General features: G+C 47.1%; 6 protein-coding genes and 1 long non-coding RNA gene across 10 annotated transcripts in view; 5 read left to right on the top strand and 2 right to left on the bottom strand.

The window, feature by feature from the left end:
- The first annotated feature begins 7343 nt into the window (after window positions 1-7343).
- FRMD6 (FERM domain containing 6) lies at window positions 7344-39523 on the top strand. Its single transcript, XM_072986871.2, has 13 exons — window positions 7344-7568; window positions 10468-10558; window positions 11312-11391; window positions 15095-15171; window positions 17251-17437; window positions 22117-22272; window positions 25285-25350; window positions 25925-25993; window positions 28653-28827; window positions 31069-31410; window positions 32967-33104; window positions 35082-35173; window positions 37887-39523. Exons 1-13 carry the CDS (start codon window positions 7470-7472, stop codon window positions 38169-38171), a joined length of 1857 nt encoding a protein of 618 aa, XP_072842972.1. The 5' UTR covers window positions 7344-7469; the 3' UTR covers window positions 38172-39523.
- An 18252-nt stretch (window positions 39524-57775) lies between these two features.
- GNG2 (G protein subunit gamma 2) lies at window positions 57776-110359 on the top strand. Of its 2 annotated transcripts, none has more exons than XM_020814776.3 (4): window positions 57776-58135; window positions 100210-100287; window positions 104867-105029; window positions 109468-110359. In XM_020814776.3, the coding sequence occupies exons 3-4, from the start codon at window positions 104943-104945 to the stop codon at window positions 109594-109596; spliced, it is 216 nt and encodes a 71-aa protein (XP_020670435.1). In that variant the 5' UTR covers window positions 57776-58135; window positions 100210-100287; window positions 104867-104942; the 3' UTR covers window positions 109597-110359. The 2 variants fall into 2 exon arrangements, with proteins under 2 accessions (XP_020670435.1, XP_078240280.1); XM_078384154.1 differs by lacking the exon at window positions 57776-58135 and adding an exon at window positions 60380-60476.
- A 5429-nt stretch (window positions 110360-115788) lies between these two features.
- On the top strand, window positions 115789-131746 carry RTRAF (RNA transcription, translation and transport factor). Its single transcript, XM_020814773.3, has 8 exons — window positions 115789-115969; window positions 117749-117876; window positions 121562-121661; window positions 123360-123446; window positions 123592-123680; window positions 124380-124448; window positions 130049-130097; window positions 131401-131746. Exons 1-8 carry the CDS (start codon window positions 115909-115911, stop codon window positions 131553-131555), a joined length of 738 nt encoding a protein of 245 aa, XP_020670432.2. The 5' UTR covers window positions 115789-115908; the 3' UTR covers window positions 131556-131746.
- Window positions 131747-132043: 297 nt separating this feature from the next.
- On the bottom strand, window positions 132044-205012 carry NID2 (nidogen 2). 2 transcript variants are annotated; one of them, XM_072986873.2, is made up of 21 exons: window positions 204755-205012; window positions 199721-200026; window positions 186564-186790; window positions 178696-179408; window positions 166729-166878; window positions 164384-164629; window positions 163146-163346; window positions 162382-162612; window positions 158869-159012; window positions 156025-156153; window positions 151654-151797; window positions 149352-149471; window positions 146681-146911; window positions 145622-145843; window positions 143364-143533; window positions 140286-140415; window positions 138648-138819; window positions 136501-136658; window positions 134342-134465; window positions 133255-133367; window positions 132044-132820 (listed from the first exon to the last, which is right to left on the bottom strand). In XM_072986873.2, the coding sequence occupies exons 1-21, from the start codon at window positions 204977-204979 to the stop codon at window positions 132810-132812; spliced, it is 4167 nt and encodes a 1388-aa protein (XP_072842974.2). In that variant the 5' UTR covers window positions 204980-205012; the 3' UTR covers window positions 132044-132809. The 2 variants fall into 2 exon arrangements, with proteins under 2 accessions (XP_072842974.2, XP_072842973.2); XM_072986872.2 differs by having other exon boundaries at window positions 132044-132823; window positions 204755-205010.
- A 40580-nt stretch (window positions 205013-245592) lies between these two features.
- On the bottom strand, window positions 245593-251748 carry LOC144584308 (uncharacterized). The gene is made up of 2 exons (XR_013538472.1): window positions 251621-251748; window positions 245593-245718 (listed from the first exon to the last, which is right to left on the bottom strand). It is a non-coding gene; the product is annotated as an uncharacterized LOC144584308 (long non-coding RNA).
- Window positions 251749-254811: 3063 nt separating this feature from the next.
- Window positions 254812-271777, top strand: PTGDR (prostaglandin D2 receptor). 2 transcript variants are annotated; one of them, XM_072986874.2, is made up of 2 exons: window positions 254812-255928; window positions 269412-271777. In XM_072986874.2, the coding sequence occupies exons 1-2, from the start codon at window positions 254990-254992 to the stop codon at window positions 269643-269645; spliced, it is 1173 nt and encodes a 390-aa protein (XP_072842975.2). In that variant the 5' UTR covers window positions 254812-254989; the 3' UTR covers window positions 269646-271777. The 2 variants fall into 2 exon arrangements, with proteins under 2 accessions (XP_072842975.2, XP_078240293.1); XM_078384167.1 differs by lacking the exon at window positions 269412-271777 and adding an exon at window positions 258654-261781.
- An 11642-nt stretch (window positions 271778-283419) lies between these two features.
- PTGER2 (prostaglandin E receptor 2) overlaps window positions 283420-286746 on the top strand; it is an 18556-nt gene continuing 15229 nt past the window's right edge. Inside the window, exon 1 of the mRNA XM_072986875.2 lies at window positions 283420-284510. Coding sequence (XP_072842976.2) covers window positions 283545-284510 — 966 coding nt within the window. The 5' untranslated portion in view covers window positions 283420-283544. The remainder of the gene's footprint in view (window positions 284511-286746) is intronic.

The raw sequence follows: 286746 nt of genomic DNA on the forward strand, positions 1-286746 counted from the left end.
AAAGAACAGATTTAAGGAACTAGATTTGGTGGACAGAGTGCCTGAAGAACTTTGGATAGAGGCTCGTAACATTGTCCAGGAGGCAGCAACGAAAACCATCCCAAAGAAAAGGAAATGCAAGAAAGCAAAGTGGCTGTCCAACGAGGCCTTAGAAATAGCAGAGAGGAGAAGGGAAGCAAAATGCAAGGGAGATAGGGAAAGTTACAGAAACTTGAATGCAGACTTCCAAAGAATAGCAAGGAGAGACAAGAGGGCCTTCTTAAATGAACAATGCAAAGAAATAGAGGAAGATAACAGAAAAGGAAAGACCAGAGATCTGTTCAGGAAAATTGGACATATTAGAGGAACATTTTGCGCAAAGATGAACATGATAAAAGACAAAAATGGGAAGGACCTAACAGAAGCAGAAGACGTCAAGACGAGGTGGCAAGAATACACAGAGGAATTATATCAGAAAGATTTGGATATCCCGGACAACCCAGACAATGTAGTTGCTGACCTTGAGCCAGACATCCTGGAGAGCGAAGTCAAGTGGGCCTTAGAAAGCCTGGCTAACAACAAGGCCAGTGGAGGTGATGGCATTCCAGTTGAACTATTTAAAATCTTGAAAGATGATGCTGTTAAGGTGCTACATTCAATATACCAGCAAGTTTGGAAAACTCAACAGTGGCCAGAGGATTGGAAAAGATCAGTCTACATCCCAATCCCAAAGAAAGGCAGTGCCAAAGAATGCTCCAACTACCGTACAATTGCACTCATTTCGCACGCTAGCAAGGTTATGCTCAAAATCCTACAAGGTAGGCTTCAGCAGTATGTGGACCGAGAACTCCCAGAAGTACAAGCTGGATTCCGAAGAGGCAGAGGAACTCGAGACCAAATTGCTAACTTGCGCTGGATCATGGAGAAAGCCAGAGAGTTCCAGAAAAATATCTACTTCTGCTTCATTGACTATGCGAAAGCCTTTGATTGTGTGGACCACAGCAAACTATGGCAAGTTCTTAAAGAAATGGGAGTGCCTGACCACTTTATCTGTCTCCTGAGAAACCTATATGTGGGACAGGAAGCAACAGTTAGAACTGGTCATGGAACAACTGAGTGGTTCAAAATTGGGAAAGGAGTACGGCAAGGCTGTATATTGTCCCCCAGCTTATTTAACTTATATGCAGAATGCATCATGCGGAAGGCTGGACTGGAAGAAACCCAAGCCGGAATTAAGATTGCCGGAAGAAATATCAACAACCTCCGATATGCAGATGATACCACTCTGATGGCAGAAAGTGAGGAGGAATTAAAGAACCTTGTAATGAGAGTGAAAGAGGAGAGTGCAAAAAACGGTCTGAAACTCAACATCAAAAAAACTAAGATCATGGCCACTGGTCCCATCACCTCCTGGGAAATAGAAGGGGAAGATATGGAGGCAGTGTCAAATTTTATCTTCCTGGGCTCCATGATCACTGCAGATGGAGACAGCAGCCCTGAAATTAAAAGGCGCCTTCTTCTTGGGAGGAAAGCGATGACAAATCTTGACAGCATCTTGAAAAGCAGAGACATCACCTTGCCAACAAAAGTCCGAATAGTCAAAGCTATGGTTTTTCCTGTCGTGATGTATGGAAGTGAGAGCTGGACCATAAAGAAAGCAGACCGCCGAAGAATTGATGCCTTTGATTTGTGGTGCTGGAGGAGGCTCTTGAGAATCCCCTGGACTGCAAGGAGAACAAACCTATCAGTTCTAAAGGAAATCAACCCTGAATGCTCACTTGAAGGACAGATCCTGAAGCTGAGGCTCCAGTACTTTGGCCATCTCATGAGAAGAAAAGAGTCCTTGGAAAAAACCTTGATGTTAGGAAGGTGTGATGGCAAGAGGAGAAGGGGACGACCGAGGATGAGATGGCTGGACAGTGTCTGCGAAGCAACCAACATGAACCTGACACAACTCCGGGAGGCAGTAGAAGACAGGAGGGCCTGGCGTGCTCTGGTCCATGGGGTCACGAAGAGTCGGACACGACTAAACGACTAAACACAAACACAGAAGCAGAAAGCACCACCAGGCAGTCTGAAGTCTCCTCCGATCACACACACTCTAACCACTGGGGCAAAAGAGCCACAGAGAAGCAGCCTCTTGGCCGACGAAGAGTTAGTACCTACATTTTAATTCCCCGCCTTTTCCCCCACCTTTTTTCCAGTCGTAACTCAAAGCTCCGGTCGGAAGTCGAAGCAGAATTTGGCAGCCGGAGCTGGTCATAACTCGAAATGGTCGTAAGTCGGGGCATTTGTAAGTCAAGGCACCCCTGTACAATGTTCAGCCTGAGCTAAACGTTACAGTTAGCACATCATTAGAAGCGGAGTTCCCTGAAGTGCTGAAAAAGATATCTGATTATCTGGGCAGGGCCATCAGTGTCTTGGATATTTGTTTCCTCTTTTTTTGCGCCACTTGAAGCAGGTTCAAAGGTCCAGGTATGAAATAACAGAATCCTAGGGATCCAGAAGATCATCTAGTCCAACCCCACCCCCGAGCAGGACATCCACACTTTTCTGCATCCATAACAGATGGTGATTCTAGCCTTTGTTTAACCCATCTCCAGCAAATAAAAATCTCTTTGATTCGTGTTCCTGCACCGAGCAGGGAGTTGGACTTGATGACCTCACCGGCTCCTTCCAACTTCACGATTCTGTGATTCTATGAAACGAGAGCCCGCCACCCATTCTGCTGTGGAACAGCTCTTCCTGTCAGGATATTCCTCCTAAACATTTAGCGAAAAGTGCTTTAGTCGCTTTGGTGAGGGCAGGTAGGAAACACTGAGAGATGAAAAGAAAAAGGCAGCGTCTCCCCTTTGTATGGCAGAGACCTGCAGGCAACGCGGAAAATCAGCCTGAAAAGGGTAGGAACTGGTTTCGATGTGGAGGCTCCAAAATGTTTGCCAACACTATTTTTTTTTAATGTGCTGCTTCTGTTCAGGATTGAATCTGATCCTTTGCTATGAAGTCCAGCCGATGGCCTGCATCAGTTCTGATGTCCCCCTAAGATACCACGCACAGAGAATGACGGAGAGAGGTGTACGTAAAATAAAACCCGTGTGACAGTCAAGCGTTGAGCCCGAGGCCGGAGCTCCATTTTTCAGTGTAGTGTCTGGGGAAGCCAAGACTCTGTCAAACAGCCGTAAAGTGGCAGGGGGTGATGCTTTCAAAATGACTTAAACCCTGCGCATCAACTGCCTTGATTTCCTTTGAGCCTTTCCCCCCCAAAAAACCTGGCAAACAGGTGCCTGGACTACTAGCAAGGGGAAAGCAGCTGTGGGGTGCCCACCCACCCCCAGGGAGGGAGAGTTGCAGGCGGTAGAGAGGGTTAAGCACCCCACCAGCACCTTCAACCCCTGCCAGGCTGCAGCTCTTCAGAAAAAGACCTCTCTTCTTTTTTTGGCACCAATCTGCTTCTCCCTCTTGCTAGTAAGCCCTTGGCACATTTTTTTTAAAAAAAGGGGCTTAAATTATGCTCGGTTGGGTTTGCTAGCGCAACAGGATCCATGCCACTGGCCGCAGACGATTGAAATCCTCCTTTTGCAGTGGTAGGGTGCCATGCGGTTCTATGGCATTGTCTGCAGGCCACGCACCTCCTGAAATAGCGAATGGAAGACTTCCGGCCTCTGCAGGCAGAGCTACGCAATAGGATTACAGCCATTAATTTTACCTTGTGTTGTTATTGTTTCCTTGATCAGAGGAAGGGCCGATGGATGGTAGGCAGCCTTTCTCTGAGTCACTGGCTCCCTGAAAAGGGGAGGGGAATGTAAATGTTGTGCCTCACTGCTTTGAATTTATTTTGGCGCCGTTTATGTTTTTTAATCTGGTGTTTGCTTAATCTTTGTTATCATTTGTATCACCATTATTTTTAGCTTTCGGTGCTCTCTTTTAATGGCGTGAGCCGCCTGGGGTCCTTTTTTTAAGGAGAAAAGCATAAAAATATTTTATAATAAATAGTCTCAGTGGCTTGTTCCTGCAATGAACTGCAGAATTGGGTGTGAATTCTGGAAGAACGGTGGCATGCAAGCTAAATAAATAAATGCATGGATATTTATTTATGCAGATAAATAGTTAGCATTGCAGAAATTCGAGAGGATTCAGTGGTGATTTGTTTTTAATGTGGGAGATTATAATTTTTTAATGGGCATCCTTTGTCTGCCATCTAAAAGAAGGGCAGAATCTGCTCCTTTTCCTCTGCCGATGTAAAGCCGAATGTGTGATGCCCACTCTGCTTCTTTTTGGAAGTTGGAATGGGTTTTGAAGTTTCTCAACCCAAATGGCACTCAGTGTAATGACAGCCTCCTCGTCAAAGGCCCTTAGAATCGACACCGGATGGATCCCTTCTTTGTGGTCGGAGGGGCTCAACACAGCCAGTCACAATGAACAAAGAACGGCAGTGTCGATGGACGCCATTTCAGCCTCTCTCTCCTCCTTTGCCGAAGCTGGGGAAACATTTCGTTTTTTGGGGAGTACAATTCCAGGAATCTCCCAGGACTGTGGGATCCTGGGAGTTGTAGTGAAAAAACATTTCCTCTCTCTCTCTCCCCTTTGTACTCAGAAGGAACAAAACAAAATCAAACAAACTCACATCTACGGAACCCAAACCCATATTATTATTTTTTGTAGTGATTTTATCCCCCCAGTTTTCATTCCAGACTTTAACCCAGTTTAAGTGCACAGAACAGCCTTTTCTTCCATTGTCTCCAGACTCTGTTGTTTCCTCCATGGTCTGTTTCAGGCTGTATTCCTTGCAAGCAGGGGGTCCCGTCTTGTGGGTCCCCCCCCCCGTCACGTTGTAAGGGTACAGTATAAACGGACAGATTTTTCTCTCTCTTGAAAAGATTCGTATCTTAGTTCAGGAACTTCAGCTGGTTGCCAGACATGGACCAGTTTATAAGGAGCGCATGACAACTAAAAGGGTGGTCCCCAACCTTGGGCCTCCAGATGTTCTTGGACTTCAACTCCCAGAAATCCTGGCCAGTGGAGGTGGTGGTGAAGGCTTCTGGGAGTTCTAGTCTAAGAACATCTGGAGGCCCAAGCTTGGGGACCACTGATCTAAAACAACCATCCTGCTTACAAGTCCCAGGCCCTGTTCAAAATCCTGGTGATAACCAGAAAGTCCTATATGGGTTGGATCCAGAACCATATCTCCCTATACAAGCCTTCATCAGAGGAGGCCCTTCCCTCGGTCCCCATTGCCAGCACAGGTACGGTTGATGGGAACACGAGAGAGGGCCTTCTCTGTGGCAGCTCCCTGGTTGTGATGATGCTCTCCCTCAGGAGATCGGGCTGGCCACCCGCCCTCTGATCCTTCTGCTGACAGCTGAGGACCCACCTCTTCAGGCATCATCATAACCATCATGGAGTCCATGAATGCTGTTTTTTTTAGCTGAACACTTTCCTTTTTAAAAAATGTTTTCAATCATTTGGTGTATTTTAATGACTATTATAGTTTAATTGTTTTAAATGTATAATCTACAGTGGTGCCTTGCTTAACAACGATAATCTGTTCCAGGAAAATTGTCGTTAAGCGAAAACATCGTAAAGCGAATAAGAAAACCCCATTGAAACGCATTGAAACCCGTTCAATGCGTTCCAATTGGGTAAAAACTCACCGTCCAGTGAAGATCCTCCATACGGTGGCCATTTTCACTGCCTGTACAGCGAGGAATCTGTCCCTAAGCACAGCGAGGAGCCATTTTAAGCACCCAGCAGCCATTTTGAAAACCCAATGATCAGCTGTTTTTGATCGTCGAAAAGCGAAAATCGGTTCCTGAAGCAGGGAACCGATCGTCGCTAAGCGATATTCCCCCATTTAGACCATCGTTTTGTGATCGCAGAAAGATCGTCGTAAAGTGGATTTGTCATAATGTGGGGCAATCGTTAAGTGAGGCACCACTGTATTTTGTTTTTGATTGAATTTTGTTTTAACACTTTTCAGTCCAGAGGAATAAATATTGTCCAAAATAGCCCGTCCCGATCATTTGGACTACCCCGGTTCGCACAGTCAGCTTTGTGGGGCATGTTCAGACTAGAAATTGGAAAAGCTGCTTTTTTGGGGGGGGGGGGAATCACAATACCCATATTCCTCAAGCCAGGATGGCTGGTGGTAATGCTGATCAGGGGATTGTGAGAGCCACAGTAGTCCCTCAAAGTAATATTTACAAGATGCTCACTAGTGCCTCTTAAACTCATGCCTAGGAAAGATGGAAGAAAATGCAGATATATCCTAATCAAGGAAAGAGGAGAATCTCACTTAGCAGAATTCTAACCCAAATGGCGATGTTGAAGTGTGACCAAAAAAAATTTAAGCCCTTTATTGTGATAAATTCTCAAAGGGTAGCTGCGTTATGCCTGTCGTAGTAAAGGTTCTTGTGGCTCTTTTAATGACGCACGAATCAAAACATGGCTTCCTCATTTGCAGGCTGGAAGCCACACTCAGATAGGCGCATCGGATCAAAAGTCGGCACGCACATCAAATCAGGAGGTGCATTAGGCTTTAAAGTGATCCCTGGACTCCTTGTAGATACTTTTGCTGTGTTCTCTCTTTATTGGGTTCCCCTTTTTCCCCACGGCATTCGCGTTCATGTTAAGTAGATTTAGATTAATTGGTAAAGGGGGGCTGGGCCGCAGGAAAGAACTTTGACGTAAGTAAATATTTTAAGCAAAACTTTTTCCCACTGGGCACTGAAGATAACATTTCATGTTGCAGTGAACGGATGCCTTTGTTTGACCAGTATCCTAGTGGTGTGCATAAAAGGCAATCTGGTGTCATCGCGGGGAGGCAGGGGTTAAAATGCAAGTGGTGGAGTTGACTCAGGTTCGGATGATCTGATTTCCCGGAAGAATGCAACTTGGCTCACTTGAATGAGCCACCTGAAGCAATTTCAGTGAATAAATAAATGTCTTTTCTGCCCAAACATCGCTACAGTTTATCTCTTGGCATCCTCTCACAGTGGCAGTTCCGGTGTGCGTGCGTGCGTGTGCGTGCGTACGTGCTCTGGCTCTGAACCCCCCACTAATGGATTTTGAGGTTTGTAGTCCTCAGTATTATTTTCCAAGCAGTGGGATGAGCCCTACGCTGCCCCTTATCCCGATCTTTTCTTCTTGAAATCAAGGGATAGAGGAGCATTAGAGCAGAGATTTGAACGGAGGTTACCCACGTCCTTGTTGGGCACTCTTAACCATAGCACCACGCTGCCAATCGTCCTTGGCCGTGACACCATCATCACCATCACCACCACCACCAGTTTTGGCAGGAGGGCAGCGGCCAGGCTACCCTTGGGTCCATCACATCCTAACCTCCCTTCTTCTCATTCCTCGCAGCGATGGTACCGCCAGGGAGCAATGCCAGGATGGCCTGCCAGCTGTGCCTCGGGTGACGAGAGGGAGCTGCTGGGCTCAATCCCCGAAGTGCCGGCGCAAACGGATCAACAGGGAGGGCCCGGAACACGATGAACAGACTGAACTTCCACAATAACAGAGTCATGCAGGACCGACGCAGTGTCTGTATTTTCCTCCCCAACGATGATTCCCTCAACATCATCATAAATGTGAGTATCTGGGCACCAATGGCATAACCATCTTCCTCTCTGGATTGTAAGAAACAGGGATACTTTTGTGTCCTGCCTGCTTATTCTTCTTTTATTTATTCAATTTATTTCTCTCTTTTTTGAGAACTTTGATAAAAAAAGACTTTCAGGGACGTGGTGGCGCTGCAGGTTAAAGCTCTGTGCTGCAAGGTCGGAAGACCGACCGTCATAAGATCGAATCCACGAGACGGAGGGAGCTCACGTCACTCGTCCCAGCTCCTGCCAACCTAGCCATTCGAAAGCATGTAAAAATGCGAGTAGATAAATAGGGACCACCTTGGTGGGAAGCTCACAGTGTTCCATGTCTAGTCGCACTGGCCACGTGACCATGGAAACTGTCTGCGGACAAACGCTGGCTCTACAGCTCAGAGACGGGGATGAGCACCGCCCCCTAGAGTCAAACACAACTGGACAAAAATTGTCAAGGGGAACCTTTACCTTACCTTGATAAACAGACTTTCAAATCTGGCCATTTTCTTGATCCTTGTGGGGTGGGTCGTTTATCTTGCAACCCTGCCTTTTGTCAGTTGCCGTTTGGGTGTGTAGTCTCTGGGATACTGACCTTCCCCAACTCTTAAGGACTAGAAACTTAAAATTTCCTCCTCCTTTCTGATTTTCTCATGGAGAAGGAAAAAAAATGCTTTATCACCTTCGGAGAGAATAGCAGCCAGGATGCTGAGCAAGTAACTGAGTAAAACAAGCCCTTTTCATCGCCTGCCTCCCCACCCCATCCCAGTGTTTTCCTTTATAAAAGGGTTAATTCTGAGGAAAAGAATTCCATCTCAAAATGACTGGGCCTGCCAGATCTACCAGCTTGGACGTCTTCTGTCTGACAGTTAGGAAGCCCGTTTCCTCTTAACCCTGCTGTCTTCTCTGAATGCAGAATCTTAAGTTCAAATCGGACAGTAAGGGAGATCTGGATTTCTTGCTATTCCTGTTTTCCCCTCCAGGCACGCAATTCTTTCAAAGCCCTGTGCCCGTGTAATCAGAATTGCAAATGAAGTGTGTTTTTGCCTTCTGGTCTCCAATCTTATACAAAAGTCAGTTAGTTTGCAAAATGTAAAGCAAGGTCAGTTCATGTTTGGATAGGAGCTTTGCTTGTAAAGATGTGTGAACTGGATTGTCAAATCTGGGCCTCGTTTGGAACGGCTTTTTCCATGGTGCCTTTATTTGATGGATTCTTGAGCCTCTTGTTTTCCGTGGCATTTTCTTTGAAAGCTTTTGTCTGTGTTGCTCATCTGAAAATTATTGGTCTCCAATGTTGGAAAATAGCTTGTACGTATTTAAGGTTGGTTGGTTGGCTTGATGCTGTCTAAAATGTGCACTTCCTCCACCAGATTGTTATTGTTGAGTCGTTAAGTTGTGTCCGACTCTTCGTGACCCCATGGACCAGAGCACGCCAGGCCCTCCTGTCTTCCACTGCCTCCCAGAGTTGGGTCAAAGTCATGTTGGTCGCTTCTATGACCCTGTCCAACCATCTCGTCCTCTGTCATCCCCTTCTCCTCTTGCCTTCGCACTTTCCCAATATCAGGGTCTTTTCCAGGGAGTCTTATCTTCTCATGAGATGGCCAAAGTACTGGAGCCTCAGCTTCAGGATCTGTCCTTCCAGGGAGCACTCAGGGTTGATTTCCTTCAGAACGGATAAGTTTGTTCTCCTTGCAGTCCAGGGGACTCTCAAGAGCCTCCTCCAGCACCACAATTCAAAAGCATCAATTCTTTGGGGGTCAGCCTTCTTCGGCAGTCAGCCTCCACCAGATAGTTTTTGCCAATAAACCGATGGTCTGTTATTTTCTTAGAGACTGGCTATGGTGGCTGGGGATGCTGGGGGTTATAGTACATTACGTCTGGAAGGCACTAAGTTGTGGAAGTCTTTTAATCTTTGGCTTCCTATTGTTATCGTGGTGGGATCCTTCTCCTCTCCTCCTCCCTTTATCTGTCATTCCCATTGGATTAAAAAGGGTTAGTAACCTCCCTTAGAGATTGTGGGGATGCTACAGACATAATATATCTTGACTTCAGCAAAACCTTTGACAGAGTGCCTCATGATTAGCTCCCTCTCTAACTGGGAGGAAGTCACAAGTGGGGTACCCCAAGGCTCAGTCCTGGGCCCAATGCTCTTCAACATTTTTATTAATGACTTGGATGATGGAGTGGAGGGAATCCTTGTCAAATTTGCGGATGGCACAAAATTGGGCGCAATAGTTAATACCCAAAGAGAGAAACAAAATTCAAAAATATCTAGATAGGCTTGAGCACTGGGCTGAAAACAACAGAATGAGATTTAACAGGGATAAGTGCGAAGTTCTACACCTAGGAGAGAGAGAAAATGCACAGTTATGAGATGGACGAAGCTTGGCTCACTAATACTGCAAGTATGGGTTTGTTATCACTTTCCTCCCAAGAAGCAGGCGTCTTTTAATTTCGTGGCTGCTGTCACCATCTGCAGTGATCATGGAGCCCAAGAAAGTAAACTCTGTCACTGCCTCCATATCTTCCCCTTCTATCTGGATGATATGATAACACTTTTCAAATATTTGAAAGGCTGTCATCCAGAGGAGGGGCAGGATCTGTGCCATCCAGAGTGCAGGACACAAAACAAGGGGCTCAAGTTACAGGAAGCCAGATTTAGGCTGAATCTCAGGTAAAACGTCTTAAGAGCAGTATGACAATGGAACCAGAGAAAATGGGGCAGCCCTCTGTCAGTTCCAGTTTAATTTAGATTCCTGCCTTGAGTAGGGGATTGGACTCGATGGCCTTATAAGTCCCTTCCAACGCAGTGATTCTATGATTGTATCTCAAAATCGCTTGCAAAATACTCACAAATATGTTATCGCTTCCCTTTCCCACCCCTCTTTTGCAGGTCAAAATATTGTGCCACGAGTTACTTGTCCAGGTGTGTGACCTGCTGCGGCTGAAGGACTGTCACCTCTTTGGGCTCAGCGTCATCCAGAGTAAGTTCGAAGGAGAGTCCATTCTTTTCTGCCGCCACGGCCTTTTGTGGGACCCGTGCTGCTCTCTCTCACTGGCCACCCGGCATTTAATTTCTGCTGCAAGATTCACCCTTGAGAAGTGCAGCCTGAAAGATGTGGGGTTTTCAGATGTCTTTGGTCCTTCAAAGCAGGTTTGCAGTTGAAACGTTGAATCATGGTTTACTCTGGAAGTAAAGAGAGGGGGGGGATTGGAGCCCATGGGGGAAAAGAGGACTCCGTTTCCCTGGTCAAGAGACGGGGTAGCTTTCCACTGGCTTGGACCTTCGCATCCACACAGAGGGAAAGACACTGATGTCAGGAATCTATTTAAAGAACAAAATGCTTCACGCTGCCCGAAATGAACAAAGACATTCCATTTAGCCTGTTTTTTTTCCCCTTAGGTTGCTCCCAGCAGGCAGATGTGTATGCATGCAGTTCTTTTGCAGCTAACATGCTGGGTTTTAAAAAAAAATAGGCAAGATGTGGTAAATAAGTAAATTATAAAGCACTATTTTTAAAATTGGTGAACGTCCCTAAGAAGCTTGCAAGCCAATTCTCTCCCTGTGCCTCCCCCCCCCCCCCACTCCCAACAGAGATGGGTAAGCTAATTCACAAAGGCGGCTTTGAAAGGAATCTAGCTGTTTCGAGAGCTGCCAGTCCCTCCGTGTTGTGGTTTTTTAAAGGAATGTCTGTCCCTAACCCTCTAATTCTGCTCCCCCTTCTTTCCCGTGGCAGACAACGAGCATGTGTACATGGATCTGTCCCAGAAACTGTACAAGTACTGTCCGAAAGAATGGAAGAAAGAAGCGAGCAAGGTAAAGGGGCCCTTCTGGTCTCGCCTCTGTGGTCCAGGAGGACTAAAAATAAGGGGCCATCAGGGCTGGGGTCTCTCTCTCTCTCTCATCTGCACTCATTGCTCCACTCCTTAAGCACCGTTGAGTGAGGAATTCTCATGACACATTAAGACTCTAGTTTCCGACCTTGTGTCCCCAGATGTTCTTGGACTGCAAGAATTCCTGCTGAATTCTTCACCACTAGAATCTTTCACCACTATCTCTGCTGGCCAGGATTTCTATGAGTTGTAGTCCAAGAACCTCCAGGGACCCAAGGATGGGGAACTGCTGCTTTAAGAAGTCGTATTTCAGGCACGGTTTTGTGGACCCCGCAGGATTCGGTGCGATGATTTCCCCAAATCAAGTCCTTTGGAGAACCCCAAAGGCTTGGGCCAAATACAGCTTGTTCCTCTCAAAGGTGCCTCATGGGACTCTTGGCGGTTTTCAAGCGGCGACAGGCTGACAAATGCTGGAAACCTTCCCTAAGCTCAGGGCGCTAAAACAGCTTCGGGACGGCTTCACGGTCACAGCAGCTCTGCAGCAAAAATCTCGGAGGGAAGCAGAGGTGGCTGCAGGGCTCAGACTTCACAGGACTTGATAAAAGGAATGCCCGCGTGGGCCGGCTGTTGATTCCGGTGCTGTGCTTGGGGGGGGGAGGAATGAGATGTCCAGTCAAAGGCTGGATGCTGGAAATGGGCTTTTTTACGGAGTGGTGCTATACTTAAAAAAATAAATTATTATAATAATAATTATTGTTGTTATGAACACATTTCTTTCATGTTCTTAATAGTTTTTCAGGGCTAGAACTGTTTTGTTGTATTTTATCCTTCTAACTCTGTTTTTGTGTTCACGTGTCTCTGGTCTAAACCTGTTCTTGAGCCAGCTTTAGTCTCAGTCCAGGGAGAATGGGGGGGCTGATTGTGACTGGCCACAAGTCAAATACTACTCTCTCTCTCTCTCTCTCTCTCTCTCTCTCTCTCTCTCTCTCTCTCTCTCTCTCTCTCTCTCACACACACACACACACACACACACACACACACACACACAGTGCCTTCACACACACACACACACACACACACACAGTGCCTTCACACACACACACACACACAGTGCCTTCCTTCCTTCCTTCCTTCCTTTTCCTTGTCATTGCTTGTTTATCCACCCATGACCGGTGGCCTTCCGGGAGCTGCAATGCTGCAGTTCCCTTTGTATGTTTGCTTTTCTGTCTGTCTGAAATCCTACTCTTTTCACAAGACTGGGACTTAAGCTGGCTCATAAGAAGATTAAAAGAGTTACAGGTAAAACCAGATTTAAAACAAAGTAGAATTACAGGGGACGTGGTGGAGCTGTGGGTTAAACCGCAGAAGCCTCTGGGCTGCAAGGTCAGAAGACCGGCTGTTGTAAGATCGAATCCACGCGATGGAGGGAGCTCCCATCACTCGTCCCAGCTCCTGCCAACCTAGCAGTTCGAAAGCATGTAAAAATGCAAGTAGATAAATAGGTACCACCACGGTGGGAAGGTTGCGGTGTTCCATGTCTTCTAGTCACACTGGCCATGTGACTGCAGAAATGGTTTTCAGACAAACGCTGGCTCTATGGCTTGGAAACAGGGATGAGCACCGCGCCCTAGAGTTGGACATGACTGGACTAAATGTCAAGGGGAATCTTTGCCTTTACCTAGAGTTACAGTCTTGAAAAACTGTGAAGTTGAAAAGAACTTTAAAATCTGTTGCACCAGTCTGTAAAAAGCCGCTTTTCAACAGCCAGCTGATTTCCAAAGCCTGCCCAAATACAAAAGATTTTTGCTTAGCGTGGGCAGGAGCAGCAGGGAGGGATTAGCCTGGTTTCCCTTGGCAAGGAGTTCCACAGTCCGGGATCAGCCACGGAGAAGGCCTTGATCATCTCTCACCAGCGGATGGCTCAATATGGTGGACATTGCAGCTCACTCAGAAATGTCTGGAAGCTACTGCCCCACCTGAGCTGAAGTGATCTCCAGTCACTTCCTCTGCTCGCATCACCTGCAGGATCAGAGGTGGTGAGGAAAAAAAATCACAGGCAAGGCCAGTCACCTTCCAGCTCAGACTAATCTGTCTGTTTTGTACAAGGGAACAGCGAGAAGGAAAGGTGCAGTAACTGGTGCTTTTTCCTTGGCTTGGCATGGTGGATTGGGCTCAGAGATTAAAAAAAAAAAAAAGGAGATGGTGATGGGAAGGGGGTCAGACTCCAGAACCAGTACCCCCCCCCCCAAAAAATCTTAACCAAACCCACCCTTCCTCCCCAAACAAATCTGGTGCCTTCATCCAAGGTTCTTGCAGCGCGAAGCGGTCTTCACAACCACACGGATTAGCTTCTAGTCATCCGGGTTAAACTGGAAGAACCGGTGGCTTCAGAAGTGATTTAACGCCAGGCCCTTGGGAGGGGGAAAATAGACGGCATCTTTTAATCTGTGCCGATGCAGCTGCCTGGGTGTTGAAATGCCAGATGGATCCTGCGAGATAAATAGCAGACGCCTTGAAGGTTGTGAGCTTGGCCTCTCACCGATCACTGTAGCCACCGGACTCTGATGAGTTTGGTGTCAAGATAGCACAAGGCTGGGATTGATTTTCAGGTAACGAGGGAAAGAGCATCAGATCAGGAGACAATCTGAAGTGCATCTTAGGCTTCTGTTTCCACACAAGTCCCTTTTGACCACAGACGCGCAGAGGTTGAAATACAGATTTTTTTTTTCCTCATTGATATGGTTCAGCTTCCTCCAGCCAGCCTTTTCCCCTACTTTATATGAGCCTTTTCTCTTATGAGGACCTTGATATGCATTTTTTGTCGGGGCGGGAAGGAAAGCTCAGCAGGGCTGTCCTTCTGGATGACGCCTGTTGGTCAGGATGACAGTGTATCTCTCAGTATCATTTGCTGAGGAACAAAAGATGGAGGATAGGAGGATAGGATCTGTGGATGTTTTTGACTACCGATCCCATCATCCTGGGAACTCTTTCCTGTCAGACTCACACTGACAGGCCCGAAAGGGTGGCTCACTCGGATAAATGGCCTAGCTGGGGGGGGAGGCCCAGCTCTGCCCATGCTTCCTGTTCAGACAGTGAAGCCTTCAACTAGGAGCAGGGCCACTTCCTGTCTGAACAGGATGCTTGGGCAAAGCTAGGCCTAGCGCTTTCAGGCTGAGGCCTTTCTCCCAGGTGAGCCATATTCAGGTGCTGGTCGACGTGGGTCTGTCCGGTATAACTCCCAGAATGGAGAATTATGGGATTTGTAGTTTAAAAAAATCCTATGCCTAATGGAAGGCGCTTTTGCACTTGTGAGTTTCATCTGTTTGGCTCTTGCATTGAATGGATTGTTGTGTTTTACGGCTTTGCACGCGTGTGTGTTTTTTTGTGTGTGTTGCTTTCGTTTACTTGGGTTTTTTTGTTGTTTTTAAAGTATGGTATTTGATCTTTTTTAATATTTGTACACTTCCTGTTTTTAGCTTTAAATGTAGTCTTTTAATGACCTTGAGTCCTTTTTTAAGGAGAAAGGTGGGATAAAAATATTTCAAATAAATAAATGAACACTAATTCGGGGAGGGGGTTCTTGGGTCTCATCCTGTAATGCTTTTTCCCCCTGTGTGTGACCCCCTCCAACCAGTTTCTCAATTAGGACCCTGAACTTTTTTTTAATCGCTTTGTTTTTTGTTTAGGGTATAGACCAGTTTGGTCCCCCCATGATCATTCACTTCCGAGTCCAGTATTACGTGGAAAACGGCCGCCTGATCAGGTAAGGATGGAAGGAGCCCAACAACCTCAGCAGTCAGGATGTGTGCATGAGAGAGAGGTGTCAACAGATACCAGAACCTTTAGTAGCAGATGCTGGCAAGAAACTTTTTAATCAGTTTTTAAAGATTTTAATCAGTTCTGAACTGCTGCAGGAGCCCTGCTAGGCAGAAAAGCAGGAAGCAAACGCTATAAATATACTGTATAAAGCAGATTTTAAAAACAAAACAGAAAAAGATTGACAGATTGTATTCTGTGGATTACACCCACCTCCAGTCCATTTGAAGCTGAGGAAGTATTTTTCAAAACTCAAACCCTTCTGCTGAGATAGGTCTGTTTCTCTTTGTGTTACAAGACTTTCTCTCTGATTATGCTGAAATTCAAATGTGGCCCTAGAAAAACTTGAGATAAATACAGCTGCCTCTTTGAAATCTGCTGCTGAGGAAGAAATACCGGCTCTCGTAGGTTTGCAAACAAAATTAAATCATCCTTTGTTACTTAGCCTATTGCTTAGGAATCATGTGGCTGGTTAATCTGATCCCATTTAAATCCACTAGCATGTTATCAGAGCCTCTAATTCAGAGAGATGCCAGAAGTCAGAAGCGACTTGAAGGCACATAACAACAACAACAGCCGCTCTGACTTATCAAAGCTTGAACATATTTTTGACATAACCTCATTTGCTACCATTCAATGTTAGAAAGGATAATCTCTTCATATTTTCATTAATTTTACTCAGTTTTGCCTAAAAAATTTTCCTGGGCCATCTTTCCAGGGCAAAACCCCTCTAAGGCAACTTACCTTAAAACAAGATACCGTCCAATAAAACAGACTCACCAAAAAAAAAAAAAGTCAAAGGAAGTGTTTTCCTCATTTATTTCCTGTTAGAATACCAGGCCGGGTCTATTCAATCGGAATAGTAATTAACATTGGTGACGACAGTGCTTATAATAAGGTTATAAGAAAGTCAGACCGTGAATTACCGAGAGCTCAATGGGACTCTTAATGATAAGCATTGTTTGGAGGTCATTAAACTGATGGGGATTGCTTTAAATTGAAAGCAGATTGATGACACACAACATACTGTATATGATAACATCTTATTATTTATTCCCTAGTGCCATGTGCGTTCAAGTCATCATAACATGGCATATATGTAGTGTTTCAGATGTGTGAGGTTTTTCACATCTGGTGTCATCATACTCCATACAACGGTCAGTTTTGGGTTGGGTTGTCCTCAAATTCTTGTTGACCACGGCTTTGGTGAAAGCAGCCCCGGAAGTTCACAGACGAGACAAGCCTCAAACTGAAAGTCTCCTGATTTGTAGCTCAGACACTTCTAAAGAATAAAAATTTAGCATTTCGCCTTTTTAAGACTGAGCTTCATCCATTTATTAGCCAAGAATGCCATGAAAGACCTCAGTCTTTCTGTGCAGTTGGACAGTGGGGGTTGAACGTGATGATTCATAGGATCCCTTCCAGCTCTGTAGTCCCAAAATGATGATGGTATTACTTGACCACAGTTAGAATCCTAGAATCATGGAGGCGGAAGAGGCCTCTAAGGACATCGCGTCCAACCTCCTGCTCAAGGCAGAAATCCAAATCAAAGCAGATCTGTCCGAGGGTGGTCCGGTTTTCTCTTCAAGGCCTCCAGCGTTGGAGCGCTCACCACCTCTCGAGGCCTTGGGTTCCACTGTCGTACTGCTCTAACAGTTAAGAAGTTTTTCCAGAGATTGAGCCAAAATCTGGCTTTCTGTCCCTTGAGTCCATGGTGGCGTGTCCTGCAACTCTGTGATAATGGAGAACAGCTCCTGCCTTATCATTTTGAGTGCACCAAGGGGGGGTCAAAGATGTCTCTTCGTGCCCATTGGAATGCCTGAGTGCTAGGATGAGAGCAGGCTCAGCCAAGTTGCAGAGTAGCCGTTGAGCTACCAAAACCCCGCAGGTGGAGGTGACCTGCAAGTCGAGCATCCCGTATTCCTGGCGTCCATTGTTCCGCCCAGCCTGTCCTTTCCGTGGATGGTGCTTCCTTTCTAACGCTGCTCCCTCCCCTCCCCACCTCCCTTTTGTTGTCTCCTTCCAGCGACCGGACGGCCCGCTACTATTACTACTGGCACCTCCGGAAACAGGTCCTGCGCTCCCAGTGCGTCCTGCGTGAGGAGGCGTATTTCCTGCTGGCGGCCTTTGCCTTGCAGGCTGACCTGGGGAACTTCAAACGGAACAAGCACTTCGGGAAGTACTTTGAGCCCGAAGCTTACTTCCCAGCTTGGGTGGGTAGGAGCATCTTCTCGACCGCTCTGGCTTCTCATTTCAAACCACCTTTATGTTCCTTTCTGTTTAACGCCTACCGACACCAGCTCACTTTGCCAGAGATGTCTGGGGCTGGCCTTGCTCTGAGCCATTCCGGACATCCGGCTTCGTGTCTGCCTGGGAGAAGTGTGTGTGTGTGTGTGTGTTTCTGTCAGCTGGAGAAAAAAAGTGCTGAGGCCGGCACAGGGACTTTCCAGCTTGGCCAGCCTCAAATCGGTTCCTGCAGAATTCCAGCAGCTGGAGCTCCTTCCTGTTTAGCTTTCGGTTCTTGAGAGGGCAGTTTTAAGTGATGGAGATTTTGTGATTTTTCCCCCCTTCTGTGTTGGTCTTTCACACATTTAATTGTGTCATTGTCGTGTGCCTGACTTTTGGCCAGCCTATTATTTAGTGACCCCCAAAAGTTTCCTGTTTGTCACAGCCCGGCTCAGCTCTTTCAAACTCAAAAGATGTGGCTTCCTCCCTGAGTCAATCCCTCTCCCATTCAGTCTTCCTCTTTTCCTACTGCTCTCCACATTTTCAAGCATTACTGTCTTTGGGACATGACTATCTCATGATATTCCCAAGGCAGGATGGCCTCAGTTTAGTTATTTCTGCTTCTAGAGAGAGTTCAGGTTTGATTTGATTTAGCACCCACTTTTTGACTTCCTGGCAGTAAAGCTCTCCACATTTCAAACAAATAAAAATTTTTTTCCCCTGCAGCTTTCTGCACTGTGCAACATTCACACCCGTACATAATCATCAGGAATATCATGACATGGATGATCTTGGTCTCCAGTGAGACCATCCTTGTTCTTAGAGATCTTTTAAAAAAGGATTTCCAGCTGCCTTTGATCCATAGAGCTAGTTCAAAGAACGGTGGTTTACGTAGCGATGTCAAGGAATCCTTAAGAACCAGACTATGGTGGGGGAAGAAAATGGGCAAGGCTTAGTGGGGAGGCTTGGTGGATGATGGAATGGCGCCAGGCATTGACGTGGGGTGACCACAGAACCCAGGAGCCATGTCAGGAGCTGGACGATGCCGTCTGAAACCGGCTTTTGGAAAGTTTCATTTGTCGAGTCACATTGCAGAGAATCATGGCGAGTGTGTTGTTAGTCTACCACTTTGTGATGTCAGCCCAGCCTGTTGGACCTCCTTGTGACTTGGCCACGCCGTTTAAAGCGAGCCCAATGTTCCTGTGTCAATGAGAATTAATGGGGGAAATCTGGTAGCGTATGTCCGCCATTCTTGATCTTCCCGTGGAACAACCTCTGAAAAGCCCCTGGGGGGGGAGGGACATCAGGACTCCCTGATTCAGTCCTGGATTTATAGATAAAGCCAGTTGAGGGGCTCTGAGTCTTAAAGTCTTATACCAAAAATAAAGAGGGAAAGATGACAAGTTCAGGTTATACATAATGCTATATATTGTTGTTGTTTAGTCATTAAGTCATGTCCGACTCTTCGTGACCCCATGGACCAGAGCCCGCCAGGCCCTCCTGTCTTCCACTGCCTCCCGGAGTTGGGTCAGAATTCATGTTGGTAGATCCAGTGACCCTGTCCATCCATCTCATCCTATGTCGTCCCCTTCTCCTCTTGCCGTCACACTTTCCCAACATCAAGTGGGTTTTTCCAGGGAGTCTTCTCTTCTCATGAGATGACCAAAGGATTGGAGCCTCAGCTTCAGGATCTGTCCTTCCAGTGAGCACTCAGGGTTGATTTCCTTTAGAATTGATAGGTTTGTACTCCTTGCAGTCCAGGGGACTCTCAAGAGCCTCCTCCAGCACCACAATTCAAAAGCATCGATTCTTTGGCGGTCAGCCTTCTTTATGGCCCAGCTCTCACTTCCGTACATTGCTAAATGTACAAATTCTGAAATGTGACATGAGTTTGGGCTTCGCTATAGCCCTTTTCAAGTATTCATAAAACCTGCTAATTCCACATTTTTGAAGGGCAGTGGGACAAGAGGAAGGCTTTGGGGATGGTTGGCTGGGAAGAGTGAGTCCTGTGCACTCCAGAGTCCTTGCTCTTCACACACATGCACACAGGGTGTGTGTCTGTCCTTCTAACACACACAATCTTTTGCCTTGTTGGAATACCAAGTGTCTAATTGTAGCAGCTGTGGGCATCCCCGAAATAGCTTCTGGTTATAAACAGCGGGTGATGTCATGGGGGAATGCATAAGGGAGACATTCATTTCCACCACCACCCCCTTGTTGTGATCCGTAGGCCGTGGGTACGGGGAGGAGAAGCGGAGAAGGTGCAAAAGCTGGCCTTTAACTCTTCCGCGTTCTCCTCGGCAGCAAAACATCCTCTCAGTTGGTCGTTCCCAACTCACAGCACCCTATCTATAAGGGCAGCAAAGGGACAGCCAGAGGGATACGCTGGACGGCCAGAAAGAGGAGGTCGCCATAAGTCAAGAGCTGGCTTGATGACAACCGGGCCATCCTGCAAAGGGAGCCTTGTGGGTTAATGCCCCGAGTGAGGAGTTCAAGAGGCGCTCTGACATCCATGTTCCCTTGAATTCTCTCTCCCAAAGACTGGGGAAGCCACCTTGTTTTCATTTCTCCATTGCACGGTGTGTAGAAAAGGCCCCCCCGTGTGATGCCCAAAGCCTCCAGTGAAAACAGAGCCGAGGTTGGTCTGTTGGTCTCCGTAAGCAAGGTGGAACTTGAAGGCCATCAGCCAACAGCTCTCTGTATGTGTGTTTGTGTGTATTGACACCTCACCATCCAGATTTCCATGATGGCCTTTCTTGTGGATTTGACTGGCCTCTTTCCAGTTTTCTCTGCCGGGAGTTCAGTCAGCTCCCCAGATAACCATGCAAACCTGCCAGGTAAGAAGGTTCTCCACTTGAGTTCTTCCTGTTGACTCTTTTAAAGCCCTTCTTCCTAGGAGTGTTCAGCCTCTCCTCCGTGTTGACATTTTAATTTTGAGTGCCAAGGTACTTCCGATAGCGCCTGTACAGCCGCTCGGTTGAGACGGTCCTTGTGAAATTAAAAAATGCATTCCAGATCTCAGAGCGCCTGCTGCCAAGCGTTAGAACCACTGCCTTCACTGGGTTTACTGGACAAAAGACCGGGGTAGATGTAAACACCGTTGAAAACTCGCCCACAGTTAGGATTTCTGGCTGCTGCCTCTCTCCCTCTTCTTGGCCTTGGAGAATAAAACAAAAAATAGTTGTGGGTCTTCTCGGAGTGTCGCCGCACACAACTCTTACAAAAAGAGAGTCTTCATGTAGCAACCACAGACTTCGTCCGTGTGTGTGTGTTGTGTTCCTCTTTTCTTAAAAATTAAGACGGCCAGAGAATGGTAGCATTTAATTATTCGGAAAGCTCATTTACTGCTTCCCTTAAAATGAAACGAAAGAAAACTCAAAGCCCTGAAGGGGAAAAAGCAGAGACTAAAGCCGTATGTCTGTTACATGCAGCGTTTAAAGCGAGCAGACATTTATTGCAGAAGCAATAAAATGCCCATTGAAAATTAAGATTTCTCAGCCCTCTGACAAGAACAGCATTGAGGTCATGAAAAATATCTATTCGTGGGCATTCAGAGAATTGGTTTCTTTCTGTGCTTTCCCCCCCCCCCTAATTTTGGGCTCACCGTTACTTGAATGTGTCTTTGTGATTTCGGTCCCACCTTGTAGTGGAACCTGATGGTCCCGTTCACAAAATGAAGTTTAAAACCATGCAATATGGAAAATCCAGATTCCCAGTCCTTACAGCAGAGAGGATGAGGATATGAAGCTGGACACAGGACATTTCTGACTCCCAAGGGCCTCATCCAGTGTCCGGGACGGCGTGGCAACTGCATGACATAACGTCTTGTGGACTTGCCACCAGTGGTAACGGCAATAGCTTCAGTGTCGCCTTGACTCTCCCATGGCGCACAAGATGCATTCTGCAAAATCTGAGCCTATAAGGCTACCATAGGCAGAGCTGGATCATATTTTATTTTCATCTTACTCAGCGCTGTTGCTCAGAACATCGAATTAAATCAATTCTAGTACAGAAGGGGGGGGGAAGCCTGCATATCCATTTTTCCCCCTTCTGTACTAGAATTGATTTAATTGAGCCGGTTACAGACGGAATAAACAAGGAAAGAGCTAATTAGAGCTTAATAAACCCAGTATGTATAGATAATATTTATGGCTAAAGAGTTAATGAAATATTGTTGCGACGTCGACCTTCCTAATTGTAACATATTGAGGCAGTGCTCTAGACGAGAATATTAATTAACACAAGAATACAGTTTAAAAAATTGTACGGATGTGATGTAGAATTATAGAATCATGTTTATATGACTGTATTTTTAGGATATGGTCTCCAATAAGTTAAAGTGTGATTCTTTTTATTTTATATAACCCTTGGAACAAGGCTGAAACGCCAGAACACGTCGGGCATTTTACACTGAAATAAAGAACATTATATTTTTCTACACTCTTGTTGAACTAATTTTTCACCTTTTTTTCCTTCCCTCTTTTTCACCTAATATCTCTTTGCAATGGGGCCGTGGGTGGCTGGGGGTCTTTGCTGAGCAGCCCAGAGTAGACAATGTCTAGATGGGCAGCATAGAAGTGCAATAAATAAATAAATTCCTCCACCACTGTCTCCTCCTGTCCCCTAACATCTCGTGTGTCCTCTCTCTCTCTCTCTCTGCCGGCAGGTGGTGGCGAAAAGAGGGAAGGATTACATTCTGAAGCACATCCCCATCATGCACAAGGACCAGTCCGCTCTGACAGCCTCCGAAGCCCATCTCAAATACATCAAGGAAGCCGTCCGGCTGGATGACGTCGCTGTGCATTATTACAGATTGTACAAGGTACGGAAATGGCCCCAGCGAATGGATTTTGATGACGAACGAAGCAGCGGCCTCCATGTGGTTTCGAGCCACCTCCTTTGGGGAAAGATGAAACCTCCCGAGATCAGCCACGTGTTACCTCCTCCAGCTCTCGATTTCCCCACCATGCTTGGAGGCTTATAGAGCAGTGTATTTTAACATGGAGATGCAAGGGATGTGTGTTTTGGGGATGGGGGGGTTGTGTCTAATGCAGAAAAAGAAGGGTTGGCGCTTTTGGAGGTTTGACGCTTGCCAGAACCAGCAGTAAAAAGCTGCTGTATGTTCTGAAGCGGCGTGTCAGGATCCTGCCCGGCAGCCGTGATTCATGCTGTGATTTTTATTCATCCTGGCAGAGGATCGGGTTTCCAGCAGCCAGGAAGCTTCAGCCACGCTTGTTTTGGGCGTAAACGTTCGGAAGGTTGCTCCCAAATGAAAGCCGTGCTGATTGTCCTGGAGCTTGGTGTGACGGAGATCGGCAGAGAATCTGCCCACGCCATTTCTCCCCTAAGTAATCGGGGACTACGTAACCCAAGAGGAAATGCCCCCTCTTACAGCTAACCCCAGAAGCATTCTGAAATATTTGCAATAGCTTAGTGGGGTGGCTGGAGAGCTCAGTGGTTTGTTTAGGTCTCTTGACGGTAGAGCCCGCTGGGAGAAGAGCCAGTCTGGGTAGCCTTGGGCCAGCTGTACCATCTCAGGACCACCCCTAGAGGGAGGAAATGGTAATACAACCCTGAGTATTCCAATCTTGGAAAACCCTGAAAAGGGCCTCCATAAGTTAGAATTGATTGGACAGCGCATGATTATTTGCTGCCTGAAGAGCTCAGTGATTGAGGTCTCTGGCAGTGGAGCCAGAGGTTGGGAGTTTGATTCCCCCACTGGGACTCCTAGGAGAAGAGCCAGCCTGGGTGGCCTTGGGCCAGCTGCACGCAGTCCCAGGGCTCCTCCTAGAGGAAGGGAAGGGTAAAGCACTTCTGTCTATTGACTATTCTCTACTTGGAAAACCTTGGAAAGGGCTGCCGTAAGCCAGAATTGACTTGATGGCACACTCATTATTATTATTATTATTATTATTATTATTATTATTATTATTATTATTATTATTATTATTATTATTATTATTATTATTATTATTATTATTATTATTATTATTATTATTAACGGGGTGAGTCTCTGCTTGCTGAAATATATCAATATTTCCCCTGGAGTTGTAAGGGAGGATCGGGGTGCTTTGCAAAACGGCCCCCAAACCCAGTTGGGGAGACAGCACCCCTGCCATGATGCTTGCCACTGCTGTATTGGCCAGCAAAGTTCAGTGGCCCACGTGGTGCCTCTCGGTCGTGTGGACAGATGCCAAGAGCACCTTCCCGCACCGCGGAGGCCCACAGATAGGCAAGGGAGAAGGTCGTTTGGGTAGACTCTCCATAGGATAAGGAAAAATGACTCTTACTTTGGGCACCCAAGATATCTTGGCCAACAGGGCAGCTGGGGTTGCCAAAATGGGCTGGGAGCTGGGGGGAGCTGAATGGCTTGCATTTGCTCAGTGAACACACACCCCCCGGGCGTTCCAAGAGATGGTGAGCTGCCCTGCTCGGATGGGGCACGGCATCGTCGGCAACCCTAAGAAGCTGCCGTAGCATGCTGACACGATCGAGACGCCCGACGGGCGATATCCTTGCATTCTTGGGCACATCTGGCAACAGGGATCAAGCTGAGGGTTAGCTGCCTTGGCCTCTCGGCTCCAGCTGAGGTAGCCGAGTGAAGCCACTAGAGATCCAGCCACGTGGAGGAGGGGACCGTGGCCATTCCTATGAGTCTTCAGGGCCATTGGCCTGCTCACTGCTGGGAAGTAAGATGCTGGAAGGGGATGTGCCTCCGTGCGCTTCCTCACCCCTTTCTGACTTGGTGAAATCAGAGCTTGACAAAGTTTCTCTATTTTTTTTTAATAAATTCTTTTTAAGAATTAAGCTCTATCAACACGTACCCATCTGGAATGTAGGCGGTTAGGTTCTGCGAGTTGTAGTCTGCCAAAGTAACTTTTCCAGACATTTCCTTTATGGGTCTGTTCAGGTGTTAAGATCTTCAGGAGAAGCCTTTCTCTTGGTCCCCCCACCTTCACAGACCTTCTCTGTGGCTGCTCCCGGACTGTGGAACTCCCTCCCACTGGAAGCCAGCCTATCCCCAACCTTGCTGTCCTTCCGCAAGCAGACAAAGACCTTTCTCTTCTGCCAAGCTTTTCCTCAGTGACTGGCTGTCTGAGAAGGCTTTTTTAAAAAATGCCGTGTTGTGCCTTGTTGCTTTGAAATGTGTTTTTGGTGTTGATTTTGTTCATCAGTTTTAGTGTGGTATATATTTGATTCTTTAAAAATATTTGTATATTTAATGTTTATAGCTTTTAAATACAGTAGGAAACACACAAACCCCATATTCTCAGGGGATCGGTTCCCCCAGCAGATGCTCAAAAACACAGATTATAGCGAATGGTATTTTAACAGCAAACCTTAAACACAGCATGATCTCTCGCTCCCTCTAGTGGCCAGTTCTATTAACTTCAACCTCAGAAATGCATTTTTCTTTTAATGTTTTAATTTTTTTCAGACCATGGAAAGATAGAGCGGGCCTACTGTTTCGTCTTTGCATGACGAAAATAGCCTTTGGTCCTTTTTCAGGAGAAAGGCAAGATAACAGTATTTTAAATAAATAGATAAGCTGTTTTAAGGAGACACCATGCATATTTTCATATTTCACGTGTCTTACAAAGGGCTTGTTGAGGGCCAGCTAGCATTTCCCCCCCCCCCCCCGGCTGCCAAAAAGACCCCAACGTCGTTCTCCCATTTCTTCCGTTCTTTTCCTGTTTCCTGTTTGCTCTTTCGGCCTGAAAGGTTGCTTTTTAACACCCGGCTGGGCCAAAAGGGGGGTCCAGATGGGGCAGAGGTTATGAGTAGAAAGCATTAGAAACATAGGAAAATGTCACTGAATATCTTTTCCCTTTAGGACAAGAAGGAAATCGAGGCCTCCCTGACACTCGGGCTTACCACACGAGGCATCCAGATCTTTCAGGTCGGTTTATCAGCGTTTTCCATCATGGTCGGCCACTTCGTCCCCAGGCATGGATGAGGCAGTACGCTTCAGAAATGCTGAGTACTATACAAAATCTAGTATTTTCTGCATTTAATTTGCAGGACTTTAGTAGGAGTAGTATTAAAATTTGCGTACTGCTCTCCATGAGTGCTGAAGCATTTACTCTGGGCGGTTTACAATTTCATACATAAGCTTACATACCGCCCAATTAGTACTGGACGGTTAACACTTGGAGCCATAAACAAATACCGTCATATGAAAATCAGAATAAAAAACATAATGCAAGTAAAATCAATATGTTTTCAATACAATATTTGCTTACTGTTTAATTATTTATTAAATTTATACCCCGCCCATCTAGACACAAGTCAACTCTGTTTAAAAAGTATTTCTATAGTTACTGTTTTTAGCTCTTAAATATTGTCTTTTTTTTAATGGTGTAAACTGCCTTGGGTCCTTTTTAAGGAGAAAGAATATTTTGGGGTAAGAATATTTTGAATAAGTACGTTAAAATGAAATAAAGCAGACTTGAAGATTTGTTTTCCCTTCTCAGAATCTAAACAGCGAAAAGCAGTTGCTTTATGACTTCCCCTGGACAAATGTTGGAAAGCTTGTGTTTGTGGTAAGTAAGGAAGCTGTCAGCTCTGTCTTGCTGTGCGGTTCCTCCCCAAAAAATCTCCAGCACAAAACTGCCGCAGCGCTTAAGACAGAACGTCAGTGGACGATTCTTAAAAGTTGCCTGTAAGCTACTGCTGTCTGATTGACTCAGGCAAGGTCAGTGACTCGGGCTCTGGAACCATGACATTTTTGCAGGACAAGTTGAAGTGCCGTGGAAAAGGGGGGGAAGAGAACCGGGGGATGACAGTAAAATGTGGTAGGACAGGATCAGCACTCAGCTCCCACCATCCCAGTCCTCCGGTGGAAACTTGGCCCTCTCAGTCTTTTCTTGGCAACCTAGCCAGGAAACAGCAGCCGAGCCTTGAAGACCTGCACATGGTAGGCAGAAGGTCTAGAGGTCTTCTTGATCATGTGCAACTTGACCTCTTCATCCTCAACAGGCAGCTTCCTAATCCCAGAAGGGCTCAGTTGGTTTCAGAAGCTTAGCCGGGGCTGGAGCTGGTTTATGGACAGGTGGGCAACCTCCCTGGGGTGTAGAAGGTCTCTCCAGGTAGCAAAGACTTCTGTGTGAATTCCCGAGACCCATTCACTGCTTGTCCCTGCGCGAAAGGATCTGATTTGATGCAGGGGGATGTGGTGGCGCTGTGGGCTAAACCGCAGAAGCCTGTGCTGCAGGGTCAGAAGACCAGCTGTCGTAAGATCGAATCCACGCGACGGAGTGAGCTCCCGTCGCTTTGTCCCAGCTCCTCACCAACCTAGTACTTCGAAAGCATGCAAATGCGAGTAGATAAATAGGTACCACCTCGGTGGGAAGGTAAAACGGCGTTCCGTGTATAGCTGCGCTGGCCACGTGACAACGGAAACTGTCTTTGGACAAACGCTGGCTCTACGGCTTGGAAACAGGGATGAGCACTGCCCCCTAGAGTCAAAGATGACTGGACTCAATGTCAAGGGGAACCTTTATCTTTACCTAGCATCCCAAGTGCCTAACTTGGTCAGCTGTGGATCCAGTTTCTGGGTTTGAGGAGCAGGAGCTGGATGGCTTTCTAGAGACTGCTTGTTAATCTTCTCCAGTATTTAAAAACCAAACATGGCTCCCTGCGGATGAGACCGATAAAACCCCCAGCAGATTGACAGGGCGGACACTGTCTGAGTTTGCACACTGTGCCTACAGGGATTTCTTGTGCCATGGAGCTGAGTGGATGATGATGATGATGATGATGATGATGATGATGATCATCATCATCATCATTATTATTATTATTATTATTATTATTATTATTATTATTATTATTATTATTATTATTATTATTATTATTATTATTATTGCTTTCTTTCCACACCCACTCCAGAATGGGAGCCAGTGGTGGCAGACCAATACCCACAGGGCAGGCTTCCTATCACACTGGCATATGGACTGTGTGTATATATAGCTTGCTCTCCTCTTCCTTTAAGGGGGTCAGAGCAGTGTGTCAGCCACAGAGGAGTCCATATTTGTTTAATTCCTTTTTAGTGCCATAATAATTTATTGTGCTTAGCTTTTAACATTATTGGCTTTTTAATACAGTGGTGCCCCTCATAGCGACGTTAATACGTTCCGGATTAATCGTCGCTATCTGGAAACATCACTATATGGATAGGAAAACCCCATAGGAAGGCATTAAACTCCGTTTAATGCATTCCTATGGGGCGAAAACTCACAGTTGAGCGAAGATCCTCCATAGCGCCGCCATTTTCGCCGCCTTGGTAAGCGAGGGCAGCGCGCGGAAATGCTTGTGGCGGCCATTTTGGTTACCCGGCGGCCATTTTGGAACCGCCGATCAGCTGTTCTAAAAACATCGCAATGCGAAGATCGGTAAGCGAAACGCACTAGCGATCACAAAAAATAGATCGCTATGCGGATTCGTCGTTAAACGATGTGCTCATTATACGAGGCACCACTGTACTGTCAGTCGCCTTGGGTCCTTGTCAGGGGAAAGATATTTTAAAGTAGTAGCTACAGAAGGAGCTCTTTATCCACGGGGACTGCTGATTCATTTATCCATGGAAAATATTAAAAGGAAAGATCCTAGAAATATATATTTCTAAAGGTGAAGTTACCACAACTATGCCACTAAAAGAAGAGAGATACCATAGTGTTTATAGCCTTTGCTATTAAAATATACCATATTTTCCCATGTATAAGACTATGCTTTTGTTTAAAACCTTTAAAATAAAAATTGAGGGCCATCTTCTACACGGAAGTAAGCTGAGGAGAGAACAAAAAACAAGTGGAGGGGAAAGCAGGGATTAAAGCGATCCTGCAGCGCTTTGATCCCTTTCCCCCTACACTTGCTAAGCCCCACTTTGACTTCTTAATTTTGGATTAGAAAAGTGGGGGGTGTCTTACACATGGAAAAATACGGTAATCTGTGTTTTTCTGTGTCCTTGGGTGGGTGGTGGCTTGGAACCGAGCCCTTGCGGATACAGGGTTCTACTGTAAAATGAATGAATGGAATGGCAGACAAAGCTGCTGCAGATCTCTGCTAGGCAGGAAAAGTGAGGATGAAGGATGAGGAAGGTAAGGGGTGACCCATCAAGAAGGCTTCTAGAAGCTGTACGGATTCGCTAGCTGAGTTCTCAGTGTGCCACCGCCGGCTCCTGCATGGTTTTCGCCTTCACAGGGCAAACGGTTTGAGATCCTGCCTGACGGTCTGCCTTCGGCGCGCAAGCTCACCTATTACACGGGCTGCCCCACGCGCTCCTGTCATCTTCTCCGGCTTCTGAGCAACAGCCACCGCCTCTACATGAACCTCCAGCCCGTCCTGCGACAGATCCGGAAGCTGGAGGAGAACGAAGGTAGCGGTCAAACCTGGGGGTGTGGTGGGGCTTCTTTCTGTTCTGGTCTGGTTTTCTCCTGCCTCTTTGCTCCCTTCAGCAATCGATCAGCCCAGCAAAGGGACTAGTCCACATCGTTTCGTATATAGATGATGTGCCCTCTGCCCCCTTGGCCATCTGCGGTTGCGAGGAAGGTCACGAGAGAGGATGATTAGGCACAGAGAGGAGAACTCCCTTTTGCTACTGTTTTAAAGGGGATGTTGATTTACTCGAAGGTGGAAAAGTTACTTTTGAGAGGGATGCAGGGTACAACTGCCAGAACATTTCGCATACCATGCCTCGGAAACTGTAGACGTTGTAGTCCAGAAATCAGCTGTCCCATCTGTCTGTCTGTCTTGAATCTCGCCTTCCAAATGCCTCTCTCCAGCAGAATGCTAAAACAAATGCCAGCATGCATTGGTTCCTCATGTTCATTTTGCAAAAGAAAAAAACCCTTTTCTCCCACAAGGAAAAAGATACAGGCAACGAACCATCCCATTGGAGCCGTGCTGTCTGGGGCATTTCAGTTGTTCCGGTCTGTGTCAGAGAGTGTGGTGTAGTGGTTAGAATAAGGATCTGAGGCTCGGGGGGTCTGGATTGAACCCCCACTTGTCCACGAAACCTCGGTGAGGTAAAAGCAAAGTATGCTGCTTATATACACTACCCCATCGTGCTTAAAGTGAGAGCTGGACCATAAAGAAAGCAGACCGCCGAAGAATTGATGCCTTTGAATTGTGGTGCTGGAGGAGACTCTTGAGAATCCCCTGGACTGCAAGGAGAACAAACCTATCCATTCTAAAGGAAATCACCTCTGAATGCTCACTGGAAGGACAGATCCTGAAGCTGGGGCGCCAATACTTTGGCCATCTCATGAGAAGAGAAGACTCCTTGGAAAAGACCTTGATATTAGGAAAGTGTGATGGCAAGAGGAGAAGGGGACGACGGAGGATGAGATGGCTGGACAGGGTCATCGAAGCAACCAACATGAATTTGACACAACTACGGGAGGCAGTGGAAGATAGGAGGGCCTGGCATGCTCTGGTTCGTGGGGTCACGAAGAGTCGGACACGACTAAACAAACAAACGAACGAACGAACAATCGTGCTTAAAGCTCTCTGGGTGGTTTACAGTTTTAATCATGCAGACTACACATGCCCCCCCCCCCAAAAAAAGCTGGGTACTTAATTTACTGACCTCAGAAGGATGGAAGGCTGAGTCAACCTCAGGCTGGCTACCTGAGCCCGTTGGGTTGGGCCTCGGGTCATGAGTAGAATCTTCACGGCAATGCTGCAGTTTAACCTCTGTGCCATGAGGCTTAGTGGTTAAAACCAGTTCTTCAGTATCTCACATACAGTGGTGTCTCAACTTGGTTATATTTTGGCTTTCCCCCCCCCCATTTCCGATGGGTCTTGGGGGGTTTGGTTGCTTTTTTTGGAATGTTTTTTCCCATTTCTGATGGGTCTTGGGGGGTTTGGCTGCTTTTTGAGGGGGATTCCCCATTTCCAGTGGGTTTTGGGGGGTTGTTTTTTTTTTTGGGGTTTTTTCCCATTTTCAATGGGTCTTGGGGGGTTTGGTTGCTTTTGGGGGTTCCCCCCCATTTCTGATGGGTCCTGCATGCTTCCCTTGCTTTTTCCTTTGTTTTCTTTGCATTTCCGACCTGCCCCCTTTGTTCTCTGTGCATTTCCAATCTGCTCCATTCGTTTTCTGTGCATTTCCAATGGGTCTTGAACGCTTGATTGCTTTTCCTCCCCCTGCCCCTCAGCCGGAAGGGATTAATCGAGTTTCCAATGAGTCTTGCAGTGAATTTTTTTGGAGGGTGATTTTTTCTTCCTTCGGACAGAACAGATTAATTGTGTTTCAATACATTCCTATGGGAAATGGTGCTTCAATTTACGGCCATTTCGGGTTACGTCCATCTTCTGGAACGAATTATGGTCATAAGCCAAGGCACCACTCTACTTCGAAAATGCTATTAGGGTCACCGTACATCAGATGCCCCTTAACTGCACATCGCTCTCCGTCCTTTCCAGACACTGATACTCGGAGAGTTGCAAACATCCTCCTGAGTTCCAAGGGAGGGATATTGTTCCGTGGTGGGTTGCCCTAAGAATTGTTTCGGCCTGAGTTTCACCAAAGCAGGAGGTCCGTTGTATTTCATTGCAGAGACCCAGGCACGTATTGGTAATGTCCTCTTGTCTCCACCTTCCTGGCTTTGCCTTCTAGAGAAAAAACAGTACCGGGAGTCCTACATCAGTGATGCCCTGGACCTCGATATGGACCAGCTGGAGAAGCGTTCCCGAGCCAGTGGGAGCAGCTCGGGCAGCCTGAAGCACAAACGCCTCTCCCGCCACTCCACAGCGAGCCACAGCAGCTCCCACACGTCCGGGATCGAGACGGACCCCAAGGCGAGGGACCGGGGGGCCGAGGAGGACTTCCTGGTGGCCGCCGTGCATCGCAAGCTGAGGGCCTGCAGCTCCATGACCAGCCACGGCAGTTCCCACACCTCCGGCGTCGAGAGCAGCGAGAAGGAGCGTTTGGGCGAGGAGGACTCCTCCCAAGAGGATGGTAAGTCCGGCAGACGGAGATGGGTCTCCGCCTTTTGGGTCCTTAGCTGCCGAAGGGAAGGCCTTTTCAGCTTGAACGGCCGTCCAGGGTTTAAATCCCAGCCTCTGCCCTCTAAAGAAGAGTTATTGTGGATAGCTAGGAAGGAATATTCCTTATCTGACAAGAACTATTCAGTTATGGGTAGTTTGAGACAAGAAGTGGGAAATTGTGGGATTCTCGAGCCATCTCCAGTCACCTGAATGTAGGGTTCTGCCTCCCCCAGCAGCAGCCCTTCATTGTTTCAACTGGTGGCCAGAGATTCAAGGTATTCTTCCCAGCAGCTGAAATGGGTTTCCCAAGGCTTAATGACTGTTTTGCCCTAAAGAAGCTGGTCGTTTTTTATCTCTCCCCACTGCCTATGGCTGAAAGAAGCCCCCCTCCTCAGTTTAGATGGTGCTGTGGGGGATTAAGAGGAGGTGGTCCTCATTCTGTCATTGAGTTAGGAAAACCAGAGGAGGGGGAGGCTGTTGATAGATGACATGATCTAGATTGACTTGAGCTCTGTGCTGGAAACAACAGAATGAAACTTGACAGGGATAAATGCAAAGTACTGCATCTGTGGGGTGGGTGGGATGAAGCAAACACACAGTCACAAGATGGGGGATACCTGGCTCAGCAGTACTACAAGCATGAAGGATTTTGGGGTTGTTGATCAAAAGCTGAATATTGAGCCAACAGTGTGTGAGGTGGTTGCAAAATATGGAAGTATAGTGTCTAAATCCTGTGAGGTGCTGGTCCCCCTCTATTCAGCACTGGTTAGGCCTCATCTGGAGTATTGTGTCCCATTCTGGACACCACACTTCAATAAGGATGCCGACAAATAGGAACAAGTTCAGAGGAAGGTGACACTTTTCAAATACTTGATGGGTAGTCATACCGATGAGGGGCAGGATCTGTTCTCGACCATCCCAGAGTGCAGGGTATGTATAATGGGCTCAAGCGACAGGAAGCCAGATTTAGGCTGAATATCAAGAAAAACTTCTTAACTGTTTGAGCAGTACAACAGTGGAAGCCATGACCTCAGGAAGTAGTGAGCGCTACAGTACTGGAGCCGTTCAAGGGGAAACGGGACAACAGCCTGTTAGATCTGCTTGGATTTAGATTTCCTGTCCTGAGCAGAGCATTGGACTTGATAGCCTTGCAGGCCACTTTCAGCTCAGTTGTTTGGTGATTCTCATCCTCTCGTTCATCTGAGAAAGCCAGAGGACGGGGGGGGGGGGGGCGGAAGCAGGGAACCATTGATGGAACTTGCAAGCAAAGGAACTCAGCGATTCCTCTTCCTGTCGCTTCCCTCCTTTAAATCACAGCCTCCCGACAGCTGCTTTTCATTGTTTTAAAAGCTGTCCAGAGATGGAGGTTCATGTTTTGCCGTTAGCCTTGAAGAAAGCCAGGGGAATGAAACTGACTTTATTTGCCAGGTCCCTGTTGACGTCTTCCAGGGCAGTAACCCCCCAGTTTCCCTCTCCCATGTCGTAACACCTTTCCCTTCCCTCCCTCCCTCCCTCTCTCTGATGCAGAAATAGAGATGCTGGTGGATGACCCCAGAGATTTAGAGCCGTCCAGCGAAACATCTCTGGACGAGGATGTTAGTCCTGACGTGTGCATTTACATTACAGAAGACATGTTGATGGCCAGGAAGTTTAACGGACACTCAGGTAAGATCCCTGAGCTTGCCACGTGCAAGAGACAAAGAAAAGCAAAATTGTATTGATTCAGTTTAAAAAAATTCAGCAGTACTGTCAAAAAACACACATGTATAGCAAGGGTGGGAAACGGGTGGCCCTCCGGAGAATATGGATGAACTGCAGTTCCCATCTTCTCGCAACGTCATCATCATCTTAATGCTGCTGAACTGAAAGGGATCATCAAGTTTCAAGGAGGCATCGTGAGGGAATCGAACTCCCACCCTTTGGCTCCGCAGCCAGAGATCTCAACCCCCCCCCCCGAGCTATCCCACAGTTTTGAGGTGCTGGTTTCAATGTTCGCTGTTTCAGTGCCGATGAGCAGATCGGTGGTTTTTTTGGAGCAGAGCTCCCAGAATTCCCCGGGAAAAACATACCTGCTGGGGGCATTCTGGGAGATGTAGTCCATAAACACACATCTGCCCTAATGAGGCGTAAGTAGCAAATTCCACCTTAAGGCGCCCAAAGGGGGGGGGAAATCAATCAAAAATAAAAACCCTACAGAAGTTCCTTACGGGTCATTCTAATGAAGATCCTCGTACTCCCTGTTCTTGGAAGAGAGACGAGATCCTTGTAAAGCAGGGCTGGCAATAATGCACTCCTCGGTCTGTGCACAAAGCTGTCTTTGAGCCCGCTGGATCCCCCCCCCGTCATCCCCAGCGGGGTTTAACGTGCTCAGAGCTGCCATCAAAGAGATTTGATCTAACAATGCCAAAGATCTGAAGCCTTCCGGTGCAAAGGCTGGAGAAGAGAAGATAAAGCAAAGGAGGATGTGCTTTCTGCCCACTGCAAACACTTAAAAGGGGTGGAGATGGTGGCTCCCATCTTTCTTAGAGGCCCATTCAACACCTGGCCCCTGAATCTCTCTTTTGCAGAATATGGAATGCTCCAGTATCATAGCTGGAGCTGATTCCATTTCCCCACACACACACAAATTTAAGATTCAGGTGAGTTCCACAAGTCTACATTTAAGCCAACTTCAATACAGTGGTGCCTCGCTTGACGATCTTAATTCGTTCCAGCGAAATTGCTGTAGAGCGAAAACATCGTCAAGCGAAATAAAAAAGCCCATTGAAACGCATTGAAAACCGTTCAATGGGCTGAATACCTGCTCATCCAGCGAAGATCCTCCATACAGCGGCCATTTTCGGTGCCTGTAAAGCGAGGAATCCGTCTTAGAAAACAGCGGGGAGCCATTTTGAGCAGCTGGCAGCCATTTTGAAAACCCGATAATCAGCTGATTTGATCGTCATAATGCAAAGAATCGATTCCCGAAGCAGGGAACCGATCTTCACAAAGTGAAAAAAAACCATTTAAAACATTGTTTTGTCATCGCAATTGCGATCGCAAAAACATCGTCATGAAGCGGATTCATTGTTAAGCGGGGCACGACTTTATTTTGATTAGAGGGCACAAAGGGAGATTTCCCGATTTATTTTTGAAAGGCAGAAGAGAATTTGTGGGGGAGTGGGGGGGTATCTTGGGAGTGAGCATAAATGTGGCCTTCCTAAATCAAGGGATGCGTGAATCCAGGCTCTGGTGGTCGATGCTCACATCGACAGTTAAAAAAGAAACTCACTGAGGAGAGAAGTAAAAGCAACGTAGGCTAATTATATACTGCCCCATAGCACTTAAAAGCATTCTCTGGGTAGTTTGTAGTTTAATTACGCAGACTGCACATTGCCTCTACCCCCCAGCAAGCTGGGTACTCAGCGCAATGACCTCGGAAGGATGGAAGGATGATTGAACCTTGAGCTGGCTATTTGGGATTGAACCCTGGTGGTGAGCAGAGTTTGAGCTGCAGTACTGCAATTCAACCCTTGCCCCGCAAGGCTCCTGACATCAGGCCTTCTCAACCCTGCATGATAAACTGGTCTTGGCTAACGATGGATCCCGTTGTCTTCCTTCACCCCTGCCTGCCCCCCTTTCCATTTCTGGCCCCTGCCCCAGGCTTGGTCGTCAAGGAAATCAGTTCGTCTACTTCCAGCTCCTCGGAGACGGTGGTCAAGCTCCGTGGCCAGAGCATCGATTCATTACCACAGGTGGGTGCCTCCTTCCAATGGGGCTTCAGGAATGGTGGGTGTGTTTTGGAAGTTAGCGCCAGGAACAGAGAGAGCAGGATCTGGGACAGAAATCGGTGGCTGCGTGGGGGCGCCAGGAGAGTCACCCCACCTCCCATGGTTTCACCTCTGTGATGACTCTCTAAGAATTTCATCCATGCGCCCCTTCTCCCAGCCTGTGTTTTTCGATTCCCAGTTGCCAAAACCGAGCGAGTGAGAACAGAGCAGACACATTGGATGATTGCTTATAAGCAATCAGGAACGTTTGGTGGTTGTAGGTTTGTTTTTGGGCTGTTCGGCCGTGTTCCGAAGGTTTTTCTTCCTAACGTTTTGCCGGTCTCTGTGGCCGGCATCTTCAGAGGACAGGAGTCAGAACTCTGTCTGTGCTCTGGTGCAGTGTGTGGGATAGTTATTTATAGCTGTGGGACCAGCTTTTTGTCCTTTTCAGGAGATTGGGTGATGATGGTGATCAGGGTGTTTTTTTTTTGTTATGGGTGTATTGTTGTGATAAGTGGGGGGGAGATGATCTGTCACATTCCTTGTGTGTCCAAACCGCATTCCTGACTTGGGGTAGTCCCAAAGAATCAAGGAGGCTTTGGATGTGTTGCATACGAATGTCAAGAAGCTGATCCCTTCCAGGGATGGCTGGGGAGGGGTGTCAAGATCCTGCCCCTGGTGGCTGTGAGACCCCCGGAGCTTATCCATAACGGCATCCATATTGTTCTTTCTTTCTTTTACATTGTTTTATCAAATCTTTAGATGTAAATGCATGAAAAAGAGAAAGTAGTAAAAAGTGAGAGATCTCTGTTAATATAGATTGACCGCTATATCCAGGAGAAAATCTTCTTAGAGTTAGTGTCTATAGAATGCATGGCTGCATGCAGGTGAAATTTATATAGTGGATCTGTGGAACACCTTGTCACAGGATGTGGTGATGGCATCTGGTATCTAGGTGTCTTTCAAAAGGGAACTGGACAGATTTCTGGAGGAAAAGCCCCATCACAGGTGACTAGCCATGATGGGGGATGTAGAACGTCCAGGTTTAAAAGGAAGGTCCCTCCAAAGGCCAGATGCAGGGGAGGGGTACCAGGAGACAGGGATCTTGTCGTCTCATGTGCTCCCAGAGGCATCTGGTGGGGCCACAGTGAGATACAAGGAGCTGGACTAGAGGGACCCTTGGCCTGATCCAGCACAGGGCTCTTCTGATGTCCATATGTTTTTAATTACTTATTTTACCTGTTGTGAGCTGTCTTGGGTCCCCTATGGGGAGAAAAGTGGCAGATAAATAATTTAAATAAATGCATAATCCTAGTCCGGTGCTCCAGCTGCTATGCCACACCGTTTCTCTTATCAGACATGAACGTATAAGATAGTAAAGCTCTCATAGGTTAATAGGATTCTAGAGCTGGCAAGATTAACCACCAACCGTCGTCTCAAGCAACCTCTTGCCAATGCAGGATTTTTCTAATGCGCAAGCCGTACGTTGTGTAGGACATACTAGGGACCAGACACAGACAGACCAGCTCTGTGCAATCCACAGATCATTGCGATATTAAAATAGGATTAATATACCAACTTAATATGTCAATAATATTGCACCGTAAGTATTTATCAGTACATATACAATTCTGGTTTCTCTTCAGACCGCATAAATCTTTCGCCTTTTACATATACAATAAAGTAAAATAATACTGATCTTTATCCATATGAATTTCAGATCAAAGCAGTAGGAAGAGACTTGGTCCCAGAGCGAAACAAACTGAAATTATAATCTTTAATCTTGTGTTTTTTTGAATGATGTAAGCCACCCTTGGCCCTTACTTAGGAGGAAAGCAGGGCAAAAATATTGAAATACATAAGTAAATATTTGTTGAAATATTTACTTTTGACATATTTAAATAAATATTTATTGGAATATTTATTAAATTATTTATTGAAATATTTACTTATGTATTTAAATATTTTTGAAATATTTAAATAAATATTGATTGAAATATTTATTAAATTATTTATTGAAATAGTTACTCATGTATTTAAATATTTTTAAATATTTTTAATTTCTTATTTTACCTGTTCTTTATTTCTATAACTATAACAAAAAACAAATCATACATAAAAACATATAAACTCAAACACAATAACAGTGTTCCCCACCACCATATACGGGACCTCTTGCCATATTCTTCTTTTTCTTCTTCTTCTCCTTCTTCTTCTTTTATTGTCCTCCTCTCCAGAACGGCATAGATTCTTGATTTGGAGCTTTCCCTTTCCCCCTTATTAACACATATTCCAAAAAATTGCCCCATATTACATAAAAATTGTTCTTTTTCAACTCTCCTTTCTTCATCTTCAAAGCCCCTATGGGACCCAAGGGGGGGGGAAACTATTTTTAAAATATTATTTATTGAAATATTTACGTATTTGTACAAATATTTATTGATGTATTTACTTATTTAAATAAATAAGTGAAAGTTGTATTCATGTTGGTTTTCCAACATGCTAGCTTGGAAAAAAAACCTACAGATCACTTCGAGTCCAAGGTGCAAATCTCCCCGGATCCAATTGGGGTGCATTGAGTGACACTAAATTCCAGGAGCAGCCTCAGTCTCTCCAAAAGCACACATCATGTTCCCAGCCCATCATAGTGAATTTTGCATCTCAAGCCTTTCTCTCCCCCCCCCCCTCTTTCCTACAGACTGCCTGCCGAAAGCCAAAGACTTCGACCGACCGGCACAGTTTGAGCCTAGATGACATCCGGTTGTACCAAAAAGACTTCTTGCGCCTGGCCAGTCTGTGTCAGGAGACGGCCCAAAGCTATACGTTCGGATGCGGCCACGGACTGGCCGAGGAAGGCCTCTACTGCCACGGCTGCTTGGCCCAACAGTGCGTCAACATCCAGGAGACGTTTCCCGTCAAAAGGGCCAGCAAGTACTTCTCTTTGGATCTGACCCACGAAGACGTCCCTGAGTTTGTGGTCTGATCCTTCCTCTCCGGATGTGCCGGAGAGATGACCTGACCAGCTACCCCGGTTTTCGTGAACTGTTTTTGTTTTTTTGTTTTTTTTGGTGCCATAGGGGAATATTCCCTTAAAATATCTCTTTTTTCCCCCTTCCACCCCCGTTTAAAGCAAAAAAAAAATCATGGCCTTGTAAAACTCTTGCACTTTTGACCGACGTCCATCCCAAGGGTGGATTCGTCAGCACCAGAGTTTCTGCCCTAGGGCAGAATTTGATCCGGGTTCAGATTGGTTGGTTTTTCAGAGACAGGGACTCTTCTTTCGAAGGTAGCTCCCTCTTCACGTCTCCTGTCTTCTTTTGGCAAAAGAAAAATGCACGGCGGTGTTTCTTCGTTTAATTTTGCTTCTTCATGATATCCCTTGTGGGGAAAAACAAATCCGGAGAAGTCTTCCAATCTACGAATGCCAGAGAGTCCCATAAATTCCTACTTTTACTTTTCCACCATCAAAGTACAGTATAGACACGAGAAAGTCGCTGTGGATGTTTCGCTGCACTGTGTCAAGCCAAAGAAATGCAAACATCCCGGAAGGATGACGTGAGACCAAGGTGGAAGCCGTTGCAAGTAAAAAGGACTCTACGTGTGTTGGAGAAGACGTGGGGTGGCTGGGATCCTATCCATCCATCTGGCGGCTCTTTCTTCCCCGGTCTCACACATGCACAGAAAGAAAAGCTATAATCCCTTCGGAAGCTTCTGTCTGGTGTTTTGGGAAGTTTACAAAGAAAAACAAACCCCACAAAAACTGGTGTTCAGAAAATGGGATTTGGAAAGCTTCTGGAAGCTTTTTTTTTTTAATTTTTATTTCTGATGGGGGAAAAAACAGAAGAAAGAAAGAAACTTGTATGAATGTAGCAATAAGATTTGCTGACCAAAGTACCTTACGTTAGGGAGAGAAAGAAAGAAAGAATATATAAAAATACCTATATAAGTTTATAGAGAGGAATATATGTCTAATGTATGTTTGAATTTCTAGACTCCATGACATGTTTGGTTTGTTTTTGTTTTTTAAATGCTTTCCATTAGATGCCTTCTTTCTTTTCCTGTTACATATTTAGTTGTAAACTCTGACTTTGCCCATGAAGAGGTAATATGCCTCTCTTTTTTTGTTTTCCATATCGTTAAGTAAGCCTAATCTCCTTCCTGCCCCGCTGGCCAAACAATACAGCTTAAAAAAAATACTGGTGCTTCCGTATAATCTCCAGCTATTCCTCCCCACTCCCTTTTTTTTTCCTGGTAGGAGATAAGATTCCAGCATTCAGAACAGGACAGTGGTGTGGCTTTCAAGTTTGTTGTTCCTCTATCTGTTGTAAACCCCCCTCCCCCGGGTAGGAAAATTCCCCGTTGCTTGTTTTCCTCCAAGCAATAGAGGGTTTGTTAGAATGGGTTCTTTTTTTCAGGCCCTAGACACCCATCTCGTCCCTCTGGTCTTGCCCCGCACGTCTGCCCGTTTCTCCTGGCACTGGAATGTCATGGACGGAAGATCAAGTGTCAGGACTATCCGGATAAGATGAGGTGCTGCTGCAGAGTTCTTCCCTGTAACGCCATTTTATACTCTTAGCATATGAAGAGCCCAGCTAACTTCTTCCACTCCCAGAATCCCCCCGTTCTGCTCTGCTCTGCATGACTGGGGGATTCTGGAAGCGATAGCCCAGCATATCTGGAAGACACCCGTTTGCAAAAAAAAAGTTGCAAAACTGAACCACCCCTATGTTTTGAACAGTTCTTTTGCCTGCACGACAAACAGAAGTTCAGAGTTTTCAGCCTCTGCTGCATTAGGACCGAGGCATGGGCGTTTAAAGGATGACTTTGCCTGTCTTCCTTCTTCACCGTGGCGCTTTTTCCATTATATTCCTTTACTTGCACACATTTAATGCTCCTTATGTGCAGATCAAACTCCAACATGGGCATGTGGCAAACATATGCCTGACAGATTTTGGAGGTGCAGATATTTATATTTTCCTAAGAAATAAAAGATTGTTACAGGTACGTGCTTCAGAGAGCTGAAAAGAGTTATGGTTCCCAGATCTCGGGTGGACATGCCAGGGTGAATGTATTTTCTGCTTCATAGACCTTCCGGGGTGGCCCCTTGGCCTGGCTGGCTGGCCATTTAGGTAGCCGACTTGTGTTTTAGATAGCCAGCTATTCTAAGCTCCCATGAAAACATGGGAAAAGGTTCCCGTGTGAATGCAACCGTCTGGAATGGTTGCATCAAAGGTTACTCCAGAACATGGTACAGGAAAGAGAGCAGACGTGTCGGCTTTGTTGTTCTGAATGGGAAGAATGGTCTCCCCTGTCAAGAATTTTTTGCTTTCTACGTTTTCTTCAAGCCATTTTGCCAAGGCGGGGGGGGGGGGGGGCTTGTGGAGCCACCTGCAGCCAAGAAGATAGACAGCACAGCCGCCTTTAAAAAAAAATATCCACAGACGGAGGGAATTATTTTCGAAAGCTTTTTGTATTCACAGCCATAGCATTGCCATATTTTGATAACGCCACCTTTTTCTACCTGGAGAATTTCTTAAATAGATCTATGTATGTAATGTATATGCTCGAAGCATAAGGCTATTTTTTTATAAAAAGATGTATTCTTTAGGTTGTTTCCCCCCCCCCCTTTTTTTTTTCCTCTGGAGGTTTTCCAAAATGGGTTATCCGGCCGATCCGTGTTATTGTCAGGCCGAGAACGACTGTATAAAAGAACAGAGTAGAAAAAAAAGGTGTCCTATTAAAACGCCGCCTGTGTTGCCACGTGCTTTTGGGTGTGTTTTGAACAGGCTGCCTCCTGCCACAGCAGGCAGGAACTTTGCTGCGGGTACCTTCCTTCTCGGCATCCTTTCCCTGGCGGAAGGCGTTTGCAACCCTTCCCATTGAAACTTGCCTCACTCCCAGGACTGAGGGTTTGGACCCCGGAGCACTTCAGCCGACGAGTGGTCTTTGCGCGGTGTTTGGCTGTGCTTTTCCTTCGTGCGGACGGTTCCCTCTGCCCGGACGGACCTCTCTGCCCTCCGCGCGGTCCAGAGCGGGCCTTCGCCGCTTGCAAACGCCGATTCCCCCCCCCCCAGGAGCCAGCCCCAACCCTCTTCTCCGGCCAGATTTGGAAACAAAATTTTTCACCCCGGTCGGGCCATGGGCGCCATTGAGCTTTGGATGCCATTGTTCCCGAATCATCCCTCCTACCCCGTTGCCTGAGCTTTTTGCTTCCGTACCATCAAGAACGTCTCACCCTCCATCTCTGTGGATGGTAGGCCATTCTTGATTAAAAACAATCTGTTGCAAAAATCCAGGCGTGCTTTCTTGCTCTCCGTGGCCTTCGGGCTGCGTGGTGTGTTTCCGAAGGGTGCCTTCCTCCCAGAGGGAGCTGGCCCTGCGGATGATAGGGGAGGATGATAGGGGAAGACCAGTTCGTTTCATTCGAGGGGGGGGCTTTGTTTTGGAGAGCAAAGGAGGATTTCAACAAAGCAGCCAGTTCCTTAGACTCTGTTCTCCCCCAGTATTACATAATTGCCCTGGTATTCTGAGTTTACACAAGCTTTTGTCTCGCTGTCCTTGCAGACACGAGGTTGTGAGCTGAGTAACACCCTGGCTCACCAGAGGCAGCCTTTCGGCCCTCCCAGGCCTTACGATGCCAATCCAATTCCTCTGTTCCGAATTCCCTTCAGGCATGTGGTGGTGTTCTCGGTTTTCCCACACCGAAGTCAGCAGCTGCCTGTGTCAGGTCAAGGTTGTGTTCCCAGCGAGTCACCGTCTTTCATGAAATGAGAGGCTGGTATTAAATGTAGAGCTGGAGGCGACCTTGTTTGAGGTAGATAATGATGTCTGTTTTGGGAAGACCTGTGACTAGACCTCCTGGTTATGTTAGAGCAGTGGTCCCCAACCTTGGGCCCCCAGATATTCTTGGACTTCAACTCCCAGAAATTGTGGCCAGCGGAGGTGGTGGTGAAGGCTTCTGGGAGTTGCAGTCCAAGAACATCTGGAGGCCCAAGTTTGGGGACCACTGCCTTAGAGGGTTCATTGCCTGAAGAGACGTCAAAGGCAGCCACACAGCTATTAAGAAGCATGGAGGTTTTTCATGGAGGTCCATAAATTATGGCTGCCTCGTGGTTTAATTTTGAGCAGGCATCATGGTGTCGGCCGGTGGTTCCCACCAACCTTGGCTCCCCAGATGTTCTTGGACTACAGCTCCCAGAAATCCTTGCCAGCACAGCTAGTGGCGAAGGCTTCTGGGAGTTTTAGTCCAATAACATCTGGGGACCCAAGGTTGACGCACCACTGACATAAGCAGTTCTCTTGCGTTTTTGCCTTTAATCGTCAAAGAGAACGTGCCGGGTCTGGCCATTGCGGATGAGAACCTTTGGCTTTTCTGAGGCTGTGATCTTAGGTTCCATCGCGACTACCCGGCCTGGTGAGGAATAAAAGAATATGCAAGTTGGAGGGAGGTGCCTAAAAACATCAGGACAGTCCAAAGTGCCCACCACCGCCGCATACGATTTTATCGGATAAGATAGTAAGCTGGCTCAGGTCCTTTTAAGGAGAAAGGGGGTGTAAAAACATTTTAAATTAATATTTTGATCCGTATTAAGGGTCCAGCAGGATCTTCTGGGAGAGGTTTGCTTTTACCGGCTGCAAGCAAGAGAGGAAAAAAGAGAAGGATTGGCCTCCATTGCTCACACCGCTCTTAAAGGAGACTAAAGGGACGGAGGAAAGGAAGGGTGTGGGTGTGCAAACGATGAACACCATGGCGAAACATAAGCCGGTTGTCAAAGTGCCTGTACTTAATATTTTCTGAACTGGTGGGTGTATTCTGTAATTCCATCGTAGTGCAGACCGAGAAAGACATGCCTCCTGTCAGCAATGTTTGCAGACACATTAGGTGTGCTTTTTAATCCTTTTTAAGTTGAAACACGGGTACTTCGACAAGTGTGTTTCTCTGTTTGTTTGGGAATTCGCAAAGACGAATGTCAATAAGTTCACCAAACAAAAAATACACTTTCCAGAAGCCCTCACCGGACATTTGGGTCCTGGGCATAGCTTCACATTTCAAAGGCCAAACTAGAGGAGGGCAGCCATAAGGAAGGGTCTTTAGCAGCGGGGGTTCAACACATGTTTTTGCCGGGCTCCCCAGGTGCTGGGTTCAGGTCCCGACATCCGAAGGCCCCAGCGCACGAATCTTACTTCACCCTGGTGAGATAGAGCCGGCATGGCAGTGCCTATTAAGCCAGTAGAGAAGCAGGCACTTGTGTGGGTCTGGGACAGTTCACACACAAACTGTGATGTGGCTATTAAAATTTGACAGCACCAACGAAATACGGCACAAGCAAAATGGACCGGGTCTTTTTCCCCCCTTCTTTCCTTCCCTGGCTGCATCATTCAGGCAATCTCTTCAGCCGGCTGCAAGCGAGAGAGGAAAATTTAGAAGGATCGGCTTCACTTGCTAATTTGTTGTGGAAATTAAGACACCACTTTTTCTGTGTGAGCAAACGGGCTGCCCGTCCTCCCCCAGCGCGAGCCTGGTGGAATGGGATTGGAGCGTGGCCAAGGGGGACAAGAGAGTCTTAAGATCTCGAAGGAGCCAAGCAAGGCGGCCGCTGGTCTTGATGCCACCTACTTTGCAAGTGGGCAGGTAACGCGTTTGGGGGTGTATTTTGAGCAGAGATTGGAAAAGTTACTTGATGGGGACGCTGTTCCCAGAATCCACCGCCAGGTGCTCTGATTGCGGTGCTGGACGCTCTGGGATCCTAGGAATGTCTGCCCCCCCCCCCAAAAAAGTAACTTTTGCAAAGTCTTTCTTTTGGTGAAAGGAGTGCCAAAGAGAGAAGCCATTTGTATCATAGATGTTCAAGGAGGTAGTACAATATGAGGTTGTATTTTAAAAGAAACACACACATATATATATATTCTGTACTTTTTGCATTTCTGGAAACTTTAGCAGGTCTTCGGGGGGGGGGTGTCTCTGGCGACCCATTGCCGCTGGTTTGTTTTCTGGCCCACGGTACAAGCATGCAACTGCTCCTTTCTATGAAAGGGCTCTTCCGGCACCCCGACAACGAGCGAGCGCTATCAGCAACCCAGTGGGTTTGGTTTTGTGAACAAAGGAAGTGTGTGGCGCACCTTTTGTGGGTACAGTTCGAAGAAATGACAATAAAAGTCACTGTTTACATTGCAGAAGCCTGTGTCATTTTCATTTTGATACCCTCCCTTTGCTGATGAAGGCGGGTCATCAAAGCAAATTAAATCATGTCTCCTATTAAGCGCCTGTGAAAGGGCCAAAGTCCGGCTCTGAGATTTGGGCGATCTGGGTTCGAGTCCCCACTCGGCCATGAAACTCCTTCATCCTCTTTCGTTTTCGTTTACTCGTTAAGTCGTGTCCGACTCTCTGTGACCCCATGGGCCAGAGCACGCCAGGCCCTCCTGTCTCCCACCGCCTCCTGGAGTTGGGTCAAATTCATGTTGGTCGCTTCGATGATCCTGTCCATCCATCTCATCCTCTGTCATCCCCTTCTCCTCTTGCCTTCACACTTTCCCAATATCAAGGTCTTTTCCAAGGAGTCTTCTCTTCTCATGAGACGGCCAAAGTATTGGAGCCTCAGCTTCAGGATCTGTCCTTCCAGTGATCACTCAGGGTTGATTTCCTTTAGAATTTATAGGTTTGTTCTCCTTGCAGTCCAGGGGACTCTCAAGAGCCTCCTCCAGCACCACAATTCAAAAGCATCAATTCTTTGGCGGTCTGCTTTCTTTATGGTCCAGCTCCCACTTCTATACATCACGACAGGAAAAACCATAGATTTGACTATGCGGACTTTTGTTGGCAAGGTGATGTCTCTGCTTTTTAAGATGCTGTCAAGATTTGTCATCGCTTTCCTCCCAAGAAGCAGGCGTCTTTTAATTTCATGGCTGCTGTCTCCATCTGCAGTGATCATGGAGCCCAGGAAAATAAAATCTGTCACTGCCTCCATATCTTCCCCTTCTATTTCCCAGGAGGTGATGGGACCAGTGGCCATGATCTTAGTTATTTTGATGTTGAGTTTCAGACCGTTTTTTGCACTCTCCTCTTTCACCCTCATTACAAGGTTCTTTAATTCCTCCTCTTTCAGCCTCCCCTATTTCACAGGGTTGGTTGTAAGGAGAAGCCATGCATGCCTTAAGGAAACGCCCGATATACATTTAATAAGATAAACTAATGAACAATGTTGTTGTTTAGTTGTTAAGTCGTGTCCGACTCTTCGTGACCCCCATGGACCAGAGCGCGCCGAGCCCTCCTGTCTTCTAATGAACAATAAATATTAACAAATAAACTAATGAGTAAAATAAACCTCCCTGAGCCACTCAGAGCAAAGGTCTAGAGCAAGATTCTTCCCAGAATCCCCAGCTAGTAACCCTGCTGGCAACTTTTCCCCGCTCAAGCCTCCATCAAGCTAGTGTGTCTCGTCCTTTATTCATCAGTGTTGGTCTGGACTGGCCTGTTATACAGTGTTGTGGTTAAGCATCACATTTCCCAATCACCAAGAATTTAAACTCTTGGTACGCAGGTGTGTCTTGCTTGGATGATGCCATTGCTTCACCTTGTCCAATCATCTTCAGGAAGGGTGTTGGGTCAGAGAGTCGGAGACCTGAACTTTATAGACCACAAAGCAAAAAAAAAGTCAGAAGCCTGTGTTCATCACAACTTTTATTTATCCCAGTCAGGGTTAACGCCATAAGGGAACCATACAACCATTTACAAATCCTATCTAAGTCCTTCTGCTGTCACAGTGAAGCAACATCAATTCTACAAGCTATTTTTCTGTTGCTTCGATGTTCTATAAGCACATAAATATTTCAAATTGGTTGAAAACATCCAAAGTCTAACAAAGGGACCCAGGGAAGAGTCCAGCTGACATCACCCTCACGGAAACCTTGAGGAGAATAGCTGAGGACAGTTCTGCCAGGGAAACGTTGCCCTATGACATGTAAAGTGGGTTTGGCTGGAAGGAAACTTAACTTGTGAATAAATACGAATAACAACTTAGAGCACTCCCTTGTAATGCAACCATCATTTAAAATACCATGGCCCACCAATGAATTGTTTTAGCAAGGCCTGCCAAGACTTTGGACTAACAATCAGCCTGAAGAAAACACAAGTCATGGGCAGGGCGTGGACTCACCTCCCTCTATTGCCATCTCCACACAAGAATTGGAGGTTGTTCATGACTTTGTGTACCTTGGCTCAACGATCTCTGACACTCTCTCCCTAGATGGTGAGCTGGATAAACGCATTGGCAAAGCAGCTACTGTACCATGTTCCCTAGTCTAGACCACTGGTTCTTAACCTTGAGTTACTCAGGAGTTTTGGACTGCAACTCCCAGAAGCCTTCACCACCAGCTGTCCTGACTGGGGTTTCTGGGAGTTGCAGTTCAAAAGCATCCGAGTAACAAAGGTTAAGAACCACTGGTCTAGACTCACAAAGACAGCATGGCTTAATAAGCAGCTGAATGCATATACCAAGATCCAGGTCTCTAGAGCCTGTGTCCTGAGCACACTCCTGTACTGCAGTGAGTCCTGGGCCCTTTGTGCACGGCAGGAGAGGAAGCTGAACACCTTCCATATGCGTTGCCTCCAACGCATTTTTGGTATCACCTGGCAGGAGAAAGTTCCAAATAGAGTAGCCCTACAACGAGCTGGAATTTTTAGTATGTCTACATGACTGAAACAGTGACAATGACTGACGGTCGGATTCCAGAAGATCTCCTGTATGGAGAATTGGTGCAGGGAAATCGCCCCAGAGGGAGACCCCAGCTGCAATACAAGGAGATCTGCAAGTGGGATCTGAAGGCCTTAGGAATGGAACTCAACAGATAAGAAACCCTGACATCAGAGCATTCAGCCTGGAGGCAAGCGTTGCATCACGGCCTCTCCCAATTTGAAGAGACCCTTGTCCAGCAGGCTGAGGCAGAGAGGCAGTTACGAATGCAGCAAAATCAGGGAACTGGACAGGGGACAGATTGGATTTGTCTTCAATGTGGAAGGGATGGTCACTCTCGAATTGGCCTTCTCAGCCACACTAGACACCGTTTCAAGACCTTTATTCAGAGCACTTTACCATAGTCTCTCAAGACTGAAGGATGCCTACTACCAATGAAGTGCATACACCCATTTAATTAGACAAACTTTCTGCATGTTCTGTACATGTAAATTCATTGGACCACATCTTAAGATGGTGAAATTTGTCCACTTTCCCTTACCTTCAATTTTTTAAAAATGTTAATGTCTTTCCATCCTGAATATGTAGGATGTGTAGATTCTAGCAACCCCCCGTGGTGCTTCAGCCAAATACAGTAAGCACCTCCCGTGGTGTAGTGAATCCAGGTCTCATTGGGTGGGACCCGGTGGGCCTTCTGAATAGCCGGGGATTATAAAATCCTCCATTCCCACCCCCCAGACCTCTGTGGTCACTCTGCACAAAGCTGTAAAAATCCTTCCAGTAGCTGGGTGAGAAATGAATTCCCCCACAATCACTATATGGATGTAAGCAGTCCCTGTTTTGATACTAAATATTTGGGGGGGGGGGGAGTGAACATGAAAGGGCATTTAAGAGCCATTAGATTTACAAAATAGCTGTTCTGCATTTGTCAATACAGGCAGAGTCAGATGCTTGCATTTTGGCCACTCCTTCAGGGAAAAGAGGCCGGTTTAAAATGAGCTCGTGTTCTTCCAAATTTACCTGTGTGCCACTAGGTACAGTTATTTGCATCATGCAGATGAGCAAAGTTTAAAATGAGGAACTTCTCAGGGAAAAAAGTAGCATTTCTCTTCTTAGCAGAATTCCAAGCTTAAAAATGTAGCACTAATGTCACCTGGGTGGGACATCTATCAGGTTCATTTTCTCTCACTTTCTATTTCTTAATTTAAAAAAGCTTTTTTCCATTCTGAATACAGGTTAAAAAGAAACTGAAGAAAGTTCAGAAATGCACATAAAAATGGGGAAAATGTGGTCAGGCATCTGCTGCCCTCTTGTGGTCAAATAGGAACAGACAAATCATAGAGTTGTAGGCTGGATTTTTCTTGCATATTCATGCCAGGTTTACTCCCATCGGCGTCTTTCAGCTGAAAATTGCCGCAAGTTAAGAAGTGAGCATAGACATTTTCTGTTGGAGTTTTTACATCATTGCAAAATCTGTCCAACACTCACCAAGCCTTCTCCTCCCCCACTCTGCTCTTTCCCTCTCTTTCATCGGTTGGAGGTCACTTGCCGGTTTGTTGTTGACCTGTCCACAATGGTAATGAAATATTTTTATTCTTTCTGCTACAAATATCTCAGATTGAATGATTTAGACCCTAAGGGCCAGTAGATGAAAAAGGGGTGAACTATCTGGGGGGAACTGGTAGCTATTCTCCTCGGTGGCTCTCTGTACTTCTGCCGCATAGCACAAGGCATTCAACCAGAAATTCAAAAATCTGCAACATTTTTCCATCACACCCCAAGTCACACAAGCTCGGTGCAACTTCTTACCTTGCCGTAGTTCACTGGTGACCGTTGCACGGATGGAATCCCAAGAATCATGTCGTTCAACCATCTCCTGAGGCAGAAAATCTACAGCCAGAGCATCTCCGGAAATGATAGGCAGTGGCCGGACTCATACACTTACTGCATTGACTAGTGATAACCACAAGAGCCCTATCAATGCAAGGATTGAATGAAAGGCCCCAGACACGGACCGGTTGTTTTCCCGCAGACTTACTCCAAGGCAAAGACTACCCACCCTGTGGTTTTGCCAGTTACCGTGTATGAATGGGAAAGCTGGATAGTGAAGCCAACAGGAAAAAAGATCATAGAATAGCCAAGTTTATTTATTTATTTGATTTATACCCCGCCTATCTGGACCACTGGACCACTCTAGGTGGTTACAGGGGGGGGGCCTCTAAGGCCACCAAGTTGGAAGGGGCCTCTAAGGCCATCAAGGCCAACCCCCTGTTCCATGCAGGAATACAAATCAAAGGATATCTGCCCGGGGGTTCTTCTTGAAGGCCTCCAGGGTTGGAGCGCTCCCCACCTCTCGAGGTCATCGGTTCCATTGTCGTACTGCTCTAACAGTTGGAAAGATTTTCCTGAGATTCAACCGAAATCTGGCTTCCATTAACTTGAGCCCCCTGTTGCGTGTCCTGCACTCTGGGATGATCAAGAACAGATCCTGCCCCTCCTCTGGATGACAGCCTTTCAAGTATTTAAAAAGTGCTATCCTATCACCCCCTCAGTCTTCTTTTCTCAAGGCTAAACAGGCCCGAGTTTTTCAGCCTTTCCTCCCAAGGCTTGGTTTCCAGCCCCCTAATCATCCTTGTAGCCCTCCTCTGAATTTAGTTCCAATTTGTCAGCATCCTTTTTGAAGTGTGGTGTCCAGAACTGGACACAATACTCAAGATGAGGCCTAACCAGTGATGACTAGAGGGGAACCAGCACCTTGCAGGATTTAGAAGCTATACTTCTGTTAATGCAGCCTAAAACAGCATTAGCCTTTTTTGTAGCCACATCACACTGTTGGCTCATCTTCAGCTTGTGATCTACAACAATTCCAAGATCCTTCTCGCTCGTAGTATTGCTGAGCCAGGTATCCCAGAGAACTTCGCGGATACTGTGGAATGCCAGAAAGAAAAGTGGGTCCTAGACCACATTAAGCCTGAACGTTCACCCAGAGGTGAAAGTGACTCAACCACTGCTGTCCTACTTTGGCGGCTTCAGGTCTTTTCATGATGACATACTGGAAAAGTCAGCAGTGCTAGGAAAAGTGGAAAGCAACAGGAAAAGAAAAATTACAGGAAAATAAAGGAATTTAAAAAAAATGAAGGAAGTCATAAATATCATCAAGTGTAATGATATCTCACTGGAGATCAAGACTCACACTTTTCTATTTCCAGTCACGATGGGTGTAAACGCTGAACTGTAAAGAAAGCGGACAGGGGTAAAAATGATTCATTTGTACAATGCGGAAGCTTAACTTTACCGTGTCAGTCTTTCTCCCTCTGCTTCTATTAGACTGATGATCTCTTTGGGCTCCTAATAAAGCTTATTTCATTTAAATATCTCACTTTCAAGATGAGATATTTAAAGAGTGGTTTTCCTTGTTCCAACCACTAATCTTCCATGTCTAAATCAGGATTCGAACCCACACCTACTGAGCCCTTGTTTGTCACCCTAACCACTACACCACACTGGGTATCACAGCAAACTTGAAGGGTTTGCTGAAACACCAGAAGACAGAATCAGGATTCACAAATCACCTTAATGGTTTAGAGAACTTGGTCAATACAAACAAAATTAGTTTCAACGGGGAGGGGGGATTCGAATTTTTGTTCACGGGTGGGGATAATGAGATGTGCAAATACAGGATGGGTAAAAGTTGGCTTAGAAAAGGTCCTAGAGGTCAAGCTAAACCTGAGCCAACGGTGTAACACAGCAGCAAAAAAAGCCAATGCGATACTTGGGTTCCATCAACAGAAGCATGGTGTCCAAATCAAAGGAAGTGGTGTGTTCTGCTTTAGTCAGACCCCACCTGGAATACTGTGTCCAACACTGGACACCACAGTTCAAGGAAGGTAGTGAGAAATTGGAACATGTCCACAGGACGGCAGCTAAGATAGTTTGGAAACCACAGATGGCAACAGCTGAGGCCGCTGGACGTATATATTCATGGGAAAGGAAGACCGAGAGGTGATGGGATAATCAAGAACTTGAAGAGCTCTCAAGAGGAAGATGGTCCGAGTTTGTTTTCTGCAGCTCCAGAGCAGACGACCTGAAGTAAAGGATATAAATCATGGGAACGGAGATTTTGATTCAGTGTTAAGAACAACCTCTTGACAGTGAAAGCTGTCTAACAGTGGAAGGGACTGCCTTTTCTGAGTGCTCTGTACCTACAAAACCCAGGAATGGGTCACCATAAGTCAAAATGGACTCGATGGCAGATGATGGGGGCGATGATGATGATGAAGAGAACCATATTTTGGAATCCCCGCCGGCGCCGCTGTAATTTCACCCTTGATCCCTAGATGGCGATATCAGACAAAGAGCCTGGCCAGGAAGGCAACGCTAAGGGCGCTCCCAGTCCAGATGTTGCATAAAAGGCTTCTTGCCAGTTTCCCATTTGTGCTTTCCTGCAGCAGTAACCTTCGGGGGGGGGAGCTATTGTACTTTCAAGGCACCTGAGTGCAAGGTAGGCCCACTATTTAACAGAGTTGTTGCTTTTGGCAGCTGCTTCGGCTTGCTTCCCCCCCCCCCCCCCCGGTTTTAGTTTTTGCTGCTGTAAGCAGCTTTCTAATGGGTTGGCTCGGATTTGTTCCCCCCCTTTTTTTCGCCCCATCATTGGTTGGTGGCTATTCTGCCACTTAGAACCTCAGGCACTTCTTTTATATTTCATGGTGGAAAGGCACTGTAGACATGGCTGACGGAGGAAATGCCCTTATAACGAAGCAGCCAGTTGATCTCTACTGAAACGGCGACGTCTACGTTGGCTCGGGCATATCGTGAGAGTGGCTGACGGTCGGATTCCAAAACATCTCCTGTATGGAGAATGAGTGCAGGGAAATCGCCCCAGAGGGAGACCACAGCTACGATACAAGGAGATCTGCATGCGGGATCGGAAGGCCTTAAGAATGGACCTCAACAGATGGGAAACCCTGACATCTGAGCGTTCAGCCTGGAGGCAGGCGGTGCATCATGACTTCTATTTTGAAGAGACGCTTGTCCAGCAGGCCGAGGCAAAGAGGAAGTCACAAAAGCAGCCAAATCAGGGAGCTGGACAGGGGGCAGATTGTCTTCAGTGTGGAAGAGACGGTCACTCTCGAATTGGCCTTCTCAGCCACACTAGACACTATGTGACCATCATCTCTCGAGACTGAAGGAGTCCTAATCTAATCTAAGTCAGTTGATCTCTCTAACAGCCCACAAGGCCATGGGGTGTGTGTGGCAGAGAGGGTCTACACCCCTGCCTTCCTCCACTAAAAGATAAGAATTGCTACTTCTAGAAGTCTCCAGGAGCATAGTTTCTCCTCTCAAGTAGGGTCCCTTTGGCAGGCATTTCGAGTGTTTGTTTTTTAAATGGGAAGATTGGTCACTTTTGGTTTTGAAGTGACACAATCACATTTTTAGAGGGGGGGGACCAGTCTACAACAGACTGATTCTCTCTGATAGCTGCTGTCCAGGCAAGAATGGTTTTGCTCCTCTGCCTTGATCTAAGGCCTCATTGAGCTGGCTTGCTCGTGATGTGCAGATTTACAGTGGACCCTTGACTTACAGACGGCTTGACTTACAGACTTTTTGAGTTACAGACTTCTCTGGCCGCAAAATTTAGGTTTGACTTGCAACCTGAGAATTGACTTACAGACCAGAAAAAACCCAAAATGGAACAAAAACGGCCTGTTACGGGATTAATCGGTTTTCAATGCACTGTAGGTCAATGGAGACTTGACTTACAGACTTTTTGACTTGAGAACCGCCTTCCAATACAGATTAAGTTCTCAAGTCAAAACCCCACTGTATCATTTTGGACGTCAGGCACCAGAATTCCGTGGGCGGCAGAGTTACCTGCATGACGGAAGGGGCTCAAAAGGCAGCTCTGAATCTCTCTCCCATCAACCGATCCTTGGACCATTTAGCTAAGCGTTGTCAGTACTGGTTTCCATCAGCTCTGCAGAGCAGGAGGGTTTCCGATTCGGCTGAAGCGCCTTCTCAGAAATCTTCTCAACAATCTGGGCGTGAAGACCTCGGAAAGTTAAAATCAGCCCCTTCAACTGAGCCCCGAAATGGAGTGGCAGCTGTTTCAACTCAGCAAAATGTGCTGCATGAATGTTCTTGATTTTTGAAATCCCACCTACCCTTTTGGGGAGAGGATATAGCTCTCTGAATTCCTATAGCCGCTGGACACACTGGCTGGGGATTCTGGTCGTTGTAGTCCGCTTTAAGCTCTGGTAGGTGCCAGGACTGAAAATAAAGATTTGAAGAATCCTTGCTAATGGACTGTTGGCTGGTAGTCGCACCGACACTTCGCAACCGCAGGGAGTAAATTTGTTTGCTTGTTTGTTCAAAATATTTTCAGCCTGCCTTTCCCCTTAAAAAAGACCTGAGGCAGCGTACAACACTGAAAAACAACAGTTGAAGTTGAAAACCGCGTGTACAACAATGCTAACATCATTAAAAGATAATATTTAAAGCTGAGGACAACAAGTAACGAGGCATCTTACATCATTAAAAGACAATGATGCTAAGAACAATTAAGTGCAGTATACTTTTTTTTAATGCCACTCTGAGTAAATGGCCGAGAGATGACCTCTCGGTGTCCTCCATTCACAGGCACATGGGATCCCGGATCCCTGCCCCCTGGGAGCGGAAATGAAAGAATCCTGGTGGACACAAAGGGAACTGCAGCCCACTCCCGGAATTCCGCAACCAGCTGGCCTGGGGAATTCTGGGAGTCGTCATCCCCAGAAGTAATGGCTTAAATTTTGTCCCACAGATTGTCCTACGAAGCGGCCTGTTTTCTTCCCTCCCTCTCCCTTTCCCTTAGTCCCCAGTCAATTTCTTAAAATGAACCTTTCCTATCTCTCTCCGCCCCCTCAAAATCTCCGCCCAAATTCACCCCAAAGGACGGGAGGGTTCCTCCCAAAAGCGTCTTTGCCTGACTAGGAGGGGTAAACAACATGGAATGCAAGAGACTAAGGGGGGGGGGGGAGGACAGCCAGTGAGGTGGCGGGGTGCAGTGGTTAGAGTGCTCCATGAGGACTAGTGAGATTCCATGTTCTGGTCACTGCCAAGCGGTGCCATTCAGTGACTGATCCAGAGCCCATGATTCTCCCTCTCTGGCTAACCTCGTAGGGACGAGCGCCTTGGACGGCACCTTGTGCTCCTCAGAAGAAAGGCAGAAAGGAAAACGTTCACCTAAATAAAGAATAAACAAGCCGTCCGTCTTTGGGTGGACATGGGCGTGAGCTGGATTAGGGTTGTGTGAGTCCCGTTTCCTCTTCTAAGACTGGCTATTCACACATACAGTACAAATACGGACAGGCTCTCCAGCTTGGGTAAGAAAGCAGGCAGAAGTGGGACGGTTTGGGGTAGCCAGAGGCTATGTGGGGTCACGTGGCAACCCATTTGCCCTTAATGCACGAGCTTTGTGGAGCTTGGGCACTGTAGTCCTGAAAAGGAAGCTCGGGAAACCCTCTGGAAGAGTATTCTGAACTACAGTTCCCATCATCCTTTGAGGGAAGCTATAGCAACGGTGTGACAGACGCACTGAGGATGATGACTTCTTCCGCCTAGGGGCTGTGACCTCTCTCCCTGGCCACTTGTGTTGGTTGCAGGCCCCCTCAGAGGGGGCATGGGCCCTGGAGTCATTGGGGGTTACCACGGAAACCAAAGTCATATTCCTTTTATTAAAAAAAACTAACTGTTCGTGGTAATCCTTTTCCAGGAAGTGCAACTGGAAAGTGCAAAGGATCTCCTCTGAGACCATTCCTGGAATATGTTTCACTGAACAGCCGTGCTGCCTGTGGATAATGGGAGTTGTAGTGCATCACGTTCTGCGTCCACTGGATTAAGGAATAATGGATAGCAATTCAGAAAGGACCAGTGTTCCGACAAGAGGTGACAAAGTTCAAGGGTCAATCGATGTAATTCCACATGTTTGCCTGCTTAATTACTTTGAGGAGAGCAGCTCATATGGTGCTACTTCAACCGCATCGACCTGGCCACTCCATGTTGAGCCTCTACTTCCCTTCCTGATGACTTTCCTCTTCCTTGCCTTTTCTGTTGCCTGCAAACCACCCCCCTTGACCAAAGCTTGTAGAAGTTACTTTTTTTGCATTACAGGTTCCAATATCCCCCTGCAACCAGCACGGCAATATTTGACCATGCCGGCTTGGGGATCCTTGGACCTGTAGTCGAAAAACCACACCCCACACTCAAGAAACTTTCTCAAGCTGTGGAAATGTCTTTGGAAACAAAACATATGTACCCACTTTCTAGAGATAACTAGTTACAATTAATGTACTTATCTGTACCTAGTTACTAGGTTAAGGAGTAACAGAACTAGCCGTCACAAGGTAACTTTTATATGTAACTAGTAGCAGCTAAGTTACTTGGTATAAGAAGTAACACATTCAAAAGTTCCTTTGAAATAGCACTTAAAGGCAATTTAGAAACATTTTGGCAGGATTTTTGGTATAGGTTTCATACCACTTTATGTCACTCTTAAGTGGCAAGGGAGGAATTCTTTGGTTTTTATCTTTTTATAAATATTTTCAAGATGCAATGTGAGAATTGGCCACTAGGAGGAATAAGAGAGTGTTTCATAAACTCATAGAACAATTGATTTGGAAGAGGCCTATAATATCATCGTGTCTAACCACCTGCTGCGTTCAGAAATCCAGATCAAAGCAGATCAGACAGATGATTGTCAAGGTTAATAATTTTTTTTTCCCTGGGATTCAGCCGAAATCTGGCTTCCTGCAGCTTGAGCCCATGGTTGCGTGTCCTGCACTCTGGGTTGATCGAGAACAGATCCTGCCCTTCCTCTGGACGACAGCCTTTCAAGTATTTGAAAAGTGATATCCTATCTTTCTTCAGTCTTTTTTTTTCTCAAAGCTAAAAACACCCAGTTCTTTCAGCCTTTCCTCATAAGGCTTGATTACCAGTCCCCTAATCACCAATTGTCTGCATCCTTCTTAAAGTCCAGTCTCTGGAACATGACACTGGACTTAAGATGAGGCCTAACCAGTGACAAAGAGAGGGGAACTAGTACTTCCTGGAATTTGGAAACTATACTTCTGTCAATGCAAACCTAAAATAACATTTGCCCTTTTTGCAGCTACATCACACTGTGGGCTTATATTCAGCTTGTGATCTACGACAATTCCAAGATCCTTCTCATTTGCAAATATTACTATGCAAAATATCCCATATCTTTTAATTGTGCATTTTCATCCCGTTCTCTCCCCCCCCCCACCAGCCTGCCTCCGCCCAGGTGTAGAATTTTGCACTTATCCAGAGATAAGTGTGATTGAAGCAATCTGGCTGCTAAGGTTGCCATGATTACTGGGATGGCTTCCTTTTCAAATGTAACATGGATCGAGAGGGGGGCTCCCTCCCTTCTCTTTATCCATACCTCCCTCTGTGATACTGGACAAGATCCTGTTCGAAGCAGAAGGGACTAAAACGTACAGTAAAACTCATAGGATGCTCCCAGTTACTGGGGTAAATAAAGAAGTTTTGCTCTCCTTCATCATTACAAAATCCCAGAGCATCTGCTGAAATGAATGTTGGAGGCTTTGCAACTTCGCATGCTGCCTTTAATAGGCTTGGCAGAGGGAGGGACCTTTCTAGGCTGGGGTGACTGTCCATCTATCCAGCACTAATTAGCTGTTCCTTCCCTGCCTGTCAATTCAAAGAGAGACCCACCTCTCTGCTCCGTGCTTTTTTCCCTCTCTTGAGTCTGTTCCTGAAAGCAGTCGATCATCTTTGCCAGCTTGCTGTTGATCTGTAATAGTGTAAAACCTTTTAATTCTTTCTTCCACGAATGTCCCATAGTACGTTTTGAGGCTAAAGTCCCAGTTGATGAGTAAAAAGGGGTGGCCTAGAACTTGAAGCTACTCTGCTCTACAAATCCTTGCGCTTCTGCTGCACAGCTAGAGGAATATAACCCAAAAAAATTTTCAAAACTCTGCAACGGTGAAATAATGAAAGATTCTGGTTGGGTGTGAAGATGCTTCTTCACACTGCCGCCAGTTAAATGAACGAACTTTCCAGAGTATTGGTCACTCACACAAAAAAAAGACTTTCAACGTTAGATATTGCCTTTCCTTGTTGTCAGCTACCTTGGACCCTTTTCAAGGAGAAAGGTGGGGTATAAATCAATCAATCAATCAATCAATCAATCAATCAATCAATCAATCAACTGCATATCTATATCACTAAATGAGCCTAATCTAATTTGGTTCCCACTTGGTGGAGATCTCATGTAAGGCCAGAAACTTTGGCAAGCCAACTGTCCTGCAAGCTCCATTGATTTCCATGGGTCTGTTCCATCAGGGACTGGAATTGCATTTAGCCCCATAGAATACTGGATGTCACCCTCCTGGTGAAAAATGGAGACCCCAAGGCTGTGGAGCCACAGCTGGCCCCTTGGGGGCTCTGGCAGGAACCTTTCTTTCCACCACCACCACATCCCTTTTTGGGGGGGGGGGGCTGCACTAAAGGGTGCCCTGGAATAAAAGGAAAGTGGAGGGAAAAAAGCCAGAAGTAGAGGAAGGCTAAAAGCTGAAGGGGGCCTGTTGTTTTTTTAAGGGGGGGACTTACTGCTTCCAAAGCATGCCATCCCCTTTGTGCGGGTGGGTGGGCGTGTTGGGCGGCTGGGGGGGGGACCCCTCTGCAAGGGGCCTGGGGTCCCAAAACTGTCCATTGGTCCTCCCTGGTTTTAGAGGCTGGAGGAGGAGGAGGAGGAGGAAGAAGAAGAGGAAGAAAGGCAGGAGAGAAACCCCTCCTTTCCCCTGCCAGGGCTGGCCAAGCCCAGAGGCTCAGTGACAACCCAGCCAGGCAGACACACACACACACACGCACGCACACACATCTACACACCACCATCACCCCCCTCCAGGAGGAAGTGGCGGCTGTGTGTTTCCTGTACAAGGGAGCGCGGGTATCTCACACACACACACACGCACACACACACACACACACACAAAAGCCTGGGTGGGGACTCGATTCTCAGCCTGGCTTGCTTTCCAGCCAACCAACCAACCAAGCAACCCCTCCCTCCCTCCCTCCTTCCTTCCCTCCCTCCTTCCTTCCTCCCTCCTCTCCAGCTGCTGCTTCTCCTTCGCCCGCGGGCCGGCTCGCTCCTCTCGCATCCGGAGCCCTCCGAAACCCCGTGGATCGGTCCAGGATCGCCGGGCAGCGGCTGGTGCGCGCCCTCCTCGTGCGGGTAAGGCGAGACCCGGAGGGAGCCCGGGGACGGGGGGGGGGGCCCCACGCGCGTCCTCGGCCGGAGAGAGGGAGGGAGGGAGGGATGCTCGGGGGGTGGCGTGGTCCCCCTCGCCTGCATCCTCTCCCGCATCCCGCCTGGGCATCTGGATGGGGGGGCAGAGACGCCCACGGGTGGGGGGGGGTAGAAAAGTCTGCCCGGCTAGCCAAGGGGGCAGTGCCCTAATGGGCAAGTCTGCAGAGACAGAAAGAGAGAGAGAAACGGGGTGGGGGTGGGAGAAAGACTGAACCCCCCTCCTGCTCCGTCCACACACCCCCTCCGGGTTGCCCCCGGGTCGCCACGGCCGCTCCCCGGACCGGACACGTGAATATCGCAACCTTCCAGGTTCTGCTTTGGAGACGAGTGTCTCTTCCCCTTTTATTATTATTATTATTATTATTATTATTATTATTATTATTATTATTATTATTATTATTATTATTATTATTATTATTATTATTATTATTATTATTATTATTATTATTATTGCAACCTCTTTGTTCCCGAGAAGGAAACAATGGGGGCTTTGACAACCGGGGTCCTCGTCGCCTCCACGCCCGGGTTTCCAAAAACCATCATCGCTAGGGGGGGGTCGTTGTGTGTGTGTGTGGGGGGGGGGGTTGAGGATGATGGCAAGGGAGGAAGCCTGGTGGATGTGGCAGCTGGAGAGGCAAAACCACATCCTTGGTGGGGGGGGGTGAGGAGATCCCTCCCGCCCCCTGGAAATATGGGGGGGGGGGGGTTAGAAAGCGCTTCTGCTGAGCTTTGTGTCTCTTCAGGTGGTCTCCCCCCTCCACTGGAGAGCCGGCTTTTGGGGTGGGGGGGGGAGAGAGGGCGGGGGTGTCTCTCTCCGTGCCACGCTTGGCTCCCTCCGCTGCAAATATTTCTTGGCATTAGCAGATTTATTGGAGTTTATGTTGGGTTGTGTGTTTTTTTTTTGAGAGATCAGTGGGTCGTATTGTGCTGATGGCAAGGGGGCCGGGGGGGGGGGATGTGCGCACACAGACGATAAATCTCCCGGACAGGGTCGCCGTCGGAAAGGGGGGGCAACCCAGATTTCCTCTGCCTTGCAACCCCTCCCCACACCAACGGAGAAGGAGCCCAGAAGGAAAGGCTCTGGGTTGGTTATGGGTCCAGCAGGAGACAGAGCCCTTTCAAACCTCATCTGGAAAGAGAAAGGACCCTTGGTTGTGTGGCGAGTCTGTGTGGGGGGGTGTGTGGGTGTACAGCACCATGTTTCTGATTTCCCCCACCCATTCACAAAATGGCCCAGGGTGGGATTTTACTGAATTTTGAAATTGGGGGAACAAAGCTTAGAACAGCTCAGCGGTTATTGCTAAAACAGGTCACGAAATGGAGCAGAGCCTCTGTGAACAAAGACTGAATTTAGAATATTTCCAGCTGCCTGTTAATCTAGAATGAATGGATTCCAGCTTCCCTCTTTCTTTTTCTTTCTTTCTTTCTTTCTTTCTTTCTTTCTTTCTTTCTTTCTTTCTTTCTTTCTTTTTCTTTCTTCCTTCCTTCTTTCTTTCTTTCTTTCTTTCTTTCTTTCTTTTTCTTTCTTCCTTCCTTCCTTCTTTCTTTCTTTCTTTCTTTCTTTCTTTCTTTCTTTCTTTCTTTCTTTCTTTCTTTCTTTCTTTTTCTTCCTTCCTTCCTTCCTTCCTTCCTTCCTTCCTTCCTTCCTTCCTTCCTTCCTTCCTTCCTTTCTTTCTTTCTTTCTTTCTTTCTTTCTTTCTTTCTTTCTTTCTTTCTTTCTTTCTTTCTTTCTTTCTTTCTTTCTTTCTCCCTCCCTTCCTTCCTTCCTTTTTTCTCCCTCCCTCCCTTCCTTACTTACTTTTTTTTCCTCTCCTTCCTTCCTTCCCTCCTTCCTGCCTTCCTTTTTTTATTTCTTTCTTCCCCCCCCCCCCCCAAGGCTAGAGATCAGCCTTCCAAGCTAATTCCATCCCTTCTTTACCACCAGAAATATATGTCAGTCACACCACTCTTCAGAATTAAGGCAGAATAGTCGAAACTTCACCTTTCTACTTTTGGTACCGACACTTTCTTCCAGTAGTTAGGCTCCCAAATGGGATTTAACCCAAATCACAGATGTGAAAATAATGTTGATACTTGTTCCATCCATGCAACGAAATCCCATGTAAAAAAACAAACAAACCCCACACCCATCTACTAATATTATTCTGGCAGAGCAATAAGAAGTGACTATAGCAAAATACTGTACTGTACTGTGGAGAACAGCCTATGAGATCCTATATCTCTCCGAAGAGGGGAAATGAATGAAGCTGTCACGCAGAAACAAAAGGTAGGAGAAAAAGAGGCCAAAAACTGATTTACAAGGTATTGAATTAGAGAAAGAGAAAATGTAGGAAAGGAAAAATCCCTTTCGTTATTAAATGGGTATTCAAATCCATATTAATTGTGAAGTTTAAAATGGTACCCCTCTCCATCCTCCTTCCTTTTCCCACATTAATCATGCATTAATTGCCTATGAAGGTTAATGGTCCTTAGCATCTCCGTACCGTAAGAAATCGCCGACAGGGGTACCTGTTGTTTGTTGTCCCCAAGAGAATACTGTAATTTATAACAGTCTTATTGCATCCATGTTTTATTTAAAGAATCCAGGCACTGCCATCAAATCTTCTTCTCTTCCCTGACAGTGATGACCTGGCTGGCTGGCTTGCCTTTAGGAAAACTGCAAAAAGCAGGCTGGGTTTGATCCGATGAGCAGCAAAAATGCAATTTGTAACTAGAGAGTAAAAATTAAAATAAAAAAGAGGGGGAATTTTAACCTGGGCTTCAGGATGTTTTCTTGCAGGGGGTTGGCACAAGTGTAGGGGTGATTGTGTGGGTCTCAAAACAGCAGCATCTGCCTCTTGATTTCTGTGGGTGTCGACGCAGGGACGGCGTTCCCACCGCCGCACCTGCCCCGCCCACCCGCTGCTTTTCATATTAACTGGATTCCACTGAATTCTCAAAATATTAATCCTCTTTCCTGCCATATGGTGGTCGGTTGAACTGAAATGGGATTTTGCTGTAATGCTGATGGAGAAAGCCACTTGGCCTGGCATTTTTTTTCCCTTTCTGGGGGCTTTGCATCTCCTCTATGGGTGGGGCAGGAAGGAAGGAAGGAAGGAAGGAAGGAAGGAAGGAAGGAAGGAAGGAAGGAAGGAAGGAAGGAAGGAAGGAAGGAAGGAAGGAAGGAAGGAAGGAAGGAAGGAAGGAAGGAAGGAGCTGATGATGGGTGGAAGGAAGGAACAAAGGAACAAAGGAAAGAAAGAAAGAAAGAAAGAAAGAAACAAACAAACAAACAAACAAACAAACAAACCCAAGCCTTCATGATAGAACAAAATCTTACCTTTAGGTCACAACATTTTGGTTCTTTTTAGTTTAGGCAGGAGGAGAGGAAAAAACACATACAATCCTCCCTGCTCCCTGACACCTTTTCAGCCTCTGTGCTGCAGTTTCTGCCGTCCGGGCTTGATGGAACTGTCATTCTGGAAAGTGTCACTTTGGAATTTTGTTTCCTTAAAATGCACCTGGCATGGAGATAGAAATAGGTTCCCCTCTTCTGCCCTGCTCAAAATACTTAAAATGGGCATCAGCTGAGGTCCTCAAAAATGCTTCACTGCCAACACATAGGTTCTCTACCATAAGATGACACAAAGAATAAAGCAAAATTTGTGCATATGTGTGTGCCTGCGCGTGCGCACACAGGATAATTTGAACCTCCATGTTCAGGAGCAGGATACCTCAGAAAACAATACATTGGGAGAATAGACCAAGAAAACAGGGTGGTGACAGGACTTGTGGATCCCCTGATGTTTGTGGACTACACTCCCATCATTCCTAAACCTAACCTAATGCTGAATGGGGCTGACAAGTCCTGGAGAACAACAGAGACATTCCAGCAAATATCGAGGTCCTGCACCATTGAAGGCTTTGGCGGTGAGGATGAACACCATGAATTGGGCATGGAAACTAACATGGAGCCAAGGAAGGCGTGCCAAGACTGGGGAGACGTATTCCTATCTGCTGGTTCCTGTAAACAGTCTGGCTCCTGCATTTTGGACCTGCTGATGTTTCTGTACTGACTTCAAGGGCCGCCCTACATTGAGAGCATTTGCAGTAGTCTGTTTTAGAGATTACCAACACATGAAAGCGAGTGGGGAGGATCTGCTTCCCTCTAAGTGGGGGACGTTTATCCAGGTAGGGACCACTGACTATCACTTAAAAATTCAAACTCAATCAGGAATTGTGAATTTCAAAAATGGTGAGGCTTTGTGTGTGTTTGCGGTTCCCATGGTCTGTTCCCCACTATCTCAACTCTTTCTGGAGAGCAGCAGAGAGAGAGCAGGGTGGTGATGTCTTCAGATCCAGTTTTATATATTTGTTTTAAGTACACAGTTAGTGAATTACATCTCTGCCTAACTGTTGTTCACCGAAAGGGGCTGGCACCAGGTGGCAGAAATCCTGTAACTTAACATAGCACGTTACACTAGAGCAGGCCCTTTGGGTGACTGGGGATTTGGTAAGTCGACTCCTCCGTAAGTTCCATTGATTCCAATGGCCCTACTTGAGTTGCCACATACTACGCCAAATCACAGGATGTCGGCCAATATGGTCATGGCTGGTTTTAGTTTGGTGTGAATTGCTCGATCTTGTTAAACAGTTTGTCAGTGTTTTGTCGAATTCGAATGGGCTTAGATTCTTTCAAGGTGATTTTATTGATCAAAACCCCACCCTGAGATCCGTCGGTACGGGGAAAGGGTGCAATCAGACAGCTGCAAAAGCCAATGGCACCAGAAAGACTCATTTTACCGGTAGCAAATCTCCTTTCAAGTAACCCTTCCATCTGCCAGGGAATTACTCCAGCCCTGTCGTTTGTGGTCATAGACAAACGATGGATCAGGTTAGGGCTCAAGGGCATTTCCTCCCTGCATCATGTGATTGCCGGAAATAGGTTGCACTAGACTGCTCCACAAGTGGTCCGGATGGCGATCTCTTTCCCTGTGTGGTCACACCTTTAGTTAAGAATGCTTAGATAGAAAGATAGGCAGATCCGTAAGTTAAGGAACTATGTATTACTACCAGTATCAGAAGCAGTCTTTGGCAATGCAAGGTGTTGTAAATCTGTCTTGCTGTGTTGCTTCGACCCGTACTCTGTTCTAGAAATTCTCTCAAGAACGGAAGAAGAGCCACACTGGATCAGACCAAAACTGTATCTCCTTCAACCTTCTGTTGAGTTGCGTTGGAAGGCGTACCAGCAGCTACACCCCTGTTCCATTCTTACATGGATCTCCAGTTAATCCATTTTAGGGCTCAATTGCATCTTGAGCGAAATTAGAGAGAAGTGAGTAGATGCAGAGATTAACATGCAAGGGAAGTGGTTCGCCGCATATCCTGCTCACGTGTCTGAGCTACACTTGCTGCTGTCAACATCCTTTGGGGGTTCTTCGCGGAAGTATATGAGAGCCAGGCGGAACTGGTGGGGAGGAGTCCCACAGGCAGCGACGGTAGAGCCCGTCAAGGCGTCAGTCTCGAGAACGGTGGCTGTCACCCTTGGGTCCCAAACTGTTCGTGGACAACAGCTCCCAGAAATCATGGCCAACCCAGCTAATGGTGAAGGCTTCTGGGAGAGAACACCTAGGTTAGCCAAGATTGGGAAGCATGGATGTAGAAAGTCAAGGAATATGGAGGAAGAGCCAAGATCAAACCCTGGTATTAAAAGAAAAAGTAGAGTTGCGTCAAAACCCAGAGGAATCCATTGATTGTCATTTTAGAAGAGGTAGCCGTGTTAGTCTGAAGAAATGGACTTGTCCATGAAAGCTCGCAGTAAAATATAGCAGTTACTTTATTATTATTATTATTATTATTATTATTATTATTATTATTATTATTATTATTATTATTATTATTATTATTATTATTATTATTATTATTATTATTATTATTATTATTATTATTATTATTATTATTATTATTTATTTAATTTATACCCCGCCTATCTGGTCAGTGAGGACCACTCTAGGCGGCTAACAACAATAAAATACAGTAACAATATAAATAAGCAATTTTAATCAGTAAAAACACTACAATACATTACATAGAGTGCAAAACAGAAATAGTAAAGAGGGAAGAAGGAGGTCAAGAGGAATATGATGGAAAGGCCTGCCCAAACATCCATGTCTTCAATTGTTTCTTAAAGATACCCAGCGAGGGAGACTCGCGAATCTCAGGAGGGAGATTGTTCCAGAGGCGAGGAGCCACCGCCGAGAAGGCCCGATTTCTTGTCTTCTCCTTCCGGGCCTCCCTCGGCGTTAGGCTCCTCAACCTCACCTCCTGGCTTGCACGAGTGACATGGGTAGATCTTGGTGGGAGTAGGCGTTCCGCCAGGTATCGAGGCCCTAAACCGTTTTAGCTGCCATGAAGTTTTAGCTACATGAAATTCCTGCAGGGTGGGTGTCCTCTCTCTCTCTCTCTCTCTCTCTCTCTAGTTTTTCTAGCCCCTTACCCATGAAAGTGATTGACAAAGTAGCTAGAACATCAGCCTTGGACCACAGAGGGCTGAGTTCCAATCCTCCTTTAGCTCTTGAGGCTTGTTAGGGAAACTTAAGCCCATCATTATCTCTCAGCCTGCCTCAAAGGGTTACTGCGAAGAGAGGCAATGTGAGACAGCCCATTTGAGGTGTACGCCTTTGTGAGAAAAGAAGAGGAAGGAAGGAAAACGCAACATGGTGAACTTCTCCACTGGGCATGGATGGAATGGAAATGTTATGTCCAGATTTTCCAAACCTTTTAGGCGCTCCTTTTTCCCAAAGAGTGCCACTTTGTATCAGGGCAGCTAATTCAGAGGGCAACTTGAATGGGCTCTTTTTAACAGGTCACAGATGTCTACAGTAAGTCCCTTTTTTTTTGTGCCAGAGCCCTAGGAAGCTGGTGCCATCAGCCGCTTTCTCCATTGTGTCTGGAGAAATCAATGACACACAACACCCTTATCGTCGCCATCTATGACAGTTCCCGCCACAGATGTGGGCAAATATGTTAAATCAGAGAGCGCTTTTCTTCCTGGTCTCCTGGAGATGAAAACTGTATCTCTTTTTTTAAAAAGATGGACTGATTTCTTGTGACACAAGACTGTGTACACCTGGGAGAAATTCGTGAGGCACGTCTCGATCCATGTCAGATATTCTTGACCTGTAGATTATGTACCCCTTAGGCATCTACGAATGGGCTTCAGGGGGTCCACTCACAAGTCTGAAAACCATGTCTTCATGTGCATTTCTCTTGGCAAGAGCCCCAGAGCTGTCATTCTATTCTCATAGAATCATGGAGGCCACTGAATCCAACCAAGGCAAGAATACAAATCAAAGCAGATCTGACAGAGGGTTGTCCCATTTTCTCTTGAATGCCTCCAGCGTTGAAGCGCTCACCACCTCTTGTGGTCATGGCTTCTGCTGTCGTACTGCTCTAACAGTTGAGAAGTTTTTTTTCTCCCCTGATATTCAGCCTCAATGCAGCTTCTCAAAGGGATTTGTGACCCATAAAGGTTAAGAACTTGTGGTCTTGATTCTCTGCATCCATTTTGTTTGGGTTTCTATCTTTCATTAGTGATACCAATTGTTGGTTGTTGTGGGTTTTTCGGGCTTCTTGGCCGTGTTCTGAAAGTGGTTCTTCCTAACGTTTCGCCAGTCTCTGTGGCCGGCATCTTCAGAGGACAGCACAGTTTGCTGTCCTCTGAAGATGCCGGCCACAGAGACTGGCGAAACGTTAGGAAGAACCACTTTCAGAACACGGCCAAGAAGCCCGAAAAACCCACAACAACCATTAGATCCCGGCCGTGAAAGCCTTCGCGAATACATTGGTACCAATTGTCTTGATCACCCTATCAATGTGGTCTTTGGTGAAGGAAAGAGAGAGAGGGAGAGAGAAAATCTGGTTGATTCTGTTGGATCCCTTAAAACCAGCTTGGAAAAGTAACATTTTTAGACCAGCATTTCCCTAGCCAGTCCAAAATGTTACTTCCGGATGCTTCTAGGCAGACTTAGGTTAGATGTAGGAGACACCCGTTTTCTGTGCTTTCTCCCCTACCTGTTTCCAGACAGTGCTGCTGGGGTATTTCTGCTTGACTCATGGCCATGATTTAGACCCACACAATGTTTCATTCTTTCTTTCCACCATGTAGTTGGAAGGATCACCAGTACATGAGATGACAGCAAAACAATATGTCTTCTGTCTTATCAGATGATAAGGATGAGGGCTGTTAGAATATATAATTGTGCAACCCAACATGTATTTATGTGCTCATATATACGAATGATTGAAGCGGTTTATTTACATAATAGAGCATTGCAACCGATCGGATTCTGTCTGGTGTTAGCTAATGCGTGCCTGAAAGGGTTAACTGCCAGATAGAGGATTGAGGCTTATTCGGCTTGTTCCGTTTGTCTGTTAGTATGAAGCTTTTCTGTTGAGAAGTAGTGTTTTTCAGAGATGCTGCCTGCTGGTAGTATGTTATCAAGGAAGCTATTATGAAACCGTTATAAGTCTGTCAAGCAAAAACCTATACCAGGTAAAATGTTCAAGTACTCTAGTTAATTTTTTTTCCAACCTGTTTCACAGTAGACATTCGTAAAGCTTCTCCACGACAAAATGAATATAATTTTAACTGCTGGCACACACACACACGTTCATCTATGTACGCCAAGAGAGAATCTATTCATCATGATCTGTAAGAGGATGGTGTTTGATACTCGCTCTTGATCCGCGGTGCATGTAAACTCTCAGAAATTTCAACAAGGGAGATTGCCTGCAAGCAGTGTTTGAATGCAATAGTTGAAAGAGGTTCAGCAAATGGACCCGATCCCAGTAAACTTTACTCCAATGCCAGTTCTAGTCTCTTTCATTCTCTTCCCAAAAGTTGGCACTTTCTCTTTTTTGGGGGGGGGGGGTTGGCACATTTTGCTTCTCCATTTTCTTAAACAGGGCTCCTCCCTTATCTGGAAGGAGAAGGGGTGGGAGAAAACTGTGGGAAAAGCAATGATCTGCCAGAGTTACAGCCTTTACTCAGAAGCATTGACTCCCCTTCTCTGCTATCCTTTAGGGCTGTTTAGCAGGATCTTGATGTGGGTGACGTGTTCAAGCCTGGGGTTAAAACGCTACTGCCATCCCTCGACCGGATATGGCTGTCGTTTTGTGGTCATGGTGGTAGTGCTGCTGCCGAAATGAGGATGATGCCGGAAGCTTTCTAGAGGCTGCATAAAAATTAAGAAGAGCAACAGACTCCATCCCTGGCTTTACAGTTAATAAAGGAGAAAGCCAGCAAATCCAAGCACATATGCATTTTGCATGAAGTTACTCCCTGGGAACCTTTGCGATAGGGGCTTAGCGAGAACTTCTCATTTAGGACCCCTGTCCTAAGATGGTCCATGGTCAGGGCGCATGGATGATGGGGGATTGTGGCCGTTTGCTTGTTCTCTGTGGGGCTTCATGATATTCCCTTACCTCACAGAAGGATTTGAGACCCTCTGGCCCGCCAGGTGGCTTCACATGAGAGGTTCTATCACCCTCATTGTGCATGGCCCAGGGAGCTGTAGTCCTTGAGGTGGAAAGGGCTCAAGAGAGCCTCCCGTTGCCTCACGATCGACGATCGCCGTGAGGTTGTTCGGAAGACTTGGTGCTCCATACCTTATTGCCTCTCCCCCCCTAAGTCAGCTGGACCAAGCTGGTCAAGTGAAAACACAATGTTCCAGGGCAAGGCATGCGTCAATTCATGTCGCCGACCCCCATGGGAACTGTCGTAGGGCGCTTCCCCTCCCCCTTCCATGGGAGGTCAAGCACAACCGTATCAGAGTTCAGCAGGAACTGCGTTTCGATTTTAACCACAAAAATGCAGCCCTTGCAATTTGTTCTGGAAATGCTGCTCAGCGTTGTCCATCTTCATTTCTCTTTGGATTACGTGAGGCACCGAAAGATACATCCCATATTTGTTTGTTTGTTTGTTTGATTGATTGATTGATATCCTGCCCATCTAGACTGAAGTCTACTCTGGGCGGCTAACAACAAGTTCCTAAAACAATTTCATAAAAACAATAAGATAACAACAACAACAAAATATGATACAAGATGGCAAAAATAAATTAAATAATGACAGGAGGGAAGGCCTGCCTAAACAGCCAGGTCTTGAACCGGCTCTTAAAAACACCCAGTGAGGGAGTCAGGCAAATTTCTGGGGGTAGGTTGTTCTAGAGGCGAGGGGCCACTGCAGAGAAGGCCCGGTTTCTTGTTCTTTCCCTCCTGGCCACCCTCAGCATTTGGCCCCTCAGAGTGAGTGATACGGGTAGATCTAGGTGGGAGGAGGCGTTCCGCCAGATATTGAGGTCCTAAACCATTTAGGGCCTTATATGTCATCATTAATACTTTGAAATCAATGCAGAAATGAACAGGTAGCCAATGTAGGGCGGTCAGAGTGGGGGAAATATGCCGATGTTTTCTCATCCCACTAAGAAGTCTGGCCGCCACATTCTGCACGATTTGAAACTTCTGCATTGATCTCAAAGGTAGCCCCGCGTAGAGTGCATTACAGTAGTCTAATCTCGAGACTACAAACACATGGACCAGAATGGTGAGCAACCCACCATCAAGATATTCACACGTTTCTGTTGCTTCTAGATCCCTGGGATAGATCACTTGGAGCTTCTTCTTCCACTTTTGACTTTGAAGGGTTCTCCGTTTGGATCACGAGAACCTATCATGATCAAGTTTGGTCAAAAATTGAGCATGTTATTTTTTAGAACGATGGCACTGCCATAACCAGAACTGTCCTGCCTCTATGGCTTGGATTCAGAAGGGGTAAGGGACACTAAGCAGAGAGGCGGGACTCTCTTTGAATTTAGAGGCAGGAGTGGAATGATTGGCTAGTGCAGAACAGATTGACAGCCACTCCCAGTCCAGAAAGGCCCCTGCCAGCCAAACCTACTAAAGGCAGCCTGCGAGGCAGCAAAAACTCCATTCGGATTCTGGTCAGTGTCATCCAGAAGGGTAACTTTTACAAGCTCAGGCGAGGCTAATGCGATGTGCCCTATTGTCCCTTCTCATCTCCAAATTTTGAGAAGGCCTTTGGTCTCTGAAAATTGCACCCAGGAAGGGAAAATTTAAGTGACAAACCCCTTGTTGTTTTCTTCTTCTTCTCAGCAATTGCAAACTCAACAAAAGTCTTGCATCTTTCCTCAGGAGGATTTTCCCCCCTGGCTGGGCAACCTCTGAGTCAGAAATCCCAGCCGGCATCAGCAATTGTTTCTAATTGTGTTGGGTCTCGCCGTCTCACCGTGCAGGACACGATCTGGCCTCTGGGGAGCCCAGCCAACGCCTCCCGGCTTACATCACCCCTGTGGCGTCTCTCCACCGGGAGAGACCCTGAACTCTCCGGCTTCATCATTTTCTGCACACTCCAGACTAATTTGATTTCAGGGTTTGCTTGCTTCGCCTGCTGCGCCCTCCCAGCCCAGGCGAACTTACAGCCTCTCTGGCATTGCACTCGTTCCGTGATCCCACGGCGCGCGCAGGCAGCAACGTATTTAGCAGGCTCTTGAAGCCCACCGAGAGAGAGAGCCGGCTTTCCTTTCTTCCATGCAAACCCCTGCTACTAGTTCTTAAAGCTGCAAAGTGTAAACCTGAAAGCCGCTGGCATGCCGTGGTGTCTCAGACAGGGGAGAGAGCCAGGATTTCTGGCAGCAGGAAAGGAGGGCTTAAGAGCTACTGGCTTCTCGCCTCGGATCAGAATAAGAGGTGCAAAATAGAAGTTAATTTTCTTCAGTTGCAAACTTTGGTGGAGTCCATTTGGCTTGAGGACAAAAAAAAATGATATCCTAATCGTTATTATGGGGTGCCCTCAAGTGACCTCCAGCTTATGGTGACCCTCTGAAGGAGCCATCTCCAAAATTTACTGTCCTCAACAGCCCTGCTCTACTCTTATGAACTCAAGCCAGTGGCTTCCTTTAGGGAGACGGTCCATCTCGCGTCTGAGCTTCCTCTTTTCCTCCTCCTTTCAACTTTTCCCAGCATTATTGTCTTTTCCAGATAATCTTGTTTATCATAATACCAGAGCTTCAAAACATTGCTTTTTTTGCTGGGGAAATTGTTGTTACATGCTTTCAAATCACCTCTGCCCTATGAATGAATTACTTCCAACATGTCGTGTCTTCAACAGCCCAGCTCAGCTCTTGCAGACTGAAGCCTGTGGGTTACTTTGCAGAGTCAATTCATCTCATATATGGCTTTCCTCTGTTCCTGCTCCCTTCCATCTTTCCCAGTCTTCTCCAGTGAATTTTGCCTCCTCGTGGCTCCAGAAGTTGTCATATCCCCAAAATAATGATTGATTGATTGATTGATTGATTGATTGATTGATTGATTGATTGATTGATTGATTGATTGATTGATGTTATTTTGTGCTACCTTTCTCCCCATAAGGAGATCCAAGGCAGCTCACAAACGATTAAAACTATTTTTAAAAATTACAGTTAAAAATCGTAAGGAACGACACTTTTTTAAAAAACACAATATTAGAACCACCATTAAAAACAATTTAAAAAAAATTTGCCAATGCCTAAGTAAATGCAGGATTCCTAAGAAACATCTCCAAGCTCTACAGAATATGTTGTGTAATCTTGGCAATTCCTTTTTGTTTTTGTTCCCATTAACTAAGACTCCTGCAACTCCAGATGTGCAGAATTCTCCGTTAACAGAATCTGGCTTTTCTTGATGGATTATAACCAGGGTTCATATCAGTTTTGCTCTGCCAGTAACTAATGTTAGCTGATTCACACAGCAGTACTATTGTTTTGTGTGTTTGCTTAGGAGAACACACCCGGTAATGTTTAAAAACTCAACTTAACTAAATCACAACTGTTTGTATAACATAGGAGATGGTATCGCCTTCTGAAAAGATCTGAAAAACCTTATTAATGGGATTACAAAACTCAGGTTTTCTCGGAAAGGAGAGGCTTCTGTGATGTTTACTTTCCCCATCTCTGATTCGTAATGGAAGAGTTTTTTACAAGGCGAGTCTTTGGAGATTACAACTGTCATTGTTCGTTCTCTCCTGGGTGTTTGCACCGGTTTGGTGTGTCTGTGTGTTTAGGTTTCTATTTTTAAATAATTCTGCTTTGCTTTTCTTTATAAAAAAATTCAGTCGAAGCATTAGTTCTTCAGGAAGTCAAGCAGATAAATTTTTTAAAAAGTGTGAGTCATTAAAAAAAAAACCACCTCACAAGCAATCCACCCACTCAGCTCATGTGGTTGCTATAGCAATTCGGCTCAGCTGTGGAAGATGATCTCCTGACTCCTCAAAAAACACCCCGAGTGATTGACAGGACCCCAAAACAGGCAGCTTTCCGTTCCTTCTGGAGGATTTTTGTCTCCCAAAAGTGAGGCACTCGTAGCTAATGGATTGTGCGAGAGCGAAATTCCACACTCGGAAATAAACTCAAGCATGCTGCTAAAATTATTATTACTACTGTCTCCCACTGTTGCTATTGTTATTTCAGTGTTACTTCTTCAGCAGCATATTCAAGTGCAGTAATACTACTGCATCACCTTCCGTTCTGGGCATGATCCTGGTTCCAGCTCTTTCGTGAGATTCCCCAGATGACAGCCTTGAACCGGGTGAAGCTTATTGTCCAACTCTGCCCCTATCTAGATGGGAGAGCTCTCCGGACATTGGGGAATGGGTTGATGATCTCCAGGATTGACTACTGTAATGCTCTCTACATGGGGCTGCCCTTGACGCTGACCCAGAGACTGCAACAGGGGTAGAACGCAGCTACCAGGCTGGTGGTGGGTGTGAGTGAATTTGATCACGTCACCCCAGTCCTGGCTCGCTTGCACTGCTTACCTGTGAGATCCTGGGTCAAGTTCAAGGTTTAAGGATGCTTCTCTATAAAGCCCTCTATAGTATGGGACCCTGTTATCTGTCGGAGGATTATCACCCAAGATCATCACCCCTGCACCACCAGATACTCCCAAACATGAGATGCCTCGCCAAAGGAGGCCAAAGAAACATCTACTAGAAGTTACGTCTTCTCTGTGGTGGGAGCAGCCCGTTGGAACTGGATCCGTCCCTTCCTACCTTCAAGCGGTTGCTGAACATGTAGCTCTTCGCAGAGGCCGTTGATCGCAACCTTGCACAAATTTTCTTTCGCCTTCTGCCCTGCTGTCGTATTACGAAAACATTGCCCTGTCATGGGTCTATGATCGTTGATTTGATTTGATTTATTTTTCATGACTTTTGCTGTCTTTCCGTTTCTTGGTTATTGTTCTTTGATTTCACCCTGAAACCGCCCAGAATAGTGCCTGATTTTTGAAGTTAAGCAGGAGCAAGCCTGGTTAACATTTAAGGGAGAGGTATCGGCCTCTTTTACATCCAGGGAGGAAAGCCTGGAATCGTAAACCTGTAGCGGCAGCTGAAAATGGTAGCGCTGTGTTCAGTCTTTCCCAGAGAGAAGACCAGGGATCTCCCAAACACAGAGGGAAGGATCTTGACATTTTTGTCGCAGAAGACAAAGAAAGGATGGCACACTCTTCCATCGACACGCAATGAGCTGATAAAGCTGATGGCCAAATCTTCTTGTAATTTTACTGGTCACACCAGATCTGAGGCAGACTAATTGAAGGCTCCCAGCAATAGAGTTCATTCAGTGGTCCCCAACCTTGGGCCTCCGGATGTTCTTGGACTACAACTCCCAGGAGCCTTCACCACCACCTCTGCTGGCCAGGATTTCTGGGAGTTGAAGTCCACGAACATCTGGAGGCCCAAGGTTGGGGGACCACTGAGTAAGTTGACTTGGACAGTGGATCTGCTCTGGCTTTTAGTCTGAACTTTAAAGGATGTTCTCTCCATCACTCTCCATAGCGATGAACCTATTGTCCAGCACTTTGGATAGCTCCCCTAAACTCTCGTTGTTGGTGTAGGCTGTTCCACCCTGGAAAACATCTGCTGCAACATTCCTTTTGTGTTTCAGGCCACTTGTGTCACCTTGCAGCCTCCCTAAAAGCCCTGGCAGGCTTTGCTTTGATCTTCTGTGGTTCCAGAGGTGGTCCTGCTAGCTGGGGACTGTGGTTCTTCCTCCAAGAAGGAGATGTAGACATGGTCTAGAGGGGCGGGGTATAAATTTAATAAATAAATAAAATAAATAAATGTACAAGAGTGGTTGGAGGTGGGCGCCTCGGCTTATGAACCATCTCCTACTCAAAAACAAGCTTTCTTCTTCTCCACCATGGCTTGCCTGGAGAGTTGTCTCCTCTTCCAAAGGAGGATCCCAACTCCCTGAGATGCCAGCCAGCGGTCTGCCATGATTGTTGTTGTTTAGTTGTTAAGTCGTGTCGGACTCTTCGTGACCCCCATGGACCAGAGCACGCCAGGCCCTCCTGTCTTCCATGGCCTCCCAAAGTTGGGTCAAAGTCATGTTGGTCACTTTCGTGACACTGTCCATCCATCTCATCCTCTGTTGTTCCCCTTCTCCTCTTGCCTTCACACTTTCCCAACATCAGGGTCTTTTCCAGGGAGTCTTCTCTTCTCATGAGATGGCCAAAGGATTGGAGCCTCAGCTTCAGGATCTGTCCTTCCAGTGAGCAACTCAGGATTGATTTCCTTCAGAACGGAGAAGTTCATTCTGCCATGAAGGCAACCCTAAATCAGGCCTTTTGTGCCATACTGGCGTGATCTGTTCTCGCCCCAGATTCTCCTGAATCGTGCCTTCCCATCTCATGATGTAGCAGTTCATTTGAAACAGAAGGATACCCAGAGCCACCCTTACAAGGAGGGTCCAAGCGTAGAGCCTGTGCGATCGCTCCGTATCAACCAACGAGGAGCAGGTCTTTTGCAAAAGCAGTAGCTCTTCATCACCCATTCACAACCTTCAGATCCTTTACATTGCAACAGGGATGGCTCGCAATAATAGATTGCTCTGGGGAAAATTAATTTCTCTTCCAGCTTCTCTCGAGCTTTGTAGTTAATTTCTAAAAGGAGCAAGGAAGTTGTGGCGTGAGGTGGATGATGCCACACTCCTATGGATGAGAATGTCCCAAGGATTCAACCCCGTAAGCCTAAAATTCCAAAGCATTACGGCACCCATTCCGTACAGTGTAGGTTATGATGCTAATTGGATGATGGTGTGACTGCTTTGACATAAACTATGGGAAATGCTCTTGTCTTGGCACAGTCCAATTTGCATGTTTTTTTTCTGTTGACCCCATGACCTAAAAACCAATGCAAATCAGGCCAGACTCGCCTTGCCCCCAATCTATAGATGTTTCCTCTACTGCTAGGGTTCTACTTTTTTTTGACAGCTGATCTATTTGCATCGGTTCAGGCAACCACTTGAACCGATGCAGAAAAGTGTGTGCAGTGATACAGGTGGCTGGCATGATGGTTATCGATCGGAGAGAGTCAGTATCAAAGATCGGTAGAGCCGGATCTTTGCAATTAATTCCATTATTTTTTAAGGGTTGATGCCAATACTGTTGCACTATGGTGCCTAGACACACACACACACACACACACACACACACACACACACACACACACACACACACACACACACACACACACACACACACACACACACACACACACACACACACACACACACACACACAAAGATAAAGAGAGAATGAGAGGAAGAAATTGCCAGGAAATCAGGAAGACCACAGGACAGCTAAGATAACAAGCTGCAAACAAGGCTTTTTCTTGCCAGTTCCCTCGCCCCTTCCTGCCTGGCTAGTTAACACAAACTTACCCAAGAAACCTGACTTCCTAACTTCACAGCAAATCAATTCACTACCCCTGCCTCACTGTGTAATCACACCTTGATTTAGTCAAAGACTGCTTTCTTTATTCCTTTAAGAAAGAGAGGGACAGGGGGAGCCACTAGACAGCAACACTTGAGCTGACGTTTGTGGCCAAATCACATCCACCAGTAAATCTGGAAACAATAGTGAATCCCGTGACAAGTATGGGAAAAACTAAAATTAGAACCAGGACTGGAGAGGGTGGTATTTTCTGAACGACAGTTGTCCTTAAGAACATAAGAACACCAGTAGAGCCCTGTGCTGGATCAGGCCAAGGGCCCCTCTAGTCCAGCTCCCTGTATCTCACAGTGGGTATCCCCTGGTGTCCTCCTTGGCTGAAGCTGCAGAAGGAGATTCCTGGCAGCTGGGCGGCATCAGCCAGTGAGTATATGCAGGGCTGGGAGATAGGAGCCACCCTGCAGGCCAATGAAGGACCACTTCCAGGCTGGGAGGAAGCTGCCTCTCCCCCTGTCTCTTAACACATATGCGTGCACACCCATGGATGCCAGAACCTTGAGCCTGTGTTTCCTTTCTGTGTTAAGATGGGGAGACTCAGTTGGCCAGTTATCAAAATGCTGCAGAAGGGAAAGGCACCATGGACTGATTTCAGAGAGTCCTTTCCAACGTTAACAAAGCCTAACTTACGGATAAGCCCTTAATCTTCTCAAATGCTACCGCTCTCGCTCCGCCAGTGACGGCCCTGGTTTCTAAACCTCACCCTACACCCACTGCTGTTAGACTTCTGCTAGTGTGGCATGGCTTCTGATGGTTTCAGAAGGGCACTTTCCACTCCGGGCCATCGAAATTCGCTCGCCCAAGCGAAAACATGGTGGATGGATAAGCAAAAATATTGGTTCAAAAACTCTACCCAGCCACAAGGACCGGCAATCACTGCACACAAAAGACCAGCTAACAACACTCCCCCCCTCATCACAACAATATACCCACAACAAAAAAACTCGCTGATCACCATAATCACCTAATCTCCTAAAAAGGACAAAAAGCTGATCCCACAGGTATATATACTCAACTATCCCACAAACTGCACCAGAGCACAGACTTAGTTCTGACCGGCCACAGAGACTGGAGAAACGTTAGGAAGAAAAAACATTAGGAAGAAGAACACGGCCAAACAGCCCAAAAAAACCACAACAACCATCGGATCCCGGCCATATATTTAATTAATTAATTTAACCACCACCACCAGCACCTTAGAACTGCAGAGCTGGAAGGGACCCTATGGAGCATCAGGTCCACCCATTGAGAAGGAGGCCCAGTGGGGAGCTGAGCTGATCAGCAGAGGCGGCAAATAAGAACAACTTGAACCCACCATAAAGCACTCTTCAGTTGCTGTTACGGGAACAGCTCGATTAAACGCTGAACGGTGTAACTCCAGTTTTCTGGGAGAATCCATTCCAGAGCTGAAACTGAACTTTAAAAGCTGCTCTCCCAGTTGCTTAGCAAGGTTTAGGACCTCAGATCATTCGTGTGAAGTTCAAGCTAAAATCTGGAGCGGATTTACTGCCTTCACAGCAGTGGAGCAACTGGCCATGAGTGAAATTGAAATCTTTCTGCCATATCTTCCTTCTGATTCTTCCACCAGCATTCCTTAAGAGAGAGATTTCTCCCCTTTACATTAAAAATGTATCTTTCATGGGCCTCGGGATCCATATAATGTGCTATACCATAGATGGGGAAGGTGTGCTCGTTCAGCTGTTGTTGAACTGTAGTTATTCTTCACCGTTGTCTCTCCTGGCGAGGGCTGCTGGGATTCTCAAGCCTGTAGTTGCCGGAGCTCTCTATATTACCTATTTTCTTATATTTGCGTCTGAGGATATCAGATCTCACCAATTAACTAAATTGATGAACTAGCTAAAGGCCAGATACAGTAATCAATCCTAGTTGGGTGATCTCTCTTCATAATTTCCCTGCTTGTTGAAAGCTAGCACGTCAGGTAAGGGGAAAACATGTGGTTCTATAATACGGGGATGATATGGTCTTCTTTTTCTGCACGTTTCCACTGGACTTATCAAAAGCGTTGTCTTACAATTCCGGGCGGCTTTGCTTTTGTAAGTCACCCAGCCGCTGTGAGGGTCAGCCTTGCTCTGCTTTGATGCCCAGGTGCGTCATTCTAAGGTGTTGGACAAGGCGATCATGGAGTGCAACGGAGCTGCGATCAGGTTAGCAGAGAAAAATAACCCGTGTAAAATGCCGAGAAGGTGGAAGTGTGGCTTTTTTTAAAAGCTTGCCGTTACTGAGGCAACAGGTAGTGCTTTTTCCCCCGTAGTGTCTAGCAGAGGGGGAGAAAAAAAATGAGGAGACTGTGAAATTCTGTGGCGTTTGGGGTGTTGGGTGTGTATAGAGGTATGTGTGTGTGTGTGCTATCTCCTCTTTATACCAAAGTGACAGAAATCAGGTGCAAAAGTGAGAGACAGCCTGACGAAGGTGTCTTTACACCGTCTCTTACCAGCAGTAATAATATCTATGGTGAGAGAGAACAAGATGGAGACTCATTTTCACCATTCTCGTAGGTGATTTTGACATCTGAAGTGGCGCTAAAGAAAGTGTCTCTCTTTTCTTTTTTTAAAAAACAGAACTGGGAAAACTCAAACTGGCTGGACAGCTCAGTCAATTAGGCATCTGGCGGCAGAAACTGAGGTTAGGAATTCAATGTGCATTCTAGGAGAAGAGCCAGCCTGGGTAGCCTTGGGCAAGCTGCAAACAGTCCCAGGGCACCCCTAGAGGAAGGGAAGGGTAAAGCACCTCTGAGTTCTATCCACCTGGAAAACTGAAAAGGGCTGATGTAAGTCAGAATTGACTTGACAGCCCGTCATTATTATTTCTGGGAAACCCAAAATGTTTTTTCAAAGGCTCCTAACAGTATCATTTTTCCTCTGAGCATATGCAGAAATGCCTGTCTCTCATAACTAGGCAGCCACAGGCTGTCATGTCACCTTCAAAATCAAGGAGGCATGTTTTCAGGGACAGCCAATGCCTTCTGGATATCCTCGAGGTCTTAGTGTAGGGAATAACCTGGTCTGTAGCAACCAGACCCACACGCTGGCGGCAACGCCATGAAGCTACCTTAGATTCCAGAGAAGAAAAACTGGGATGTAACCCCAAGAGAGAGATGCGAAACCACACTCCGTGGGATGGGAGGTTTCCTAATGACCCTTTGCCACCACCATTCCTCAAGTTGCTTGATGTGCGCCCCATCAAGTAATAGCTTCTTCCGTCTTCCTCTATTTTTCCTTGAGGACCATTGCAGAAGATATTTTGTGCTGTGCTTGAGAAAGGTGTTGTTGTTGTTGTTTAGTCATTAAGTCGTGTCCGACTCTTTGTGACCCCATGGACCAGAGCACGCCAGGCCCTCGTGTCTTCCACTTCCTCCCAGAGTTGGATCAAATTCATGTTGGTCACTTCGATGACCCTGTCCAACCATCTCGTCCTCTGTTGTCCCCTTCTCCTCTTGCCTTCACACTTTCCCAACATCAAGGTGTTTTCCAAAGAGTCTTCTCTTTCCATGAAATGGCCAAAGTATTGGAGCCTCAGCTTCAGCATCTGTCCTTCCAGTGAGAAGAAAGGTGTAGAACCCACTAAACCCACTAAACAAGAGAGATGTTTCCATGTTATTCAGACTGGGATTAGATTTGGCCAGATGTTATAAATGTTATTTGAAGGGGGGGGCTTGGAAACCCACTGTGTGGAAGATGGAACAAACTTGTTTTGGGGGGGGAGCTACAGAGGGCTGGATGCAAACCAGTTGCTTTGACTGTCAAGAAAGGACATATTGACTTAAGATGAGGGTGAGCTTCTCGATGGGTGAAGTGCTTTGACGATCTTCTCTATCCAGATCAGCCTGGCAGGGAGGACTGCTGTGTTTCACTGGAGGTTTCTGAACAGGTTGCGCGTGTCCAACTGCCAGGGATGCTTTAACTGTGGAAGGTGGTTGGATGAGATGGTTTGGGGGATCCATTCCGCTCCAGTCCCATGATTCTAAAACTAGAACTCCCAGAATCTGTCAGCTAACATGGGCTTCCTAAATGGAGGCATACCACACCTATGCCCCTGTAGCAGATTGTCTGATCGTCCGGTCTGGTTTCCTAGGGAGACGCACCCTGCACTACAAAAATCCTTCCACAACTTCACGTCCGTATGCCGCCCACCATGTTTGGGGTTCTCCCCACAACTGGCTGGGCATCGCTGTCTCCACATTCTGCCATTGATCTCCTTCGAGCATAGATTGGATACCTGGAGGTCTCGTAACAACATCGTGATCTCTGATCCGTGGACCAACCTGCACAACAGACTGAACCTCTTGCTATCGATAGAAAATGCCAACCAAAGGTCATGAAAACGTATTCTGTAGCCTTATTTGCGAGGCTCAGCTCAAAACAGCCAATGTTCAAGTGTACAAAAGATGGGATGCTCTGAATGCAAAGCTCTGCTGAGTACCACGTTCTGCAGGAAAAAAAAGATGAGAAATTCAAGTGGTCTTGGTGTAAATTCCAGTGAAGCTCCATCACAGGGAACACCTTGCCCTCTGCCATCATGTATTTGCTTTCATTACCAGGAAGGACGCCTGCTTCGCAGTGGTGGGTGTTGGGGCTGGCAAAGTGGAAACAGAACAAGGGAAAGTGTTGATTAAGACGCAGTGGGGCTCATCTGACGAACCAGGAAAAGGTATGCTCCAATAAACTGCTGCCAAGAGGGGAGAAGTGTCTACGAATTTACAGATGGCTTACTCCCAGCTGTGTGCTGCCTGCGTTTGGGGGGGTAAGGTGTGACCACAGAGCATCCGGGTTAATATGGGGAATATTTGGGATGGAGTTCCCATCTAAGTTTGGTATTGAAGGTAGGTTTTTCTCCCCCAGAAACAAGGGATCACGAGGAATGCAAGACAAAAATCATTGAGCGTTTCCTTTTGCTTTCTGTATTTACCAGAGGAGGACAGAGGAGGGAGGAGACATCACAGACGACCCAAATATGGGGGGAGGCATGTCAAGATTTGGGGTCTGGGAGATGGCTCCGAGACAAGTCTGTCTTCCAGGTTGACAGCGAAGAGTAGCTTCCTTCACCAGCAGTGTATTTACCGACTATGTACAATGGAACTGTGGACATCAGACAACAGCCTCAATAATACACTTTCTGTAAATAAATGGTCAGCACTTTATGCAGAAAATCTCCAACACAAACACTCCACACATCGCCATAGTGTGTAGCACTTACATAGTTTGAACAACCCATCACTGGGTGCATCACCAGATGTCTTCTCCCAGATGTTTCCTCATGTCCAATAGACGTTTCATGGATTGCATCAGCTTCATGGGCTTACTCGGTGACTGCACACCTATTTTAAGATGGACACCTATTAGCAAACTTTGGTTCACATACTAAAGAGTACATTCTGTATATCGTGGATCATAATATCCTGACAAGACACCCACACTGCAGTCACAAGCCATGTGTCGTGTTCCTTGGACAAATAAATGATGCATGCAAGATGCACACATCTCTGTCTTAAAGGTCTTGGGGCAATAGGTTTGTGTTTTTTTTCTTCTGCAATAGATCAATCTGGCTATTTTTTAAAAAAAATATAACCTAGGTTCTGTTGATGTCCGTGCCTTCACGGATAGTGTGGTTCTGCTGTCGTTTTGCTACAGCTCTACAGCCTATGTGGCCAGTGATCGTGTATCTGTACCGTTCATGCAACTCACTTCCAATGTCATTGTTCTTGTGGGATCTGGTGATCTGCTGGGTCATTGAGGGGAATAACAAAAATCACACATTCGAAACAGAGATTAGCATTTCTGCATTGCACTTAAATTCGCGGGGGTTACTCATGAATGGAGTGGGCGAAAGAGTTTAGATCAAGGGTGCCCAATTTTGGGTCCCCGTGTATTCTTGGACTAACACTCCCAGAAGCCTTCACTCCTTGCTGAGCTGGCCAGGTTCTCTGGGAGTTGTAGTCCAAAACATCTGGAGACCCAAGATTGGGGGCCAATGGTCTAGAGATCCTTAGTTGCACTCCCCAGATTTAATTGTGTGTGACCCCCGGTTGAAGTTCTGACTTGACGGGATTTCCTTCTGAGATTTCTTTTTAATTGATCGCTGAAAGGTGACGAGGTTACACGTGAGGCAACTGGGAGGCAGTTTTCCTTCTTTCCAGTTCAGATGATTTGAGGGTGGCTTTTTAAAAAAGAGAGAGAGAGAGAGCCGGAGGCTACAGAAATATAATTTAATTCCGTTTAATTGACATTATGTGGGTCATCACCCTTGCATGCAGAGAATTAGAAGGGGAGCATGTTTAAGATGCCGACTTCTTGAATGGCCCTAGCTAATGGTTTTTTTAAAAACGCTTTCCAAAAGTGGTTCTCAAAAGAAAAAAGAATGAAGCGGGGGGGACAGATTCAAACAAATCCAGAAACCACAAGATAAAAACAAACAAACACAGGCAAATAGCATAAAAGAAATCAAAGGCGTTAGCAGCTGTGGGGTGCAGTGGTTGGCGCAGTGATTCCCAGCCTTGGATCCCTCAGATTTCTTAGACTGCAACTCCCAGAAATCCTGGCCAGCCCAGCTAGTGGTGAAAAGGCTTCTGGGAGTTTTAGTCCAAGAACATCTGGGGACTCAAGGTTGGGAATCACTGGGTTAGAGCAGTGGTCCCCAACCTTGGGCCTCCAGATGTTCTTGGACTTCATCGCCGAGAAATCCTGGCCAACAGAGGTGGTGGTGAAGGCTTCTGGGAGTTGTAGTCCAAGAACATCTGGAGGCCCAAGGTTGGGGAACACTGGGTTAGAGGACCGGCCAAGAATTCAGGCGGTAGAGCCCTTATCCCCAACAGTTTGTTGGAGGAAAGGAGGAATTTAAAAATGTAGCAAACCAACCAGTCAGCCAGTCAATACTAAAATTTCTGGTGGAATTAGAAGTCTGTGGCTTAAGATGACTGGGGAGATATTAGGGGTTCTTGTTGTGTGTCATCAAGTCACCTCTGACTTAGGGTGACCCTCTGGATAACCCGTCTCCAAAATGCCCAGTCCTCAACAGTCCTGCTCAGCTCTTGCAAACTCTCAAGCCCGTGGCTTCTTTTCTTCAGTTTGCAGGCTTTGGAGGAATCCGTTTCAAAGATGATGAAAAATTATATCCTGATTGTTGTTATGGGGTGCCCTCAAGTGACCTCCAGCTTCTGGTGGCCCTGTGAAGCAGCCATCTCCAACATGTCCTTCCTGAACAGCCCTGCTCAGGTCTTGCAGACTCAAAAGCCATGGCTTCCTTTATCGAGTCAGTCTATCTTGTATTGGGTCTTCCTCTTTTCCTGCTGTCTTCCACCTTTGCCAGCATTATTGTCTTTTCCAGGGAACCCCACCTTCCCATGAGGTGTCCAAAGTAGGACAGCCTCAATTCCAGAATTGTGGCCTCCAGAGACAGTTCAGGCTTGATACGACCAGGGACCCATTTGATCAAATCCACTGAACTCTTCTCTAGCACCATATCTCTATTGAATTAATCCCCCCCCCCCGTCAGCTTTCCTCCCTGTCTAGCTTTCTCACCTCTACCAGGATTACAAGAGTGTGGATGGTCTTGGTCTCCAGAGACACATTCCTACACTTGATGACAGCTTCTGTTCCCTTCATAGCCGCCCTTTTGAGTCGCAGCCTTCTTCTGATTTCTCGGCTGCACGGTCCCTTTGGATTGAGGATGACTGGACCAAGATATATATATTAAAAAATTCTGGCTATTTCAATTTCTTCCTTGTCTCAAAGCCGTGTAATTCTTCTGCACTATAGTCATAATTTTTGCCTTCTTAATGTTCAACAGCAGTTCTGCTTTGTGTTTTGGCACTTTCATTTGAAGTCCTTCCTGTTTTCTGCCAGTTAAGATGGTGTAATGTGCATATCTTAAAGTTATTGATGTTCCTTGTGTTGTTTTTCACTTCTTCTGTATCTGAATCTAGTCTGGCTTTTTCTGCTGACGGATTGAACAGATAAGGGGATCAAACGCAGCCTTGCCTGACCCCTTTGCCTATAGGAAACCATTCTGTCTCTCCATATTATCTCCTAAGAGCCGCTTCTTGCCCACAATATAGGCTGCACATCAGGACAATCGTTTTCTTTCAGAACAACCTGTGGCTTCCCAGGATCCACACAATCAAAGGCTTTGATGTAGCCAATAAACCAGTGGCTCCCAGAAAATCCTGATCAGCACAGCTCGTAGTGGTGAAGGCTTCTGGGAGTTTTAATCCAAGAACATCTAGGGACGCAGGGTTTGGGAAATACTGGTATAAAGCATAGACGGATGATTTGCAGTTCTTTGGTGTTCTCCAGTAGCCAGTAGATATTTGCAATATAATCTCTATTGCCTCTTCCTTTTTTGGAACCCAGCTTGAGCATCAGGCATTTCTTGCTCCATATAAGGTAAAAGTCGTTGTTAGAACACCTTTGTCTGCATGGGAAATTAGACCGATGGTCCTATAATTACGTACTGCACTCCTTGGCATTTCCTTTCTTCAGGATTAGAACATATATTGAGTCTGCGGGCCATTGTTTGGTTTTCCATATTTGCTGGCATATTCTTGTTAGGATTTTAACAGATTCAGTCTCTGTGGCCTAAAATAGTTCTACTGATGTTCCATCTATCAGCTTTATTTCTCCCTAATACTTTCAGAGCAGCTTTCACTGTACTTTCTGTAACTGCAGGTTCTTCATCATCATAGGATTCTGTTTCAAAGTAGTCTGTCATCCTCCTACTTCCTCTGTATAGGTCTTCAGTCTATGGTTCCCACCTTCTCCTTCTTTCCTCCTGGTCTATGTGCTTCCTTGTTGGTTATTCAGCAACTCTACTCCAGACTTAAATTCCCCCATTGACTCCTTGGATGTTTATTTAAAATAATTTTACCCAGCCTTTCTCCTTAAAAAGGACTCAAGGCAGCTTGCATCATTAAAAGACAATAGAAAAGCTAACAGCAGTAAGTATACAAATACTAAAAGGGACAAAATAAATACCATACCAAAAAAAACAAAAACAAAACCAATATACATTCAAAGCAGTAAGGTACAACAATCCATTTTTAAAAAGAAAAAAAAACCCTTTCAGGGAAAGCTTGCCTGAAAGGAAAAGTCTTCCTCTGGTTCTCCTTTTGTTGTTCTCTGTTTCATTACACTGGGTATTGCAACAGTTCTCGTTGTCTCTTCACGACAGTCGCTGAAAAACTGCATTTGGGGTTCTGACCCTATTTCTGCCACTTTCTACTTTTGCTTTTAGCAAGAAGCGGAAGTTAAAAAAAAAAAAGCATTGACTTTCACATCGGCTCACAATCCGGGCTGCTTGCTACAGCCTCAGGCAACAGTCAAAAGTAAACATATTAGCAATTCCAGTCCAAAAAAAAAAAGAGTCACATTTCCAAATTCTGGTTGTCCCTGGTCCTGTGGCAACTCCTAGCACGGCTGTGCATGAGCGGGCGACCCGTTTGCTGTATTCGAAGCTCCGAACCAGGCCCTGGGGGGATAGATAGGGCTTCAGGTGTCGTCAGCTAATTAATTCATTCATCTTTGCAGCAGATACCTAATTAAAACCATCCAAGAGGATTCCTCTAAGGGGACTTTGATGCCAAGCGGGTTCTTTTCTCATTGGTGACCTCATCAGGGCCACAAATCCGGCCACGGGGACCGGTGCCTTCATCTCTGTTTGGCGGTTGCTAAAAATAATCTATCAATAGGGGACAGGGAGGCGGTCCTGATGGCTGGAGGTGATGATGATGCTTTTCCACCCGGGAAGGGGATGTGCAAGCTAAGCATCTGACTGACCAGCAGCCCCGTGCAAAGGAATTGCTCAGGGTTTCATGATGGGAAGACGGTCAAGGTGTCACAAACTGGCATTGGATTACTCTTCCCAGCTTGTGCAGAGCTGTCTCAGGCCAGCTCCGATCCCTTTTTGTTTGCTCTCCTCTTTGTTCATTTCACATGCAAATACAGTGGTGCCCCGCATGACAACGATAATCCATTCCGTTAAAATCGCTGTGCAGCGAAATCGTCATCATGCAAAAAAAACAACAACATTGGAATGCATTGAAAACCGGTTAATGCGTTCCAATGGAGGAAATACCTGATCGTACTGTGAAGATCCTCCATAGGGCGGCCATTTTGCGATTGTTATCTTGTGAAAATCGGTCCAGAAAACAGTGGGGAGCCATTTTGCGAAACACCGATCAGCTGTTTTAAATCGTCATCTTGCGAACAATCGGTTCGGGAAGCATGGACCTAATCGTTGTTAAACAAAAGTCCCCCATAGGAAACATTGTTTTGCGATCACTATAGCGATTGCAAAAAAAGTCATTGTCAAGCAATTTCTTCGTCATGCCACGTAAGCGTCTTGCGAGGCACCACTGTATTTATATTGTGCTACCCAAGGATCTCAGGTTGGCTAGATGCAAGTAAAACACCACTAGACGTTTTGAAACAACCCTTTGGAATAGCTAAAAACAACATAAAACAGTTTAAAGTCTGTATTCTCGAAGGCTTTCATGGCCGGGATCTGATGGTTGTTGTGGGTTTTTCAGGCTCTTTGGCTGTGTTCAGAAGGTTGTTCTTCCTGACGTTTTGCCAGTCTCTGTGGCTGGCATCGTCAGAGGACTGGAGTAGGAACTCTGTCCATACTCTGTTGCTGTTTGTTGGACAGTATTTATAGCTGTGGGAATAGCTTTTGTGCTTTTCAGGAGATTGGATGATTATGGTGATCAGTGTGTTTTTTGTTGTGGATATATTGCTGTGATAAGAGGGAGAGATTATCTGTCACTATGACTGATGGGCGTCTTTAGCTGGTCTCTTTTGTGCAATGATCCCTGGTCCTTGTGGCTGGGTAGAGTTCGTTGACCTTCTGCAGGCTGTATTTTCCAGTGATGGAAGCCAGGCCTTGTTCAGTTTCAGACTTTCAGACTAAGGTTGTTGAAACCCATTTTAAGCGGTACAGACGAAAACATCCCCCCAACTCTGCACTTGGCTGCGAAGCCAAAGTTTGGGAGTTCAATTCCCCCACTGTGCCTCCTTGACAGGGCCTGGACTCAATCCATAGGGCCCCTTTCTGGCTCTAAGATAATGATGATGATGAAATGAATCAACTGGTCAACCAGCTAGACCCCTCATCTCCCTCCCCAAAGGGTTTTGGCAAAAAGCTAGGTTTTTGACCTGGCGCCTAAAGAAGAGCCGCCTTGGTGGACATGGAGCCACCAAAGGACAGAGGGTTTCACAGTCAGGGTGCCACCATGGAGAAGGCTCTACACAAGATATTCTTCCACCAGTGGTACACAGGGAACGCCCTGCACAGCTGGCCCCAGTGCTAAGGCAGGAGTGCGTAGAGGTGAAGCTGGCTAGGGGAATTGTGTTGTTGTTTTGATTTACCCCGTAGTTTTCCGTGTATAAGACGCCCCCATGTATAAGACACCCCACACTTTTCTAAGCAAAAATTAAGAAATCTAACTGGATTGCAGGGTTGCTTTGATCCCTGCTTTCTCCCTCAAGCTAAGCTCCGCGGGACTTAGCAAAAGGAGGGGAAAAGGGATCAAAGCTATCTCACGACTGCATGATCGTTTTGATCCCTTTCCCCCTTATATAGCCATGGGATTGCTTTGAAACTTTCCCCCTCCTTTTGCTAAGCCCCATGGAACTTAGTAAGCAGAGGGGAAAGCAAGGATCAAAGCCATCCTGCAGCACTTTGATCCCTGCTTTCCTTTTGCTAAGGCTTAGCAAGTGGAGGGGGAAACAGGGATCAAAGCCCTTCAGGATCACTTCGATCCCTGCTTTCCCCTCCACTTGTTTTTTTCTCTCCTCAGCTTACTTCCATGTATAAGACGACCCTCAGTTTTTAGTCTAAAGATTTTGGTCAAAAGTATAGTCTTATACATGGAAAAATATGGTACATACTGCCCCATAACGTTTGCAACGCTCTCTGGGCAGTTTCAAGCAAGGAGCCGTTTACTGACTTTGAAAGGACGGAAGGCTGCATCCGCTGTGAGGCAACGACCTAAACCCATTGGGATAAAATCCAGGTCACGAGCAGAGGCTTGATAGCAGGACTGCAGTTTAACCACTGTGCCATCAATCGCAGTAGTGTAAAAAAAATGTTTCAGTTTTCTGATAGAAACCCCCGCACAACTGATGTGTTTGTAAAGGGGAGATTACAGCTAGCCGTCCCCAAACTGGCACTTTCCAGATGTGCTGGAGTACAGAGACCATCATCTCCGGTCCGCATAGCCCAAGGGCTTCTGTCTCTCCCTTCTTGCAATTAGCAAGAGGCGCCCTTTCAGCTCCTTTGTGGCAATGAGCCATGACTCCGAACCGTTCCGCGTATCATATCTGCAAGCAGATCCGTTTTGCTAGTCGGTGAATCGCAGTTCTCTTTCAGTAGCTGGACGTTTTTCTCAGTGTCACGATGGCAACAAGGCTGGGTGCTCAAAATTCAACGCTCCGTGTCTTGTTGCACCAGAAGCAATCACACACAACTCTCTAAAATGTGCAGGTTCTGCATTTTTCCATGTATTTATAACTCCCTCTGCAACTATGCAACGGCTATAAAGGTAGCAGGAAATCCAGACAGACTCAGGCCAAGTGAATTCAAGTATGACTTGTCATATTTTACCCAAATGATGGCAGAGTCAAATACCCTTGCAGGCTGCAGTGATTATGTTCCAGGAGAAAATATACAAAACTAAATGCTTTTCCTTCAGGTTATTTGAATAGTTTGGCCTCTCAGATACTCTGGAAAGTTTTTCAGAACTTAAAATACAAGTTCTGGTGCTCAGCTCCAGCTAAAATTTAAAGGGGAGTATTAGGGTTGTCCATAACTAATGTGGAATTAGAAAGCAGTGTTTTCCTCACAGCTTAGAAATTTTACTTTTTGGACTCAAAATCCCATGCTGACTGGGGATTCTGGCCATTGTAATCCAAAAGGTAACATTTCTAAGCTTTTGCTTTTTTTCTATCCCGTGCATCTCCCATCATCCTTCATCGTTTGCTGGGCAAGCTTGCGCCGAATCGTTGTCCAAAAACAGTAAACTAACCACACCTCTGCTCTAGAGATTGACTCACAGAGCCGATTAAAAAAAAATTAATGGGGATTCTAAACTGGAGTCAGAACAGCAGAGCCGGAATTAGTTATACTTGGAACTGACCCACTGAATCAATGGGACTCCTGCCATATCTTAAATTCACATTTTGCCATCTTGGATTGATAGACTTTTGGTCTAGATGGGCTGGGTAGAAGTCCAATAAAATAAATAAAATATTATCAATCAATCAATCAATCAATCAATCACAGGATTGGGCAGAACTTTGAAAGGCTTCTTGTGACTACAGTTTCTAGACCCCTGGAGGGCCCAGATGTTCTTGGACTTTAATTCCCAGAAATCCTAGCCACCAGAAATGGTGGTGAAGGCTTCTGGGAGTTGTAGTCTAGGAACATCTGGAGGCCCATGGTTGGGGACCTCTGGTGTAGCGGACCGCGTTGGACCCTGGGAAGACCTGAGTTCAAATCTCTACTTGATTGTGGAAATTCATGGGGGCAGCGGGAGGGAGTGGTAGCAGTCAATGAGACGTATTAGGGACTACCATGTAAGCTGGAAGCTCCTTAACAGCACATTCTAGACAGTCCAAAAAATAAAATAAAATTAAAAAGTCAAGTTTGTAAACTTTGGGAATGGGAAAGTAACCGGGGGGGGGGGGCAGAGTGTCCAGTCCTTGATTCTACCTGTATCCATGGCTGCCTTCCCCTGTCTCATCAGGCAGGTAACGGTTCCAGTGGGAAGGGATCGGCAGAGAAGGCAAGAGAAGAGAAGGGTTTTAAGCAGCATTCCCCGGAGGACTGCTTCCCTGTTCTTCAAAGCAGCTACACACGGCTGCTAATTAATCCAGGGAGTGGGTCGCTTCCTTTTCTTTAATGAAATAGATAATTCTAATTATGTTTCATGTCCAGCACTTCTAGACTGGCCCCGTTAAATAAAAGACAAACGCCTCCACCGTTATCACTGGGCCAAAATCCCGATGTGCGATGAGGTTTTCCCCACCTGGATGTCAGGATCTCCTCGCCAGGACGGGGTGGGAGGTGGTTGCCGAAATCGACGATGAGCCAACAGCTTCCTGCCACCACCGCCAGGGCCTTGCTCCACAATGGTCACCTTGTCTTCCTCGCGGCCCCAGCCCGCGGCCAAATCCTCCTCCGTAGCTGAATGAAGGAGCCACTGTTTCTCTTACACAGAGTCTCCAGGGTGCAGCCTCGAAAGGGAGGGGATGGAAAGGCGAGGCAGAAAACAGGCCTCTGTTTTGGGACGTCTTCGTGGGAAGATGGAAGACTCGCTTAGACTAAGTTTCATGTCGCGGTTCAGAGACAGTTGGCACTTCTCCTGCCTTGCCCGTCTCTTCTGGAGCCCGCGGCCTGCTTCAAATTGGGGACTAAATACCTGGGTACACAAAGCTTCAGAAAAATCCAATTTGCAGAACGCATGGGGTTTGGGGGGGCCACAAGATCAAATAAAATGGAAGGTATGTATGGGTTCTGGATACCCACTGTAGTGCAGTGGATGGAGTGACGGACTAGGATTCAGGAGCCCCCGAGTTCGAATCCCTGCGCAGGCATGGAAACTTAGGATGCAGAAGAAGCAAAACCACTCCTGAAATATCTCACTTGCCTTGAAAGCCCTTTTAGGGTTGCTATAAGTCGGTTCCGGCTTGAAGGTACATCAAAACAACAAAATGGGTTCCGGTCAGCATTCTGCAACCCAGCCTTTACAGATATGGTTGGCTACAGCTCTCATCATCCCCAGAAAGGATAGTCCGGCTGATTGGCATGATGGGGCTTGTAGCCCAAATATTTTTAAGCTTGGGAAGGCTGCTTTAAGCATCCAGAAACACATGAACAGCTGGTTGGAGCAACGCCTGGATCGGGTTGTTAAGTCTCAAAGTGGTCGTTTCTGCGGTTCTGAAAGAACAGACCTCAGGTGTCTGAAGGACGGAGGTAGCCTGTGATCTCTTAGTGGTGCTCCCTTGCCCGCTCCCAGTACTTTCAGACACGAAGGCCCCCCAATCCTGGGTTCAAATGGAAAGATCCCGTCCTTTTTCTGCCTGCTCCTAGAGGAACCAGCAGGCACCTATCTCCTATGCAGTCAATCTTGAACCTTTGGATGACTGTCCCCACACTGACCAGGGTCCTCTGTTTTATAGTCTTCTCTGGCTCCGCCCTACCAGAAAGGGCCAATCAGAGAGCTGTGGGTGGGACCTAACACCTCGCTTGTCCCCACCTCTGCGGAAGCCACCACTCACCTTCTCCCATGCAAATCCCTTCCCTTGTCATTTGCATATTCATAGTGAGAGTTGTTCCTGGCGAGGTATTCGCCTCTCGCTCAGTGTGTTTCCACGCGCACGTGATCCGATGCCGCCGCACGGCTGTTGTGAGCTGTTGTGCCTCTCAATTCCCTGCTACTTGCCAACATTGGAGGGAGAAATCTGCAAACGCCTGAAAATAACATAAATGTCATCTGTTGGTGTTCCAGCGTGGGGCGTCTTGCTTGCGATCAATTAGCCAGCTGTCCAGATCTTGTTTAACTAAGAGTGAGTTTCCATCCGTTGCAAAGTTCTGTTCCACCAGGGGGTGGCAGGGAAGGTGCCAGCTAAACAATCCAGAGACCTTCTGGTTCTCAAAAACCCTTCCAATACGAGTTAAATAAATACCCCATCCTTCTCAAAATGATTTTCTTCCCCTTGAAATGCTGCAAAACTAAGCAGGAGCTCACCAGAACCTAAAAGGATCAAGTCTGGCTGTGATTGTGTCACCTGTAATGTTATACTTTTTGTGTGTGTGTGTGTGTGTGTGTGTGTGTGTGTGTGTGTGTGTGTGTGTGTGTGTTTGATCGTAGTATCCCTATTCCTTTTGTTTTGTTTTGCATTTCACGTTGAAATGATTTTGCATGTTAATGCTGTGCCAACACAACTCAAACAGACCAAATATTAAACTCCAGAACTCTTGTCTATTCACTTACTTGTTGTTGTTGTTTAGCCGTTCAGTCATGTCCAACTCTTTGTGACCCCATGGACCAGAGCACGCCAGGCCCTCCAGTCTTCCACTGCCTCTCGGAGTTGGGTCAAATCCATCTTGGTCGCTTCGATGACCTTGTCCAACCATCTCGTCCTCTGTCGTCCCCTTCTCCTCTTGCCCTCACACTTTCCTAACATCAAGGTCTTCTCCAGGGAGTCTTCTCTTCTCATGAGATGGCCAAAGGATTGGAGCCTCAGCTTCAGGATCTGTCCTTCCAGTGAGCACTCAGGGTTGATTTCCTTCAGAATTGATAGGTTTGTTCTCCTTGCAGTCCAGGGGACTCTCAAGATCCTCCTCCAGCACCACAGTTCAAAAGCATCCATTCTTTGGCAGTCAGCCTTCTTTGTAGTCCAGCTCTCACTTCCATACATCACTACTGGAAAAACCATAGCTTTGACTATGTGGACCTTTGTCGGCAAGGTGATGTCTCTGCTTTTTAAGATGCTGTCGAGGTTTGTCGGCACTTTCCTCCCAAGAAGCAGGTGTCTTTTAATTTCGTGGCTGCTGTCATCATCTGCAGTGATCATGGAGCCCAAGAAAGTAAAATCTGTCACTACCTCCATATCTTCCCCCATTTGCCAGGAGGTGATGGTACCAGTGGCCATGATCTTAGTTTTTTTGATGTTGAGTTTCAGACCGTTTTTTGCACTCTCCTCTTTCACTCTCATTACAAGGTTCTTTAATTCCTCCTCACTTTCTGCCATCAGAGTGGTGTCATCTGCATATCGGAGGTTGTTGATATTTCTTCCGACAATCTTAATTCCGGCTTGGGATTCTTCCAGTCCGGCTTTTCGCATGATGTATTCTGCATATAAATTAAATAAGCAAGGGGACAATATACAGCTTGTTTACTTACCTTTATTTAAATTTATTTGAAATATTTCTATCCTGCCTTTCTCCCCCAGAAGGACCCGAGGTGGCAACTTAAAGACTCATAGATTTATTTCAGTGTTTGTTTTCGTGATTACAATCTATTTCCTCAGACACATGGAGTGGAATATTGCATTAAAGCTCTGGATTCATCAAGGAACACTCACATTTTCATCCCCCCCCTAAAAAAAAACCCTTTTATTAGTCGTGGGTGATTTGGGGGCATTTGTATATGTTTGGGACTTTTTAATAAAAAGAGTAACTCAGTGGTTTAAGTGTCTGGTTGCTGAGCCAGAGGTTGAGAGCTTGGTTCCTGGAAGAAGAGCCAGCCTGGGTAGCCTTGGGCAAGCTGTACAGTCCCAGAGTGCCCCTAGAGGAAGGGAAGGGTAATACATGTCGGAGTTAGCTCTACCTGGAAAGCCCAGAAAGGGTTAGCATATGTCAGAATTGGCTCGACAGCGCATCATGATGATGATGATGATGATGATGATGATGATGATGATGATGATGATGATGATGATGAATACATCAGCCCAACCCCACTTTGATCGGCTTCAGCCTTGTTCCTATTTCTGACTTACAGCAATCCTGTGGATTATTAAACCTCCCCATACTCCTACCATCAACAACCATGCTCGGCTTTGGCAGGCTGTGGGCCATGGCTTCCTTCGCTGAGTCCATCTGTCTGCTATTAGGTCTTCCTCTTCTCCTGTGAGTTTCCCCTGCTCCCAGCATCATTGCTGTCTCCAGAGAGCCTTGCTTTCGCACGATGCCTCCCAAGGAGGACAGCCTCAGTTTCCTCACATTTGCTTCGGCAGAGCGGCCCATCTCTCCTTGATCTGCTTTTTTGCCCTGCGTGTTGCTTTTCCTTGTAGGGCGGGCACTTTCCTCCCCTTTCCCTCAACCTTTGGTCTTTAAAGATCTGAAATTCTGTGGCGTCCAAAAAATGCGCCATGCTCCCACATTTCTTGGATGGCGAGGTCATCCCGGTTACAATGATCTTCTTTGCTTCAGAGAGAAGGGATGGGGGGGCGCTTCCGTGCCCAGCCGTGCATATGTGGATTTGTACAGTATCGACAGAGGGGCTTTTTTTTTTCTTGCCCTCGCACACCAGCCCTTGTGAAACCCACTCCTCTCTCCCTCTGCCACTCCTGATGTCAAACGGCATCATCTCCTACGTGGGCAGGCTAATGAGGCTGTCTCCATGGAAACGGGCTTCTTGCTGGCCCCTCTCCCAATTCCTGGGTGGTGTGGCTTTTTACACACACACACACACACCCTCGTTCTCTTCTTCCCATTAAAAAGATCTTACGGGAATTCTAGCAAGCCACTCCTCGTTTTCTGTGCTCCTGACAGGAAGGAGTGAAATGTGCCTTTCCGCAAAATAAAATAAAATAAGAAATAGGATTGAGTTGAGTCAGACTCCGATCTTGGATTAAACAGAAGGCCGACGTATCTGGAGGGTCCGCATGGGGGAGAAGCTAAGATGAACATATGCCGTGGGGCAGTGGTGGACCTACATTTTTGAGCTGCTGAAGCTTTAAATTTTATGGGGGCCCTTTCCCAATCAGCAACAAGGTCTGGTTAACCACTTCATTTATTTACTTAATTACTTAGTTACTTACTTACTTATAATATTTTTACCCTTCCTTTCTCCTTAAAAGGATCCAGAACACCACTCTTTTTTTAATGGATTAAAATCACTTCTGGGGTTCCTCCGGGATTAAAGCCTCGGAAGCTGGAGCTTCATTCATTTCGCAGGAGAGGCCGCCTCCGCCTTGGGAAGATGAGGCCGCTGAGAAGCAACCAAGAAAACAGCCGGTGTCCACACTGGCATACTGTTATGATCCAGGATTCCTTGATAGCACTGTTTGGCCCAGGGGGAAAAAAGGCCCTTGTCCGCTTGTGTTTCTCCTTAAAAGGATCCATCCTCCCCCTTTAAGAGCTGGCCCGCATCTCTCTGGCCCCTGGGCAAGAGCATGCACTCTTTTTGGGAGGATCCATTGACATACAAAATAGCTCTTTGTTCTGCTTTCCCAGGCCAGGGCTTGAGTTAAAAACACAATGGTATGGAAGATAAGGACCTTCTAAGTGCTGGCTGGATCCCACCAGATTTCACAATATGGACAGGCTCAAAGTGTGTTCTCTCTCTCTCTCTCTCTGGTGATGATCAGAGGCCTGCAAATATGGAGGTCCTATTTCAAGATCATTATAAATAGCTACCGAGAAATCCTGTGCTCTTTGTAAATACTTCCTTTTTCAAAGCTATTTAAGTTGGTGGCTATCGTGTTGTTTCAGGAAATGTGATGGTCACATGGCTTGAAGAAGGACTTCCTGAGTGGAATTTCCCACAAATCAATATCACCCGGTACAGAGACTTGGGAGTAACTAGTTACAAGTTATCTAGCTACTTGTGGGTAACAAGTAATGTAACTAGTAATTGCTTGTGTTACTTTAAATTGTAATGAGTAATAGTAACTGGCTGAAATCCTTTTTGTGGTGATTTTTTTTTTTTGGAAATTTAAAAAAATCAGGGAAGAGATTTGTTTTAATTTCCAAAAAGTTTTTAAAGCCTAAGGCTTCTACAGAATCCCCTTTAATGATGGGAATGGGGAGGGGAAGAGAAGTCTTTAATTTCTGAAAATCACTTTCACCAAGATGACTTTATAGAAAATAAAGTCTCCTCCTGCCCCACGGCCCCCAATGACTTTCCCATGACAATGTGGATTGATGTCCCTCTGATTCCACCGGAGGTTTGGAATAATGGAAGATCAGACGTTATTTACTTCTGGGAAAAAAAAAACATCACTGCAGTTGATGATGTTATGAGCCTTATGCAGCTTAGGTCCACAAACAGGATTCCACCTGCTGCAATGTAATCATTAGCCCAAATCCTGTTTTTTCACATAGCAACTTGCACTAGAGTAGCCTCACTGAATCAATGGAGATTCTGTGAGTCAACTCCTCTGTAAATTCAAGTGATTCAAATGGGCTGAATAGTTGCAAGAATCGAAGTCAAAGCAGATCTGATAGATGGCTGTGCAAATTTCTCTTACATACCTCTCACACTGCTCGTCACCTCCCAAAGTCATTGGTTCCATTGTCACTCTGCTCTAACTGTTAAGAAGTCCCCTTCTTACAAAAAGTTCCTGATATTCAGCTGAAAATTGGCTTCTTTTACATTGAGCCCATTAAGACATGCCCTGCACTCTGGGATGATCGAGAACAGATCCTGCTACTCCCCTGTAGAACTACCTTTCACATATTTCAAGAGTGCTATCCTATCTCCATTCAGTCTTCTTTTCTCGAGACTAAATATACCCAGTTTTTTCCCCCAGTCTTTTCCCCTAGCGCTTTGGTTTCCAGCCCCCATCATCCTTCTTGCCCTCCTCTGCACTTGTTCCAATTTGTCAGCGTCTTTCTTCAAGCCCGCTATCCAGAACTGGACATAGTACTCTAAATGAGGCCTTACCAGTGCCAAATAGAGGGGAACTAGTACTTCACAGGATCTGTTACTGCATCCTAAAATAGCATTTGCTTTTTTTGCAGCTGCATTGCATTGCTGGCTCCTATTCAGCTTCTGATCTACAACAATGCCAAGATCCTGCTCACTCGTAGTAATACTGAGCCAAGTGTCCCCGATCCTGTAACTGTGCATTTAAGTGTGCTTTTGCCCCCTAGGTGTAGAACTTGGCACGTATCCCTGTTCAATTTCATTCTGCTGTTTTCAGCCCAGTGTTCAAGCGTATCAAGATCTCTCTGAATTTTGATTCTGTTTTCCAAGGCGTTCGCTATTCCCAGTTCTGTGTCATCCACAAATCTGATAAGCATTCCCTGCCCCTCCTCAGCCAGGTGATTGATAAAAATGAGGAAGAGCACTTCCAAGTAATGAGTAATACCAAGCCATTGTTGGTAATAACAATGCAATGTGTTTGTAGTGCACAATGCAGTGGATTACCTAAGTGGCTAGAGCACTGGTAACAGCAACGGCATCCTATTTGCCAGGAAGTAATGAACTGAATGAGTTCCTTAAAAGGTAATGTCCTGGGCTAATGTCTAGCATGCCTCCACATTTGTTGCCCTCTATGTGAAAAGTATGCCTACACTGCTAAGTGACGCCCACCAGGTGCTCCCTCCACCCTGGGGAATCCCGGGATATGGAGAGGGATCTCAATGTCCCAAGTGGGCTTGCTTACACCAGCCTTCAGAGGCCCATCTGGACCATCAGTGTGATCTGTTGCACATACACACACCCCGTGCTTCCTTCACTGCTGTAGGAAACTGACAGTGGTGTGGTGTGACCAGATGAACAGGGGTCAGCGTTCCTAGATCTTTAATTGAGGTGTGGATGCACCCACCTGCGAGTGCAGCATGCCCACCCGCGAGCACGACACGCTCACCGTGCATGCGTGCAGGGTGCCGGAGTTTCGTGTCTGCAGCCCAGTTCAAGGAAGCCCACGGACCGGCACCGGGCCGCGGACCGGGGGCTGGGGACCCCTGCGCTAGAACAGCTGGTTGTGTTCCATGTCCAAGAGCAGGTGTGTTGAAAAAATGGTGTAGTGAAGTCATGGCTTGCAGGGCTGAAACCCCACAAGTTTCTGAGTCAGAACAACTAGGACATCAACCCCCCACAGGCCCCAAATTCCCTATTCTCTCTGCACCTGTCTGTGATTTTTACAGGAGCTGGATGGGAAACACATGTTTCCAAGAATAAGATATGGTTGCAACCTAACTCTGCTATAATGCAAAGTATTTTGGAGGTGATTTACTACTGAACAGGCTATGAAGAGCTGGAACCCTGAAGAAAATAGCAATGTGCCTCAGGGCACTGAAACATGCCTTCTAAATATAACTTTACCTACCCCCGGGGACCTATTTTTGGCCAGAAAGAGCCCTTTTTCAGGAACAAAAGTCAACTGTGTGGCCTGTGGGGTTCGTTTCATCCGTGTCTGCGCCAAAGCCACAAGAAGATAGCTTGGACTTTCTCATGAAGTCCCTTCACCCCTAAGATTGTACTTTTTTTCTAAGAATCTGGCCCTCATCGGACTGCTCTGTTGAGTAAAGTCTGCAGAACGTGCCATGGCTGATTGCACCTCATTGACAAGACAGGTCCAGATCACGCCCCCCCCCCGAGACACCCCTGACTGCACAGCCCAAGTCTACCCATGGATGTCCTCAGGGAGTTATGACCACTTTCCACAAACCTTCCACAAACATCGGTAGGCTTCTGGCCTTCAAAGGTCAGCTCAGTTCTAAGGCCCAGGAGCAAAGCTTTAAGGATTTCCCCATCAGCCTTTTCCAGCCTGAGGACTTTTGCACCTCTTCAATGACAACTCCCGTGATTCTTAGCTGGAGGGTATAGGAAATTTAATAGCTGGGGTGGGGTGGGGGGGAAACCAGGTTGGAGAAGGGCTGCCTCAGTTCGTCATTGCTGAGGTCTCAAAACTGCAAATAGGAGAAATGTGCAGGTCTGTGGTTTCTTGGACTACAAGCTGAAGATGAGCCCACAGTGTGATGCTGCTGCAAAAAAGGCAAAGGCTGTTTTAGGCTACGTTAGGAAAAAAAGGATAGTCTCCAAATCCCGTGAGGTACTAGTTCCCCTCTATTTGGCAGCAGTTAGGCCTCACTTTGGCTATTGTGTCCCGTTCTGGACACCGCACCTCAAGACAGATGTTGACAAATCGGAAGAAATTCAGTAGAGGGCACGAAGGATGATCAGGAGGAACGACAGAAAGATCGTGGCATGTTGAGCCTTGAGAAAAAGAAGGCTGAGGGGAGATGGGATAGCAGTTTTCAAATAGTTGAAAGGCAGCCCTACAGAGGAAGGGCAAGATCTGTTCTCCATCATCCCAGAGTGCAGGACACGCAACCATGGGCTCAAGTTAAAGGAAGCCAAATTTATGCTAAATATCAGGAAAAACTTCCTAACTGATAGAGCAGTACAACAACGGAACCAATGACCTTGGAGGTTGCTGGTGAGCGCTCCAACCCTGGAGGCCTTGAAGAGAAATTTAGACAACTCCCCTGGCAGATCTCCTTTGATTTGTGTTCCTGCCTTGAGCAGGGGGTTGGACTGGATGGCCTTAGAGGCCCCTTCCAGCTTCATGATTCTAGGATTCTACCATTGGTGTCTGGAGGATTCTGGGAACTGTAGCCCAAGAAACTATAAACCTGCACACGGCTAGAAAACATATTGCAAACACAGGGAGAGAATGAAAGGATTCAGAATTGGTGAGTTTGATAGGAAATGCGTGTAAGATAGATGTCCCAGGAGGATACAATTCGTTGTACGCGCCCATGTTATTGTTTGTGTACAGAACTTGTTTTGGGGCTACTTAAGAGCACACATAACACTATCAACAAGAAACATAAAACAAAACAAAAGCAAAGCATAATAATAATAATAAAGTGAAGACATTGTAGCACCTTGAAAACGGCTATATTTTTAATGTGAGCTTTTGTGGAACGGGACTGCTTCCTCGGATGTAAGAGTGAGAGTACAGCAAAACAGTCATGCGGGCTCTAAGAGAAACGGCTGTGGTTGCTGGCAGGCTCCAGGGCACACCCAGTCAGTGCTGCAACTGCTTTTGTGTGTCACAGTTGTGTGCACAGATATTTTGAAAGGATCGTAGCCACCATGTTGGGAAGATTCCTCAAATCTGCCCGCCTGGAACTCTGAGACTTCTTCCCCTGTTGACACCGGCAGTAACAAAACTGTGTAAGAAAATAAGAACCCTGCTAGATGAGGCCAAAGGCTCCTTTCATCTCGCATCGTGGCATAACCCCAGGCCACAACAGGAAGTGCACCGGCAGGACATGAGAACAACGGCAAACGCTCTGTCATGCTTCCCAACAATGTGTGCAGGCAGCCAAAGTGGCCGAATGATCTGAAGAACCCCTACGAATTTATCTAATCCTGTTTTAAAGTTGTGTAAACTGGAAGTGACTCTCTCTTTTTTTTCCCCTGGGCTCACCGAGGTCCCTGGCTTGCAGTGGCTTTTGTTTTATTTCATTTGCTTCAACCCAAAAGGGATCCTTGGGGATCTTTCGGTTTTCGCGTTTGTGACTTTTAACGTGCTGTGCATGATCATGTTTTCTAGGCCGCTTCCGGTGTCTTTGTTTCGGAAAGGGAAAGGATGTGCATTCTCTAAAGAGTCACAAAAGCAAAGTATTTAATTCAGGATAGTCGAGAATGACCGGCTCCTAAAATGTATCATGTGGGAGAGTGAGAAGCGTCTCATTTCATGATACGATGGCTCCCTGGCTTCAGAGATGGGAAAGAGCCGGTATTCCTTATCCAGGAGGAATTCGTGCCTTTCAAAAAGCCTTCTTTGCAAGTTTGCAGTCCCTAGAACATACAATGGTGCCTCGCTTAACGAGGATAATCCGTTCTAGCGAAATTGCTGTAGAGCGAAATCCTCGTTAAGCAAAATAAAAAAGCCCATTGAAACACATTGAAAACCTGTTCAGTGCATTCCACTGGGCTGAAAAACTCACCGTCCAGCGAAGATCCTCCATAGGGGCGGCCATTTTCGGTGCCTGTATAGCGAGGAATCCGTCCAAAAACAGCGGGGAGCCATTTTACACACCAGGTGGCCATTTTGAAGCCTCCAATCAGCTGTTTTAAAAACATCGTAATGCAAAGAATCAGTTCCCGAAGCAGGGAATATAGCGGTTTCGTCGTTTAACGAGGCAATCATTAAGCAAGGCACCACTGTATTTTGGAGCCCATCACACAGTAGCTAAACATCCGTCAAGCTCAAGTCCACGATGTCCCTGCCTGCCATGTTGCTATTCAGGCAGAATAGCTTATGGAATGTTCTGCAACTCTTGTTCCATTTTTGAGATGTTCATGCTGTTGTTTCCATAGCATGTGGTAAAAAACCTGGTGAGTCATGGTCAGGTCTTATGGCCTGCAAGCCATAAACGGCTTGCTCCTTGTCCTTCTAAAATGACAGCTTCTGGCCCTGTCTGCTTAAGAAGGATGGTCAAGGTAGGTTTGATCAGGTTTCCAGATGATATATTCAGACCGTTTTTCTCACGGCTACTCCTGGTCTTTCTGACAGTCCTCACAGCGCAACCAGGCGCCTTAACGCCTGGACGGTGAACTCTGATGGAAGGACAATATGGCTTCATGGTGCACCCTTATACGTATATTTCTTGAAGATGGGCATTTCCTTTACCTCCACAAACTGACAAAAAGACACATCTCATGCTTTTCTTTTCTCTTCTCGTTGGCTGTTCAGGGCCCCGGTTCTTCTTCCTGTGAACGGCCGCTGAGTTTGGGCTGAGCATCGCCGGACGCTGCCTGGGGTTGGCTTTAGGTGAGTGGCCCCCATTCGTGGCTTATAGTAATCACCCATGTTATTTTCTAAGTACTCACAAATTAGAATTACCTGAGTTATTTCGGTTGTTCTCTGCTCTCTAAGGCAGAGAGGAGCAACCTCCAGAGAAGTGGGCAACCCGGATGGCCAACACCCTCTACCACTTGGAAGGTCACAATGATGCTTCACAACGCTCATCCTTTACCTTTTCCTTCCAAACATGGGAGGGGCACTTTAAAACAAAAACAGACACCACCCTCTGCACCTTCGCATGGTTCAGAAATAGATACGGTAAAGGTAAAGGTTCCCCTTGACATTTAGTCCAGTCATGTCCTCTAGGGCGCGGTGCTCATCCCTGTATCCAAGCCGTAGAGCCAGCATTTGTCCGAAGACAGTTTCCGTGGTCACGTGGCCAGTGCGACTAGACACGGAATGCTGTGACCTTCCCACCGAGGTGGTCCCTATTTATCGACTTGCATTTTTACATGCTTTCGAACTGCTAGGTTGGCAGGAGCTGGGACGAGCGACGGGAGCTCCCTCCGTCATGTGGATTCGATCTTATGATTGCTGGACCTTGCAGCACAGAGGCTTCTGTGGCTTAACCCACAGCAGAAATACCATTTAAAAAAATAAGAACTGCTGGGGGTCAGGGGCTAGTAGGAGACCGTCAAAACATAGTTCTACCTCACAGCCGCACCGGCTGAGGACCCATGAACAAGACCTTCTCAGTGGTTTATCCCAGTCTAAGCAACTCCTTTTTACAAGAAGCCAACTCTGGGGCCCCTCCTTGGTGATATTTCATCCACAGGCAAAGAAAAACGATTCAGTTCAGGCAGGCTTTTAGTACGCAACGGGCTGCCATGGAAGAGGTTTTATTATAATACGCTGTATTTTTTAAAATGCAACATTTAAGAGTTGTCACATTTAATAGCTTTTTCGTATTGTTATTTCCTGGCTGGAATCCTGTTGCACAAGTCAGGCAGCACAGCTCTGATGATATCATCCGCCATGGCCCCGCCGCAGCTCCTTCACGGGAATTGAAAGCTTCCTCTTCTGCTGCTACCATCCCAGCGAGGTTCTGGGGATCCCCAGGGATCCCCTTCACCCTAGGAAGCCCTCAGGAGTAGCAAAATGGGGTGGAGGATGATTTAAAGCTGCAAAAAAAAAAGAAATGACCCACCTCCATGGCCTCCAGTCCCTGCTGCAATTTTCTTCGTTCTCATTCTGCCTATAGTACACAACACCTTGGCAGGGGCCTGGTTGACTCGGAGGGGAGGGCGACAAAGGGCCCTTATTAGGGCTGGAGAATGGGCCCTCCAGATGAGACGGGGGGGGCACCTGAAAGTCTTGGGAGAAATTTTCCCCCAAAACCTGGGTTGCCCAAAACCTGGGTCTGCCCTCTGCCCGGTTGGTGCTGCAGATGAACGCCAGGTTGGTCCACCACAAACCACCCACCACCACCCCTGGCATGACTGTAGCTGAACGAGGGGCCCCGGTGTGTATATTAACGAGACCTGCGTCCATGACCAGAGTAGGGTGGATCTGTCTTAAGAGTCTTCTGCTTGGGCTCAGCATCAATCCAGATTGGAGGGCCCTGCAGGGAGCAGTTGCTTCCATCCAGAAGGCTTCGATCTTCCTTTCTCCGTGTCCCCAGTTTTGACATTTTTTTTTAAACCTTGCACTGGGCCAAAGTGACAGAACAGGCTCGCTGCTGGAGAACCCACTACAGTGGTGCCTCGCAAGACGAATTTAATTCATTCTGCGGTTAATGTTGCCTTGCGAAAAAATTGTCTTGCGAAATATAGGAATGTATGGGCAAAAAAAAAAAGTCAGAACAAAGTCACATTTGGTTTACAAAGGGTTTATTAAGTGCTCTTTAAAGCCATACATATTGTGCAGATGATTTAAAAAAAATTTCAATAAACTTTTTAAACATCCTAGAAAAACATTTAAAAATCAGCAAACATGAGGCAGGAACCAAAAACCGGGAAACATACTTCTTGCCAAGCACAGCCATAGGAACATTTGTGTTGCGAGTCATCAACCCCAATGCCAAAACCATTTGTCTTGAAAATTTTTTGTCCTGCGAGGCATTTGTCTTGCGAGGCACCACTGTATCTGGGGTGCTGTTGGATAACCCCGGATTGCACTTTCAGGAGGACCTCAGGATACCAATAACGCACTGTTTCCATGCGTCCTTGATCTACCATGTGTGGTAGATCATATTTTAGACCTGGCTTTTGACGTTGAGTGGGTGTGGGTGTGGCGGTGGCTTCTGCATTGCCTTGACCACCTCATTTCCTCACGAGGCTGGACTTGGTGGTGCCGGCTGGGTTGGGGGACCCATTGAGCTGGTCTGCCCCTAGAGACTTAGGGAATCCTAAGGGTTCCCAAACGCTCTTGGTCGATTTCCCAGCGGATGGGGTTGGTCTCCCTGTAGACGGTGAAGGTGGAAAACACGATATTGATAAATCCACATCCCAGCACCCTAACTCCGGCTCGGCGGAGGTTTGGAACTCTTCCGATTTGCAGAAGGTCGGTGGGGGGGGGGATGATGGAACAAGCCAGAAGGCAGCTGGGGTGGGGGCAGCTCAGTCACAAATCAAGCGGGGTCGAAAAATAGCAAGAACGCCTCGTTGCCGCCTTCTGTGACGCAGCGAGGAAGGCAGAAAGGTCTTGTTCTGCCTCTGCTGTTCCCTCTTTGACCTGCTCTCCCCCTCCAAGTTGTCCTGAGTGATGACAAGCTAGCTGAGCTCTTGTGCAGAACTGTGATCCATTTGTCACGGCCCTTGGGAGGGAAAGGCACTTACATTTCACTTACGACTTGACACCCCAGATGGCCCAGCGTCTTGGGGAGGGGGTTTCCGTGCGCCTGTCTTGTGCAGGCTTCTTGGAATCGCTTTTGAGGGCTGAAGAATGACAACAGAGTCATGGCGCAGAGTGAGTCCTCCCCACCACCCCACATAAGCCCCTTGACCCTTGCTGTTGGTAGCTGACAAGGGGGCTTGATGGGGTGGATCCAGAAGCCAGCAAATTTTGTATTGTGTTTGGGATTTCCTCTCCCAAAGAGGTCCTTCCTGAGCCCGGACGGACGGGGAAACTACCCACCCATGGGGCTAATCTTCCGCTTTTGGGGGAGCAAGGTGCCTCGGCATGTTGGCTGGGCAGCTTCCAACGTTTTTGGAAGCTATAGATGTGGCCTATGGGAGTCCGGCTTCGGGTCTTGAAACAGTCTTGGTGGCTTTGACGGATGACTGAGTCCAGGGGAAAGAGGGAGAACCCAGCTTCCATGGACCTCTCTGCGGGTACTGATCCTGTTAACAACGGTTGGATCTTGGACCAGCTCCACACAATGGGAGGGAAAAAAAGGCATTGTGAGCAACCTCCCTCTTGAATAGATAGAGCAACATGCAGGGAAAACGTTGTATTATAAAGTTTATAAGCCAAGTGTCTGTCTACTTTCCAGCTCTTTTGGGAGGGGTGAACATCCAAAGGACACCCCCCCAAAAAAAACACCACATTTGAAAAACCCCACATTAATATCAAGGGAAAGGTGGGGATATCAACTTCAACAGCAAATTGACTTAAGAACATAAGAACCTAAGAAGAAGAGCCCTGTGCTGGATCAGGCCAAGGGCCCCTCTAGTCCAGCTCCCTGTATCTCAACAATGACCCCACCAGATGCCTTGAGGAGCACATGAGAGATCACGAGAGACCTGTCTCCTGATCCCCCTCCCCTTCATCTGGCCTTTGGAGAGACCTTCTAAGTCTGGAGACTGTACATCCCAATCATGGCTGGTCACCTGCGATGGACTTTTCCTCCAGGAATATGTCGTGTCCCCTTTGAAAGGCACCTAGACTCCTTAAATACTCATCATCATCATCTCACAAGTCACATTTTTGGGACTACGACTCCCAGAATCCCCCAATCACTTGGCATCAGGCGCCTCCTACCTCCATTGTACACCTCCCCCCAAGCTCCTGTCCCTTGAAGCTGCTGTCATATAAGGTGCAATACTCTCCATGTGTTCGAGGGAATGTGGCAACAAGAAAAAAAGGAGAAACATTACAGTTTTTTTATTGCTGTAGCCCTAGATGCAGGGTTGGCTCATTCCTCCCTCCCACCTCCCAAACAACATTGTGATGTGATGCTCCCCATCACCGCTCAGTCCATGAACTGCCCCAGCCTGTTGTGTGGTCCAGTTGTCCTGTTGTCCCGAAAACACCAACCCATCTCATTTTATATTTAATCAATTTATTTACAGTACCCGTATCCTGCCCTTTCTCAAATGACGTCAGGGTGGGGTACAACAGACGTTATGAAATAATCCTGTTTTCAGGCTGGTGGTCTGCTCTGAACCAGCTCAGATTTCCCTTTTTTAAAAATGATGTGCCGCAACTATATCTCTCTTTGTAGGTGAAAAACCAAACTGTGGTTTTTTGGTTTTTTTGCATCCTTATGATCTTCTGCCCCCCTCCATTTCCCTTATTAGATTCCCTGTCCCTCCAGTGAAGTTTGCAAACAGTTTATTCGTCCTCTAACGGATCCCCCTTCATTGATTTCTCTTGTCTTTGGCAGGGGGCTTCAACAGGCAGAAAAAGACCACCGGCCAACCAGCCAATTCAGAAACACACGGACACGCGGGAGGCACGTGATGGCCAGCAACAATACCACCAGCATAGCCCAAGCGAGGAAACTGGTAGAACAGCTCAAAATGGAGGCCAATATTGACAGAATAAAGGTAAAAAGAAGCCCTCTTTTTGTTCGTTCTTAGCTCCAACTGGCATCTTTCGGACGGAAAAGTTAGCCAGTCATGTCGTGTGCTGTCAACTCAAATTTCAAAGGAAGGTGGCCTTTCCTAGGATCTTGTACGTATCGAGTACTTAGAAGGGGTTCCCCATTCCCTCCTCCTGGGGGCGCTCTGGGGCCACACTGCTTGACCAAGACGGCATAGGTGAAAAGACAGGCATACTCCAGCCAGCCATACTCATACGGGCTCTGGTTGACCTCCCTGGCCTCTCTCCTAGGCAATCCCAGGGAGATTTGAACTCGCCACCCCCTGGTGTTCCGACGGACTGAATTAGAACAGATTCTGGGAAAGTGACTTAATTGGACTGCAATTCTCTTCCCCCTCTCCCCCCACATCAGCACCGGCCGGAGAACCCTGCGTGCTGTGGTTGAGAAACTGGAATTCCTACCTAGCACAGAAAATAGATCCAGGATCCTGCTCAGGGCACTGCTGATGTTCCGTCACATCCCCTTTAGTTCAGAAATAGTTGTTTTTATTCAAATCCATTTTGTCGAAGTGTGCCGGCAGGATCCTCCATTTGAGTTGAGTTTGGGCAGTCTTGCTTTGGAAGACTTGCAGCTGAAATCCTCTGGATTTTTTTCATTTTTTTTCCCCTGGTCAAACGGCAATACCGGCCGTGATCACATCCCCGTGGCTGGAAATCCAGGAAGCAGGGGGTCCTCCTTTAGCTGGCTTCACGATCAATGCCCGAGTTTCGGTCGTGATGGCTTGCTCCCTCGCTCAAGCCTCCACCAGTGTGGCTCGGCATACTTCTCCAAGAGGCTTAAGCCAAACGGTGCACATCGATAATCGGCTTTTTACACGAAAGCAAGACACCCCCCCCCCAAACTGGACTCGGCCTCACAAGGGGCCCGGGGACACTGGGCGGTGTGTCCCAAGGGATGAGCCCCTGTGATGAAGAGGCAACCTTCAAACGGGGGGTACTTTCAAACACAGCCCGCACATCACAGACATCTTTACAATTTCCTTGGGAATGAGCGAGAAGGGACAACTAAGTGCCGGATCTTCCAAAGGAGACCCAATAGGACCTCAAATACTTAAGCAGTCAATACTTCTTAAGACTGCGCAACGTGCTGTACCGTAGGCCGGAGAGACAGTAACTGGCGCATGCCGGGATTTAAGAAATGTGGGCACCTGGTGGACGGGCTACAGCTCCCATTCGCCCCTACTAGCAAGTCCAGTGGTCAAGGATGGGGGGAGTTGTAATCCAGCTTCCTCAGGAGTTCACATTTCCCAGGACTGGAGTGAATGAATGAATGAATGAATGAATGAATGAATGCAGGCTCCTAGCCATTCCATGCCTGCCCATTTTCCTTCTGTTTCTGAGAACCTCACCCTACATTAATTATTTTGGAGCATTTTGTCGCCATTGTGGAGCTGCGTCATCATCCTCTTCCCTTCTTCCTCAAGGGGGAGGGAAAGGAGGACCCTTTGGATTACGAGGCAACATTCGTTCCAGGTCAGGATGATTGCAAGGGTGCTCCCTCCCCCCACTCCCTTGCAGTTTCTGCAGATCCGGCACCTCCTCTCGAGTTCTCCCAGGCCCTCCTGGCTGCCCTGCTTCTCTCGAGGAGGCAGGGTGAGAGGAGGCAAGCCGGCAAGGGAAAGCCTTACAACAGCCTCACTTCATCCCGGTGGATCAGGCCGTCACGGCTGGTGGACTCGCCCCGTTTCTACGGCATTCCTCGGATGCGGAGGAACAGAGCCCACCACCACCAACGCCTCACCCGAAGCCCCATCCGTGGGCTTTGTCTGACCCCCGTCTCAGCTGCCGGGAAGCGGAGACTAAAGGAAACAAGGGTAGCGAGACCAGAAACAGAAGAGGCAGAATGGGAAAGGAGGACTGGAGGTGATCTTCCTTGCCACTTGGGTTCAGCTGCTGAAGTGGAAAAGCAGGGGCCCCGATGTGTTAAAAAAAAACACCCATGCTCCCCTTCGAAAAAGGGGGTGGTGGAAATATTATCTTGGCTTGAGGGGAGGCACATGTGGGGTGTGTGAGAAAGGCACCTGAGGTGTAATCGGAGCTTGACTGTGTTATTTTTCTGGACGACAAGCTCCAGAATTCCCCCCCCCCCCAGTGAGCATGCCCATGCCACCCACGGATGATGGATACTGTAGTCCGGACAAGTCAAAATGTTGTGTTGCTTCTCTCCTTTTCCCTCCCAAGCCCCAGAGCAAAAGATCTGACAAGCGGAGGAGAGAAGCTTCCTGTCCATTGTGCCAAACATCACGATCGGGTTTATATTAAAATCCGTTTACTTCCGGTGCTGAAAATTCAGCCATGCTAACGACCCTCTGCTCACAGAATTTTGGCAACTATTTTTCCCGTAGGATCATTTATTACCTGATAAGGAACTCTCTGTACCAGAGATTGGGAAAGTTACTTTTTGGGGACTAAAGCTCCCTGGGGATTCTGGGAGTTGTAGTCCCCCCCCCAAAAAAAAGGCATCACATCCGGCATTTGTTATCTACCCATTTTTTAAAAAATCCCTGTGGTGGCTGTGGGCATCCTTTCGCAAAGACAAGAATGAGCAATGTGCAGCCCTTAAGATGTTGCACTACAGTTCCCAACATCCACAGCCAGGACAGCCGGTGGTGTGGGATGATGGGCTTTATAGTCCAAAAAACATCTGCAAGGCTACGGTTGCCTACGGAGACCAAATAGCTTCAGTGACATAGTTTCAATGAGCAGTGGTTTCATGGAAAACACAGGTAGAATTTAAAGGGTGTTGCTTCTGTGGAAAACCAGATCATCGGGACTTAAAAGATAGATGTTGGAGTTGAGGGCGGCCACAGACCGGACACATGTTCTTATTATATGTGCATTATTGTTCATTCTGTCTCTCCTTTCCGCTAAGGAATAGGGCTGGAGGTGACTCAGCAACATTGTTAAAGACAAGCTAAAACAAATTAAACATTAAAACAGCTATAATAATCATAAACGTAAGCCTTGCTGGAAAGAAGCAGTGATGGAAGGCAGCAGCAGAACAGGAAAACCAAAAATAACAATGTGAATTGACTCAATAAAAGGAAGCCACAGAGCTTTGGCATTGCAAGACCTGAGCAAAGCTGCTCACGAGGGTTTGCTCCGGAGGTTGTTAATTCACAGCGCAGCATTAAGTCAGATGCTACTCAGTGACGCATAACAACAATAATTGATACAGTAGTGCCTCACTAGACTATGATAATCTGTTCCACTGAAATCACTGTTTAGCGAAATCATTGTCTAGCGAAAAGCATTTCCCCATTGGAATGCTTGAAACCTGTTTAATGCCTTCCAATGGGGAAGAATCGTCATCTAGCGAAGATCAGCCATAGGAAAGCTGCTTTGCGAACCGCCAATCAGCTGTCTAAATAGCTGTCTTGTGAAGCTTAGGTCCTGAAAACACCCATTTTGCGAGCGCGGAGGGAGCTGTCAAAATCGTTGTCTAGCAAAAATCGGTTTGCAAAGCAGGGACCAAATATTGTCCAGCGAAATTCCCCCATAGGAATCACTGTCTAGCGAGGCACCACCATAGATCCTCAGGATTTAGAAGCATTTTTGAACACTGCTTCATACCTTCCTAAAGCAAATCGGAGTGGAAAACGGTCACAACTTTGAAGCGATTGTGTTTCATAGCATGGGGACAATGTACAAGAAAGGTCTCTAGTGAGCGCCCACAGGCGCCAGTATATATATTCCACTCTTGTAAATGTTAACACCTGAATAGGTTCGTAATACCTCCTGAGATTCGCACGGCTCCCTTGCTGGGTATTTTCAAGAAACAAGTGAAAATATGGATGTTTAGGCAGGTCTTCCCCCCTTCTAGTTAATTCCTAATTATTCTTTCTTTCCTATTCTGTTATGATATACCCTGTTTCTTGCCATCTTTGGGGAATTTTTTTTTATTTCTTTTTATTCATGCAAATTATGTTATGTGCTATGCTATAGTCTAATTGTTTTTATAGTGTGTGTTGTAAGCCGCCTAGAGTGGTCACAATTGACCAGATAGGCGGGGTATAAATGAAGTAAGTAAGTAAGTAAGTAAGTAAGTAAGTAAGTAAGTAAGTAAGTAAGTAAGTAAGTAAGTAACAAGATAGGCGTTTAGGGCTTTTTAGTGTAAAGGAATATACTTGTGTTTTCCAAACTCTAGTGCCGGAAAATGTGAAACCTTCTAGATGTCGCTGGATTACAGCTCCCATCACTCCCAGGGGGGGCATAGCCAATGATGGGGGATGATTATAGGAGCATGTCAACATTATCTGAAAGACTGCAGGTATCTGAGCCCGTGGACATGGGGTTCCTTGCTCTCTGAAACTCTTGCTCCATGGTGGGGACATAAAATCCAGAACCTATTCTTTCTCCCTCTGTCTCTTTGTTTCCTTCCAGGTATCCAAAGCAGCTGCAGATCTGATGGCTTACTGCGAAGCTCATGCCAAGGAAGACCCCTTGTTGACTCCCGTTCCGGCGTCAGAAAACCCGTTTAGAGAGAAGAAGTTCTTCTGCGCCATTCTGTAAACCGCACAGGAGCCCGACTCCAATTTGGGCTGGCCTGGACACTGATGTAGAGATTTTTTCAGCAACGTGGACATGTTTCCGGAGTCCACCTCATTAAAAAAAATATATAAATCAGCCTGGAAGTTTACAGAGGAGTGCATGATCAAAAAAAAAAGAGAGAAAGAGAGAATTTCTGCCTTTTTGGGGAGAATGAGGTGATGATGTTGACGTAACGTCAGGCGGCTAAAGATCTTGACATCTGCAGAGTTGCCTAAAGGGAGGGGGGAAATGTGCAAAAGAGTAAATTTAATTTCCACTTTTGCTCTTGCCAAGCAAAACCCTTATATGTTGTTTTTCAAAAAATACAGTAAAGGTAAAATAAAATTTTAAAAAAGGGGGGATGCATAGCGAGGCTGCATATGATGATGGAAAGGGGTGTGTGTTCATAGCCTTATGGGGCTTCTTCCATTTTGTTTTGCCTTTTCCCTGAATGTCACTCTTATTTATGTTGAATTGTAAAATAACTGCAGCGAGAGGTTAGACTTGTTCTGATGTTTCTTCGTGTGGCGTCTTGTGCCTATTTAGCATTTTAGCGTAGTGCCATAGCAAGGGGGAGGGACGCGAGCCACGACCACGTGTGGATCTGGGGTTTAGCTGAGAGTCTGTGATAGCTTCGGCCACGGGCCGTCTCGTTCATCCCTTACAATATAACCAGTTGCCACTGTTTTCTAACATTTGTATTTGGTGGGGTTTTTTGTTCTGCAAGTAAAATGTGTGTTGTGAAGACCGGTGTTTTGACTCACTCTCTTTGTTCCCCGAATCCCGGGAGTCTAAGTTAAGGCGTGTCCGACTCTTCGTGACCCCATGGACCAGAGCACGCCAGGCCCTCCTGTCTTCCACTGCCTCCCAGAGTTGGGTCAAATTCATCTTGGTCGCTTCGGTGACACCGTCCATCCATCTCGTCCTCTGTCGTCCCCTTCTCTTGCCCTCACCCTTTCCCAACATCAGGTCCTAACTAGGGCACAGCAAATGGGCTTTGCCCCCGGGCACCAAAACGGAGAGCTGAATCGATTGGGGTGTGTCAGGAAAATAAACGGCAATTCCACCCCTTACCATTCGCTCCTCTTTTGTTGAAAAGGCCAACTTTCAATTTCTGCTTGACCGGCCTATTCCTAAATGGGGTTTACCTGGGAGAACACTCAATGCCATTTTTTTAGCAAAACGTAACAGAAAAATCAAACCAAATAAAAATAAAGATTAAAGAAGTGACCCAGTCTAATTATCAGTTGATTGGTGCAAAGGCAGCTCTCAACGGATTACGGAGTTTAGAATATAAATTCTAACTTCAACCACACTATTTAGTGTGAACTCACCCAGTGAAAGGTGCTTTTTAAAACACACACATACACACAAGCGCTGGTGGATGAGAACGGTATTTCATACAGTAATCAACAATTCTGAAAAACAGTTATTCCACCCCACCCTTCCACCCTCTCACCTTTGGAAAGAGGAGACCCAAGAGCACCGTGGTGTTATTTGTAGAATTACTGTATGGAGTTGGAAGGGGGACTCTAAGGCCATCAAGTCCAACCCTCTACTTAAGGCAAGAATCCGGATCAAAGCCGATCAGACACAGGGTTGTCCAGTTTGAGGGTCTATCCAGTATTCCGATTCTGTTATTGCAAGGGTTGACGTTGTTTGTTAAAGGATCTGAATTTATTATGATCTGGCTTGAGAGCAGTTATGAATTAAAAAGCAATCGCAGAACTGGAAATGTTACCGTTTTCCCACTCCTAAAACCCAGCAGTCAACCATGCAAATTTTAATCCCACGAAATGGCAAATCTCTGCAAAGCTAACTACAGTTGCAGAGCAGATGCAAATCCAACGGATTGTCTGTGTTCCTTGTATGGGTGGATTGCAGCCTGCAGCTTGGGGGGAGGAAGCATCTGCCCCTCACTCACCCACATCTAGATAGGCAGAAAGCAGAACTGTTTCATGTGGTTCATGACCAGCTATGCTCCTGGGCTGGTGGGATATCAGGCACCCTGTTGTCACTAGGGAAGCGCTTCAGACACATAGGAGCACACACCTCCTAAGAACACCCACATCCACAATATCTTTGAACCTTGGGAAGAGTGTCTCTTGGTAGACTGGTCTCCCATAGCACGGCGCTATTTCTTGGGGGAAATTTCATGAACACACAAAGGGCAAGCAAAATAACCAAATAAGTGGGCAAAATACAATTATGGGAATCGGGCTCTGACGACGATTAGGAGAAACCAACTCAGATTCCAAAATCCGGCCACAGCTGAGAATCCAGAACAGGCCACTGAAGCTAGAGCGGACATTTCAGAAAACCATTGGAGTGAAAGCTCGGCAAATTTCTAGGAAAAGGCCTTTAGCAGATAAATCGTGGCTTTTTAAGATACCTTGTGTTGAATCTCACGAGGCGTTTCCTGGAGGGAAGCTTGAACAGATGCAAACATCTGTCATTGCTGTAAGATGCAGACACTGGCCAGGACTGGCCAATGGGGCCCCAGCCCTGAGAGCTCACAGGCCCCTCCACCAAAGACCTCACGTTTTATAGCTCAGCGTGGTTTCTGAGATGAGAGTTTCAGCTCAGCAAGCATTCTTCCTTAGCAAGTGATTCGAGGGCCATTCAGTGAAAGAGACCAACATCCGTGAGGATTCCAAAGACCTAATTCTGAGAGTGGGAGGACACAGAAGATGCCAAGAGTAATTGTCATGGGGAGTTTCAGAGATTTCCCAGAGATGTACCAAGCTCACACTCATCGTCTGTGCAAAGTTCAATGCCCTGTGCAGAGTGAACAGAATGTGACCAGCACTGGCCAGCCCAGCAAGGGAGTTTTGTTTGTGTAGTCATTAAGTCATGTCCGACTCTTCGTGACCCCATGGACCAGAGCACGCCAAGCCCTTGTCTTCCACTGCCTCCTGTTGGGTCAAATTCACGTTGGTTGCTTCGGTGATCCTGTCCATCCATCTCATCCTCTGTCATCGCCTTCTCCTCTTGCCTTCACACTTTTCCAACATCAGGGTCTTTTCCAGGGAGTCTTCTCTTCTCCTGAGATGGCCAAAGGATTGGAGCCTCAGCTTCAGGATCTGTCCTTCCAGTGAGCACTCAGGCTTGATTTCCTTCAAAATGGATAGGTTTGTTCTCCTTGCAGTCCAGGGGATTCTCAAGAGTCTCCTCCAGCACCACAATTCAAAAGCATTAATTCTTTGGTGGTCAGCCTTCTTTATGGTCCAGCTCTCACTTCCATACATTGCTACTGGAAAAACCATAGCTTTGACTACGTGGACCTTTGTCAGCAAGGTGTTTGTCCTCTGTCAAAAGCCGACTCAGTAACCTAGTCTTCCTGGGTTGCATCTATCATTATTTGGGCCAGGTCCTTCCTCATTCATGGACTTCAGACACCCTGGGAGGAAACTTACTCTCGGCAATGAGTTGCCGATGCTTGCCCTGTGGGTATGGCTAGCTGCCCTACTGACTACGCAAGAGAGGAGTGGCTCCATTTGGCAATGCCTGGGATGCCCTGTTGCTGCCAGTCCTCCATGCTCCATCACATGGGGCAATTCATAAGCCATTCCCTGCATTTCACTTACAGGAAGAAAAAAAACTGGGTAGAGATGCTGCCCAAGCTCTGTGGCCAATGCTATCCACCAACATAGTGGATCCCAACCTTGGGTCACTCAGGTGTTCTTGGACTGCAATTCCAAGCACAGCTGGTGGTGAAGGTTTCTGGGAATTGCAGTCCAAGAACATCTGGGTGACCCAAGGTTGGGAACCACTGTGCTAAGAGAACAGAAAACATACAACCTCATGGGAGTTTCCCCTGATTTTGCACACAAGTAGAAAGGCTTCCTAGGTTTCCATCAAGCAGTCCACTTTTATCATGTCTGATTGGTTGAAAGCGGAGTAACTTGGGAGCCTCAACTCAACCCAATCCTCCTCCACCACCACCCAGTCTCCAATCTATTTTGGACACCAAAGGGTGGACTCATTGAGATGCATAATCCCTCCTGGGACTCAAAAATATCTTGAGAGTTTGCTATCTTTTGTTCATGAGTCAGCCCATTAAGCCACCACAACCTCATCATCATAATAAAAATGCTACTAATTAAAAAAAACATGTGCCATCAAGTCAATTCTGACTTATGGTGATCCTTCCCAGGGTTTTCTAGGTAGAGAACACTCAGAAGGGTTTCACTTGATGTCAATGGGCCGTCTGTGTCTCTCCCTTCCTTCCAAAGCAAGATTTCTAAGAAAGAGAGCTGTCATGGGCTTCGTAACTAAATTGAACCCTTGCTTGACAGCCTTATTAGCCATCTGGTCTAATCGTTTGTGGGATGCTCCATCTCTCTCCAATAAAATCAACCCCAGAGATGTGCAAACTGCATCCTTCCCCAAAAGCCCTCTGCTGGACAATCCAGGCAGATGTGCTGCCGATCAACTCAGAACCCAAAAGGAGCACCAGGAAGGCACCCGCCCACATCTGCACAGAGGTGGTGTGGGTGTCTCCTATCTTTTTAACGATGTAAGCCACCTTGGATCCTCTTTTTAGGAGAAAGGCAGGGTAAAAATATAACACAAGGGTTTTGGTCTCTGGCTGCAGAGCAGGAGGTTGGGGAGTTCGATTCCCCCACCGGGCCTCCTTGACAGGGGCTGGAATCTGCCGTTCTATTATTGTTGTTGTTAATTATCATCACCACCACTAAATAAACGGTGCCAACTAAACAAGGAAATGTATCTACTGAAGGTCAGAAGGGTGGGAAGGCAACCTTCTTTTCCATCCTTCCAGCAATCACTTTCTGCACTGCTGGAGCACCGAGCAGTGATCCCAATTTTTTTCCCCTTCTGGACCTCTCTATGAGGCCCTTAAAGGGCCAGGGGACAGAGCGGAAAACACTCCACAGATGAAAAAGGCATTTAAGCTGCTCTCTGCTCCAGCCCTCGGGCAGCCTGACCCTGAAAGGCCCTTTGAATTAATTGTAGCCGAGCGAGATGGCATGGCATTGGGATCCTGATGCAGATTATTGGCAGCCGGTGACCGGCCGGTGGCCTATCTTTCTAAGCGATTGGACATACAGTGACCAAAGGCTGGCCCTCCTGTTTACAAGCCGTGGCAGCCGCCATCCTTCTTTGACAGCCTTGGTAACGGTCCATGTGGCCCATGCTGTAGCAATGGTGCTGGAACAAAAGGGGTGCCTCTGGCTCTCCAATGCTCACCTTCATAAATATCAGGCACAGCTTCTTGACAGCCCGGAACTCTGGCTAGTCACTAACACTTGTTTCAATCCTGCCACCCTGCTCCCCAGGCCCAGCACTAATTCAGACCCTATATGACATGATTGTTTCCAGACAATTGATACCGAATACTCTAGCAGATCTGATTTGAAAGACCGGCCTCTCAGCCACCTGGACTTGGAATTCTTTGTCGATGGCCGCGGTCTTGTCCTGCAGCCTATGCCCTGGCCATTGACACGTGAGCCCTAACCCCCGCGGACATCTGCCCAGAAGACTCTCCTCTTGTGCACCTTCTTCCACTTGCAGAGCTGAGCTTTTGCCAACCTTCCCCGATCGCCTGCTTGGCAATTCTTGCAGAGAAGGAGTCAAGCCTCAGGCATCTTCTTCCACTGCAGATTTCAGAGGCCTTGGAAACAGAGGGGGCCGCATGGGCGGAGGGTGGCTGGGTAGGTGGCCACTTTAATGTGGATTAAATCTGTGTTACTGGAAGGACTGCTTTCGATTCCTCCCCTGGATCAGAGGATTAGAACATCTAACCACACTTTAACCATTGGGCCTTTTGTACAAATAAGAGCCTTTTGTGGAGTGGGTATCAACGACTCCCCCATGACAGCTAGCAGGACAGCTTTTCCCCATTCATTTCTATTGACCAGCTCTAACTTCCGCCCGGCGAGACGCGAGTCCAACCGGAAACTGCCTCTGTGGCCCTCTCTACCCACTGTATCCTCTATGGTGCCTCCGCCAGCCTCCCTTCCGCACTTTCCGTCTCTATACGCTCCTGATCCTGTCACTCAATCTCCTTAAAGCGCTCTCGCTCTCTCGCTCTCTCCCAATCACGCCCTTCTTCTCCCCCTCCTACGTAGACCACATCCCCGCCCCCTTGTGCTTCCTCGAGCGCCGATTGGATGGCCCGCCTGACTCTCCTCCCCAACGCCCCACCTCCCGGCCGCTCAGGCGCAGGCGCGCTCTGCCTCTCGCCGTCGTCTTCGGCCGCTCGGAGGGGGTTGAGGCGCTGCTTGGTTCGGCGACGGCCGCGCCGAGTCTCGCCAGAGGGGCGCCGCCGCCATGTTCCGACGAAAGCTGACGGCCCTCGACTACCACAACCCGACCGGGTTCAACTGCCGAGGTAAGACGAAGCGGGCCGACCAGGCCGCAGCCCGGAGTCTTGTCTCGCCTCATTCGTGGCCGGTGTTGGGCCGGGCTATGCGCATGCGCGCTGCCCTTTTAGCTCCGCCCCCTGCCGTGGAGGCCACGCCCCTTCGCTGCCCAGATCCCTCCTGGGTCACTCCTGCCTCCCTACCTGGGTGTGTGTGGGTGTGTTTGGGTTCACACGTTACTTTGCCACGCGTGTTCTGTGCACGGAACAATGGATTAAAAACCAGCTGTCTTTTTTTTTTTTAAAAAAGAAACCGACTTAAATCAGGATTTAATTTCAAAAAATCGATTTTAAAAAAATTAAATAGTAAAAAAATTTCAATTTTTAAGTCTAAATTGTGATTTAAATCAATCAATCACACCCACCCTTGTGCACCGAAACTTTTTTTTTCTTAAGCAGTTTCAGGTTTTGCATATATAAATAAATATAGGGGGGGACGAGCTTGAAAAAGGCATCAGTTCTCGCTGGGTATTGATCTGGTTTGTTCCCGCTTTTGGAAAAGAATGTAGGGTGAAAATGGAAAGGGCCAGGGTGGTCCCAAAGATTACACGAAAGCAAGAAGAGAAGGTGATATCTGTAATTGGACAACTAATTTTTTAAAAAATAGCAAGCATTTGAGGGTGAAATCACCTTCCTGAGGCTCTAAGCGCACCCCTCCATGGATGGTGAACACAGAAGGAAGGAGATTTGGCCTAAACATGAGAGAAAACGTCCTGACAGTAGGAGTCGTTTGACAATAGAATGGGTTGCCTTGCAAATGGGGGGGAGGGTGACTCTCCTTCCTTAGAATTTTTTTAAACAGTGGACAAAATCCCTCTGCTTAGCACAGTAAATCACAGTCGAGTAGGCCTATTGCATCAATGCAGATTTTGGAACTCAGCTCTTTCATAACTTCCACTGATTCAAATGGGCCTACTTTTAACTGCAGGTTGCTCTGCTAAAGTAAGTCCTAATTAGACTACGTCCATTTGAATCCAGACTTTCTGGAGGAGTCAACTCCATTGATCCAGTGGGCCTACTCTGCTGTGATTTACTACTCTAAGCAACAGGAGACGTTGGCCATGGGTTGCGTGACCGTCTGTCAGGGGTGCGTGAACTCTGAAATTCCTGATTGATCAGGGATTGGACTCTGCAGTCTTTGAGTTTCCTTCCAGCACTACAGTTCAGTGGGTCACAGGAGTCCCCAGATGGCGGTGGTAGACAGCTTCTGTAAGTGAGCAGCCCATGAGAGGTTTAACATGGCCACCGTAATCCAGTCCTTGGCGTAGACATGGTTGAGAGAAAGTAAAAGCTAGTAACCATGCGTATTTCAGGGCGCGACTGGGAAGGGTTGTCAGGAAAAGACAGCTGAGCAGGCATGATGATTTATTTGCTTACTCAGTGAGGTGCGGGAAGGTGCCATTCTTGAACCTGGCTGCCGTTGATTTTGAGAGCGATTGTGCTAGACATCGTACAAAGAGGGCCACGGGGTTAGACTGCAGTCATATACATCCTTTTAAGTTACTCCAAAAAGTTGTCTCTCATATTGTGCAAGTTGAACCTGCTGTGCTTGGCATAAAGCTAGAACACGAATATTAAAGTAATAAACAATGCTATAATGTATAACAGATAAGGTAAAGGTAAAGCTGTTTCTTACATGTTTGGGTGGTTTGCTGTGTACTTTTGCACTTTAACTATATAATCCTTTGTGGCTTAAACCTTATTTGGACAGTTTTTCTCAATTTTAGTTGTATTGATCTATTCTCACAGATGAAACTGAATTCCGCAATTTCATAGTTTGGCTCGAAGACCAGAAGATCCGGCACTACAAAATTGAGGACCGGGGGAATTTAAGAAACATACACAGTGCTACAGAGTGGACAAAGTCATTTGAAAAGGTAGCGCTTCTTGAAACCTCACCTGTTTATAGGGTATTCTTGAAGGCTTTCACGGCCAAAATCCGAAGGTTGTTGTGGGTTTTCTGGGCTGTTTGGCTGTGTTCTTAAAGTTTTTCTTCCTAATGTTTTGCCAGTCTCTGTGGCCGGCATCTTCAGAGGACGGGAGTCAGAACTCTGTCTGTGCTCTGTTTTTAGTGTGTTTGGCTTCTGCTTCACAATCCCTATATGTTAAACACCGCAGTCTTAAAAGGGTTGTTGTTGAAATTCCAGAAGAAAGGCAGCTTAAAATAATTAGTGGCCAGAATATGTTCTGTATAAGTGCAGGGCAAAGGAACTGGGTATGTTACTATGGGAAAAGTCAACCTCAGGGAGGGGAAACTGTGGTAGATATTTATAAAATTAGGGATATTATTGAAGGAGTTGATTAGGGATAACTTGTTCTCGCAGATCCAGGGTAGTGGCAGCTGGTACTGCTTCAAAACACAAATAAGCTATGGCATTCTGTACAAAAGATGTCATTGTGTCCATTATTTTGGATAATTTTAAATTAGATTAGATTGATTTATGGCAAATAGCTCTGTCTGTCCTTCTGCGAACCACAGTCGCTCTCGGTGAAACTTTTCTTTTCAGAAAGAATGTGCCTTTGATGTCCTTCCCTCAAAGTGTGTCTGAAATGATAGCAGACTTATTTCTCCTAGTCAGAGATGTTTTGGTTGTTCATTTCCTGCTTCAGCAGGATGTTGGATCACATGACCTTTAAGCCTTGACCCAACTCCGGGCGGCAGTGGAAGACAGGAGGGCCTGGCGTGCTCTGGTTCATGGGGTCACGAAGAGCCGGACACGACTTAACGACTAAACAACAAGGTCTTTCCACCTCTATAGATTCTGATCTACAAGAGTAGAGGAAATGTCTCTGAAAGCTCCATGCTTGATGCCTCTTTTCCTCACAGAAGTAGTCAAAGAGATGACATGACTTTGCCAGAATTCTGATTTCTTCTGCGTTCTCTCTTAGGAAGTATACACTATTTTTGGCACCTTAGGAAATATGCCATATATAATGATTTATTTCTCTCCAAAATCTGGTCCTGTTTCCCCACATCTGTCAGTCACCCAGTTTAAAAGTTTACTCATCCCCAGGTACACAGGCAGCACATCATCCTTGCCATGTTGTTATGTATTTATTTATTTTATTAGATTTATACCCCACCCATCTAGACTAAAGGTCTACTCTGGGCAGCAGACAGACAGCAACAACCCTTTTATGTACCCTTTCTTGTCATAAATAAGCCTTTCTCCTTCCTTCGGCCACAGCCCATCCCAGCAGAATCTTGTTTCCATCCCTCAGGTTTCCAAGACTAATGAACTATTGAATGATTTTTTTGAGGTTGAAAAAAAAATCAATCCCAGGTTTTTCTTCCATCCTCCCTATAGCAGCCCCATCTTGGGGGGGGGGGGAGGTCTTCCCCCATATTCTCTCTTTTCTTTTCTTTTTTTAAACAAGGGGAAAAGAATGGTTGTGAAGCATTCAGTTTCTGGGGTAGGAGAGAACAGCTAGCATGGCCCTCTTTGATCCAAAGGAGAAACGGTGGAGGGCTGAGCAACGTTCTAGAAGAGGGCTTCACAGAGGATGTCCAACTGGGAAGGAAGATTGGCATCCTAGAAGGGAAGACAGGCTAGGAAGATGGAGGACGTCGAGGGACCCTGCTGTGCCTGCTCCCACTTGATCTCTCAGGGATATCTGGCTGAAATGGGCTTGGAATAGAGATGGGCATGCACTGCTGGTTCGTTTCTCATCCAAACAGCTGTTCGGTGGCTCCCACCCGTGAAAACCCCACCTTGCGTGTGTAAAATTCTGGCCGCAACCAGAACCAAATGGGTGGCAACACTGGCTGTACTTTGCGCAGCACTGAGGCCGCGTTTGCACAGCTGTGCACCTGCGCCGCTTAGAGGGAACGTTGGTGGCCTCTGCCCTGCTTATGAGCTTCTCGGCACCCTCTCCTTCTCTTGGGGATGAGAGTCTTGCTTCGATTCTCCCAGATCCATGTTAAATCAATGTGATAAAGAAATACGTTGCTTTCCATTCTCACTAGTTCTGTCCTTCTGGAACTCTGATGAATTAAAAAGGAATTTGCCCGTCTTTCCGTTGAATTCGCCACGCACAAACAGTTTGACAATATGATCTAGTTCCTTCCTCCTTCTCATTGCTGTCGTGTGAAGTGAGTCAGCCTTCTTGTCCCTGTTCCCTGACGGCTGCCTGGGAGAAGAAACATGTTGTTTTATAAGCACCAGGGAGAAATTTCAAGCTCTGCATTTCCGAAATGCATTCTTTTTTGAAGTCAGGAGGGAGCCAGTGATAATCCTTGAGTGATGTGAGCACCAAAGAGCTCTTTGATGATGGATCGTGCTCCCACTTGCTTGTCAAGCCTTGGAAATAGCCTTGTGGGTTACTGATCAGCAACGTCTCCTGCTACAAGATTTTTTTTTTAAAAAAAATGAATGGAAGTGTTGGCAAGCCCAAAGGTGTGCTTTTGCACCCCTCTGTTTGGTTATAAAAATGGACGTGGTGGTGCTCGGGGTTAAACCACAGAAGCTTCTGTGCTGCAGTGTTGGAAGACCAGCCGTCGTAAGATCAAATCCACGCAACAGAGTGAGCTCCCGTCGCTTGTCCCAGCTGCTTGCCAACCTAGCCGTTCAAAAGCATGTAAAAATTTGAGTAGATAAGTAGGGACCACCTCGGTAGGAAGGTAACGGCGTTCCGTGTCTAGTCGCGCTGGCCACGTGACCACGGAAACTGTCTTTAGACAAACGCTGGATCTACGGCTTGGAAATGGGGATGAGCACCATGCCTTAGAGTCTGACACGACTGGACTAAATGTCAAGGGGAACCTTTACCTTTACCTATTTGGTTTAACGGAGAGGAAAAATCCCCCCAAGCATCCTTTGTTTTATTTATATCCTCCTCTCCTCTTCATGATTCCTTCGGGGGGTGGGGGTGGTTAGTGATTGTTTTATTCTGTGTTTTACTTGTGTTTCTAACATTGCTCTTATGGGCTTTAATGCATCTTTAATTCTTTTTAAATATTGTAATAATTTATTATTTAGCTTTTAACTTTGTTTCTTTTAATACTGTAAGCTGCCTTGGGTTCTTCAGGAGAAAGCTGGCCTATAAATATTTTAAATAAATAAATGATTGAACTTAAGGAGACACATGGAGTTGCTGCCCCATATATATATATTTTAGCTGCAGCAGTGTTATCACAGCTTCTGCATTCAGGCACATTTTCGTAGTAGATCTATACATTGAAAGGGTACAGAATGACAAATATTAGGTGTAATTGGCATGAAAGCCAAGAGACGTAGATCAGAACACAGATGGCAGCAGTCAGCTTTTATTTCTGAGTTAGAATTGTAAGTTAGAAGCTTAGAACTGCAAAGCTGGAAGGGACCCTATGGATCATCGAGTCCAGCCCCTGTCAGGGAGTCATAGCAAGGAATTGAACTCCCAGTCTCCAGCTTGGCAGCCAGATGCCTAAGCTGTCCAGCAGTTCTCTTCCCATCCACCACCCCAGAAGCTACTGGAAGACAAATATCAGTAGATTGTAAAGGTCCTGTCCCAGATAAGACCTGACCTGCAGCTATTCCTGGTTTTGTCTCCATAGTTCATTTCTAATGTTCTCGTTTACAGTACCTTAAAGATGTGAATTGTCCTTTCACCGTACAAGAACGGCAAGAGACCATTGACTGGCTTCTGGGATTGGCCGTTCGGCTTGAATATGGGGACAATGGTAAGTTTGGCTCCCTCCTTCCATCTTAAAAGGTGCTCAGTTATTCTGCTAGCAGTGGAGTCTGCGGTTAATTGTTGCCTCCGGGTTGCAAAGTGGTTCAATACCTCTTTATGCTGTTCCATGGGTCTTCGAGCTGAGACGTTCAGCTTGTTTAAAGCAGGCAGGCACGATTATACTAGGCATATGGCGTATGTGTGTCTCTGGTGTGTATTACTCTCACTGGCTTAGGCTACCCTTAACGTGACCAACTTGAAGCATAGACGATTTGGGCCTCCCTGCCTTAAAGGGACAAAACTGGAAAATACATGGCAACTTTAAAGACTTAGGCTGCGATTCTATATGCATTTATTTGGACATAAGCTTCACTAGGGCGTGATGCCACTTACTATAGTATAACCTTCCTTCTTTGGTCAGTTGCACAGAGGCTGCAGGATGATGTCAGGGAGTGATGTTTCTGCAAGGCAGGTTTACATCAGCAGCGAGCCACTGCCAGAAGCAGGAGAAGCCACACCTTCATGTTTCCTTGGAGAGTAGCAGGAAATCTGTCAGATTGCTGAGCTCTTGCACCCTGCCAGTCACAAGAAATCTTGCACCCCTTTCACTCTTGGTTATTGTACTGGACATGGGCTGACAGGGCTACCTTTCTGGAATATCATTCTTAAAGAATTTACTTAAAGTAAAGGTAAAAGTAGTAGTAGTAGTAAAAAAAAAAGTAGTAGTTTTTTAAAAAACCACCCCATAATGCTCAAAGCATTCTCTGTGCAGTTAACAATTTAATTCAATCATATGGTTACACATTCCACCACCACCACCCCAGTGGGCTGAGTACTTAATTTACCATCCTTAGAAGGATGGAAGGCTGAGTCATCTTTCAGCTGGCTACCTGAGTCCACTGGGATTGAACGCAGGCCCTGAGCAGAGTTTTGATCGCAGTACTGCAGTTGAACAACTGCATCATGGGACTCCTCTAGCAGAACTGCCATAATTTCTGTTGCCCTCTTTAAGTGTTTTTTTTTTAGTGATGTTTTTATTGGTGATTATTATGTAGTATAAATAAGAAAGAAGTAATAAAAAATGATTCTTAAAATGAAAGCAGGTGGCCATAATAAGATTTTTTTCTAGTTTATTTTTTTCACTGTATAATCTTGATCCCATTGAATTAGATGCATTTTATCATGATCATTGTAGGCAAAAGTAAAGAAACTTCCATTTAGAGACCCAAAAGATTGCTTCAAGGATTCGCTGTGGAATTGCTGCCAGTTAGCTTTATTCTAGCGCTCAGTCAGCAGTTTGGGATGTGAACGAATTAAACAAACAGGTCCAGGAACCTGTTTCTCAGATGGCCGCAGAGTGGCAGGAGACGTTCTGCCAGCACCTCCTCTGGCCTTCGTTTTTTTTGTGTTTGAGCAGCCCTTTATTGGTCTCCAGCACCATTAAGAAAACTTTTCCTTTCACCCATCCCGCGGCTACATCATCACCATCATTATTATCATTATCATTCGTATCAGTGATGGACGAGCATACAAAATGAAGCCTGTGGACAGTTCCGACAGCTGCTTTAGTTCTGTGCACAAGCTGTTCTCATAGAATAGAATAATGGTTTTATGCTAATTCCCTGGGACTTTCTTCCATTTTTAGCACATTCTTCATTGTCTGACCTGTTGTCATTCATGTCCAAAATGGCTTTTGTTTCAACAGCTGACAAGTATAAGGACTCCACGCCCGAGGGAGCTAAAAATGCAGACAATGCCGCCAAGAGCGCAGAACCCCTGATAAATCTGGATGGTGAGTGAAGAGGCAGCTCCCCCCCCCCCGCTTGCTGTACATCATTAGAGAGAACCTTTGGCTCTAAAGCAAGCACACTGGGAATTGCAAGCTGCTGTAACTGAATCTAACTTACCCGTGTGTGTGTGTGTGTTCTTTCCTGTAGTGAACAACCCTGACTTTAAGGCCGGAGTAATGGCGTTGGCAAACCTCCTTCAAATCCAGCGTCATGACGACTATGTGGTGATGCTCAAGGTCAGTGTCTTCCGGATGAGATTTTGTTCCTTGACAAACGTAGACTCGAATCCTTGTGAAAGCTTTTCAGGAGAACACATGTACGTAGTCACTGACTCCTCTCTGCACACATCCGAGTGTTGCTACGTATGCCAGCGAACATCTGCGTCAGCCTTGTAAGATTTGGACCAGGAGAGGGTGGAGAGAGGAAGACGGGCATTGCATTGTCCAGTCGCTACCTTCAGATGTAATGCCCTCCCACCCCCAGACTTTGCTGATTCTTGTCTATATGTAGAAATTTTTCCTTTTTTAAAGTTTTCTTTTTCATAAGTAGGTCTTTTCCCCTGTGTTATAAGGACACCTTTCTGTAACAGAATCTTTGATAACTGTCCCACACTCTAAACCAGTAGTCCCCAACCTTTTTGCCTCTACCGACCGGTTTAGTGGGGCGGGCGTCCATGTGTACATGCATGGGAGTGGCCGTACGTGCATCTGTGCAAGACGGGTCCTGGCAAGGCCGCGGACCGGGATGGGCTGGGGACCCCTGCTCTAAACTGTAAATTTTTCAGAAAAAGGACTTCTTTCCTCTATTTTTTCTGTGTGATTTGCTGCGTATTCTATTCCTGTGCACCCCACTGTTCTTAGAAGTGTTTACAGAACCTTCTCGGTTGGAGGAATCGGCTCGGCCTCCCCTGAACTGCTCTCTTCTCTCCCTTCCAGGCTATTCGCATCTTGGTTCAAGAGCGCTTGAGTCAGGAAGCCGTTGCAAAGGCAAATCAATCCAAAGAGGTAATGTCCCGGTTGGTTTCATTTTATTATTGCAAAGAGTTCCTTTCTCTCTATGGCTTTATGTAAAACTCGGCGCAGCTTTTTAAATTGGCCATTTGTGGCCTGAAGTTCCGTTTGCATGAGCGACCCTGGAAGAAGCCAAAGACTACAAACCCCTTTGGCAGTCACGCTTGGAAAAAGCTGCCGAGGAAAAAGGTCATCTTTCAGAAACAGACACAATATGGGACAGTTCCTTAAATAAAAAGTCCCCCCTTTTTTTCTTGATGACCCTAATAAGGGTCCTTTTTACTACCCGTGTGCCAGCTGGAGTAATGAATCAAAACTGGCAAAAGGCATCAAGAGGGAATCTGTTTTTAGGCACTCAGAAATTTGCTCAGGCATGCTGAAAGCGCATACCCTCTCCAGAGCAATCCAGCTAAATATATAATTCTGTAACTGAATGCAAGAATTTGCCTGAAGTAATAGCTTTGTGAAAATGATAGACTAGGGCGCAACACTCTTTATTCAGCGGAGAACAGGATGTCTCCTGAACATGTGGCAAATAGCCGAAAGTTGAGCACATTTAGGACAAATCATGGCCAGTTTCCTTAGAGACTGGGTCTCAAGATAGATAAAAAGTGGTACCAATACAAATTTTATTCTGGTCTAAAAAGCTCTGGAGATAAGCAAAACATTAAATAAAAATATTAATTTAGAAACAGCTGGTTTGGGACAGTTACAGCTCTCTTTTGTCTGTATAGTTAGCAAAAGTTAACTATCAAAAGTTCTAAAAGCTTGGTGTGTATCCTATATGCTGTCATTAAGCTGTATTGGAGGTTATGTATTTATTTTATTTTATTTATTTATTTATTCAATTTCTACCCCGCCCCTCTAGACAACGTCTACTTGGGGCGGCTTACAAAAATTAAAACAATGTAGAAAAATAACTAACATGATGCGATTATGATAATTAATATTATCCAGGATGGCAACATTAAGAACCAGAAAAAAGGGGGAAAAGAACTTAGGTGACTGGGGGGAAGGCCTGTCTGAATAACCATGTTTTTAGTTGGTTTTTGAACACACCCAGCGAGGGTGCCAGCCGAATTTCAGTGGGAAGTGTGTTCCACAGCCGAGGGGCAACTGCCGAGAAGGCCTGGTTTCTTGTTTTTTCCTTCCGGGCCTCCCTCGGCGTCAGTCGCCTCAGCCGTCCCTGCTGGCTATGTCGGGTGACTCGGGTAGATCTGGGTGGGAGGAGGCGATCTGCCAAATATTGAGGTCCCAAACCGTTTAGGGCTTTATATGTACTCATTAATATTTTGAAGTCAATGCGGAAACGAATAGGTAACCAGTGCAGCGCAGCCAGAGTGGGGGAGATGTGCTGATATTTTCTCACCCCACTAATAAGCCTGGCTGCTGCATTCTGGACCATCTGGAGTTTCCGCATGAGCCTCAAAGGCAGCCCCACGTAGAGTGCATTACAATGGTCTAGTCTCGAGATTACGAGCGCGTGGACTAGAGTAGTGAGGGCCCCCCCCATCAAGATATGGCCACAGCTGGGCAATCCGCCATAGATGAAAATAGGCGGAACGGACCACGGACGCCACCTGGGTTTCCATGGTTAGCGCCGGGTCCAGATGTATCCCCAAGCTGCGGACCTCACTCTTTGCGGCAAGGGTCGTCCCTCCAAAAGAAAGGGAGTCACCTATGCCGCTGACGGGAGGGCCACCCACCCTCAAGACCTCCGTCTTGTCCGGGTTCAGCCTCAATCCATTTGACTGCATCCATTCCAGTACGGTGTCCAGGCAGCGCTGAAGGGACTGGACGGCATCCACTGAAGTTGGAGTAAAAGAGATGTAGAGCTGTGTGTCATCAGCGTACTGGTGACACGATGCCCCACACCCTCTGATGACCCCGCCCAGCAGCCTCATGAAGATGTTAAACAGCATTGGGGAGATGATCGACCCCTGTGGAACCCCACAATTGAGACTCCACGGGGCCGAGACATTCTCCCCAATCTGCACTCTCTGGGGGCGGTCCTCCAGGAAGGAGCGGAGCCAGGCAAGTGCCAGGCCGCCGACTCCCAGCTCGGAGAGCCTCCCCAGGAGGATACCGTGGTCGACGGTATCAAAGGCAGCTGAGATGTCGAGGAGGACCAACAAGGACACATTGCCCCCATCGGCCTCCCTCAACAGGTCATCCAGCAGTGCGACCAGTGCCGTCTCTGTACCAGCCTGAAGCCCGACTGAAATGGGTCTAGAGCATTGGTTTCGTCTAAGAGCGCCTGAAGCTGGTCTGCCACCACCCTCTCAACCACTTTGCTGAGGAAGGACACACTGGCGACGGGCCTATAATTGCCAATTTCATCCGCCGCCAGATTTGGTTTCTTCCTGATGGGCCTAATGAGTGTCTCCTTGAGGGCAAGGGGTACCTTGCCCTCCTGGAGAGACCCATTAATTATTGCAGTGGCCCATTCAGTTGTTACCGGCCTGGCTGCTTTGATTAGGGTCGAGAGAAGAGGTGGTGGCCCGACAGCGATCAAGCGCCTTGTCTACCAGCTCTGATGTTACAGGCTGAAAAGAATCGAGAATTACCGGGCAGGACGGAGCGCTGGACATCTCTGCTCGATCCATTGTATTTAAAAAAGGCGAAAGGTCACGGCGGATGGCCTCCACTTTAGATTTAAAAAACGCTGCAAATTGGTCAGGTGAGACGATAGAAGGAGGCCCTTCACCCTGGCCAATTCCGGATAGATCGCGAACTATACGGAAAAGTTCCGCCTTTATGTGCATGTTTATTAATATTTTATATTAACTATATAGACAAGAACAAAGAGCCATTAACTGTCCAAGCCAGCTATTTCTAAATTAATACATTTTAATTTAATTTTTGCTTAGCTTACTGGAGAAGGCCACCACCGAAACGTGTTGAGCTTGAGCTTTGATAAGAATAAAATTTGCATTGCTACCACTTTTTATAGATCTTGAGACTCAGTTTCCTTAGCTCCTATTCCCAAGAACAGCCCCTGGCACAGTAAATACCGTATAGGTCATATTTGTGTCGTAGCAGCCTAACAGAGCAGTGCTAACCAGGCATCCTTAGAGAATATGGGAATTACTCCTATGCACAGCTTTGCATTTTGACACGACCCTTCTAATGGTGCAGGTTTAACCTGTAGGCGTCAACAATGCCATTCACCTGTTCTACTGTGTCCCTCACCCCTGGGTTGAGAGGTTGGAAGCTGTTAAGACGCACTGTCACCGCTGCAGCTATTTAGGCTTGAGCAGAAGCACTGCAATTTCTTTCTGTATCCAAATCTCCTTAGAAGAGAGGCAGGAGGTGCCAACCCCATTCTCCATGCTGACCAGAGAGGGCTCATTCGCCTCTTGATTTTCTGAAAGCGAGAAGAGATCAGAAGCGATAGGGTGGAGAGCTTTTTCTGCTGTTGTCTTTTAAATGCCTTTTGCAAAACCATCGCTTGGAAAAGTTCCTTCTTTGGACTGCTCTTCCCAGATACCGGCACATTGTCATCCCCAAAACCTTTTTTCCCCAAGCTCTTAGCAAGACCTCAGTTTTTTCCAGCCGTGAAGGAAAATGCCCTGAAGTAGCAGCCGCGTAAGAATAAATGGCCCCCATTAACCCTACGGGTTGGGTTCCCTTCACCTTGGCTGAAGCTTCGTTTGGAGAGCAGGTGCTTCTGCAAAAGGCAAGGATACATCTCAGACCACCTGGGCCAACAGAGGAAAATCCTTGACTTCTCTGGGACACCCTGCTAGTAAGCCACCATGGGCTGTCCTCCCTCTTTCACAGGAAATGAACATGATACGGTGAACAACCAACGCACACTCTCCCCCCTCCCCACGGTGAACAGCCAACACACACTCTCCCCCCTCCCTTTCTGCAAGACTTGCAAAAGAAGGAAAGGGGCTTCTGGCTTAGCAAGCCATGTTGATTGAACCAGTGGACATCTTGCCAAAATATTTACCTGCTCTTTCTGACCCCCTGCAAAGGTCTCGGTAGGTTGCTCACGAGTTGTGTGTCTCTGACAGAGCTCTCCCAACAGTCATCTCACCGAGAGAAGGCCATTTTTGTGGTGCTCTTTGGATCAGAAAAGAAGGCACTCACTGGCTTCTCCCCTGCTCCTTCTTCTCGTCTGCAGACCTCTTCATGGGGACAAGATTCCATTCCAATTTCAGAAGACTCAAAAGGACCCCCCTTTTCACTCCTGTAACAGTTTGGGGAAGGTTTTTAAAAAGAAAGCAAAGGGGCTTCTACCCCCCACCCCCACCCCCCAATTGCTGTGCCATACAAAGTTAACATCCATTTCTTGTGGAGGTCCTCTTCACTTTCCAAGTGAACCAATTAGAATTGGAATTTAGGAGGAACGTGTCTCATCTTGCAGGTCAAACAGATCTCAGCATCTCTAGTTCCTTGGAACCCACCTAGGGCCTCTATACTCACAGACAGGGAAGAGGGCATTCATTTATTCTCCATCGTGCCCAAGGGTGGGACAAGAACCCATAGGTGGAAAATCGAGGGAGATTCAACCGGGAGATCAGGAGGAATTTCCTGATGGGGAGAACTGTGATGAAGCAGTGGAACACCTTGGCTCTCGAGGCAGTGGGTGCCCCATCATTGGAGGTTTCAGGAAAAGATTAGACAGGCATCTGTCCGGGAGGGTTGAGGTCCCCTGCCTTGGCCAGAGGGTCAGACTAGAAGACCTCCAAGGCCCCTTCCAACCCTACAACGCTTCTGTGATAGCAGTCTTTCCTTTATGCGCCCCATACATTTTCCTTAAAACTTTGAGGTTCTTTTGCAACTGCCTTTTTGTCCTGCGCCTTGTCTCCTGGAGGCGTGCACCGTGTTGCGGGTCACCACTGCCATGAGATGCCCTCTTTTCCCCTGGGGGGGGATTGGTTGGCCCAGACCCAGTATTTTGAGGCAACCCTCTGAAACCCTGGCTTTTCCACTTGGCTTTGGATACCATCTGGGACCGATTCTTCTAGGCCTTTTGGCCCTGTAGGCATGAGTGTGTTGAGTTGATGTATTTTATTTGAGTACTTGGGGACAAGGTACTTTAAAAGTACTGCTAAAAATTGAAAATGTGCCGTTACCATTTAAAAAATTGCAGGAGAGGAAATTACTAAAATCAAGAGAGAGAGGGCTCATAAGACTTAAAATCTTAAAAGGTTAAAAACTAGGAAGGGGGGGTTACTCTCAAAACCAGTTGAAAGCCAACAGACATTGGCTGGCATGAGATGCAGCTGCCCACTCGGACTGGGGACTTGATACATGTTCATGGCAGGTTGGGCTGCTCGCCTGGATGTCTGTAGGTCGCCTGTCCTATCGGAGGCGGCCATCCTTTGATGTGTCAGTTCTTGGGGATGCAACGTGGCGGCTGCATTCAGGCTCCCCTGGAGCTGCTGGTCGGCCCCTGAGCAGTCACAGTGCCAAACTGGGGATCCCTTCTGTCTGGCTCCCGCAGGGTTCTTCTCGTGTCCCTGCTGACGGAGGAGCTTACAGAATTAGCGGGAGTCACTGGAGTTTGATTAATGCCTCCTGTTTCTAATATACGAGGGTGCCTTTTCGGTGCTAAGCTGCCTCGGTCCTTTCTTTCTCAGGGTTTGCCGGTTGCCTTGGACAAGCACATTCTTGGCTTCGACACAGGAGGTAAGAGGGTTTCCTTGCCACCGTTCAGTGGGCTCTGGGGTGTGCAAGTCCGTCAAGCCCAAATGCAGACAGCGCCTCTCTGCTGCAGCGAAACTGTGGTCTTTGTTTTCTGCCCGGGAGAAAAGTCAGGGCCGCCTTCCAACGATGTGGTCCTGGCCACTGTAGTTGCACGAAGCAACTGTGTATGGTTTATTGCAAACAATTCCCCATATAATCCCTCAGTAGCCAGAATTCTCTTAGTGATGCCCCTAATGTAACTCAGTTAAGCTAGTCTCGGTAGTGAATGTCCACTAGGTAAGGGAGCTGTTGTAAGCCTTTGCTCTTGTGCTCCGGTTAGTTTGCGTGACTTGGTGAACAATAGTAAATGCTTACACCTGACTTCTTAATTGGTGATAGTTTGCCACTGACATTTGTGGCAGCTGAATTGCAGCGGAATAAATGCATATGAAGATTTCAGGCCAATGTGTTGTCAGTGGCTTCTGGATTTTAGTGAGAGTGCCGTCATCCGGGAGGCTTCAGGGCTGGCTGGGGGCGGAGACAGGCTCCTCATGGATCCATGTTGGATTTGTGATGGGACCAGCATCACGTCATCTGGAAAAACGTGACTCCCCAGAACAGTGGGTGCTTTGATCTGATGCACTTCTGTGTGGTTATTGGGAGCCATTCGGGTATCCTGGTCAATTTCGCCTCCAGCCCAATGCTGGACTGAGTTCTGGGCTCCAGACCAGGATTCCTCAGACTGCATATGACAATCCCCTCCAGAAGAGGTGGCATGAATAAGGAAGTCTCCCTGGAGACTGAAGATGTCTGGGTTCAAGTACCACAAGAAACGGTAGCCATTGTGTCTTTATCCAGGGGCTGTTGCACTATGGCTTCTGCTGTGCTGCCTTGGGAGATGTAGGGCAGAAAACATCAGGAGGGTCAAAATTGCCCACCCCTGGCCTGAGTTTTGTTCAACTGCCCAAGTTCTGTCCCGTGGCTTTCTGCGTCTTTGAGATCAGCCACTCGGATGCCCCTATGCCCATGTGTGTATGAGCCCGAGCGAGGAGGAAGCCGGCCCTTCTCGAAGGAGGAAGGACCCACATGCTGAGCTGGTGTTTCACCCAGTTTCACACACTGGGGGCCCCTGGATGCACTTAGCTTGGGTTTGCTTCCAGGGGTGTTCAGCTCTGCAGGAGGCCTTGCCAAACAGTTTACAAAGGGGGCAAGACTCGGAGGGCATCACAGGAGATTTGGTGGCTGCTTCAAAAGAACGGGAGGACTGAACTTGAGGCCTGTTTCTTTTCCCTTCCCCCCCCCCAAGATGCCGTTCTCAATGAAGCCGCTCAGATCCTCCGCCTGCTGCATATAGAAGAACTCCGCGAACTGCAGACCAAGATCAACGAAGCCATTGTGGCGGTCCAGGCCATCATCGCGGATCCAAAAACTGACCACAGACTGGGGAAAGTCGGGAGATGAACTGACAAAGAGCCGCCCTGCTCTTCCGTTGGGGCTGGCAGGAAAGGAGGGAGGGGACCCTTCTGAGCCCAGCATGCCATTCCGACAGGCTCCCGATATTTCCCGTGTTTGGAAAGAAAACAAGGCTGACTGCCCAGCGCAGCCTCTCGATGCCATTTTTCTTGACGTAAATAAAGCTTGGATTAAACAGATCCAAACTGTTATCCTTTTAGCAAAGCGGTTGCCAAATAACCATCGCAGCTCAATTCCCCCCGGTTGGTTGGTTGCAGGAATATATTACAAATTGAGTCAGTGAGTTGTGCCGTCCACCCCCCTTTTTTTTTTAAAAAAAAGGTTTTCTGAAATTTGGCATATCGTTCTCAACTTGCAAAGTTTTCAGTGTCATTTCCTTCATGTTCTTCATTTCAAGGCCAGGAAAGGCTCTAGAAGAGCTGTCAAAGGAAACAAAGGTGAAGTGGCCCAACCATGCAAAAAAAAAAAAACTCTGATTTTTGTTTATTTAATTTATTGAATAGTGTAAAAAAAACATGAGAAGTTACAGATAGATTTTGGCACACACACTTGATCAGACAGTCCCGCAACACTGGGGGGGGGGAGGGGCAAGGGGCTGCTGCTAAGGGAAAATCAATTTGAACCCAGCCTGAATCATATTAGCAGATTCTCTTATAAATACTAAAAGGGCATGCAGTGAGGCAGAAGCATTGTGTCGCATTTTCCAGAACATCTTTAACAACTTTGTGTGGTTCCTAAATATAAACAAGGCACTCTTTCCACCATCTGATACAGCCAGAGCTTTTACCCTGATCCAGTAAGGCACAATGGCAGGAGACCTGACCGATCATTTCCTGATTTCCCTTCCTTCTTCACTGTTTTTAAGTGTATAGAACCTCTTGCGTTCCCCAATAAAATAACAATGGAGTAAGGATACGTTTATACAGTCCTATTTTCTTTTTGCAAAGGAGCTTCCATCAGCAAAATGAGCAGGATTTAGCCCACATCATCCATAGCACCATTTCTTCTTGGCAATATATAAAAAAATCCATTTTATAAAAATAAAAATACAGTAGTAAAGATCTGAGGTATAACTTAAGAATACTGGATAATTTTGCTCTAAGTTAAACCACTGGATTCCCTTCAGTACAAGTCGCCGGTGGTCCTGATGTAGCTGGAGGGATCATTTTCACTATATACAGTATCAGGATCCGTCTTCCGGGACCTTTCGCTCTCCTCCCCTTGGGTCGCACAGCAGGTACCTTATTTCCTTCCTGCTGAAAAGACAAACGAACATTTTATGCAAAAGTTGTTATATTTAATCTGTGATGCAGATTCTCCCCCCCCCCAAAAAAAAACTTGCAGTCATTAGCAGGGAAGATGGGGAACTCCTTCCAGACTCTTGAATTCCTGATGTGCCCCAAACTTTGGTGCAGTTTTTTCAGTGGTGTCAAGAGTCTTGTTTCCACATCCAATTTTATCCTGTTGCTGCAGCTTGGCAAGCGACAGAGCATTTAGGCTGCTTCTGTTGTGAACAGAATATTCAGCTTAAACTCTTTGCCTGACACCGGTGGAAATGGATGGCTTTGGGAAAAACCACTGAAAAGGACTGGGAATATTCTTCCCAGAAGCAAAAGGGTTAGGGCAAAATGTCACACCTTCCAACCTTCCCACCCTCTGCTATTTTTGGTGATGCTGTCGTTCTCACCTCCTGGACAGTACGGGTGAACGACGGTTATTCCGTAGAGATGAGTCCGCTGTTCTGGAAGGTATTCGCCTGTGAAATCACCACTGTCTTTGTTGACAGCTATAACACCGTCCCTGTGCAAGGATTCAAAGGGAGAAAGAAATGCTTTCGCCCAATGCAACACCTTTTGTTTATGTGCTGTTCTGATCTCCAGGATGGCAGAATAAGGAACGTGAACGCTAGTGTTAGTTCTCCCTGTTCTGATTTAAGATAAGCGGAGGAGCAAAAAGATTAAATTTCTCTGCATTGGGACGTTGGCTTGGGCATGTTGTGAGAATGGCTGATGGTCGGATTCCAAAAGATCTCCTGGATGGAGAATGAGTGCAGGGAAATTGCCCCAGAGGGAGACCACAGCTGCGATACAAGGATATTATCTGCAAGCGGGATCTGAAGGCCTTAGGAATGGACTTCCACAGATGGGAAACCTTGACCTCTGAGCGTTCAGCTGGGAGGCAGGCGGTGCATCCCAATTTGAAGAGACCCTTGTCCAGCAGGCCGAGGCCAAGAGGCCGCCACAAAAGCAGCAAAATCAGGGAGCTGGATTGTATTTGTCTTCAGCGTGGAAGGGATTGTCACGCTCGAATTGGCCTTCTCAGCTGAAGTCCTCAGCTCAGGACTTGCTGTTCCAAGTCCTTCATACAGAGCACGTGACCATCATCTCTCGAGACTGAAGGATGCCTAATCCTAAACGGCTGGAGCCAACCGCAGGCTCAACAGTCCATCAACAGGTGGGAGAGGTCCATAGCAACGCCTTCTGTCCTTTTAAAGAACATAGGAATGGCTGTAACGGAAGGGTTGCAACCGAGACGTCAACTACCAAAACACCCCAAACACCAGAAAAATGAGTGTTCTTCAAGAGCTGAATCTAAAATCTGCCATTTTTCATATTTGAGAGAAAAACCCACCTTGGGGTAATTTTTTCCCCCCAGATTTGAAACGTTTGCCGATCGCCCGTCACCACCCTCCCAGCAAACCTTGAGAAACAGTGGGATACATGAGATTCCTGTCACACCGTTTTGGACAGCCAAAAAGGTTCTCCGGACCTTACCTTCTCCAGTCTGTGTGGTAGAAGTGGTTGGCGTAGCTGACGATGCTGAAGGGGTAGTTGAGGTTATGCTGAACGACACGCCTTCCTGTCCCGTTGGGCAAGGCACACTCCAGTTTCTTGGTTCCTTGGCCAAACAGAGACACTTAAATCAGGGGAAAGCCGACCACTAGCCTATTCCATGGTCGTCTGACTTCAAGTGTATCACTCTAGCCTGGAGAGTTTTTAAAAATTTTTCCTGGTCTGCGGGTGATGGAGAATTGGATGCCGATAAAGTCCACCCCAATAAATTAATTGCACACTGTCAAGTTGAATCTGATGGGTGGTGACTGACCCTTTCCAGAGTTTTCTAGATACAGGGTGCCTCGCATAGCGACGTTAATCGGTGCAGCAAAAATCACTGGAAAGCGATTTTGTTGCTAAGCGATTTTAAACAGCCCATAGGAATGCATTAAAATCCCTTCAATGCATTCCTATGGGCTTAAAACTGACCTTTAAGCAAAGATCCTCCATGTGGTGGCCATTTTTGCTGCCCGGTAAGCGAGGAATCTGTCCCTAAACACAGCGGGCGGCCATTTCTTTTACCTGGCAGCCATTTTGGAACCACGGATCAGCTGGGGGAAAATCATCGTTTTGCGATAATTGGTAAGCGAAACAGGGTACCGATCATTGCAAAGCGATTTTTTCCCATTTAAAACATCGCAATGCGATCGCAAAAAGTTTGTCAGTATGCGATTTCGTTGTTAAACGGGGCGCCCGTTAAGCGAGGCACCACTGTATAGACTACTCAGAAGTGGTTTACTTTTTCCTCCTGCTGGTGGTGCTCTGGGGCCGTTCTGCAGCTTACCCAGGGCTACACAGGCTGGAGTACCCCCTGCAAGGTAGAGTGGGGAATCTTGAACCAGCAACCCAACTCACTGTCCTCTCAAGCCGCGTCTGCTTTCTTTGCACACGGCGGTCTGCAGAGGTGGATCCTAAGAAAGGGGCCTGTTAGGAGGCCACACAGTGACAGTACAGGAACTACCTCTGTGGGTCGAGAGCACGCCTGCCCTCTGAGGTCCCTGGTGAAGCTTTCGCCATCCCTTCAACTAGGGAAGAAAGGGGGCAGGACCTGCAGTCACCCACTAGTGCAAAGGTGGTGTCAAAGCTCCCTCCCACATCAAGAGAGCCTTGTGTGTCCTCAACATTTCACAGGCTTCTATCGCAGAGACATGGCAGAAGCATAACATTGATGAGACGGACGGGGCCATGTTTTTGGAAGGGTGTGTGTGCAAAAGGAAAGGATTAAAAATGCAGTTTGGGGAGTAGCAGGGCACCCCAGTGGGGTCACAAAAATGACAAAAATGTCCAGTTTGCCCCTCCTTCAAATTAGGAGATCAATCATGATGGGCATTTGCACATAGATGCTAATGAAAAAGCGTCTGTCTCCATCATGGCTCCAAGACTGTGAAACCTAGCCGCTTGAAATCTATATCAGGAAAAAACTCTGAACTGATAGATCAGTACCACAATGGAACCAGTGATCTCGTAAGGTGGTGAGCCCTCCAACATTGGAGGCACTCAAGAGGAAACTGGACCACCCTCTATGTTCCTTTGGATTCTTGTCTTGAGCAGCGGGTGGGACTAGATGGCCTTAGAGGCCCCTTCCAACTCCTTTACTCTATGATTCTCTGCAATTCTTTTCTCCTTCACCCACCAACAGAGAGGAAAATTAAACCAACCTCAAGGGGCCTTATTTTCCAGCTTAAAGCGCTTACTTTGTATGGTGGACCCTGACTGCTTTCTCTCCACCACTAGCCAAGACTGTGGGGTGTGTTAACGGCCACCATCTCTCACTGAGTTACCCTCTGCAATTCACTTTGAGACACACACACCCCTAACAAAAGGGGCCAAAGCAGAGAAGGGCGAGATCCCACCACTTCTGTTTCTGCTGGCGAAGAGAGGGGTTTAAAAGCCCTTCGGAGAAAGAGAGATCATAAACTAACCCTAACCAAACTGGCGTTCGAGGTTCTTGCCCGATCAAAACCTGGCCGGTAGTTGCCAACCAGCTGAATCCCTCTGGCAGGACAGATCTTAAAGAATGGCATTGGGCATAAATTGATGTGATGGAAGAAACCGGCCACCCACACCCACACATCTTCTATGCATAAACACTACCTCACCTGCATCCGCCCAACAAATCAGTTTGGAAAAGGGGTCAAAAGTTAAGCCGTTGGGCAGTCCAATGTCCTGGCTGATCAAAATCCTCCTGTTTTCTCCAGTCACTGTGGACATCTCGATTTTGGGAGCTTCACGATTCCAGTCTGTCCAGTAAAGGTTCCTTAAAAGACAACCAGGGAGTAAACAAAAGCTAGCTGTGTGGTTTAAAGCAGGTAAGCCAACAAAGGGAGAATGCTAGAGATACAAAATGAATGACATACTGCCATCACCAAAGCCAGACTGCTTTCTTATCCTCCGTCTAGTGGAGGCAGGTGGTTCCGATTTCAGAGGGCCAGTGAATCCACTCCAGGTTTTATTCTGCAGTTTACAGAGGATATCGAAAGTGCTAAACTATCTGTAAAATGGGTTCAGTACTTTGGACAACTCCAGCAAAGTGTCAAATAAAACCCGGACTCACAGCACCTCCAAAACTGGACCTATCACCAAGACTATCTTACCTTCTGCTAAAATTTTCTGCTGCTGTCATTCTCTTCTACACAGTTCCCCAGCCGCTGCTAACTAGCAACGTCAAAGGATGTGTCTTTTTATTAACTGGTTTGCTCTTGACGCTTCATTTACAGTGGTGCCTCGCTTGACGAGGATAATCCGTTCTGTTGAAATCGCTGTTAAGCGAAATCCTCATCAAGCGAAATTAAAAAACCCATTGAAATGCATTGAAAACCGGTTCAATGTGTTCCAATGGGTAAATACCTCAGCATCCAGCGAAGATCCTCCATAGGACGGCCATTTTCCGGTGCCTGTAAAGCGAAGAATCTGTCCTAAAGCACAGCGGGGAGCCATTTTGTACAATGGACGGCCATTTTAGAGCTGCCAATCAGCTGTTTTAAAATCATCATCTAGCAAAAAATCGATTCCCGAAGCAGGGAACCGATCATCGTTAAGCAATTTTTCCCCATAGGAACATCGTTTTGCGATCACAAAAACTTCATCGTAAAGTGGTTTAGTCATTTAACAAGGTAATCGTTAAGCGAGGCACCACTGTACTTATTCTTTTACTGATGCTTGTGCAATGTTTTCAGCCAGATTCCTATTGAGTTTATAAGTGTAAACCCACAAATGCAGAACTGGAAGTCAGTCCATCTGTTACACAGACACACTCGAGTTGCACACCCTGGCACAAGACAGCCACTCAGGAAACTCACTTGCACAATTTTTTCTTACCCGAGTGTACTTGTGTGCTATGATTCGGGCCCTTGTTCTACTTGTCTGGTTACAGACGCTGTATTTACTTAGGAGACTCTTCTGATTTCTCCAGTAAAAATGCATTGTCAATTTTCAGTCTTGTCTGTTAAGTACAGTACTTTGAGCTCACCGTTTAGGAAAAAGTCATGTACAAAATAAATTGATAGCTTAGCTAACTGAGTCATGGGGAGGTGGGCTTGGTGAGAGCAACTACCCCAGGCTTTCCATGGTCCAGATGGCCCAGCCTGGCACCCTGACCCCTCCCTCCATCAGCATCCTTGAGTCCTTGCACTCAGGTTCCTCACAGTTGCCATGGTTGCAGTGCCTGCTTTGTGTGCATTTCGGCCGGCACTTTATTAGGTGGTTTATGCACCATCGAGTCACATCCAACTTACAGTCACCCTAAGAGGGTTTTCAAGGAAAGTGCGATGTGGTTTTTACCAGTGGTTTTTACCAGTGACAAGCCCCCAGTGAGTGTCCACGGCTGAGGTGAGATTTAAACCCAGGTCTCGGGAGTCCTAGCCTGTCATTCTATCCACTATAACCACACTGAGTACCTCGTCAGTTTATTTGACCAAAAATGTGTGCAAGCTTTCGAGACTCCCAGGTTTCTTCATCAAGAATTACATTAAGTATTACAGGAAAAACAGGCAGGGGAGGCATGATTTTAAGAGGAAGCCCCTCTCTCCCTTATTCCCCAACCTGCTATTTCAAATACCGTGCCTGACAAAGCGATCTGGAAATCTCAAACGTTTGCATTCATTTTTCGGCTCTCGATGCAGCCGGACATTTATCCGTCTCTCTCTCCCTTTTCTCCGAAGTGTGGCTTTCGAAGAAAACAAAACAAAACAAAACACCAACAGCTACTTGGCTTAGGAGACCGGTTTCCCCTGCTCCGGCCACTCACCCACGGATGGGATCCACCGCAATGGCGCGAGGGTTGACCAGGTCCGCGGCAAAGAGGACCCGCCGTTCTGTGCCGTCCAGCCTGGCGGTCTCAATTTTGTCCAGGCCACTGTCTGTCCAGAACATGGTTCTTCGGACGTGATCGATGGCCAGGCCCTCCGGACTGATGAGTCCTAAGGACGGAGAAACCAGGAGGCCATTTTCCTGGAGGCTTGGAGAAGTCCATCTTTTTGCATGTTTTGAAGGACAGAGGTTCTCCCCCCCCCCACCGACTTTCCAAAAACAGAACAGATATCTTTTCTGCCATCAATATGACAAAGATTCTTGCGATAACCAATTTATCACCAGGCAAAATTTCTCCACCCGGCGTTCTGCGTCGGATGGAGTGGCCTATAGGCCACGAAACGCAGTGCTACAATGCGAGGTGTTCGGCTGTTACCCAACGACCCTTCCCTGCCCACGGAATGGCTTCTACTAGTTACCCTCAAAACACACCTGTGCTTCAAAATATGCCCCAGAAAGACCTGGAAAACTCCCCGGAGAAGGTTTCAGAGAGTGAGATAGAGAAGATGAACAGGAAGACCCACAGTGTTCGCAGGGGGCTGTTTATCTAACACTGGGTTTTACTGGTCGCCTTTATGGGTAAAATCGCCCCAGAGGGAGACCACAGCTGCGATCTAAGGAGATCTGCAAACGGGATCTGAAGGTGTTAGGAATGGACCTCAACAGATGGGAAACCTTGACCTCTGAGTGTTTAGCCTGGAGGCAGGCGTTGCATCACAGCCTCTCCCAATTTGAAGAGACCCTTGTCCAGCAGGCTGAGGCTAAGAGGCGGTCCCCAAACCAGCAAATTGTATTTATCTTCAGTGTGGAAAGGATGGTCCCTCTCGAATTGGCCTTCTCAGCCCCACTAGACGCTGTTCCAAGTCCTCCTTTCAGAGCACGTTCCCATCGTCTCTCGAGACTGAAGCCTAATCTAATCTTTACCGGTGACAAGATCCTGTTGCTTTTGCCGGAACTGAGCAACATCATTGCAGGACAGCTACATTCATATGGGCATTTATGAAAGCGGCCGGCAGAATCCCACGCAACCGAGGGAGGTGATGCACGCACCCCCTATCAGCGCAAAGGAACGGGCACCCTCGTCCACCCTTTCCACTTGAGCGATGGAGGCTGTGGTTCTGTTTAAATGACAATCATCATTTCCTTTCTTCCCCCCCCCCACAACCTGTACCAGAGCTCGGAGACATGAGCTTTTTGGACTACAACACCCAGCATCCCCCAGTCCTCCACCAGGCACCTACTCAGAGCATCACCCAGAGGAGGTGGGCAGCAAAGCCAGGATGATGCCTCCAAGCTTGTCGAACCACCAAAACCCCTGTTGAGGCCGTAAACAAACTGGGATTAAACAGCCAAACCAGCAGTTCGGTTTCCGATCACTAGCCACGCGGGCTTCAACGTCTTGGAAATGAAGTCCCACACAAGTACCCTTGCCCAGCCCTTCATTGTCTTTCTCAAGGACCCAATCCACTTTTCAATTTCCTTTTGAAGTCAGCTGGCAGAAATTTGGCCCACTGCTGATTGCTTAATAAAACAGAAGCTTGGTTGCCCAGCCGTCCAGAGATGACGAACCACCCACCTGAGCTGATGATGGTCTCCGGTTCTACCCCTGGCTCTAGGCTTGCCCGGCTGATTGTTCGGCCGGCCACATCCGTCCAGTACAGCATTTTCTCCCTGCAGTCATAATCGATCCCCACGACGATGGAGCCCTAGAGAGAGGCAACACGCCAGAAGAGAATGGTCAATTGTCAGAGGATCCCATTCAGCCTAAAGGAAGGATGGGAGTTTTTGATTCTGTGAACTACAAACCACCACAATTTTCCATTCTGGGAGTTCTAACAACCTTGCAAGCAGCTCTCAAAAAAAAAACACACACACCTTAGTGTGGCTCACCTGGGAAAAAGGCCTAAATCTTTGAGGCTGAGCTAGGCCTAGTTTCACCAAAGCTTCCTGTTCCTGCCCCAGTGCCAGCTGGGAGCTTTCTTTCTAAGCAAGATGCTGGAGGCTAGCTAAGCTTTCCAAGGCCTCCAAGATGCATCCCATTTTTTATTTTTTATTTTGGAAAGGCGCTTGAAAGGTTGGTAGACCTTACAGAATGGAGAATTATGCTGTTTGTAGGCCACAAAATCCAAAAAATGCATCTCAAGTGAAAAGAGCTTTCAGCTTCTAAAGTTAAAGTACAGTCTTTAAAAGTACAGTTGTGCCTCGCTTTACGATTGCCCCGCATTACGACGAAACCGCATTACAATGGTCTGAATGTGTTTTTTTTTTCGCTTTGCGATGATTGGTTCCCTGCTTCAGGAACAGATTCTTCACAAAACAACGATTTTAAAACAGCTGATCAGCAGTTTCAAAATGGCCACTAGGCAAACAAAATGGCTCCCCGCTGTTTTCTGGGACAGACTGCCAGATGGAGAGAGTTGAGCGAGTGACAGAACAGGTAACCATGTTAAAGTAACATTGCAAGCTCTTGGAATTCTTCGCCAGACCCTGAGCTGCTAAAAATTGCCCGGCAGGACTAGCTCGATTAAAGAATGATGAGGCACAATGGCTGAAATTATAACCAAAATGATGATTTTCTGATGCAAAATTAAGAGTAGATGGTAACCGTGAGAAAGCCAAGAACGATCAATTATAAACTATATTCCAAATTCTGTTGAAGAGGTCCAGGTATCGATGGCGCTGGCTGGGGTCTTGCAGAACTGTAATGACCCTTCTATAGTTTCCTCCCCACTATAAGCAGCCAGCTCTAAGTCTGAAACAGTCTCAGACCCTCATCTTAAATGCCATGGAGGTTTCTCGGCCAGATGTTCAGCCAGCTGCCTCAGGCAGCAGATTTTCTATGTCACTAAAAGAGGACAGTTCCTGCTATTTGATTATTTTTAACACAGGCGTGCATGACTATTGGGGTTTTTTCGATGCTCAGTGTCAGCCGCCCAAATTCTAAAGCCAGCCTTGGGCTAAACTTTGAAAATATAAAAAGTAAAAACAGATTCTCCCGTTCTCCATTCGCCTCCTGCACAGACACACAGAATTTCTCTGGAACACTTTCCCGCCGTTTTTTCAGACGACAAGCGAATTCGTAACATGGTGGTCCCAGCCTTCGGCCATTGACGTCTCAGCAAAAATTTTGCTCAACGGCTGCTTGATTCCTTGCAGGAAACTTTGGAAATTTTGCTGTGGGCTTGTTTTAATGTTGTGTGAAGCCACTCAGTCCCTAATGGGGCCCTGTGTTTGTGTTGCTGCGTGCAAGCATGTGCATGTTTCAAATATTCATCTGTTCCCAAGGAGGTGGTCTGGAGACCATCTGCGTGGCTTCCCAAACCATGTTCCCAGACTAGATCCTTGGAAATTTTGATTGCAAACATTTCTTGGCCCAGAGCTCGTAAACATCTGGGCAAATATTATGAACCGTTTGAGAAGAAGGTGGAGGAAAAATCCACAGCAAAGCTGCTGCTTCCTGTTAACATTTAAAGCCGCAGGATAATTTGAGGATGGAAAGGGGGGGCATCGTGGTTCCAAAATCCTGTTTTGTGTACTTGCTTGAAAGCGAACCCCATTCATCATCAAAACTGTTTTCCTTGATTTGTTTTGATTACGAGTTTCCAGAGGCGTGCATGGAGAAATATACAGAGGGACATGCCATAATTTGCCAGACAGAGCGGTGAAGGCATACCGAGAGCTTATGGCTTCCTCTGGACATTTCTTTTGATCTGCCCTTTTCTGTCTCAAACAGGATTCCTCTCCTTCTCTAACTTCCAAATGCAGAGATCTGGAAAGATCCAGAGAAGGTGTGGGGAAGCTTTCTGGGGGAAGGTATGGAGGCCGACGTCTCACCTGAGGGACCCACCCAGAACTGTGCTTATCTCTTCCCTCCAAAAAAAAAAAAAAGAGAGAGGAGAAAATGAAACCAGAAATGGCCAGAGAGACACTTCTGAGTCTCAAAAGGCTGATTCTGACTTCCGAAAGCTGACCGTAAGCCAGCACCTCACACAGAAGGCGAATGACGGAAATGACAATTCGCCTCTCCTTAGCGACTTTCCTTTGTGACAAGTAGGGACCAGTTTTTTGGGGAATCATGAACAGTAAAGCGACCGTGGCGGCAGCAGGGAGACTGAGAAGAGAGAACTCTCGTTGCACACAGATGGTTTTTCAATAGGTACCTGATAGATCTACCTTAACGGGACCATTTCAAAAGCTGTGTGCAACATCATCCCACCTCTGAAGCTGTCATGCGCACGCAGGGGGCCAAACACAGTCTCGAAATAAATCCGATTTGCGACATCCAGCCTTCAGGTGAGCATTCCTAACAGAGATGGGCATGGACCTCAGTCAGCCAAGGAGGAGGATTAGAGAAGGTGCCATGCGTACGAACCGGCCGTGAATCTCCGAACCGAGCTTCGTGCCCATCTCTAGTTCCTATCGTGAGCACAGAGCCTGTCTTCCCCTTTCCATTCCAGGAGCCTCGCGTCGCGGTGGTTAAACTGCAGTACTGCAGCCAAAACTCTGGTCACGACCTGGGTTTGATCGTGGGCTGAAAGTCGGCTGGAGGTTGACTCAACCTTCCATCCCTCCATGATCAGCAAATCGAGTACCCTCTCCCCCCGGCACCCTTCACCCTCGGCCCCTCACCACCCCATACGGCAGAGTGTTTTACATGCAGAGAGAGCAGGGTCTTGGCCGCGTCCTTCCGAAGTCTCGTCCCGTTCAAGGGCAAGGAACCGATTTGCTGGCCCTGGGCATAAACGAGGAACGTCCCAGCCGAAGGCGGAGTGACGTCGGGGCGGGGGGACGGGCGGACCGTCGGCGGTGCCACCGTGGGGAGGCCTGCGGGGGGGGGGGTTAAAGCAAGGAAACAGGTGTTATTACACAGCTATGTCACAAAACGAGGGTGTCCGCGTGTCCTCTTTTAGGAGGGAGCATCTTCCCTTTGAAGACCATCTGTTAGGTCTTCGACCCTTCTGAAGGCCATCTCTAGTTCCTAGAAATGGCCTAGAGAAACCCTTGGACAGATTTTAGTCCGGGTGAAAAAGAATCGTAAAGAGGGAGGCCACCCCTAATTTTGCATCTGTGCATGGAAGCCGGAGCCTTGCTATGTGCCTCTGACCCTCTTGTTTCCTCTGGAGGAAAGAGACTTCCTGGGACTGTTTTTGTTGTTGTTTTGCAAGCAACCCCTGCCACACTGGCTTGGTGGTGCAGAAAAGTCCTGCACTTGGATGGACAGAAGGATAGAAAGACAGAGGTGCACAAAGCTTAGGTGGCAGATCAATTGACCAATAAATGCTTGTTTAAAAAAACAGCCCTGCTTAGCTTTTGCAATCTCCTGGCTGTGGCATATCACTCAATGTGTGCAATCGCATGCAAACTGCTGTTCCTCTTTTGACCCCACCCCGCCCCATGCCTACCATCTGGCAAAGGTCCTCGCAGGTTGCACACCTCTTTCTGCAGGGACAGATCTGGCCCTAAAACCCACGGTGTGACCAGCTGTGCAACCAGTAGAGGAACGGGTGCACGAGAGACAGAAGTCAAAATGGTTGTTGTGAGTTTTCCGGGTTGTTTGGCCATGTTCTTAAGAACACGGCCACACAGCCCGGAAAACCCACATACACCATCGGATCCCCGCCATAAATGCCTTCGAGAATACAGAGGTCAAAATGCTACCCCAAACAGTTGGACGGTTGCCCTGAATGTCCTCAGGATCTGACCAAAGATGCCCCTGTGCGTCAGAAATATTGTGTAAATTTAAGTACATGAATAATCCGTGCAGCTTCACAATGCTATTCATCATGGCTAGAGGTGTACAAATATGTGTTTCTGGACTACATCTCCCAGAATTCCCCATCTGTGAGCTGCAGCCCCAAAACACACCTTCCGCTTATCTCTATTCGTTCACTTCTCAAACGTTATAAAGACAAGAGCCCCCGTGTTTTGAGCAACGTCATCTGTTAGTCTTGCATGCTATATGCTCAGAGTATGGTGAGATGCCCTGTTTTCCCGAAAATAAGACCTAACCTGAAAATAAGCCCTAGTAGAATTTTTCAGCATGCTCGTCATACAGTAGAAGCCCTACCCCAAAAATAAGCCCCAGTTCAGTGAAACCCCGCTTTCTATCCTTGTGCAGCAACCAGAAGAAGATGACAGGACTGCATTTGAATAAACATAGATGGTTGTACATGAGAAAAATAAAACATCCCCTGCAAATAAGCCCTAATGTGTTTTTGGAGCAAAAGACCCTGTCTTATTTTCGGGGAAACATGGTAGAGGGGTACTTATTTTTAAGCAATTTTTTTAATTGCATAAAAACATCAAGTAACAGATTGCCAATGCACATGATGGGACAGTAATTCCCCAATGTCACTTTTGAAAAGCAAAATAAAAAATTACAAGGAATTGCATTTATCTCAAGTGTCCTCTCTCTATAGCCTGAGATTCATTAAGCCACCCACCATGGTCACTGTTTACAGAACAATACCTCCTAGGAGGGGAACTGAATATCATCATGAGTTTGCCAACTTGCGCCCAAATGCCATCTCAAATTTGTATAAATGTATATATATTTGCCACGTGGTTTCACTCTTGCATCTGAGGAAGTGGACTTGATCCACAAGAGCTCACATTAAAATGTAGCTGTTAGCCCATAAGGTGCCACCACGTTTCTTGATTTTTCTTTTGTTTTTGTGCAATTTATCTCAAAATAACACAGCCAAGCCCAGAACTGACTTTAAAAGCTAGTATGGAGCTGACTTTGAAAGCTGTCCCGCGTTAGCTGGCCCGGTTCTCCACACGTCTCCACTGCACCAAACCCTGTTCTTTCTACCCCATAAACGTGCAGCCGACCCCCGTCAAGCGCCCAAGCTGACCCCGCTTGAGTTCTCATTTCCCAGCAGGCTTTGCAGCCGTCGGCCACCCTCTTACACGCAGGCGGGACTCCGGGTTCCGATCGGGTGCCTTGAACCTCGCGCCCGTGTTCGTCCACACACCAGCAGTAGCCGCTGTTTCCGTGGCACTGAAGGGGGTTGAAGTTTCCCAGAGAGTCGCACTGGGGCACATACTGGTCGTCCTGAGGATGGAGCCCATAATGCTCCAGAAGGCTCTGTCTCCAGCGTTCGCACATCGTCTGTGGCCGTGGCGTCGGCTCTGGACAACAGAAAGAGCGAGAGGGCGTTAGGCACTGAAATATATCCATGTATAGTAAAGGTAAAGGTTCCCCTTGACATTGCGTCCAGTCGTGTCCGACTCTAGGGCGCGGTGCTCATCCCCGTCTCCAAGCCGTAGAGAGCCAGCGTTACTCCGAAGGCAGTTTCTGTGGTCACGTGGCCAGTGCGACTAGACATGGAAACGCCGTTTTACCTTCCCACCGAGGTGGTACCTATTTATCTACTTGCATTTACATGCTTTCGAATGGCTAGGTTGGCAGGAGCTGGGACAAGCGACGGGAGTTCCCTCCGTCCGTCGCGTGGATTCAACCTTACGACTGCTTGGTCTTTTGACCTTGCAGCACAGAGGCTTCTGCGGTTTAACCCACAGCACCACCACGTCCCTGCATATCCATCTATATATTTAAAATATTTTTACCGCACTGAAAGAGGACCCAAGGTGGCTTACATTATTAAAAGACAATATTTAAGGGAGGGAGGAGCTGTTGATGGGTGGGTGGGAGGAAAGAAGGAAGGAAGGAAGGGAAAAATGTGAGGGAGGGAGGGAGGAAGGAAGGAAGGAAGGAAGGAAGGAAGGGAAGGGAAGGGAAGGGAAGGGAAGGGAAGGTGAGGGAAGGTGAGGGAAGGTGAGGGAGGGAGGGAGGGAGGGAGGAGGAAGACCTTGGGAATAGGAACTACTCTCTGAGACCCAGGTGTCGGCACACGGGGCCCCTCAGTCTCTGTGGACTGCCCACCCCCACTTTAAAGGACGGGCCCGCCCCTGCCTCCCCCTTTAATGTCGAGGGCCAACAGGAGCAGGCGGAGGCGAGGGACTCACCTGGAGCCCTGCAGTTTGGCGGGGCAGCGCCCGGCGGTCTCCTGCTCCCAGCAACTTCCTTGCCATCCCCGTCCACACACCAGCACTGCCCAGTACTGCCATGACACTGCAGTGGCAGGTAGTTCCCCTGGTCATCACACTCGGGCACGTGGGGCCCTCCAGGCAACGAAGGGCCTTGCCGGCTGGCATATAATCGCTCGTGTTGGCAACGGGTCATTCGGTGAACACTCTCTAGAGGCCAGGAGAAGGGGGGGAACACACAAACACCGTTTCCAAGGTTTCACATGGGGGAGTTTTCAAAATCATTCCAGAGACCCTTTCCCTGAGGGGCAGCTCAGGCAAACTTTGCTCAGGGAGAAAGGCCGGTCCAGGAAGTGAACTCGGCATCCATCTGTCTTATCTCTCAGTCCGTCCATCCATCCATCCATCCATCCATCCATCCATCCATCCATCCATCCATCCATCCATCCATCCATCCATCCATCCATCCTATTTCTACCCCACCTTTCTCATGAAGAAAGCCCAAAAGAGGCTTACATCATTAAAGGACAATATTTAAAAGCTAAGAACAGTAAGTATACAAATATTTAAAAGAATAAAACAAAAAAACACACAAAAAGAGATCAAGTCCAAAACACATTCCAAGCAGTGAGCCACTATGCTCCCTTTAAACACCCCATTCAGGTCTTGTTCGTCTGTTTGCAGAAGGAGAGCAAAGATGGGGCCAGGCGAGCCTCCAGTGGGAGAGAGTTCCAGAGTCTCTGGGAGCAGCAACAGAGAGGACCTTCTCCCATGTCCCCACCATTAAATCATTAAAATCTACAAATGAGGGGGCAAAGTCTGCTATCTGACTAAGAAGCGCCCCAGGTTTGAGTGTTGTTGCGGCTCCTTGTGATTGCTACTACTCCTACTACCGTAAGTACTGGTTGAGAAGCATTTGGGAGTACTTAGTGAAGAGATAAGTCATAAATGGCATGGATATATAGACAGAATTAAAATTCTCCATTGCATGGCGAGGGCAGTAGGAAAGGAAGCAGTCCTAAAGTGAGCAGGATTGACAGAATAAACGAAGCCACAGCCTTGAATTCAGAAGACCTGCTCAGGGCTTTAAGCTACAGGACTTTTCAGAGGTCATAAATTCTTAGGGCAACTCCACAGCAGAAGGAACCTGGTGGCACCTAATGCATCCTGTTCTGACCAGCAACAACTTAACCCAACCTGCAAGTGTTCTTTCAAGCAGAGATCCTGGGGTGTGCCTGGATATTTATGTGTATTATCATCATCCACATCTGGGATGTGACAGCCTAGAAAGTTACAAACGCTGTACATTATATGGCCTGACCTCAAAACCTAGGCACTATGAGATTGCTGAATCTTCCACTGGAAGGGCGGTGGGTTAACTCTGGATCAATGGTGGGGATGGCATAAATATTCTAGAAACAAGATGGGGCCAAGCTAGTTTAGCCCAATAAGTTGGACTGCCTGTCGCCAGAGCCACACACTGGGAGTCTGAATCCCCACCACGCATCCTGGGAGCGGGCTGGCTGAAATAATCAGGAATGCAATATGGTGGCTGGTGAGGTGATGTAACATGCCACCTATGCAGTCTTGGGCAAGAAGCACAGCGCCAGAGGACCACCAGATGTAGGGACAGGTAAACCATCTGTGAGTATTTCTAGAAAACCCTGTCAGAGCGATCACAAGTCAGAAACAACATAATACAGGAGGACTCCCGTATTTGTTTCACTCCGCTTCGGATGTCGAAGGGATCTGATGTTGAGCCATCAAAAACTACAGTGCCTTTCATTCCCTCATGGAAGGACCTGATGATGTTAAGGAGTCGAGGTGGACATCCAATCTTATATTACAAGCATCCTGAAAAATCATACTAGGGCTTATTTTCAGGAAACAGGGTATGTCTGGTCTCTGGCACCCTTTGGTGACCAATTCTGACAACGCATGTGAAAATAATTTTGTTCTGATTTTCTTTTTCTTTCTCATGTTATATATAGTGGTCACTGTTATCCATGGTTTTCAGCACCTACAGGGAGGTTTGGAACCAATCCCCCACAGATATGGGGGGGTCCTCCTGTAATAATAATTGTGTGCTGTTCGTTAAGTCAATTCTGACTTATGACAATCCTTTTCAGGGTTTTCTAGGTAGAGGGGGTTGGACCCAATGGCCTTTTAGGCCCCTTCCAACTTTAGCGGCCCTGGCTGCCAGACGGGCGGTATATCAATCAATCAATCAATCAATCAATCAATCAATCAATCAATCAATCAATCAATCAATCAATCAATCAATCAAATTATTATTACTATTATTACTATTACTACTACTACTATTATTATTATTATTATTATTATTATTATTATTATTATTATTATTATTATTATTATTATTATTATTATTATATGAACACTCAGAAGTGGTGTTACCCTTCCCTTCCCCTAGGGGCGCTGTGGGACTGTGCAGCTGGCCCAAGGCCACCCAGGCTGGCTCTTCTCTCGGGAGATGCACAGTGAGGAACCTCTGCACCACAGCCAGGGACTTGAACCACTGAGCTATCCAGCCAGCAATGAACCGAACGGCACATAATTATTCATTATTAAGGCAGAAATGATGCATGGCCCAGATTTCAAGGAAAATGCCCATCCTTTGAGCCCCTACCTGGAGAACACTGGAAACCATCGCCCTCATAACCTGCCTGGCAGCGACAGGAGAAGGATCCGGGCGCATTGTAGCAGTGGGCAGCCGGGTGGCACCTCTCTTCTGCGCATTCATCCACATCTATGAAAGAGTAAGAAAACATTTAGGGCACATGAAAGCTCTCTCCAGATACTAACACGGTCCATAGTAGAAAATCAACATGTGGTAAAACTAAGGTGAACTTTAGTCTGAAACTGAGCAGAACTGATGATGCATATACTTCTTTGGTTGTCTCAACCTTCACGTCTTAGATTTTCCCAGAGCGAGGGCAGGAAACACAGCCCTCACTCTCGATTGTCTTCAGGACAACACTATATAGTGGAGCGTCAGCTTGAAGTCAAGTCTGAGTGAGGGCGTCCTTGCTCTGAGGAACATTCGAAAATCAGGCACCTGCTCATTGAGACTTTGCTCATTGTTAGTCATCATTGGCTTTAAGTTTATTGCTGGGTTTGTCCATCTTAAACCCTCCCGTCCCCCGTCACCCCAAATAACTACACAACCTCTCTCTAACTGTGACAGTGTTGGAGGTTCTGCTTGGGTCCATAAAAAAAAAAAAGGTTGAGCTCACTGGGATAATAATCTGGCTAATAGCTAGAGTCCCAAATCAAAAAGTTCCCAGTTAGGCTTAAATGTTGGGCCCACCTCCAACGTAGCCAGATCCAAACGCTTAAAGCCACTCTCTTGGGCCAAAGACCTTTTATAAGGTGTGTCTGTGTGAAATGCCCAAAATTTTGTTGCTCACCGTAGTAAGTCTCAACTAGAATAGGGCCCAATGGAATTCATGGAACTTACAGAGGAGCTGACTCACCAAAGGCCCACTGATCCAATGGGCCGACTCTAGTTGCAACTTACTGCCCTAAGTAACAGGATTTCACCCCATGTTCCAAACTACAAGAAAGTAGCAACTAGTCAAAAGTCACCCTGGGCCGATGTTAAAAACTCATGGGAGTTAAAAGACTTGCTATTTCTTTTGGGCTTTTTCTTTTTTTCCTTTCCTTTCTTTTTTTTTCTTGCTTTAATCACACAATAAAGGTGTTCTCTAACTTTGCTATCCAATGATTGCATCTTTCTAATCAGTTCATTGACAGGCTTTTAACTGAGCTGATTAAAAAAGGTATTTGTTGAAAGCCATCTTTATTCTCTCTGAAGAGCTTCATTGCAGATGGAGACAGGTGTGGAAGAGATTTGTTTAAAAGCATACAGAAGATAGTTTTACAGGAAAACCAAAGGTCTTTGTTTGTTTGTTTGTTTGTTATTTGTTTGACTTGTATACCACCCATCTGACTGCCAAGGCCACGCTGGGCAGTTTACGCAACAAATATAATCATCAAACCAGAATTTAAAACAATAAACATAGCAATGATAAAATCAAAAAACACACACACCAAACAAATTTAACTGAAAATAATTAAAATGACTCAAATCTGACAATTCAGGACTTCTCAAAATGACCAGAAAGTGCAGTTTTTGAGTCTGGATGCAGGCCAATGTTTGGTCTTTTTTGGATTTGCTACTTTTAAGCATGGCAACTAGAAACGATATAAATAGTTGGAACTTGTATAGAACTAACAAGTTCTGGAGTGGCCTAGAATTATTGCAAAAATGAAGATACTTGCAATGAGATACCCAGATAAGATTACAAACAGCCTGTTACTGATCACGTGGTTCTATTCTGGTATTAACCCTTTATTAGGATAATGTCACCTATGACGAATCACAGACTCTCTCTTTACCTGAGAGGTCTGTAAATCTTTGTAAGACTCCTGGGGGAGGAGTCAGTGATCCAAATGAGGTTCTGACACTCTGCCTTCAATTCATTTATGTCTTTATTTGACTTCTCTACCACCCATTGGGCTACAGGACTACTTGCAGACATATCCATGAAAGCTCACATTCAGCTATAGTACTTAGTATTTAAGATGCTAGATGTTTTTGTCTTTTTTTTTAATCTTGCCTTGTTTTGTTCCCCTGGACCTCGCCTGATATGCTTGCTAACATGGCTAACTCTTCCAAAACCACTGCTTTGCATGTGTTTTCAAAGGTTTGTTGGTTTTTTTTGGACCGGTATTTCCCCATTTTATGGGGTCACGAAGAGTCGGACACGACTTAACGACTGAACAATAACAACAATTTCTTTCATCCCTTTTAGCATCTGTATGCTCACTGCTGTCCTCTACCATGTTGTCTTTTAACGATGTAAACCGCCTTGGGTCCTGTTTAAGGGGGAATGGCGGGGTAAAAATAATTTAAATAAATAACCCACCTGTGCAGTTGTGCCCATTGCCAGCATACCCCGTAAGGCACACGCAGCTGAACGAGCCGCTCCCATGATACACACACTGCGCCCGGTCAGCGGGAGCGCAGGAGTGTGTGCCTTCTTCACACGGATTGGGTGGTGGAGTGAGGCCTGGAAAGGGTCAGAAGAGGAAAAAGGAGGTCAGCTGAGCTCTCACCAGGTTGATGTTCTCCCTCGGAGGAGAGCAGAGGAGAGCCTAGGAGTGTCAAAAGTTTGAGAAAAGTCACTTATTGTGGATACTGACTCCTATACTCGCTTAGCCACCGATTGTTCAAAAATATTACTTTTCCAAACTCTGCTGAGGACCATTTTTCAGAGGTGTTCCTCTGAACCAGGAACAGGAAAAGCACAGCCTCTGGACTGTATTGGCCCCATCCAGGAGCCCAGGCAGGGCCCCAGCCCTCCTAAATACACCCCTATTCTTTATTAAGTAAAGGTTCCCCTCGACATTTAGTCCAGTCGTGTCTGACTCCAGGGGGCAGTGCTCATCCCCGTTTCCAAGCCGTAGAGCCAGCGTTTGTCCGAAGACAGTTTCCATGGTCACGTGGCCAGCGCGACTAGACACGGAATGCCATGACCTTCCCACCGTGGTGGTACCTATTTATCTACTTGCATTTTTACATGCTTTCGAACGGCTAGGTTGGCAGGAGCTGGGACGAGCGACAGGAGCTCACTCCATCGCGTGGATTCGATCTTACGAGAGCTGGTCTTCTGACTTTGCAGCACAAAGGGGCTTCGGTGGTTTAACCTGCAGCACCACCACGTCCCTTTGATACTGGTTTGTGAACTCGTAAAAGCTGTTTTTCCTATAGGTTTCTCCAGAATCCCTAAAGTCACTTGAACATTCTGTCTACACATGGTAGAGGAACGGTAAGAATATCCTGTTTCTCTGTGGCTAGCTACACATTATTAAAAATCCTTCCGTGCCATGTTAGCCTCAAGCAAACTGGACTTTCGTGATTAAATTATGCATCTACAAAATAGACCCCAATCCACCATTTATCCTGTCACCCGCAAGAACAAATGTGCCACAAGAATTTGGGGGGGAGAAAAAAAGAATTGTATGCCCCCTAGGGGGTGTTGGAGGGATTTGTGTTAAGGGTATCAAGCCGTGTGGGTGTTTATTCTGCACAGAGATTGTTCCTCGATGCCAACTGCTTTCTTGCGCATTGTTTTGTTTCGAATACGTTTCTAGTCCTCAAGAGCAAACCAACCGACCAAATAACAAGCGCATGGGCGCCATGCGAGCCAACCAAACATCTGGACAAGAAGACAGTATCTGATGAAGTCTTATAAACAGAGCAATGAACCAAAACTCTCTTAACAGGCCATCCAACCCTTTCCATCGTTCCTCCCAGAACCCCCTGCTCTTCCTCCCCTCCTGTCGTTGCTGCTGCCAATGGGGAGTTAATTAATAACAGCCTGGAAAACCCCCAAGGCCAAACCTTGATGTAATCCAGAGGAAACCAGTAAATTTCCCACTGCTATCAGCAGAAGTCTGGGAAAAGGGTGGGAGATTGTGATATTTATTGTGCCTGCAAAGGCCGAGATATTCTCAAGCGGCGTTTTTCTCTCCCTCTTTTTCTGATTGTTTTTAAAGCTTCCTATTGAATCAGGGAAAAGTAAGGAATTATTTAAATGGGGAATCGGTTGTGTGTATATATACTGTATATCCAAATGGGGAATAGGCTATGGTTCCAATTATAATTATAATTATAATTATCCAAATGGGGATAATTCCTTATAATTCCCCATTTGGATAATTCCTTATAGATATTGGAACCACAGCTTATTCCTCATTGGATATATATACAGTACGGTATATACACACAGCCTATTCCCCATTTTAATGATTCCTTACTTTTATATATATATGGGAAACTACAAAAAAAAACTGCTTTCCAAGAATCTCTCAGCTGCTGCTAGCATTAAAAAAAAGAAAAGAGTAAGGTACAATGCCTTACGATATTGGACTGGTTAAGTGGCCTGAAGATAGTCCATGCTAAGGTTTCCTTTGACTCTGCCTAATTAATTAGAAGAAAAAGAATTATGTAAAGTAGGACTGTGCTATCCGTGGGGGATTGGTTCCAACAAACCCCCCACGTGGATGCTGGAAAACATGGAAGATGCAAATTCTATACATCGCATGGCCTCTTGCTCCCTCTAGTGGCCAGTTCTGATAAATACAAGCTATAAATAGGCATTTCTGGGTTGGTTTGTTTTTAAATTTTATTTAGTATTTTCAGCCAGCCGAATCAGTGAATTAATGGATACTGACCCTGCACATAGGGGGCAGGTCGGGGCGGGTCCTACTGTATACAAAAAAAAATATGAAAAATGAGAAGAATGTTGAAGAATAAGGTCAATGATGTGAAATCTATTCATTTTGCGTTCTGTTTGCTAGGCTGACAACAAGCTTGTTGTCGTTTCTGTCAACATAGGGCGGAACTGGCAAGATAGACTCAGAAAGGCATTTTCGAAGGAAAAACAGGGTCCCAATTCGCAGACACGCAAAGGTGCTGAGGCACTCCCAACGCAAAGCAAGCCAACCACACATCAGACCATGGCCACATGAACCACAGGAAAAAAAAATACTCTAATGCAATTAGGATTTTGGTCAGTACAGCAGAGCCTCCCTATCCGTGTGGGACAGGTTCCAACTCCCTCGCGGATGCTTGAAAAAGCAGATTATAGATTGTTACACATAACACGGTCTCTGATTCCCTCTTGTGGCCAGTTTTGGTAATGACATAGTGAAAATATATTCCTCCCATGAATGCTATACAGAGCATGGTCTCTGGCTCCCTCTCTTGGCCAGTTCTGGTAACTTCATATTTAGGAATATATCTTTTTAGGATTGTTCTTTTAACATTTTTATTTTCAGACTCTATATAAGTCAATCAGAAGATACTGGTCTTGCAGGTCAGGGGGTCATACTATATTTCCCAAAGCTAGTCTTTAAGGACACCTGGGGGCAGGAATGTTTCAGGGTTAGGAACATACTCCCGCACTATTAGAGTGCAGGATGAGTAGATGGGACTCGTCAGCCATGTAAGGCAGCCCATCTAGGAGAAGGAAACTCTGATTTCAAACCTCCACTGCCTTGTGGCTATATCCACTCATGGAAAAGGCTTCAGGAGTTAACTTCAAGGCAAAATCCGGAGCCGGAGTCCCGTAGACAGTTCATGTTGTTCTGCCAACTCCTGTGACGTCGCTGGAACCAGTTGTATTGGCTCTTGCCTTTCCATTGGACTATTTCAGTGAAGTGGAGAGGGGGGATTTGCTGCTTGGGTAACAGCCTATCCTCCATATTATTCTACCCAGGCTTCGTGCTCTGGAGAGGACACTCCAGCTTTGCATACAGTGTTGAAATAACACAGGAACTAGCAGTTACTGGTTATAAGTCTTGCTGGATTGGCGTAGAGCATGATGCTAGGGGCTACTTCTGATGGTGGGAGAGCGGAAAAGCAGATCAATAACCCTGCACCATACAACAATCAGAAGAAAACATCTGCCCTAAAGTTAGGCACCTGGAATGTTCGGACAATGGCCACTGGCTTTTCTGACAACCTGCAGGAAATAGACGACGTGCGTAAGACAGCTGTCATTGACATCGAACTGAGTCTTCAGCATGTATACATTATTGAAACAGCGCCGTCTACGCTGGCTTGGGCACGTCGTGAGAATGGCTGATGGTCGGATTCCAAAAGATCTCCTGTATGGAGAATTAGTGCAGGGAAGCCGCCCCCGAGGGAGGCCACAACTGCGTTACAAGGACATCTGCAAGCGGGATCTGAAGGCCTTAGGAATGGACCTCAACAGATGGGAAACCTTGACATCTGAGCGTTCAGCCTGGAGGCAGGCGGTGCATCATGGCCTCTCCCAATTTGAAGAGACACTTGTACAGCAGGCCGAGGCAAAGAGGCAGTCCCGAAAGAAGCAAAACCAGGGAGCTGGACAGGGGACAGATTATATTTGTCTTCAATGTGGAAGAGATTGTCACTCTCGAATTGGCCTTCTCAGCCACACAAGACACTGTTCCAAGACCTTCATACAGAGCACGTTACCATAGTCTCTCGAGACTGAAGGATGCCTATGAATGAAGTCTTTAAGGGCACCCTCTGTTGCAAATGCTAACTATTGACAATTTGAGCAATATTACATAAGGTAGCCTCCTTTCTTATCCCCTAAACTTTCTCTTTCTCTTCCTACTCACACAAGGCACTTGGCCGCTCCAACCCCATCTTTAGCAAACTTTCTGCAAGTCTTCCCAGTGTGGTTTCCTTAGCCCAGAACCCCATTCCTTCAGCCCTTCCTCAAAAGGGACTAGTCTCTTACCGACACAAGTGACCCGGTCTGCCGCAAGCTGATACCCGCTGGCGCACTCACATCGATAGCTGCCGGGGGTATTGACACACACCGATTCTGGGCTGCATCGGCTGAGGCCCTCCGAACATTCGTTGACATCTGAAGCAGAGGAAAGCAAGGCAAAACAGGGCAAGTTATGATTTCTGAGAACGAGACAGATTTCAAGAAGAAGCAAATGTTTGGACTGATAGTCCCGGGAATTCCAGTACATGTTACATGAGTGCTGATTCCCACTGATTCTGACTCATTCGATCCAGGATGTTCATCCTTTTCCCAGCTATAAAAACACATCTAGGGCCAAAACAGTTCCAGCTGTTTTCGAGGGAGAAACCACATTCCAAGGCTTGATCCCTCTGAAATGTGCAGAGAGCGCACAGGTTCAGCTTTGAATCACACGAGCTACAAGGGCAGAAATCCTCCTGTCCCACACCCCACCTGAAATCTCTCCAGCTTTTGACACAAAGCATTCTTTTAAGTAACTTCAGCAAGGATCAAACCAGGCTATGATGAGGGGCTGCTTCCTCCCACCTCCCTTTAACCATCGGCTGCAGCCCTGTGAGGTCCCAGAACGCTCACAAATATTCCAACTATGGAAGGAGCAAGTGCAGTGTTTACACTGATCATCCAGAAAAAACGAGTATTTCAGCCACCAGCACAGATGTTCCAGAGAGTAAATGAGGGTCATTTTGGTTCAGGGGGAAAAAAAACAACTAAAAAGGCCCCCACAGGAAAGGCGGCACATCTGTACCGGGACATGCCATGCACAAATCTTCACAGAGAGTCTTGCCTGCTTTCAAATCTAATGTAACACTCGTATCAGTCACCATGCTCATTGGACTTACAAATGCCTCCCTATTTCATGAGCGAACAAAGGCCCAAGGCGTCCATGGATAAAATAGCACACAGACTATGTGCACCTGAGCGTGGCTACTTCCTTTACGTTCATGCAGACCCCACATACAGAAATGCAAAGGCATAAATCACACTGAGCTCCTACCATAGGAGAAACATGCAAGCACCTGTAAGCTTTACTTCTTTTGTGATCCTGTGCTGTCAAGTCAATTCTGACTAATGGTTTCCAGGTACAGAATATAGTGGTGCCCCGCATAATGAGTGATTCATTTAACGACGAATCCGCATAGCGATGTGTTTTTTGCATTGTGATGTTTCTAATGGCCAAAAATCGCTTTGCGATGATTGGTAAACGTTTCGCTTAACAATTTTCACATTGCGATGTTTTTTTAACAGCTGATCGGTGGTTCCAATATGGCCGCCGGGTAAAGAAAATGGCCGCCCGCACTGTTTTCGCGCCCTTTCCTTGCTTACCAGGCAGCGAAAATGGCGGCCGCATGGAGGATTTCCTCATAACAGTGAGATTTTTTTGCCCATAGGAACGCATTAAACGTGTTTTAATACATTCCTAAGGGCTTTTTTGCCCCGCATAGCGACGAATCCACATAGCGACAATTTTTGCGGAACGGATTATCGTCGCCATGCGGGGCACCACTGTACCGTATTTTTCCAGGTATAAGACTATACTTTTGTCTAGAAGTTTAGACTAAAAATTGAGGGTCATGTTATACACAGAAGTAAGCTGAGGAGAGTACAAAAACAAGTGGGGGGGGAAGCAGGGATCAAATTGTTCCTGTAGCAAAAGGAAAGCAGGCATCAAAGCGCTGCAGGATCGCTTTGATCCCTGCTTTCCCCTCTGCTTGCTAAGTCCCATGGGGCTTGATAAAAGGAGGGGGAAAGAATCAAAGCAATCCCTTGGCTGTATAAGGGGGAAAGTGGTCAAAATGTTTGTGCAGTTGTGGGATTGCTTTGATCCCTTTCCCCCTCCTTTTGCTAAGACCTGCGGGGCTTAGCACGAAGGGATAAAGCAGGGATCAAAGCGATCCTGCAGCACTTTGATCCCTTTCCGCATACACTTGCTAAGCCCCACTTAGATTTCTTAATTTTGGGTTAGAAAGTGGGCGGGGGTCTTATACATGGGGGCATCTTATACATGGAAAATACGGTATTCAGAAGGGTTTTACCCTTCCCTTTCTCTAGGGGCACTGTGGGACTGTACAGCTTGCCCGAGGCTACCCAGGCTGGCTCTTCTCTCGGGAGATGCACCACCGGAGAATCGAACTCCCGGCCTCTGGTTTTGCAGCCAGGGACCTAAACTACAGAGCTGTTCAGCCAGCTGGAAGCCTGACTAATCCACATAAATTCCTACCAGCCCATCTCCCCACATGTACTTGTATTAGTCATCTGAGAGACCATAGCAACCTAAAAGGAGAACACAGTGTTCCTTTCGTGTACTGAATCATCCTTTTGTGATCACCTGGAAGCCATTCCTAGCTCGCCATAGGCAATCAGGAAAACAATTACTTGCAAGCTTAACCTGAGGTGTGCAGCTTCAGACCACTGTTTGTAGAGAAAGCAGAGAGGATGAGTTCTCCATAATCATCTGTTTTCCCGTGCTTGTTTGAGACCAAGCACTATCCTTAAGAAGGGTGGTCAGCTCCCTGGTAGGGTACATGCTTCCGAATTTCCCAGTTTCCATCCCTGACACCCCCAGATAAGTTTGAATAGATCCCGGATTTAGGCATCTGGTTGAGGAGGCAGAGGTTGTGAGTTCAAATCCCCACGGGGCCTCTTTGGCAGGGGCTGCGCTTGATGATCCATAGCTTCCCTTCCAGCTCTGCCATTCTACGGTGACGACGACGAAGGATTCTCAACTAAAGCACCAGCGAGACCCAAAGGGAAGGTCATCGCAAGATGATCCATCACACTCAATCTCAGAGTCAGCTCCCTTTTTTGACTTACCCACACATTCTTTGCCATCACCCCAGTAGCCGGCGGTGCATTCACAGGTATAATCCAGCCCAGAGCCTGGCTGGCACCGTGCCGTTGTGTCGCAGGCATGTGTGCCATCATAGCATGGATTCAGTGTGACGGACCCAGAATCATCTAGGCAGGCGAGAAAACCAAAAGGGGGTCAGAAAAGGATCCCAGCCCTCCCCTTGCAATTTTCTGGAATTCCAGCTGAATCTGGTTTGGGGGGAAGAAAAACACAGGCACGTAATACTAATGGTGCAAGCGGTCCCCCTCTTTGATAGGTGTCTGGCGCAAAGCTGGTCACCCATTGGGTCGGGAAATCAGTCCCGCAACTGCTCGTAGGCCAGTTGCATGATGGAAACGCAACCAAAACAGAGCAGCGGCTTGATTAAGACTCTGCAGGTGTATTTGATCAACAGAATTCTGTCTAGAATGTTTTAACTCCTAAGGGAGAAAAGAAGGATCTTGTTAAGATTACCGCTAATGCACAACACCAAGGTGGCCTTCAGCCAGCCTTCTGCAATACTGGTATCTCCCGGAGGTGATGAGCCACAACTCCCATCGTCCCCATCAATGCCTGACATTAGACCCAGTACTGTAAATGTTACGGGACGTGGTGGCGCTGCGTGTTAAACCGCAGAAGCCTCTGTGCTGCAAGGTCAGAAGACCAGCCGTCGTAAGATTGAATCCACACGACGGAGGGAGCTCTTGTCGCTTTGTCCCAGCTCCTGCCAACCTCGCGGCCACCTCGAAAGCATGTAAAAATGCAAGTAGATAAATAGGTACCACCTCGGTGGGAAGGTCACGGCGTTCCGTGTCTAGTCATGCTGGCCATGTGGCCACAGAAACTGTCTACAGATCTACGGCATGGAGACAGGGATGTGGACCGTGCCCCCAAGTCGGACACGACTGGACTCAATGTCAAGGTGAACCTTTACCTTTACCTTACTGTACATGTTGGGAGGGGGGAGGATTGAATTACATTTTGCTTGTGTCCCACCCCACTGCCGCTAAGCTGACGGATCATGTCCCGTAAAATTGCTTGCCTCCCCCACAGAGCCAGATCTCATCTCCTTGGTCTTTTGCTGCTTGTCCCTGAACCATCCATGATGAAGTGCTTGGAAACTGCTGAACTGTAAGATCTGGAACTCATTGAATCGCTTAAAGAGGAAGGGGGGGTGGAGAGAATAAACAGCCCAGGGCAACTTGGGTTGTCAGGGAAACCAGGATAAGACCACCCTGACTTTTTAGGTGAGTCCTCCTGGCTCTCATCCCTGCGCACATGGAAATCACTTTATGGTGTTCACAGGGAAGAAGAGGGAGTCCCATTAAACCGCCTGGATCTCTCCGAGCAGAGAGTGATTTGGGCGGGTTATCTCCCAGAAACCCAGGAAATGTGGATGGGGGAGGACAAACCCGCAATTAAGTGCTGGAATCCTTGTTTTTCCCATCCAAATATCACTCCCGCAACAAGCTTTCCGGCACTAAAATGAAACCGTGGTTTAGGGATGGAGCAAAAGCACCCATCCATTATTTCAAAGATAAAGCTCCGGTTTTGGAAAGTCTCTGGCTTTCTATTTCTGACTATTTCGCTTCTGTCTCCCCACTTTTAGAAGACAGGAATTGCAGTTCTCAATGAGAGGAGGAAGTCCTATTTCTTGTTATTCTTCTCACAACCGAGCTACGTGCCCAGAAAAACTGCACAGGGAAGCCCTTCCACGGAGTGACCACATCGCTTCAGAAAAAAGGTTGCATACTGGAGAGTTTTCTACATCTCTGAGTGTCACCTGCATGTAGAAAACTAGCATTTCAGGAAGAATGGTTCTAACTCACCCATCTCTCTGGTATGCCGCTGTCTCCATGCAGGAAAGCTTCTAACATACAAGGTGAAGTTGAAGACTATATGATAATGCTAGGAGTTTAGGGGGGGAAATAGCACAGTTGTGTTGGATCACGGGAAGAAGGTCCCTAATCAATATTAAAGTAATTATTTTTTTCCTAGGACCAACCAAAATGTTGCAAAACATGGGGGAAGCCTTATTCCCAAGATCATCTTACTGATGAGTTGGAAGGGATCCTAAAGGTCATCTAGTCTTACCCCCGATGCCAATGGGATCCAATCCACAAGGAATCCAATCCTTCGTTGAACAGGTCCTGCCATCAGGAATTTTTGCTAATGTTCCATTAAGAAACCTTCTTTCCTGCAGTTTTAAGTAACTGGTCCAGATCCTCCCTTCTGGGGTCAGAGGGAAAAAAGCTTGCTCCGCCTTCCGTGTGACAGGCAGCCTTTCAGGGCCCAGGTTTTGAGTTTCAGGTGTACTTTTAAACAAGCAGAAGCTGATGCGGAAGGAGCTCTGAGTGCAGCCTTCATTTTTCCTTCCCACTTTTTTATTTTTAATTAAAAAGCATGTTTCTTGGCCTTCAAATGCCAAGCAAAATGTCAGGGGTTCACTAAAGGCTACGTGAAAGGTTGCAGCAACAGGTAGCCTAACAAATCAATATGATGATGAAGATGATGACCACAATGATTTAAGATGAGATGGGTGCTTACCACGCTTCGGTGTGGCTCAGTGGATCTGGCCCACGGGCGTCGTGCAGGCACCCACGATTCCAGACCCGCCCCCTCCCACAGGCGGCCACTCAGAGGAGGAGGTGGGGCGGGGAAGGCCCTGGCGGGGCTTCTGATGGGGCGACCATGGGAGGAGGAGGAGGAGGAGGCGGGGCATGGAATCCTGGGTGCCCGCACGACGCCTGTGGTCCCGATCCACCAAACCATGCCAAAGTGCACTAAATGTCTATCGCTAGGTGTAACGGAAGGATGGACCCTTTCTTGCAAAGGTTGATACACACACACAAAATCGGAAGCGGCCCTAATCATAAAGAAGCAGCTCCACCTTGGGGGAAAAGCAGTATCTTCAGGTGTTCTGCAGGTAAAGAGGATGGAGGTAGGACCAACCAGCCACACCCTCCTAGGTGCCTCCCCTGCTTCTCTTCCTTCACTAGAAAGAAGTCCCAGGAAGATCCTCTTAAAGAAGCTTCCACACCCGCCTTTGGCAAGTTGGAAAAGCTCTAACCCATCGTCCCCAGAGTGTTTGGAGGTCCTCTAAAAATAAGAGAAAGGTAACTTTGCAGCCTAAAGCTCAAGGTGGTCAAAGCCAAGAAAACAACATTCGACAGAAATTAAGATAAAGTCTAGCACCTAGATCCAGATGTTCAAAGGGGGAAATGTCTGTTTGAGGTTCTTTCAGGGATCGTCTGAAAAAAAAAGAGGAACTTTCGCAAGCTCTGAAACTAGCACCTTCCCAAAGATTTCTAAGATGGGCCACCTTAGGGCACCCCCGCCCAGCATGGTGCGGTTGGCCCTTCGCTCTCCACAGTCCTGTGGCACGGTGGTTAAAGTGCAGCACTGCGGCTCATACTCTGCTCACAACCTGAGTTGGATCCCGAAGGGAGTTCAGATGACCGGCTCAAGGAAGACCATCCCGTTGGGGCAGAACTCACCTCCCAAGGGTCCGATCTGGTTGGTGACGGCAAAGCGAAGCACCCTCTCTTCTTCATTATACAAAGCAAAGATCCTGTCCACCGTCAGCTGCTGAGCAGCCGGGACCAGCCGCCGGCGTCGGGCATGTGGGCACTCTTCGAAAGTTATGTTCTGGCGCAGCCGGTAGGAGAAGGTTTGGTTGACGATTCCAAAGTTCACCGAATATTCCCGGTACGATGTGGACATCACAACTGCGGAAGAGAACAAAACGAACATCAGAGGGCCACGTTGCCCTTTCCTGTTTTACATAATGAGGAGTTCTTACACTGTCTTCTTGGAAAGGGTTCAGATCTTGACTCATCTTGGCGACAAGCCTTGCTTTTTATCCAGCATCTGATTGGCTGTGGTGTGACGGAATGTTCACCAGCATTCTAACTGCTCGGTTCAGGAGCACTGAGGGTTTATCTCCCGGTTTGAGCTTGTCAAACAACTTGCAAGCCACAAATGATGGGTTTTCCTGTTGCAAGATGTGGGGTATGAATCTCCTTTGATCTGAATTCTTGCCTTGAGCGAGGGGGGGTGTTCTTTGAGGCCCCTTCCAACACCATGATTCTGGGATTCTAAGATTCTGTGACATATGGGGTGCGAAATTCAGGGTTATGCGCACAGCTAATAAATTACTTGCAAAGCATGGTGAAAGCCATCGGCAACAAGCAGCTTCCAACGGGCCAGCAATCAAAGGCCATACACAGAGAAATCAATTCAAAGAATCTCAAGCACATACCAGAATCTGTGTAGTGGTAGATCTCCTTGTAAGGTGCAACGAGGACAGTAAAATTCTCAGGAATATAAGGCACCCGTCCTTCGATTTCTGTCCTAATGCTGAGGTAATTTTCAGAATCCAGCCCATCAGCTGTTTGCTTGACGAAAACTGTTTCCTCCCCAGGATAGAAAGTGACTTCAAAAGTGTGAGTGAATTTAGCACCTATTTGGGAGAGAAAAGAGAAACGGAAAACCCCACGCTTGTCAAACAACAGCATTTCAAGGTAGGCCCGACTCCTGGTATTTTGAGAGGCAAAGATTATTTTCCCCCAGATTCCGTGTTGAGGAGTGAATAAAACCCAGCCTATTTTGATGGATTGATTAAAACTGTTTTATACCTTCACCCTTCTTCATAAGACCCCAGCCCATCTAACAATTTATATATATATATATTTAAAAAATACTAAAACCCCAAATTACAAATGCATCAAGTGATAAACCTACAACGACCCATTGCAGATAGCTAAAATCAAGTTACAGGTGCCCACTGTAACTTGATTTTAAGGAAAAATTAGCCACAGTTAATAAAATTTCAAGGGAAATTAGCAACAGTCAATAAAATTTCAAGGGAAATTTCAAGGGAATTTAGCCACAGTCAATAAAAAGACACGAAGCATTCTCTCCCACCCACCACCCACTAACAAGCTTATACCAATAAGATGTTTCCACTAGCTCCCATGAGACAAACGTGTCCAGGATACGTAAATCTCTGATAGTGCAGAATTCCAGAACTGCAGTGCCAACACCAAGAAGGCCCCGCTCTGCGTGGAAATTTCTCAGGGCTGCAGTCGTCCCGGGCACCAAAAGCCGTTCCCCGCTGGGTGATTTTAAATCATAGGCGAGTCGAGAATGGAGCAAGGAGTTCTTTAAGTCACTCGATCCTGACTCGTTTAAGGGCTTTATATGTCACTTGACCACCTGTGAGAACACAGGATTCCCGCCGTCCTGCCTGAGGCCAGAAGGTAGAAGTCAGGGCCACCCCAGATACGGAGCATCCCTTCATCCCTGTCCGTCTCCTCGTTGGTCAGCTCCTCGTTCATGAACGACTAAAACCTATCCTGAAAAAAACAGCACCACTCCATCCACAACGCAGGCGGATGGACTGAGCGAGTCGTACCCGGAACCGCAAGCCACAAATGCGGCGCGTTCGCACGGAAAGCACTGAACCCCTTTGGCCCAGGGGCGGCGCTCAAAACCCACCTGTCAGGCTGAAGCCATTTTCGTAGCCGGGTTTCTCCAGGGCGAAGAGCCAGCCAAAGAGGCCTCCAATGGGGGTCAACGGCATCAGCGCCCGGGCGGCCGGCTGAGGGATGTGGCTGATGGCCGCGTACGCCCGGCCGTCGTTGCCGACGATGTAGGCGTGGAGGTCGACGTCGCTGAAGTGGACTGGCGTCTGTCCCACCAGCAGGTTCCCGCTCACTTTGCCGTTAAGGCGGTGCGCTGCTCCTGAGAGGGCGAGATCAACCCTTTTAACCGGAGGCGAGCCCCGTCAAGGGACCCCGTAGCCCTAGCACCGGTTGTCTGTCTGTTTCCGGGCACAATTCGAATACTAGCCTATAAAGCTCTCAACGGCTTGGCGTCAAGCTCTCTCAAGGATCGTATCTCCCTTGATGAGCCTGCCTGGGTGTTAAGATCATCAGGGGAAACTTTTATCTCAGTCCCACCACCACCTCAGGTTTCCTTGGTGGGGACACAGGAGAGGGCCTTCTCTGTGGCTGCTCCTGGACAGTGGAACTCCCTCCCACTGGAGGCCAGGCTGAGCCCCCTCTTTGCCATCCTTCCGCAAGCAGGACAAGACCTTTCTCTTTAGGCAAGCTTTCCCCAAGCAACCGACTGCCTGAGTGGGATTTTTAAATGGATCCTTGTGCCTTACTGCTTTGAATGTGTTTTTTGGTGTTGCTTTTGTTAACTGTTTTTTCGTGGGGTATCTGTTCGATCCTTTTTAGTATTTATATACTTACTATTTTTATACTGTACTGTCCTTTTCTTAAATGTAAAGCACCTTGGATCCTTTTTCAGGAGGAAGGCGGGGTGAAAAAATTGTAAATAAATAAATAAATAAATAAATAAATAAATAAATAAATAAATAACATACAAGCATTGTTGCCATTTTGCAAAAGACTGAGATTTGCAAGAGGACAAATGTAATAGATATATAGCAAATGACTGAAAAATTACCACTAAGGGTAAAAGGTCCACTCAGCTTGTCTATGTGGACCAGGATTCTCGTGAATATCACACAGAAGAGGGTCACATTCCCCTGGAATTATTCTACTTCTTAAAACGAGCTCTCAGCCTGCTGCTCTGCAGGGAAGGGGCAACATCCTGTCGCACAAATTTACACTGGTGTAACCTGGATCTAGAAAGATTCAGTTTAAACTCATGAAAAGCTTCCTATCCCCTCTCTTCATATTCTGTGCTTCAATTAAATAATTAGAGCACCTGATCCAAGCTACACTGGCGTAAACGTAATCCAGCACGATTTTCCCCAAACGAAACCGATGTGGCTGCAAGGATATGAGAATGTTTACACCTGCCTTTCTGCATAGATCGGGCCAAGCCATCCCTACCCAAAGGACAGGAAAATTCCTAGTAGTATGAAATCTGCACTCACTGGAAAAGACCGTCATGCTGGGAAAAACTGAAAGCAGCAGGAAAAGAGGGAAGATCAAACATGTGATGGACTGAGCAATAAAGGGGGTCAGTGAGTGACAGAGAGGGGAGGAGGCGGTAGGTTCCTCTCTCCCCCACGAATGAACCGGAAAAACAAACCACGAACTGGGCATTCGAGGTTTTTGTGGTTTGTGGGTAGCCACGAACCACGAACCATCACAAACTGCCAGTTTTCCCGTCCGTGCTCATCTCTAGTCATCAATTCTTACTTTGGGAGCGACTGCACAGCATGTACCAGCAAGACCTGCCACGGCCCCCACGAAACGGCAAACTGGGGGAGGGGGGCCACAAACTGGGCTGATTCGTGGTTCGGTTTGTGCAACCCATTTTGCCGAAATGAAACAAAGGGCTGAACTTTTTTCCACTGGCAAAAAAAAAAAGAAATGGCCAAACAGCCACAAGGAAACAAAACTAGAAAGAGATCCGTTTTCCCCTCTAGTTTTGATTCGGGGGTTTCTTTCTGACATGGGGGGGGGGCGGACATGGTCTGTCTCTACTGTTTAAAGCAAAAACCCTCAACCCTATTTCATTCCCCCCCCCTTTCTTTTTTAAACGGTGCTGGGAGACATCAGGAAGGCCTGGGAGCTAGAAAGATGATCTGGAGAGGCTGCGAATAACACACAAGCGAACTTTCCCCCACCCTTTCTCTCCCTGTCCTTTCCCCTACCCATACAGACACTCTTCCCATCATGTTAAGGAGAGCTCAGCCCAGTTCCTCTTCTGGCCTCCAGGTTGGGGGATTCTGGGCATTGTAGTCTCCCAAACAGAAAAAAAATTTCCTAAATTCAGACGCTGATGCCGCCACTCCCCCGGTCGCTGGTGCGAGCAGAGGGACCCTTAAGAAAATTCTTACGTCCTGCCGTATGGCGTACCTTCCGGCAAGCAGTCCTGGCCGTTCCCGTAGAACTTGGACTGGCAGTGACAGCAGAAGCCGGCGCTGTAGTCTGTACAGAAGGCGTGAGGGGAGCATTGGCCGTGGTGCTCCTCGCAGGTTTCCACGTTGGCGACACTGTATGTGAACACTGAAGGGAATGCACACATTGTTAGGATCAGAAAATATAGGGCACCCGAGCTAATTTCCTAAAACCCGTTGCAATAAATTGTGTGGGAGATTCCCAGATATAAAGAGTCTCTTATTATTTTATACGTCTGTGATTTTATCATGATTTTATTTGACCATATCTGTATTTTAAACAATTGTGACGGCTTTTAGCTAATACAATAAACTTGAACAATGAACTATATAGGGCACCCTCTGATTTGTGAGTTCCACTTTTTCCCAAGGCACACGTGGTCCTCAGTCCCACTTTTCTCCTCCTAACAAGACAGCTCGGTAGCTTAGGTCAGCCGTTTCAATGGGGGCCATACGGCTGGAAACACTTCTCCACACACACACCCTTATAAGGTTCATTGTCCTGATTTGTCCTCTATTTCTTTCATATCATGTTTAGAAACGGGCACGAACCGGTTCGTCCCAGTTCGTCAATGCTGGCGCACAGCATTGCTCCGCCTCCTTTGTCTCCCTCCGCCCCTCGCCAGGCCCAGCTGGCTTGTTTTCCCCACCTCCTCGGCGGATCTCCCAATCCCGAGCAAGAGCACAGGCTTCTCTGCCCCGCCCTCTCGGCTGATCTGCCACTCAGATGAAAAGGGCGGGGCCGAGAAGTCTGAGCTCTTGCCCATGACTGGGAGATCAGCCCAGGAGGTGGGGAAAGCCACCAAGCTGGGCCTGGTGAGTGGCTGGATCAGCTGAGGAGGCGGGAGAAGAGCAGCAGCATGAAGGAAGGGTTTCCGCTTGCCGGTGTCACGTTCAAGCCAGGACGACTCAGCCTACGTGTGCAGTACTAGTTCCAGGAAGGAGAAAACATAGCTGCAAGGGTTACTAAATGGAGCAGGGTTTTAGGGCTCATGTGGGAGGAACCCTTAGCCCACCACCTCTTGACCAAAGAGTCCCACCGACACCACTCATCATCTCCAATGGAAAGGAACCAGGAGGTGGTGACACTCCAAAATTTCCTCCGCAGATGCTGAAAAACGCGGAAGGACAGAACACGACACATTGCACGGTCTCCTGCTCTCTCTAGTGGCTAGTTCTGGTAAATGCACCTCATTACTTTAGTATGTTCATGTGTGAATCAGCGTATATGGATTCCGTGGATAAGTGGGTCCTACGGAACTTGGAAGTTATGTTTGCTTGTTACCACTGCTCACATAGCACAACCTCAAGACTTACGGTGCTCACACCACCCCTTCCAGGGCAGACTGTGGAACTAAGAGGATCCTGGTTGAACCATCTTTGGAATCTGCAACAACTTGTGCAATATTTCAGATCCACAACAGCCCTAGCACAAACTCTGGTCTTGCACATGACCTTTCTACAATTTCCCAAAATGTGTCATTGCCTATGCCATGGTTGCTTACTTTAGCATAAGTTTCCAACAGGATCCCGACCCTAGCTAGTTGAGAGGCCACTTTCCCCTCTACGAGATCATGCTAACCATGATTGGAAGTCCACCTCGAGATCCCACAAATATCACCTAATGTTGGGGAGATAACAAAGCTTCACAGTCCTGAATGGCTTTACATCAGAGATGGGCACGATTTTTTAAAAAAAAACATGATTCGTTTTGATTTGTAATTCATCACATTGACAAACCATGAATTACGAATTCATGATTTTTTTTAATTTAAAGCCCTATAAAATGGCTCTCCAAGCACGAAGAGACACCAAAAGGACAGAGAAACTTCTGCTGACTCTCCTCTACAATCCCCACAAGTTTGGTGAAGATTTGGGTTTCAGATGCCCAAGTTATACACTCACCAAAATTAGGTCACCCCGGGAAAGTGCCCTTGAATAGCTGGCTTGGGGGAATTCGTTTGATAGCCAAACGAATCTGCAAATCCAAAATCGCTGAAAATTCATTGACTCATGATTCGGCAGCAACACTGATTCGTATGAATACAAACGGATGAATCTGTGATTTTTGTATAAATTTAGGGATTCGTTTTTTAATTCGTGCTGATCTCTACTTCACATCTGAAACTCTTTCCTCCAGGCAGGCAGCCCAGAGCCGACCCTGTGGGTTCTTCACCATCAGGCAAAACATCTCTTAAAAAACAGACATTCCAGGAATTCCAGCATATTTTACAGCTCATTTTAGTGTTTTTATTGGATCTGCAGACTCTGGATGAGCTTTCTAAACAGCAATTCCTGTGACTTTTACAGTTTTTTAAAGTTTTAGCCTCCCCCCTCCACGACACCTCGAGGCACCATACAGATTATAAAGGCTTCAGAGTAAACCTTTCTCCCTTTTCTGCTTCCCCCTTTCTTCCTTTTCTAAAACACTGCCTGACGATGGACCTGTGCTCTCAGTGACTTGTACACTTTCTTGGTGCCTTTTCAATTGGCCTAATAAAGCTGCCATCCCACTATGGATTCGGTGCTTTGCTTTGCACTCATACTGCCTTTGTGAATCTTTGCACACCGTTTTATGCATTGGTGGTTCATATGGGACACAGTGAAACACACTTACCCTCCACCCAATTTTGAGCCCCCTGCTTCTCATCGCGAAAGCCACAGGGGCAACCGGAGAAAAAAATGTGTGAAATCACTTCAAAACAAGTCACACGAGACACCGGCATTGTTTACAAGCCGGACTGAGCTTCCAGAATTCTACTGGACACTTGGGGTTGTCTTAAATATGTGGGTCTTTCTCTTGCACCTTCTTTTAAAGGGGGGTTGGGAGGAACCTTTGCGGTGACCCCCACTCCACCCACCCCCATTTGCCTATCTGGTTCACAGTATGCTAGCCCTCCTCCCTGTATCCATAGGGCATCATTCTCTCCCCCCCCCCCGGGAATGTTAAAAATTGCAGATTAGAGCGAACACTATTTTAATAGCAAACGCTATACAGTGGTGCCTTGCTAGACAGTTACCCCGCATGACTGTTTTTTCACTGGACATTGACTTTTTGCAATCGCTATAGCAATTCGTAAAACAGTGATTTCTATGGGGGAATTTCGCTGGACAATGTTTGGTCCCTGCTTCACAAACCGATTTTTGCTAGACAATGATTTTGACAGCTCCCTTCGTGCTCGCAAAATGGGTGTTTTCGGGACCTGAGCTTCGCAAGACAGCTATTTAAACAGCTGATCGGCAGTTTGCAAAGCGGCTTTCCTATGGCCGATCTTCGCTAGACAATGATGATTCTTCCCCAATGGAACGCATTAAACAGGTTTCAATGCATTCCAATGGGGAAATGATTTTCGCCAGACGATGATTTCGCTAAACAGCGATTTCAGTGGAACGGATTATCATTGTCTAGCGAGGCACCACTGTACAGTACATCACATGGTCTCTTCCTCCCTCTAGTGGCCAGTTCTGGTCATAACCTTGTAAATATATACATATACTGTATATGATTTTTTTTCTTTTAATCTTTTTAATTATTTCAGATGGTGGAGAAGTAAATCAGCGGATACTGATCCCGCGGATAGGGAGGTCCTACTGTAAACTCTGCTCTGGTCATTGTGAACTGAAGGGTGGCTTAACAATTGTGGAAATAAACACAGGAATCAAACAGGGAAATAAAAAGTAAATCGTTTAGTTGTGGGGGGGGCGCAGAAGGAAATGCTGACGGTGATGAGGCTGAAAAATTCAGGTCTCCCAACACTATGGAGTCAAGTTCTAATCAGGGCTGCAATGCCACCCCAGGGGGAAAAAAACTATGGGACACCCTCATCTCTACCAAAATTGATGCTTGCTAACTCCCCCCCCCTCCATCCAGTGACTATACTCCCCATCACCACCTACTGGTGGCACACAACTTCCATTTTCTTGAGACTCAGACGGGTGCCAAAAGCAGAGGGATTACTGAACCCTTTGTGGGTCACAAATGCAGGGAGTTCGATGCATACAATCTGGCGGCTCACAAGGTGTCCCGGAAACAACACCCGGCATGTGTTTTCGCTGGCATTGGCCACAGAGAGCGAACCTTAAACCGGAGCGCAAGTGTCCCCCACCTCTCGGTTGATGGACCCTAACAAAGCACCTTGGGTGTTGCTGTTCCAGTTCTACAGCTTGCGTCTCTCTCTACGTGTCCATCTCGAGGATGGGAGGAATACGGCGTTTAATGTAAAAAGTACTACAGACAGGTTGTGCCACAGGTTCTAGAATTCTCTGGGGGATTCTGGGAGCCGTCGTTCCAAAACCCAAACCTGTGCACCTCTAGTTTGCACGAACAAAAAATTTCTCATCCCCAATTGCTTAGTAAGTTAAACTAGAGGAGGCCCATTGAATCCCTGGGGGACAAATCAAATCCTCTGCAAGTTCTGTCGACAGTCACACAGAAACTCCCTTTGCCATAGGAAGATGCAATTAAAGTAGACCATTATATCAATGGACCTTATGGAGGTGTTGACTCTTGAAATCTCCACTGATACAACGACCTACTACACTCAGCAACAGGATTGTGGCCATTGTCTGGTTTTGTCATTCCCACCCTAAACGTGGGAAGGGAAAGGCTGAGGAACAGGGGAGGTGCAGGTGTAAATGGCCCTTCATGGGCAAGGATACATGAAACTCCGTTTTGCTTCCCCTGATACAGTGGTGCCCCGCATAGCGAACGCCCCATTTAATGACGAATCCGCATAGCTATGCGGATTTTGCGATCGCAAAAGTGATCGCACTGCGATGTTCTAAATGGGCAAACATCGCATTGCGATGATCGGTAAACGTTTTTTTTGGGGAGGGGAACGGATTAACGTCACTATGCGGGGCACCACTGTGGATTTTCTCTCTAGCAAATGATCAGAGCTAAAGAGGCCCCCAAACACTATCATGGGGGTTAGGTCTGCAGGGAGACAGATCTCTCCTCCGCCATGAGGCTAACAAGGGAGCATCCCATAAAGCAGGGATCAGATCTTTCTTTGTCTCGCCCCTGCAAGCAAAGAAAAGAAATGGCAATTATTTTTCTCTTCATCCTCCACAAGGGCAAGATATTTCTCTGTCGCTGCTGACTCGCTGGTTCTGCACGAACTGCACCAAACTATAAGAGCTGCTGCTTTGTACCAAAGACCAAAATTCTGCTGTGGAATGCATGCATGCATGCATGCATTCATTTCTATCCTGCCTTTTCCAAAAGAACCCAAGGCAGCTTACGTCATTAAAACAATATTTAAAAGCTAAAAACAGTAAGTATACAAACATTTTAAAAAAATAATTAAACAAGTATTCTATTATATATTATAGCCACTAAGATCAATATTAAAACATATTTAAAACAACAGAGCAAAACAGTCCACAGGATTCCAGCCACAGACTTTTAAAGAAAGCCAGATGGATTCTTGGCATCTTTGTAAACAGTTTCACTCCACCTGAACACACTTGGACTACTTAAAGAAAAACAACACTGGTTTTCAATCAAATACCCCAATGGCATTTTGCACAATCTGCAAAAAAAAAACAAACAAACAAACAAACAAAACATGTGATAGGAAAGGAAAGCAATCCTTGTCTCACTCTCAGACTGGAGGAGAAAAATAGAATGTAGCTTAAATATTCCTTGTCTGGACATCTCTTCAGGGCCTAAACTGATGAGAGCAAGGGAAATACTGGGTATTCCTTCATCCTGAAGGTTAACCAAGCTCCATCAAATGAGTCCGCTCTCTTTCCGTATAATCACCATGCTGGAAGAAAGGGAAGGACTGTCTTGGTCCTCCAACCAACGAAGCATTTTAACGGCTTGCCTGCAGCCAAAGAGCAAGAAGGAGGGCAGACAAGGTGGACCAAGGAAGATGGACCAAGGAGAACATCACCAGGATCACAGAGACTGGTCCTCCTGCATTGGTTTGGTATTTTATTGCTGGAAACCGCCCGGAGCGACAGCAAGGCCACTGGATGATGCAGTATAAAAATATAACAAATGAATGAATGAATGAATGAATGAATGAATGAATGAATGAATGAATGAATGAATAATACTATCAAATTACTTTTTACAAAGCAAAAAAACAGAACAAGGAAGATAAAGGAATGGCCTTGAAAAAAATCATGTCCAGTTGACTCAGGCTGTTTTTTACACTGATAAGGTAAATTGGTTGGTTGGTTGGTTGGTTGGTTGGTTGGTTGGTTGGTTGGTTGGTTGGTTGGTTGGTTGGTTGGTTGGTTGGTTGGTTGGTTGGTTGGTTGGTTGGTTGGTTAGCTTCTAGACTACACAACTTAGTGAAATACTATTCAGGGCAGTTTATATAATTAATAAAATAATAAAGGAATGTTGTTACCTCTGAGTGTAATTCCATTACAACCTGATTACTCCCTGTAAAAGGGAGCAATGCTCATTTTAACTCACTCTTGCCAAGGTCTGCTCAGAAGGGGCAGCTGCCAGGATGTCCATTCTGATGCTTCATCCACTCCAGCCTTGTCCAGCCTGAGGAGTGGCCCTACTCTTCCAACGGTAGGGCCAGCTCTCAGAGAAGGCCCTCCCCTTCACTGGTCTTAAGCAGAGCAACCTTTGAGGCCCAGTAATTTTCAGGATTGGGCCTAGACCCACACACATACACCCTATCTCTCCTGACATTCAGCACGCTTAATGAAATCCATTTAAGGCAGCTCCTCGCCTATTGCTAACCTCTGGCAGACCAGACTGTTTTTCTTCTCCTAAACAGTGACACATGCTCTCTTTTGAGGCTCTTCCAGCATCCCACCCACCCCCCCCCAGCAATCATGCCATCAATTCACGCCAGATCCTCTCCGGACATCCCTTTTTGCACGCAAGCCATGGGCACACAGCTTCTCCCAGCTGTCGAGGATCCCGTTACATGCATGCCAGAAACACTGTGGCCAGCCAGCCAGCCTCCCCCTCCCTCCTTAATCCCTCTCCCTGTTTTCGAGAGCAGCTTGCTAAACACCAGCACGTTGGTTTGGCAAACCTCCCTGAGGGCAGCTGCCGCGTTTGACCCTCCAGAGTTGGCCAACAGTTGGTTCCTTGGCACAGGCTCTGTTTGAGAAGCAGAAAGCTTGGGAGAACGTTCCCTTCCGAACCTTGGCAACTAGACATGCTCGCTGTGGATTATGGGTGCTGTCATCCAAAAAAGTTGCTTCCCAAAGTTCTGAGGGTGAGAGGCACTGAAACCAGGTCTAAGTCCTTGGCCTCCATCGTTCTCACATCCAAACACACATGGACGCCCCTCTCCGCCTGATGAGCGCAGAAAAGCCAGCTGTATTTGACACTGGCTCTGGCACTGAAGAAAGTAGAAGAAAGCCACTGGGCTAGTCAGGTATAATCTGAACCAAATCCCTTATGAAGACACAGTGGAAGTGAAGAACAGATTTAAGGAACTAGATTTGGTGGACAGAGTGCCTGAAGAACTATGGAAGGAGGCAACACTGTACAAGAGGCAGCAATGAAAACCCTCCCAAAGAAAAGGAAATGCAAGAAAGCAAAGTGGCTGTCCAACGAGGCCATACAAATAGCAGAGAAAAGAAGGGAAACAAAATGCAAGGGAGACAAGGAAAGTTACAGAAAATGGAATGCAGACTTCCAAAGAATAGCATAGGAGAGGCATGAGGGCCTTCTTAAATGAACAATGCAAAGAAATAGAGGAAAAGAATACAAAGGGGAAAAACCAGAGATCTGTTCAAGAAAATTCGAGCTATTAAAAGAACGTTTTTGTGCAAAGACAAACATCAAGAAGAGGTGGAAAACTCAGCAGTGGCCAGAGAATTGGAAAAGATCAGTCTACATCACAATCACAAAGAAGGGCAGTGCCAAAGAATGCTCCAACTACCGCACAATTGCACTAATTCCCCACACTAGTAAGGTTATGTTCAAAATCCTACAAGGAACGCTTCAGCGGAATGTGGACCGAGAACTCCCAGAAGTACAAGCTGGATTTTGAAGGGGCAGAGGAACGAGAGACCAAATTGCTAACATGCGCTGGATTATAGAGAAAGCCAGAGAGTTCCAGAAAAATATCTACTTCTGCTTCATTGACTATGCAAAAGCCTTTGACTGTGTGGACCACAACAAACTATGGCGAGTCCTTAAAGAAATGGGAGTGCCTGACCACCTTATCTATCTCCTGAGAAACCTATATGTGGGACAGGAAGCAACAGTTAGAACTGGATATGGAACAACTGATTGGTTCAAAATTGGGAAAGGAGTACGACAAGGCTGTATGTTGTCTCTCTGCTTATTTAACTTATATGCAGAGTACATCATGCAGAAGGCTGGACTGGAGGAATCCCAACCCGGAATTAAGATTGCTGGAAGAAATATCAACAACCTCAGATATGCAGATGATACCAATCTGATGGCAGAAAGTGAGGAAGAATTAAAGAACCTCTTAATGAGGGTGAAAGAGAAGAGTGTCAAAAATGGTCTGAAGCTCAACATCAAAAATACTAAGATCATGGCCACTGGTCCCATCACCTCCTGGCAAATAGAAAGGGAAAATATTTTACTTTCTTGGGCTCCATGATCACTACAGATGGTGATAGCAGCCACGAAATTAAAAGACGGCTGGTTCTGGGGAGGAAAGCAATGACAAACCTAGACAGCATCTTAAAAAGCAGAGACCTCACTTTGCCGACAAAGGTCCGCATAGTCAAAGCTATGGTTTTCCTAGTATTGATGTATGGAAGTGAGAGCTGGACTATAAAGAAGGCCGACCAATTTGTGGTGCTGGAGGGGACTCTTGAGAGTCCCCTGGACTGCAAGGAGAACAAACCTATCCATTCTGAAGGAAATCAAGCCTGAGTGCTCACTGGAAGGACAGATCCTGAAGCTGAGGCTCCGATACTTTGGCCATCTCATGAGAAGAGAAGACTCCCTGGAAAAGACCCTGATGTTGGGAAAGTGTGAGGGCAAGAGGAGAAGGGGACGACAGAGGACGAGATGGTTGGACAGTGTCTGCGAAGCAACCAACACGAATTTGACCCAACTCCGGGAGGCAGTGGAAGACCGGAGGGCCTGGCGTGCTCTGGCCCATAAAGAGTCAGACACAACTTAACAACTAAACAACAACATTTGACACTGTTTCAGACCTCACTAATAAATAACAGCTCCATCCTGAATATTGGCTGCAATTACCTATTTTGTAATGAAATTAATGTGTTACAGCAATAGCAGCAAGGAAATGAATTATTTGGGTGGTACCTATTCTAAGACATGTATTACTGTATATCCATGTTGTTAAATACAGTAGGACTGACATATCTGTGGGATCAGTAACCACAGTTTCACTTATCCACTGAGAGAGAGAAAATAAATGTGAGAAAGAAAAAAATAAAACCTAGAAATAACACATTTCAGGGAAGCCTCCCTTGCAGACAAGAGGAAAGATGGGGTCAGGGTTCAACTTCCCAGCTGTGCACAGACACCAAAGGAAATGGAAGTAAGGGCTTCACTTATCCGCTGTTTCCAGCATCCACGGGGTGCTTGGAACCAATCTCCCACAAATACTGCAGTTCAACTGTACAGGAAACTACCTTTTGCTGAGTCAGAGTTTTCTCCCACCCTAGCCCAGTATTGCCAAGTCTGGTTGGCAGCAACCATTCCCCCAGGTTTCTGGCAGGATTCATTCCAGAATCCACTTCGAGATCCCGGGTGCTCCCTTCCTGTCTCCCACTTAAGGACAAACCAGGTCCAAACCGAGGAGATCTCCAAAATCAGAGAAGATCAAATATGTCCACGTCTAAGCAAAGGGAAAAAAAGAGCAAAGTGTTTTGCTTATATACCACCCCATAGCACTGAAAGGGGGCTCATTTGACTGACCTCGGAAGGCTGGAAGGCTGAGTGAACCTTGAGCTGGCTAGCTGAGATTGAACCCAGGTGCTGAGCAGAGTTTTGGCTGCAGTACTGCAGTTTAACCACTATGCCAGGAGGTGCACAGTGGAACATTCCTTCAAAGCACATAACATGATCACAAAAAAACCCTAATGATTTCAGAAGAAAACAGAAGTGCAGTCTAAGCAGAATTTAACGCCTATTTTGGAAAAAGACAAGAATGATCCCAAGCATTTACAAACTCCCCCCCCCCCGACCGAAGAGACTGGAACAGTTTCCTCTTCGACTACAACCCCCAGAAGTGTCAGCCAGCTTTTTAATTTTTTCACATTCCATCAAATCAATTACAGTGGGGTCTTGACTTGAGAACTTAATCCGTATTGGAAGGCGGTTCTCAAGTCAAAAAGTTCTCAGGTCAAATCTGCATTTCCCATAGGAATGCATTGAAAACCATTTGATCCGTATCTGCTCTTTTCCGTCCATAGAAACTAATGGGAAGCTGCTATTCCGCCTTCGACCACTAGAGGGGGGATATTTTGTTTCTTTTTTTTCTTAGGTCAAGAAAGGTTCAGGGAAGGCAGGGAAAATACAGTCCAGGCAGTCCAGTACCAGGCAGTCCGAAGACTGTCTCCCAATCCACTCTCTAAACGCTGGGAGGAGTGAGGAAGCAGACAGGCACCCTTTTCACTGGCCAACAGTTAACTGAAAGTTCACATTTTGCACTTTCCCTGCCTCCCACGTGGGTTTTTTTCAGTTCTTAACTCAAATCTAAGTACTTAAGTCAATATTTTCCTATGAGAGTGGTTCTTAAGTCAAAATGTTCTTAACTCAAGCCGTTCTTAAGTCAAGACCCCACTGTATGACTTATGGTGACTTGTTTTCTAGGACAAGAAGACTCAGAAGTGGTTTTACCCTTCCCTTCCTCTAGGGGCGCTGTGGGGCTGTGCAGCTGGCCCAAGGCTACCCAGGTCGGCCCCACTCCCAGGAGGCCCATCGGAAATCGAACTCCCAACCTCCGGCTCCATAGCCAGAGACCTCAACTACGGAGCTATCCAGCCAGCTGAGGTGATACTGTACTCAAAGCCCCAAAAAGAGTAACTTTCCCAAGCTCTGTGTAATAACAAACCCCTTGATGGCCTGCAAGGGATGTGGTGTCGCTGCGGGTTAAACTGCAGAAACCTCTGTGCTGCAAGGTCAGAACACCAGCCGTCATAAGATCTAATCCAAGCGACAGAGGGAGCTTCCATCGCTCGTCCCAGCTCCTGCCAACCTAGCCGTTCGAAAGCAGGTAAAAATGTGAATCAATAAATAGGTACCACCACAATGGGAAGTTCACAGCATTCCGTGTCTAGTCACGCCGGCCATGTGACCACAAAAACTGTCTTCAGACAAAACGCTGGCTCTACGGCTTGGAGACGGGGATGAGCACCGGGCCCTAGAGTCGGACATGACTGGACTAAAGGTCAAGGGGAACCTTTTACCTCTACCTGATAGCCTGCAGTGTCTGTTCCCACACAGGACTCGGAGCCAACGTGAGGAATGGTCTGGGTGGCCGAAAGTTTACAGCCACTGTGAGAGAGGGGCCTGCCTGGAAAGCGAGATTTCAATGGGACTCTCCCTGGAGCAGGAGAGATCGCACCGACCTCACAAGATGGTAAGGTGCCTCGGGAAAGCCCTTTAAAGAATTACAGAAGTCGGGACCTATAAGTTATAATTCCTTGAGACAGTGAAGAAGCCCAAGAGCTTTAAAAGAAAGAGAAGGGAGAGGAACAGGGGGCGCAACAGCATGGTCTGTCAATCGTAGGCCTCCAAGCTTCCCCCCCTCCTTTGGCTTTTGGCCTGATATCAATAAATATACATTACTGTTGTTATTTTGAATTGTCACTGCCTTCAGCCTCAATGACGGGGGGAGAATCCTGCTTATCCGAAGTTTGGGGAAACAAGCCAAAGAAAAGATCCAACAGACTCACAGCGGGAGACAACTCAGCTGCGGAAGACTCTCTCACAACCACAGCAAAAAAAAAATACACCAAGCACGAGGTTTTCGCCACTTACCATCCGGGTTAAAGCCGACGTCCTCGTCCACTCCGACAACCCGTCTCCTGTGGCTGAAAGGAGGCGAGTGGTCTGGGAAGCTTTCGAGAATGACTTCCCCTTCTGGGTAGACTGGAAAGCTTTCCGACTCGGGGGGGACGCCCCGATCTTCTTCCCAAGAAGGCATGGCATCCTCGTGCTCCGGACGTCCCAGCAAGACCGCCGTGACCGCCTCGATCGGAGGCTCATAAACCCACGGCGAGGATGGGGTTCCAGTGATGCCTTCTGATACAGAAGATGGTGTGGGGGGTGCTTCTTCCACTGGGAACAGTGGAACGGAATCCAGTTCAGGATACACAGGGAGGTGGCTAGAAGCCGGAGAATACGGTGCCGGATCCAGTTTCGCACCCGAATGCCTTGGCTCGCTGTAATCAAGGAGGTCATCCGAGTTCAACGAGACGCTGGGCTTTTTTTCCGGGTCAGGCGACATCTCGGTGGGTGTCACGGGCAAATATTCAAAGTCGTCTTCATTCCCGTCGTAGAAGGAATCGGCATAATCGAGGCCGGAATCCGGGTACGGAGCCTCTGGGACATTGGGAGCCACAGAACCGCCCTCCGGCTTTCCCCGAGGAGGCATCGGGGGCTTCCCGACTGTGGCAGGGGCCACGTTGTCAAGTGGGGAAGTGCTGCCAACATGGAACGCCCACACGCCAGGGATCCCCGTGTTGCTTGTCCTAAATGAAGGAGGAATAGGGGTGAGCATTCATCAGGGACCAGATGGCAATGAACTTTTAAAAAGAATTTATTGGAGAGCTTGGAAAGCTACCCTCAGAAGTCGCCAATGTGCCTTTTTTTTTTTTTTTTTTTTTTTGAGATCCTGTTTACCAGGGTTAAGAAGTAACCTGTTGCATCGCTCATGGGGTCGCTTATTACACAAGCAGGAATGGCCTAATCCTGTTAGAAGGCTACCCCCAAAACAGCTCAAAATGACCTCAAAAGGCAACATTCAACGGAGTAACTCCATTTGCATTTGCTTTCCTCTTTTGAGAGGTGACTTTGTTACACCCTCATGAGCAAAACAGGTAAAGGGACGACATATGGGGCTGGCAGGTCCTGGCAACGGGTCAAGTCTCCTCGATCAGGATCCCCAGTATGTCTCCCCTCAGATCCTTCCTGAATCCACATTCACTTCTGTCATCAAATGCCTTGTTGCTGTTTAGTTGTTACGTCGTGTTCGACTCTTCGTGACCCCATGGACCAGAGCATGCCCAGGCCCTCCTGTCTTCCACTACCTTCCGGAGTTGGGTCAAATCACATGCGTAGAGTTGGCCAAATCTGGCCCGGATTTGGAGTAATGGTGGATTCAGGAAGGATTAAAAGGAACACGTCCACCTGGTCCTGGAACTGGGATGGGATCCTGTCTTCAGACAGAATGACGAATCTCAAGGTGAAACGGAGGAGGGAAAAGATCACTTTTACTGGGGGCAGCTTTTTCTCGCCTAGATGTCCTCCTCTCCCCCACCCACCCCATCCCACAAGCCTCTAGGGCTTAGAAAATGGTGCAGGAAATCTCCCACGGCCTCCTAGGCACACACACGCACACACGGAGCCACGTTATTTCACACACGTCGCACATAACAACCCACCATGACCCCACAAGACTCCATCTCATCAAGGTTTGGGTCCTGAAACCTCAGGAAAGGCAAGGGTCTGCCCTAGCAAACCCTAGAGACAACTCAACCTGTCTGGTTTTCCTGTCCAACAGGAAGCATCGAGCAGGCAACCAAAGAAGGAGGCCACCCAAGGATGGAGGCCACCCATTCTAAATTACACCAAAAATGCAATGGCGTGGATTTACATATTCTGGAATTTCAATAAACGAGCACGAGGAGGACCTGATCCACACCCTGAAGTGAAACTTGACCAGGCAGAAGACAAGGACGAGACAAATGCATAAGGGAAATGGATCTGAGCCACTGCAGGATCAGGCCTTGATCTCGTTTAACCCAATATCCTGTTCATTCTTCCTCTAACCAACTGGCTCCAGCCCATCTCCCAGCCCAACTCATGCTCAGAGGCACATTGCTTTCAGCTTTCCCCCATCAGATGGTCTGGGCTACAAGTCCCATCGTCCCCAACCTGACCAATGGAAATGCTAGGTGTTTTTTCTCCAACACATCCAGAAGGAACATCTGGTTGGAGAAGGCTAATTCATAGATTCATTCCGATGGAGCCTATACTGGTGACCACTGAAGACTAGGCACATCCTTATTCACAAGACGTTTGCAACTCTAATAGGGCTTTTGAATAGGGGAGATATTCAAGGAGGGCTTTCCCTGTGTCTCTCTCACACACACACACACCAGCGATCTTCTGCCATTGAGTGAAGATTTGAACCCACGTTCCCCAACTCCTTGGCTTTACCTAAAAGTTTATACTCTAATAAAACAGGCATCAGGAGGAGAAAGAAACTGGGTGGAAAGGAGGCTATTACCCCAACCTGTACATCTCTTGAGCTGGCAGGGCAGATCTGTGGCTCTCTCTGGCTCCAAAGTAAATCACAGCTCAGGAAGGGGTTTTAAGGAGGGAAGCTGTCTTTTTAGCGTTTTCCATGTCTTTTTGTTTTAAAGAGATTTTACATGATGAATACATACACTTTTTTTTCAAATATCGCAACTTCAAATATGTGCCCTTATTTTTTTTAATTTTTTTGTTTTAGCCATTTGTTTTTAAATAGTTTGTAAGCCACCTTGGGTCCCTTTGAAGGAAGGAAGGAAGGAAGGAAGGAAGGAAGGAAGGAAGGAAGGAAGGAAGGAAGGAAGGAAGGAAGGAAGGAAGGAAGGAAGGAAGGAAGGAAGGAAGGAAGGAAGGAAGGAAGGAAGGAAGGAAGGAAGGAAGGAAGGAAGGATGGATGGATGGATGGATGGATGGATGGATGGAAGGCAGGCAGGCAGGCAGGCAGGCAGGCAGGCAGGCAGGCAGGCAGGCAGGCAGGCAGGCAGGCAGGCAGGCAGGCAGGCAGGCAGGCAGGCAACATCTCAGATGAGATATGAGGGAACCTGCGCCCCACTGATGAAAGAGCAAAGAGGCCATTTAATTTCCCATCCTGCTTGGGAATAAGCTACGAAAATCATAAGATAAAATCCTGGGATGGGAGGAGAAAGAAGAGTTTGTAGCCTCCCCTCCCACCTACCACCACTGAGGGGTGAAATCGATCTGAATCCCCAATGAGCCAGCCACCTATTGCCCTCTGGATCCCCAGCCAATGTAGACACCCAGAGCATCTTTTCAAACGCCTGTTCCCAAGCACTTCCCCTCCACGGTCTTTCCTCTTTTCCTCATTCCGATCCTCTGCCTTCATGCCGACCAGCCCCAAATGGGAGACCAGCTTGCATCAAATAACAGTGGGGCGGGAGAGATGGCAGCTGTTCCTTTACAAGCCTGGCTCCCTGCATTGGTCAAGTTCCAGTGAAATTCTTAAATTCTCCTCCTACACCCCCCCTCCTGATCCCCCAGCTCCCTCATTCCCAGGGAGTCGGCTGTGGAAGTTCATGGTTTGGAAGTATTTCTTCATATCATCTCCTCCTAGTATTAACTTCCCTGCCCGTAAAAATCTGCCCTCCTTATTCACCTCCTAAATAATCTTCTAGGATCAACGATGTGCTTGGCGGAGTAACGGAGGGTAGAAGTCACTCAACCTCATTCTCCCAGTTGACCGGTGCAAGGGCTGCGCCCCTCGAGACTGCAGGTGGTGGTTAGGGCAGTCGGTTCTGCTGTTCAAGCAATTAGGACTGTTATTCTTTCTCCTAACGTTGAGCCCAAATCAGCTGCCTCGGCGTTTCCAGCCACGGATTTTTGCCCACCCTTCTGGAACAACAAGAGAACGCAGCTGCTCTGTCTTCGGCTACAGCTATGAATCTTCTGTAGGCATAAACGAGTCGGCTGGAGGGCTCCATGGTTTAGGTATCTGGCTGCAGAGCCAGAAGTTGGGGGTTCAATTCCCCTCTGTGCCTCCTCTGAGTATAGCCAGCCTGGGTAGCCTTGGGCAAGCTGCACAGTTCCAGGGCAATCTCAGAAGAAGGGAATGAGAAGCCATTCCTTCTCTAGAAAACCCTGGAAAGCATTGCCATAAGTCAGAATTGACTAGATCGATCCATCCATCCATCCATCGATTGATCGGTCTGTCTGTCCGTCCGTCCGTCCGTCCGTCCGTCCGTCCGTCCCTCCCTCCCTCCATCCATCCATCCGTCCCTCCATCCGTCCCTCCATCCGTCCCTCCATCCCTCCATCCCTCCCTCCATCTATCTATCTATCTATCTATCTATCTATCTATCTATCTATCTATCTATCTATCTATCTATCTATCTATCTATCTATCTATCTATCTATCTATCTATCTATCTATCTATCTATCTATCTATCTCCCTCTCTGTCTGTCTGTCTGTCTGTCTGCAACATCTCCTAGCTTTGCTCATGTCCCTTAGTTTCCAAATCTTCCATCGTTCTAGCCACCATATGCATTTTTTAGGTTGTCGATGCCCTTTCTAAAAATGTGGGCCCCCAACAGTGGGCACCGTTCTCTTGTTCCAACATGGGCTTCTCAGATGGGGGCAAGTCCACACGGAAGGAGCCCCTGAAGGAAGGAAATAAAGGCAGCCACTGCCCTGGCACCGGAGCATCTCTTTTAGAAGATGCTATGTTTCCCGCCCAACCTGAACTCTTCCACCTTAATCAAACTTGGGGAAAACAAGGAGGCTGTCCCAGAGATGGCAGCGGGTCCAGAAGGTGGCAACCAGAATCAGTGGGTGAAGTGAACAAGTTTGATCCCCTCTCCCCAGCTTACCCTGGCTACTTGTTGCATCCTGGGATCAGATTCAAGGTTCTGATGCTCACCTAGGAAGCCCTTCATGATTTGGAACCAGGTTACCTGTCGGAGCCTCTTTCCCCAAGGTTAAGGGCCCATCCCGCCAGATCCGCCCAGGTAGCCACCCCAAAGGGAAACCACCCACCAGAAGCGGAGCCTTCTTTGCGGTGGCGCCAACACTCTGGAAACAACTGGCACCTTCCCCCTCCCAGCATTCAAAAGGCGTTTGAAAACACTGCTTTCCAGGGAGGCCTTTTTAAAGGAACCCTGCCTAACCCCTTCCTCCTGCTTGTCTTGATTATACACCTCGTGCTCCACATTTTATTTTTCTAATTTACATCTCTTGTGGTTTTGTTAATGTTTTTGTTTAATATGTGATGATTGTATTTTTATCTTGTTGTAAATTGCCCAGAATAGAACACAGCACTAATGAGGCATTATCTATACAGCGGTGCCACGCTTAACGATTGCCTCGTTAAATGACGAAACCGCTTTACGATGAAGTTTTTGCAATCGCTTTTGCGATCACAAAACGATGTTCCTATGGGGAAATTTTGCTTAATGATGATCGGTTCCCTGCTTCGGGAAACAATTTTTTGCTAAATGATGATTCAGAAACAGCTGATCGGCAGTTCTAAAATGTCCACCCGCTGTGCAAAATGGCTCCCCCCAGGGTTTTCAGGACAGATTCCCCGCTTTACAGGCAGCGAAAATGGCCGCCCCTATGGAGGATCTTAGCTGGACGGTGAGTTTTCAGCCCATTGGAACGCATTGAACCGGTTTCAATCCATTTCAATGGGCTTTTTCGTTTCGCAAGACGTTGTTTTCATAAGACAGCGATTTTCACTGAACGAATTAACATCGCCTTGCGAGGCACCACTGTATACTGAAGGAGGAGGAGGAGGAGGAGGAGGAGACGACTCTTAGAACTGCAGAGCTAGAAGGGACCCTATATGTCCAGCCCCTGTCAAGGAGGCCCAGTGGTGAATCAAACATCCAAACTGGGTCTGCAGCAAGATACCTAAACCACTGAGCTATCCAGCAGAAATAAATAAAGACAATAAAGAAATAAGCCGATAATCTTAGACTGAGAAATTTTGGCAGAGGAGTCCTTCCAACCCGCCTGCTTTGCAGGCTTTCTGCTCCGAAAGTCTCAGCCAGAGGGGCCAGCTGAGTCAGGATCTTTACCAGCCTGCAAAAAAATAATAACACAACCCCCATCGAGGGTCAGAAATCACGAGCCACCCCTTTGACACGGGCAGGTGGCTGCTTCCTCGGAATGAGGGATAACAACCTTTGCCTCCCCCCCTCCCCATCCCCGAGGGAAGTTCCCACCGCTTTTCCAAACAAGACTTGAACTCACTTCCGCACATGCACCTTTTCCAGCCTCTGTAAAATTATCTGACGGAACAGCTGCCTTATGCAAACAAAGTCGAGCAAGGTACAGTATCTGACACCGCTCCCAGACCCCGAGGTAGGCTTGCATGACCTTAACAGGGTGAGGCAGTAGAAATGGAACAATCGGAGCTGTGTCCTGTCGGATGGCAAAGCGTTAGGAGGGCTGCAGTTTCCTGAGAGACATCCTGTACAAGCACAATGGGCAGGGAGACTACAAAGCCAAGCATGCTGCTTAGGTACCGACCCACGGCACTTAAAGCACTCTCTGGGTGGTTTACAAGTTCATTAGGCACGCTACATATTGCCCCTCTCCCCCAACACGCAAGGTACTCATTTTACCAACCTCGGAAGGATGGAAGGCTGAGTGAACCTCCAGTGGCTACCTGGGATTGAACCCAGATCGTAAGCAGAGTTTTGACGGCAGTCCCACAGTTTAACTCCTGAGCCACGAGGCTCCTAATAGAAAGCTCTTTGCAGTGTCGCAGAACTCAGCCCCACCCTGTCAGTTCTTCTGCCTCAGAATGCAGAAATGGAAGGGTGTTTTCTCATGGATGCACCAGTTGTAAGCCATAAGGGACACTTGAGTGGGTCCTTTACTCCTGGGCTTTGTGGTGGTTGTGTGTCATCAAGCCACCTTCCGACATGGTGGCCCTATGAATGAGCCATCTCCAAAATTTACTGTCCTCCTGCTCAACTCTTACAAACTCAAGCCCATGGCTTCCTTGAGGGAGTCGATCCATCTCACATTTGGCCTTCCTCTCTTCCTGCTGCCTTCCGCCTTTCCCAACATTATTGTCTTTTCCAAAGAAACCGGCCTTCTCATGATGTGCCCAAAGTAGGACAACCTCAGTTTCAACATTTTTTGCCTCCAGAGAGAGTTCAGGCTTGATTTGATAGTTCAGCCCTGGAATTCCAGAAGACTCATGGGGGCCTGTGTTTCAAAAAGTATTAAAACTCCCCCCTAGAAGTCAGGCAACACAACGGGGGCAATCTTCATACAGTACAGTGGTGCCTCACATAGCGATCACTCTGTATAGCGACGAAATCACTTTGCAATGTTCCCTATGGGGTATTTTCACTTTGCGATGATCGCAAGGAAGCGATCATCGCAAAGCCCCCATTTCCGCACAGCTGATTGGCAGTTTCAAAATGGCCGCCAGGTAAACAAAATGGCCCCCGCTGTTTTCTGGGACGGATTCCTCGCTTTAGAGGCACCAAAAATGGTAGCGGTATGGAGGATCTTCACTCAACGGTGAGTTTTAAGCCCATAGGAACGCATTGAAGGGGTTTCAATGCGTTTCTATGGGCTTTTAAAAATCTCATAGCGACGTTTTCATTCTGCAAAAATGCAGCGATTTTTGCGGAATGAATTAACATCGCTATGCAAGGCACCACTGTATTTAGTTATTTCGTCTGGAAGAAACTTTCTAATCACTGCTTAGATCCCTTACCGTTCAGAGCAGCATGAACAAAAATTTTCTCATCCCTCCCTTAACAACTTTTTATTCTTTTCCCCGGCCACGCACCATCAACCCATCTGCAACTGGTAAACACAGAAAGCATCTACAGGCAGTGCCAAAAACTGCAATTTTTGCAAGGCCTCCACAAAATTCCAGCAGCAACTTACTGGTAGAGGTTTTTGATGGACTGTTCGCCGCTGGTGAGGCTGTAGAAAGGTCCTTCTTGGCGCTGGTCATCCCCTCGACTGAAGCCCACCCGGGCCGGGAGTTCCAAGTGGACATTGTACGACTCTTTCGGCCGGGTCCCAAAGAACTGGATCCCATCCTCAGGATAAAGGAACAGAGCGTAGGTGTCCGAAGGGCCGTAGGCTAAGACCGCCTGGAAGGTGTTGCGCTAAAGAAGCAGAAGTGGCAGGAAAAAAAGCAAGAAGTCAGGGGTCAGTGTTTCCGAGACACAACTGAGCATGCGGTTTAAGTAAGGAAAAACCCGCAGAATGAGTTGAATCAAGACCCCTTTTCCAATCCTTAAGTGTCTAGGGCGGTTCTCAGAAGGAAAACATGTCACCAAATCTTTGAGAATCTCACATTTCCTTAAAAAAAGTACATGTGCCTCATTTTTATGAACCGCTATAAGTATGCATGGGAAATGTCTATCTCTTGGAATCACAAAACAACTACAGTGGTGCCTCGCTTAACGATGTTAATTTGTTCCAGCGAAATCGCTATAGAGCGAAAACATCGTAGAGCAAAATTTAAAAGCCCATAGAAATGCATTAAAACCAGTTTAATGCGTTCCGATGGGCTGGAAACTCACCGTCCAGCGAAGATCCTCCATAGGGCGGCCATTTTCGCTGCCTGTGCAGCGAGGAATCCGTCCCAGAAAACAGCAGGGGCCATTTTGTTTACCTGATGGCCATTTTGAAACCACTGATCAGCTGTCCGAAAATCATCGTTTTGCGAAGAATCGGTTCCCGAAGCAGGGAACCAATCATCACAAAACGAAATTCCCCCATAGGAAACATTGTAAAGCGATCGCAAAAGCGATTGCAAAAAGTTCGTTGTAATGCAGTTTCGTCGTTAAACGGAGTGATCGTAAAGCGAGGCACCACTGTATAGTCCAGACTATGAAATATGGAAACTGGAGACTTTTAACGAAAACTGGGTATCTCAAAAGGGTGGACGATGTGCCAGACTCCCATTCTAGGACCTCTACTTGGAGACAAGAGGCCTTTGTTGCACTGCTCTTGTGACTGGGGAATAAGTGCTACCTAGCGGTACAATAATGAGTGGACAAAATCCTGCCACGTACGTTACACCAGGGTAAGACAGAGGATACCTCTGGCAATTGCCCATCATCAGAGAGCTCCTGCTTCGACCCCAGGGCCTGCACCACTCACACACAATCAGTCTTATTGTCCACGAGACATGAGAACCCCAGAATCAAAGCAAGAAGTCTTTAATCACCAGCAATCTGTCACTGTCAGTACAGTAACATCATCTCCTTTACATTGGCTTAGTTTACAACACAGGATTTTAGTTCGTGAAAAAAATATATAATAAATCCCACTTGAAGAACAGACCTCGAAAGGGTTACTGTGCGACTACAAGAACCTCCAGGCAGCATGGCTAAATAACTTTTCCAAAGTCTGTTAAGCAGGAAGTCCCCCACTGCTCCCATATCATGAGCACAGATTCCATTTCCTCCCACCCTTCTCTCCCGGAGCTTGTAAAACTGCCCTGAATGATGCCCATTATCTGTCCTCCTACCAATGTTATCAGTCCAGGCTTTGGGTCTTGATTTTCCCTTCTCCGGTCATAGAGGAGGAGAAGTACTTTGGTCTATCTGGATGATTATTCCTTTGGGAGACAGAAGAGAGTTAAGTTTCCACCAACTCTCTTTTCCCTAAAATAGGAAACGCTGTATGCTGTAGACTCCAGCTTGATTGCAACGCCTTGCATGGTTGTGTAATTCCGTGATGGAAGCAGCACTCCACACATGGAGCGCTTTCCCCTTAAACCTTATCTCCCCCCCTACACTTTCCTAGAAAAGGGATTGCCTTTTTCTGTTACATTCTTTCTTTCACTGCAGTTTACAGACTGTTCTTCCGTGGTCTCCCTTACATCTCCTTTAGAGGCCGGTGTGCAAGAGGTCAGCTGATCAGTCCCATCAGACCCCAAAACACTTCCAGTGGGTCTGCCAGATGTTGACTTCCACGCATAGCCCAAATTCTTCACCTGAGGTTGTACATGCCTGCTTAAAAGTCCGCTGTGGGGACACTCGGGCCATGGACCCCATCCCTCCAGGATTCCTCAAGGGGCTGTGCCCCCTTCTTCACAACACCCTCCTTTAGCAGTATGTGGGTTCCCCCCCAATTCTTATGTTATGTGATATGTTATAAGTTTAAGTTTTTAGTGTGTGTTGTAAGCCACCTAGAGTGGTCATAACTGACTAGATAGGTGGGGCATAAATGAAATAAATAAAAATAAATAAAATAAAATAAATTCTACAATCCTGCACTGCGTCTTCTAGGGCTTGGATGCTGATCGGAAGAGCTTTAAACTAAAAGATGCTCATCGTTTTCATCCCATCTTTTTGCTTCCGGCATGACCCGCCGGTCTGAAAGAAGGCTCCATCCTTCCCAGTCTGTCACCCTTATCCATCATCAGACTGCGGTGGTGTCAACTTTGCTACACAGCCTGGCAAGGGATGCATGAGCCAGCTGGCCCATACGGCAAAAAAACTTATGTCCCAAGAACTGGACGGCCCCCAAGAACAAAAAACTTGGAACATCTCTGTTGCAAATGATAAGCTTCCAGCAAGTTGTCTCTGGTTTCTCTCTCTCTCTCTCCCCGCCCCTCTCTCCCAGTGTTAAAACACCACTCCGTAAGCGCGAAAATAAACAAATATAACAATAATAGCCACTGACATACTGTGTCAGGAGATCAGCTCCGGACACTGAGCATACCAAAATTAAGACTAGAAAAATAGCAATGTTTTTTGTAAAAAAAGAGAACAGGAGAGTTGGCCTGTAGGATGGGGGCTCCACAAGAGTTTGGAGGAAATTATGTTTTGGACTACAGTTCCCATGAACCCCTAGGATTTGGCAATGGTTATCCAAAAAAGCCATTTCTTCCCAGCATGCACGACAGCCACCCTTTTACTGAGCATTTCCGGTGTTTGAACATGGACATCATGTTCATGCTCCACCACTAAGTGATGTCACAAAGGTCAGCCTTCACCAAGTTTCGGAAACTTTCTTGCACTCAAGGCAAAAATCAAAAACCTCCAGGCCTAAGGAAAGAATGTTATAACCTTTAAATAATTGGTCACCCTATAAAATATCAAGCAGAGAGTCATCTTTACTCCTGCCTTTTGGTTTCAAAACCAATGGCCTCACATAAAGTTTGTGTAACCTACCATGGCTAATTGCGACTAACTGTCGCGGCCCTGGGGTGTCTCATCTGCATGTCTGGCCACGTGCTTGGTTGCACAACCCAGCTGTGCACACGTGCTTGGTCAACGAACTGAAATCCGCTGTGGCAAGTTACACTAACTTTGCACAAACACCAAGAGGATTCCGGCTGCTAATGTCACATAAGGTATTATTTTTAAAAACGGGAGATGTAGAAGGAGCCTCCCGAGAGGGTGGGGAAAGCATTGTGAGTACATGCGGGTGTCCCCTAGGCAACAAACAGTCCTTCACTCCCAGTAGTTTTGCACTAGAACAGCACCAAACTGTGGGCCAACCTCCAGGAGGACAGCTGACATCAAGAAAATGTTTCTGCGCACATTTCAGGCTCTGATGGCTTCTAGCCATGTGGATCTATGATCTGGCATTATGAAACACTAGGATATGAATAAAGATTGTTTTAAAAACAGATTTTAAAATGCACATACCAAAAGAAGCTTTTAAAAAAGTCTTCTCCAATGATCCTTTCCCCCAAAACTCACTCTTTGTAACAAAAGGGATAAGTGTTACTTCTTTTTTTTTTTTAGGCCTCCTTCAGTCTTGAGAGACGATGGTAACGTGCTGCGAATAGAGGTCTTGGAACAGCGTCTAGTGTGGCTGAGGAGGCCAATTCGAGAGTGACAATCCCTTCCACACGGAAGACAAATACAATCTGTACCCCATCCAGCTCCCTGATTTTGCTGCTTTTGTGACTTCCTCTTTGCCTCGGCCTGCTGGACAAGGGTCTCTTCAAATTGGGAGAGGCCATGATGCGCCGCCTGCCTCCAGGCTGAACGCTCAGAGGTCAAGGTTTCCCATCTGTGGAGGCCCATTCCTAAGGCCTTCAGATCCCGCTTGCAGATCTCCTTGTATCGCAGCTGTGGTCTCCCTCTGGGGCGATTTCCCTGCACTCATTCTCCATCCTGATCTTTTGGAATCCGACCATCAGTCATTCTTACAACATGCCCAAGCCAACATAGTAGACAGTAGAGGTCGCTGGGTTGCTGTAAGAAAACCTCCTTTACATCTTTGATTTTAGCAGCCCTCTGCTAGGTGTAAGAAGTGTTACTTCTTACACCAACAAAATAAAGATGTTACCAGTCTTTGTGTCATTTGGGGGGGGGAATAGCACCATTCCCCCCCCCGTTACCTGAAAAGTTGAGGTGGCAGGTAATGAAGCAACAACTCACCCGTTCCTCTGTGATCTAAAAGCAATAAGAATACATCCCCTTTCGGGAGAATCGCATGCCAAATACCCCCAAGATCCCAATTCATTCTTCGAACTTGGGGTGGGCAAGCTCTTTTTCACCTGTGGCCACCTTGGTGCTGAGGACAGAAGCGGGCCAAAAAACGGCCCCCCTCTCCTTGGGCAGACACGGTGCTCGCCCAGCACCCAGAAACCCCTTGTTCCAGAAACACTGGGAATCAAACCCTCTCGGCATGCAACAGCTGGCCTTTTTCCATCGGATGTGGCCGTTCCCTTTTGAAGACACAAGAGATAAGAACTGCACTGATGCTCCTTTTCCAGAAGGCTCTATAAAGCCATGGAAATTTATCCTTCAGCCTTGATCACGGCCAGTTCACAGCAGTCAACGGAGCCAGGAAGGGGGCAGAGGTTCCCGCTTGGAGTTCCTGAGAAGTGTTCAGATGCCAGACGCTTGCCGTTCCTCCCAGATATATAAAGGCCGTTCTGTTGTCAAATGGCTCCCCGCGCACGCCGACCGACAGGCAAATCCCAGATGGAGCGCCATGGCCAGAAGCCGAGCTGTGTAAACACAGCTAATTTGGTTCGAGGGAAATACGGGAAGGAAGCTCGGGGAAGGAAGCCCACATCTTTGAAAACCTGGGCAAACAAAGCTGGGGAGGGGGAGGAAGAGGAATCTAGCAGGGGGCTGCTAAAATCAAAGGTGTAAAGGAGGTTTTCTTACAGCAACAGAGAATCTTTCAGTCCACGATCCACATTCTTCAGTCCACTGCACATTCTTCGGCTGCTCTCATTCCTTTCCACTGGATTTTACAAAAGTGGGTTGATTGATTGCTTTTATTGATTTGTTTCTTTTCTTTTTATTAAGATATAGAAAGGAGAATAATGAGAAGTGAGTTGATGCACAGTTCTTGCCTGTCAAGAACCCCTAACATCTGTGTCCGTGACCTGCTCTACGTGTTATGCTAAACATATTATTCTATGCTTTACATTTGTTTTTAGTTACAACTCCCCACTAGGCTGGCGGAGGGAGTCTGGGACTTGTAGTTGGCCCTTTCCCAAACTCCAGTTTCACCCGACTTGGGTCTTCGGAAATCTTCCCAAACATGAAACGTCAGGCTGAACGCGCGAATCATCAACTAACATGGAGCCTAAAATTGACATGGGGCTATTCATGGGAAAACCGGCCAAGGGGAACGTGGTGGAAGCCAAGGGTCAAAGGGTCAGGACAAAGGTCAGCTTGGCGCCTGTTCCTAAGCCTCCCTCAATGGAGTTTGAGTGCCGAACACTTGTTCGGGGACACACAAAGGGCAAATTCCACCTCCCGTCGGAGGGGGGTTGGAGGGGTGGATTGCAGCTCGGACTAGAATTCACCACTGAGACATAGAGTACTTCCCATAGATGCCGGGAATGATGATGCCTCCATCCAGAGACCACTACCCCCTGTCCATCCCCTACCATCTCCCCAAGGACCTTCCAGTTGTGCACTAGATTTGGACAATTAAGACTTCCTTCGTGTGTAAGACAAGTCCTTCCAGTCCGGACTGAAGACCAATTTCTTGGACGGGGGAACTTGTGGCCATCCAGTGGTTCCCGGATTCCCAACAGCCTTCATCCCCAGGCCACCTGGCCAATGACTTGGGGATAATGGGAAAGGTAGTCTCGCAAGAGACCTGCAGGGCTGGAAATTCTAGCGTTTGGGTGCCACCGTGGCTAAGCAGATGCCTGCGGGAAGCCTGACACCAGGATATGGGCTGAAATGACAATGCTTCTCATTCACAACCTCCCCTGGAAGGAATATGGAGGGGCACACAGAGAAGCAATGAGGCACAGCGGTTAGAGTGTTGGGGGGGGAATGCCAGCTCGGTTCCCTTGACTGAGCCTTGAGGACTCACTGGGTAGACTCCTGTCCTTGGTTCTTTCTAAACCTGACCTCACAGGACGGCCGTAAAGAGGATTAGCGCTGTGTGCTCCATGGAGGGAAGTCAAGGTAGGGATATAAAAAATGAAGAAAAGAAAGGAGGACTCAAGACACTGGAATTAATGGCTAGCCATCATGACTAGTGTGACCATTTATAGCCACAGATGGGTCTAATGGCCATTTAAACCCTCCGTGTTCCACAAATTCCAGTCAGTTTAACAACACCGACTGGACGAAGCCGTCCTAGTTTTAACTGTCTGGAAGCTGATGTGATCCGGTTTCAGTTGAAGACGGCACTTGGTCCTACGTCTGCGAGAAAGGGATAAATCCTTTTCTCACAGCTTGGAAACATGAGTTTTATGGATTGTTCCCACACACAAAAACCAACATTTCTCATCTGTGGCTCTACCCCCATGCCTAATTTGATACACCTCTATCTCGCCCACCCCGCAATTTTCCTCCTTTAGCGAAAAAGCCCTAAACGATACAACCTCCTTCATAAGTTTCTGCACCTTCTTCTGCAATACCACTGCTGGAATCATTGCAACCTATATATGTTGTCTTTACAAGTTTTTTTTTAGCCAGCATGATGGTCAGTCAATTTCGCACTGACCAACAGTTTCTTCTCTGCCTCAGATTTTGAAGAGAGATAAGCTTCTCTACCTCAGAGTTTTTCCCACTCTTTTTCTACATGTGGTCAGTTAGGGTCAACAATGTTTCAGACCCGTATTCTATTGTAGTTATTGATTGTTTTACTGTATTACATTTTGTTTTCTTATGTTCTGGTTTATATAATTTGGTTCACCTAAGCCATCAGGTGGCAAGCTTCAGTCACCTTTCTCGTTTTGTATTTAATTGTTTCTGGTATTATCTACCACAAGCAATATCGCCTATTGTTTTAGTTTGTATGTTTTGCTTCGTTATGTAAACCAACCCGAGTTGTAGTTTACTAAATTGGGCAATCTGGAAGACAGACAGACGGACGGGGGGGGGCAGACCGACCGATGGATGGACGGATGGACAGACAGACAGCTAGACAGCTAGACAGCTAGACAGCTAGACAGACAGACAGACAGACAGACAGACAGACAGACAGACAGACAGACAGACAGACAGACAGACAGACAGATAGATAGATAGATAGATAGATAGATAGATAGATAGATAGATAGATAGATAGATAGATAGATAGATAGATAGATAGATAGATAGATAGATAGATGGGTTAGTCAATGGATGGATGGATGGATGGATGGATGGATGGATGGATGGATGGATGGATGGATGGATGGATGGATGGATGGATGGATGGATGGATGGATGGAAGTGATAGCTAGATTATTTTTTAAAGAATCTGCTGTTCTTGATCTATTCAGAACTGTGAGTAAACCAAGTTGAGACTGTTGATGAGAACAAAAAATAAGGAATATAACCTTACTATTGTTTTTGTGTCATCCTGAACCACACAGCCATTTCCTAATTTTTTCCAGACCTTACACTCAATGTATACCACGTTCCATCCAAGCTTAAGGACACGAAGCGTGATGTACATTTCCAGACACTTGGTGGACAGATGTGCCTGGAAGCTCACCTCAGCAATGTCTCCTTGGGACACTGGTTCTCAGATTTGGGTTCCCCAGCTGTTTCGGACTTCCCTCCCAGAATCCCTCACCATGAAACATGTTCACTGAGGCTTCCAGGAGTCGAAGTCCAAAACAGTTGGAGAGCCAAAGTTTGAAAACCACTGCTCTGGGACTTGTTCATGGCGGCTTCCGGAGATACAAGTCTCTTCTCTCTGACCTTCCTCTGTGTTTACAGTGGTGCCTCGCTTAACGATTGCCTCGTTTAGCGATGAATTATCATAACGATGTGTTGTTTTAGAAAATAATATGCACCGTATAACAATGTTTCCTATGGGCGATTTTCGCTTAGCGAAGTTTGGGACCATGCTTCGCATAATGAATGCGATTTTAGGTCCCCTGCTTCACTTAACGATGTTTCTTTTTTCAATTAAAAAAGTGTCTTAGAAGGGTCAAAAACAGTTCTAAATGCTTGGATTCGTTAGAGGACCCCCTAAGTCATGTGCAAACCTGATTTGGCTTTGATCTGACTTTTCGTTAATTTATGGTGAATTTTTTTTCCGGCCCATAGGAACCAATGGACCTGTCAAAATCTGACAGCTCCATGCTTTCCTATGGGGGAAAAAAAAATTCACAAAAAATTAGCGAAAGTTCAGATCAAAGCCAAATCAGGTTTGCACACGTCCTAGGGGGTCCTCTAACGAACCCAAGCATTTAGAACAGTTGCTGAGTCTTCGCTAATTTTTTGTGAATTTTTTCTTCCCCCATAGGAAATAATGGAGCTGTCAGATTTTGACAGCTGTCAAAAGTTGGGGGGGAAAAATTCACCATAAATTAACGAAAAGTCAGATCAAAGCCAAATTAACTTTTGCATCCGTTTTAGAGGGTGCAGAAGCTAATCCAAGCATTTAAAACCATTTTTGACCCTTTTATGACATACTTAATTTTGCAAAAATTGACTTCGCAAAGCCATTGAAATGTATTGAGTCAGCTTCAATACATTCCAATGGAGGAAACATTGTATCGTTTAACGATGTTTCCTATGGGTTTTTTCGCTTAAGGACGGCAATCCGTGCCTATTGGAACAGATTAACCGGTTTCCAATGTATTCCTATGGAAAATGGTGTTTCGCATAACTATGTTTCACATAACGTTTTTTTGTGTGTTTTTTTGGAACCAATTAAAATCGTTATGCGAGGCACCACTGTACTTCATGAAGCAGTTCTCAACGTGAACTGGGCAACTCTTTGGCTGCTTTGCTACTTTGAGGACACAGAGCAGGGAAAAGCACACTCTCTCCCTCTTGCTTTCTCGTCCTGGGCAAATGCTGAAAAAAACACTCCAAAGTGAAGAGCTAAGAGCAGAAGAACTAGCACAGTTTCACATGCAAATAACCCTTCATCTCCAGTTACAGCACTGGCTTTCAGATTCAGGAGGACACAACTTAGTGTCTTTCATTTAAAAGCAACAACAATGGCTGATTAATTAAAAAAAGAGATACTGACTGCATAAATCTGCTAAGGAAGCATACAGGTAATCCTGTTTTATGGTTTTTCCAGGGTATCACCGAGCAAATGACTACAACGGTTCCTCAATGAGGCTGCCTCAGGCAGGAGACCCCATGCTTCACCATCGCCATTTGCTACGCTGGCTGAAGAGGATGGGAGTTGTCATTCTGAGTTAATCCCAAGAGAGACCCAGTAGCAGAAAACAAGGATCCGGGCCTTCTCGGAAGTCACCCTTTGGCAAAAGAGTACATGCTATGTTACAACAAATAATGCTCTGTAATGTGCCATTAACTCCAGAATTGTTTCTATTGAGTATGATACCTGATAACATAGATAAGTCAAAGCAACATATAGTTATGTACATTGTTATGGCAGCTAGAATTCTATATGCAAAAAACTGGAAAAGTCCGACGATACCGAAACAAGAAGATCTTATTGAAAAAATACGGGGAATAGCAGAAATGGACATTTTATCAGAAGTCATGAAGGACTATCCCCTACAAAAGGCAACAGAAAGATGGGACCTATTCAACAAATGGACCAAATTAACAGGCAACGTGTAAATAGCATATATTGAAATGAGATCTTAATCTAAAAGGCAGAAAAGAGAAAACAGAATAATTTAAAACTTTGATATGGCAATAAGTACAGAATGATTGTTAGCATGTTATGGTCTCTCCTCTTCCCCATAAATTCCTAAGTCCCCTTTTCCTTTTTATCACCCCTTATGTTAAAAAATAAAAATTAAAAAAAAAAGGAAGTCACCCTTCTGAAATTCCCCTGCTCCCCCCCCCCTCTGGTGACCTTAAAGAAATCCCTCAAAACCTTCTTATTTCAGAAGGCTTTCCAAACCAATCCATCTGACTGGCAGCTGAGAGTATCAGCCAAGCCTTTTTAAATGGCTGCCTGTTTTCAAATGTAATGTCAACTTAATTTTAACTTCACTATGAACTATGTTTATGTTATTTTATGTCATTATCACTGCTGCACACCTCCCAGAGTGACCAGTGATCAGATGGGCGCTATAGAAATCAAATATAGTGGTGCCTCGCAAGACAATGTTAATTCGTTCCGTGAAAATCGCTGTCTTGCGAAAACATTGTCTTGCAAAACACGGTTCCCCATTGGAATGCATTGAAATCTACTTAATGCGTTCCAATGGGAAAATCATCGTAAAAATCGTCCATAGAAAACATTGTCTTGTGGAATGCGGTTCCCCATTGGAATGCACTGAAATCTATTTAATGCATTTCAATGGGGAAAAATCGTCGTCTTGCGAAAATTGTCCATAGAAAACATCGTCTTGCGAAGCGCAACAGCGATCGCAAAAACTAATGGTCTTGCGGATTAATCATCTTGTGAGGCAATTGTCTTGCAAGGCATCACTGTACGTACGTACGTACGTACGTACGTACGTACATACATACATACATACATACATACATACATACATACCTCCACTCATCTGGAGGGCACTGGAACAAACAACAGTACAGTACTTAAACCGTTCTGTATTTTAAAACCAAAACAGGATATTGGGAATGTGCTAGTTTCCCACATACATTTAGCAAGTTTCAGTGCTAGATATGAGTCAATTTGGAAAATGTTTTTTAAAAAAGCTTGCCCACCCCATTATAGGAATGTTCCTCAGCACTTCCTTTCCATCCACTGCGGAAAATATGAAACACGGGCATTCCCTGCTGAATTGTCCCAGGCAAAATCCTTCCCCCCCCCAATGAAAAGTGGGAGGAAAGCAGAGCCTAAATCGGTTAAGAAAACAGTCATGTTTTCAAAGAAAAGAAAAAAAGGAGCAAATCATCGTCACTGCTTCTGAAGATGATTTTGCTGGAAACCCTGGAAGGAACTCTCTGGACCGTTGCAAAGTGAATTTTATGGCAAAGTCACCGAGGCCACGATGTATCGACAGAAGCTCTGCCTTCTGTATATAACTTCATACGTACAGGATCTGTATGGGCCAGATCCTTTCTCTGCCAAGCTTAGGACTCTTTTTACTAGGGATGGGCACGAACTGGAAAAACCCTGAGTTGTAGTGGTTCACGGTTACCCACGAACTACCCACAAACACCGGAAAAACGAACCACAAGCCCTATCTAGGGTGGGGGGAACCTAATGCCCCTGCCACCTTCCTGCTGCCCCCGGGAGCCAGGACACCGTCCCCAAAGACGGCAGTGGCAGAGAAGGAAGACGTGTCAGGCCCAGCTTGGGAGGTGAAAAGGGGGCGGGGCATCAGGAAGGGGGTGGGGCCTCCATTCTGTGGAGCACTGAACGAAAAAAAGTTCGGCATTTCGTTTCATTTCAGCAAAACCGCCTGTACGAACCGAACCACGAACTCGTCCGGTTCGTGGGTTGTTGTTGTTTTCAGTTCGTCATTCGGTTCATGCCCATTCTTATTCTTCAGTCTTCTATCCCACCCACCTCTGCGTTTGGAAACTTGCTAGTTAGTAAATTCAGGCCGTTGCCCTACAAAATGAAACATACACATACACACACCGCTCAGGTTCTGCCACTGCAGCCCTTCTCATTGTGCTTCCACAGCATCAGGACCGCAGGAGGATGCTGGGGGGCCCCACGGATAGAGTCCGAAAGCTGTAGATTCTTTGAACACTGGTTCCCATACCAAAAAAAACAAGACTGTCTGATAATGTATGGGATCCAAGAAGGCGCCATACCTTCTCCCTCCACCCGCCACAGTGCAAAATAACGATATCGGAAGGATTTGGTTGGCTCTTAAAATCGAAAAGTCAAGATTTGGAACCGAGAAGAAAAGTTTAAATTCCTACCCTTCCTATGCTATCTTGGGAATTCTGGGAGTTGTGATCCAAAAACCCATCTCCGCACACTCCTATTGTCTACAGTGCTCTACACCTTCTAATTCAGTCACAGGAAGGAAGGAAGAGTTACAAAAGAATAATTGACGGTCTGGCTCACAACTCCAGAAACGGCTCAAACGTACACACACCCCAGTCTCTGAGACTTCATCTGGGATTTCGTGCTGCCAAGGCTACAGCTGCAGCCTAATAAATACTTCCTGTTATGCACCATTCTGCCATTCATGGCAACCTATGGATGAATGGACTCCCAAAGGACTCCCTTTGTTTGCAAACTCCACCCTGTGGGTTCCTTTCCTGAGTCGATCTTCCTCATGCTCCACGCTCCTCTTCTCCTGCTGCCCTCCACTTTCCCTAACATTCTTCTTCTGCAGAATAACAATTAGTGACAAAACTGAATTGGAGCTGAAGAATCCTTAAGGACTAGAAACCTATATCCACCAAAAGCTGGATGCTCTTGGCTGAATTTCCCAGGGACAGAAAGGGACAGAGTACTGAAACCTGAACTAAATTTGAGAAACACTCCTGTTTTTACAGTCAAATGCAGCATCTTGACTATATATCCTAGGTACCAATCACAGGAAATGTTTACTTACCTGCAGTTTATAAAATTAGCTCTGTGGGAGCAAGTTTGCTGCAATCAAAAGCAAAAGCCAGCCTAGATTTTAAGTAATTACCCTTTGCAAAATTCATGTGCTTTAAATGCTGTACTCTAGAACTGTCAGCCACCTGGACCACAAAAAAACAAGCTGTCAGTTTAATCAAGCAGGAAAGGACGGACCGAATACATGGTTTCCATTAGCATCCCCTCACCTGCTGAGAGGGCTCCGAGTTCCGGGTCACCTCTTCATAGGCCCCCACGTTCTCCCAAGTAGCAATGAAAGCGTGTTGCGGGACAAAGTCACTCGCCGTGGGAAATCCGGCCCGAATAAGCTGGGCGGCTTGATCTAGCACCTCTCTGGATTCATCCAGACGGTAATAGATTTTGCCTTTCCCATCACTGGTATCAATGTCCGATAAGAAGGGAGCGACGGCCGGGAAGTCTGTGGGGAAATCATCATCCACATACTGGGTCTCTCTGGGGAAATCCTGGGTAGAGATGATTCCGTTGGTCCCAACCTGTGAGGGAATGAGGTTTAAAGAATCACGAATGAAATAAAATCACTGTACGTCCCCTGATCGAGAGAATCAGTGTTTAGATGCTCCTTACATTTTGCTTTCTCCCTTAACAGAAATATAGTCTCCAAATTCCACGAGGTACTTGTTCCCCTCTATTCAGCACTGGTTAGGCCTCACTTCGGCTACTGCGTCCTGTTCTGGACACCGCACTTCAAGACGGATGCTGACAAAGCGGAACAAGTTCAGAAGAGGGCAAGAAGGATGATCAGGGGGCTGGAAACCAAGACCCGTCTCGAGAGACGATGGTAACATGCTCTGAATGGAGGACTTGGAACAGCGTCTAGTGTGGCTGAAAAGGCCAATTGGAGAGTGACCATCCCTTCCACACTGAGGACAAATACAATCTGTATTATAGGTCCCTTCCAACATCATGATGTTATTATTCCCTTTTAAAAACGATGATACTTCAACCTGCCTGGTCCTGCATGATTCTGGAAGTTAAGATGCTCAAGCCACAGCAAGAGACTAATGGAAGAATCCTGCTTGAAACCTCAGTAATACGTCACACTAGAGAAGGCCCACTGAATCAAGGGAACTTACACAGGCACTGATTCACCAAATCACCACTGATTCGACAGGCCTACTTTAGTTGTGACTCATGACTGGATTCCACCTGGCAGGACAGAGTTCCAAATAGAGTAGTCCTGGAACGAGCTGGAATTTTTAGCATGTAGAGTGGTGCCTCGCTTTATGATTGCCCCGCATTACAACGAAACCACTTAATGACGATCTTTTTGCAATCGCAATTGCGATCGCAAAAGGATGGTCTGAATGGGGGAATTTCGCTTTGCTATGATTGGTTCCCTGCTTCGGGAACTGATTCTTCGCAAAACGATGATTTTTAAACAGCTGATCGGCGGTTTCAAAATGGCCACCGGGTAACTAAAATGGCTCCTGCTGTGTTTAGAGACAGATTCCTCGCTATACAGGCAGCGAAAATGGCCACCGTATGGAGGATCTTCGCTGGACGATGGTTTTTACCCCATTGGAATGGGTTTCAATGCGTTTCAATTGGGTTTTTTTCCCGCTTAACGGCGATTTTCCTGGAACGGATTATCATCATTAAGCGAGGCACCACTGTATAAATTACTGAAACAGGGAAGCCTACGTTGGCTCGGGCATGTCGTGAGAATGGCTGATGGCCGGATTCCAAAAGATCTCCTATATGGAGAATTAGTGCAGAGAAAGTGCCCCAGAGGGAGACCACAGCTGCTATACAAAGAGATCTGAAAGTGGGGTCTGAAGGCCTTAGGAATGGACCTCAACAGATGGGAAACCTTGACCTCTGAGCGTTCAGCCTGGAGGCAGGCGGTGCATCATGGCCTCTCCCAATTTGAAGAGACCCTTGTCCAGCAGGCCGAGGCCAAGAGGCCGTCCCGAAACCAGCCAAATCCAGGAGCTGGACAGGGGACAGATTGTATTTGTCTTCAGTATGGAAGGGATGGTCACTCTCGAATTGGCCTCCTCAGCCCCACTAGATGCTGTTCCAAGACCTCCATATAGAGCACGTGACCCTCGTCTCTCGAGACTGAAGGATGCCTACACACACTGGATTCCAGCCCATATAAGCAGTCAGTTAGGTTCCTAGAGAGCCTCAGATGGAGGACCCTAAGAGATCCTCATGCTGCTGACTGGAAATGGCCCCACAGAGCATTCCTCCCACAAGTTTTTTCTGCTCTCCTGACCCATTACTGCAAATACTATGACAGAATCCAGGCTACAGACCCACAGTCCACATGGCGTTCCCTCGTCATATGAGAGGGAGCAGCTCCTTCTCCCAGGGTGTGCAAAAGCTCCCAGGACTCACAGGCGTGTTTAAATTATTGTCTGACATTGAGGGGCGAAACGTCACAACCCGAGAGAAGCTTGGGGTACGGCTTTCCATTGGAATGGGGAGGGCATCGGAAGGAGATTGGAAGGAGAGGCATTGCGTTTCCTGCTCCCTTGGTAAAGGTAAAGGTTCCCCTTGACATTGAGTCCAGTCATGTCCAACTCGAGGGCGCGATGCTCATCCCTGTCTCCAAGCCGTAGAGCCAGCGTTTGTCCATAGACAGTTTCCGTGGTCATGTGGCCAGCACGACTAGACACGGAACGCCATGACCTTCCCACCGAGGTGGTGCCTATTTATCTACTCGCATTTTTACATGCTTTCGAATGGCTAGGTTGGCAGGAGCTGGGACGAGCGACGGGAGCTCACTCCGTTGCATGGATTCGATCTTACGACAGCCGGTCTTCCAACCTTGCAGCCCAGAGGCTTCTGCGGTTTAACCCGCAGTGCCACCACATCCCCCGCCCGCTCCTACACACGCTTTATTTCCACAGCCAGGTGTGGGAGTCCATTTAGTCAGCCAGGTGAGATCTCTCCCACAGTGGCAATGAGTTCCCACGGTCATTGAGAAACGGTCTCCTGTAACCATGTTGAACACAGAAACGAATGCACTTTTATTCCCCCTATGTATTACTAGTCTATACAGGATCTTCCTCAATCGCTCTTCTTTTTAGACTGGACACCGTCAGCCTAAAGTCCTCATTCTGTCACGAAGCTGAGGGGACAGCCTTGAGAACGAACACGTCACCCAGGGGTATCCTGACAGCCAAGTGAGATAATTTCCCCCCCCCCAAAAAAATACACCACACCTAGACTTGGAAAAGTTATATTTTGGATTACGATTCTTAGACTCCCCTAACCAGCATAGCCACAACAAGACCCTGACCAAGAAAAGCACCTTTTAAAAAGTTCAACTCGGCCCCGTTCAGGTCATGGGAAGAAGGGGCCACAGAACGGATTTATTTTGATTTTTTAAGGCATGGATGGGCACAAGAAGGGGTTACAGGCAAGCGCCTGTTCTTGCCGGGGACCGGCTGAACAGTCAAAGAGGAGGAGAAAAGGAGTGAGGGATAAATTTGGGGAGGTGAGGGAATTCACAACAGCCACGGTGCCACACTTACAGACCGGCACAAACCTCCGAACTAAGGTCCATGCCTATTTCTAGGGAGACAACCCAGGACTGGCTTAAAGACCTTCCCAAGCCATCAGAGGTGGGAAATCCAGCCTCTTTGTTCTGGACCACTCCCAGACTAACACCGATAGCAGGAAATCCTGAGAATCACAGTTTTTAAAAAAGGGTTTCCTCTGCCAACAATGAATTGGACCGCTCAGCGGTCTAACTCTGTGGCTGCAGAGTCAGAGGTCGAGACTTGGATTCTGAACTGTGCCTCCTCGGGGAAGAGCCAGCCTGGGTGGCCTTGGGCACGCTGCCCAGTCCCAGGGCACCTCCAGAAGAAGGGAAGGGTCAACCACTTTGAAATCGACCTAGAAAACCCCATAAAAAAAGGGTGGCCGTAAGTCAGAACTGACTTGGCAGCGCATGGCGATTATTATATTCCCAGCACAATGCCCTCCAGACGTTCGAGACTCCAAATCCCACCAGCCAGAGGCAACAAAGCCAATGGGAAGGATGATGGGAACTGAAGTCGAACCCTATGGAGGGCAATGTGCTGAGAAAGACTGATGTAACAACTCTAGCTATCTGTGATTTAAGCAGGGATGATAGTGGTTCGCTTTATCTCGCCTTCTCTGTCCGGGAAGACATACACACGTTTTTTATCTCTCGCACCACAGGGCATTTAGCAGATAAAAGTCATGTCCGGATAGAAAAATGTAAGGAATCTACAAAGATAAAACCCTGGGTAACTAAAGACCCCTTTAGTTGCTCATTAACTAGAGAGGCTTTTTAAATGGAGGAAGTATGTGTTACGTAGTCATTATTCCCAGTACGGTCGTTATTACTTAAAAAGCAAGATCCCCAATCTTGGGAGGTGAGCCGGAGTTTTGTTTTGTTTTTTTAATTCCCCCCACACTCACTTAGCGAGCTGATCCCTAAACACAAAGGCCAGTCCATTGGGGGAAATTTTAAGAAACAGCATTAGCAACTACTGCAGCCCATCCGTCGCTAATGAAGTTTAAGATCTGTACTGAGAAAGCTCACTAAATAAAATAAAATATCTCCGCCTTCTCACTTAGCTCTGGGCCCGTTTCTGGGAAGGCGGCCTCAGTTTCCCATCCGTAAAATGGGAACCTCAGAGCCCCCGCATCTGGCAGAGGAAGGGTTCCGATGGGAGCCGACGGTTTAATGGGAAAGGATCGGATTCTTTTTTTAAAAATTTCCTCCAAAGGAGAGGTGGGGAAAGGGATTCCCCGGGGGGGGGGGGCAGGCGGTGGGCGCCCTGGGAGGGTCTTTGGGTCCCCGCAGGACGGGGGAGGGAAGCCCGCCAGCCCCACCGCAGGCAAGGCGAGGAGACGGAGGGAGACAGACGCCCCATTGAAGCGGCCAGGAATAGCTTGGGCAAACAAGCGGGCGAGGAGGTGGCACTGGGGGGGGGGGGGATGTCGCCTTGGGTCCCACGAAGGGAACCCCCCTCCCTGCTCTTCTGATCCCACGATCAGGATCCGGCCCGGGGTGGGTGGGAAGAGGCCAAGAGTTGGGCACGGATCCCCGCAAAGTTGACTTTTTTTGGGGGGGGGACTACAACTCCCACCATCCCTGGCTGGGGGATGGTGGGAGTTGTAGTCCCCCCCCAAGTAATATTTCCCCCCCTTGTCGAGACAAACTCCCCCCCTCCCCGCAAACAGGACCCCCCGGCCCCGATCCGACGGCCCGCACTTACGTAGAGGTGCCCGAAGCGGGTCTGGTAGAAGAGGAGCGGGCTGGCCAGAGGCACCGGGGCCGAGGTCTCGTCGTCCCCGGGGGGCAGCTGCCGGTCCCCGCGGGGCTCCCCGAAGGGGAAGAGCTGGCTCCGGGGCAGAGCCGCCGCCGCCCTCCAGCCCCGCCGGGGGAAGACGGAGCCCAGCAGCAGCAGCAGCGGGAGGAACAGCCGCCCGATCGCCCGCATCCTGCTCGGCCCGCCTGGCCAGCAGCAGCCGCCCGCGAGTGGCGCGCCCGCTGGGGGGGGGGGGGCTCGGCGCCGGGGGCGGGTGGGGTGGGAGGAGGAGGCGGACACCCCCCCCAGGCGCCCGCCCCGGCCGGCCATTGGCTGCCCCCGGGACCGCCCACCCCCACCTCCATCCCACCCCCTTTTTCTCTCCGCCACCCCCCCCACGACAACATCTGGAGCCCATCACCGCGGCTGCTGCTCCTCCTTTGGCGCAGCTGCGCGGGTGGACGGGGGAGCGCACGCACCAGTTCCATGGGGCTGGGGGATTCTGGGCACTATAGTTCCCCCCCCCAAGGAGACACTGGGCCAGTCTTAGCAGTCCCGGCAGCATCCTGCTCCCTCCACCCCACACGAGTGTCCAGCCATAATTTGGGGGGGGGGGGAGCGCCGCTGACCTACGGCGAGGTCCGCCTCTAAGAAAGCCAGGCGACCGGGGGGGGGGGGTCTCCCGATCGGCACTCTTGCACAGCTGGATCCCCGTTCTCTGGGCTGCCTCCTCCAGGAGCTGGATGCCGGTAATAAGAATGCTAGAAATGCACAGCTGGAAGGGACCCTCTGGATCACCCAGGCCAGCTCCTGTCAAAGAGGCACCGCGTGGGGGAATCGAACCGCCGACACCGCTGAGCGATTCAGTCGTTCTTTCCCAGGAGTTTCTAGGTAAAGAGCCAAAAGGAGGAACCAAAATTGGCAGCACAGCAACAGCAACAACAACACCCCTAACAAGAGGAGCTGAAGATGCCCTGAAACTAAACTGAGGGTCGATGCTCCCACCAAGCAAAAGGGCCCAAAGAAGGCCATAACTTTGGCAGAGTGAGGCCACTGAAGTTTGCGGTGGTGGTGCGCCATCAAGTTGCTCCCGACGCATGGAATGTCCCGTCCTCACCAGCCGGGCTCAGCTCTTGTAAATTCAAGCTGGTGGCTTCCTTGAGGGAGCCAATCCATCTCATCTTCAGCCTTCCTCTTCTCCTGCTGCCTTCCACCTTTCCCAGCATTCTTGTCTTTTCCAGGGAATCCTCATAATGTACTGCACTCCAAGGAAGGAGAGCCTCCATGGCATCATCCTGGCCTCCAGAGGTCGTTCAGGACTTGGACTGATCCACCTTTGCCTCTTTCCGGCCGCCCAGGGGACCCACAAAGCTCTCCTCCCACGCCACCTTTCAAATGAATCCGTTCTTTTCCTGCCCAGCTTTCACTCTCGTACGTGGCGGTCAGCAATACATGAGTGTGGAGAGCTTTGGTCTTAAGAACATAACGTAAGAACCTAAGAAGTGCCCTGTGCTGGATCAGGCCAAGGGCCCCTCTAGTCCAGCTTCTTGTATCTCAACAATGACCCCACCAGATTCCACTGGGAGACCACGAAAGACCTGTCTCCTGACCCCCCTCCCCTGCATCTGGCCTTTGGAGGGACCTTCCTTCTAAGCCTGGATGATTATACATCCCCATCACGGCTTGTCACTGGCGATGGACTTTTCCATGGTCTTGTAATGGTCTTGGTCTCCAGTGACCCATCGTGACCCTCGATGATCTTTTCTAGTTTCTTCGCAGCTTCCGTTCCCGGGCCCCATCTTCTTCTGATTCCTTGGCTGCATTTGAATTGATGACTGGACCCAGGTAGACATCATCTCTGTGTCAGTTTCTTCCTGATCTTGAATAGGACTGGCCCAACATATTTTGCCACCTGAGGCCAAAGAGCAGAGAAACACACACACACACACACACACACACACCCCGCTGGCCCTCTCCCTTCTCTGTCCATAGGCTTTTCTGGATGGGTCATTCAATGCCATTCCAACACTGGCAACAGAAGGGGGCGCTCTCTCCCTCCCCCCACAACCCTACAGCTAGGGGCAGAAAGCAAGTTTAGGAGATAAAGAAGACGCACCCCAAAGGTTGGGAGGGGGAGCTGCTAGTGTTGCATCGGGCATGTGTTCCCCCCACCCCGAGACATTTAGTACCTCACAGTTCCTAAGGGTGCAACTGGTCCCAAAGACAGAAAAAGTTCATGTTGTTGGCTACCACTTTCTGGGAGATGTTGTCTGCAAAAATGACACTTTTCTGGAAAAGCCGTTTTCCCCATCTCCAGACTAAGCCTGTGAACCCTCCTGCCAATTGTAGGAGGCCGTTGCCATCATCCCTCACCCTGCGATCCTGTGTGCGCATGGTCTACTCAGAAGTAAGTCCCATGGCGGGCGGTGGGTCTTCATTCCAGCGAAGTAGGCATAGGACCGCGGCCTCCTGCGTGCTCCTTAAATAGGCTGCCTCGGAGCCAGCCAGCTGTCCTTGAAACCAGACTATTCCCAGCTGTTTCTCGGTGTCACAAAGAACATCTTTTTCTAATTACCAAAAAAGGAGCCCCTTGTTCAATCGTTTGACATCCATTTAAAATGCCCTGCGGAGAAGTGGAACATTTCCCGTGTCTTGATTCTAGCCCAACATGTAATTAATTCATTTTGGGTGCAAAGGCCAGGGGAACAGAAAGCTTGTGGGGAGAGGAAAGGACGGAGGGAGAGAGGCCTGCGTTTACTAAATTTAAATATGAAAAAAGAAGATGAATTCTCTATCAAAGCAAGCTGTGTCAAAGATGCCCAGCGTATGTCTTTATGCCTGTTTTAATTTGCTGCTTTTCAAGAAACTTGAAAGCGGGTTGCAAGGGCCAGAGTAGCAGAGAGCAGGGGGAAAAGCACTCCTTCTGTTGCAAAGTTTTGAATTCTTATTTTCACATTCTCCTACTGTGCAGCAGAACTTCAGGGATTCACAGAGCAGAATAGCTTCAAGTGCCCCATATTAGCCCACCCCTTTCTCATTATCTGGCACTTACCGTCTCAATAACTCACTCTGAGACATTACTGGAAAGATTTCATTACTAACAGTTGAACAGATCCAACAGCAAAGTAGCACAGACTGCTTTCAACAACAGACTTAAACAGACTCTAGAGAGGGAAAAAGCACTGAGTGCAGAGAGGCGGGGCTCTCTTTGAATTCAGAGGCAGGGAAGGAATGATTGGTTAAGGCTGGAGAGATCGACAGTCAGCTCAGCCCAGAAAGGTCCCTGCTGGCCACATCTACTAAAAGCATAATGTGAGGCTTTGAAAATGCCCAAGGAGCTTTAGACTACAACTCCCACAATGCTGTGTGGGTCTGATGGGACTTGTAGACTATCTAGAGAGTGTCTCACAGTAGGGCCAGCGTTCAAAATCAGGAAGCAGGGAGTCGTCTCCAGATGCAAGAAGATCCAACTTCCTTCGTTCCAAAGGTCTCAACTCTTCCATGACCAGAGACAAGGAAAAGGATGATGGGAAATATTTTTCCCCATGCCACATTCGCCGATCGGCTCTTGACCTGCCTGATGGCAGCTGGGAAGAAGCCGAGAAAAGAGCAAGAGCGGGCGAACGCATGGTGAGAAATTCCACAGCGATGACAGGCGATGCCCCCAGAATGACATCAACTCTTTGGAGATCCAAGCTTCATGGCTGGATTTTAAGAAAACGTTACGCTCTCAAAGTGGAAAGAGCCTCTTGTAGGGGTTTGGGTCGGAGCCTTGGAGAGACGCGAATAAGATAGCAAAGAGGAGCCGGCAGGAGAAGGAAGCAGGCCTGGGCTGGGTCTCCTGCTCTCCCTCGTCCACATGAGTAATCCCTTGGCTTTCCAGCCGGGCCCTTTCCAGCTGTTCGAACCCTCGGCCTGTGCCAATGACCTCTTGTTTATCTTCCCCGTGTCCTTGCAATTCTTCAGACATCAGCAAAAGCCGCTAAGCTGCTCTGGAGCAAACGCTGGTGTGCTTTCTCTCCCCCCCCCCCCCGCCGCACCTGCCTTCAAATTCTAGGATGTGTCTTCAAAGATGCAAGAGAGGTGGCGGGAATTTCTTCTGGGGATGGTGGAAATACGATTCCGAGAATCACCCATCCAGGCTAGCTGCAGGAGTCTGGATGCCTGAATCCTGAAAAGAAACTTTCCCAGATTTGGTGGAAATAAAATCAAAGGGAGTTTAAACACAACCACATGGCATTGCTCCAGCGTGGGTCCCGATCCACGTGGGTCCCAGAGGATCATTGCCACGGGCCACGTAACACAGACAGGAGGATTTGCACCGAGTTTGGTCATGCAAACCCTGGTGTGGTTTTAAAAACGGTGCCAGGGTGCACTTTTTAAAACCACACTTGGGCTTCTGTGGTCGGCTGGCCGTTGTGGAGAGGCTTGCCAGTTGCTGAAGTGCTGGGATTTGGGCTCGGCCTGCAGCAAATGGGGGTCACCAGAGATGCCCAGCAAGTGAACTGGAGGCTTCTCGGCCACCTCGGTACTGGCTGGCGGGTGATGTTGTTTTCGTCCAAGAAGGCTGAGAAGCTTCTCCAGTGGCTCCATGTTTCTTGCATGTCACCTGGGAGCAGTGGGAAACTTCATGCCATAGGGCAGCTGGCAGGTCGGTGTCCCCTCCATTTACCATTTCATGCAACAAATCCCATTCAATGAGGATGTGTAAAACAAGTGGGTTTGCATCTGCTTTTGGGATAACCTGCCCCTTACTACAGGTTGTCTGAAACATGTCGTCCCAGCGATGATCTTCTGATTGGTCACTGTTCCTGTTACAGTGGGGTCTCTACTTAAGAACTTAATCCGTATTGGAAGGTGGTTCTCAAGTTGAAAAGTTCTTATGTTGAATCTGTATTTCCCATAGGAATGCATTGGAAACCATTTAATCCGTATCTGCTCTTTTCCGTCCATAGAAACTACAGTGGAACCTCTACTTAAGAACTTAATCCGTTTTGGAATGGTGTTCTTAAGTTGAAACGTTCTTAAGTTGAAGCAAAATTTCCCATAGGAATGGACTGAAAACCAATTAATCCGTTCTGGCTGTTTTTTTTGTTGTTGTTGTTATGTAGAGGTGCGTTCGTACATTGAAGCATTAGTTCCCATAGGAACTAATGCAAAGCTGGTTAATACGTACTCTATCACTAGGGGGAGAATTTTTTTTAACCTAAGATGACCTAAGGTTAAAAAAAGAGCAGGAAAGGTTTTTTTTCCTGTTCTTATCTTGAATTTCTGTTCTCAAGTAGAAGCAAAATTTAGCAAATGGAGCTGTTCTTAAGTTAGATTGTTCTTAAGTAGGGACATTCTTAAGTAGAGACCCCACTGTATTTGCTGCCAAGACACCTCTGATTTACAACAACCTAATGAATGAACGATTTATAAAATACCCTGTCATGAACAGCGATGCTCAGCATTTGCAAAATCAATTTGCAGAATCAATGCCCTTGGTTCCTTTTATGATGTGAGTCCATCTCATACTGGGTCTTCCTCTTTTCTTGTTCTCTTCACCTTTTGCCGGCATTATTGTCTTTTCCAGTAAATCTTGCCTTCTCATGATGTGTCCAGTGTGCAGCAGCCAAGTCAGTTTCATTACTTTTGCCTCTAGAGAGACTTCAATCTTCATTTGATCCAGGACCCACTTGTTTATCTTTTTGATGATCCAGGATATCTGCCAAGCTTTCCCTTCAGTGCCACATTTCAGACAAGCTGACTTTTTTCCTCGTCAGATTTCTTCTGATTTATGGGTTCTGATTCAAAGCAACTGATTTTGCCCCGACTAGCAACCGGATTTGGGGTCAATATGTTTTTTCCATATCTGTTTCTTTGGGTATTTGTAAGTTGGGCATGGGGAGGGTAAGATTTTAAAGCAGAATCACACAGACACATCTTACAAGAGCATGCTCTTAGAGTCCCCAAACATACAAATGCACACACACACACACACACACAGAGAGAGAGAGAGAGAGAGAGAGAGAGAGAAAACATTTCTGTACACCACACAGTGACAAAGCAAAGCTAGTTTGAGTTTGGGGCTGGCTAGATTCCTCATGTTAGATTATAATCTGTCCACATTCTTTCTAAATGAAGTTATGGACTGCTGGATGGCTCAGGGGTTCAGGCATCTGGCTGCGGGGCTAGAGGTTGGGAGTTTGATTCCCCACTGTGCGTTCTTGACAGGGGATGGACTGGATGATCTATAGGGTCCCTTCCAGCTCTGCAGTTCTAAGATTATTCCTATTTTAGTAGCATTTTGCCACCAGGCATCAATGCTTATGGTAAGCAAGTATCTCCCAGACAGTGATGCCCATTAGAGAAATGCATTTAGCCCTTTAGCTTCTATGCATAAGAATTGCACGCATTTAGCCTTGGAGAATCTATAGGACAAAAAAAAGGATCAGACAGCAGTTATATAGAGGAGAACAATTCAAAACTCTGCAAACTGTAGCTAATTCTCCTGCTTCTGCTTCTGCAAAAGCTGTGATTCTCCAACTGCATCACCAGGGTTGTGTGTGTGTGTGTGTGTGTGTGTGTGTGTGTGTGTGTGTGTGCGCGCGCGTGTGTGTGTGCGCGCGTGTGTGCGTGCGTGCGTGCGTGTGTGTGTGTGTGTGTGTGTGTGTGTGTGTGTGAGAGAGAGAGAGAGAGAGAGAGAGAGAGAGAGAGGATCAGCAATCCACTCAGCCTTTGAATGGGATCCGCCTTCGCTCTTCCACATCCCACTCATTTTCCATGCTCTCGTGGCAGCTGCGATGCGAATCCGTGGCTGGCCTTCTCCCATACCCGGCCCTTCGCATGGCTGTCCCCAGGGCCTAAGCAAATCCTTTCAGAGGAAGGAGGGTCTGGAACTTTTTATCAGTTCTCATGGCAAGGAAAAGAAAACAAAGAAGGGGGGGGGAGTGAAAACAGCCTGGACAGAACCACGTGGGTGTTTTTTGTCAATGTTCATTTTTAAACCGTGTCCCTTGCACCGGACTTCCTATAAAACAAAAGAATTGCAAGAAAAGAGCAATGTTCTGCACTGAAGATAAGGACAAGTCCCCCCCCCACACACACACTCCAACAGTGGTCCAGTTCCTGGAAAAGATCCTTCTTGTGAGTAGAGGTCCCAGAGAAACGCAGCCGCCATGAATCCTGGAGAGATATAAAACCAAGGGGATAACTTTTGCAGGTTCTTGGATGGCCATGCAAAGATCTGCCTCTAATTCAACTCCTTTTTTGGCCATGATCTCGATTCTAATCCATAATCCAGGACAGCACATTTTAAGGAGGGCAACAGGGGAGCGAAAAGGACAGTCATGTTTTCTTTCGCCTTCTGTACTTCACCAGCTTGGGGAGGGATTCTGGCAGTTGTAGTCCAAAACCACAAATCTCCACGCCTCTAGTGATTCTTGCTCCTTACATTGCCTCGAATCTTTCACTGAAGCTACAGCACCAGCAGCAGGAGAGGACAGCATCGTCCTCTGGCCAAGGACGATGGGGGATGTAGTCTGTGAGGAATGGTGGAGAAGATAATACCAGCCTTGAGAGACTGCAGGCTTGTCTTGGTATAAAGCAGCTCCTTATGTTCCACTTCAAATCATTCTTTTATTCAGCATCATGAGAGCTAGATTCATAAAAGGTTATGCTTTAGATATGTACCGAACCCCTGATATCTTCAGGTAACAGCTGTGGAAATCTTCTGCCAGCAACTCAGAAGAGTTACACAACGTTGAGCTTAAGAGAATATAAGCAGCTTCCTCTCCCATTTCAATCAGCCTTTGATTTCAAGTCATGAGGACTAGAATCTTCCTTTAGTCTTAGTGGAATGAACATACCTCAAGGTTTGGCCACCAAAGGCCCCCATTCAGACCCGAGCATCATCTGTCAATGCTGCAAAAGACCCATATCCCCAATTGTCAAAAGTCCTTGCTACCAAACACGGTTGACCCCCATATCGGGTGACATGGACCAATGAAGAGCCTGTCTCTGAACAAGACAAGCTTTACAGTTAACTGTATCTGTGAGGGATCAGTTTCAAGCCCCCCCCCCCAAAGCTGAAAAATATGGATTTTAGCAAACAATATTTTAATAGTGAATGCTATACATAACATAGTCTTGGCTCCCTCTAGTGACCAGTAATGTTCTGGTAACTTCATCTTTCGCAATATGTATTTCTAGGATTTTTCTTTTAATAACCGATTAGGCATCCTTCAGTCTCAAGAGACTTGAGTCTCAAGAGACTCAAGAGGTCACGTGCTCTGAATGGAGGACTTGGAACAGCGTCTAGTGTGGCTGAGGAGGTCAATTCGAGAGTGACCATCCCTTCCACACTGAAGACAAACATATTCTGTCCCCCATCCAGCTCCCTGATTTGGCTGGTTTCGGGATGGCCTCTTGGCTTCGGCCTGCTGGACAAGGGTCTCTTATTCAAATTGGGAGAGGCCGTGATGCAACGCCTGCCTCCAGGCTGAACGCTCAGAGGTCAAGGTTTCCCATCTGTGGAGGTCCATTCCTAAGGCCTTCAGATCCCGCTTGCAGATCTCCTTGTATCGCAGCTGTGGTCTCCCTCTGGGGCGATTTCCCTGCACTCATTCTCCATCCAGGAGATCTTTTGGAATCCGACCATCAGCCATTCTCACGACGTGCCCGAGCCAACATAGCTGTCACTGTTTCAGTAATGTATACATGCTAAAAATTCCAGCTCGTTCTAGGACTACTCTATTTAGAACTTTGTCCTGCCAGGTGATACCAAAAGTGCGTCGGAGGCAACGCATATGGAAGGTGTTCAGCTTCCTCTCGTCCCATGCACAAAAGGTCCAGGACTCACTGCTGTACAGGAGTGTGCTCAGGACACAGGCTCTATAGACCTGGATCTTGGTACGTGTCGTCAGTTTCATATGGAGCCATACTCTCTTTGTGAATCTATAGAATGTGGGAGCTGCTTTGCCAATGCATTTATCCAGCTCGGCATCTAGGGAGAGAGTGTCAGAGATTGCTGAGTTAATCCTAGAATCGTGAAGCTGGAAGGGGGTGCGAAGGCCATCAAGTCCAACCCCCTGCTCGATGCACAAATCCAAAGCAAAGGAGATCTTCCAGGGGTTTGTCAGAATTTCTCTTGAAGGCCTCCAGTGCTGGAGCAGTCACCATCTCTTGAAATCATGGGTTCTGTTGTCATACTGCTCAAACAGTTAAGAAGTTTTTCCTGATCTTCAGCATAAATCTGGCTTCTTGTAGGTTCCTGAGCCCATATTCCCTGGGAGTTCATTCCCCCTTTTTGGTGTTCCAGCTGTTTCCTTGCATGTGTTTGCAAAGGGGGTGGTTGGGAGACCCCCAGAAGCACCTCGAAGGGGGATCAAGCAGCCTTCTCTTTCAGAGGGTGATCGGGTCCTGTTCTCCACCATCCCAATGACTCGCCCGAAAGGTCTCGTTTCTGTCGAAAGGCTCCTCCTGCGTCAAACGAAGCATTATTCCACAGGCAGGTCCCAGACAGGGCAGATCGCCGCCTCCTCGTCTTCCACAAGCCCTAATTCATGCTGACTCCCACCACAAGCGGCCGGGAGGAAGCCTCCATGGCCGGAGGCCTCATATTTGACCAGGCCCTTTTGGCCTGTCATGAATGGGTCCGGCCATTCCTTGCATTTTTATGCAGATGTTGAACAGAGCCTGCAAGGGAATCCGGCAGCCTTGGAGCAGGAGGAGGCGGGAGAAGTGTAGGAATGGAGGAAAAGATCCCACGTCTGCTTTCTGGAAGCCCCAGCAGGACTACATGGAACCCGCATGTTTGTTCCTTGTTACAGAGTTTTGAAAAGTAACTTGTGTAACTGCATCTCCCAGAATCCCATACTGGCTGGGAATTTTTAGAACGATCCCAAAGTAAACTTTCCCAAGCTATAATTCAATGTCCTGGCTTTCACAGCGGTTGCCAAGATGCGCCTCTGGGGTGTCCCCATGGAGGGCACGAAGAAGGGCTTTCTTTACCGTCTTGTCCTCCAGCATCTGGTTTTGAGAGACGACCGGCCTTTGAAGCTGGAGGTTGCACGAGGACTCGGGATCACTAGTGGTTGATGTTGCGGAGTTAAATTCCTCTGGCTGCACAGCAGAAACGCAGAGATTTATACAGAGCAGAATAACTGCAAGTTCCCCCAGATTAGTCCACCCCTTTTCTCATTAACTGGCGCTTACAGTCTCAGTGATTCACTCTGAGACATCAGTAGGGGAAAGAATGAAAGGTTTCGTTGCTTAGACTCAAACAGGTCAAACAGCAAACTGACCAACATGACTGCTTTCAACAACAGACTCACTGACTGCTTCCAACAGGCGGAAGAGAGGGGGGCAAAAACTGAGCAGAAAGGTGGGTCTCTCTTCGAATTCAGAGGAGGAGCAATTGGTCAGTATTGGATAGATTGACAGCCACCCAAGCCCAGAAAGGCGGCTCCCAACCACACCTTCTCCAGGCAACAGGTGACCAGGCTTCTCTTCCTCTTGGCTTGAGCCTCCTGTCAAGCCATGGCTAGCAGGGGTGGCCGCATAAGGGGAGTCAGGCCACCGTCTCCTCCAGTCCATTATTATACATTCTAATGTATAATTTATTGGGTTTCTAATTTTATTTGTTTTTAACACTGTGAGCTGCCTTGATTCCCCTTATCAGGAGAAGGGCAGCCTATAAATAAACAGCCAGCCAGCCAGCCATTTGTCTGTCTGTCTATCTCTCCATCCATCTCACTCTTGCTCTGTCCCTCTTTCCCTCTCTCCTATCCATCCATCAGTCCGTCCGTCCGTCCGTCCATCATATCTCTCAGTCTGTCTGTCCGTCCATCCATCTTATCTCTCAGTCCATCAGTCAGTCAGTCCGTCCGTCCGTCCGTCCATCCATCCATCCATCCATCCATCCATCCATCCATCCATCCATCCATCCATCCATCCATCCATCCATCCATCCATCCATCCATCTCTCAGTCCGTCCACCCATCTGTCCGCCCGTCCGTCCGTCCGTCCGTCCGTCCGTTCATCCATCCATCCATCCATCCATCCATCCATCCATCCATCCATCCATCCCCACTCACCCAGCTTGCTTCCTCCAATTCTAGAACTGGTACCCAGTTCCAACTGCTGGCCATCAATGACCTTCATCAAATTATAATTGCATTCTATCAGGTCAATTCCAACTTAAGACGGCCCATTCCAGGTTCTTCTGGGCACTCAGAAGTGGCTGGCCATTCTTTTCCTTCCAGGGGGCCATGGTGGGCTAAGGCCACTGGCCCAAGGCCACCCAAAAGGCACAGTCGGGACTTGGCTTCAACCCACTGAGCTCTTCCAGCCCACGTGGCCCAAATCTGACCTCAGCCATTCGTCCAACCCCCTTTCAAAGCCATGTCCACGGGCAGCCCAGCAGCAGAAAATCCCGGCTGTTCGTTCTGTTTCTTTCCAAAGATTCCCCGCCCCCCAAAGTCGGAGAGGGACCTCTGCAGCTCAGCCGCTTGACAAGACCGGCGGTCCTCCGTATGCTTATTGAACTTCTGCTTCGAAATCTCTCACAAATGATGATGCACACACACCCCATCACATTCCAAGGAATTTATAGCCTCCGTGTAAAACTTGATTTATCTCAGCCTCTGCCTGGTTGCTATCGAATGAAAAAGCTGCAAGCAATTCAGTTCTCAAGACCACTGAGACATGAAGTGTCATCGAGGTTTCTCCCGACAGGTTCCTGTTACCATCCTTACTGGCAGTGACTTTGTAGGAATCAAGAAGAATTTGACAAGGGCCACTTCAGCAGGATTGGGACCACAAGAGGTGGCGTCCCGCTCACTCCTCCCCCCCTCCAGCAATCCTTATGAAATCCTCACCAACAGTTGTGTTCAAAATTATTCAGCCCCCACTGAAATTGAATGTTTTGGCCATTTTGACATTGATTTTGATCATTCAGTCATCTTGCTTACATTTACATGAAAGAGGCACTTGTAGGTCAGAGAAATATAACCTGAAGTTTATAATGAAATAACCACAAATGTCTTTTCTGTGCTCACATCATTATTAGTTTTTATTCAACCCCCAAGTGACATTCAATCTTAGTACTTAGTACAACATCCTTTTAAAGTTATAACAGCTTTTAAACGTGAAGCATAGCTTGACACAAGTGTCTTGCAGCGATCTACGGGTATCTTCGCCCATTCTTCATGGGCAAAAGCCTCCAGTTCAGTCAAATTCTTAGGCTTGCGCACTGCAACTGCTTTCTTTAAGTCCCACCAGAGGTTCTCAATCGGATTTAAGTCTGGTGACTGCGATGGCCACTCCAAAATGTTCCAGCCTTTCCTCTGCAACCATGCTCTAGTGGACTTGGAGGTATGCTTGGGATCATTGTCCTGTTGAAAGGTCCAACGTCTCCCAAGCCTCAGGTGTGTGACGGACTGCATCACATTTTCATCCAATATCTCCGGGTACTGAAGAGAATTCATGGTACCTTGTACACGCTGAAGCTTCCCTGTACCTGCAGAAGCAAAACAGCCCCAAAGCATTATTGACCCTCCGCCATGCTTCACAGTAGGCAAGGTGTTCTTTTCGTCATACAGTATGCCTTGTTCTTCCTCCTCCAAACATAGCGTTGATCCATGGGCCCAAACAGTTCTAATTTTGTTTCATCAGTCCACAGAACACTATCCCACAACTTTTGTGGTTTGCCCACATGACTTTTGGCATACTACAGTCGACTCTTCTTATTCTTGGGAGACAGCAAGGGGGTGCGCCTGGGGGTTCTGGCATGGAGACCTTCATTACGCAGTGTGCGCCTTATTGTCTGAGCTGAAACTTCTATACCCACATCTGACAAATCTTTTTTCAGTTCCTCAGCAGTCACACGGGGACTTTTCACCACTCTACGCTTTAGGTAGCGCACAGCAGTCGAAGTCAGCATCTTCTTTCTTCCACGACCAGGTAGCATTTCAACAGTGCCCTTTGCCTTGAATTTGCGAATGATGCTTCCTATGGTGTCTCTTGGTATGTTTAACTTCTTTGCAATCTTCTTATAGCCATTGCCCTTCCTGTGAAGACAAATCACCTCTTCTCTTGTCTTCCTGGACCATTCTCTTGACTTCACCATGTTTGTAACCACACCAGTCAATGTCTAGAAGGAGCTGAGTATCACAGTCCTTTTAAAGCTGCCTAATTGGTGCTTATTATGCTTGATTGGTGCTCGGTGACATCCACAGGTGTTTTCAATACCTGATCGAAAACACCTGAATGAACCTCTCTTCTTCAGAGTGGTAGTCTTTAAGGGGTTGAATAATTGTGGCAATGAAGAAACCACAAAAGAAACATTTACTACTGTATTACATAAACAATTGATGTTATTTTAGTTGCATTTGGTTCTTTAAAACGTCCTTGTAGGATTTCATTCTGAATACAATTCCAAATGTACACTATAGTCCCTAAACCCCTTTACAGCATTGGGGCTGAATAATTTTGAACACAACTGAACATCTGGGCTGTTTTTACTTGAAAGGGCGAAAACCTTCCTCGGTGTTGACATGAATGGTACACCGTGGAACAGTTTTGGACTCCCATCTCCCAGAACCTCCTAGCCAGCGTGGCCATTTGAGGAATAGTACTCAAAAAAAAAAAAAAAAAAAAAGAGGAATGTTTCCAACCTCTGGCCTTGCTTAGAGCTCAGAACAGCTCAGCAAGGGAGCATCGGGGGGGGTGGTGTTACAAAGTGAGGCAAAGCCTCAGACCATGGTCCCAATCCTGATCAATTCCCCCCCCCCCAGGGGTGCTTGTGGCACCGTATTTTTAAAAATGTGTGTGAAAGGCTTTCGTGCAATTAGCGTCAGGCATCCTTCGGCCCCGAGTTCACATCTCAGTTCAGGCAGAAAGCCACCAGCTAAGGCAGGGTAGCATTGGCCTGTCGTCTCAGCTCCTCCAGAGGTGCAGGCTGGTCGATCCCTTACGTTCCGGAGTTCTAGGCTGCAGCAGGCTAAGCTGAGCAGGTGGGGCCACAAACATCAGCATCAAGAGGAAGGGGGGGAGTTTCCAGTGGGACTGCCCTTCCAGTTCCCTAAGGAGGGGTGAACTGGCCCAGATATGACATGAGGGATCGATGGCTCCACCTTTTTAATGCCTCCAGACTCTCTATTCTGTGCTTGCCCCAGAAATATACAGATACTGTACCCCCAATTCAGTTCATTTTTCCACATCTGTCCAAAGACAGGGCACATCCTTAGTCTCTAACGAGTTCAAAATCCACCATTAAATAAGGCTGCTAAGAATGGCTGAAGCGGAGGCTCCAATCCTTTGGCCCTCTCATGAGAAGAGAAGACTCCCTGAAAAAGACCCTGATGTTGGGAAAGTGTGAAGGCAAGAGGAGAAGGGGACGACAGAGGACGAGATGGTTGGACAGGGTCATCAAAGAGGCCAACTTGAATTTGGCCCAACTCCGGGAGGCAGTGGAAGCCAGGAGGGCCTGGTGTGCTCTGGTCCATGGGGTCCCGAAGAGTCGGACACGACTGAACTTCTAAACAACACCAACAAAATAATGGTTGGCTCCCTCTTGCTGCCACCTTGTGGTTGAAGAACACACCACCATTAGCTAGAACCATTTCTGCTTATTTGCTGTCACTTTTGAAAATTTCTGCTAGATGCGTGGAATCCGAAGGAAAGGGGACATTCAGAAGGGGAAAGCAGTTTATTTTCCTTATTTCCTCCTCCTTCTTCTTTTCCTTTAAGGACATTTTTTTCCTTTTTTCCAGTGAAAAAGACTGGGACCTTTGCAGAACCAGACAACAACAAAATAAATCCTAAGATTGATTGGTTGGTTGGTTGGTTGGTTGGTTGGTTGGTTGGTTGGTTGGTTGGTTGGTTGGTTGGTTGGTTGGTTGGTTGGTTGGTTGGTTGGTTGGTTGGTTGGTTGGTTGGTTGGTTTCCCGCCTATCTGGTCTTGCGACCACTCTAGGCGGCTTACAAACACATAATGTGTACAACAATAAATATAAAAGAAATATTCCATTAAATAGCCAATTCTTCAAGATGGGGAAGAAAAAATGAAAAAAAAAAACCACAAAAGAGAAAGAGAAAGGAAAGAATCAAATATTAACTGGAGGGAAGACCTGCCTGAACATCCATGTTTTTAATTGGTTTATATTGGCTATTTTCAAAGATAAAATATTGGCTCTTTTCAAAGGAAAGCAATGGCTTTAAAGACCAGGTTTTGCTTGCTCAAAATGTAAGGATCTTCCTTGGGTTAAGATCTGTAGGTCATGCTGGGCATGGTACCTCAGATGTGCAAGGTAAGTAGAATCATAGAATACTTGAGTTGAAAGGAGCCTATAAGGCCATTGAGTCCAATCTCCCCTGCTCAAGACAGGAATTCCAAATCAAAGCAGATCAGACAGAGGTTATGAGTTCCATTGTCGTACTAATCTAACAGTTAGGAAGCTTTTCCTGATATTCACCCAAAATTTGGCTTCCTATAACTTGAGCCCATTTATGATATGTCCTGCATTGCGGGATGATGGAGAACAGATCCTGTATCTCTTCAGGATGAACTACCTTTCAAGTATTTGAAAAGTGTTATCCTATCACCCCTCAGGCTTCTTTTCACAAGGCTAAACCTGCCCAGTTCTTTCCGTCTTTCCTCCTAGGGCTTGATCTCCAGCCCCCTGATTATTCTTGTTGCCCTCCCCTGGACTCATTCCAGTTTGTCCCTTACCTCTGGCCTGGCTATGTCCCAGCCAACCAGAACTTTCTCCATCCAGAACTCTTGATGGGGCCAGCTGACACTAAAAGGCCCTTTCCAGATTTGGGGTCCCACCCAGTACCGTGAAGAGTGCTGGCATCCCTGGAAGCTTGCCCCCTTTCTCTCCCCCCCCTTCTTTTTGCACCGTGTTGATAGCAAAGGTTTTTGTGGTTACACCGCTGATGGGAATGGCAGACGAACCAGGCAGATCTTGAGTTCCAAACAAGGCATTCCCTAACTCTGGGCTTGTCTTTGCTCTGTACAATTACGGAGACGCAAGGGCGCCGGAGGCGGTGTGGTTTGCCTTCTGGTTAGGCCTGATCCAGGCTGCTTCTTCAGAAGCAGCTCACTGTTTACCTCCCCTTCCATCATCTTTTTCCCATCGTCCCACACACTGTGTCTAAACCTCAACTGCAAGGTGTTTGGGGCAGAGATTTGGCTTTTTTTGCTAACAATCCCAGGTACAGCGAGCAGGAGAAGGACGATGATCATTGATACGAACGTGATTGTCGTCCTCATTTCCCATCTCAGGTGCCCTCCGGGATTCGTCTCTAAGCCTGGATGCCCAGGTTTCTGCGACAACCAGAAGCGCATTTGCGCGGCCACAACCTGTGAGCCGGCTGTGCCTGTTCTTGAGTGGTCTGATTGGGCTACAAGGATGCATGCCTTAATTGTGTTGCCAAAAATAAATGTGCTTGTCTGCCCACATAGACCCCAAGAGTCAAGTGTCAAAGACCCAGTGGAACTTTTTCAAAAGTTTTATTCTGCAGAATAGGTATCACCTCCTAGAGAGATGCCACTTTCCAATCAAGGGGAGAGGCACTCCTTCGGAACACATCAGATCCCCTCTTAATTTTAAAGCCACCTTTGGCTAAAGTGGTTTTTGCGACCTCCGAATTATTCATACATTCTTAGATGTAGATAAGCAAGACCAAAACTTAAGCAGTAACCTTCTTAATGAGTTAAGCTTTAGATCATACTTTGGCAGGGACATTACACAGAGATTACACTTCGATCCGCATGTACACATAGAGTTATATAGACATGGAAGGGCCCTTTTATGGTTACGTTCTCATTGCTAAGCAAGAAACAATATTTATAACAATTACATCCCGCTTGGATTACTGTAGCATGCCCTACATGGGACGGTCTTTGAAGACTTTTCAGAAACCTCTGCTGATTCAGAATTCACCAGCTGGACTGCTAACTGGAGCCAGTTATAGGGAGCGTATAGCAACCGCCTACCTGTCCGTTTCCCATTACTACTTATAAAGACCTACATGGCTGGGGTCCAGGCTATCAGAAGGACCGTACCTTCCCATGTGAACCTTCTTGGTGTTTAAGATTATTGAAGACCCATCTCTTCCGCAACTGGGGCCGAATGCTATTTTTAGCTTTTTTCTTTTCTTTTCTTTGGTCTTGTTTCCTTTTTGGCATTTAAAATGTTTTAAATAACTTAATGGGTGGTTTTTTTTTTAAATTATTGCCATAGTTTAATTACTTTCCAATCTGTAATTTGTTGCTCTTTGCGTATGCCTTACAACAAATAAAGGATAATAATTCATAACCTTATCTGCAAATTGAAATATTGCAGTTCACATATTGACCTGTAGAGGGTAGTATGACCTCAGAAATGCTTCTTGACAGTTTTTCCGGGGTTATGTTTGTTGGTACCAGCTATGAAATTAAAAGATGCCTGCTTCTTGGGAGGAAAGCAATGACAAACCTCGACAGCGTCTTAAAAAGCAGAGACATCACCTTGCCGACAAAGGTCCGCATAGTCAAAGCTATGGTTTTTCCGGTAGTGATGTATGGAAGCGAGATCTGAACCATAAAGAAGGCCAGCCGAAGAATTGAGGCTTTTGAATTGTGGTGCTGGAGGAGACTCTTGAGAGTCCCCTGGACTGCGAAGAAAACAAACCTATGCATTCTGAAGGAAATCAACCCTGAGCGCTCACTGGAAGGACAGATCCTGAAGCTGAGGCTCCAATACTTTGGCCATCTCATGAGAAGAGAAGACTCCCTGGAAAAGACTCTGATGTTGGGAAAGTGTGAAGGCAAGAGGAGAAGGGGACAACAGAGGACGAGATGGCTGGACAGGGTCATTGAAGCAACCAACATGAATTTGACCCAATTCCGGAAGGCAGTGAAAGACAGGAGGGCCTGTCCATGGCGTCACGAAGAGTCGGACACAACTTAAGGACTAAACAACAACAACAGTCCACGTGGCCACAGAAACTGTCTATGGACAAATGCTGGCTCTACGGCTTGGAAATGGGGATGAGCACCGCCCCCTAGAGTCGGACATGACTGGACTAAATGTCAAGGGGAACCTTTACCTTTACCTAACAGTCATAAGAGCCCAGGAAGCTGCCCAGGAGACCTCAAGCAAGGATCTTCCAGTTTTCAAACTAAAGCGCCATATAAATAAAATAAACTAAAGAACAGCTTAGTAAACTTCAATGTATTCTCGAAGGCTTTCACAGCTGGGATCCGATGGCTGTTGTAGGTTTTTCGGGCTGTCTGGCTGTGTTCTGAAGGTTTTTCTTCCTAACGTTGTGCCCGTCTCTGTGGGGCCGGCATCTTCAGAGGACAGGAGTCAGAACTCTGTCTGTGCTCTGGTGCAGTTTGTGGAATAGTTGAGAACTTATAGCTGTGGGACCCGTTTTTTTGTCTTTTTTAGGAGATTGGGTGATTAGTAAAGTTCCTTTTTCAAACTACATTTCCTGGAATCACCCAGCCAGTGGGCTATGTTGCCTTGGCAATTCTGGAAGCTATCCTCATACCAAACACAACTTCCCCATTCTCTGACATGTAGTCCATGTACATTCAGAAATATAGTCAAAGGCTGTTCTTTAACAGCATGGCTTCCATGATCTTTATGTGTGAGAACACCGTACAATATTACTTGAGGTTGCCAACTTTTTCCTTTGTTCCCGCTCCTCTGCCTTTAAGAGCACTTTGATCTGTAGCTGTAAGCGGCCAGTGGCCTTTATTTCCACGCTGCAAAAGCATCATCTGCTTTGAGGAATGTCAAGGTCTGCATTTTTCTAGGAATATTTGTTTACAGTATTTGTTCCGCATTTGCTTCTCAAAGAAGCTAAGGCAAAAAAAAAAAAAAAAAAAAATTTCTCCCAGCACTGCTGCCTCATTTTTTTTACTGGAGACACTGGGAAATAGTTGAAATATTGGGAAATAAACAGGACCACTGCTATTGCTTATCTATGGGAAGTCCATCTCTTTCTTCGGTGAGAACAAGCCAAGAGCGACTTTTGCCCAGTCAAGCTGTATCTTGTGCCATTTCGACTCATATTACAACAGATCAACATCAGCACATGTTGTCAAGCGAAACACAGCAGTTGGGGAACAAGGAAATAAGCAGGTGGGCAGCCTAGAGAGCTCCACCTCTTATCTTCTCTAGATCGACATGTAGATTTGGAACCCTTTGGCTTCTTTCCTTCTTCTCCCTCTGAGGTCACTTCCTTGTTTTGCTTCTCCTTCTGCTCAGTCAGTTTAACGGTTGCTTGATCAGAGTTGATCCAAGATGGGGCCAGGCTGATTTCCAGTGGGAGGGAGTTCCACAGTTCTAGAGCAGTGACAGAGAAGGCCCTCTCGTGTGTCTCCATCAGATGCACCTTTGAAGGTGATGGGAGCGGGAGAAAGGCCTGCCCTGATGATCTTGACACCAGAGCCTGCTCCTCAAGGGAGATGTGGTCTTGGACCCAAGCCATTTAGGACATTATAGGTCCAAAACAATTTGTTGTATTGTGTTGGTTGTGGTGATGTGATCCACGTAACTAGCCTCCAGTCAACTATCTGACTGCCGCCTCTTGGACCCTCTGAAGTTTCTGAAGACACTTTCCAAAGGCAGCCCCATGGAGAGGACATTGCAGTGATCCAGCTGGGATGTATCTCCCAAAAGGACTGATGTTTTTCCTTTTGCCTGATCCCGGTTTCTGGGGCAAATTCGTGGTCTTTTGCAAGCCACTCCAGCAAAGATTAAGTACCAAATGGTCCTAAGGAGGTGGAGGGGGGTACGAACACAAAACCCGTTTCCTCTGTGAGTTCAGCCACTGTTGAATCCCCACAATCACAGAATCACAGAATCGTGGAGATGGAAGGGGCACATAAGGCCATCAAGTCCAACCCCCTGCTCGAGGCATGAATGCAAATCAAGGTATACAATAGCAGGAAGCAAATATTTCAACAGGTGCCTGGGTGGGAGGAGAGTGAAGGGTGATAGAAATGCAAATAGAGTCAGCCTAGATAAACAGGTTCACTCATATATGGCGATGCATGTTGCTGTTGTCTCGTGAGGCCATCAAATCACTTCTGCCTTATGGCCAGCCTACAAATATGGTACCTCCAGGATGTCCTGCCCACAACAGCCCTGCTCAGCTCTTGCAAACGTGCAAAGCTGTGGCTTCCTTTTGGGAGTCCATTCATCTCGTCGTTGGCCTTCCTCTTTTCCTGTCGCCTTCAACTTCAATGACAATGTACATAATACATTGCACATAATACATAGCAGCATTTCAGAAAGTTACCTGTCCATACTGCAGAAAAGTTACCACAGCCTAGCTCTTCGGCCAGTATTTATTTGTTTGTTTGTTTGTTTGTTTGTTTATTCATTCATTCATTCACTCATTCATTCATTCAATTTTTACCCCGCCCCTCTAGACAACGTCTTGCTGGCTGAGGATACTGGGATTTGTAGTCCAAAAAAGGGGCTTTCCCTCGCTGTGATAAAAGAGCAACAAGGGCACGTCCCTAGATGTCTATTTGATTTTTTTTCACACAAGCCTGTGTTAAAAAAATAGTTTCTAATTTCTTGGGAGAGAAAAAAAAATCTCTTTATCCGATTCCAGTCCAAAAGGTTCACCTACAACTCAGATGGGAATCTGATATACAACTCTCTCTCTCTCTCTCTTTCTCTCGAGGAATTAAAAACCATTTTTACGGACCTTGTGTTGATACAGACTTCTCCAGGCACATTGAGTTGTTTACACCCTCTTTTATATGCGTGGTAATTCAAGAATTGTATCTACTGAAACATTTAAATGTCTGTGATGATAGGCACTGTTTATCTGTTATACATCTCTTTCTCTTTTGAAGAGTCAAAGCAAAAAAAAAAAAAAAAGAACATTAAAATGGCAACTTGGGTTCCGTGTAAAGCAACTGAAAAGTGAAACAAATTGGGACAAATTCCACCACCACCACCCCGCCAAAATTGGTATGTATCTTGAGGGGTTCAAACAAGACCGCCATGTCTCAGGAGGCTGGCCAGAGTCTCTGGGAGTTGCTGGGAGCCCCCAGGTCTGTGGCTAAGAAAATGGTTGTCAGGAGGAAGGATGTAGAGATCAGGAGAAGGAGAAGGTTTGGTTTTTGCACATGAGGCTGTTTTAAAGTCTCCACCCTTTCCTGGCTAGCACCAGGTCTGCTTGAAAAAAATCTGGGTATGTTTTGCATTCATGCAATGTCAGTGAGAGCTGGACCATAAAGAAGGCCGACAAAAGTTTGCATAGTCAAGGTTATGGTTTTTCCAGTAGCGATGTGTAGAAGTGAGAGCTGGACCATAAAGAAGGCCGACCACCGAAGAATTGATGCTTTCGAATTGCGGTGCTGGAGGAGACCCTTGAGAGTCCCCTGGACTGCAAGGAGAACAAACCTGTCCATTTTGAAGGAAATCAACCCTGAGTGCTCACTGGAAGGACAGATCCTGAAGCTGAGGCTCCAGTACTTTGGCCATCTCATGAGAAGAGAAGACTCCCTGGAAAAGCCCCTGATATTGGGAAAGTGTGAAGGCAAGAGGAGAAGGGGACGGCAGAGGATGAGATGGCTGGACAGTGTCTGTGAAGTGACCAACATCAATTTGACCGAACTCGGGGAGGCCGTGGAAGACAGGAGGGCCTGGTGTGCTCTGGTCCATGGGGTCATGAAGAGTCGGACATGACTTAACGACTAAAAACAACATAATGTTGGTGCACTGAAAACCTGGACAGGAAAGGGAGAGAGCTGACGGACACACTTATTAAGGATGCTGAGGGCATTTATAGCGAGGGAAAGAGTCACATACCCCCATACACAAACCACTTGGCAATTAATCTTAGAACAGCGGTACAGGAAGGGACCCTTTGGATTGTCCAGTTTAGCCCCCATCAAGGAGGCCCCGTGGGGGTGGGATCGAACTCCCAACTTCTGGCTCCGTAGCCAGAGACTTAGATCACTGAGCTCTCCATCAGTTCTCGTGACACGAAGACTCAGCTCATGGCATCACAAAGAACTACTTCTGTGGTATCACTTGTGTTTTTCTGTTTTGGCCCTGAAAGTGAAACAGAGATGGGCCCATAGCTTGAGCAACAAGATACTCAGACTGCAGCCATAGCAGCAAAATGTTTCCGAGTTATTCTCCATGAATTTCAACCCTTTTTGGGGAGGGTGTTCGGATGACACAAGGCCATTATTGATTCTTTTGTTTCCCCTCCGTGCTCTCTCCACATCAAATCCAGCCCACGGGGAGGCTACTAGTATATTTGTCCCACATTTCATCACACCGTGCAACTGACATCCCATCATGTAGTCCAAACCCAGTTCATTTCCTATCCATCTTGCATGTAGTCCCACCTGCCTCACCCGCTGTTGTTCAACTCCCTTAATTTGTTTAAAATTGATTTTCAAACGGGAATTTCAGTGTGTTGGTATACTTCTGCCAAATATGGAGTTGCAGTCCCCCTGCAATCTTTTGACCACCCCTGCAGTGCGCTGTGGGTTCTCCTTCACAGAGGGTAATGAAGCATGGAAATTGGAAGAAATGGCCCAGGTCAGTACATGGCCAGCAAGGTAGTTTTGCCAACCCATCCATGAACGGACAGAATTTGTTTAAAAGCGGGAGGAAGGGGGCAGAGAAAGACACAAGAAAAGGAAGGTGATATGTCTCACTAGAAGGGTGTAGATGAATGCACTGCATCTAATTCACCCCCCAAAAAGCAGAATGGTTAAAAAAAAGTATGAACTGCTATCACAGGATATATGCCATGTAACCACAATGCATACAGGAAGCAGAAGACGTGAGAAAGAAAAGGGGCATTTCCCTTGCGTGACTGCGGCCTCACTCAAACACTGGGGAGAAAACACACACACACACACCAAAATCCTGAGAGACTCCTAAGATGTGAGTGATACTAAAGCAGAGATCCTGTCATGGTGGAAGGGTCAGGTGGTCTGCACAATTAATCTCATGGAGGCTTCTAGTTGACTCCTCTCCCTTTTGCCTTACTCCCTGGAAGTTACAGAAGGATAAAATCTATAATATAGTACATTTTCTCTTTCACAGATGTTTTCTATGTAACTGTATTATTTATTGTACTTTGGTTTAATTTCCAGCATAGGAGAAAGCCTTATACAATGGCCCAGGTGTGGAGAAGGAACCACTTAACTTGGAAAAGGAGGAGAGAAACCACACGATGTTTGTTCCAGCGTCCTGTTGGAGATCCGAGGCAGGAACACTCACAGCAAACAAACGTTGCGAAACCAGCTAAGGAAGCCTTCTGGAGCCCTTCTGATAACAGATAAATTATGTTTGAGAAGAGACTGGCTGGGGAAGAATTGCACACTTCGCAGTCCAAGAGGGAGACCCAGATGGGCCCCAGATGGTGTCACCTCCATCCAGGGGACGTGTCAACGGACTGAAAGGAGACACAGCTTTGGAAAATGAAACTCTTGAATTACTCCCAGCTCCCGGGAGCCACAGCTATGATAAGATGGAGATGCTGGGTCTTGCAGTCCTACCAGGATCTTCTACAAATTCTGACAAGAGGACGGAAGTGGGCTTGGTTTAACTGGTTGAGTTCAACAGTGTGATGTGGCTGCTATTTTAGGATGCCTTAACAGAAGTATAGTCTCCAAATCCCGAGAGGTGCCCGTTCCCCTCTATTTCATGGTCCCCAACCTTGGGCCCCCAGATGTTCTTGGACTTCAACTCCCAGAAATCCTGGCCAGCAGAGGTGGTGGTGAAGGCTTCTGGGAGTTGTAGTTCAAGAACATCTGGAGGCCCAAGGTTGGGGACCACTGCTCTATTTGACATTGGTTAGGCCTCACCTTGAGTACTGTGTCCAGTTCTGGACATCACACTTCGAGAAGGATGCTGACAAATTGGAACAAGTTCAGAGGAGGGTAAGAAGGATGATCAGAGGGCTGGAAACCAAGCCCTAGGAGGAAAGGCTGAAAGAAGAGCATGTTTAACCTTGAGAAAAGAAGACTGGAGTGGGTTAAGACTTTTCAAACACCTGAAAGGCTGTCATTCCGAGGAGGGGCAGGATCTGTTCTCAATCATCCCAGAGTGCAGGACATGCAACAATGGGCTCAGGTTGCAGGAAGCCAGATTTAATCTGAATATCAGGAAAAACCTCTTAACTTTTAGAGTGGTATGACAATGGAACCCATGACCTCAAGAGGTGGTGAGAGGTCCGACATTGGAAGCCTTCAAGAGAGATCTGCTTTGATTTGGATTCCTGCACTGAGTTGGACTTGATGAGCTTATAGGCCCCTTCCAGATCAATTATTCTATGATTCTATGTTCCTATGTTGTATTCATGAAGGCTTTCACGGCCGGGATTTAATGGTTGTTGTCGGTTTTTCAGGCTCTTTGATCGTGTTCTGAAGGTTGTTCTTCCTAACGTTTTGCCAGTTTCTGTGGCCGGCATCTTCAGAGGACAGCATTCTCTGCTCTGGTGCACTCCCAAGCCAACTACACCAGAGCACAGAGTGCTGTCTTCTGAAGATGCCGGCCATAGAGACTTGCAAAACTTTAGGAAGAACCACCTTCAGAACATGGCCAAAGAGCCCGAAAAACCCACAACTATTTCTATGTTGTGCTTGTGAGAACACAAGGAAATTGAGTTGGCTATCTATTGGGTGAGGGAAAAAAGTACTGGGGAGAAGGTGGCATCTCTGGACCAGAGTGCCGTTAAGTCACAGAAGCAAATCTGGGCAGGTCCTGTCCTCCGTTCAACGCCACCCATTCTTGTCTGTGCTTCTAGGCTGTCCATCTTAGTGGCCTGAGCCACTGTCCCCAGTAGCTGTGTTCTCACTTCCTCACAGAGTAGTATGCGTGGGAATGAGTGCCAAAGTGTGTGTTTAAAAAAAGGAAGAGAGGTTTTCCAAACACCACCAGTTCTGAAATGAGGGACAAATTATATGATGGTCATCTTCAGTTACCTGAAAGTCTGCCCCAGAAGATCTAAGTTTATTCCCCTCAGCTCCAGAGGACAGGACTCCAAGTAGTGAATTCAAATTACAGGGAGATTTTGACTAAACATTAGGAAGAATTGATTGATGCTAGGAGCTATTTGACCATGGAATGGACTGCCTCAACGGCCAGTGGACTCCTCTTTGCTGGAGGTCTATAAACAGAGGTTTGATGGCCATCTGTTGGGAAGTCTTTACCTATTTCATCAGAAGTTGGACGTGATGAATCTTGGGGTCCCTTCCATTTTAGAAATTTTCTGACTCTACGAATGTACAAAAACTTGAACCCATTCACATGTGTACCATAGAGCTCTGTAGTTGCATGGAATCATAACATAATGGAGTTGGCAGATGCCTATAATGCCATCAAGTCCAACCTCCTGCTCAAGGCAGGAACCCAAATCAAAGCAGATCTGACAGAGGGTGGTCCAATTTTCCCTTAAATGCCTCCAGTATTGGAGCCCTCATCATCTCTTGGAGTCATGGGTTCCATTGTCATACTCCTCTAATAGTTAAGAAGTTTATTTTATTTTATTTTTATTTATTTATTTATTTATTGTATTTATACCCCGCCTATCTAGTCATTTCGACCACTCTAGGCGGCTTACAACATAAAGGATAACAAGTTCAAGAAAAATTTATAACAATTAATTAATTAAATGATTCTGCAAGATGGGAAAAATACAAAATAAATCAAATAAAGAGAAAAAGAATAAAAAAGGAAAGAGGACAGGAATTAACTGGAAGGGAAGGCCTGCCTATACATCCACGTTTTTAGTTGGTTTTCGAAAGTACCCAGCGAGGGTGCAGCGCGAATCTCCGGAGGTAGGTTATTCCAGAGGCGAGGAGCCACCACCAAGAAGGCCCGTTTTCTAGTTCTTTCCTTCCGGGCCTCCCTCGGCATCAGGCTCCTCAACCACACCTCTTGACTCGCACAGGTGACATGGGTAGAACTAGTTGGGAGTAAGCGTCCCGCCAAGTATCGCGGTCCTAAACTGGGGCTTTATATGTAAGCATTAACACTTTGAAGTCAATGCGGAAACAGATGGGCAGCCAGTGCAGCATGGCCAGAGTAGGAAAGATATGTTGGTATTTTCTCACTCCAGTAAGGAGTCTGGCCGCTGCACTCTGCACCACTTGAAGTTTCCGCATCAGCTTCAAAGGGAGCCCCACGTAGAGCGCATTACAGTAGTCTAATCTAGAGATTACGAGCGCATGTACTAAGGTAGTGAGCGCCCCCGTGTCTAGGTAAGGTTGCAGCCGGACAATCCGCCAAAGGTGGAAAAAGGCAGTGCGACTACCGATGCCACCTGCGTTTCCATGGTGAGCATCGGGTCCAGGTGTACCCCCAGGCTGCGGACCCCACTCTTCGCGGCCAGGGCCACCCCCCCCCAAACATGAGGGAGCTTCCCAAGCCACCATCCACAGGGCCACCTACCCTCAGAACTTCCGTCTTGTCCGGGTTCAGCCTCAGCCCGTTCTCCTGCATCCATTTCAGTACGGCCCCCCAGGCAGCGCTGGAGGGACAGGACGGCATCACCTGCAGTTGGTGAAAAGGAATATAGAGCTGAGTATCATCAGCATATTGATGTTTTTGTGCACAGTGCCTTTTGAATGTTCCATGTGGATAATTATATTGTTTATTCATCAAAATATTTATGTTCCACCTTGTAGCAAAAGATTTCTGGGTGGGTAGCCATATAAAATGACTCTTACATGATATGAGTTTGAAATTATTCACTAAGAATTGATGCTTTCAATCTGATGGTGTGGAAAAGGGATCCTCTGAGCATCTCCTGCCAGCTGTAGCCGGCAACGCCAACGATGAAGGATGATGGGGTTGTAGCTCAAGAACATCTGGAGGGCCCACGTGTTTTCCATCCTTGCTTTAAAGCTGGTAGGTTTTGGGTGTAGACCAGGAATGAGCAAAACAGCTCATGGAACCCATCCACTTCATGCATCATCACAGGTCACCTTTAAATCGCGACCCAAACAGGTTATATGGTTTAAAAAAAAACACACAAACAGTTTCTAGTTATGTGATAGCTCAGGACACACTGGGATTAGACGAGGTGATTAAACGATGTTCAGTTTGTCCTGTTCAGTCCTTGGGGTGAAAAGGAGGTTCTGTCCCAGAACATCTGTTCTCTCTGCTTGCATTCCTCGTAAAAACGTTGATTGTTCAGAAGTCTATTCCACGGGAAAGTGGAGATGGGATGGGAGGGAAGGAGCGAGGTGGAACGAGGAGCCAAGAATGGAACAGCTCATGTGAATTCAGCAATGTATCATAACAACAGTTTTTATGCAGTTCCCCACCCACTCACCCCCCCTTTCTTAATTCAAAGTGTTTCAGATGCAATCAATCACCAAGCCTTCCAATGATCCTATAAAGCTGTTTCATCTCATCTCCATTCTGAATAAGAGGTGGACAATGCTCAGATGTTTGACGGTCTACAGACTCTTCACTGGTCTTTGAAAAGCTGCATGCATTCGTGTTGGGTGGCTTTTTTCAAATAAATCTCAGATTTTTCCATTCTGGGAATCTCAACTGACAGGCCCCCTACAGACACCACCCCCCCAAATGTAGCTCACCCAGGAGAAAGGCCTGAGATGTAAGGTTTCGTGGCCTGGCTTTATGTTCAGAAAGGAAGCTACCCTGGTACTTCTTGCAGAATTTTAGATTTTTTTTTGTTAAATTCCTTCAGCCGCACAACAGAAGGGCAGGAGCAAAATAGCCTGGAGTTCCCCAGAGAAGTCCACCCCTTCTTCTCATTAACTGACACTTAGTTCTCTCAATAATTTACTCTGCAACATGAGTCAGAGAAAGATGTAAGATTTCATTACTTACGTTTGAACAGATCAAACAGCAAACTGGCAAACATGACTGCTTTCAGCAACAGACTTCAACAGACTACAGACTACCAACAGAAAGGGGAAAAACAGAACAGAGAAGCAGGGCTGTCTTTGAATCAGAGGCAGGAGGGAACCATTGGCTACTCCTGACCGTCACCCCCGCCCAACCAAACCTATCAAAGGCAGCAAGCAAGGTTAAAGGAACTCCATGAGATATATCAACGAACCGGTGGTCCTAAAAATCCAGAATGTCCACTTTGCACTCTAAACCCCTCCTGAGTGGGACTCACAAGTCTCACTTGTGAGTCCCACAGCAAACGATGAGGGGAAGTGTCAGTACGGCGTCATGCTTAGAGTGTCATGTGATGACTTCAGAGATCTGGACTGAAATCTGAACTCAGCCATGGAAACTCAGCAAGGCTAGCTTGAGAGCGAGTCACATCCTGTCACCCTGACCTGCCTCACAGGGCTGTTGTGAGACTATAAACACAAGAAGCGGGAGTAGAAGTGAAATTATGAAGATCAACCAATGTAGTCTGCAGATTTCTCTTGGGCTAGAACCCTCAGTGAGTTGGGTGTCCCTCTACAGAGCCAGAGGTCAACAAACGCTTGAGTTCGGCACCTCCTGGTAAAAAAGCCAACCTATGTAGCCTTGGACAAGCTGCATGGGGGTCACTGGAAGAAGGGAAAGCTAAACCTCACAAGGTTTCCCTTCTCTGACCGCCGCCCGTTGTCAAAGCAAAAGAGATTCTAAGGGCGACTCTTCTATAAAAGGATTCAGTTGTGAAAAATGGTTTTTTAAACACATCCTGCCACCATCCATCAAGGAAATGGCAGGAGAGGGAAGGAAAAGGGGAGGAAAACGCCACCCGCCTTGTCTTGCCTGGTCTTCGTCTCAAAGAGGCTGGCCGTCCAGTCTGCTCCACCGTGTCGGAGGCCCCATTAGCATATTTAGGCTTTATCTCTTTGGTGGGTGTGAGAGCGAGAGATGCTATTTAAGTGTACAACACGGAACGTTTACTTCCTTTCTAAATCTGGAGAATTAGAGCCCGGGCTTTGAAGGCGAAGCGCGAATCCTGCCAAGCACACACACAAAATCAAGCCCACCCATTGACACAGAGAGTGTCATTTCCCATAGATTTATATCCTTAGATGGGAAAACAAAGGGTGCATTTTTCAAATACAGTATGGGATTAGACCCATAACACCCGGCTCTTGGTATATCCGTTCCTCACGACAAAACTTGGACGAATACAGAAATAAAAATTGGACATTATCTGCCTTGAAAACTTACAGTACGAACATCAAGAACTGTTTTATGAAGAACCCCAAAAAGGAATAGCAATGAGAGAATATGTCTTAAATATATTAAATGTTTTTAATAAGTAATGGAAATGTAAAATACAGGAGGGTACCTTGAACTATGTTGGGTGGATAGATAGGGAAGCAGAAAATTATTGGAGATTTGCCTATGAAATACTGAAATGTTGGGGGGGGGATTGTATTTTGAGACATCATTTAAACTGGAATTGTGTTTATTGAGTATTATGCCTGAGGTTGTAGATAAAGAAACGAAACATTTGATAATACACATAATTACTGTGGGTACGATATAATATGGGAAACATTGGAAGAAATTAGAAACACGGTCATCTTAATAAGGACACAAAAATTTTGAATGATTTTATAGCTGAACTTGAAATATGGACTGTAAAGCATAGATAAAAGAAGAATGTGAAGGTCCAATCAGGGAATGGAAAGATTAGTAATTACTGTATAGTAATTCTGGTGAAACCTGTTAAGGTGTTCTTTTTTGTTATCTTTTTTTATTCTAGTAGAATTGTATAAATGGATGCAAAAGTACCTTATCGCTCTCTGGAATTTTATGCTTCCCCTACCCGTGTCCGCCACCCCCCCAAATCCTATCCCTATTGAAAATAATTAAAAATTAAATTTTAAAAAATGGACAAGGAAAAGTTATTGGTTTTTGGAATACAAATTCCAAGGCAAATAAAATAAAATAAAATCTACAAAGTAGACCAGGTACCAATGATCCTGCTTTACTCATATTGGAGCATTGCACAATTTAAAATTATGGGAGTATATGAAACGCACATTTAAAAATTTAAAAACAAAATTTAATTAATTAATGAGACAATTCGACTATTTTTGCCCAGAAGTGGAGTACTTCAATAGCATTACCCCAGCTATTATATTTTTATGTATACTTTTTTTGTATACATGGCGATTATCTTTTTTTATATACGCTGCTGTCTCTCTTTTGTATATGTGGCGGGACATAAATGGCATGCATAGAAGTGCTGCAATGACTGGATTTCTCCACAGTCACAGAATATCTGTCCTGTATCAAAAGAGCCCCCTCTTTTACTTGATGAAATAATAATTTTAAATAAATCACAGCAATTTTAAATAAATGTGTTTTGAATAAAAAACAGCAATTAAATTTTAAAATTGAAAACCAGCAGTTCTAAATAAGCATTTTACTTGATGAAGGAGCCATGATATGGGAAGCTATCGAGCCGGATAGCCCAATGGTTTAAGGCATATGGCTGTGGAGCCAGAGGTTGTGTGTTCGATTCCCCCCTATGCCTCCTTGACAGGGGCTGGACTAGATGATCCCATAAGGTCCCTTCCAGCTCTTTTAAGATTTTTATTATTTTAATTTCTCAAATCGACCCAGAGATTGGGGTCACTCTCCAAATGAGCACCATGAGAATATCAACATGGCGGATCCCAGGAGGGGACGGATCCAGGGCAGGCAAGCCAGGTGGCAGTGTTGGGATCAGCCTGAGATGGTATATGGTTGAGATAAATCTCCAAACATCAGGAGGCCAACGCTAAGACTTCCCAGACCTCCAGAAACAGTTGCCTCCCTTTTTTTTGGCACTACAACCCCCATGATTATCCTTTAGCCAACATGGCCGCCTGTTGCGCTAGTTTTGTGATTCTGGGAGTGGTATTGCAAAAAAAAACCATATATCCGTGTGTCTATGTTCTGCAGGCAGCAATGGGTAGAAACGTCCCATCGGGCTCTACAGAAGTGCCAGCCCACTTCCTGTTATGCCAGGCACCGCTTCCTGTTTTGGGAGGTGGCTTTTTCCTATTCGGACTGCAAACTTTTACAGTCGGAAGATGCCATTCCTGACTCCCGTTTTTAAAAATCCCTCTGCGCGCATCTGCGCACATCCGAGACACGGCTAAGAATGCTAAACGCTCCGAACAGGATACACGAGTCAGCGGTGGTCCCCCTGTATATCCTCATGACAAAGAAGTGGGAGGAAATAGAGAAAGGCCATTTGTGATGCTTTGGTTTGGTGATTTATGACTCCTCTAAAACTGTAAGACAAAGAATGTCTAAAATTAGACACTAGAGTATGCTTACAAATAACAACTTCGCGAAATCCTTTTTAAAAAATACCAACACAGTGAATAACAAAAATGTCAGGCTTCTTATTCATCATGCAAGCAGTCTTCCGTCATAACATAACACAGAGACCGAAGTAAATCTTTAACAAGCCAACAACGCCAAACGGGCCTTGTAATTGTCATTTCGGTCTTTTGAACACCAAATACTTGCCTGTCTTGTTTTATACAACATTTCACAGCTTTTTAAAAATATTTCCTCCCTGAAATTTATGTTTTCTTCTAAACACATACTTATATTTCAGTGCTGTGCATACTTTTGGAATGCAGTCATCTTTTTCCTCCCCTTAAAACGAAGCGGAAAAGTTTCTAGTCCTTTGTATTTAGGGGAGTGGGGGGTGGGAAGATGAGAAGGGTGCGGTCAAGGCCCGGGAAAAGCTCCGAAGCTTGCAGGATATAAGGATGAGACTACGTGGACAAATAACATGGGAAATGCTCCAGGATTCGGATGGTCTGGTTCACACTGTTTTCCATTGAAAACATGACATGAGAGTCAATGAGAATGAGCCCAGAATTTCCTTTCTCAAAGCTGTAGCTTTTTCTTCTGCCACTGAGTCTTCCCCCCCCCCCTTTTTTTTTTTTTTTGGAAACCAAATGCATTCTATCGGTTCAGGCTGTATAATCACTTGACCCAATATGTAGAGGTTTGCAGCTGTTGTATTTAAGGCCAGCACCACAGCAGTGAATGGATGCTTTTGAATTGTGGTGCTGGAGGAGACTCTTGAGAGTCCCCTGGACTGCAAGGAGAACAAACCTATCAATTCTAAAGGAAATCAACCCTAAGTGCTCAATGGAAGGACAGATCCTGAAGCTCAGGCTCCAGTACTTTGGTCATCTCATGAGAAGAGAAGACTCCTTGGAAAAGACTCTGATGGTAGGAAAGTGTGAAGGCAAGAGGAGAAGGGGACGACAGAGGACGGGATGGTTGGACAGTGTCTGCGAAGCGACCAGCATGAATTTGACCGAACTCATGGAAGGCCGTGGAAGTGCTCTGGTCCATGGGGTCACGAAGCGTCAGACAGGACTTAACAACTAAACAGCAGCAGCAGCAGTAGTGAAAGAGACAGGACAGCAGGGAAACTGGGTGCCATATGAACCCTCTCCCGCTCACACTTGCTGCCTGGGTCTGCTTTCCTCTTCCCTTCCTATTCCTATTCCCTTTTGTCTGTCCATCTGTCCGTCCGTCCTTCCATCCATCCATCATCAGCTCCTTCCTTCCTTCCTTCCTTCCTTCCTTCCTTCCTTCCTTCCTTCCTTCCTTCCTTCCTTCCTTCCTTCCTTCCTTCCTTCCTTCCTTCCTTCCTTCCTTCCTTCCTTCCTCTAGAACAACTAGGTGACCAAAGGAAATAAAGAAATGAGGACTTGGCAGAAATACAGGAGCAAGTTTAAGGTAGTTCTGCTCTAACCATGCCTCCTGCAAATCTGAGTGATCAGAGCAGAGCTACCTTGAAACTTCTGTCTTTTTCTCTGACGAGTCCTCACTCTTTTTTCTTAAGAAACTGGAAACAAGCCTGAACTGAGAATTTCCTCCTGTCTTTTTCATAAGTCCTCACTTATTTTTCTAGTGCTAGATTAGTAAGACATGGATGGATGGATGGATGGATGGATGGATGGATGGATGGATGGATGGATGGATGGATGGATGGATGGATGGATGGATGGATAACGGAAAACAAGCAGACCCAGTCAACAGGTGTTGGGGATGAGAAAATTCACATGGTTAACAAGTTGCAAACAAGACTGATTTCCTCTCTTTCGCTAGTGTTTTCTGTGTGGTTGGCTAAAGCAAATTAACCTGGGGAAACCCAAATTCCCAAGTAAAACTTAAGAGTGGACCCATTTGCATTTTCCTCACTGTGTAGTCCTTCTAAGAGGCAAAACAGTTGACAGATGGAGTGCTTGGTGTAATAATTCCTCACCTGTCCTCATCTCTCAGAGCAGAATAAATTAAGTAAATAAGCAAAGCAATATGAATAAGCTGGACTTCTCAGGAAAAAAAATCAATCTTATTCCTTGTCCAAATTCAGAGATGTTATTGTATCTAACAGCTGAAGTCTTTTTCTTAGAGTAGTAAGTCAAACCAGGAAAGGACCATTGATTCAGTGGAGATTTGGTAAGTCAACTCCTCTGTCAGTTCTATTGTTTCAAACTCTGGTTGTGTAACTCACTGCACTAAGCAGTAGGATTTCAGCCATGATCTGTATCATATTTGCCTAGAGTCACACAGACATTGGAAAAGTACCTGGAATTTGTCAAGGAACTCAGCTAATGTGTACATAAACAGTGAACTCTAAATAAGCGCAGATGTCGCCTTCTGGAGAGAAAGAGAGAGACCAGACAGTAACTCCGTGCTTTGTCTTCTGAACTCATGTCTTCTTATCTCATGATGCAAAAAATTATGACAGGCAAACCCAATTAGCAAAATACTTTGTATTTAAACATTTAATTTAAAGAGCTTAACTTCAGCATAACAGCATGTACATAACACACCATGACTTGGTTACTCACGAACCCACTGAGAGCATGGCTGCTCTTAAGCTAGGTGCAAGCAACAAATGTTCTTCCCGAGTTACTTTTCTACCGACTGCAGCCGCTGGAACAACAAACACCTGCTCGTGGCAACGGCAGCCTCAAACCTTACCAGTAAATCAATTGCCGGTGTTTGGCTGACCTACATACAGTTTGTTTCTATCTACTCAGGCTTTTCTATATGAGTATGTTCAAGCCTTTAATTTATTTTTCAGTGACCTGATCTATACAAATATTTTAACAGAACTACCTACACGTTCAAAAGCTATTCATTAAACGAAGAGAGAGAACACAACGGGAAGACCGCAGAGGTATATTTGGAAGCTGATTGTTGAAAAGAGCAGGTATACACAAGCTTCCATCGCAAATGGCATCCAAGCCATAAAGACATCAGAAAAGTCTTTCGAGGTCAAATCAACCTCCCACTGCCCATCCTCTTTTGCCTCGGACAGCGGCTCGTTCCAAAAGCACCAGGGGGAAAAATTGAACAGAAGCATCCAGTTCTCGCAGAATAATCCAGTCTTGGCTCCTTCGAGGTTTATGAGTCGGCTCGACAAGACAACGCTTTCAGAACTTAATCCGAGCTGTTCTCAATGCCAGGGCTCAGCACTCTAACGAGCAAAGCCATAAACATGTTCAGCTTGGACAGACATCCTCCAGTCCCCCAAAGATTTTTGTGAAACAAGAATGGATTTCAGGAAGCCATGGACACGTATCTCGTCCTCAGAGACGGTGGGATTGTTTTACCTCGGAATTGGAGTCGGGGTGAAGAAGGAGGGACCACAGAGATCAGTACCATGCCTAGGAAAGTTGCCGCTAGGATCTCAAACACTGTTAGGGGCCCAGTACACATTAACCTGTTCCTCGTAAGGTGCCAAGTCACACGAAAAAGAGGCTTAAAACGGAGAGGGAAAATTTTTCCATACAAACGGCTTCGGAGGCATTGTATTCCAGGAGAAGGCTAACGTTATTTCTAGTCCAACCTTTGGCGACCAATGGGGTCATCTAAAGGGGAGGGGGTGCTGCTAGCTGCAGCTATTCCTTCTAAGCAAAGATGAGATAAGTTAGGTCTAGCTGGGCCATAGCCTGGCTGGTAGTTCAAACTGGTGGGGGGCAGGGACTTTTCTGAGTCCCAATCTGAGTTTTCCTCTCAACACAGAGCGTTCTGCTTAGGGCCTGATCCACCAACTTTGGAAGGCTTTCTGCTTCACGTAGGGCCAACATCACCCTGGCAAGAAGGCTCTTTTGCATCACAAATGTCTCCATGAGTCTAAAGGCACGGTTACACTACTGAAATATATCTAGAGCTGGATCAGAGTTTTATGAATCAAGTTAATGTCACATCACTTTTATATCGGGTGGGTGTCTTCATCTTGGAAACCTTTTGTTTGGAACCAATTAGTATAAATGCATTTTATATGTTTTTTAACTTGTTTTAACTGATGTAAGCCGCCCCGAGTAGACGTTGTCTAGAGGGGCGGGGTAAAAATCAAATAAATAAATAAATAAATAAATAAATAAATAAATAAATAAATAAATAAATAAATAAATAAATAAATAAATAAATAAATAAATAAATAAACAAACAAACAAACAAACAAACAAACAAACAAATAAATAAATAAATAAATAAATAAATAAATAAATAAATAAATAAATAAATAAATAAATAAATAAATAAATAAATAAATGGTCACCCACAGTAATGGCAGCTTCAAAGGTTGTATTTAACCTATAAGCTCAAGCAGCAAGAAGGGTTAGTCAGCTGGGAAGGAGCAAAGTTCTTGTCTTGCCTAAAAAATGGACCCGAGAGCTTCTGTTTTTTCTGGTAAATAAGCACACCACCTACTCACTCACTGCAGCAGCCTCGCCATTGCCTCCTCACTGGATCCTGCACCAAGCGACTAGGATCTGGCTTTACCCCAGTCCCTCATCCCACTCTCTGTTATCGCAGTGTTTTGGGTGGGTTTCTGTGGGCTTTCCCTGCAACAAAACACAGCTGGGTGTGTGTGACAGCGTCCTAAATCTCCTTGCATTTTATATAATGTTTAAATGGGAAGTGGCATAGCGCTAGATCAGAAATAGATACAGTTAGGAAAAAAGGAAGATCTGTTGGACTTGACATCTGCTTCAGCAAATGCTGCAGATCCCCCACCCGAAGCTATTTACTATGACATAGGAATTCACACATGCCAAGACAATTCAAAATAAGAAAGTAAATCAAGTTCACTAATCAAAGTGTGCTGCTCATATACTACCCCATAGCAATTAAAGCACTCACCAACCTTGGAAGGATGGAAGGCTGAGTGAACCTCAAGCTAGTTACCTGGGATTGAACCCGTGTCGTGAGCAGAGTTTTGGCTGCAGTACTGCAGATTAATTGCTGTGCCACAAGGCTCCACATTTAGCAACAGAGTTAAAATAAACAACCACCTCGTGGCCGTTTAAAACAACTCACTTTCCAGCCTAAAAAAATGCACACTTCAAGGAGTCGTATAGTGGGAAAATTCTGAATCAGCTGTGCTAAACCCAAATCAAAAACAGGAAATTCCAGGTAACTGCACCCTCGGTTTTTGAAGCAGTTGAGTATGGGGATGAAGGGGTTATGGCAAAGGCTTCACAGAGAAGGTAGGTTGCGCAGAGATTTGAAGGAAGCAGCATCGTGCAGCTATCCTGGAAACCAGACCTACAGAGGACTGTCTTCTTGAGAGCTTTGACGTAACCGTGGAGAACAGTAAACAGAAAATCTGTTTTGCTGTGCAACTGAGGTGTTCGGGATGTGCTTTGTGTGGAACAAAACTTCCAGAGGCCTCACATAGTCCCGTGATGCTGATCGCAAAGAATCCCTGACATTCCTGCCTCTTGAAGATTCCTGAAAGCAGAGCCGGCTGTGTGGTTTCCCTGCGGCAATGCCTGTAAAGATGGGAGAAAAGACAGCTGATGATATAGCCATAACATCCGGGTGACGTCTTCCTTCTCTGGCCGCTCGAGAGGACCCACGGAGACTCAGGTGATGGATGGAGGCTGATTCATCTTTCCCGCTCAAGGAGGGAGGAAGTGCATCGAGTTCTGTGGGGGCAGCTGAAGTCAGCCTGTGTGTGTTTCTCTGGAAAGGAGGCAGGAAGCTAACTTTGCCCTCGTGTAGGAAATCCTAGGGCACTAAAGCAGGAGGAGAGAAATTCTTCCAGGCCAAGGAGCAAAGATCAAAATTTTCAGCTGCATTTTCACTTCAGAGGAGTCACGTAGGGAGCGCATGTTTCCCCCCCCCTCTTCCCCCAAACTACAATAAGGTTAAAATACAAGCTGCTTACCCCTTGGGTTTTTTTAAAAAAAGGAGGACATGCAGCATCCTCCCTCCCTCCCCCCTTCTCTTTTTCTGTAGGATGAAGCCTTGCCTGCCACCTCATTGCTCACTTGGGGATGCAACAGCCAAGTCAATGAAGGTGGCAGGAAAAGAGAAAAAAGGAAATGAAAAAGAGGCAGACGGGTTCATGCCCGCTCTTGCTCTAAAAAAAGAATCGAGTCCTGGATAGTAGAGATGCTTGGCAAGACTTTGGGTTCTGAGTCCCAAGCCCCAAATCTGAGCGTCTATTCAAAACAAGTTCCCCCCCCCCCAGAAAAAAAGGAGTGCAAATTTAGTCCGAGTCATTGGGGGGGCCTGAGTCGAGTCCACATCGAGTCCCTGTTGTGACTTAAGTCCGACCTGACGACAAGTCCTGAGACTCAAGTCCTCATTCCCGTTGGATAGTTGCTGATCTCTCAACATTTCTGCTGACCATACACACATAGCCAGATTTTTTTTTAAAAAAAAAAAAAATCAGGTTTCCTTTTTTCCTTTGTCGTTGGTTTCATCCTGCCCTTTCCAAGGTTTGCTGCCTCTGCATAAGTTTTGGGTTAGGGTTTCTCTGGACAGAAGACTGTGCCCTGTCTCTAAAGTCGGGAGATTCTGTCACCCTCTGTCCTCTTTACAGCAGGAGTTATATCCAGGAGTTCCTGGCACCCGCTGGATGGCTTCACACCTGATCTGCCCCCCACCCTGGGACCCTATGAAGTCTGTCTTCTATGAAGCTGGCAGGAGGTAACTTTGCCGGAGGAAGGAGCAGTCAGATGACCCTCGCAAAAGCCTTGCCTTCCTCCACAAGGGACCAGAAATGCAGCTCTGCCAATAGCCTTTGGGCAAAACACCGCCAACCACTTCAGCCCTAGGATTAATGTCGGCGTAAACAGCAGATCAAGGCACATTGTTTTCACATTTGTTAAAACATATTTTTTTTAAAGAGAGAGATTATATAAAGCTGTTCCAAGTTTACAGGGAGAGACTGGAATGGGAAAAGTGACATTTGAAGACGACAGCTTCCAAAATCCCACAGCCAGTGTAGCTATTGTTTAGGGTTGTGCTAACTAAGGGATTCTGGGATTTGTAGTCCAAAAATGCCTTTTCCCGAGTTCCGCACGTGGGGCAGCAAGGGAAGAAAGGAGCCTCATAGGGCAGTGGTTAAACTGCAGTACTGCACCTAAAACTCTAATCATGACCCAGGTTCAATCCTAGGTAGCTGGCTCAAGGTTCATGCAGCCTTCCATCCTTCTGAGGTCAGTAAATTGAGTACAATGCGTAGCCTGAATCATTAAATGGTAAGCCACCCAGAGAGCACTTTAAGCACTATGGGGTGCTATATACGCAGAAGCACATTTCATAACTTTGGGATAGTTCCCCCCCCAGGAGTTTCCCACAGGCCCCCGCCTGTTTGAAGTTGCACAAGCAAGATGTTTTGCAGCATTTCAACCTCTGGATCAGTAAATCTCAACCTTGGGTCATCCAGGTGTTCTTGGATTGCAACTCCCAGAAGCCTTTCACCACCCGCTGTGCTGGCCAGGGTTTCTGGGAGCTGCAGTCCAAGAAGACGTGGGTTACCCAAGGCTGGCGACCACTGATCTAGATCACCTGTCTAAACCACATGGCTCTTCCAGACTCTAGAGAAGGCGAAGACTATTGTTGTGAAGACTGGAGTTCATAGCTTACACCTCCCAAATTCCTCCAGGCAGCCCTTTGTAGTCTGAAAACTAAACTGTCCACACCTCTAGTACAGACAAAGATATTTTAAAACACCTTAATGTTTTTTAAAAAACACACAATAACCAATGAGCACCCATTTCCATCCTAGCAGTAATCATGTGACTATCCTAGTGAAAAGTGATCACAACAGACTTTAGAGCCGGGAAATCAGATTACAGTGGTGCCTTGAGTTACGAAATTAATTGGTTCCAGAAGATGGTTGTAACTCAAGTTGGTCATAACTGAAAGCACAATTTCCCATAGGAATACATTGAAACCCCATTAATCCGTTCTGGCCAGAAAAAACACACACACCGAAAGAAAAACAAACACTGCAAGACCCATCAGAAGCGCTATTAATCCATTTCGGCTGAAAAAACACACACACCGAAAAACAAACACTGCAAAACCCATCAGAAACGCAATTAATCCGTTCCGGCCGGGAAAAGAAACACACCGGAGGAAAAAAACACTGCAAAACCCATCACAGCACAGAAACATAACCCCTTCCCCAGCCCAAACCCACGCTGCAAAATATACCTATACTCACTCAAAACAGGTGGTTTAAAAAGCAGAAAGCAGTACCAGGCTGTCCGATGCCTCCTCCGATCGCACACTCTCTAACTGCTGGGGCGAAAGAGCTACACAGAAGCAGCCTCTTCGCCAACTAACGGTTAGCAGTTTAAATTCCCCGCCTTTTTTCTGGTCATATCTCAAAGCTCCGCTTACAAGTCAAAGCAAAATTTTGCAGCCGGAGCTGGTTGCAATTCGAATTGGTTGCAAGTTGAGATGTTTGTAAGTCGAGGCACCGCTATACTAACTGTAATGGACGTGTGACCCAGAAGCCATCCAGAAAGGACATTTTGGTACCCATGTTCCACCTGTGGGGTCAGCCTGAGGTCATCTGGTTGGTCCCATGTGATGCAGTTGGCTGATCTCATTCAAGAGTGCTTTTCTTATCTTGACATTTTGCAACCTAACAAAGCAGTCCGTTGCTATTTTTAGCCGAGATAACATTCCAACGAGACATCCATTATTGCTGGAAATGACAGGGCGAATGAGCTGGTACTAATAGTATTTTGACAGCACACAAAGCATGTTTGAGGTGGTATAAAGGCACAATGGAGAAGCGTTTACTTTTCAGTTACCTGATGTGTAAATAACCATTGGCGGATTCCAAGGAAGTCTTTTTAACTCAGGTGACTTGAGTTCAGCACGTTCTAGATGAAAAGGGAATCGCAAATATTGGCCCAGATCTTTCTTTGTAAAATAGTTCCATGACAATGAGGACAGATAGTTACCCTCCAGGAGGAATGTTTCACTATAAGGGCTATACAGAGGAACTCACGTCCAGAGACAGCTTCTGAGGTTCCGGGGTCCCTTTGTTTTCCCAGCTGCTTACCTGCCGATCCCTTCTGGTTTCTCCATAAGCCTTTCCAAGCCCAGTTGGGGCAAAAACATATCCAAAATGCAAGCCATACAGGAAGCCATACAGGATATTATGATGGGCAAACCTAGAGTGACTTCAGGGCTGCGGGGGGGCAGGTTTTAGTTTGGGGGGGGAAGTCACAGGGTGGTTTACACTTCCTCCTTCCAATAACTCTCAGGTTAGGAGCACCGGACCCCGTGTAGTTCAACTTCCCCTGATCAGCCTCCCAGCATGCCCCAGCACACACACCCCTTCAGCCGCCATGTGGAGCCACCAAACCAGGAAAAGGGACCAGCCAGGCCACCACCATCTGACCAGTGGGGGGGGAGGAATCACCACTAGCAACAGGGGCCTCAATCGGCCTGAGGTCCACCTTTCTCAGCCCACATCCTGGCAACAAAGTATTTATTGAATATTTATTTATTGAATATTTATTTACTTATTGAAATATACATTGACTTATTCATTCATTCATTCATTCATTCATTCATTCATTCATTCACTTGTTCCTCTGTTCGTTCGTTCGTTCGTTCGTTCGTTCGTTCGTTCGTTCTTTCTTTCTTTCTTTCTTTCTTTCTTTCTTTCTTTCTTTCTTTCTTTCTTTCTTTCTTTCTTTCTTTCTTTCTTTGGGGGGAAATCTGTGTTTAAACCAAAAAATCTGCTGCTCAGATCTGCGCCCTTCGAAGGAGGTGCCATCTTGCTTTTGGCTGTTATTCATCATCCTCAAAATGAGCTGAAACTCTAAAGGGGATGAACCCCCTCCTAAGCGCTAGAAGGATGGATGTCTGGAAATCAAAGTAGGGGACCTGGCCCTCGTGAGTCTTGCTGTGGCCAATACGGCATTGAAAGAATCTATCGGCAAGGGGAAGAGTCTTGCTGGATTAGACCCGAAGCCAGTGTTTGCTCTGTGGCCAACCCGGCATCCCAGTGGGGAGCCCACGATCGGGACTCTACCTCACATGCCCGGCGCAACGGGCACCGAGTGTCATCCTGACAAGTAGCCGTGGATGTCCCCAACTTCCACATCGCTTTCCAATGCCATTAGAGTGGATCCAAGCCGGCAGCCGTTGTGACCTCTTGGGGCAACAAATCTCACCCTTTAACGATGTGCTCGGTAAAGAAGCCCTTCCTTTTTGCCTGTCCTCTCCGTTTCCCCACCTAGTTTCTCCAGTCTGATACCTAACCCGGGCAAGGCAATGGTTCTGGCAGAGAACCATGGGGATCTGATTATCTTCTGAATGTTTTTGACTGGGACAGCTATCGGGAGCATATTGCATAACAATGGTACTGGCTCCCAGTCCGTTTCCAGGCCCAATTCAATGTGCTGGTCATGACCTATAAAGCCCTAGACAGCTTCAGTTCAGGCTTATCTCCAGGACCATATTTCCTTATAGGCGCCTTCTCAGCAATTAAGATCAGCAGAGGAAGCCCTCCTCTCGGTCCCATTGCCAGTGCAAGCACAGCTGATGGGGACACATGGGAGAGGGCCTTCTCCTAGGTTATGGGATGCTCTCCCTCAGGAGATCCATCTGGCCCCCTCCCTTCGATCCTTCTGCCGACAGCAGAATACCACTAACCTCTTCAGGCAGACTTTTAACTTTAATGCTGTTTAGTTGTTAAGTTGTGTCTGACTCTTCGTGACCCCATGGACCAGAGCACGCCAGGCCCTCCTGTCTTCCACTGCCTCCCAGAGTTTGATCAAAGTCATGTTGGTCACTTCAATAACCCTGTCCAACCATTTCGTCCTCTCTCATCTCCTTCTCCTCTTGCCTTCACATTTTCCCAACATCAGGGGCTTTTCCAGGGAGTCTTCACTCCTCATGAGATGGCCAAAGTATTGGAGCCTCAGATTCAGGATCTGTCCTTCCAGTGAGCACTCAAGCTTAATTTCCTTCAGAACGGATAGGTTTGTTCTCCTTGCAGTCCAGGGGACTCTCAAGAGTCTCCTCCAGCACCACCATTCAAAAGCATCAATTAATTAACTTTAATAGTAAGTTTTAAAGTACATCCCTTAATACTGGTTTCATCTTGTTAGCTCGTTAGCTTGTTTTCAAAGTTAATTTTTCCAATTACTTGATCTATTTGATTATTATAATAGTTTATTGTTTTTAATGTGTTGTTTATTGGGTTTTAATTTTACTTGTTTTAACTTTGCAAGCCACCTTGAATCCTCTTACAGGGAGAAAAGCCGCTTATAAATGAAACGAACTGAATGAATAAATAAAACACATCTCCCCTAATCCGTGACCATTGAGGGTATATAGGAAGTAAGGCCCCAACATTCTGGAGGCATCAGCTTTTCATGCCTGCTTGACATCAACTGATCCAAGAGTCACAGAAACACATTATAAAAGGACATTTGATGTGGTGGACGAAGAGAGATGACAGTCTAATGAAGAATCCCCTGGCAGAAGGGATGTAGATGGGGGGGATGTATGGGGGATGTATGGTGTGTGCAGGAGATTCTAAGTTAAACTACTATTCTTGAAGTATTTGAAGGATGGATCAGGCTTGTTTTTTGACCCTTCAGAGGACCAGGAATTATGGTTTCAAGAGATCTTGACTAAACATTAGGAAGAACTTCCTAACGAGGAGAGCCGTTTGACACTGGAATCAGCTCCCTCGAAGGGTGGAGAGCTCTCTCCTTTACTGGAGATGTGTAAGCAGAGGTTGGACTGGATGATCTTTGGAGTCCCCTTCCAGATCTACAACTCTATGGTTCTATGAACTACAGGCCCCATCATTCCCAGCCAGCCCAGCCAAGAGAGGAAGTTGTTTTCGGTCTCCTCTGTAGGCCACCCAAATGGAGGCAGCTGGGTCAGGGAGTTAATGTGGAATTAAAAAAAACCAGCCCCACACCACAAAAACAGTGGGGATCGCCTTCCCCGTGTGAAGCAGTCTCTGAAACGATAAAATGAAAAGTCTGGGTCAATATTTGGTGCTCCTCCACTTCAGTAACAATCAGATTTATCAAAGGTCACTGTGGAATCTCTGGAGGGGAATCCATTTGTTCGTTCACTTGGAAGCTGATGGAAAATTAAACCTTGACCAGCCCTGGAGAGATGGTTGTCCAATTTTCTCTTGAATGCCCTCATCGCTGGAGCACTCACCGTATAGCTGTTTGACTGGAAGAAATAGCGTGGAGTTACTCTGCTGATCTAGCAAATCAGATCACGGAAAAGTAACTCGTCATGCTGGGTGGGGGGATTCTGGGAGGTACAGTCCAGGAATATATCACTTTCCCCAAGTCTATTGTGCGGTTGCAACGGGGTATTGTGGGTACTCTCTCAATGAATGACCTCCAGCAGGATCCGTCCCTCACAGCTCCGCTCAAGTCCTGCCACCTCGAAGCCGTGGTTTCCTTTCTGGAGCTGATCCATCTCACATTCCGTTTTCCTCTTTTCTCCGGCAAATGGGTATTAAAAGCATCCCGCACTGAGCACAATCCAGCGCCAGAGGCAATGTGGTTCTTCACATCAGCTGCCGGGAGTGTAAAGAGACTGGGTGTCGTTGAACTCGCATCCGCAGCCTGGAAATATTAGTTTTTTTTCAGTCTATAGCCGGAGAACTCTGGGAGCGGTAGAACTAAAACGTACCGTTTCTGCTTGTGGTATTCCCAGAGGTATTTGGTTGACCCTTGTGAGGAGCAGCAATGTTACTTCCATGGCAATTCTTGACGGCCGTTTCCACTCTGAACTTCTTTTTTTGATCAAGGGTCAGTGTATTCCAAGCAGAGACCTTCCGCTTTAGGGCCGACTTTCTGTATGGGTCTCAAAAGGCCACTTCAGCGGTCCACGCGTCCCTCTCAGGAGACCAGCCGTCAGCCTCTGGGCCAATTCTGACTTCTCCGAAATGGTATGTTGCTGTTTCTGCCAGCCCGGTCAAAAGCCCCCCTGCAAGTTGCTGTGGTTTCCAGCTCAGCTCCACAGCGGCCATAAATCGTGCCGTTTTCTCTCTGGCTGAGCGGCTGTTTATGTTGGCAGCCGCAGCAAAGCAGGGAGCCTGGGCCCGTCCTCTGCTGGGGTGTCAACACCACGCAGGAGTCAGCAGCTCCAGATCCCTCACGCTATCTCAACCTGATAAGCGGGAATGGGCTAGACCTGGTTCTGCCCCCCCAACTAGAGTGAGCTCAATGAATCAGTTGGATGTGTTAAATCAACAGAATTGACACAATGGGTTTACTCTGTTGTTGTTGTTACATGCTGTCGAATCAGAACTGATTTATGATGACCCTAATAGTTTTTTTTTCCTATCCATTTCCTGCTGAAAGGCAGGACTGGAGGAATCCCAAACCAGAATTAAGATTGCCAGAAGAAATATCAACAACCTCCGATATGCAGATGATACCACTCTGATGGCAGAAAGTGTGGAGGAATTAAGGAAGCTTGTAATGAGGGTGAAAGAGGAGAGCGCAAAAAATGGTCTGAAGCTCAACATTTCAAAAAAAACTAAGATCATGGCCACTGGTCCCATCACCTCCTGGCAAATAGAAGGGGAAGATATGGAGGCAGTGACAGATTTTACTTTCTTGGGTTCCATGATCACTGCAGATGGTGACAGGAGCCACAAAATTAAAAGACACCTGCTTCTTGAGACATCACCTTGCCAACAAAAGTCTGCATAGTCAAAGCTATGGTTTTTCCAATAGTGATGTATGGAAGTGAGAGCTGGACCATAAAGAAGGCTGACTGCCGAAGAATTGATGCTTTTGAAATGTGGTGCTGGAGGAGGCTCTTGAGAGTCCCCTGGACTGCAAGGAGAACAAACCTAGCAATTCTGAAGGAAATCAACCCTGAGTGCTCACTGGAAGGACAGATCCTGAAGCTGAGGCTCCAATCCTTTGGCCATCTCATGAGAAGAGAAGACTCCCTGGAAAAGACCCTGATGTTGGGAAACTGTGAAGGCAAGAGGAGAAGGGGACAACAGAGGACGAGATGGATGGACAGGGTCATTGAAGTGACCAACGTGAATTTGACCCAACTCTGGGAGGCAGAGGAAGACAGGAGGGCCTGGCGTGCTCTGGTCCATGGGGTCACCAAGAGTCAGACATGACTTAACAACTAAACAACAATAGTTTTTTCAAGATAAGTGAGTTATTTAAGGAGTCGGGTTTTTTTACCAGTTCCACACTCCCAGTCAGTTTCATGGATGAGTGGGGATTCAAACCCTGTTCTCCAGAATCCTAGTCCATCACTCTATCCACTACACCACACTGGGTTAACTTTAGTTGGGCGGGTTTAGCCCAAGTTAGCCCTGCTGTTTTAAAGGTGTCACGTGATTCTTTGCTTGTATTGCTGAGGACAAGGAGGTCTCCGGTCTGAAAGAAAATATTTTAGAAGCAACTAACAGCGGTTTCAAGACCAACGTTTGCCCTATTCTTGAGTTTCATCGCGGCTGGGCGTTAAGGACAAGTGGTTGGGGGACACAGACCAGTGGCGAAGCCATGGCGAAACGTAGCCCTCTTCAGGTGTTACCCAAGCTAATGTTGTGAATACTGGATAACTAGCTCAGTGGTTAGAGGCTGGGTGTTTGATTCCTCACTGTGCCTCTTTCAGAGGGGCTGGACTTGATGATCGATAAAGTTCCCTTCCAGTTCTGCAGTTCTAAAATTATTATTATTAAATGCATTTGGTGAGGAGGATTTGGAACCACCCCTTCACAATCTCATTCTTTGCCCTTTCAGTGCTAGGTCCAAAGAGCCTCCCGCTCGCGTGTAGGCTGTATACATGAAGAAGACACCTACACACGAGCAGGAATTTCTCCACCTCCCATTTGGTGCTGACGGTGTGAAGGATGTAATGATAGAGAGGGGCAGAGTTACTTGCTCCCCTCTCTGTATATTTACCAGATTAGTTTTTATAATGCCAGAACAGGGCTACTCTCTCACAGGGAACAGAGAGTCATTACTGGGAATGGTTGCCTGCCAGGACTTCTTCACAAAGCTTGGAAGTTACTCTCTTTTTTTGCACTACAGGTCCCAGAATGCTCTGGTAGGTGTGGTAGTAGGGGATTATGGGAACTGTAGTCCAAAAGGCAACATTCTTTGACAACAAGACGGAGAATCGCTCACTGGTGAATGCTTGATTCATTGATGATGCATCCTCTAGATCCGTGGTTCTCTGCCTTGCATCTGTCCCAGATGTTCTTGGACTAAAACTCCACGAAGCCTTCACCATTAGCTGTGCTGGCCACGATTTCTGGGAGTTTTAGTCCATGAACATCTGGGGACGTAAGGTTGGGAAGCACAGCTCCAGAAGGTCAAAAGCGGAAAAAGGTATCCCGGCCTGGCACAGGAATCAAGAACCGGTTGGTGGAAGACAAAGGATTTGACTGGACCAAGTCCTTTTTAAGGAGAAAGGAGGGACAGAAATGTTTTTGGATGGATGGATGGATGGATGGATGGATGGATGGATGGATGGATGGATGGATGGATGGATGGATGGATGGATGGATGGATGGATGGATGGTTCTCTGCATTCCATCAGCCACGACTTGAGGGAGAATCTAGCAATGTTCTTGCATAGCGTTCCATGGACTCACCTTCCACCATCCCTCATTGCTGACCATGCCTGAAGTTGAAGAAAACCACACAGGAGAAGGTTCTTCTAGCAAACCCACCTGTCGCTCCTCCACTGCTTCTGGTCTTCAATCTCCTTCCCCACCAGCAGTGGCCAAGGTCATGCTGAGAGGCGACAAGGAACCAAAGGCAAGGTCAACAAGACAACAAATTTCAGGCGTGCACACACCCACCCACACAACCAACCCACCCACGCCATTTCCCCGCCAACAGAAGAGATGCGTTCGCTCCTCTGCAGAGAACAGCTTGAGCAGACAATATTTTCCACTGGGTAAACCAGCCGTGAAGAATGAGTGGAGCAAATACACGCCCACACACCTACGTATATCAAATCAAACAGACTCCTGGAACACACACAGCGAACCTCTTTAACCTCCGTTCACCTCCAAATTTAAAACGGAACTTTTGGAATGTTGCTTTTGGTGACTACAACTCCCATAATCCCCTGACTGCTCCTGTCCTTGCTGGAGGATTTGGAAAGAGATAGTCTCCCTAAGTGCACGCAGGGTACCACCCCGTTGAACATTCCCTGAGCCCTAAGGATCTGCACGTACAGACAGCAGACGTCTTCCCATTTTCCAGTCTTGTGGACCAGATCAGACAGGTCTCAGTCCTGCAACGGAGCACAGATGTTCCCCACTGGGCCTCCTTGACAGGAGCTGGACTTGATGGTCCACAGGATCCCTTCTTGCGCTGCAGTTTTAAGATTAGTGGTGTTCTTGTGAAACTTAAGAACAACGTGCTCTTCCAGACGAAGCAAGGATTCTCCTCAATGGTTCATGCCATCCATACCGCATTCCTCTTGTTTCGCTTTATACAGTGACATTTTCCCATGACTGTCGGTACCTTTTCAACCGTCTTGAAAGCATGGTCAGTTTTTAGCATCACCTTGTACCAGCCCTCTCCCTGCAAAGTTGAGTGCTCTGATGCTTCCTCTCTTGAAGCGGATGCCTGCGGAGAGCCACCTGGGAAGATGGGAAGATTTTAATTTGTGCTCAAGCAATACCCACAAACACTCCAGAAAAGCAATTCAAGCACAGGAGAAGTCTGAATGTTTAAATATTCCTTCAACATTTCCTAAAGTTTTCTTGCAAAGTGGCTTTCAAAAGAGAAGTTTGGATGGGAATTTGGGCAAGCGCTGTGCTTCTTCAATCAATCCATCTGAAAGGGCCTTCTAAGATAGAAAGAGAGGCGTTACAAGACCATCCACCTTTCCCTAATAAATTTTCATGCTGCATTTTTTAAATTCTGTCAACATCAAAACAGAAACAGCTTGGAAAATCAGAGGCAAATGGAGGTGGGTGAAAGCACCCAACTTCCTTGCATAAAACCCATGGCTAAGCTATCCACTTTTATCACTAAAAAGTAACTTTTTTTAAAAAAAGCGGTCCTTATGGGACCAGCGCTGATGGTCTTGTGATGCTTCCTTGAGTCATCCGGGAGTCCAGAAAGCAGTCGGATCCTGTTCTCTCTTCCGGGACTTGGAGGTGTGCGTGCACATGTGTGTGTGCGTGCGGGGCAGGGTGTGTATTTACATCACACACACTTCTGCCGCTTTAATTCCCTAATCTCTGCTTCTCATCTGAACTCCCAGCTCTGCTGAGGAAACAAAAAGCAACCGAAGGACAGAAGGTAAATCATTAGGGTGTCTGGCCGGGCACCAAGCCTTCTTACAACACAGACAGAGGAAACAGCTGGCCATCACTTCTCTCTGCTGCAGGGAGAAAGAAGGAGTGGAAAAACCAACCTCCCTTCTAGCACACACATATACACACACAGTTGTGAAGCAACGGCTCTTCCTACGTTCTTGCTGCTCATAAAAAGTGTTCAGGTACAGTCCTACGCAGGGTGGTCGCTTCCTAGAAGAAGCATCTGGCTGTCCCACATCAGAAGCCGGGAAGCTGGTTCTCTGCAACTAGAGTTCGGAAATGTAATGTTTCACACTGTGCCCCCTGGCCTGAATTCCCTGAGTCCCTAGACCAGGCTAGTCTTTAAGCGGGAAAAAGTGGTTTTTTTTAAAAAAAAATATATATATAATTATTTCCTTGGGTTTTGCCACATAGGAGTTACCGTATTAACTGCATTAACACCCAGGTGACAGGAAAAGCCTTCTCTTTAGAAACTCTCCTGTTTCCGTTTGGCATCCGCTTCTGTGGCCAGATGCCGGCTGCTCTGCCCAAACAAGAGGGCACCAGACCCTAAAAGCGGAGGCTCAATGAAGCGGGGGTTCATCCCTCAGGTATCATCACACGGGGCTACAGAGCTTTGCGCCAGGCGCCAAAAGTGATGGGAACGTTCAAAGATTTCAAAAACTGGGCTCCGGGTTATGGTTTCTCAGAGGTCACACTCTGCCTCCTACCCAGGAAGGAAGACCTGCTCCCTTAATCCTATACAGGCAAGGGACAAAGGGTGCCGTTTCGAAGCACTCTGCGCATGTCCAGAGGCAATCTTTCATGCCCTGTGGAAAATAAGGGCCTTGGCTCACAGAAGAGAGGCAGAGAGGATGGGTCCTTTTACAAGGGCTGGAAGGTGAACACGTTCTGTGCAAGTCACCCCCCTCTTTTTTGGGTACCGACACCTCTTCCACCCCACCCCACCCCACCCCATCCGTGCCTGGAAGTCCTCCTGGAAGGAAGACACCGCCAGGCCCTCGAGCGACCCCCAGTCCTCCCCCCAAAAAATAAGCTTCTACGGAGCCCCGCTAAGCAGGGTTAGGTCTGGTGATTCCTCGGACGCGAGGACCCCCCCCCCCTCTTTTCCAGGCACTCCCACAAAGCCTCAGGGAAAGCTTTGGCTACCAGGAGCCCCTAAGAGCTGGCTGCGGCAGAAGGAGAAAGCTCGCCCGTCCACCGTTCAACGGCGCGGCCCTGGCCGAGCTCGCCCATCGCTCGGCGGCGAGTCCCCCGGAGCCTGTGCCCCCCCACCGGGACAGCGGAGGCTCCCCACTCGCTTCCCCCACCCCCGGACATCGATCCAGCCGTCGGGGAAGCCCTGGGCTCCCTGGAGGCCGCCCTCGGCGCTCGCCTTCTCGCCCTCCGCGCCCCGGCGGCGGCCCCCTGCCCTCTCCCCCCCCTCCGGCCCCGTCTGGACCCTCCCCTCCCCGCCCCTGCGGGCCCGTTCTCCTCGGCTCTCCCCTCCCCCGTCCCCTCATAGGCGGCTCTCCGTCCGCCGTCGCCGCCCCGCCAGGCGCTCGCTCCCTCGCTCTCTCGCTCTCTCTGGGCAGCCCCGCCGGCCGGCCGCTCCCTGCCTGCCTGCCTGCCCGTCCGTCCGTCCGTCCATCTCTCCGTCCGTCCCTTCCAGGCGCGCCGGCCGGCCGGCCGCTCTTCCGCGCCATGGCGTCGGCGGCGTCGGGGGCGTCGGCCGCCGGGGAGTACCGTTGCCGCCACCAGCGGGGTCTGGAGGGGGTCCCGTCGGCGCTGCCGGGCTCGCTCCTCTTCGCCGCCGGCCTGCTGGGCAACGGGCTGGCCCTGGCGCTCCTCTGGCAGCACCACCTGCGCGCCCGCGCCCGCCGGACCCAGCGCGGCGGCGGCGGGGTGGGCACCGTCGGGGCGGGCCGTCCCCGAGCCTCGGCTTTCTACCTGCTGGTGAGCGCGCTGGCCACCACCGACCTGCTGGGCAAGTGCCTGGTCAGCCCCATCGTGCTGGCCGCCTACGCGCGCAACCGGAGCCTCAGCGAGCTCTGGCCGGCGGCCGAGCCCGTCGAGGGGGCATCGGCGGAATCGGCGCGCCCGGGGCGCCTGTGCCAGCTCTTCGCCTTCCTGATGGCCTTCTTCGGCCTGGCGCCCACCGTCCTGCTGCTGGCCATGGCCCTCGAGTGCTGGCTGTCGCTGGGGCGCCCCTACTTCTACGAGCGCCACACCAGCCGTCGGAGAGGGGCGCTGCTGACCGGCGGGGCGGCCCTGCTCTGCGCCCTCTTCTGCGCCCTGCCCTTCGCCGGATTCGGCTCCACCGTCCAGTACTGCCCGGGCACCTGGTGCTTCATCCGCATGAGCGGCCCGGGCCCGTCGGGGCGCGCCTACGCCGCCCTCTACGCCAGCCTGCTGGCCCTCCTGGCCCTGGCCATCGGCGCCTGCAACCTGGGCAGCATGCGCAGCCTCTACCGGATGGCGCGCCGCCAGCCGCTCCCCGCCGCCGCCGTCGCCGCCGCCTGGACCCTGGCCCCCGCCGGCCCGCCGCCGCCCCCGCCGCCGCCCCGCCTGGAAGAGCTGGGCCAGCTGCTCCTGCTGGCCCTCATGACCGTCCTCTTCGCCGTCTGCTCCTTGCCCATGATCGTGAGTAGTAGCCCGGCCAGGGAGAGGGAGGGAGGGAGGGAGGGAAAGATGGCACGCTTGCCCGCGCGCAAGCACAGACACACACAAAGACGCACCACCCGGCAGTTCCTGCGATGGTGCGATGCACTGAGGCTTCAGGATCGGAGCGCTCTCCACCTCTCCAGGTCATCAGGTGCCCCCGTCGTCCTGCTCTAACAGTTAGGGAGTTTTTCCTGATGCTCCGCTGAAATCTGGCGTCCTGTCACTTGAGCCCATCCTTGCAGGTCCTGCACTTCTGGGATGGTGGAGAACAGATCCTGCCTTTCCAGGCTTTGAAAAGTACCAACCTATCTTCCCCGCTCCCCCGTCTTCTTGTCTCAAGGCGATACCTGCCCAGTTCTATCAGTCTTTCCTCCTTCTAGGCGTTGGTTTCCGGAGGAGAGGATCCATCCTTAGCCGCAGTTCTTCTAAACTGTGCAGGTTGTTCCCAAGCTGGCACCTGGCATGCGCCACCACCTCCTTGAGGAGTGGAAATCTCCATACATAGGTGGTGGACTTAAGAAAGAAAGAAGGAGCACTGGGTTTCAAAGAAATTAGAGAAATTAATGGGTATGATATTCAAATGTCACCAATTATTGTCCTTTTAAATGTAATTAAGAATGACCATCTTTAAAAAAAGAATGAAAAGGGGTTGTTGTTACAATGGTCACAACAGCAAGACTGATACTTGCAAAAAAAAATTGGAAAAATAACAAACAAATTAATCTTGAAGATTGGTATAAGGAAATGTGGAGTTTAGCGATCAATGATAAGTCAGTGTGTGAAATACTGTAAAAGGAAGAGGGGGAGTGGCAAAATATAATGCTTTCAAAGAGGTATGGAATCCATATTTGAACTCTGTTTTTGTCAAAGGGAGAGGCTGTAAGCCGACAGAAAAATCAATGGTTTTTTGTTTGTTTGTTTGTTTGGAGTGGAAGGGGGGCGAAACGAGATTAAAAGGATATGTTTGGTTATCTGGTCCCGAAGGTGACGTTGGCACAGGGGGTAATTTTAGTAGTATTGTATTGTATGGTATGTATGTACACACATTTTATGTTATGGTTGTTATTATTCTTTTTCTTTAATTAAAACAAACAAACAAACGAGTGGAGATCTGCCACCAGACTACATCACATGCTGGCCCAGTGTTGCTCTGATGCAGAGCTTGGCAAGTGTTTTTTTTTTTAGATGAATTAAGCTGCCACACCTTCTCTTCGTTGCTGCTGCTGCTCCAGCAGACTGGCATGGTTCCCCCCCCCCCCGGCAGTTCCTGCCGTGGTGTGATGCCCTGGGTCTCAGAGCATCATTCAACCCCTTTTCCGTTATGAATGGCTTCAATGCGTCCTTAGGACCCCTAAATGTATCCAGTTAGGACACTATAGAAGGCAAGATTCATATACCACATTTTTCCATGTATAAGACGCCCCCCATGTACAAGATGACCCCCACTTTTCTAACCCAAAATTTCTTTCCTTGTAGGAAAGTAGAGGGGGAAGGCAGGGATCAAAGCGCTTTGATTCCTGCTTTCTCCCTCCACTTTCTTGCAAGGAAAGGGCTTTCCCCCTCCACTTTCTTTGCAAAAAGCTGCTTTCCGCCTCCACGTTTTGCAACAAAAGTGGAGGGGGAGGAAAGCAGCTTTTTGCAACGAAAGTGTAGGAGCAAAGCAGGAATCACTTTCTCCCTACACTTTTGTTGCAGAACGTGGAGGGGGAAAGCAGGGATCAAAGCACTTTGATCTCTCCCCTCCCTCCTTACTTCCTTGTATAAAATGACCCTCAGTTTTTCCTGTCATTATTTTAGGGGAAAGTGTCATTTTATACACAGAAAAATATGGTAAACATTATGGAAGCCTCTAAAACTGGCATCCGTGTCTGTCCATCTGCCTTTACCTAAAATGAAAGAAAAGCACCTAGAACAGCTCTGCTTTCCACGTCTCCCAGGTGGGGCAGGTTGGAATCTGGGCTGAAATCCTGCAGGTCCTGCCGCTGGTCAGTGTCGGGAGCCCTGCGCTAAATGAGGGAACTGTGTTCAAATCACTTCTGTATTGAGAATCATGAGGTCTAGAGTCTTGCTTTGTTTAAGGCGGCCTTGCTCACTAGCGGAACGCTAGTGAACCAAGCGGCTTTGCAACAGAAGGTTGCAGGTTTGAATTGATGCCTTTCTGGGAGAGAGAGAGAGAGAGAGAGAGAGAGACCTCCACCAGCCTGCAACTTTGGAGGGTGCTGGAAGGGAAGTTGGGATCATGAGCTTCCAGCTGCTAAACAGGGCTGTTGACAGCAGGACTTTCCAGAGGCCAGTCCTTCATAGAGTCAGCACAAGGTTGAGGAGCAGGAAAGCCCCAAACCTGAGTGCCTTTGTTCTCCTCGGCTGTAACGACGGCAAAGACCCGGCCGATATCTTTTATGACATTCCGTATCAGCTCCCGCTTCACGCAATGCGCAGGAAGCATGTTGTCACTCTGATCTCGCTTCGTGTGCCCCAGAGCAGTGTCTGTAGCAGAAGCCAGGCACAGCGTCGGAGGGGGCTGTGAGATCTGAATCTTTTTCAAAGCCCCCCCCCCTCCAGCGAGAAAGATCTCAGCCAGCTGGTTCCCCAGAGGCAGAACTCTTGAGTTCACATACTGGACATTTATTTTTATCTCTCCCCCAAGCTCATCAATGGCATGTGCTTCCCCTTTATATATTTATTTTATTTCTTTTCGCCATAGGTTGGCTCCTGTTTGACTCCTGCCCTGTAATCTCCGGAGGGCGATTAGTAAGCAGGAGCGTGTGGCTAGTCCCTCTCGTTTTCATCTCAAGACTAGCGAGCAAACATTCTTCTGATCTCAATATCACACACACGCAGAGACAAACTGCTCCTTTTTAACGTGAGCTTTGGTCAGAATGAGACGATACAACATCATTTACAGGCAGCCCCTGGACCGGGAGGGAATACAGATAATGGACAAAGTGACAAGGATAAAGGAAGAGGATGACCAGACGGTGAATTTCGTTTCAGTTATCAACCTACAAGAGAATCGCATTGTTGACAAAAGAGGCAGACTGTGGGAATCAGGCCAGGGTTTCACAACTGATATTTAATCCCTTAGAATGCGTCTCCAGCATCTGTATATATCTTATCTCAGCTCTTTCTCTATCAAGTCCAGTTTTGAATGGGTCTTGTTCTAAAAATGTCACTGAGACACTTTCCCGTCTCTTGCATTGCCCCTGCTTTTTTCCCCTTGTTTTCTTTTATTTGTTTCGTTTGTCTGATATGCTTGTGCATATTAACAGGCTAGTTCTCTTGAGCTGAAGTTATAAAGCATTCCCCTTAAAAGATGGGGTTGGATTTTAAGGCTTTTAATGGCTTTGATCCTTGCTTTCCCCTCTGCTTGCTAAGTCCCATGGGGCTTAGCAAAAGGAGCGGGGAAGGATCAAAGCAATCCTATGGCTGTATAAGGGTGAAAGGGATTTGATGTTCACAAAAGAGGAACTTTTCTGAGCTTTGGTGTGCATGTACAAAGTGCAAAGTTCTAAACCTGGCGGGGGGGAATGGACCAAAAACACAGTTACAAGATGGGGGATACTTAGCTAAGTAATACTATAACTGAGAAGGATTTTGGAGTTGTAGATCAAAAGCTGAATATGAGCCAATGGTGTGATGTGGCTGCAAAAAAGGCCAATGTTGTTTTAGGCTGCATTAACAGAAGTAGAGTCTCCAAATCCTACGAAGTGCTAGTCCCCCTCTATTTGACACTGGTTAGCCCTCAACTGGAATACTGTGTCCAGTTCTGGACACCCCACTTCAAGAAGGATGCCGACAAATTGGAACAAGTTCAGACGTGGGCGACAGGTTTGGAAACGAAGCCCTAGGAGGAAAGACAGAAAGAAATAGGCCTGTTCAGCCTTGAGAAAAGAAGACTGAGGGGAGATAGGATAACACTTTGCAAATATTTGAAAGGCTGTCATCCAGAGGAGGGGCAGGATTTGTTCTCGATCAGCTCTGAGTACAAGACACTCAGCAATGGGCTCAAGTTACAAGAAGCCAGATTGCAGTTGAATATCAGGAAAAACTTCTCAACTGTTAGAGAAGTACGACAATGGAAACAATGACCTCAAGGGGAGGTGGCGAGCGCTCCAACGCTGGAGGCATTCAAGAGAAAATTGGGCAGCCCTCTGTCAGATCTGCTTGGATTTGGATTCCAGCACTGAGCAGGAACTTGATAACCTTAGAGCAGAGGTCCCCAACCCCTGGTCCGTGGACTTGGCAGGACCGGGCTGCACAGGCAGATCTCCCATGCCCTCCTTGCATGCACAGATGCACGCACACCCCCTCAAAGACAAATGCATGCCTCCCCACATGCACGTGTGTGGATGTACACACACAGAGAGAGATATATGCACACCTACCCACATGCAAACACAGCCTCCACGCACACACAGACACACACACACCCTCATGGACACACACACGCCTCCCTCACATGCATGCACGCATGCACACAGATGGACGCACACAAGGATGATGCACACCCACATGCATGCACGGACGCACACAAACAGTCCCACACACAGCCCCCATGCATGCACAGATGTACTCCCATACACATACACAAATGCACCCCTCACACGCACACTAAACCAGTTCACGGTGTCAAAAAGGTTGGGGACCACTGCCTTTAGAGGCCTCTTCTGACCCTATGATTCTATGCACCATGCGCCCCTTGTTCACTGCCCACATTCATCTTGAAAAAGAGGTGAGCTGAAGAGTCAGTGAAGGAGGAACAAGGGTTTTCTGCGTGTTTTGAGTAGGAAGCAGTTCAGTGCCAAACAAAGGACAGGTGGTGGCTTGCTGGCTTTCTTTCTTGTATTTCACATCTTACAAAACACTCCACTGCCGCGTAGGTCCGCCCCAATAATGACACGTTTCGGAGCTGTGGGTCGGTAGGAAGCCCAACAGCTGTTAATTGATTCATTGTTGAAAAATTAGCCTGTTGGGTAACAGCCGTGATGAGCGACGGTGTGTTCGGCTGGCTTGCTGTGGTTACTTACCTCCACACACAAGCAAAGCATCTCGGGAATGTTTCTCATTTCTAGGCAACGGATCTCCTTTTTTGTTTGATTTTGTTCCCAAAGAGATCAAGACAAATTTTAAAGACCCTAATCCTCCCTCTGACACTTCCTTCTTCCACTTTCAGTAAAAGTCGTTTTGAGTCATTGCGGCTTTCTGCCAGTAAGGTAGCGTCATCTGCATATCTCAAAATGTTGGTGTTTCTTCCACCTGCCTTCATGCCTCCTTCATCTGAATCTAACAAGTGGGTCTTAGATCTAATCTTACCTGAACAACCTCTAGAGGCGAGAAGGCAGGATTCTCTGGAAAAGACGATAACGCTGGGAAAGGTGGATGGCAGCAGGGAAAGAGGAAGACTAAACTCCCTTAATGAAGCCACAAGTTTGAGCTTGCAAGAGCAGAGCAGGGCAATTGAGGATGACATTTTGGAGACTGGTCAAGCATGGGGTTACCATAAGACAGGGGTGACTTGATGGCATTTGAAAACAGCAAACAACCCTCTAAGAGGTAAAGAGGCTGACCTATTGGTCAGATTAATTTCAAGTTTATACTGTATTTCAGGGGGTTTTTTTCCCAGCAGCAAAACTTGTGGTCCACACAGCCTTTGACTGTGTGGACCACAGGAAACTATGGCAAGTCCTTAAAGAAATGGGAGTGCCTGACCACCTTATCCATCTCCTGAGAAACCTATATGTGGGACAGGAAGCAACAGTTAGAACTGGATATGGAACAACTGATTGGTTCAAAATTGGGAAAGGAGTATGACAAGGCTGTATATTGTCTCCCTGGTTATTTAACATATGCAGAAAACATCATACGAAAGGCCGGACTGGATGAATCCCAAGCCAGAATCAAGATTGCCGGAAGAAATATCAACAACCTCTGATATGCAGATGATACCACTCTGACGGCAGAAAGTGAGGAGAAATTAAAGAACCTCTTAATGAGGGTGAAAGGGGAGAGCGCAAAGAATGGTCTGAAGCTCAACATCAAAAAAACTAAGATCATGGCCACTGATCCCATCACCTCCTGGGAAATAGAAGGAGAAGATATGGAGGCAGTGACGAATTTTACTTCCTTGGGCTCCATGATCACTGCAGATGGAGACAGCAGCCACGAAATTAAAAGACGCCTGCTTCTTGGGAGGAAAGCGATGACAAACCTTGACAGCATCTTAAAAAGCAGAGACATCACCTTGCTAACAAAAGTCCGCATAGTCAAAGCTATGGTTTTTCAAGTAGCACACAGAGATCGTCATTCTGAGACTGCATTTCAAAATGCACTAACCCACCCCAAAGGGAGGCACATGGAAGCTCTTCTCTCCCCTGATTGTTGTTGTTTAATTGTGCTACCCCCACTCCCACCCCTGTAAGCTGGGGACTCTGTTGCAGAGTTTTCAATTTCCGGTAAAATTCCTTTGCCACGCAGTAAAAGTACAGAGACTCACATGTGGAAGAGCCAAGTTTCCCAGATAGTCCACCCCTTTCTCTCTCTCTCTCTCTCTCTCTCTCTCTCTCTCTCTCTCTCTCTCTCTCTCTCTCTCTCATTAACTGGCACTTACGGTCTCAGTAACTCACGCTGAAACATTTGCAGGAGCAAGAATAAAAAACGTTTCATTGCTTGCAACGAGGGATCAACAGCCAGCTAACAGCTCTGCTTCCAACGAAGAGAGGGGAAAAGAAGACTCAGCAGAGATGCAGGTCTCTCTCTGAATTCAGAGGCAGGGGAGGAATGATTGACAGGAGATTGACAGCCAGCCCAGCTCAGAAACGTCCCTGCTGGCCACACCGACTAGACCAGAGGGGTCAAACTCCATTTCATCTCGGGCCGCGTTGGCGTTAGGGTTGCCCTCAAAGGGCTGGTTGTATCTGTCGTTGTCGTCCAGTCGTTTAGTCGTGTCCGACCCTTCGTGACCCCATGGACCAGAGCACGCCAGGCCCTCCTGTCTTCCACTGCCTCCCGGAGTTCTGTCAATTTCATGTTGGTTGCTTCGCAGACACTGTCCAACCATCTCGTCCTCTGTCGTCCCCTTCTCCTCTTGCCGTCACACTTTCCCAACATCAGGGTCTTTTCCAGGGAGTCTTCTCTTCTCATGAGATGGCCAAAGTACTGGAGCCTCACCTTCAGGATCTGTCCTTCCAGTGAGCACTCAGGCTTGATTTCCTTTAGAACTGATAGGTTTGTTCTCCTTGCAGTCCAGGGGACTCTCAAGAGCCTCCTCCAGCACCACAATTCAAAGGCATCAATTCTTTGGCGGTCTGCTTTCTTTATGGTCCAGCTCTCACATCCATACATCACAACAGGAAAAACCATAGCTTTGACTATTCGGACTTTTGTTGGCAAGGTGATGTCTCTGCTTTTTAAGATGCTGTCAAGATTTGTCATCGCTTTCCTCCCAAGAAGCAGGCGCCTTTTAATTTCGTGGCTGCTGTCACCATCTGCAGTGATTATGGAGCCCAAGAAAGTAAAATCTGTCACTGTCTCCATATTTTCCCCTTTTATTTGCTGGGAGGTGATGGGACCGGGAGGCCGCTTTCCTCCCCAGAAGCAGGCGTATCTGTAAGACTATATAAATGTGTCTACTCTTTTATCATATTAAATATAATCCTCCTCATTCGATGATTACTAGTTTTAGTACTAATGTAAGTAATAGCTAGCTCTGGAAGTAAAAGTCTAGCATCAAAGTCTAGAAATAATGGCAGGCAGATAAGACCGGGAGTGGGCAATAGCAAGGACTAAATTTCCCAAAGTGCTGTACGCCGCCCAAGCGGCTGCACGTTCTGACTCTTCGCTGCTTGGAATGCTGGGATTAGAAGTCCCGCCAAGCAGATGCCCAGCATCCTTGCGAAGCATTCTGGGTGACCAAGTAAGTGCCTGCGCATTGTATGCTGCACAGTAGCAGGCAACACTGCAAGGGCCTCATGAAACGGCCCAGTGGGCTAGATTCGGCCCACGGGCCATGGGTTTGACACAGGTGTAGTAGAGGCAGCATGCAAGGTTATTAAAAGTGTAACAGAACCCCTTCGCCGGATAGTTCTACTGGCTAGCAGATTTTGAGAGTTCTGGAAAAAAAGAAGAAGAGGAAGATCAAATATGAGGTGGGTTGATTCCATAAAGGAAACCACAGCTTTAAGTTTGCAAAAAACTGAACAGAGCTGGTAATGAGAGGTCATTTTGGAAATCACTCATTCGGAGGGATGCCTCAGAGGTGACATAAAGACATAAAGTAACAGCAACAGTTGTGGTGGAAGAAATGGCTGGACCATGATACCTAGGTGGAACCTCCATCTTCAGAAGCAGCCTATCCTGGAATATCAGTTTATTTAAATGATGTATTTACACCCCACCTTTTCTCCAGCAAGTTCAAAGCCATGTGTTTGGCTCACCTCCTCTCTACTTTATTCTTCCAGTGATCCTAGCCTTAGATTACCCTGTGTGTTTCATAGAGGAGCATAATTTGAACCAGGATCTCCTGAGCCCTGGTCCAGCATTCTAACCACTGCAGCACATTAGCTGTATGGCAAAGAAACCTGCGACCCAATAAATCTATTACCTTCAGGCTTTGCTCAAGGTATTTTTAAAGCACATTGTTGTTGTTGTTTAGTCATTAAGTCGTGTCCGACTCTTTATGACTCCGTGGATGAAAGCACGCCAGGCCCTCCTGTCTTCCACTGCCCCCAAGAGTTGGGTCAAATTCATGTTGGTTGCTTCGATGACCCTGTCCAACCATCTCGTCCTCTGTCATTCGCCTTCTCCTCTTGCCCTCACTCTTTCCCAACATCGGGGTCTTTTCCAGGGAGTCTTCTCTTCTCATGAGATGGCCAAAGTATTGGAGCCTCAGCTTCAGGATCTGTCCTTCCAGTGAGCACTCAGGGTTGATTTCCTTCAGAATGGATAGGAAATCACAACAGATTAGCAAGATAAAAAGCCTTTGGGTGCCTTCTAGTTCTGTGTAATTTTGTGACTACCCCCCTCCATCATCCTTGGACCATCCTCTTCATGGGGCCACAGGTGTTGAGAGATCCCTCCCAGGAAATCCGAAAGAGTTGGACCGGCCAAGAATATCTTAGCACAAGACTTCAGGAAGGGCACACCAAGGGTGCCCCCTTGAGACTGCATTTCAGAGCACAAAGGAAGGGGCGGGGTTTAAAATGGAAGTGCTGCTTCCCCGCTTGCAGAAAGTTAGCCTTTCAGGCCCAGACCTCAGGCTGTCTTTCTACCAACGGGAAGCTTTTACTGCGAGGCACATTTATTTATATCCGTTACCCTCTGAAGTGTCATGGGTGGGTGCAGGAGGGCCGTACCGCAAAATTTCCTAGAACACGGTGGTTGACTCCAAGCTTGTTTTGTGAACTCTGGCTGGGGAATTACAGCTGCTTTTAATAACAGAGAAACACGTGACTTTGGAAAATGTGAGGCCCTAAGGAGCGTGAGTCAAAAGGGAAAGCACCTCTTCTCCTCCACGCAAGGGGAATGGGTTCAGCGTCTACTTATCTGTGGCTTAGCGGGAGCCTTCTTTCACTTACATGGTCCTGTATTAGATCTGTAAGTTGGGGGAGTTTTAATAGAGCGGAAAGTTATATTGTTTTGCTTTTTCATTTTTTAAAAAGCTATTATCAACCTGCTGAACCTCAGCCTCCTGCAAACATTCTTCGCCTTTTAAAGGCACGGACAAGAGGAAAATGTATTCTCGAAGGCTTTCACGGCCAGGATCCAATGGTTGTTGTGGATTTTTTGGGCTGTTTGGCCGTGTTCTGGAGCTTTTTCTTCCTAACCTTTTGCCAGTCTCTGTGGGCAGCATCTTCAGAGGACAGGAGTCAGAACTCTGTCTGTGTTCTGGTGCAGTTTGTGGGATAGTTGAGCATTTATAGCTGTGGGATCAGCTTTTTTGTCCTTTTCAGGAGATTGGGTGATTAGGGTGATCACAGTCACAGATCATCTCCCCCCCTTATCACAACAATACACCCATAACAAAAAGACACCCAGATCACCATAATTACCACAAAAAAAAAACCTCCAGAACATGGCCAAACTGCCTGAAAAACCCACAACAACAACAGGAAAAGTTTTTGGGGTTGCCGAGAGAGCCCAGCCAGGGTGGAGACCAGACCCCACCCACTACAATGAGATGGTCTCTGACCGAGAGTCACCGCGAAGGGCAGACCAGGAGGAAGCCCAGAGTGTCGGAGCTAAAGCTCTGGGACAAGTTACCTTTTTTGGAAGGGGTCTCCCAGCATTTTACCACCAGTATGGACTAGGAGATTCTGGGATTTGTAGTCCAAAACAGGGGATTCTCTGCATCTTCCAAATTTCAGCACCCTTGATCAAAGCACAGACAGCCTGTGTGCATCCCATTCACAAACAGTTTTCAGAAGGGGGAGGGTCTCTTCCTCTAGAATTAAATTTCATTTCTATGTTTTTTTATTCATGAGCATTTTTATGTCCCCTGGAAAAAAAGGTGGACCTCCGATCAGTTGCAAAATGCGATGCTGGGTGAGGAATCAGGCGTTTTGGGTGCTGCTGGCTGTGTTTCTTATTCTGCAGTTCCCCCCATACCCTGTTCATGGACTTTTAGGAATGGTTTGGGCTGACAGCACCTGTCCTGCCTCTTTCTACATCTTGTGCAAAAAAATTTAACACCCCCCCACACACACACACACACATAACCTAAGGACAAAAAATTGGACCTTTATCGGTGGTTGTGATTAATTGGGTGACTGAATAATTTGATCTCTTTTCAACGAGGTTTGTCACACACACACCCCTTGAGTATCTTTTCTTTTTTTTAGTGGAATAGTGACGGTGAAATAAAATTAATATCGAAAATTGCAGTGCCAACACAGAATGTCTTTGGTTGCGAAAGCCATTAACAACCTGCGGGAGCCTCAAGAGTTCTTCATTTTAGCCCAGGACAAAGAAGCTCTTGTGGATGTGTGCCTGTTCCAGAGAAAGCACTGGCCCAAACCTGTTTGCTTAGGGTAGTAGAACGTGGTTAGAGTAGACCCATGGCATTAATGGGGATTTGGCAAGTTGACGAACCCGTAAGTTCCACGGATTCAAAGGGCCCCTATTCTAACTGTGACTTTCTATGCCAAAGTAAGTAGCAGAGAAAGCCCATTCGAAGAAATGGAACATGTAGATGGGGTTGACTCATTAAATCTGCATGGATTCAGCGGGCATCATGCTAAGCAACAGGATTTGTCCATTTGTCTAGCTAAGTCCAGAAAGAACAAGGAAAAGGCTGTGCGGTCCCCAGGAATACACAAATGAGATGTGAGTGAAGCTTTTTATTGAACCACTTGCCATTGATATGGTTTTTAGGGACCGCATAAAAGGTATCACCCATTTTTGCATTTGTGAACTGTCCAAATAATGTAATTTGACTTTTACCCACAAGGGGGAGCTTTAAACACATGTTGGTGCCTTGCAGAAATGTCAAGTTATATTCTTATTTATATCCATCACTCTGTTAGTCATACTGTACATATAGGGAACATTTTATTGCAGGGGTAGGCAAGGGCAACCCTCAGGCCACATGTGACTCCCCAGGGCTGAATCTGGGACCGCATGTTTCCCATCCACCCCAAGACATTACACCTGCCCTAGGGAGCATCACATCATACGTTGGATGAGATGGCTTCTAATCTAAAAATTCTTTAACAGAAATAAATGTGTTCACCTTTAAGGTGCCACAGATCTATTGCTTGGTGCTTCCCCAGAGCACTGGAAAATACATTGGAGGAATGTAAAAAAATTTTTAAAAACCAAGTTACAAGGGGCTGTTAAACTGCAATACGGCATCAAAAACTCTGTTCACAGTCCATGTTCAATCCCAGGTAGCTGCCTTAAAGTTCACTCAGTCTTCCATCCTTCTGAGTTTCTTAAATTAAGGATTCATCTCGCTGGGGTGGAGGGCAAAGTGTAGCCTGCATAATAAAAAAATGGTAAACCTCCCAGATTCTATACCAGATTAAAGGTGTAATGTCGAGTTCGCAGTGCGATTAGAAATAACGCACACCATGGATAGATTTTGAATTAATCCTTCCTAATAGCTGAGTGTCATTGGAGGAGAAAAAACTGAATTCATAGAAATTATTCCCCCCCCCCCCACATACAAAAAAACCCAATGCTGCTCACCCACCTTCTTGTACAATCTCACAGTGGCAGCGTAGAAGGAAAAAGAACCAGCTCCCTTTCTCATTCACTTTCACGGAGTCAGTTTATAACCAGACACAGGCAATTGTGAATTCATCGTGCTGGGGAATCTGGGAGGTGTAATCCTAAAAAAAGAGGAACCTTTGCAACAGTAGATAGACTTACACCCCATTTGATTCATCATTTCAAGGAGAGCAACATGTTTATGCCCAGTAACGCTCTGGAAGTTTTGCTGTTCCTGAATGTTCAGCCAAAATATGTTTTTCACACTGACCCTCTGGTGGGGCTTTTGTTTATGTGGGTTTTTTGTTCCTGCTTTTTCAGAAAACTTCCCTGCTTTTCCAAAGATAAAGGAAATCAAAGACAGCACATCTCCTTCTCTCCCTCAGTTCTTGGTGGAACAGAGAAATATATTCTTTTCCACATTTTGAGTGTTTTCCAAATACTAGGATTGTGTTTCCTGTACAAATTGTGTGCAGATGAAAAGCGGACGGATATGAGCTGAAATCGTGTTGTGCAGTTATACAAACAAGAGTAACTTGTAGTCGCAAATTGCTGTAATTAAGAAATCCCTGTAGGCATGATCTGTGGATTGTCACATCTCATGATCCAGCGTGTGTTCAGGACATTTCTTAACTCATCCACAGGTGGTATCTAGAAGCAACCCCATTTGCCTCAATGCAGGGCAGAATTTCAGCCCCAGCATTGGAAGAATCAGAAAAGCCCTAGGCATGTTCCATATGGACAGTAAGGCATCATTCATGGTGTGAGTTTGTGCAAAGCCTTGCAAATAAATATTAAAAATACTCAAAGATTATAGGGGGAGGGGGAAACCCTGCCAGTGTTGGAGAGGCACAGATTTCGGCCGTGAATGATAACAGCAGAAAGAGACTGAGAACAGAGGGATTGGCCACGCATAAAATATCGCTGTGCCATAGAGGAAAATGCTTGGCAGCTCTTAGGTATCCACCAATACAGCCCAAGAGTGAGAAATAATACATAATTTGGGTGGATTTTTTTGAAGGGCAGGGAGAAGCATCAGCCAGAGCCCCTGTAGGGATGGAGGGAAAATATAAGTTTTTGCACAAATCTGGGGATGCATGGAGCCGCCAAGGTGGAGGGGTGGGGTGGGATGATGACCCTTTGTCCCATGGCCGTGCAGAACCCACGACATCCCAATTACAGGCTTGCTTTCTGCCGTGTTGATGTTATCCTTCTTTGTAAACCGATCTCTCCATCTGCCCTCTCTCTCCTCCCACAGATCCGTGCTTACGTAGGAGCATTCGCTCCCGATTACGACGAGAAGGCGGACCTGACAGCCCTCCGCTTCTTTTCCGTGAACTCCATTGTGGACCCCTGGGTCTTCATCATATTCCGGACGTCCGTCTTTCGCTCTTGTCTTCGCCGGCTCTCGTGGCGGTTGAGTTCGAGGAGAGCGACCCATTCGCAGCTCCTGGAAACTTGGCCACGGAAAGAATCAGACTCGGGGCAGTAAGGAATTGGTCTCCGAGGATGTGCGGCCACAGGAGGGGGACACAGCTGGGCTTGGCGTGTGCACGGGGAGGAAACGTCGTGATCCGGGAAGCCACGGAAGGAGCCCAAAAGGTGGGAAACGAGAAGACACGGCGTGGTCAGAGAGGAAGCCCAGACCATCTCCGTGGTCCTGATGCAACAACCGTTCGTGGATTCTGCTACTCTTAAGGCTCAATTTTGTGACCCTTAAAAATGTCAAGGAGCAGTCACGAAAGACCTTGGGTACGGCATCTGTTTACTTGACCCGGGGAGCCTTTGACGAAGAAGTATTTGGGAACACCCCATGCGGTGTAGTGGACAGCGTGGCGGATCGGACTCTGAAACCCAGCTCAGCCATGGAATCTCCTTGTGGGGGGTGGGGAGTGGAACTGGTAAAACCACTTCTTAAATCTCTCCTCCTTAGCGTCAATCAGTTCTGACTTGAGGGCACATAACAACGCTTTGGGGACCGGATAAGTCCCTCCTGTTGGAACAAGCTGGCTTTTCCATGGGTCTCCCTCGCTGGTGGCAGGTCTGTGACCTGAAAGATTGAAAAAAGAAGAAATGCAAGCAAAGAATGGATACATACGAGAGGGTTATAGCAGGGTGATCCCATTGTCATGGCGCCATCCTAGGGAATCCTGGTATTTGTTGTTTGGAGAGGGACTTAGAATTTTCTCCTAAAGAGGTTGGGTACACAGGAAACTCTTTCTGTTTCCAAAGATTTGCCTCTGAGTTTGCCTGGAGGTAATACCTGTTCAAGACAGGGGACTAGAAATGGAAGGTGTGCCAACCTGACTTAGCAGGATGGCATTGGTTGCAGGTAGTCCAGGGCAAATGTCGATGCCCCAGAAGGAAGAATCAGCTGGTACACACCTTGGTCATGTGACTGCACTTTTGACGCCTCATCTAGTTGGCAGAAACCTCAGCAGAGCTGTGTAATTTATTGCTTTTATCATGTTTTATGTGTTTATGACTTATTTTCAAATATCCTGTGTCCAGTAGAGTTTTAGAAAGTTAAGTAGCCAATGTGCCTGGAATCAGCTAACATGCCCCTCGCTGTTGTGATGACTTTCAGGCTCGGATTGGGAATAGTTAGTCACCTATACATTTAAAAAAATGTGCTCACTCGCCTGGCTGGTATCACCATAGAGCAATTATTCCCAATTCCGAGCATTGTGCTGGCTAGGGTTTCTGGGAGTTGCAGTCCAAGAACACCAGGGTTACACCTGGGAACCGCCAATGCACAGTAAGAGTGTGGAACCTGTACCTAGAAGCCACTGATGTTTGTGAAGATTCCGTGGCAGGCAGGACTGGTCCATAGGATGAGGAGTTGAAAAATAACAGCATAGCATCGTTCTTTTTGGAAACAGGCTAGGGAACAGAGAAAGCTGTTCACGAAATCGTAAGACCTCTGACCACAGAGCTTAGAAAAGTTACATTTTTGATTGCAACTCCCAGAATCCCCCAGCCACTCCAAAAAAAGGTAACTTTTGTAACCACATTTCCCCAGTGTGCTTGCAAAAAAAGGTGCTCAAAAACCTTGCCACCTTATATGATCAATGGGAGGGAACTGAGGGTGGATGAGAACTTCCCATTCTCTCTCTTTCAAGCCTTAATTGCTGCAAGTAGCCAAGGATTTGAATACAAGGGAAGGAAGGAAGGAAGGAAGGAAGGAAGGAAGGAAGGAAGGAAGGAAGGAAGGAAGGAAGGAAGGAAGGAAGGAAGGAAGGAAGGAAGGAAGGAAGGAAGGATGTAGTTGGTTGAGAAGGAAGGAAGGGAGGGAGGATGGATGGATGGATGGATGGATGGAAGGAAGGAAGGAAGGAAGGAAGGAAGGAAGGAAGGAAGGAAGGAAGGAAGGAAGGAAGGAAGGAAGGAAGGAAGGAAGGAAGGAAGGAAGGAAGGAAGGATGGATGGATGGATGGATGGATGGATGGATGGATGGATGGATGGATGGATGGATGGATGTAGCTGGTTGAGAAGGAAGGAAGGGAGAGAGAGAAAGCAGGTGGCTGGTTAAAGAGAAAGAAAGAAAGAAAGAAAGAAAGAAAGAAAGAAAGAAAGAAAGAAAGAAAGAAAGAAAGAAAGAAAGAAAGAAAGAAAGAAAGAAAGCAGCCGGTTGATCCATAGAAATGAAGAAAAATCCCAAATCCACAGATGAGTCAGAGTCATACTAGTTTTACATGATCTCTGACAAAAAAAAACCACCAAGAAAGAAACAACATGAACATTCCCCATAACTGGGAGCCAGGGTGGTGAGGTGAAAAATGAGACCTGAGTTCAAATCTCTCAGCCATAGAAATTCACTGAGATGGGGAGGTGGCAGAGAAGAAACAACTCCTTGATCCTCTCACATTCCTCAGGAACCGTATGAGGAGCTGCCATAAGTTGGGACGGCCTCTGGAAGAAGGCCACGGGGGAGGGAACAATAAGGAGATTCCTTTGGACTGCAAACACAAACCACAACTCAGGTTTCTGCGTAGTGTAAAAAGCAGCCAGAGCTGCTTCGTCGTCTTTCTGCAACTCATCAGAACCAAAGCTTGGGGAAGTTGTTTTGCTTTTTGGACTACAAGTCCCATTATCCTTTAGCTAGCAGATGTTGGCTGAGGGGGTTTTCTGGGAACTGTAGTATCCAAAAGGACTTTCCCCAGGGTACTGCTGACAACTCAGGTAATAGCATACATTCAGGTTCCGTTCAGACAAAAAAGGCTTCATTTCTTCATTCTATGCTTGTTTATGTCATTTTCATGTGTGTTTTTTAAAGGAATGAGACTTGCTTAGGAAATAGTGGCTGGAATTGGCATGTGAGACTCTCCGCAGCTAATTCTTGCTAATCAATGAAGTGCCAGAACATCTGATGGGGCTGCCAGGCATGTGGCCGAGACATAGCCTAGCACCTCATCAATTAGCTGCAATTACCTCTGGCAAGTTACACAGACTTTATGTGAACCCTGGTAGAATTCCAGGCCCTGTATCGGTCAACAGTTATTGGTTATGATAGCTGTGAACAGAAATTCTGTGTATATATCCTCTTAAATTTCCTGGGGAGATCTCCTGGACATTTGTATACATGAGGCGTTGCGCTAAACTTTCCTGGGATCCAAGGAGGGTGTTCTTATTCTCCTGGCTGTTGGTATTTTCCTAACGCTCACATTGATCAGTGAGAATCTCTCATGGCTCTGCTAAATCTGGGACTTTTAATTTTTATTATTATTATTATTATTAGTTACAGAATAGAGGCAGTCAGTGTTGTTGAGAACCAGGTGTTTTGCTATTCTGTATTATAAATTAGAAGCCAGGTCTTCAGCTCAACCAAATATCTGCCTTCTCCGGAAAATATACATCTCTTCTTTTACTGCATACATGAAGACCAGAGCTTAATAATGCTCCATTTTCGAACTCCTAGAATACTGAAATATTAGTTCTTTTCTTTCCCCAATGTCTGATGAAGGCAGAGCTGGGTATTTTGCTGATGGGCCTTTGCCACTGAGAAGTTTGAACCTCTGTACCCAAGCTAGCTATGATTAGCAAAGATGCTGTTGGTGGATCTGAAGACTCTTGTCGTAGATGATTATCTCCATTCTTTGTCTCACTTAAAAGGCTGAGGGGATGTTCCCTGGGTTGCCAGATGGCTGACTTTCCCAGGAAATAGGCACCTAGACAGCTGTTGGGGGTGATACACTGTGTGGTAGTAGGGCACGTGCTGTGTAAAGGCAGCCTTGGCTGACGAAAGATGCTTGTCCAGATCTTCATCTCGCCTCACTTTAAAGATATGACCACCCTGTCTGCCTTTTGGGTCTTGCTGCTACTTTATTTGCCCTCTGCTTTGCAGCACAGGATTGCCAGCGGATCGTGAAGCAAAAGATCAGGCAGTATGAGGAACTATGCTGTTGCATCGCCTGTACCAGGACATCAGATATCCATTCCAAGTGATTGCATTTGGCATAGGATGGTTGTGAAATAAATTATTCTTTTACCCACTGTAGGTTTGATGTCTGTATTTTGGCGCTGGTGTTGTTGTGAATGCATCTTCATTGCTGGTGCTGCTTATTGGTACATTAAACACCAGACGGTTCCTGAAGGCTTGTTGTGTGGAGACCTGTTCACCTGTCACCCTCTTAACAACTCCCTTCTACAAGTCTTGCCACCGCCACCCAACTAGCCAAGATGGCTGTGGGCGAGCTAGGGTTACACTAGACTGGTGTAAGACGTGCTGAGTCCAAACCCTCCTGTCTAGGGATATTGAAAATTACTTGGGACCACCGCCTTGGTCTGGCTTTCTCAGCCAGCATAGTGGGCTATGGATCTGGTACAATTTGGGTCCTTCCTCACTCCACACCTTCTCCACATCTGGCAGGAAGATCTCTGAGTTCCACCAGAACAATGGTTGGGGGGTTTCTCCAAGCATAAGGAACTTCTGCTTATTACAAACCCATCCACAGCCAGTGCATCTCTGAGTTCCGCTTGCACTTTAAGATGGTATCAAACTGGTGTAATAGTGTCAGGCACAAGAGCCACATCGGCATCAGTTTTGAGTGGGAAAATGCCATAGAGAGTCTGGGTTCAGCTTTCCACTGATTGCCTCCATTTCTCAAAAATCACCTTTGTCGATGCTTCCAAAAGAAGGATAAGTAAAATAAACAGGAAGAGCAAACACTTAAATCCCGCTGCTTTGTGTTCAGTTTCTATGGTCAGATAGACTTTGTCCCTCTGGATGGAATTTTTGTCACTTCAGCAGTGGCACCACTTAACACGGATTGCCCTTCTCAGTTTTGGCTCCTAGCACTACAGACATCGACTACTTATTTATTTATTTATTTAATTTATTTATTTATTTAATTTATATGCCGCCCACTCTACCCAAAGGTCTCTGGGCGGCTTAAGAGTTCTTAAAATCCGCTTCTCTGGTTTTTAGTTCCAAGTGCCTTTGACAAGAGGAAAGGAAAGTTTCTCAGTAAGAATAAACTGGTGCAATGAAGCAAACCGACTCTGGCATCCCCCGTTTACCTGGGCAGACGTCCAGGAGGAGATTTGAGCCACACCCCGTGAGTTTTCATGCCTTCTTTAGGGAAGGGCTGTGACTCAGGTCCCGGGATACTTGATCTGCAAACAGAGTCGATTTCCAGTTCTGTCCCGGATAATCATCGTCAAAAAGGTTCTTTTGAAGCGGGAGCTTCGAAAAGGACCTCCGCAGGAGAGAGGCTGTTCGTCACAGCTTGGAAAAGTTATACTGCAGGGCTACAACATAGGAAACCAACGACGACCCCCCCCAAGCACTACCGCCAGGCTATCTCAGGAATTCTGAGACTTGTTATCCCAAAAAAGTTACTTTTCCAAACTTGGAGCCTGGTCCAGAGGGAACAGAAGTCTGCAGTTCCCAAAGTTCATCACCTTCAAGGTTTTAAATAAATTTATTTGGTTCGCAGCTTCTAACATGGACAGAAACAGTGTTGTAGCAGAACTGGAATTCTCTCTCTCTCTCTCTCTCTCTCTCTCTCTCTCTCTCTCTCTCACACACACACACACACACACACACACACTCACTCACTCACACACACACACACACACACACACACACACACACACACACACACACACAGAGAGAGAGAATGGATTTCCCCAGGAACAGTAATACTGTTGCATCTTCTCTGTGTTGTAACAGAATGTGTGTGTTGCTGATTTGGTCTTGAATGGGCAATTTAGAGCCATTGACTTTACAAAAGACCTGCTCATCATTAATTGATATGGACCAGCCCAAATGCCCGTATTGGTAGAATCTTCTTATGCAGGTTGTGGGGATTGTCATAATAAACGGCATCGCTTCTTAATTTACCCACGACGCCACTGTATAGAACAAGCACACAGTCGAAGTCCCCAGGTGACTTTAGTGGATTGTTCATTTGAGGAGCAGAAACTATTCCTGGAGAGACCGTAATCCGTGTCCACTTGCTTTGGACACATAACGGAGGTCCTACGTCTATCTGGATCGTGGCTTAGACGTTCTTCTACAAACAGACGGGATTACTCTTCCAAATTCCACTGTATTTAGCAAGAGCTGTGGTTGAGCTGGAAATCATTATGAAGAAAGGATCTATGTTCAGCTAATCTAAATTATATTTAAAGGAAGGCTGGTTGTTTACTCAAACCACAGCTCAAGGATTTGCCAAGTTTCCTTCTTCGTCAACAGCCAGCCCTTTGAACAAAATACAGTGATTTTCCTCCGAATTTTTATCATTGTGGTGCTGGTGAGTCATAGACCACATTGTGGCTTGTGGGTTGCTGTTTTTGGAGGGGCAGGAGACACATCACCCTCGGCAGCAGAAGGAGCAGATGCCCTAAGCATTATCATTTTTTAAAATCAGTGGGAATGTTAAAAGGGAAGATAGGGACTGGATTTAATCCTTTGATATTCTGACAAATATTTTAGGAATATTTATCATTTCAACCTAGAGATGGCAGCATTGCAGCAGAGAGGAGACCCTAGCATCCTGATTCAACATGCACTTGACACTCGTCAAGTGTTTCCAGTCGTTAGCTCTATAATCTTACATTGTGAGATAGGTTGGTATTTTTGTCCATCATTCCAGCTCTAATAACTGCCAGCCTGATGCCATTCGGAAGCTTAATGGGTTTTCCCCTAGCATCTCGTGATCTAAGGTATACTGCCCTTGAATAGGGAGGTTCCATTCTCAAGTATGATGGCTAATGGCCGGGGATAGACGATCCTCCCTCTATGTGTCTGTTTCTAAACCATGCATGATCCACTTCCAATAACTCCCATGCGCTATAGCTCCTGCCATCACTCACAGTTAGGCACTGTGTTTGGAGCTGATGGGAGTTGGAGTCCAAAAGCATCTGGAGGGCACGAGGTTGGGGGCACTTCACAAGACAGCCCACAGCTGGTTGACGACACAAGGTGCTTTGTAACATCCAAAAGCCTATCACTTTGCACTAATTTAAGAACTGGTGGATAGCGCAGTGGTTTAGGTCTCTGGCTGCACTGCCAGAGGTTGCGAGTTCGATTTCCTCCACTGTGCCTCCATGACAGGGGGGCAGACTAGATGATCCCAGAGGGTCCCTTCCAGCTTAGCAGTTCTAAGATGTTGGTGATGCTGGTAATGTGAAACAACATAGAACCTTCCCTATCACCCAGCGGTCACCCTAGAACTTGAAAAAGTTACTTGCATGAAATACAGTACAGGCAACAAGCACAAAAAGCCACAGTATTCTGGGCACAGTATTCTGGACGGTGCAGTCACTGAAAGTAACTTTTCTAAGTGCCGATCAGCAGATACTCTCTGGCGGCTCTTTTGCTTGGGTTTGGGATCACCTCAATAATATGAGGTCCAGCACTGCCAGGATCCCATCCAGCCCCATTATTCAGCAGTTCATACATGTGACTTTTCCAGGAGCATCATCCTCATTGCTACAAATTACTAAGCAGCAAGGATGTGATGAATACTGGGGGAAAATTCTCATTCTCTGCAATTTTCTGAGTCTCCCTCTGCCACTCCCCCCCCAAAAAAACACATGTCTTGCCCCAGCAATGTTTACCCCCTTCCTTTGAGAAAAACGCCCCAGTCTCATCCAGCCTCCATTCTGTAGACCAACCTTGTGCAGGAATTGTAATCATCATCCTCAATGCCACCACAATCAATTGCAGAGCTGGAAGAATTCTGTTTTGTTTGGCATTCCCTCCCCCCCAAAAAAAAAAATCACAAAGCATTCGAGAAATCCAGGATTTCTCACAAATTTCTCAGGTAGAGGTGCACTTGCAGCTAATTGCAGCTAATTGATGAAGAGCCAAGGTAGGTCTCAGTGGCGTGCTTGGCTGGCTACCCCAACACACAACCAGGATGCACAGCTGTATCTTATGGATTAGCCCCAATTTGCTGCTATAAGATACTCGGATGTTACATGAACACCAGTAGGATTCTGGGCATAGAACTGTGGTGTTGGAAAGGATCCCTGGTTTCATCTGTAGGCCAACCCCATTCCAGTGCAGGCAATTCGCAGCAAAAGTTTCCATAACTGATGGCCATCCAACCTTGGTTTGGGGGGTGGGGGAAAGGATAACGTGCAGCCAGAAGAAAGTCCCCCCAGCCTTTGAGGCCCTCCGTCCAACTGTCCAGCAACTTTTACGAAAGCACTGGCGTTAAGCCAGGAAAACTCTGGTTCAGATTGTACCGCAACTATTTCCTTGTCCGCTTTACTCAGGATTTCTCCCTCCTGCTTAATATAACACTCAAGGCTTAGAACGGTTTGGTCGCTCACGCTTTGGACTGCATGACCCTGAGCATCCCACGGCCAGTGAGTCCGCAAGAGAAAGTAAGAGGTAAATGATCTCCTGGGTTTCCTGTGAGCCCAAGGCTGGCCGAACCCTTTGGGGTGACTCATCCTCTCCTTCCAACAATCTGCACGGGGGGAAAAGGCTGTTCCACCACCACACTCCACTCCCTCGAGGCAGGACGCCACAGAATCACCAGCCCCAGGGAGGTGAAGAGGTGCTGAGTCACAGGACAAATGCTTTCTCATCAGGGCAAAAAAAAGTAGCATTGGTGGGTGTGGGTTTTCAGCACCAATTTGGCAGGAGAACTGTGTAAAGGGTGTGTGTTACAGGGGTAGAGGTGTGTTCACACATACGCACATGTTATCTCTATGCCACAGTCCCACAACAGATTTTAGAGAAGCTCAGTTTCGGAGCGAGGGCAACCGAGCCCCGAAATCTATCTCCACACCATCCAAAGCGCATCTTAGTTCAGTGAATAGCTTATTTTCCTGCATCCGTGACTACCTGGACCCAAACAGCCATCTTTTGGAGGTCATAAGGTTGCCAACCTGCCAAGATAGAAGGATGGCGTCATTTATACCAATTGGATTTATTTGATTTATATGCTGCCCTGTTAGGGCATGGGCTACATCAGAGGGGTAAAACTCAATTTCATCTTGAGCCGCGTCGGCATTAGAGTTGCCCTCAAAGGGCCGGTTATATTTGTAAGACTATATAAATGTATCTACTCTTTATCATATTAAATATAATCTTCATTAGATGATTACTGGTTTTAGTAATAATGTAAGTAATAGCTAATGTAATGTAATGTAATGGACGTGACAGCACTACTGTATTTATACTGCTGTACCACAGAGCAGAATTAGGGATGTGGTGGCGCTGTGGATTAAACCACAGAAGCCTCTGGGCTGCAGGGTCAGAAGACCAGCCGTCGTAAGATCGAATCCACGTGACGGAGGGAGCTCCCGTCGCTCGTCCCAGCTCCTGCCAACCTAGCCGTTCGAAAGCATGTAAAAATGTGAGTTGATAAATAGGTACCACCTTGGTGGGGAGGTCACATCATTCCGTGTCTAGTCACGCTGGCCATGTGGCCACGGAAATTGTCTTCGGACAAACGCTGGCTCTACTGCTTGGAGACAGGGATGAGCACCACGCCCTAGAGTCGGACACGACGGGACTAAATGTCAAGGGGAACCTTTAACTTTAAGTAATAGCTAGCTCTGAAAGTAAAAGTCTATGATGAAAGTCCAGAAATAATGGCAAGCAGATAAGAATGGGAGTGGGCAATAGCGAGGTCTACATTTCCCAAGGTGCTATATGCTGCCCAAGTGGCTGCACTTTCTGACTCTGCTCACAGAAAGAAAACATTTTAAATTATTATTATTATTATTTATTTATTGGACTTATATACCGCCCCATAGCGCTACAAGCACTCTCCGGGCGGTTTACAATTTTTAATTATACAGGCTACACATTGCCCCCCCAGCAAGCTGGGTACTCATTTTACTGACCTCGGAAGGATGGAAGGCTGAGTCAACCTTGAGCCGGCTACCTGGGATTTGAACCCCAGGTCGTGAGCACAGTTTTAGCTGCAGTACAGCGTTTTAACCACTGCACCACCTTAACTTTAAACGGATGTGGGAACTCAATCATGATTGTTTAAAAAAAAATGCCTGAAAAGATGGGTCTTCATCTGTTGACAGAAGGATGAATATCCACCACATTATTTTCAGGTATATGTGGGTACCTAACCGTGGGCTGCCTTCAACACACTGACAGCCAGTGGTTACAAATGAAAAAAATAGTGTTGCAAAGTGTTCTAAATGCCTACACCAAGTTCTTGAGTAGCGGAAAGTTGCCAGTAAGATTTACTAAGACTTGTATTCTCAAAGGCTTTCACAGCCAGGATCCGATGGTTGTTGTAGGTTTTTCGGGCTATTTGGTCATGTTCTGGAGGTTTTTCTTCCTAACGTTTTGCCAGTCTTTGTGGCCGGCATCTTCATAGGACAGGAGTTAGAACTCTGTCTGTGTTCTGGTGTAGTATGTGGGACACTTATCCCGCGCATACTTATCCCACACACTACACCATAACACAGAGAGAGTTCTAACTCCTGTCCTCTGAAGATGCCAGCCACAGAGACTGGCAAAACGTTAGGAAAAAAAAACCTCCAGAACACGGCCAAACAGCCCAAAAAACTTACAGCAACCCTTTACTAAGACTTATTATTGTGTCACACCAGTGCACAAACTTAAGATTTGGCCAAAGTGTTGATAGAGTGTTGTCCAGCACAAAAGAATAGAACTGCTTTCTGTATGTGCTCAGAGGTACACTCACATTTACAGATCTTGGAAGGCTTATATTTTTCCTGAATTACTGTTTCCAAGAAACATTTCAACACTCTGCTCCTTGATTATCTTGCTTCTATCATCAGAAGCTCCTGTGCACAAAATTTCTGGAAACTCTGAAGGCCAGAGCAGTTTTCAATCCTGGAGGCATCCGAGAGAATATTGGACCACCTTCTGTCAGATCTGCTCTGACTCCTGGATTCCTGCCTTGAGCAGGGGGTTGGACTAGATGGCCTTAGGGGGCCCCTTCCAACTCCATGATTCTACTATTCTAAGTCCCAAGAATTTTGTTAGAAGGAATGTGGGATATCCAAGAAATTCACAAGTCACATGTCTTATGCGCACATTGTCACAGGTAAGCTGTGAATGGACACACATGCTCATGTGCGTGTATCGCTTTCTACCAGTTGTTTCCTGGAGGGCAAACTCCAGTTTGGGACAGCATCTTGGGGTCTGAGTGCAAATAATATTTTCTTAGAGAGGTGCCCTGTTGGTCTTTTGCCACAAATCCGACACAGCACTCTTTGGCGCCTTGAAGACTGACACGTCCTATTTGGTAAAAGCAAAACAGAAATAAAAAGTAAAACAAGACAAAAACATGGTAGCCCCTTAAAAGCAAACTTTTATACATTTTTAAATGTGAGCTTTTGAGGACAATGTCACTGCATCAGACCAAGCTTCAGCTTTCATGCCCAAATAAAATAGGTTAGTCTGGAAAGTGGCACAGGCCTCTTGTCTTTTCACTGAAAAAAAGGGACAACTTGGGTGATTCAGCTGCAGCCAAGGAGACTTTATGCCAAGGTGATGAATACTGACGTATAAGGCCCTAAACAATTTGGGACCTCAATACCTGGCAAAACGCCTTCTTCCAGTGAAATCTGCCCCAACCTAACCAATCTCCCCAGGCCTGGCGGTTGAAATCATTGACCCTGAGAGAGGGCCAGAAAGAGAAGACCAGAAACGGGGCCTTCTCTGGGGTTGCCCCCCACCTCTGGAATAATCCCCCACTGAAAGTTCCCCTGGCCCCATCCCTGGGAATTTCCAAACCATCTCTGAAAACTTGTCTGCTTCTACAGGCTTTCCCGGAGACCACATCAGAGGACTTTCAGCACTTATACTATCTGTCCCACCACCTTGCCTTTTCAATTATTTTTTAGTTATTTCTATGTTGTTTTAGACCCTGATGTTGGGAAAGTGTGAAGGCAAGAGGAGAAGGGGACGACAGAGGACGAGATGGTTGGACAGGGTCATCGAAGAAACCAACATGAATTGGACCCAACTCTGGGAGGCAGTGGAAGACAGGAGGGCCTGGTGTGCTCTGGTCCATGGGGTCACGTAGAGTCGGACATGACTTAACGACTAAACAACAACATGTTGTTTTTGTGTATCCCGCTTGATAGGTCTAGTTTGGTTTTTCGTAGAGTTATAATAAGAAGAATTTATTGTCATTGAACGTATATACACCGTATACACATACAATGAAATTCACAAAGAACACTCAGAGACCAGACAAAACACACCCACACACCCTCGTAACAATCCCTAAATCCCAAAACCCCGCCTAAGACTCATAGTATCCAAACAACATACAACACAACAGACCATGTAATTGTAATACATTCCAAGAACTCACTGCTGGTGATTCTTAAGTTCCTTGTTAAGCGCAGTTATAGCTCTAGGATAAAAACTGTTCAAAAAGCAGTGTCATCTTGAGTTCTAATTGTTCTGTATCTTTTACCAGAAGGCAACAGTTCAAGAAGTAATAAGGAGAGTGGGAAGAGTCTCTAAGAATATTTAATGACTTCCTCAGACATTGAGATGCAAAGATGTTGTCCAAGGTTGGAAGCTGAAAGTCCTATAATATTTTGGGCAATTTTAGTAATTTTCTGTAAAACTTTTTCATCCGTTTCAGAGCAACTCCCGTACCGTGAGAGGATAACCCTATGTTAGGACACTCTCTGTGCCGCTACAGCAGTAGGACAGAAGTCAATGCTGAGATAAGATTTATCTTCCTGAGCCCTCTCAGGAAGTACAGCATCCTCTGTGCCTTCTTCACCAGCATATCAGCATTTATGGACCATGAGAGGTCCTCTGAAATGTAGATACCCCGAAATGTAAAACTACTAACCCTCTCCACCTCTTCACCATTTATGTACAGTGGTAAATATACATCTCTCCTGCTCCTAAAGTCAGTTATAAGTGCTTTAGTTTTTTTGTGTGTTAAGACTATTTTCTTTACACCATAGTGTCAACCCTTGTACAGTACTTCTTTTCTATAAACAGACTCATTGTTCTTATTTATAAGCCCCACCATTGTCGTATCATCCGCAAATTTAATAATAGTGTTGGTGTTATACAATGGGGAGGAGTCATGTCCGTGCAGAGAAGAGAGAAAGGGGCTTAACACATAACCCTGGCGAGCTCCTGTATTTAGTATCAAGGCAGAAGAATGATAATATCCCACACTTATAGATTGTGACCTGCCTGTCAGAAAGTCCTTTATCCACAGACAGATGTTCTGAAGTACTATATTCCCAAATCGAACATTTTAATAAACAACCCACTAGGTAAAATGGTGTTAAAAGCAGAACTATAATCCACAAATCACAGCCTTACATATGTATCCTCTTAGCCTCTTCAGTTCTTTTTAAAATGTCGTGTGTTGTTTCACAGTGTTGTGAACCGCCTCGAGTGGCCTCGGTAGCCAGATGGCCAGCGCAGGAGTGGAATAAATGAATGACTGAACCAACGAATGAATGAATGAATGCATGAACGAAGGAATGAATGAATGAGTGAACGAACCAACGAATGAATGAAAGAATGAATGAATGAATGAGCGTGCGCCCGAACGAAAGGATTGGCTGGAAGGTCTCCCAGGGCAGTATTTTCACCAGGGAATTATAGAATGGCTCTGCTTTTGGAAACTCAGCCCTGAGTGCAGAAGGCGTCCGGGAAAGCCCCACTGCGCCCCCCCCCCGGGCTGGGCTCTTTGGCCAACTTCCCGGCTCTTGGGGGGGCTGGCCGCCTTTTTGCGCCTTCGGGGGCCAAGCCGGCTGGGCTGGGCTCGGCGCCTGCCCGCCTCCCGCCGACGGGGCGGCCGGCCGGGGGCGGAGAGGCGGAGAGGCGGGCCGGGGAGTGGCGACCGTCCGCCCGCCCGCCCGCCCGCCGGGCTCCTCGGCACTGGGGCGCAAGGGGCCGGAGCCTCCAGCTGCGCGCGGCTGCCTTCGGGGAGGGGGATCCGCGATGGCGATGCCGGAGGCGGCGTCCGCGGGGCCCTCGCCCTCGCCGCCGCCCTGGGACTGCCAGGCGGCGGAGCATCTCCGCTGGCAGCCCGGCGAGAGCGCGGCCATCTCGGCGGTGATGTTCGCGGCCGGGGTGCTGGGCAACGCGGCGGCGCTGGGGCTGCTGGCGGTGGCGCGCCGTCGGGGCCGGCGTCGGGGCCGGCCGGCGGGGCCCTTCCACGTGCTGCTGGTGGCGCTGGTGTTGACCGACCTGTTGGGCACCTGCCTGCTGAGCCCGGCGGTGCTGGCGGCCTACGGGCGGGGCCGGACGCTGGTGGCGCTGGCCGAGGGCGGCCGGGCCTGCCGGGCCTTCGCCTTCGCCATGAGCTTCTTCGGCCTGGCCACGATGGGCTGCCTGGGCGCCATGGCCCTGGAGCGCAGCCTGGCCCTCGGGGCGCCCTACCTGTACGCGCGCCTGCTGGGCGCCCGACGCTGCGCCCCGGCCCTGCTGGCCGCCGCCGTCCTGCCCGCCCTGGCCGCCCTGGCCGCCGCCTTCTGCGCCCTGCCCCTCCTCGGCTTCGGCCGCTACGTCCAGTACTGCCCGGGCACCTGGTGCTTCATCGAGATGCGCTCGGCGGCCCAGGCGCGCGGATCGGGTCCCCCCGGGGCGCTCGCCTTCTCCCTCCTCTACGCCTCGCTCCTGCTCCTCCTCATCCTGGCCGTCCTGCTCTGCAACCTCAGTGTCATCGTCAACCTGGTCCGCATGCACCGGCGGGCCCAGGCCACTCGACGGCTGGCCGCCGGCCCGGCTGCGCCCTGGCCTTCGCCCTCGCCCGCCGGTCCCCCGAGGGAAGCCTTCCCTGAGCGCCCGGCGCCCGGCCCGCGGAGCGCCCGCCGGAGGCCCCTCTCCGTCTCCGAGGAGCTGGACCACCTCATCCTGCTCTCCATCATGACCCTCACCTTCGCCGTCTGCTCGCTGCCCTTCACGGTGAGTGGAAGAAGGGCGAGCGGGGAAGGCCTGGATCGGGCCCCGAAGGGAGGGGGGTCCCCGGATCGGGACCCGAGGAGTGGGGGGGGTCCCCCAAAGGACGGAAAGGGCTGGAGGAGGAGAAAGAAGCCGGCCCTCTGTGCTTTATCTGAAAGCAGAGAGAAACGGCTCCTTGTAAGACGGGGAAAAACCCCTCTGGACTTGCTCAGAGGCACCCTTGACAGAGATCATTGGCCTTGTAAAGCAGCCAGCCCCAAAGCATCAGGTAGCAGGAGGAAGCGAAGGAGGATCCTGGCCAAACAGACAAGCATTCAGTAGGCAACCCTTGGCAAAGCTCCATTGGGAGACTACAACTCCCAGAATTCCCCGGGCTGGGGGTTCTGGGAGTCTTAGTCCCACAGGGAAAGCACTTGGGTTCTGCCGGAGAATCCATTTCTAGGCTTGGAAAACAAGATTTGGGGCTAAGTGGACAAAGAGACGTTATAGATAGCCCATGATTAGAGCTGCCGGCATCTGAATGTGTTTGAGAGGAGACAGGCTTTCTGTGAACTCAGATCTGAAGGGCCCTCCGTGAACAAGCCAAGCAAGATAACCGGGAGAGCCTCAGAGGTGAGGAAAGCTCCCAGTCTGGCACTCTGGGCCCTCCAGTTTGTCCCACTCCCAGTCAGAGTGGATCTCTGAGCTCTGGCTTAGCCGAAGGATCTCTCTTCCAAAGGGCACCTCCTGTTATTGCAAAGCCCAGAATGCACAGAAGCCTAACCCCAAACGGTCCTTGTTCGCAGAAGGGGTTCGGCCGAAGGGCGTTTCCTTCTGTGCAAGACAAACCCCTTGAGTGGGGTGCCTTTTCTGGCACCTCCAACTCTCTGTTCTGATCACTCCCACGTGGAAGAGATGCATCGTCGGGGATAGAAACATCAGTTGGCCGAGTGAGGAGGGTGGTTATTAAGAGGGTTCCTACCGCAGAACCTTGCCAGGGACAAGCACCGTTTCGGTTTAACAACAATAATGATTACGTGCTGTCAAACTGATGCAGAATTATGCTGACCCTTTCCAGTGTGGTGCAGTGGAGAGAGTGACAGACTGGATCTCGGGAGGGCTGGGTTCGAATTCCAGCTCAGCCACAGAAGCTCGGTAGGGAGGTGGACCTGGTAACACCTCACCTTGAACATCTCCCTTATCTTGGAAGCCCTATTAAGAGTCGCTACAACCAATTGTATGTAATAACTGCCTGTTATTCAGTTCCAGCTTATGCCAGCCCTTGCCAGGGTTTCTTAAATGCTGAGTACTCCGAAGCGATTTATTGCTTCCTTTATTCTGTGCAGTTTGCCCAGGGCCACACAGGCTGGCCTTTCTCCTGGGAGGCACCGTTGGGGGGGGGGATCAGACTCCAGAGACTTCTTGTGGAGCGATGCGACCAGTTACACTTCCCCAAACGGGCATGCTAGCAAGAGGGTTCTGGAAGCTGTAGTCCCAAAAAAAAGTAACTTTTTCAGGCTCTGTTCCCTTGGAACAAGAACCATCATAAGACCGGTGTGGGTGCAGAAGGCCGGTAAGAAACCCCCATCCATCCATCTCCTATGTCTGAGATTAAGAGAAAGAGTATTTCTCTAATGTGAACTGGTGAAAAAATCCACTCAGTTGCGCTCACGATCTGGAGTGCTGTAGGATCGAAATAAATAAGAGCCCAAATCACATGGTCTCGATGGGGCAAACAGCTTGAAACCCAGTGGTGGTATCAATTCTCGTGCTGGAATTATTGTTGAGGGGGAACATTCACAACTCAGCCAGTGAGAAGCGTGTGCCAGGTTTAATTCCTTGAAGCTTCTTCAGCTGGTAGGAAGGATCCCTTCACAGTAAAAGCCCTTCCCCATCAGGGGTCCCGAGAAGCAGCTGCTGGTCAGAGCAGGGAACACTGGGGTAGATGCCCTGGTGAGCTGACCTTTTGTAAAGCGATGGTTTGGAACAGGGGGGCAGAGAAAGGGGCTGGATCATAGAATGAATGAGTTGGAAGGAGTTTATTCTATTCATTTCTATGCTATCTGTTGATGTCTTCTGTTCATTTCTCTGCATATCTTCATAGAATCATATCATAGAATCCTACAATAATGGAGCTGGAAGGTGCCTCTTAAGGCCATCAATTCGAACCCCCTGCTCAAGGCAGGAATTGAAATCAAAGCAGATCTGAAAGAGGGTGGTTTAGTTTTCTCTCGAAGGCCTCCAGCGTTGGAGCGCTCCC

Source organism: Pogona vitticeps, chromosome 1 (assembly GCF_051106095.1).
Source record: "Pogona vitticeps strain Pit_001003342236 chromosome 1, PviZW2.1, whole genome shotgun sequence".
NCBI classification, from domain to species: domain Eukaryota; kingdom Metazoa; phylum Chordata; class Lepidosauria; order Squamata; family Agamidae; genus Pogona; species Pogona vitticeps.

Coding starts and splice junctions, on each gene's coding strand:
- NID2 (XM_072986872.2), bottom strand. CDS start 204,979: ATGCGGGCGATCGGGCGGCTGTTCCTCCCGCTGCTGCTGCTGCTGGGC. Junction 156,154..158,868: donor TGATGGCAAAGAATGTGTGG/GTAAGTCAAAAA, acceptor CCTCTGCTTCAG/ATGTCAACGAATGTTCGGAG. Junction 133,368..134,341: donor TACCACACAGACTGGAGAAG/GTAAGGTCCGGA, acceptor ATCCTTGCACAG/GGACGGTGTTATAGCTGTCA.
- PTGDR (XM_072986874.2), top strand. CDS start 254,990: ATGGCGTCGGCGGCGTCGGGGGCGTCGGCCGCCGGGGAGTACCGTTGC. Junction 255,929..269,411: donor TCTGCTCCTTGCCCATGATC/GTGAGTAGTAGC, acceptor CTCCTCCCACAG/ATCCGTGCTTACGTAGGAGC.
- RTRAF (XM_020814773.3), top strand. CDS start 115,909: ATGTTCCGACGAAAGCTGACGGCCCTCGACTACCACAACCCGACCGGG. Junction 123,681..124,379: donor ACTATGTGGTGATGCTCAAG/GTCAGTGTCTTC, acceptor TCTCCCTTCCAG/GCTATTCGCATCTTGGTTCA. Junction 130,098..131,400: donor TCTTGGCTTCGACACAGGAG/GTAAGAGGGTTT, acceptor CCCCCCCCCAAG/ATGCCGTTCTCAATGAAGCC.
- GNG2 (XM_020814776.3), top strand. CDS start 104,943: ATGGCCAGCAACAATACCACCAGCATAGCCCAAGCGAGGAAACTGGTA. Junction 105,030..109,467: donor CCAATATTGACAGAATAAAG/GTAAAAAGAAGC, acceptor GTTTCCTTCCAG/GTATCCAAAGCAGCTGCAGA.
- FRMD6 (XM_072986871.2), top strand. CDS start 7,470: ATGAACAGACTGAACTTCCACAATAACAGAGTCATGCAGGACCGACGC. Junction 15,172..17,250: donor GAAAACGGCCGCCTGATCAG/GTAAGGATGGAA, acceptor GTCTCCTTCCAG/CGACCGGACGGCCCGCTACT. Junction 28,828..31,068: donor GAAGCTGGAGGAGAACGAAG/GTAGCGGTCAAA, acceptor TTTGCCTTCTAG/AGAAAAAACAGTACCGGGAG.